General features: G+C 40.7%; 1 protein-coding gene across 1 annotated transcript; it reads right to left on the reverse strand.

The window, feature by feature from the left end:
* Window positions 1-339: 339 nt before the first annotated feature.
* On the reverse strand, window positions 340-126,348 carry LOC126426483 (uncharacterized). Its single transcript, XM_050088393.1, has 7 exons — window positions 126,235-126,348; window positions 115,709-115,731; window positions 89,875-89,971; window positions 57,592-57,729; window positions 50,755-50,871; window positions 24,734-24,835; window positions 340-897 (listed from the first exon to the last, which is right to left on the reverse strand). Exons 1-7 carry the CDS (start codon window positions 126,346-126,348, stop codon window positions 580-582), a joined length of 909 nt encoding a protein of 302 aa, XP_049944350.1. The 3' UTR covers window positions 340-579.
* Between the last annotated feature and the right edge of the window lie 162,010 nt (window positions 126,349-288,358).

Raw genomic sequence — 288,358 nt, forward strand, 5'->3', positions numbered from 1 at the left:
TGCAGAATACAACTGTGGTGTTGAGGAACAGACAATACAACAAACTGTGAAGAACAGCCAATTCCACAGTTTTAAAGAAGGCCTGAAAGGCATGCACACAAACTGTGAGTACTGTAATCTGGTTGTCACATTTTAACCTCTGAAAACATTGTGTATGCTTAGTAATTACATATGGTCATAACAGGAAAAATATCAAAAATGGAATGAGAATGGTCATAAAATGGCAGGGACATCACCTTCAACTGCTTGACTTTTGCAGATCTCTCTCACTGACTGTTCTGCAGACAGATTCTATAAACGGCACTTAAATGGTTGAAATATAATAAGTACCTTGTAAGACAAGATTAACACCTTCCTTCATTTATTATACAGTCATTCATGCTTAGTGCTTTAATATTTTGTATATATTTATATGAGTACTTTGATAATATTGCACTACAATCATCCTCTTACTCAATACTCCCCACCAGTTTACAACACTTAACATACAAAAAATAGAATTTTCATGTTAGACAGACACTGATAAGAAGAATAAACACAAAGTATCACAAGAATCTTTCCGCTGCCACAGTGTAAATATCAAAACCGAAGAGCCATATCCTTGGCAGCAAGTGTAGGAGGTGCAGAAATTTTTATCGGCCGGGCTGCCAACTCGCTGTGGGCACCCTCGACAGCTACAGGCGGACAGTTCTCCTCCTCTGCCTCCATTTGCCTGCGAGTGAGCTGCAACGCCCGCTTCACGGCCAGGCGTTGCCGCACGTGGAGCAACTGCAGTGGCGACATCGGCCCCTGCGCCTTCGCAGAAGTCCGTCGGCCGTGGCGGTTGCCGTTCGGTCCGGTTGGAGTATCACTTCGGCTATTCACTGGGACGTGGGCCAGCGGTGTGCGACTGCAGGTCTGTAGTAAGAAGAATATGTATACATCTGATGCTGCTCAAAAGTAGACAGATCATAACTTGTTATTCAAAATAATAATGTAAGAAAAGTGACATCAGAATTACAGTATTCAAAGAATATTACCCACTCACAAAATGCAACTGACACTGTTTTTGCCCATTGCAAATAAAAATTTTGTAGTGTTTGACACGCCAAAAACATACTTGCCGCATAATGCGGTTATACATTTTGAAATGTTCTCAGGTATTCAGGTGATTGTCATCATACAGATGGTGCAATATTTTGGCAAACAGACTCATTGCCATCTTCAGGTGATCCTGCTGACCGATTACAGACCCATTTCCCTCCCTTCTATTGTCAATCACGAGCCCGTGATGCCCGAGCGTGGTTCCGCTTTTGATACAGTGGAGGAAGAGCGAGACATAGTCCTGCATAGTGCGAGTGGGTCTTCCCACAGACAGCCACTGTGGTCTGAGCACACTCTAGACTTGAATGAAGGTGTTGGGGAGGGAAAAAATATACTAAATGGCACCCAGGGTGAGAACTGTTTGTCATCAGGACTGTCTGAGGACAGCGAGTGAAGTCTGCCAAAATATACTGCCATTAGGAAGATTCAAACCAGCAAATAACCTTAACCTCTTCAAAATAATCATACAGCAGGAAAGCCCAAAATTGTGCAACAACTGTACATACTTGTATTATAATTTGAATGAAGTTATACTATACGCAAGTGCCAAAAATGAGGTAACCTATGTGTTGTGGAAAAGCCTCAATCTGCCTATTCTACAGTCAATAAATTTTTCGACCAAAAGTGTTTATACTTCCTCCTGCCATAACAAATAAAATAGATGAAGTAATGTTACTAATACTCTAAATTGTCCTCACGATAATTGTCTCGTCGACATATACAATTCGAGTATTTGTGCTCGGTAATGTTTGCTGCAAAAAATTAAAGCAATGGTTGTAAAGAATATGGCAAAGTAATAGCGGCAGTGGTTACAGAAACAAGAGAACAAGCTGCTGGTTGACAAGGTGGCAAGGAAATGTGGGGGGAGCCTTTCATTTACAACTTTTCCAAATGTATTACAGCAAGTGACTCCTGCACAGAGCATCCTTATACAACCAAAATTTTCAGCTATGACAGACAGAGCAAGTCAATAAAGAGGAAGAAAAAACATTTACTCAGAACATTATGTAGGCAGAATTTAAATTTATACAATCTTTACACAGGAGCCAATCACAGAAGACATGCAGAATCTACCTTCTGATGTTATACTCATCCTCTGAATCTTTCAAAATAGCTTTCAATGACGCAAAATTTCTGGCACATTGCTCCCCTTCCAAGCAGGGGAAAAGAATGACATATAGACAACAAGAATGCAATGCCTATTCAATTGTTCTTTATGGCCAAATACTAAATAACAATGCTATCAACATAAAAGTGTGTATTACTTTAGCATTGATATTATAGAGAAAGATGTGATACATGACATTTCTTGTCAGTTTTCAACAAACATCTCCAGGAACCTAACTGAATGTGCTCAGTAGAAGATGTGTCTAATAAGACAGGTGCCACACATGGCGTGAATTAAGTTTCCACTTGAGCCAACATTTTAATAATTTAATATCTGCCAAATACTGAATCTTAAACAGAGAAACTTGTGGCCCAGGACAACCCAGTCGGTAGAACATTTGCCCGTGCAAGGCAAATATTCCAGGTTTGATCCCTGGTCCAGCACACAGTTTTAAACTGCCAGGACGTTACAAATTAGCACGGATAAATTACAAGACTGGAAGAAGCTTTGTGAACGACCTACATAAGCAGAAACATTTTTAAGAAGAAGAAGATGGCAAACATTATATGAGGATAAGTCAATTTTTATCCACAATTTAGTTATATTTTTGTTTATTTTGGTAGTACTATTGTTTTACTTTGATGACACATGCTTCGTTTATCTGATGTTATATCTTTGCAATTTTCAAGCTGCTGTTAATCATGGCTGCTCTGCTGTCTATTTGCACAAAAGTAGAACAACGTTCAGTGATCCGTTTTGTGTGGTCGGAAGGTGTATCAGGGGCCGAAGTTCATCGAAGACTTTTGGTACAGTACATGAACAGTGTTTTGCCACAATAAAGTGTCTACAAATGAATTGAAAAATTCTGAAACGGTCACACAAGTGTTACACACAATAAAGGAGCCAGACGACCCTTTACTGCCACAAATAAAGAAATCATTGAGAGTTCACAAAAAATGATTCTCTCGGACAGATGATTAACAATAGATGAAGTGGCACATCGTCTGCAAATTAGTCACGGTTGTGCCTATGAAATCATCCACAACAGACTACGGGTGTCATAAAGTTTGTGTAAGATGGGTCCCAAAACAACTCACACAGTTGCATAATCAAACGCGCTTGGACATCTGCAAAAAACATTTGGATAGCTATGTTAACGAAGGGGACAACTTCTTGGACAGGATCATTACTTGTGACAAAACATGGATCCATCTTTTGAAGCCAGAGAGTAAACGGCAGAGTACGGAACGGAAACATCCAAATTTTTTTTTTAATTTTTTTTTTTTTGGGGACGCACAAGGTCCAGTACTGGAACATTACGGGGAAAGGGGCACAACAATAAACAGCGTACATTACAGTGAGATGCTTACTGACAGGCTAAAGCTGCAATTCGAGGCAAACGCCGAGGATTATTGTCAAAAGGTGTCGTGTTGTCTCACAACAATGTCTGTCCGCATACTGCTGCCCACACTGCTGAAATGCTCCAGAAAATCAAATTTGAAGTACTGGATCATCCTCCGATCTCACCCCTTCTGATTATCAGTTGTTCGGTCCATTCAGGCAATAAGGTGCCGTCGATTTGTCTCAGGCAAAGCAATGAAAGAAGCAGTGCATTCCTGGCTCGCAGCTCAACTGAGAACCTTCTTTTATGAGAGCATCGGGAAGCTCGTACAACAATGGACTAAGTGCATCGAAATGAAAGGAGACTATGGTGAAAAATAATGTTCTTGAAAGTTTCCTATTTGATTACAATAAAATTTTATAACTACTTTGTGGATAATAGACTTACCCTCATAGTATATGAAATGTACGTGAAGGTTCAAAAAATTTTTTAACGTCTGAGAGAAGAGATACCGATAATCATCTCCAAATCGACCCAAATAAGTGGACATGATGTAAAATCATTCAGTGTCATACATTATCATAGATCAGTAGCAGACAACTGTTGGCTTCTGCTCTCCACAGTCATTTATTTGCTACACTAGTTGCAGCAGACCTCTCATCAGGAATTGACTGTAAGCATTCACTCAATTCGTGCAGCCTCTATTGACGACAACTGTGTCGAATATTCCACTCAGTTAAACGATTTAATCGAGAGAGAACTCTTCGATGCCTTCCAGCTCCCGTTTGAAGAAAGCTGGGTCTTTCAGATATTTCTGTAACTGTCTATTCTTATTACATCAGTTCCTTTCCTAGTGCAATATTAGTTTTGCACAGACTACGTAACGATTTGCACATTCTTACATGTCACTATTTTACAAGATACAAATTGTTTAATTTAAATAAATTAATTACTTCAGCTTCAAAGGACACCAGACTGTTCTAATGTACAATCAGTTGGGGAACTAATCTTGGTCATTTTGAGCTTTACAGCCAATTGATGCTAATATTAATGATTAATGTAAAGCACCACAATACCTCTAATGTACATGAGACAACTTCTTTTGGCAGCAACGGCTAGTATCACAAGTACAAGTAGCATCAGTAGTGATCAAATGGCAACCAACATGCACGTTACTGCAAGTGGTCGATAGAGTGCAATGTTAAGAGTCACCTACCACAGAGGCATTCCTGATATTGCGGTTGATAATGGAAGCAATACTAAAGAAAAATTTAGACACATTCATAGGATCTGTCTAGCTGGAAAATGCATTTGACAGTATCAAAAATGGTGCAGGATGTTCTAGATTCTGAGGAAAATATAGGAGGGAGATAGGTAATATACAACAGCCAAGAAGGAATAATAAGTACGGAAGACCAAGAATGAAGTGCTCGGATTAAAATGAGAGGAAGACAGGGATATTGTCATTCACCCCCTGCTGTTCAATCTATACATCAAAGAAGCAGTGATGGAAATAAAAGAAAGGTTCAAGAAATGAATTGAAAGTTAACACGAAAGGATATCAATGTTACATGTTAGAATGTTAAGATTTATTGATGACATTGCTATCCTCACTGAAAATTAAGAAGAATTACAGGATCTACTCAATGGAATAAACAATTTTATGAGAAAAGAATATGAACTGTCAGTAAATGAAACATAAAAATAATGAGAAGTAGCAGAAATGGGAACAGTGAGAAGTTCAACATCGGGACTGACAGTCGTGAAGTAGGTGAAGTTAAAGAATTCTGCTACCTAGACAGCAAAATAACCCTTGACAGATGGAGCAAAAAGGACATATCAGGCAGACTAGCACTGGCAAAAAGATCATTGCCGCCCAAGAGAAGTCTGCTAGTATTGAACATAGGTCTTAATTTAGGGAAGAAATTTCTGATACTGTACATTTAGGGCACAGCATTGTATGGTAGAGAATCATGCACTGTTGGAAAAACAGAACAGAAGAGAATCGAAGCATTTGAGATGTGGTGCTACAGATGATTGTTGAGAATTAGATGGACTGAGATGGTCAGGAATGAGGAGGTTCTACACACAATTGGAGAGGGAAGGAAAATATGGGTAACAGTGACAAAAGAAAGGACAGGATGGTAGGACACGCATTAAGACATCGGAGGGAGCTGTAGAGGGTAAAAGCTGTAGAGGAAGACAGACTGGAATTCACATGGCAAATAATTGAGGATGTAGGTTGCAAGGGCTACTCTGAGATGAAGAGACTGGCACAGGAGGGAAATTACTGGCAGGCAGCATCAAACCAGTCAGAAGACTGGGAGGGTCGGGGGTGGGGGGTGAGGGGGGGGGGGGGTATGGTCACAATGTCGGCAGCAACTCGCCAGTCGAGACCTGGTGAACACTGAAGAGACGTCACCACTCTGTGCCACTGTCTTGCCCCAACACTCACCGAGCGCAGCGGTAGAGTTCTGGAATTTACACACCGAAGTCGTGAGGCTGGCTGAGCAGGTGCGGATGCAATAGCTGCGGATGGGCTCTGATAAACATCTTGTTTCCTGGCACCCTGTTTGTCAACTTCAGACGGAATGTTGTCACAAAATCATTCGAGAACAGCAGCACAATGGTTGGTATTCCCTCTGTAACAGCCTAACAACTACTCAAACATTGTTGCTACTAACATACACTGTTGTACCATTACAATTACACATTTAAGACATGTGTTCTGGCACAATTTTCTTGGTTGACACTGACATCAGTGTCTACCTTGTGCAGACACGATTGCAAGCCAGATAATCAATCGCAACCGAAATCTGCAAAAAACTCAGCAATTTCCACACCTGGACACAAGACTTTAACGATTTGTGTTAGCTTCATCACCCCTTTCAAATGGACATCTGCAGTTGGCAACATAGCCGAGTCCATCTTAGGTGCAGATTTTCTCGATCAGTACATATTTACAGTGGATTTGAGAACAGCACAATTCGTAAGGATAGTCGACAGTAGTGCCGTAACTGGAACACGGGGACACACTGCGATTGACATATTAAGAGAAAAAGACACATCAACACATATGACAGGCCGGCAGCTGACAACAGTGGCGAACAAGAACATTAAGAACAGTTGTGTGTAAGCCGAAAAGACACACAAAGATACTGCTAATCCCAATCCACTCTAGACGAAACCTGTCACACCACACGGGGATATCAATGATCGTTCAAAGACGGAGAATATTGGCCGTGTTTTGCTATCGAACTTGCACGATCTCAAGAAGTAGCACGAAGTGCTGTTGAGTGGTAAAAAACGGTTACATGCCAAGAATCCGGATTTAAGATTAAAGCTGTATCCGATAAAAACAGAGTTACACATTATTTGGACAGAAGAAGATACTCTAAAGAAGAAAGCTGCTTTCTCACAAAGCTCACGTAATGATCACACTGTGGAGCCTCCATTCGCGTCACGTATGTCGACATAACAGTACGGCATTAAGCGTGACACTGTACATCATATATGCACCACTCCTGGCCAACCAGTTTTGCAATAGTCTGCAAAATTCCAACCAACAGAAACAAAACCAATTTTTGGGACATGCTCCAGGCTGGAATTACCCGTCATTTGGACAGCCCGTGTCCGTCACTCTCCCATCTGGTCTGTAAGAAGGGTGGAGCTCCTGTGGTGATCATTGTGCCTAAATGGCAGAACTGTTCCAGACATTATACCAGCTATTTAGGAATTCACACGTGCATTAGTTGGCGCAGGAAATTCCAGTGTTTTGAACAGCTGCCAAGCTTACAACAATATTACTGTGGCACCTCGTGGAGTACCAAAGACAGTAGTGATTGACCCCTTTCAGCCTGAATTTGTTTTTATACCATCTGGTGTCAAACACTGCCCAAACTTGACAAGACGCTGTTGACAAAGTACTGAAAGGGCTCCCATTTTGCTTTGCATACCTGGATGACATTCTTGTGTTCTTACGAAAAGTCCAATTACACGAAAGACATATTGCCGAAGTGCATCAGAGATTATACAGCATCATTGTACCGAATGAAGGTAAGTGTGTCACTGGCAGAACAGAAGTAACCTTCGTAGGACACAGGACCTCGGCAGGTGGTACCCCTTACCAGATAAGACAGCTGCTTTACAAGACCTCCTGATGCCAGCAAACTATCAGCAATAATGACATATTCTCAGAACTGAATTTTATTGCTGTCACATCCACACAACAGCATCTGCACAAACAGGGCTCACAGATGCATTCTCCGGTTATGAAACCGGAGACAAATGAACACTCAAGTGGACTTTGGAAAAGGAACAAGCTTTTCGTGATCTCCAGGCGAGCCTCAATAGTGCAGTGCTTCTCGCTCACCCTATACTGTCCGTGCCATCGGTTATGGTCGCAAATGCTAGCAAAAATGCAATTGGACCTGCTGTATATGAACAGGGTGACCCGCAAAGGCAACTGTTAAGCTTCTTGTTTTCAAGAAAGTTGCGACAGGGACAAAATGTTCAAATCTCTGCGATTTCCTAAGGTATCAAACCGCTGAGGTCATCAGTACCTAGATTTACACACTATTTAAACTAACTTATGCTAAGAACACACACACACACACACACACACACACACACACACACACACACACACACACACACACACATCCGAGGGAGGACTCGAACCTCCAGTGGGAGGGGCTGCGCAATCCTTGGGCGCAGCACCTCAAACTGCGCAGCCAGGGCAAAAACAACGGAGTGCTTACAACCGCGAACTCCTGACAATTTAAGAAAGTATTAGAGGTATTTCTGCTTGTGAATCGTAGGTTGCCCTGTAACAATATACATGGACCCCAAGCCAATAGTTTCAGCTTCACAGAACACCAGTGTCAAGTGTTCTCCTCGGCCATTCGGATGTACAGAATTTGTTAGTGAGTTTACAATGGGCATCCACCTCATAGAAGGTGCAGAAAACATTGCTGACAATTACTTTTCACATGTTTGTAGTTTGGTACACAAGTTGTATTACACCAGTCTTGCGATGGTAGTGTCATATATCAATGAGGAACTCGAAACTTTCAGCAAAGGCCAGAAGCATGTAGAGGAACTACGGCTCAAATTTAGAAGAATAGTTGACCATGCACTGGACAGATATGTACCCAGTAGAACAGTTCATAAAGGGAGTGACTCTCCATGGTATACATTAACTGTAAGAAAACTTCTAAAGAAACAGATTACTGCATAATAGTTATAAAACAAAGTGTACTGCTATAGATAGATACGTTGAAAGAAATATGTTTGGCTCTCATTAGAGCAATGTGTACTGAATTCAATGACTACCGTAGCAGAATATAGTCAAATGATATTCCACAAAACTCAAAGACACTCTGGTCATACGTAAAGGCTGTTAGTGGCGCCAAGTTAGTGTTCAGTCTCTAGTGAATGAGGCAACTGAAACTGATGATACCAAAGCAGATGCTGAAATGTGTAACTCCATTTTCAAATGTTACTTTTCCTTTGTAAACTGAGGAGAATGTCACAATTTAATCCTCATACCACTGCAAAGATGACGAATATGTATAAGTGACAGTTGTGTTGAGAAACAGCTGAAATCGTTAAAATTGAACAAAGCTCCAGGGCCCAATGGAATCCCTGCCAGATTCTGTACTGCATTTACTGTTGAGACTGCCATTCTCGTGATTATAATGTATCATAGATACCTGTAACAAAAAGCCATGCCCAGTTCTTGGAAAAAACACAGGTCACACCTGTCTACAAGAAGGGCAACAGAAGTGATCCACAAAACTACCATCCAATATCCTTGACATTGTTTTGTTGCAGAATCTTAGAAAATATTCTGGGCTCAAACATAATAAGGTATCTTGAACAGAATGATCTCTTTCAATGCCATCCAGCATAGAGTCCGAAAACATCAATCACGTAAAACCCAACTCGCACTTTTCTCGCATGACATACCGAAAGCTTTGAATTGAGCCAGTCAAGTAGATGCAGCAACTATCTATTTCTGAAAAGCATTTGACTCAGTGCCACACCAGGGTGTATACGTGGACAACGAAAAAAAATTCCCGGATTTTTCCCAGATTTTCCAGTTAAAAATACACTTTCTTCCAGATGAGAATACTTTTTTTTCTGTGTTAAGTAACAGTACACATTTCCTCGAAACTGTAAAACTTATGAACCCTTTAAATGATCGTGGTTATATACACCAGCATAGAATTTCCCGACACTTGGAAAAACGAAGCTCAGAGGAAAAAACACGTTTTAGAAAGATGTCTGATGTGCAGCAACATGTACACAGCATATTTTCGTATTCCACCAAACACCGCATGTTATTTTCCGAAGGATTGAAATCGATATTGCGATGCGCTTTTGTAAGCCAGTTGTAGCTCATGTCAAGTGAACTCGCCAGCCGATGACAGCGGATATTCAGATCAAAGGACATGTGATGTAGTCAGCAACATCACTGTAAAGTAGCGCGAACACACAAATAGGAAAAGGTAATGGTTTAAATTACTACACATATATACATAGTGCAGGTACAAGAAAATAAAAGCTTTTACATTTAATATTGGTCACTAAGATTAATAAGCTGCAAGAGAAGCTAAGCTTTAACACATAATGATCTTTTGTGCGCGTGTTACACTTTAAAGATACATCACAAAAATGTGCGAGTAAATTTTTTAACAACTTCAGAATGTCTGATCTAGACTCGAAAATATTCTAAATGGTCGCCTTCAAAGATTTGATTTTTTAATGAGAGTCATATGCTCTGTGATTTAAGAAATTTACTTTAAAAGTAATGCTTTCCAAACAACCATTCGCAATATTTTCCCGCGACCTGTTAGAAATAGAATCGTTTCAGCAGTTGCCAGAGCGCACCAAATAACAGGTGTCGCAGCGCTTGCACAGTTATGACGACGCAGGAAGCCCATACGTTCATACGTGTAAAACATTAAAAGATCTTACATTATGTCATAAAAGAAACAAGGCATTAGAGGACACTCCAAGAGCATGGGAATTTTGTGAACTATACTAAAATGCATCATTCGGCTTAAAGTGCACATTCGTATGTCCAGATTCAGATGTAAATTTTCTTTGAGTACCTGTACTGTATTATCTCATGCTAGAAGGTGAAAACGTGAACTTGAAATGCAGTGAACCGTTGAATCTAACCAATAGTGTGGAATTAAACACTTAGTTTCAAATAAATTGACTGCCTCAGCAGAAAATATTAGTAAAAGTCAAATTTCTTTAACAAACCGTCAAAAATAACTTCATTGTCTGGAAGGCAATTAACGCCTGACTGTCAGAAAGATGGAAACAAAGTAAAATCTGAAACTAATAATATACTTTAGCCTTCCATAATTATGGGAATGTATTTTAATTCACTTGACAGCTCCCGGCCACAGAAATCCGCTTTGTTTTGATTTGAAGTGAGAGCAATAAATGAAGAGGGAACAGCAAAATCACTTAACGTTAACGTAAACACGGGTCACTTGGAGACTACCACCTCCCACTACAACTCAGAGTGCTCTGTAAATCAGGTCCGGATCTAGGATATTTCCGAACTGGGGCGATATTAGATAGTTGCGCTCCCCCCTCCATTGAGCATTCAGGAAGGATACCAAAAATTTAAAAAATCGACTTTTCAAAAATATCTTCATTTTGTAGCACACATCTTTCTGAAGAGTCTGATACATAAAACATATATATTCGAGGGAACGTAAGACATGTTATTTGGTCTTAAGTGTGGCAAAGTGCAGTGCCACACCTCTCCACACAGCATTCTTCCATGGCACGTCTCTTGTATTTCGCTCTGTGGAATTCAAACATGTAATATTTTGTAATGGAACGGGTGCCATCAAACTATATTCACGCCAGTGACATCCTGCTCCTCTTCAAAAAAATCTCGGAATTAATACTGGTTGGGATTATTTGTAACCGGCATAACAAGAACTCTTCAGAAAATTTGCAGTCTTTACTGCCTATTAGCTAATAACTTGCTGTTTTGTGTGACATAAAATTAAATATAGGATATATAAAACTGCCTCATCAAAGTTCATCAACGTTTTGCTGCATGAAAAAACAAAATGTCGTTGTCTAATACTAGAAAACTTGTTAATACAAATTGTACCCAAGACTGGTGTGGTTTCTCGATCTGATTACGTGTAATTTGTCACTGCTATATAACACGAAATAGGGCTGCCCAATATAGCAGCAGTTGTGACACACATCAATAAACGAGACTGTTTTGGTGCAAATGGTCATTTTTATAACACGACGGAACATAATTCATGAAGTACCAATATCCAATGCCTATTAGGCCTACTAAAAGCAAAAAGTTTTGTGTTAGGAAATAGTTTCACATTTCATTCATACTCTACCTTCTGAAGCATGAGAGCGAAAAGTAGTAGTACTAAATTTTTAAATAAATTTCGAATCGTCATATTCTCCCTAATTTGTGTGAGTCCCCGTTTCTTCTCCTCCCACGTTCTAACAAACAATCTTACCACTAATTCTGTAACTATACCTGCCAGTGTCAAAACTTATTCTCTGGCTAATTTCATCACCGGTTTAGTTATCCGGTTGGGCATTATTAAGTGTTCGTACAACACGTTTTCCACGCTACTCCCAGAATAGAACATTAGCAGCTGCTAGCCAGAGACTGTATAACTGGCCCTTAGCAGTGTAGCGGTCTGGCCAAAAATTTTCTCTCAAAATTTCATTTTCTTCGACACATGGAGGAGACAATACGTAATCTTTGTTGCCTGTTATTCCTGTTAGTCGTTTTTTTTCCCACTTTGGTAGTCTAAATCTATGAAATTCGCTAGTAGTTATAACAACGCTGATCATTTGCAAACCCAGTCAACCACATAAACAGCGACTGGCATTCATCCGTTCGTGTTTATTCAGCTCAGCTTGTATAGACCCGTCCCCATTTGTCTGCAGTAAAGTTTATTTCTAGGTGCGACAGGGATTCCCTTGGCAGAGACATCACGTACACTATGCACGCATTCAAAAATCATCTTACGATTCTTTCAGAAATCGACTTAGAATTTGTTCAAAAACCAACAGGGATGCGTTCAAAATCATACAAGAAATCGATAGACTGACGTGCGCTGGGTGCTAGGGGCCTTGTGGAACAAGGTCTTTTTCCTCAAAACTATGAATTTGCCCCCCCCCCCCCCCCCCCCCAACCCGAAACTATCGCCCGGGGCATATAACCCAGTTTGCCCCCGCCCCCTAGTTCCGGGTTTGTTGCGCATACGTGAATCTAGCAGCTTAAGCGCACCAGTAAAATTTTTTCCGGATAGCATCTGGCTGCTTGCTGCTATTGCTTATACAGCTAACTGCCACACTTCTGTAGGCAGAAGCAGGAAAGGTACTACTCATACGAGACTCAACTGCCCATTCGGATAAACTCACTCGCAACCGCTCAAATGAATCTAATGTAATGTTGTGACGTCACGCCCATCGGAGCCAATTTGTTGTTGTGAAACATTGCATAGTCTTCCTAAAGGCTTTGACACATTTTGCTGTTGGCAGACACTTTTAAGAGCACTGTGTTTTGTTGTTGTATAAGGTGAATTTCCTTTGCAACTTAAATTTATTTTCGTTTCTTTTTCTCTCATTCGTTTCTTATTGCTGCAGTATTATTCTGCAGTAGCGAGATACAGTAATATTCTTTGTTAGAGTATTGGTTCTTACCAGTCAAAGTTACAAAAATTTAACTGAAAACTAAAACAATGAAAAATTGCCGGAATTCTAAAAAATTCCCGGGTTTTTCCCAGTTGAAAAAATTCCCGGGTTTTTCCCGGATCTCCGGGGTCGCGTACACCCTGCACACCTACACTTATTGTCAAAAGTACGATATATAGAGTACCGAGTGAAATTTATGACTGGATTGAGGACTTTTTGGTAGGGGGATACAGCACGTTATCCCGGATGGAGAGCCTTTGCCGGATGCAGAAGTAACTTCATGGCTGCCTCAGGGAACTGATTTGGGACCCTTGCTGCTCATGTTGTCTATTAAGGACCTAGCAGGCAAGATTAAATAATAACCTCAGACTTTTGCAGATGACAGTTATCTATTACAAAGTACTATCTGAAACAAGGTGCATAAATATTTATTCAGACCTTGATAAGTGGTGCAAAGATTGGCAAGTTGCTTTGAATGTTGATAAATGTAAAATTTTGCACATAACATAATGACAAAATGTGGTATCCTATGACTATAACAACAATGAATCAAAGTTTGCTGATTCCAACTCATATGTAAACCTGAATGTAACACTTTGTAGGGATATGATATGGAATGATCACGCAGGTGTGGATCACACAGGCTGGAGAACATCCTAGAATATAGCTGAAGAGTGTGGTATCCATACCAAATAGGAATGACAGAGAATACTTACTGAACATACATAGAAGGGCAGCACAAATGGTCACACGTTTCTTTCATCCTAGGAAGATTGTAACAGAGATACTGAAGGAACTGTACTGGAAGTTTCAAAAACGGGCTTTAAATGATGACTAAGAATGTACTACAATCCCCTACGTATCGCTCACATAGGGACTGTGATGATAAGATTAGAATAATTACTGCATACAGAGACATTAAAACAATCATTTTTCCCATGCTCAATACATGAATGGAATGGGAAGAAACTGTAATAACTGGTACAATGGGATGCACCTTCTGCCATGCACCTCACAATTGTTTACAGCGTATAGACGTAGATAGTTCGAGTGGCTGATTCACAACTGCTACAATTACTGGCCAGTCCTTCCACAGGACTGAGGCTACAGCAGATCAAGGTGCCCAGTGACGAGTGGAAAATATGGTGCGATGTCTCACAGCGGAACCCACAACTTTACATTTCACTGCAATTTCACTGGACTGTGATAGTCACTGCCCAGAATCTAGCACACCAAGGGGCTGTAATGCCACTATCAAATACTAACTGATGGTTTTGTGTGACCTTCAATTAAGGTTCACTCATGTGCAGATTGACCTTTTTGACTCCCTTAAACCTTCAGAAGGTTGCAAATATCTGTTCACAGCAGTAGACAGATTTACACAATGGGCAGAAGCTATACCCATTATAGGCAGCTCTTGTGTCACCGAGAGAAACAGACGAAGTCTTCGCATTTGGATCTTCTAGGCCTTCGAACTACATATAAACCTAGCATTACAGCACTGAACAGCATACCACAAAGTCCTCCCACAACCCGACAGCTACACCGACGCCACAGCCAACACTCCGACCGATTAAATTTCAGTACTCTTATATTCTTGTTCTGCACTTTTTTGGGGAATGGGTGAGGCGGACTGTGTGGCGACAATCGACTGACCAATCGAGTGTGATACGTGTTATCCGTGATGTAGTTTGTAGTCTCTGAACTCTTGTAGCCTTTGTGCTTGGACTTGGTTTGTTACTGTACTGTGTCTGTTTTACTGTGTCTAGTAAAGAAATCCTTTGTACTTTAGAAGTTTGTGTACTGGCTTGTCTGTGGTGTATCAAGTATACCCACAGGAATATGCAAATTCAATTGTACCTATCAAATACCCCCATATCTTTTTTAAGTTTATTTGCAACTTCAGCTAGCTCATCGCTAAACAGCTTTGCCACTACAGCCTTTCATTTCCTTGGGTTGCATGGCAAGCTTTTCTTCACCTTGTTTACCGCTTTCCCAAGTGATCTTTTGGAACTATATGATTTACAGGGTGACAAAATGCAAGATGATGTGGGAGTTTATTCTTCTCTCAATGCCTCCTTTGTCTTTCCCTGTTTTGCATACATTTAAGTTTAAATTTCTTTTGATTATCCTGCAAGGCAGCTTTATTTTTTTTTCTCTCTGTAACTTATCTCTTTTGCATTCCTTTTCTAACATTGCCTGATACTGAATTGGAGATTGCTTCAATTTTTCTCTAAACTTGGGGCATCTTTCAGTGGATGACATGCTTGTCCTATAATAAATTACAAGAATAATACTTTCAGCTGGTTGATAATAACAACAATCACAACAATAATATCAACAATAACAATAACTGTGTCTGTTGTTACAGTAAAATTTCCTTGTTACAAAGTTCTGGTATCACAGTAACAACTCTAACACTTTGACATGTCACACCCGAAACGAATTTCTTGACATGATAGTGTGTTCCTACAAAAAAATATTATAATTGAAAGTTGTAGGCCATGTAACTAACCTGATATACAAATAAATGTCTATTTCTGTGTTGCGAGTGTGACAGAAATTCCTTTTGATTCACTTATTTACATGTATTATAAATGTAAAACCACAGTTACAGCTTCACAATTATCCGGAGAGTATATGCAAAACACATGGACATTCAACTTCAAAGACACTAGTCTGTAGGGCTGCCGACATTTCACATTAAATTTTACATTTTTTATCCCTGACATCAAGAGTAAGTTCGTAACTGTTTTACACCTTTCAGGTCAGGATATAATGAAAACTGGGATTAATTTCTGTCCTTGACCTTTTGGCTACAGAAAGATATGCCACACTTTAAGATCTATTAAACTTTATTTTTTTTATTATGAAGGGTCCTTTCACATGGAATGACCCAATTAATTAGAACAAAAAGTTTACATATTTGTCAAAAATATAATGTAGAATAAAATGAGTTTGTTCTTAATTGCAAAAACAAAAGGAAAATTCAATTTCGTCTACAGCACAATCTATCATGAATGGAAACAATATTTTCAGTATGCCCTAGGTATTTCTCAGCACGAATCCGAATATGCAAGAAAAATGAGGTGTGTGTGTGTGTGTGTGTGTGTATGTGTGTGTGTGTGTGTGTGTGTGTGTGTGTGTTCCCATTTGAAGCTACGAAGTTGGCACCCCACAGGGTGGTTAGGGGGTGGACAGTTTTAGCAGATGAAAATATTAAATTTTTATCTGAAACATTTTTTTGTATGATGTGCGTTGTTTTACGCGATATCACTCAAACTGAATTATCATTGGTTTTGACGTATTACAGAGTCATCATCTAATGATACTAGAAGTGCATTGAATGTTACCCACTTCTATCATCATCTTATGACTACTTGGCAATAAAGAAATGGTAACAATTCAATTTGAGTACCATGTGGTACAGATATGTAACAAAAAATTTTACACACTTTACGGCCATATGGTTCAGATGAATGAGAACAGGATAGGGAACATAATTTTTGAACATGTCAACTGTAGAAAAACACTCTGGTACAAGTGACTCCAAGAAATCACAATCAATTTGAAAGAGAAGATGATTCACAAACATCAAATTATGAACAAAGATACTTTTTATAGTACATTTTTGAACTCTCATGTCCAGTGAAATCCAAAGACAGTAACTGCAGCAAAAAGTTACAAGTAAACCACTGTCTATATTACTGGGTGACTCTCCTGAAATCCATGGCATTGTACACACATCCATCTGCAGGAGGCATGTCAAACAGCTTCCATGAGCAACAAAAATTTGATTTTCAACATTCACGGGGGAAGAAAAGAAAAGAAAAGTGGGAAAAAATGTGGCACATTCGATGTAATGTAAGAACTGAGCATATGTCTATAATGTTTCTAGCATTCTTACAGAATGTCTCAAAAGCATTTCTATATTGCATGCGTTTCTATATTGCGTTAGACAAATTGAAGAACAGCATTTGAAAAAAAGCAACAAAACTGGAATATTTTTAACTTAATTCCTATTTGTCATATGAGAAACATTTGAAAGTAAGCCTAAATACTGCTGATTTTGTGAGAGATGTTCAAAATATTACTACTCCAAAATCTGATCATCTGTAAATATTTTACTGCTGCAGATCAGAAATTCCTCATTATAGAGCATAGTTTTCTACCACGTGAGAGATTTTGTGCTTAGAGATAGGAACAAAATATCCTTTCACCCAGAAAACTTGATTCCAGTCACTGCTAATGCCAAGGACAACAGATTCCTTCTATGCAAGATACAGTAGAACCAGAGGATTTCAGGCATCTTAGCACATTAGACCACAGGCTGAGTAGAGTCTCATTCCAAATAACTGCATATGCCTAGCTATTTATTTCATCTGATAACCCTGTTACGCTAAGGAGAAGGATAAGGCGTAACAACCAGCAGCTATTGTTTTGTCAAAGCATTGCCAAGAGGTAGTGGGAAAATAAATCAGCCGCTAAATAATGTTCCAGTTTTCCCTGTCTCGTGTGATGAAATTCTACCCATTAATAAGTCCCAAGAAGAAAGCCTTACTTGATAAGTGACAGTATACCCCAAATGAAAAATGGAATTTATAAGACCAGGTACCAAATGAGTAGAAGATTTGCACATCCATTTGGCAAAACCTATCCACTGAGGGAAGAAAATGTAATGCTGACAGTAAATGTTTAGTGTAATTGCACAATTTTAGTGTTAAGTTTTTCCACATATTCTGTTGTTGCTTGTGCAGACTTGTATTGTGGTAAACATTATGTCTTTTGACCCGTGTTGTACTTGTATTGTGGTAAACATTATGTCTTTTGACCCGTGTTGTTGTACTTTCTCAAAACAAGGTTTCTATTTCTGCAATAAGTAACACAGAAACAACAGAGTGTTTCAGAAGCACAATGTTGTAACTGCACAGATTCAACACTGTTCATTTGGGTGGAGGGGTGCTTTTTCTTTTCGTTTTCTTTCAAGGATAACATAAGTAATTGTGTAATAATTGTTACAAGAATATGCAAAATGGCCTTTTATATCGTATATACTGCCTGCATCAAAAAATCACAAATACGTTCAATTAAAATAGGCAAGCACATAGATAAGCATGAAATATCCAGAACACAGAATACTTCAGTTATAGCAACAGCAAAATCCCATTTCCCATTCATTTCTCACTGGAACACATGCCACTTGTTTGACAATGTGTGAGCCAAAATAGTTATGGAAAGTTTCATGAAAGAAACTGTTGGTGTAGACAAGAAAAATTTACATTTATAGTCTATAGCTAACATACATAGTATACAGCTAATTCTTCCATTGTATCTGTGATTGTCTACCTCTAGTTTTAAAATGACAATGACTCTTCATGCAATATTAATTTAAACATGGTTGCAACTGATTTCATAAACCACTTTTGAAGGAGAAATACGAGCCACAAATTCACTTAATGCACGGTCATTACGTTGAGAGTTGTGCGTTATAACCCATTGTGGCCAAACGTGAAAATATATTGGTCATTTACTCAGGAATGGAAAGACGTATCACTAACCTCCCACCATAAAAAGATTTCAATAATTTAAACAATCTACAGAGACAGATGTGGCTTTGCTTCATTTAAACTGAAAAAAATATTTTTAAGCACTTTGGATGACTTGAAAACAGTAGCACCCCAATTTGACGTCTCCATCACACATCCCTTTGGGCGACAGGCAGATTCCATATTCAAACAGCATTTGACATTGTGCCACAACACACACTTAACGAAGGTACAAGCATACAGAATAGGTTCTCAGATATGCGAGTGGCATGAAGACTTCCTAAGTTATAGAATTCAGTACGTTGTCCTCGATGGTGAGTGTGTATCAGACGTCTGGAATGCCCCAGTGAAGTGCGACAGGACCGCTACTATTTTCTCCATACATAGACGATTTGCAGCTGTTTGCTTACAATGCTGTAGTGTACGGGAAGGTGTTATTGAGTAACTGTAAAAGCATACTAGGTGTCTTACACGAATTTCTAGTCGGTGTGATGAATGTAGAAAAATGTAAGTTAACGTGGATTAGTAGCAAAAACAAACCCAGAATATTTGAATACAGCACTAATAGTGTGTTGCTTGACAAAGTGAGATCAATTACATATCTAGCCACAACATTGCTAAGCGATATGAAACAGAACGAGCGTGCAAGAATTGTACTAGGGAAGACGAATGCTTGGCAAGTTTATTGGGAGAATTTTAGGAAAGTGTGGTTAAGAACCGTTCAAGTGTTTGGGATTGGATTACAGGAATACATTGAAGCAATACAGAAGCTGGCTGTTATGTATGAACAACATGCAAGTGTTACAGAGATGATTCGAGAACTCAAATGAGAATCCCTGGAGGGAAGGTGATGTTCTTTTCGAGGGACACTATTGAGGAAATTTAGGAAAGGGCATTTGAAACTGAGTTCAGAACAACTGTTTTGCTGCCAATGTGCATTTCACATATGGACCACGAAGATAAGAAAAATTAGGGCTCGTACAGAAGCACGTAAAAAGTAATTTTTCCTCACTATTTGCGAGTGGAGTGGGAAGGGGAATGACTAAGAGTGGTAAACAGTACGCTCTGCCACGCTTGCGAAGTAGGTAGGTAGGTAGGGAGGTAGGTAGGTAGGTACGTATATGTAAAGTATTGATGCCAGAATGAGATTTTCACTCTGCAGCGGAGTGTGCGCTGATATGACACTTCCTGACAGATTAAAACTGTGTGCCGGACCGAGACTCGAACTCGGGACCTTTGCCTTTCGCGGGCCAAGTGTTCTACCATCTAGCTACCCAAGCATGACTCACGCACGCCCCTTCCTCACAGTTTGGAAGGTAGGAGATGAGGTACGGGCAGAAGTGAAGCTGTGGGGACGTGCTAGGGTAGCTCAGATGGTAGAGCACTTGCCCGCAAAAGGCAAAGGTCCTGAATTCGAGTCTCGGTCCGGCACACAGTTTTAATCTGCCAGGAAGTTTCAAAGTACTGATGGTTTGAGAATATTCTCCACTGAAATGTTAACAATATTTCATTGACCAGCCACACTGTATTGGTGCACCATTTATGTTTCCTGTTTGTCTTTGTGTATATCTTACTTTAGTTTCTGAAGTAGTCTTAACACATGACAATTTTAATATCCCAATGCAGGGATAGTCTTTGAATGTTTTAGGGTGATCAATGATGGATTTCACTATGGCATCAGTTTCTTTGATAATTTGAAAATATTATTTTCTTGTTGAATTACACAGCAGTGTTACCAAATATTTCTAATCCAAAAAGTATGTTAAAAATATCCAACGAATAGTAAGAGTTCTGCAAAATATATTTCAGTCTCATTAAATTTTCACGAAATGCAACGAAAAAATTTTAACGTTAAATGTCAGAATTTATCTTTGCAGGACAGGTATAATACTTCCACAGGCTTCTGTAACAAATTTTCGAAATGTGAAGTTACTCCTACTCTCTTGTCGACTGCAACTGCCTCTCTAATTCATGTATTTTGCTTCGCTTTTTTAACTCTTGTCAACATTTATGAGCTGTCGTACAATGTAGGACACACCCGAAAATCGTTTACTGTAGATTTTGGGTCCATGGTTTGATTTCAGTCAGTAAATTAACATGCAACAAGTTGCCCTTTTGCAGCCACTCTCAGACCGATACAGTTCAAACTGGTATGCAATTTTCCAGTTGCTAGCCAACGAAATATTATATGCAAGCCTTATCACTCCAGTTTCCCAAGCAGAATTTGTAAGATCTTGCTGTGGCCTCCTCCTGAATTCACAAATGAAATGTCACCATCACTTTTTATTTCTTGTAACTCTGTTGTTTAGATACTGTTCAACTCATTTCGATTTATTTCACCTTTGCGTCACAGAAAGTGCTAAAAAGCACTGTTTTCTATTGTTAATAAAATTGTGACACATTCTTTGTTTTCAGTGTTAGATATCATTCTTAACATTCTTAAATTGTGTTGCCAACTGATGCCTGACAATATCGACAAAATTATTTATGGTGTGAGAAGTTGCTTCAGTGTAATGAATATCTGAGAAACTACTGTTGTCAAATACTGAATGTGTGCAGGTTTCTTAAATGACATCATATAGAACTATTATAAATGTGTGCTCTGTTGAGATACAAATATGAGTAACACGAATGGACTTTATGCTTTAGTTTGGAAGATCAATGTAAAGATTATGTCCATGTGGTGCCTTTTTCCTCGTGCACAATCGCTAGTGCGTGGGAAGAAAAGCACATGCGCAAAAATTAGTGAAAACAATGCACATATGCATGCATGTTCTCGCATTGCCAAAGCAATCTGCTATCCATCCCCTTGCGTGCTTGGGAGTTTGTGTTGCACTTTCTGTGACGCAAAGGTGAAATAAATCGAAATGAGTTGAACAGTATCTAAACAACAGAGTTACAAGAAATAAAAAGTGATGGTGGCATTTCATTTGTGAATTCAGGAGGAGGCCACAGCAAGATCTTACAAATTCTGCTTGGGAAACTGGAGTGATAAGGCTTGCATATAATATTTCGTTGGCTAGCAACTGGAAAATTGCATACCAGTTTCAACTGTTTATTTCACATTTCAAAATAAGCATTTCGCTGATTATTTCTGAAACTGAGAAATACTTAAGGGATGGTCTTAGTCACTCTCCGAAGTTTACTGACTTTCAATACATATTTGTATTTTATATTATAAAAACCTGTCTACACCACTTCAGTCAAAAGAAATTTTACATAGATCAACATCATTGTACTCGACAAATTTGGTAATGCGACACACCCCAGAATTCACTTGAATGGAGGTTGTGTTTTCCAATTTCATTGTTCTTCATTAATATCCCTTATTTCAATTTCTTTTGATTAGATATCATGCTCCTCAGTTGCGCCAGTTGGCATTAGCATGAATATGCATCCACAGTTTTCAAAGGTATTTTACATAAATTTGTAGATGGCTGCTTCTCTGGTTTTCTACTTTGAAATTTATCTTATTCTTTACAGTGATATTATCACAGACTTTTTATCTAACACTTGACACTCAGGGCACCACATATCAAATTTTTATACAAATAACCTTCAGAAGCGACATTCCATATTAGTTCTTTTTGACTGTAATCATTTCAGCACGCTTTCTTTGCAATCAACAGACATTGTTGCACACAAATCACCTCAAAGGATAACCTCAGCACACTACAGAACTAAACACACAGGCTACAGCTACCTATGTCTGCTAAACAGTGCAAAATATTCACGCCGAACCCAGGACACAATGCACTGATAAATGGGCACGCATAGTTGCATTGTTAGAAATTTCAGCACGCGCAGAAAGTCAAACAGAAAAAAGTCATCGTGTGGATGCACCTTAAGATAAATTCTACATTAAATGCCAATGTTTCTTGATGGCTGAATGTTAAAGTCATTTTGTTTTGAAGACAACGTTCTTACACAACATGATGTTTATGTGCAGCCTTATGAATAGAAAGGGAGTCACACAATTACCGTGAACTGTAAATACCTCAACAAGGAAATACTTACACACGTGGATATTGTCAGCAACTATAAGATGGCAATAACTGGTGTTAACTAATAAATGACTATACACTCACTCAACCGTGCAGCCCACATTTATACAAGTTTCTTCTGGTCTCACTAGGTACCCAGTTTTAGTATACTGTAGATAATTAATTAATTACAGAAACTCACGCTGTTTGTGGAAAATGAGCATGTGACAGAGCACGTTGTGGCAGATCGATCAGATACATGGATATTACAGTCACTGATCATTGTCATTGTGCATGTGTGCACGAGTCTGTCTAACCGTAGCTTCTCACAGGGCACTTACAGGCCAAACATAAAGGAAATAAAAGACAGCTGTTTTTTGTGACTTCAGTCCATAGTAGTTATACAAATCATTAACATTATGCATAAATACAGAGGGGTCCAGAAAAATGTAGAAACATTCTGATAGTCAATATTAATTAAACAAAATTACATACCCCTAAAATTCTTGTCCAGGGGAAAGATTATTTTGTGTGTTCAAAGTGACCACTATTAGCAGGCAAATAATGTCAATGCCACTGTACTATGGCTGACAGTGTTGCCAGTGTAGACAGCCGCACAGAACATCCTCCACAGGCAGAAGTCAAGAGATGTAAGGTCTGGAGACTGTGGTGGGTACTCAACTGTTCCTCTTCGACTTATCCATTGACCGTGTAGGCTTTCATCCAAGTAGGCTCTGACATCTCTGTGGTGGCAAGGCAGAGCACCATCTTGTTGTAGGTAAAATGTTTCATTTCCAAAGACCTCTCAGATGGCACGTAAAATCGACGTTTGCGGCATATGAAGATACATCTCACCCGTTACGGTACCTTCAAAGAAGAATGGGCCAATCAAATCATGCAGTGACAGACCACACCACACATTAACACCTGGTAGGTTAACATGTTTGTCCATGTGAACATGACGATTTTCAAGAGCCCAATACATGCAGTTGTGGCAATTTGCAGTGCTGTTACAGTTGAATTGCTTTCGTCAGACCAGATAACCATCCGTGCAAACCATTCATCCTAGTGAAGCGTGCCTTCAAACCACTCGCAGTACTCCATCCTCCGATTCGAGTCATCCTCATTCGAAAGCAGCAGCAATCTTGGAATGTACACTTTCCACTTTGCAGCCTTCAGAATTCGTCATAAGCTTGACTGGCTTACCCTGCTATCACGTGCACCGTGCCTCACAAATTTTTGAAGTGACCTAGCAAAATATTGCAACACAGCAGTGCTGGAAGCTGGACTCGGTGATGTTTGTGGTCGGCCAGACCTTCTGTTTTGCACATCCTGAAAAGTACCATTGGCTTCAAATTTATCCTGAATACGATAAATAGTGGTACATGTTGGTGTTTGAGTTCTCTATGCATTACGCAATTGCCTTTCTACCTACATCATGTTTTCACACTTCCAGTACCACTTCAATACAGGCTTGCATTACTCAAATAGCAATCATACTTCATTCACTGCTGCACTGTCATCTGCTGGAAAACATGTTGAGCCAGCAATTCACCTGTAAGTTCACAGGATACTAATATCATCCGACAGACTTTAAATACTTTCTATGGTGTAGATATGTGATAGTCAAGAGGAAGAAAACACAAAACAAAATCTGGCAGACACTGGCATTTATGTTTAACCTAGATAATATAAAGATTTTAGAAATCTCTAGTTGTTTCACATCAAAATGTCTTTTAAATCTAGTTTTTCTGCATGAATGCTTATTGGTGCATACTATCATTTTTTTTAAAGATTGTTTTCTACATTCTTTCTCCTAACTATTGTTTTAAAATGCCCAAGTGATACAATGTAGAATGTAATTTTTGTTCTGTAAATTTTCAGCTGTGGAGCAGTTTCGAGAAACACATGTAGTCATAAACCACAAGGAAATTAAATAGTTAGTAGCTTCACGTACCGTCAATGTAACTTCAGCTGTTTTCACTTTCCTCGGTGACGGAGATATGTCAAATGTCAGCTTCTTTGCAACTGCCATAACTTTCTGAGGCACGTCACAGACCTGTAAATAGTAGTTTGCACTCTTACTCGTGTATATACTAGGAACTATAGTACTAGTGAGAAACACGTTTAAAATCATAAAAAAAACTATGGGGCCATTCCATGCCAAATGGTCCAATTTCGGAAAAAAGTTCTAAATGACCATCTTGGATTTTGCTGAAATTTTGTGTGAACATTCACATATGTTCCCAACAAATAATGGTAAAGGTTTAATTTTGCCAGTTAAATACTTGTGCAATTATAGTCATTTTTCGACGCCATAGCACAGCCACCAACAGTGCACCCGTGGGTTTTCAGAAGCTTTGGGACATATTGTCTCAGGCAGTATTTTCTTGGGAGGGGGGGGGGGGGGGGCTGTCATTTTGTACAACTTTTTGCCCTTACAGAAGTTAAAGAATAAAAGAAAGATTTCCTGAGAGATTAGCACATAGATGATTTGAAGGAATGCCTGCCAGAAAAATTGACACACAATAAAAGCGCAAAGCTTTCAAGAATAACTGTGGAATAAGCACAAAAATTTCAATGTAATAACTTACCAGAACAAGGCCTCTGAACATAAAATTTCACTGTCCTAGTGTTTCTGCTAGTTTACAAATTGAGGGGAAAGATGACGATTTTTCTAAAAATGCCAAAAATGGCTATTTTTTTAACCCACTTTCATTACAAAGACCATGTTCTAAACTACCTAAGAAGTTATATTTGCTTTTGCTATATGAGCATATAAGCACTTAAAAAAAGCGACAGAGTGGAGGTGCTTTGAAAATAGTCACATATTCTATGGCAACTCAAATCTGACACCTTTTATTATGTTCTACAATTGTTCAGTACTCTCTGTGGAAGATAATATCAGAAGTCCTGATGACTACAAAAGAAGCTCGAGTCAAAAAAACTGCAAGCAAGTACACTTTTTTGACGTCTTTATAGCATTCAGCTCTACAAAATACTTCTTATAAAAATGAAATCAAATAAGGAATCCAATAAGAAGAATAGGTTTTTCCCCCCTCATAATTTGAGGTAACCTCGTTTGAAAAGTCTAATTTTTTGGGTGCTGTGTTACCAAAGTTACTTGCCAAAGAATTGCATCAGTGGCATCATTTGGCCAGCAGTACACTTTTCCTCATGACATTCTACAGCAAATTAATGAAACCTGTAAACAATTCAAATAGCTTGAAGTAAACGTAACCTTAGGATCTTAAAAGAGAGCTCATCTAGCTTTGGCACCTGACAATTACAGGAATGTATCATAAGGCTTGGCATCCTGTGTAAAGAAACTCTTATCAGGCTCAGAAACCAGTAGTAAAGGAAACCCACCCGTAGCTGCTACTGCACAGCTGTTGGTCACAGACCCTACGGCGATGGGGATGCTGCGTGACTCACATTAAAAGGAACCAGCAGTGGTTAAGCCACCATGGACCACAGCAATGTTTATATAATTTTTAACCAGTACACTAACGTTCCACATTTACAGCAAACTATGCTAACACAAATTATGCTATGCCTTAAACAAATATTACTCTGACACGTCATTATTACTGCATAATAAAAAGATATACTAATAATTTGCCATAATGTTAATCTATTCCATAAAATGGCAGAAAGAGCGCTGTGAACTTCACCGAAGTTTAAACAGTGTGATGATGGTGTAACACCGGCAAGCTATTTATACAATGTGTGCTACAGCTGTTATGCAACAATTTCACTCCCATGATCTCCGCTGTCTTACTAATTCACAGTTAAACTGTGAAGTTTGTAACCAGTTTGATTCTGTAGTTATAGTTCCTTAGTTTCTCATATTTTATCTTCACAGTTCTTACGCGTTGTGCATGTTGGTGGAAGCAGAATTTTTTGGGAGTCAGCTTCAAATGCTGGTTCTTTAAATTTTCCCAATAGTGTCCCTTGAAAAGAACGTCACCTTCCCTCCAGGGACTCCCATTTGAGTTCTCAAAGCATCTCTGTGACACTTACATGTTGTTTGAACCTACCGATAACACATCTAGCAGACTGCCTCCAAATTGCTTTGATGTCTTCCTTTAATCCGACCAGGTACAGATCCCAAACACTCGAGCAGTACTCAAGGATAAGTCACACCACCTTCTTATATGCAGTCCCCATTAAAGGTGAACCACACTTTCCTAACATTCTCCCACAGGGTGTACACGTGGCCGAGGAAAAAATATTCCCGGATTTCCCGGTTAAAAATACACTCTCTCTCGGATGGAAACACACTTTTTCCGTGTTAAGTAACACTATACTCTTCCTCGGAACTGTAAAACTTATCAATCCTTTCACCGGCATAGAATTTCCAGCACTTTAGAAAATGAAACTCAGGGAAAAAAACACATTTTGGAAAGTTGTCTGATGTGCAGTAACATATACACTACATATTTTTGTATTACGAAAGTATAAATTCGAATTTGAAATTGAGACTGCGATGCGCTTTTGTAAGCCAGTCGCAGCTCATGCCAAGCTTTCGCCAGCCGATGACAGCGGATATTCAGAGCATAGGACACGTGATGCAGTCAGCCAACAGCAAGTTAAGTAGTGTGACATGCGAATAGAAAAAGGTAGTGGTTTAAATTAATATACATAGTGTTGCCTCTCCCTGGCACTAAAGTGTGAATTGCAGAGTAGCCACGTAGATGTATAATATTGGTCTCCAAGATTAATAAGCTGCAAGAGAAGCAAAGCTTTCACACATAATGCTGATATTTCTTGCACGTGTACGCTTTAAGATACAGCACACAAATGTGCCAGTAAAATTTTTAACAACGACATAAATGTCTGATCTTCTGGGCTCGAAAATATTCTAAATGGTCGTCCTCAAAGATTTGATTTTTGAATGAAGAGTCAAACGCTCTCCGATTTAAGTAGTTCATCGGACATTCGTGCACATAGTTCATCTGCGTAAAAGGAAATTTACTATGAAAGTAACGCTTTTCAAACAACCATTTGGAATATTTTACCGCGACCTCTTAGAAATAGATTCGTTTCAGCAGTTGCCAGAGAGCACCAGGTGACAGGCATTGCCGCACTTGCGCAGCTACAATGGTGCAAGAAGCTCATACGTTCGTACGTCTAAAACATTAAAACATCTTACATTATGTCATAAAAGAAACAAGACATTAGAGGATACTCCAAGAGCATGGTAATTTTGTGGGCCATACTAAAACGCATAATTTGGCTTAAAGTGCACATTCGTATGTCCACATTCAGATGTAAATTTTCTTGGAGTACCAGTACTGTATTGTCTCATGTTTGGTTCTTTATTATGGCATAATGCCATACGTGCTAGAAGATGAAGACGTGAACTTGAAATACAGCAAATAGTTGAAACTAACCAATAGTGTGGAGTTAAACACTTCGTTTCAAATAAATTGACTGCCTCAGCGGAAAAGATTTAAAAAAGTCAAATTTCTTTAAAAAACGGACAAAAATAACTTCATTGTTCTGCAAGACGATTAAAGCTTGACTGTCAGAAAAGTGGAAACAAAATAAAATCTGAAACTAATAACATATTTTGATGATGATGATGATGATGATGATGATGATGACGACGATGATGTCCCATACTCCGAGGAACGTAGGGGACGATGCGGAGGACCCTTCCATAATTATGTGAATGTATTTTGCTTCACTTGATAGCTCCCGACCACAGAAATCTGTTTTGTTTTCACTTGACGTGAGAGCAACAAACGAAGAGGAAACAGAAAAACCATTTAACATAAACACGGGCCACATGGAGACTACCACCTCCCCACTACTGATCTGTGCATCAGCTCCGGATCTACATTTTTCCGAACTGCGGCAATATTAGATAGTGGCGCTCCCCCTCCCTCAAGCGTTTGAGGTACGACGTCAAAAATTTAAAAAATCGACTTTTCAAATATATTTTCATTTTGTAGCGCACACCTTTCTGAAGAGTGTGATACATAAAACATATATGTCCGAGAGAATGTAAGACGATGTTATTTGGTCTTAAATGTGCCGAAGTGCAGTGCCACGCCTCTTCACACAATATTCTTCCACCGCACGCCTCTGTATTTCAATCTGTGGAATTCAACCGTGTAATTGTAATGGATGCCATCAAACTATATTCAGGCCAGTGGAAATTAAAATCTCCTGTGGTGCCTCTCCTGCTCCCAGTCGGCCGGTTTGACATCCTGACCCTCTTTAAAAAAATCTCGCAATTAATACTGGATGGGATTATTAATACAAACAGTACCCTAGACTGGTGTTGTTTTTTGATTTGATTACGTGTGTTTTGTCACTCTCTGCTAGATAAAATGAAATAAGCCCGCCTAATATTGCAGCAATTTTTACACACACCAAATAAACGAGACTGTTTTGGCACAAATCGTCATTTTTATAACACGACAGAATATAATTCACGAAGTACCAATTTCAAATGCCTATTAGGCCTAAAGTTTTATGTTAGGAAATAGTTTCACGCTTCATTCATACTCTCTAGCTTCTGAAGCATGAATCGAAAAATTTGGAATCGTCATATTCCTCCGTAATTTGTGAGAGTCCTTGTTTCTTCTCTTTCCTCTGTCTAACAAACAATCTTGTCATCACTAATTCTGTAACTATTCCAGCCAGTGTCAAAACTTCTTCTCTTGTTAGCTTCACTAACCCTGCCACAAACACCGGTTTAGTTATCCCGCATTTATTCTCCCGTTAGGCGTTATTACCTGTTCGTACAACGCGTTTTCCGCGCTACTCCCAGAGTAGAACTTCAGCGACTGATAGCCGGGGACTGTATAACTGGCCCTTAATAGTGTAGCGGTCTGGCCAAAAATTTTCTGTCAAAATTTCATTCTCTTGGACACACGGAGAAGACAATACGTATTCCTGTTAGTCGTTTATTTCCACTCTGGTAGTCTGAATCTACGGAATTCTCTAGTAATTATAACAACACTGATCATTTGCAAACCCAATCAACCACATAAAAAGCGATTGGCATTCACCCGTTCGGCATTATTCGCTCAGCTCATATAGATCCACCCACTTTTGTCTGCAGTTCTAGATGCGACGGATATTCCCCTGCCAGGTACATCACGTACACTATGCGCACATTCAAATATCAACTTATGATTCATTCAGAAATCAACTTAGAATTCGTTCAAAAACCAACAGGGATGCATTAAAAATCATATGAGTAATCGATAGACCAACGTACGCTGGATGCTAGGCACTTTGTGAAACAAGGTCTTTTTTCTCATTTAGCTATTTTTCGACATAATCACCATTTCTGTCGATGCATTTTTGTAGACGTTGTGGCAGTTTTTGTATGCCCATGTCATACCAGCTTGCCACCACGCTGTTCAGAAAGTTACGAACCTCTTCTTTCACCTCGTCATTAGAGCTGAATCGCTTGCCAGCCAAATGTTCTTTTAACCTAGGGAACTGAGCGCCAAGTCAGGACTATAGGGTGGGTGGGCGATTATGTTCCACTGAAACTGTTGAAGGAGAGCAACGGTTTGCCGAGCAATGTGTGGGCGAGCACTGTCATGGAGAATGTGTACGCCCTTGCTCAGCATTCCTCTCCCTCTCCCCCAGTTCTGAATTGCTCGTTTGAGTTTTTTCAGAGCCTCACAGTAACAGTCAGCGTTAATTGTGGTCACAGTGGGCAGAAAGTCGATCAACAACACCCCTTTCCGATCCCAAAAAACGGTTGTCATGACTTTACCGGCAGACTGTGTTTGTTTGAATTTCCGCAGCTTTGGCGTGATTGTCGCTTGGTCTCAGGTGTAAAATGGTATGCCCAGGTTTCGTCACCTGTTACAATTGAGTCCAGAAAGTTGTCCTGTTTGGCTGCAAAATGCACGGGAAGCGTCAACTCGTTACCGCATGTGGTCCTCAGTCAGCATGCGTGGCACCCATCTTGCACACATCTTCTGGTAGTTTCCATTAAAATTCTGTGAGCGTGCTTTGGGAAACCTCAGGAACCAACATGCAGAGATCATCCAGGGTGATCCACCAATTTTCAAGCATGCTTTGCTCAACCTTCAACACTGTCTCCTCAGAAATTGACAGTCTCCCGTTCCTTTGTTCGTCGTGAATTTCGGTCTGACCAGCTGCAAACTCTCTACACCACTTACGAAATTTTTGACATCTGTGCACAACTCACCATACACTTCCGTCAATTGGCGACAAATTTCAATCGGCGCAGTGCCCTTTGCATTCAAAAACTGAATAATTGCGCGCAATTCGCACTTGGCGGTAACATCCAACAGGAGCTCCATTCTCGATGGCTGCCAAGCCAAGGCTGAGTGCCTCAGTGCGGCGTGCACACGTTTACACACAGCGTGTGAAGCACTCTTCATAACGGTGTGACCAATTGCCTCACAAACAGAGTTCTGTACTTACAAAAAAAATAGGAGACCTTACTTTTGGGATTACGCTCGTACCTTCATGGAGTGACTGCACACAACTGCCGCGTTGAGGGTCTTCTGTGCTGTGGAACGACAGATGCCCAAAGTGTAAACATGTGAAGCACCTCATAGGCAGTGGGACTTATCGCTTCACATCACGCCTGTACACTTAACTTTCTCCAGGAGGACATAAACTTCGAAGGTATCTTGACATCGATTTGTTGTAGCATCTTAGAATATATTCTGAGGTCAAACATAATTAGGTATCTCAAACAGAATGGACTCCTCAATGGCATTCAGCACAGATTGCAAAAACACTGATTGTGTGAAACTCAATTCTCACTTTTCTCAGACGATATACTGAAAGCTCACGATCAAGGTGGTCAGGCAGATGAAGAATTTCTCAGTTTCCGAAAAGCATTTGACACGGTACCACACTTATGCTTATTGTCAAAAGTACGATCGTGTGGGGTACTGAGTGACATTTGTAACTGGATTGATGCCTTTTTGGTAGGCAGTATTCAGCACGTTATCTTGTACGGAGAGTCATCGTCACATGTAGAAATTACTTCACGTGTGGCCCAGGTGAGTGTGGTCTGGCCCTTGCTGTTCATTTGTATATTAATGACTTTGCCGACAATGTTAATAGAACCTCAGGAATTTTGCAGATGATGCAGTTATCTATAGTGAAGTACTAGCTGAAAGAAGCTGTACGAATGTTCCGTCAGTTCTCGATACGATGTGAAAGCGGTGCAAAGATTGGAACTTCCTTCAAATGTTAAAAAATGTAATGTCAATGCATCACCGTTGGAATTAGACAACTCATAGAAATACCTGGGTATAACACTTCGTACCGATATGATGTGGAATGATCACACAGGCTCAGACTTGTGCACTTCGGTTTATTGGTAGAATATTACAGAAGAGCAATCAGTCTACAAAAGGGAGTACCTACAAATCACTCATATGACCATTCTAGAGTATTGCTCAAGTGTGTGGGACTCATACCAAATAGGACTAAGACGGCATATTAAATCTATACAGAGAAGGGCAACATGGTCGGTGATGCTGAAAAAAACTGAACTGGCAGACTTTTTAAGATAGCTGTAAACTGTTATTGCAGTCTTCAGTCCAAAGACTGGTTTGATGCAGCTCTCCATGTTACTCTTCATCTCCAAGTAACTGCTGCACCCTACATCCTCCTGAATCTGCTTACTGTATTCATCTTGTGGTCTCCCTCTATGATACCACCCCCCCCCCCTCCCCCCACTTCCCTCCAATACTGAATTGGTGATCCCCTGATGCTTCAGAATATGCCCTACCGACTCAGCATTCTTCTGTAGCACCACATTTCAAATGCTTCTATTCCCTTCTTGTCTAAACTATTTATCATCAATGTTCCACTTCCCTACATGGCTACACTCCATTTAAATACTTTTGGAAAGGACTTCCTGACACTTAAATCTATAGTCGATGTTAACTACTTTATCTCCTTCAGAAACACTTTTCTTGGCATTGTCAGTCTGCATTTTATATCCTCCCTACTGGACCATCATCAGTTATTTTGCTTCCCAAATAACAAAACTAATCTACTACTTTAAATGTCTCATTTCCTAACCTAATTTCCTCAGCATCACCTGATATACTTACATTCTATTATCTTCATTCTGCTTTTGTTGATGTTCAACTTATATCCTCCTTTCAAGACACTGCCGATCTGTTCAACTGCTCTTCCAAGTCCTTTGCTGTCTGACGGAATTACAATGTCATCGGTAAATATCAAAGTATTTGTTTCTTCCCCCTGGACTTTAATTCCTACTTTAAAATTTTCTTTTCTTTCCTTCACTGCTTGCTCAATATACAGATTGAATATAATTGGTGATAGGTTACAACCGTGTCTCGCTCCCTTCTCAACCAATGCTTCCCTTACATACACCCCAACTCTTACAACTGCCGTCTGGTTTCTGAACAAATTGTGAATAGCCTTTTTGCTACCTGTATTTTACCCCAACCACCTTAAAAATTTGAAATAGGGTATTCCAGTTAACACTAAAGCTTCCTCTAAATCTACATATGCAATAAATGTAGGTTTGCCTTTCCTTAACCTAGTCATAGGGTCAGTGTTACCTTGCATGTTCCTACATTTCTCCAGCATACAAACTGATCTTCCCCAAAATCAGCTTCTACCAGTTTTTCCATTCTTCTGTAAAGGATTGCCGTTAGTATTTTGTAACCTTGATTTATTAAACTGATAGTTCAGTAAACTATCCTGAAAAAATCTTCTATCAAAGTTTCCAGAACTGACTTTAAATTGTGACTCTAGGAATGTACAGCCCCTGCACATTGCTCACATAAGGATTGTGAGAATGGATTAAAATAATTACAGCACACACAAAGGCATTCAAACACTCATTCTTCCTACACTCCAGGTGTGAATGGAACGGGGGGGAGGGGAGGGGGGGGGCAGTGTAATATACCCTCTGCCATGCACTTCACGGTGGTTTGCAGAGTGTAGATGTAGATGTACCCACACGATTATTATCCTTATTATCTGTGGAACCTTTTTGTATGTCCCTGATAAAATGTACACCTCATCATGGGAGATTAGTCCAAACCACCTCAACTGTTTGGAGTGTAAGAGCTCTGTGGAAGACTATTTCTTGGATTGTGTTCAAAGTTTTGTGTGGGGCAATGGTCACAGGTATGTCACCTAGAGGATCACATGCCTGATGAGCTATAGACTAGGCAGCAGAGGAAGTTCTAATTAATAATGACCATTTTACATTTTTCCCAGAGGTTCAACTTCTTGACAGCTGTGTTCAATGTTTTTGACAAAAAAATAATGATTTCGTTGCAGTGAAAGTGTCTCCATCTGTCCAAGTACATAAAATGTACTGAGTGAAATGTTTCACAATCAGAAGCCTGGCTCATTTCTCTTCCCATGACGTAGTCAGGGAAGGAAACGTCATGGGGTAATAGCTTTCTGCATTGTAACAATCTTTTCCATCTGAAGGGTCTACTGGGGACTCATGGCCACCAGCAGAAGAAAGTTTAATTTGTTACATGTGCAAATCTTTTGCCGCGATACCGCCCACTCTGAATGGGAGCTCTCTCTGAGGGTGCCACCCAGCCACAGCAACAGCTATTTGGCCAGTAAACCATTGCCTGGAGTCCCTATGTCCCTTGCATGGGGAGTTTCCAGCTCAGGCACCGACAGTGTGGCCTCTGCGTGGTCAGAGGGCTACCACAGTGCAGGTACTTGATGACACCTCCGCAATGGAATGGCTACCATCCTGAGTTTTGGTGCAGAACCTTGCCGAGAAACGAAGGGCGTAATGAGAGAAACGCACAAAAGGTGGCACATACGCTGTCCTGGGTGACCTTCCCTGCAGGATCCACACTTCTGTAAAATTTGGAAAAAGAGTAAGAAGTCCAACCCAGCAAGGGGAGCGTGAAGTTGTAGAATGGCAGAAGGAAAGAAAACGAGTGTCCAAAACAAGAGACTTGCAGCACGAAAGGGAAGAAATGCTGCACGGACTAGGGCCCCGTGGTGGCCAGGGACGTACCGTATTTACTCGAATCTAAGCCGCACTTTTTTTCCGGTTTTTGTAATCCAAAAAACCGCCCGCAGCTTAGAATCGAGTGCAAAGTAAGTGGAAGTTATGAAAAATGTTGGTAGGTACCGCCACAACTAATTTCTGCCATCAAATATATGTAGCGCTACACAGGCATGGTTTGCAGCCACAAAGATAAATACTGGCGCCAAAATCTCCGCGTCAGGAAAAAAGAAAGTGGAAGATGAGCTTTTCTTCTCTGCCCCGAGTTTTGACCACTGCATTTTCATACATTATCCAACAAAGTAAATACAAATTCCGTATTGTTCATCTTCGAATGTAGCAGCATTTCAATGTACTACGAAAATTTTTCCCGAGGGCATGCAGCTTTACTGTATGGTTAAATGATGATGGCGTCCTCTTGGGTAAAATATTCCGGAAGTAAAATAGTCCCCCATTCGGATCTCCGCGCGAGGACTACTCAGGAGGACGTCGTTCTCAGGAGAAAGAAAACTGGCGTTCTACGGATCGGAGCGTGGAATGTCAGATCCCTTAATCGGGCAGGTGGGTTAGAAAATTTAAAAATGGAAATGGATAGGTTAAAGTTAGATATAGTGGGAATTAGTGAAGTTCGGTGGCAGGAGGAACAAGACTTTTGGTCAGGCGAATACAGCGTTATAAATACAAAATCAAATAGGGGTAATGCAGGAGTAGGTTTAAATAATAAATAAAAAAATAGGAGTGCGGGTAAGCTACTACAAACAGCATACTCAACGCATATTGTGGCCAAGATAGACACGAAGCCCACGCCTACCACAGTAGTACAAGTTTATATGCCAACTAGCTCTGCAGATGACGAAGAAATTGGAGAAATATATAATGAAATAAAAGAAATTATTCACATAGTGAAGGGAGACGAAAATTTAATAGTCATTGGTGACGAATTCGATAGTAGGAAAAGGGAGAGAAGGAAAGGTAGTAGGTGAATATGGATTGGGGGGGGGGAAGAAATGAAAGAGGAAGCCTCCTGGTAGAATTTTGCACAGAGTACAACTTAATCATAGCTAAAACTTGGTTCAAGAATCATAAAAAAAGGTTGTGTACATGGAAGAACCCTGGAGATACTAAAAGGTATCAGATTGATTATATAATGGTAAGACAGAGATTTAGGAACCAGGTTTTAAATTGTAAGACATTTCCAGGGGCAGATGTGGACTCTGACCACAATCTATTGGTTATGAGCTGTAGATTAAAACTGGAGAAACTGCAAAAAGGTGGGAATTTAAGGACATGGGACCTGGATAAACTGAAAGAACCAGAGGTTGTACAGAGTTTCAAGGAGAGCATAAGGGAACAATTGACAGGAATGGGGGAAAGAAATACAGTAAAAGAAGAATAGGTAGCTTTGAGGGATGAAATAGTGAAGGCAGCAGAGGATAAAATAGGTAAAAAGACTAGGTCTGCTAGAAATCCTTGGGTAACAGAAGAAATATTGAACTTAATTGATGAAAGGAGAAAATATAAAAAGGCAGTAAATGAAGCAGGCAAAAAGGAATACAAACTTCTCAAAAATGAGATCGACAGGAAGTGCAAAAGCTAAGCAGGGATGGCTAGAGAACAAATGTAAGGATGTAGAGGCTTGTCTCACTAGGGGTAAGATAGATACTGCCTACAGGAAAATTAAAGAGACTTTTGGAGAAAAGAGAACCACTTGTAGGAATATCAAGAGCTCAGATGGAAACCCAGTTCTAAGCAAAGAAGGGAAAGCAGAAAGGTGGAAGGAGTGTATAGAGGGTCTATACAAGGGCGATGTACTTGAGGACAATATTATGGAAATGGAAGAGGATGTAGAAGAAGATGAAATAGGAGATATGATACTGCGTGAAGAGTTTGACAGAGCACTGAAAGACCTGAGTCGAAACAAGGCCCCGGGAGTAGACAACATTCCATTAGAACTACTGACAGCCTTGGGAGAGCCAGTACTGACAAAACTCTACCATCTGGTGAGCAAGATGTATGAGACAGGCGAAATACCATCAGACTTCAAGAAGAATATAATAATTCCAATCCCAAAGAAAGCAGGTGTTGACAGATGTGAAAATTACCGAACTATCAGTTTAATAAGTCACAGCTGCAAAATACTAACGCGAATTCTTTACAGACGAATGGAAAAACTAGTAGAAGCCGACCTCAGGGAAGATCAGTTTGGATTCCGTAGAAATATTGGAACACGTGAGGCAATACTGACCTTATCTTAGAAGCTAGATTAAGGAAAGGCAAACCTATGTTTCTAGCATTTGTAGACTTAGAGAAAGCTTTTGACAATGTTGACTGGAATACTCTCTTTCAAATTCTGAAGGTGGCAGGGGTAAAATACAGGGAGTGAAAGGCTGTTTACAAATTGTACAGAAACCAGATGGCAGTTATTAGATTCGAGGGACATGAAAGGGAAGCAGTGGTTGGGAAGGGAGTGAGACAGGGTTGTAGCCTCTCCCTGATGTTATTCAATCTGTATATTGAGCAAGCAGTGAAGGAAACAAAAAGAAAAATTCGGAGTAGGTATTAAAATCCATGGAGAAGAAATAAAAACTTTGAGGTACGTCAATGACATTGTAATTCTGTCAGAGACAGCAAAGGACTTGGAAGAGGAGTTGAACGGAATGGACAGTGTCTTGAAAGGAGTATATAAGATGAACATCAACAAAACCAAAACGAGGATAATGGAATGTAGTCGAATTAAGTCGGGTGATGCTGAGGGAATTAGATTAGGAAATGAGACACTTATAGTAGTAAAGGAGTTTTGCTATTTGGGGAGCAAAATAACTGATGATGGTCGAAGTAGAGAGGACATAAAATGTAGACTGGCAATGGCAAGGAAAGCGTTTCTGAAGAAGAGAAATTTGTTAACATCGAGTATAGATTTAAGTGTAAGGTAGTCGTTTCTGAAAGTATTTGTATGGAGTGTAGCCGTGTATGGAAGTGAAACATGGACGATAAATAGTTTGGACAAGAAGAGAATAGAAGCTTTTGAAATGTGGTGCTACAGAAGAATGCTGAAGATTAGATGGGTAGATCACATTAACTAATGAGGAGGTATTGAATAGAATTGGGGAGAAGAGACGTTTGTGGCACAACTTGACCAGAAGAAGGGATCGGTTGGTAGGACATGTTCTGAGACATCGAGGGATCACCAATTTAGTATTGGAGGGCAGCGTGGAGGGTAAAAATCGTAGAGGGAGACCAAGAGATGAATACACTAAGCAGATTCAGAAGGATGTAGGTTGCAGTAGTTACTGTGAGATGAAGAAGCTTGCACAGGATAGAGTAGCATGGACAGCTGGATCAAACCACTCTCAGGGCTGAAGACCACAACAACAACAACACGAAAATCCAGCTGTCGATACTTTTTGGGATGTTTGTCATACGGCCAACTGTACGTTGTGAATTTTTTCCTACCTGTGAGAAGAGATGGTTGCTAATTGGAACTTTCATGAATTGTGAATCACATGCAGTATTCTCTTCACCATAAGAATTATACGAATATAAACATTTTGCCATGTATTGTTTTGTGTTTGCTGCTATTTCATTTAAATCCTGTCTGCCTAATAATCTATGAAACTAGAGTGAGACGACAGCAAACGCGGAAGAATATACATATCATGTCATGTTTATATTCGTATTATTCTTATGCCTAATAGTGATACAGTCAGAAATGAAGCATGGCAATTGACTAGATTTTTAAATCTAAGATGACTCTAGTTTCTGTGCAGAATGTAAGGTACTAAAGAGGCATCCGCAAAGATTTTCAAACGGAGAAAAATTTTCACTAAACTGTCGTTCAGAACATCTATCACACGCAGTCTATTATTTGGTTCTTGTTGATCATTATCAAAGTAAGCAGCAGTGTAAGTAACAACAAATAGCAGTCTCTTGCCATTGTTTCGGTAATGAGATGATTCCTCTTCATTATCAGAATGCAACAAACAATGCAGGACACAGTACAGTAATGCATTTTCAGCTTAAAGTGACGTAAATACCTATAACAAAATGAACGGCACTTATCAGATCAAAGAAAAATAAGCAATCAATTCAAACCAGACGAAGCACGTGAAAAAGGAAGGGTACCCTTATAAATACGGACAGAGTGCCTGACGCATAGCAATGGCTACCTGGTAAAGCTTTAACTGCTAAGCTTACGACTCGAACCAAACTACTGTAGCTGTATCGTCATTCATTTGACATAAATTGTGTCTCAAATTACAATGGACCAACTTTGTTTCGATTTGGAGGTGCTGCCTAAAACTTTTCTCTCCCCTTGAATTTAAGAGTCTCAAATTTCAGGTGCAGCTTAGATTTGTGAAAAAATTTTTTCCTCGACTTCGAGTCTCATTTTTCAGGTGCGGCTTAGATTCGAGTAAATACGGTACTCACTGAAGAACTGTGAGCCTCCTAGGGGGGCTGAAAAGTAGAGTTCTGAAGTGAACATCCACACCACAACTATCTCCTCATTCAGTACCCAATGAAGAAGATTGCAGGCTGACAACAATGTGAGTGATCTGGCAACGCTTTGTCATGCTGCTTGTGTAAAACAGTTTGTTCATCCCTTCCAGAAGCTCAGCTGGAGTTTCAATAGCCATCATCATGTGATTCTTGAGAGCACTATCAGTGAAGTTTTGTTTTTATTGTCTGTTATGGATAAGGGATACTGGAGTTTAGGCCAACATTATGCCACCAGAATGAGATATTCACACTGCAGCGGAGTGTGCGCTGATATGAAACTTCCTGGCAGGTTAAATCTGTGTGCCCGACCGAGACTCGAACTCGGGACCTTTGCCTTTCGCAGGCAAGTGCTCTACCATCTGAGCTACTGAAGCACGACTCACGCCCGGTACTCACAGCTTTACTTCTGCCAGTATCTTGTCTCCTACCTTCCAAACTTTACAGAAGCTCTCCTGCGAACCTTGCAGAACTAGCACTCCTGAAAGAAAGGATATTGCGGAGAGCTTCTGTAAAGTTTGGAAGGTAGGAGACAAGATACTGGCAGAAGTAAAGCTGTGAGGACCGGGCGTGAGTCATGCTCGGGTAGCTCAGATGGTAGAGCACTTGCCAGCGAAAGGCAAAGGTCCCGAGTTCGAGTCTCGGTAGGGCACACAGTTTTAATCTGCCAGGAAGTTTCATTATGCCATCAGTTTTCTGTCAAACTTGGGGAATCTGTAAGTGTGATCTTTTAACAGTTGAAACAGGCCTGCGGGGAGCATTCCTTATCAAGAGCGTAAGTCTTTTGCCAGCACAAATCGTTTTTGGAAGGCTGAGAACACACTGAAGATTAACCTGAGTCAGGGAGATCTTCACTTCAAAAAGCAATGAAAACGTTGAAGAGTGCACGCTTTTGTGAGATCAGACTGATGTTTAACAAGAAGGATGACAGGTGACCTGTTCGACACCATCACTGCAGACTAGTGGACAATGTATCTGACAACACATTGTCACAGTCACATCCATAATGGAATTTGTGCCTTGAAAAGGCAGTCTCCCCCTCCCCCAATCCAGCTGATCTGAGTCATTGTGACTTTTTATATTCTTTTCCTGAAATTGAAAAATGTCTTAAAAGGATTCTGTAGAACACTCAAAAGGTTAAAGTCCCCACCAGTTGAAGCCTTTCAGCACTGATACCAAGACTAGGAACACCAACTCTGCCAGTGTATAGCTGCTGAAGGGAACAACTTTGAAGGAGACAATATTGTTGTTTGAAAAAAGTAAACACTTCGGTAGACAAAAAATCAGTCTCATTACTTTTCTCACACACCTTGTACACAGGGGACCATGAAGATATCATGACAACTTGAATGGGTATTGCAATGAAGGTGATCATGTAACTGAAGTGGTGGAACACAAACATTGAATGGTAACCCTTCAAATTTCTTTACTAAAGGAATGAAATACAAAAAATTTTTTGGTACAAATCATTCTATTGTTTCAAAACATTCACCTTTAACATTTATACTGTTTTTCACAAGTTTAAACTAATTTTTCAATACCTTGTTGTTACTGTAAATGATGATTTTGAAAAGACTCACTGCTTCTTGAGATGATGAAGATTGCAGTCAGTGCATTTTTTTGTATGAAAGCAACATCAGTTCCTTTCACGGTGTACGATACGCCTCGAACCAATTGTAAACAGTATTTTTTGCAGGTGACCAATTGCCAAAGTAGAAAGAAGCGACAAAACAATAGTCACACACAATGACACAAGGAAGTACAACTCGCACGTCTCTGGTCGCTCTGGAGGTCCTGGCCGGAAACAGTGGTCGTGTTTGTGAGGTTCAAGCAACTGAAATCACTCAACAGAAGAAAGTCCACTGGACCTGACGGGATGCCAATTCGATTCTACACAGAGTACGCGAAAGAACTTGCCCCCCTTCTAACAGCCGTGTACCGCAAGTCTCTAGACGAACGGAAGGTTCCAAATGATTGAAAAAGAGCACAGGTAGCCCCCGTCTTCAAGAAGGGTCGTAGAGCAGATGCACAAAACTATAGACCTACATCTCTGACGTCGATCTGTTGTAGAATTTTAGAACACGTTTTTTGCTTGCGTATCATGTCATTTCTCGAAACCCAGAATCTACTCTGTAGGAATCAACACGGATTCCGGAAACAGTGATCGTGTGAGACCCAACTCGCTTTATTTATTCGTGAGACCCAGAAAATGTTAGATACAGGCTCCCAGGTAGATGCCATTTTCCTCGACTTCCAGAAGGCGTTCGATACAGTTCCGCACTGTCACCTGATAAACAAAGTAAGAGCCTACGGAATATCAGACCAGCTGTGTGGCTGGATTGAAGAGCTTTTAGCAAACAGAACACAGCATGTTGTTCTCAATGGAGATGTCTACAGACGTTAAAGTAACCTCTGGCGTGCCACAGGGAGTGTTAAGGGACCATTGCTTTTCACAATATATATGTAAATGACCTAGTAGATAGTGTCACAAGTTCCATGCGGCTTTTCGTGGATGATGCTGTAGTATACAGAGAAGTTGCAGCATTAGAAAATTGCAGTAAAATGCAGGAAGATCTGCAGCGGATAGGCACTTGGTGCAGGGAGTGGCAACTGACCCTTAACATAGACAAATGTAATGTATTGCGAATACATAGAAAGAAGGATCCTTTATTGTACAATTATATGATAGCGGAACAAACACTGGTACTAGTTACTTCTGTAAAATATCTGGGAGTGTGCGTGCGGAACGATTTTAAGTGGAATGATCATATAAAATTAATTGTTGGAAAGGCAGGTGCCAGGTTGAGATTCATTGGGAGTGTCCTTAGAAAATGTAGTCCATCAACAAAGGAGGTGGCTTACAAAACACTGGTTCGACCTATACTTGAGTATTGCTCATCAGTGTGGGATCCGTACCAGGTCGGGTTGACAGAGGAGATAGAGAAGATCCAAAGAAGAGCGGCGCGTTTCGTCACAGGGTTATTTGGTAAGCGTGATAGCGTTACGGAGATGTTTAGCAAACTCGAGTGGCAGACTCTGCAAGAGAGGCGCTCTGCATCGCGGTGTAGCTTGCTGTCCAGACTTCGAGAGGATGCGTTTCTGGATGAGGTATCGAATATATCGCTTCCCCGTACTTATACCTCCCAAGGAGATCACGAATGTAAAATTAGAGAGATTTGAGCGTGCACAGAGGCTTTCCGGCAGTCGTTCTTCCCGTGAACCGTATGCGACTGGAACAGGAAAGGGAGGTAATGACAGTGGCACGTAAAGTGCCCTCTGCCACACACCGTTGGGTGGCTTTCGGAGTAATAATGTAGCTGTAGGTGTGCTTGCCTATGACAATACGTGTCTTCTTTTCTGAAAAAGGCTTTGGCTGAAAGCCAAGTTTTCTTTTGAGCCTGCCTGCAATTCAACATGTCAAGCTTTCTGCCATCTATCCTTCATAATATTGTCAATATTACGATCTGGACTTTATGTCTCAAATATCATTATCAGGTGGTCATTTGCAAAAACTTAAAACATAACCCTTATATTGAGGAGAACTACTCACTCCTTGGATTTGTAAGTGATGTAAGAAAACTGCATTTAGTAATATGAAGTGGTTCCATTTGATTGAGTTACTTAGGCAGCACAGTCTGTTCAAAATTACTTTAGGACTGATAGTTCGGAAAGAGCACGGATAGGAACAGAGCAGAGTTGCCACGTCCTGCCATAGGACACACGCACAAGCTTACACTCCATTCAACTCGCTACAACAGTTATTCAATGCATAAATATGGAACTATCATAAATTTGTTCTGTGACAGTTACACTATGTTTTGATTTTAATTTTATCTGCAGCTAAAAGAAATGCCATGTGGCTAGGGCCTCACGTCGGGTAGACTGCTCGCCTGGTGCAAGTCTTTTGAGTTGATGCCACTTAGGCGACTTGCGTGTCAATGGGGATGAGATGATGATGATGATGATGATAGGACAACACACCACCCAGTCCCTGAGAGGAGAAAATCTCCGACCCAGCTAGGAATTGAACTCGGGCCATTAGGATTAACATTCCGTCACGCCGACCACTCAGCTACAAATTAGTAAGACACTACAGTAATATCACCTATGTAGCGCTCACATGGGGATTTTGAGGATAAGATTAGAATAAAATTACAATTAAAACAAGAGCCTTAGCTGCGCATTGATATACATCAACGGGGACAGTTGAAAATGTGTGCCCTGACCCAGACTCAAATGTGGGATCTCCTGCTTACATGGCAGACACCCTATCCCTCTGAGCCATCGAGGACACAGAGGGTAATGTAACTGCAGGGACTTATCTCTGGCACGCTCCCCGTGAGACCCACATTCTCAACTTATTGTCCACACACTACATTCGTAGTGCCCCTGCCCATTACACTCATTACGCACAGCAGACAATCTTACAGAGTCCCGTAAGAGTTCGGGCAATGTGTGTGCATCCGCACAGGCGGAGGACATTGGCTGGTTAGCCTTAACTATATGAAGATGGTATCTATTCTTTCAGACATATTTTCTGATTTTCTCATCAGATGTCCAAAAAATGAGAAACGCTTTTTCCTGGTGCTCATTACTGGTTCTATTTTCTTGTATACTGTTTCATTTGAAGCTTTTCTCCAATGCCCATTTACTTAATATTTTTTTTTTTATTTTTGCATGTTCTAATTCTTCTTCTTAAGTATTTTGTCAATTTATTGTATTGGTTGTTTCGAAGTTAGTTTTAGCTGCGTAAGTTATTTCTGGTTGTGTAACTGTTTTATAATATTTTAATTTTGTATCTATGGATAGGCTTTCTTTGTTGTATGTGTTTATGGTAATGTAATTTTCTCTGTTCAGTTTTTTTAATGTTTTATTTTGCCATGATGGTTTCTTATTTAGATTGTAAGCTACAATTTCACCTAAATATTTAAATTTACCAACAGTTTATCAACAATTTTGATTTCTTGTTCTCTTATTGTAATTTTGTTTACAAATGGTTTGTCAGTTAGATAATCTGTTTTTTTTTTTCAAATGATACTCTGAGGCCAATTATCTGTGCTATTTCTTGCAGCGATTTAACTTGCTTGGTTTCTTGAACATTGTTGGGTAGAAGAGCAAGTTTATGAGGAAATCCCAAGCACTTCCAATTCTTATGTCCTTTCTTTGGGTTAGCCTTATAGCATTCTCTCATCATGTATTCCAGTGCACATTTGAACAGTAATGGTGATAGTCACCATGTCTTAAGCCTGTTCTTACAAGTAATGGTTCAGAAATTTCTCCTCTAAAATTTACTTTAATTTGGTACTCGTTAGAGTAAGTCCTATTAATTTGTTTTGGATGGAGTCCCAGACACCTAAAAGTTTTTAGTATTACAGTTTATGGAAACAGTCATATGTCTTCTTAAATCTACACATGTTATGGCCAAACGTTTGTTCCATTCCCTGTAGTATGCCATAACCAATTCTAAATTAATGATCTGCTCTGCTCAGCTTCCCCATTGTCTGAAACCACCTTGTTATTCCCTTAACTCTTGTTCTAGTTGTTCCACGACTCTTCCATATAGTATCTTGGGTAAAATCTTGTATGTGCAGTCTAGTAGGAATTCCCATGTAGTTGTCCAGATTGCTCTTACCTTCTTATTGAGTAGTGGTCGGATGATGGCTGTGGTCCAATGTTCAGGGAATTGTTCTGTTATCCAAATTTTTGTTAGAGCCTCATGTATGCAGGTCTTGATTGCGTCACTTGAATATTTTCACATTTCAACAAAAACCTGATCTTCTCCGCATGCCTTATAATTTTTTTCTCATTTGAAGAGACTTTCTGCTTCTTGGGAAGTGGAGGGATCAAATTTGCTAAGTATGGTTTTAATTTGGGTGTATGTCAATTAATAAGAGCTTTTTGGATTCTTCACAATTAAAAAGTTTATTAAATGCTTTTGCCATGATTTCAGCATTTTCTTCATTACTGTTTGCCTTTCTTCCATCATCACCTTTCATTGTTAGCATAGGGGGGCTCATACTGTTGTAGTTATTTCCCAAAGATTTTGTACTAGTTCCTGAAATTGGGTTCGTGGTAATTATCTTCTATAGAGTTTATTATGGCTTTATAGAATCCTCTCTCAATTCTCCTATATTTTGTGTGAATTTTTTGCTTTCATTTTTGAGGTTATGACATTTTCTTCTGTTTTGCGGGTTTGAAACTTTAACTACACTTAGTGTCTTTCTTCATGGAGCCCGCCAAGCATGTTTTTTCTGTGAGTTCAAGGAAGCTAGATTCTCAAGTTGTTTCTTGATGTTTCTAGTGGTTCTAGATCATCAGTTACATTTTAAGTAAGCAGTGGCCCTAACCTATGTCTACTCCTCTTAATATTTTAACAGTGTAGATTTACCTAAGAAAATTTGTGTCTATACAGGCTAGGTCTAGCTACCACTACCCACTCCTCCAGTCACGAGTGTTTTCTAGTTTTCAGTATATTTGGCTACCTCTTTAAGTATGTCGATTTGAAAATAAAGTTGTGTTCTTTGTGGAGTTCTACAAGTATTTTACCATTCCTGCTTGTAAAGTTATGTAGACTCCCTTTTCCAATTATATCTTATATTTCCTTTTCTCAGCTGGGCACTGAAGTCTCTTAAGAAGATTTGTACATTTTTTTTGTTTTTGTTTTGTTTATTCTGTTCACACTTTGAGAGAATCCCAAAATATGTTTTTGTTAGGTTTTTCTTCATTTACAGAAGAATGAGCACTTATAATTGTGCAGGTTTTATTCATTGTTTTAAATGGCAGAGTTGCAATACTTTGTGGTACTATTTGAAAATCAGCCAGTGAATCTATTATTGTAATATTTGCTATAAATACTGTTAAAAATTGCTCATAACTCTGTGGCCTGGTTTCCAGTTATAAATCCTACACCCTCGGGATTCGAATGGGTCCTCTATTGTGTTTCTCATATCTTGGAGTCCTGCTGTTAAAATTTTGTTTCTTTGTTTAACTCATCAGTGAAATTCTTGATTTTTCAAGTAGTGAGTTTATGTTGTGTTCTGCTATATAATTTATTTGTTCACATTGAATCTTCTTTTGTGAGTGTGTGTGCATTGGAGCAATTGAAAACGCTCCGATTCATTGCTATCTTCTAATTGGCTGTAGCATTTCACTGGCTTTCTGGGCAGAATGGTATTTTTTCCTAAAAGACCCTTACATATTCGACTGTCAAAGGTAATGAACCTTAGCTGGAGCTAGCTCCAATTTACAACTACAGTTGTTACCTACAGAGTAGTGTTTAGTCCACGAGAGCTATTTTATTTCACTCAAGCCTACCAGTAAGCTGATCAGCACTCCCTACCTCCCGCCTGGAACACATCGTGTAGGAATATCACCTCTCCTCCTGCTACGGCAACAAGGTAGGCTAGTGTAACAAGAAGAAATATTAAGTCTAACATAAACACACACACACACACACACACACACACACACACAGAGTTTTTATCTTGGAAAATGAAATCATCAATTTACCCCAGGAGCTGCAAAAGGAAATAAATGATCAGCGTGATTTAGTTCACAGTGAAACTGACGAACATTTTAAAGCTGTACGTACAAATTCGAGAACAGTATGCGAGGACATCTCTAATACAAAAGAAAGGGTTGAGATACTTGACCGAGATAGGGGATTCTATGAAATTTGGAGTCCTCATACCACCTTACCTGCCTCGGAGGAAAAATTGTAAGAGTTCGTACAAGGAGGGGAAAAAAAAAAAAGGGGTACAGGAAAGAACTGATTCCTCTTTCACACTTACTTCTACCAGCAAGTCTAACTCCAATTAACAGGATTTGCAGAAAATCTGGGAGAAGTTAGGAAAAAGCATAAAAGGAGCTACGGAAAAAGACTATGGTCTGCCAAAATAATACAGGAAATCTGAAAGAATTGTTACGACAACTTCAATCAGGGATGGGTACGAACTTTGCAAACCAATTTCCAAAGTTTAAATCAGATGGAGAAGCAGAACATAAATATTTTTACTTGTTTTTTCAGGGCTTTTCTTAAGAACCGGGAAGACCAAAGAAAAATAGATTTGCACCACACAACAGATAACAGTAACAACAAATAAACCAATAACTACAGCAATTTCGAAATAATCACTACAACCATAAAGATTAGATTAGATTAGGTTTTTGTTCCAAGGATCCATGTTGAGGAGATCCTCGTGGATGTGGAACATGTCACTTTTTAAAAAAAAAAAGGGAGAGAGAGAGAGAGAGAGAGAGAGAGAAAGAAAGAAAGAAAAACCTGAAATAACAATACTAATAGTATGAATATATACAATACATCATTTGTTTCTGGGCTCCTTTTAAACTGTTCTTTATTTGTAACTAAAGTTTTTATGTTTGCTGGCAAAATATTGAAGATGAGTGTTCCTGAGTAGTGGACACCTTTTTGAACTAAAGTAAGTGCTTTTAAGTCCTTGTGCAGATCATTTTTGTTCCTGGTATTGAATGTATGAACTGAGCTGTTTGTTGGAAAAAGAGATATATTATTTAGGACAAATTTCATTAAGGAGTAAATATACTGAGAGGCAGTAGTTAGTATACCCAGTTCTTTGAAGAGGTTTCTACAAGATGTCCGTGAATTTACTCCACAAATAATACGTATTACATGCTTTTGGACTCTGAAAACTTTTGTTTGACTTGAAGAGTTACCCCAAAATATTATACCATATGACATTATGGAATGAAAGTAGGCAAAGTATGCAAGCTTTTTCACTATTATGTTGCCTATGTCTGCTAACACTCGAATTGCGAACACAGACTTGTTAAGGCGTTTCTGCAGTTCTGTGGTGTGCTCTTCCCAACTGAATTTATTATCAAGTTGTAATCCCAGGAATTTAAGACTGTCACCCTCTTCTATCTGCTCTTCTTCGTACTTAATGCATATGCTGGGTGGAAACCTCTTACAGGTTCTGAATTGCACATAGTGAGTCTTTTCGAAGTTTAATGTCAGTGAGTTGGCTTTAAACCATTTATTAATATTCATGAAAATCTCATTAGCGGATCTTTCTACACTCCTGGAAATTGAAATAAGAACACCGTGAATTCACTGTCCCAGGAAAGGGAAACTTTATTGACACATTCCTGGGGTCAGATACATCACATGATCACACTGACAGAACCACAGGCACATAGACACAGGCAACAGAGCATGCACAATGTCGGCACTAGTACATTGTATATCCACCTTTCGCAGCAATGCAGGCTGCTATTCTCCCATGGAGACGATCGTAGAGATGCTGGATGTAGTCCTGTGGAACGGCTTGCCATGCCATTTCCACCTGGCGCCTCAGTTGGACCAGCGTTCGTGCTGGACGTGCAGACCGCGTGAGACGACGCTTCATCCAGTCCCAAACATGCTCAATGGGGGACAGATCCGGAGATCTTGCTGGCCAGGGTAGTTGACTTACACCTTCTAGAGCACGTTGGGTGGCACGGGATACATGCGGACGTGCATTGTCCTGTTGGAACAGCAAGTTCCCTTGCCGGTCTAGGAATGGTAGAACGATGGGTTCGATGACGGTTTGGATGTACCGTGCACTATTCAGTGTCCCCTCTACGATCACCAGTGGTGTACGGCCAGTGTATGAGATCGCTCCCCACACCATGTTGCCGGGTGTTGGCCCTGTGTGCCTCGGTCGTATGCAGTCCTGATTGTGGCGCTCACCTGCACGGCGCCAAACACGCATACGACCATCACTGGCACCAAGGCAGAAGCGACTCTTATCGCTGAAGACGACACGTCTCCATTCGTCCCTCCATTCACGCCTGTCACGACACCACTGGAGGCGGGCTGCACGATGTTGGGGCGTGAGTGGAAGACGGCCTAACGGTGTGCGGGACCGTAGCCCAGCATCATGGAGACGGTTGCGAATGGTCCTCGCCGATACCCCAGGAGCAACAGTGTCCCTAATTTGCTGGGAAGTGGCGGTGCGGTCCCCTACGGCACTGCGTAGGATCCTACGGTCTTGGCGTGCATCCGTGCGTCGCTGCGGTCCGGTCCCAGGTCGACGGGCACGTGCACCTTCCGCCGACCACTGGCGACAACATCGATGTACTGTGGAGACCTCTCGCCCCACGTGTTGAGCAATTCGGCGGTACGCCCACCCGGCCTCCCGCATGCCCACTATACGCCCTCGCTCAAAGTCCGTCAACCGCACATACGGTTCACGTCCACGCTGTCGCGGCATGCTACCAGTGTTAAAGACTGCGATGGAGCTCCGTATGCCACGGCAAACTGGCTGACACTGACGGCGGCGGTGCACAAATGCTGCGCAGCTAGCGCCATTCGACGGCCAACACCGCGGTTCCTGGTGTGTCCGCTGTGCCGTGCGTGTGATCATTGCTTGTACAGCCCTCTCGCAGTGTCCGGAGCAAGTATGGTGGGTCTGACACACCGGTGTCAATGTGTTCTTTTTTCCATTTCCAGGAGTGTAGAACTACACTCGACACACTATTATTTATTGCAATACTTGTGCCATCTGCAAACAAAACGAACTCTGCTTCTGGCAGTGTAACTGATGAGAGATCATTAATGTACACAAGAAAAAGCAATGCCCCTAAGATGGATCCCTGTGGGACACCACATGTAATTTCTTCCCATTCTGATGATGACTGATGACTTAATTCACTAGTCTGTTGCACTGACACCCTTTGTTTCCTGTTAGCGAGATATGACTTGAACCATTTTGCAGCACTGCCCGTGACACCATAGAATTCTAATTTATTTAAAAAGATGTTGTGGTGAACACAGTCGAATGCCTTTGACAAATCACATAAAATACCTGCTGCTTGTAACTTGTTATTTACTGAATTAAGTACATTTTCACTGTAGGTGTAAATAGCCTTTTCGATATCAGAACCCTTCAGAAATCCAAACTGTGTTCTTGATAATATGTTATTTGTGGTCAGACAGTTGAGAAGCTGCCTGTACATTACTTTTTCTAAAATTTTTGAGAATGCTGGCAAAAGTGAAATCGGTCTGTAGTTTGATGGCATCCCTTTATCCCCTTTCTTGAATAGAGGCTTAACATCTGCATATTTCAGCCAGTCAGGAAATGTCCCAGTTATAATTGACTGGTTAGACAAGTAACTTAGAATTGTACTAAACTTACAAAAATGAACACACAGTCACAGGCTGCCACAATGACGCAGGACAGCAGTCTGTCTTAAACTGTAGAACAATGCTAGTAGGAAGAGTTGTGCGGTGGGAGTGTGAAGGTTTGGCAACTTCAAGTGTTTGCTGCAGCTATAGGTCTTGTGGGACTCAGGAAAATGGTCTGTGTCCCCTATGCGGGCTTCCCCTGTATTACTTCCGCCTTAGCTTTCAATCCTACAGTAATTTTTAACATATTAAGTTAGCAAATACTTATTTGAACACGTTCTGTAATGCTATACTGTAACAACAATAAAACAACTGCAATTTTGAAAACTGAATTCTCAATTTGTATTCTTACCTGGGCAGGAGTATCTGAAACGGCAGGCTTTGGAAATTTTTGCCCATCCTCCACATCGGCACACACTTCCACAGCGGCCTCAGCATTGTCGCCCTTGAGCTCCGATGGGCTTTCCACCTACAAGATACCACAATAATACATCACTCACAGGATACGTAATGGGAGCACCTATCACTGATCTTAAATCAGATATAATCAAGGTATCACACAAGTATGACCTGAAGTAACATTGTCGAAGTACTTCAACCACTCTGTGCACCTTTTATACCTAACTAGCGAACCCGGCAATGCTTCGCAATTGCTAAATACACTATGTGATGGAAAGTACCCAGACACCCCAAAAAAAAAACTTTTTTCATATTAGGTGCACTGTGCTGCCACATACTTCCAGGTACTCCATATCAGCGACCTCTGTAGCCATTAGACATAGTGAGAGACCAGAACGGGGCAGTCGGCGGGACTCACGGACTTCGAATGTGGTCAGGTGATTGGGTGTCACTTGCGTCATACATCTGTACGTGAGATTTTCACACTCCTAAATATCCCTATGTCCACAGTTCCGATGCGATAGTGAAGTGGAAACGTGAAGGGACACGTTGTAGCATTAAACGGGTAGTCGTCCGAGTAGGCCACGAAATCTTTAAGCAATAATCTTGTCGGGATGTCCATTAAAGTCAGATATACTTTCTGTCACGTAAGAGTAGGAGAGTCAAAATAGGTAGTAACGCGTGACATCATCTCAAGTCGAGATTTTTTTTTTTGCATGATTTTTTTTCTTCGAAAAAGGTAATAACTTCCGAGTTGGACACGTGCGCAGATAAATTTTAATCGAGTGCGGGTCCTCTTTGATTTTAAAGAATTGATCTAAAACTGATAATGCATAATCTGGACCTGGTTTGGAAAACATTCTAGAGAGCCACGGCCAAACTTTGTTATAAACATATCGCGTGTGGACTTTGAAATAATGGCGCGAAGTGTGAGATACGCGGTAGGCTATCGCACGTTATAGTCACGTGAAGGATTAATTGATACTCCCCATAATTTCTTGACATTAACTTGGTAATAATTATTAAAGAATTATTGGAGGTTATAGTAATCGTTCAATCGTTCTTGGTGCTTACAGTAAATGGGGTTTGATTTACTATTTGAATACGGCATATTTACTGTTTGAATACGACATATATTAATCACGGAATAGTCAGTTGATTGATACGTTGGTTAGCAACCAATAAACATATTGTAATGGAATTACCGGAATGATCATTTCAATCATTGGTGACCACTACACACACACACACACACACACACACACACACACACACACACACACACACACACACACACACCAGAAAACTGACTACTCTCGTTGTGAATGACATTTGGAACGGATGAGTTTTATTTCAGCTCCTTGGGATATATAAACTTCATCCAAAGTTGGAACTTTGGAAACTGTGTCATGTTCCTTCAATCTAATAGATCGATAAAAATTATAGTCTACACTACAATTTTCACCTTTCGAAAAAGAGAGCACTTACCTTCTTAGAGATAAATTTCAGCTTCAGTCATTAATCTCCCCAAAATGGAGATGAGGGTGACTATGTCATCGTGATCAACCACATATGTGCCCCTTTCTCCCTCCCTTTTGTCGAAAACCCTGAGATATAGCTGCGGCACGACGAAGGAGGAAGGAAGAGTGTTCGGACAGCAGAGGAGAAAAGAAAAAAACGACGATGACGGAGCAAGAGAGAGAAAGAAGGGGAGGGGACATTACAACGTACAGCACAAAAGCGTACAGGCCGACCTCGTCTGCTGACTGACAGACACCGCTGACAGTTGAAGAGGGGTCGCAATGTATAATAGGCAGACACCTATCCGGACTGTCGCACAAGAATTCCAGACTGCATCAGGATCCACTGCAAGTCCTATGACAGTTAGGTGGGAGGTGAGAAAACTTGGATTTCATTGACGCTCAGTTGCTCATAAGCCACACGTCACGCCGGTAAATGCAAACAACGTATCGCTCGGTTACAAATGAAACCACTGCACACTATATGCGGTGGCTTCAAATGAGACCACCACCATAAACTTCATTACTTTCCGTGATAGGGCACAAAACAGTTCCTTCCTGCTGGTAAACACAAAGGAACTTGGCAGCAAGAACATGTCCATCTGTTTCTATGTGGATTACTTTTTGTGCTGCAGCGTACACATCGCCTCGATGTGCCATGTACTGGCAGATGTTTCGATTCTGTTGTGTGTTTTTCCACTGGAACAACAGTTTTACACTTTTTGGCACATAGTTCAGATGATGCGCTTGGGCGACCAGGACTGTCTTTGAAAACACTGGATACAAGGCCAACTACAGCACACTGCCGAAATTCCTTTAGCTTTTTCTTTTCATTCTGCTTGGTTAGTCGAAATAATATAAATGCATTTCCAATAGAAATATCAATCGTATACAAAAATAGTCTGAGCCACCAGCATCTAGATTTTCTGTTAATTGCATAGAAACTATTCATTATGTCCGCTTTATCCACACATCCCATGCTCGAATTGTAAGATTTAACTATCTGTGGGCAAGGTATTTTTGTAATTGTGCCATCCTTTTCTTTCTTACCGACTTCTTTCAAAGTTACAGGTGAGTCAATTGTTGATAGTAACGTGACAACACGTTTATCTTTCTATTTCATGAATGCAATCACGTCAGAACGAACTGACCAGTCACTTTCTCCTCTTCGCAACTCTTTGTCCGGTTACAGAGGAGGAAGTCCTTTTCTGTGGGCTCTAATGGTACCACAGGCTAGGAAACCATCAAGTTTTAGTGTCTGCAAAAGTGGAACACCAGGAAAAAATTGTCAAAATATATGTGATATCCTTTACCTTCTAAACCTTTACATAAATTTTTTACAATCCTCTCTCCCAAACATTTCTAAACTGCACCATCTCATTTTCCCAGTATATACCTCAAAATTGCAATTATATCCCATTTTGTCAGCTCTGACCCATATCTTGTACCCTCTCTTGATGGGCTTTTGAGGCATATACTGTTTGAATGATATTCGCCCTTTGAATTTCACCATGCATTCTTCAACAGATTGCTCCTTAGTTGGAGCATAACATTCTTTGAACCCTGTCAGTAATTGCTTTATTAGTGGTCGAATTTTATACAATTTGTCACAACATTTATTCCCTTTTTGTGGCATAAGGGCATTGTCATTTACATGTATATGAGATAAAATGCAGCTGAATCTTTTCAATGACATAAGTGAGGAAATGTACTGATCTCTGAGTTCGTTGTGTGATGACCAGCAATCACGATATGCACAAGGTTGTTTGATACCCATTAGAATATTTATAGCCAAAAACACCTTGAGTTAATCTTTTTCAAGAGCTCAGTAATTCTTACCTTTCTGAGTTACATAAAGATTAGTCTGGAATACTATGAATTCCAGCATGTTGTCCCCAAATAGATTTAAAAAAAAAAATAAAAAAAAATATAAAATAAATAAAAAAAAAATCAACTGGCAGCATACCTTCACCTTCAGTTTTCCTTTGACACCAACTTCCCCTAAAAAAATTGACAGAATGCATTGTACTGTCATCCCTTGCCCATGTAAAATTCACAGACCTTATTAGTGGCATGTTATCTTCAGAACTGAAACTGTGATCACTGTCATTTTCAGAACTATTATCACTTTCAGAAACAACACTAGATATCACTGGTCTTGGCACCAGTGAATCAAGATCACTGTCTTCAGCCAAAATATCACTTTCATTATCAATGGTACTGTCAATCTCACAGTCCACATCCAAAGGAATTTCTTCTAAAACACAAGCCAGAACTACTTCATCCTTTAATTTGCGAGAAAACATTTCGCGGAAAAAAAAAAAAAGCTTCTAATACTACCCCTGCAGCCGCAGTGATTTCAAACGAAACCACCAGAGTAAATACGGAAAAAGTACATGATTTTCATTATTGTTGCAATACATATAGCATGTACTTATGTAAGTATTATGAATTTATTCCATGTGTGAAACTTACATTTCAAAGACAAATTCAATCATCAATCAAGAATCAAGAAAAAGAGAACCAGCACACCACAAACAAAAATGGCACTTGTAATTGAATCGCTAACTGCAGCCACATGAGAAATATTGGCGTAAATCAAATTTTCATCGCTAGATGGCAGCACCATCTACGTCCAGAAGCGTGGTTAAGAATGTAGCCACTGTGCTCTTGCCACAAAATCAAATGAAACCACACCGTCACAAAGGGTTAAAGACCACATTTACCAATCTGAAAATTACTTTCAAAAAAATAAAGAAATAAATACAAATAAATAACAAAATAATCCAAGAGGGAGGCCAATGTTGACCGACGTGTGTGAATGTTCATTTACAAGGATATACATCTTCGTTTACATCTATACTCTGCAAATCACCATGAGGTGCATGGCGGAGGGTGTGTCCCATTGTACTGGTTATTAGGGTTTTTTTCTGTTCCATTCACATATGGAGCACAGGAAGAATGACAAGAGTGCCTCTGTGCATGCAGTAATTATTCTAATATTATCTTCATGATTTCTATGTGAGCCATACATAGGCGGTTGTAGTAAATTCCTAGAGTAATCATTAAAAGCCAGTTCTTGAAACTTTGTTCACAGACTTTTTCAGTACAGTTTACATCTACCTTCAAGAGTCTTCCAGCTCAGTTCCTTCAATATCTCTGTGACACTCTCCCATGGATGAAACAAATCCGTGACCATTCGTGCTGCCCTTCTCTGTATATGTTCAATATCCCTTGTTAGTCCTATCTGGTACGAGTCCTACACACTTGCGCAATATTCTAGAACCAGTCGCTCGAGTGATTTGTAAGCAATTTCCTTTGTAGACTAATGCACTTACGCAGTACTCTGCCAATAAACCGAAGTCTACCGAAGTGAACCTTTTGTTATCATTCCATTTCATATCCCTACAAAGTGTTACATCCATGCATTTGAGTTGGTCGATTCTAAAAGTGACTCACTACCATTACAGTCACGGGATACTATGCTGCTTGTTTTTGTGAAGTGCACAATTTTACATTTCTGAACATTTAAAGCAGGTTTCCAATCTCTGTACCATTTTCACGTCTTATTAAGATCTGACAGAATATTTATGCAGCTTCTTTCAGATAGTACTTCATTAAAGATAACTGCATCAATTGCAAAATACCTGATTTTACTATTAATAATGTCTGCAAATCTTTAATATACAACATTAACATCAAGGATACCAACACACTTCCCTGGGGCATACCCAACGTTACTTCTACATCTGACTATGACTCTCCATGCAAGATAACATGCTACATCCACCCTATCAAAAAGTGCTCAATCCAGTCACAAATTTCACACAAGACCCCATATGATAGTACTTTTGACAATAAGCATAGGTGTGGTATTGACAAAACTGCTTTTCGGAAATCGAGAAACAAGGCATTTATATGGTTGCCTCATCCAAAGCTTTCAGTATGTCATGTGAGAAAGTGCAAGTTGGGTTTAACATGATCAATGTTTTTGAAATCCATGCTGGTTGGCATTGAAAAGGTCATTCTGTTCAAGATACCTCATTATGTTTGGGCTCAGAATATGTTCTAAGATTCTACAACAAAACGATGCCATGTACACTGGACGGTAGTTTTGTGGATCACTTCTACTACCCTTCTAGTACACAGGTGTGACCTTTCCACGAATTGTTTTTTTGTTCAAGGGATCTATGATAGATCATAGTTAGACAAGGGACTAACTCAGCTGCAAATTCAGGATAGAATCTGACAGGGATACTGTTGAAATTCAGGATAGAATCTGACAGGGATACTGTTGGGCCTTGGAGCTACATTCAATTTTAACAATTTCAGCTGTTTCCCCAACACCACTGACACTAATACTTACTCCATTCATCTTTTCATTGGTATAACGATTAAATTGGGGCTATTGTCCTACGTTTTCCTTTGTAAAGGAACATTTGAAATTGGATTGAAGAATTTCAGCTTCTGCTACCCTCAGTTTCAATTCCAGTCTCATTCACTAGGGACTCAACATTAACTTTGGTGGCACTAACAGCTTGTTTGTACAACCAGAATTTTTCTGGTTTCTGTGAAGGATCACTTGACAATATTCTGCTACGATAGTCCTTGAACGCACCACATGTTGCTCTCTTGACAACCAAATGTATTTCATTCAGTATCTGTCTGTCTATTGACCTACACTTTGTTTTACACGTATTATGCAGTAATCTCCGATTCTTCAGAATTTCTTTTTTTACAGCGAGTGTATACTATGGAGGGTCCCTTCCATTATGGACTGTTCTTCTGAGTACTATCCACTGCATTGTACTGTAAGGAACTGGGGACCTAGAAATGACGGCGAGGCTTCGTCCCCGCCGAAGCCCGCAGTGGTACACAACCCCACAACAGGCTACAGCAGTCCACTCACCCCACCACCGCCCCACACCAAACCCAGGGTTATTGTGCAGTTTTTCTCAGAAAAAAATGACACGAAACAATCCCTTATATGTGAGCTGTAAGATACTATTTTTAGCAAAAATGCAGATGATTTTGTCTGTATAAAAAATATGAAACAATGTGACTGACACTACTCCAGAGATGTGGAGTCAGTAAGAAGATCAACACAGTGTGTCATCGTAAGGTTTTATAAGGAAGGGAATTGCGACAACTTGTTTATCAGTACGGTTTTTGCTTCCACACACAAAAAATCTTACCATTTACATTATGTCAGTTTGAGTACAAGTCAAGTAACAGCTGGATTATTAGTGTTCAATTTCCAATTTCCTCACCAAAATAGGGGTTCTCGGTATGCCGGCAGTGGCGGACCTGGGATCATCCAACTGCCTTCTATGTTGGTGGTTATCATCCACTGTCTCTACATCTGCCTCAGCAGACACGTGGCTGAGTGCGGCCGATTTGAACAGCACCTGAAATCCACATATTACACAGTTATATCAGACTGCTCATAAGTGATGGGAAAAATGACAAATAACAAACACAGATAAAAATTATTGTTCTTTATTTGTGTAACAATAATGAAATATAAAACACTCGGATGATACCTTTGTCTCATTAGAGATATAATTAAACCCTCTCACACGCGACACCTCGTTAAGTTTCTGTACACGGTACGGTATGCACTGCACATGCACAGGGGATTAAAAAGCAACTGCGGCTTTCCAACAGCCACTGATGTCACAGGCTCGTGACAAATTCACACGTGGCTGATGTTCTGCTCCGCAGAAGTGACACATTGAGCAGTAGGAGACACTGGTCCTCAAACCACAGCTTACACACAAGAGGCACAAAGCTGTCGAGTACTAGCTGCACGCGTGACTCAAGTGTGGTGCTTGACCAACACAACTCAGACACTGCGACATCTAATCACATGCGGGCCTATGGGGTATCGTCTCAGTTGTGCGACTGGATTCGTGATTTCCTGTCAGGAAGGTCGCAGTTCGTAGTAGTAGACGGCAAATCATCGAGTAAAACTGAAGTGATATCAGGTGTTCCCCAGGGAAGCGTCCTGGGGCCTCCGCTGTTCCTGATCTATATAAATGGCCTGGGTGACAATCTGAGCAGTTCTCTTAGGTTGTTCGCAAATGATGCTGTAATTTACCGTCTAGTAAGGTCATCCGAAGACCAGTATCAGTTGCAAAGCCATTTAGAAAAGATTGCTGTATGGTGTGGCAGTTGATGCTAAATAACAAGAAGTGTGAGGTGATCCACATGAGTTCCAAAAGAAATCCGTTGGAATTCGATTACTCGATAAATAGTACAATTCTCAAGGCTGTCAATTTAACTAAGTATCTGGGTGTTAAAATTACGAACAACTTCGGTTGGAAAGACCACATAGATAATATCATGGGGTAAGCGAGCCAAAGGTTGCGTTTCATTGGCAGGACACTTAGAAGGTGCAACAAGTCCACTAAAGAGACAGCTTGCACTACACTCGTTCGTCCTCTGTTAGAATATTGCTGCGCGGTGTGGGATCCTTACCAGCTGGGAATGACGGAGGACATCGAAAGGGTGCAAAAAAGGGCAGCTCGTTTTGTATTATGACATAATAGGGGGGAGAATGTAGCAGATATGATACGCAAGTTGGAATGGAAGTCATTAAAGCAAAGACGTTTTTCGTCACGGCGAGATCTATTTACGAAATTTCAGTCACCAACTTGCTCTTCCGAATGCGAAAATATTTTGTTGAGCCCAACCTACATAGGTAGGAATGATCATCAAAGTAAAATAAGAGCTCGAACAGAGAGGTTTAGGTGTTCGTTTTTCCCGCACACTATTCGGGAGTGGAATGGTAGAGAGATAGTATGATTGTGGCTTGATGAACCCTCTGCCAAGCACTTAAATGTGAATTGCAGAGTAATCATGTAGATGTAGATATGACATGTCTTACAGAATTCACACCACACAGTCACATAAAGTGACTACAACTGCTCTTCATGCATATCACACAGTTTAACAGTATCCGAAATTTGGCAATTCTGTGCATTCACTGCACCCTCTAACTTTAACTGTGCCTCATCTCCCCAGAGAATATTGCCCGGCCACATGTCATCAACTGCAATCCGTGCCAGAAACTGAAAAGCAAATTCTGTGCTGCTGTGGATGATGTGATTTCAACTGATACACCATCTGGGTCTTGTACTGGTACCATTACAAAACAGACAGCAAAAGTTTCTGTACTGCTTACTATAGGGTGGGCAATTCTTGCGACACTGCACAAGCATTAGCTGCATGATCAGTAACAGCTACAGCAATCTCATCAATAACTTCCACCAGGATAGAGCATCTTCCGCTTTTAGATCACATGCCGAGCTCAACCACGTTTTCAAATTTTGTCAACGTCACCTTTAAATCATCTAACGACGTTGGGCCTCACATCGGACATCTGTCTCTCAATGCAGCTTTGTAATTACTGCCTTTCACATAAAACAGTTTCACTAACAGCATACGGCCTCTCTTCTTCATAGTCGTACTGTTCTCTCACGTTATGGCTTCTCAAACAACAGCGTGGAAGTCATACCGTCATACAAACAGTGTCCAGTGCCAGATTTACACTTTGTGACCACAACTGGGACTAACTTCTCACCAGTGGAAATCAGGTCTGTATTAATACATTAGCATATCTACCCAGTTTCACTGCACTTTAATTATAACCACCTGATATTTTTGTTGCTTTTAAATTAATTTCAGGACAATCATTATTTTCAAAAGAAGTTTATTGGATTTTGGAAAATTTGCCATTGTGAGACAGCTACAACTGTTGTGTACCGCATCACTTTTGATAAAGCAATGTGTACTCCGACGCCTATCAAGCCGACAAATAACGATTGTGTCAGTGAAAAAAGGGAATCCACAGTTTCAACAATACGTTGTTGACACGGCAGCTAAACAACGTGAACACAGGGTTCTTAGTCTTCCACCATACCACTGCCACTTCGACATCATCGAAACGATTTTTGTACAGATCAAACATTACATGGCAACAAATGACAAAAACTTCACTGTGACAGAAATGCAAAAACCGCTAACAAAAGCAGCAGCACAAGTAGCGGCAGAGAATTGTCATTAAAGGAGCAAGGAAAGTGGTGAGTCTAGCAAGCAGTATCAAAAATATAATTATATCCTCGGGCAATTCCAGTGACTTTTTACCTAGACACTGTCGTTATGTCTTCTAGTCTGTGAAAGTCACTGAACTATATGGCATTTACCTCTGCTATAATTTGTGTTTTTTGTATGCATTTCACATTTTTCAGTGTCACATTGAACCAAAACGACATTTGACACGTATGTGAAACTTGAGGTCATTTGCTAAAAAATGGCACACCTGCAAATTCTGTGAGTTCTCAATAAATTTCTATATCATTCCAGAGTTGCAAAATCATTTTTGACTCACCCTGTCAATATTCAATGAGCATCAACAAATACAAATCAGTACAATGACTGAGTAGTTAGCACTACTGATCAGTCATTGTAGTGTTTTATAATTATCACCACACCCATTGGTTGCACGTGTCGTGGCAATGCCCCGAGTCCTCGACTATACTTGCAAACTCGTGTATTTGCTCCCCTTTCTATGCTGATCATCCACTTGTACCCTACAACAGACTCAACGGTGAGTTTTCGGTTAAATGGACAGCAGTGGAGTCTCGCAAGTTGAGGCTCAGAGTGTACGAAGATGATTAATTTGTAGATGACGTCATAGGAACTGTTGAGTTTAAAGCAGGTATTTAGAGCTCATTTCTGATCTTTAGTGCATATCCCATACCATTTTCTGCCTCGTTTTCTATCAATAAATGTGTTTTGTTCTTTAATTTTATTTATGATTTACTACACATTGTCCAGCACTACTACTTTTGTTACGAGATGCATTTTTGCAGTCAAGAAAAGCTACTGGACTGTATTTTCTTCCCACGCCCAGGTTCCCGGGTTCGATTCCCAGCGGGGTCAGGGATTTTCTCTGCCTCGTGATGACTGGGTGTTGTGTGATGTTCTTAGGTTAGTTAAGTTTAAGTAGTTGTAAGTTCTAGGAGACTGATGACCATAGCTGTTAAGTCCATAGGGCTCAGAGCCATTTGGACCATTTTTGTATTTTCTTTATTCTCAGTCAGTATTGTGTGCTACTGCTGCTTACTTTATAATACGTCATTCCTGGCACACTAATCACTTTGGCTCAAGTACAGCCATTAAGGTGCCTGCCCTGAGAGCTGTGGCTTTTGTCTTTAGCTCAGGCTTGTAATTTCTCTTGGGCCACAAACCTGGAACAACACGATCCAGTTGTTGCCGACAGGGATGTTGTTAATACTTTTTCTGAGTGGTGTTCAGTTCTGTTCAAGCACAAACATCGATAGAAGAACCCGAGACAGAAGCTGACAGGCTAATTGTCAACAAGATGTTTATTCAGATCAGTATCCCAAAATACCAGCAAACTGTTTCAACATTTAGATTCTGAACACGAGTTGCATCTACTGAAAATTTGAATACAAAAGAATGGAAATGTAAGCATTGTAGTGGAAAAATTGAGACACTTTATGTCGACATCAAGTGCTTTGCAAATTCGTCGTAATATCTGTGAGTATATAGCAGTATAAACTGCACATTATGCAACAGTTCACTTCAGATGCTTTCTTTCTCACCATACTTAACCCTATATTTTTTAATATTTCTGACAGTTTAGCATCACATTAATTACTTCAAACAGCAAACAGAGAAATGTCAATTTTTCACAGATGTAGTTGGAAATGAAGAAATGTTAACACACTTGTACCTATCTTCTAAACTGACAATCAGCCTGATACAAGATTTGCTACTTCACTTTGAATAAATGATTTAATTGATGCCTGCAAAGTTCTTTTTGATACGCATACTCAATGATAGTTTCTAAAAAGAGGCAATAAGTACGTGGAAAATTCAGTATTGAAATGTTGCAACACTGTAGGGCTAACACGCTCATAAACACTGTGTGTTAAATAGTCCAGTCAACGAAGGCAAATGAGGGAAAAAATTTGCTAAATGACAAATTTTTGAACAGTGTTAGGATGTATATCATGAACAACATACTACAAATACAGACACGGCTGTGGTGTGAGCGTGGGGGTGGGGACACCTGTAAAGGTCACTTTTCTAGGTTTTTCTCGAACGTCTCGAACTATGCAGCATCCATTGAAAATGTTCCCTGGTAAAAAATTAACCTACATTAACCCATTAGCATCATGTGTTGCCATATGGCAACGTTTGTAACACTTTATTAAAATCGTTGATTCCGCGACACCAAAGAAGCGAGTGTTGACAGCACTGGATTCCATTCCGCAAGACTGTAAAGATCACTACACTGCAACAGTTTTAACAATACATTTAAATTCTGCGGTGTAAGCAGTGTTGGAAGTCGTCGTTTGCTGAATGACGAAGAAAAATGGAGTGTAAGTTCGAGTAAGTATGTTTTACACAATAACTTACGATATATAATTTGGTTTTTTAGTATGGTTGTGCTTTAAATACTCAAATATATATTCTTTGGAGGCTACTGCTTGCTGTGAAATAAATTACGTTCATTTAGGCCGTTTGAGCATCGGAGTTGCCATATGGCAACGCTAGGCACTTGTACTCAGTAAAAGGACAAATTTTCTCTGTTTTGTTTTAGAAGAGGTTTCTCACTTGCTGAGGTGCTGGAGATTCTTTATAATGACAATATTGAAGGTGATGCATTTATTGAGCCCCACCACATCCGAATGTAGACACAGATGAAGATTCAGGAAATTAACATGTTGGCGGGTAAGTATGCCTCTCTTTGGTTTGTAATTGTTTGTATACTGATGCCGACTTTATTATGATTTGCTATTTAATTTCTTATTTTTACAGATTATTAGACAACCTGTCCTCTCGCCAACTACGAGCTAATGCTGAAATAAGGATGCCAAATAACGAAAGGATTGGTGTCGATTACGAGCACTGTAATTCGCCGGCACCATCAATGCATACTGAACAAGATCCAATTGTACCTGAAACAGCTACATGTCCAAATATACCAGAGCCATCTGTATCTGAGGTAAGAAACCAAACTATTTCTCAGCTTGATTTCAAGAGAGAAGTAGCAACAGCGTACTTGCAAGGACACCAAGCTTTACCAAAAGGAGCCAGGAGACCTGCATGAAGGGCATGTTCTGACAGCCACATATTGGATTCAATTAGGTTTGATAAGACTGGCCACCTCGTCCAGCACACGGAAGGAAAGAAGAAGAAAAGTGTGCACAGAAGGACTGTAAATCTATTGTGAGAACAATGTGTTCAAAGTGTAATGTGGGATTGTGTATTGACTATTTTATTCCATTTCATGTAAAATGCTGAGTTCAAGGTTTGATTTTTGATTATTAATTGTACTGTGTTATAAAGTATCAATTGTACGATGAAGACTGAATAATAAATTTGCACAAAACTTGTATATGTAATAAGAAATTTCAATAACCTACTTATTTTAGTTGAAGTTGTAATCCATATAAATTTAGGTAGTGAAAGCGCCTATCATTGCCATATGGCAACATCAAATATCTCGCTAATGGCGGTAATGACTTTCGTCAAAACAACTCTGTTGTGTAATTGATGCCTTGTACACACATAATAATGCATTTAAAAAAAAAAATCATGAAAAAATTAATTCCAGCACTAATGGGTTAAATTTCTTACAAGGAGGGTACTAATCATTTTTGTCTTGAATTAATGGTTTCCACATTCCAGGGGCTGAAAGTACCACAAATTATTAAAAATAGTATTTTAATGGCATAAAATTAATGTATATTGTTAAATAATGTGGTTTAAGAACAAATTTTACATGTTTGTACCACATGTAAGAGTAGCAGAGCTGTATTAGGGGGTCAACTGTGTTCTGGTGGGGTGACAGGCTGGGAAGATAGTGTGAGAGAAGGTAGGTAACCAGATTATGGTCGTGCCCTTCCCTCATTTATAGGTCTAAAAATTTAAGAGCGAGCATGCAATTCCCCATTCTCTCCACCATACTACATCACAAAAAGCAACTACAGGGTGTTATATTGACACTTCCGCAGCTCATCTCACAAAAATGAAATGAAATGATTGTGTGGCATTGTTGGCCGGGAGGCTCCATGCGGGGAAGTTCAGCCTCTGTATTGCAACTCCTTTTTTTAGTTGACGCCACTTCGGCGACTTGCGAGTCAATGATGATGATGCGATCATCTCACAAATCACTGTTGACACAGTGGGCACACATGCCCAGGATGTTTATGTTGCACAAAGTGCGACTGACTCTACACGGAATACCGATATCAATTACTAACAGTATTAATACAAATAACAGATATGGACAGAAACTATGTAAATCTCTGCACACTGTTCTACAATGTTAGAAGGAAATTGATTCTTAATGATAAAGTACAGAAGCTTTAGGGTTCTTCCACAAATTGTAACACCAGCCATCCCTCCCCCAATCTTGCTGCTGCTGCTCGCTTTTCAGTTCACAGACAGACTATACCTCACCACGATTTCCTGTCCATCTCTCTTGTGAGAGTTAGACAAAATGTTTGTGTTCATGTTTATATGGTGGCATTATTTTCAGTTTGTTGAATATTTATTTGCAGGTGTTACACGAGCCATTATGTAAAAAAGCTCAATAGCTGGAGCTGTCAATGTGTACTGTGCTGAAGAGCGAAACCCCAGTGTGACACGCTGGCAATATTTATTCGACATTGTCGCTTTCACTGTCTCTACTATCAATGGCTGCGATGCTTTTTGCAGCTCTCCCAACATCTGAAGACGACCAGAGGCTGAAACTGGCTCCCTTTGCAAAAGAAGCATGTCACATAGGCCTTAAGAAAATTCAGATATTTCAACCCTAAGTCAAGCAACGCATTACAGCAGCTTACTGTTCTAGAGTAAACATGATTAGTCCTATTCCAACATACATATTGACAACCACCTTACCATATATATACTATTGATGTACAGTAAGTGGTTCCACTCAGTGCAATGCCCGCTTCTGTGAGGAGACTGTCAATGGAACTAGTGCAAAAGGCATCAATAGCCAGATGCACCCCACAATGGTGAAAAGGATGAAGTATTTTCAGAGTGGAAGGAGCCGCTGAGCCATAAACCTGACTACCATAATCGTCTGGACAAGATGAGAACAGTAACAGAGTGTATACACAGAAAAAAAATTACCAGGTTTTTACCTGATATCCCATTTAAAAAATACACCTTTTCCGTGCTACGTGACAGTAGGTTTTCCGTAGATTTTCCCCTTGGAACTGTAAAACTTATCAATTCTTTGAGTAGCTAACGTTTCATACACTGGCGTAGAACTTGCCAGGAAAAAAAAAATTTCTTATTACAAAGTATAAATTTGAATTGCACCAAACACAGGACATTAGTTTCTGGAGTGTTGAAATCTAGATTGCGATGTCCTTTTGTAAGCCAGTCGTATCTCATGCCACGTGATTGCGCCAGCCGATGACAGCAGATATTGAGTGCATAGGACATGTGTTATAGTCAGCCAATAGCAAGATTACTGTTAGTTACGTAGTGCGAACACACAAAGAGGAAAAGTTAATGGTTTACATTAATGCACAAGGTATAGTTACAAGGAAAGCTAAGCTTTCATACATAATATTGGTCTCTAAGATTAATAAGCTACAAGAGAAGCTAAGCTTCCACGTGTAATATGGAATTTTTGTGTGTGATATACGCAAATATATACATCTTTAAGATACATCACACAAATGTGCCAGTAAATTTAAAATGATGCCATAAATGTCTGGTCTTCCTGGCTCAAAATTCTCATAAGTGGCTGGTCCTCAAAGTATTCAGTTTTAAAGGCTCTGTGATTTAAGAAATTTATCCCACTTTCTCACACGTTAACAAAATTCATCTTGTGTAAAAAGAAATTTACTTGAAAGTAACACTTTTCGAACCACAGTTCGCAATATTATCCCGAGACTGTTAGTAATAGGTTCAATTTAGCAGTTGCCAAAGAGTGCCAGAAAACGAGCATTATTGCACTTGCACAGCTACAGTGGTGTAGGAAGTCTGTAGGTTCGTATGTATAAAGCACTAAGGGAGCTTACGTTATGCCACAAAAGAAACAGGACATCAGAGGATACTCCAAGTGCATCGGAATTTCGTAAACCATACTAAAATGCATAAGTCGGCTTTAAGTTCAAATTGGTTTTTTCTACATTCACAATGAAGTAAGTCCCCTCTGATATTAAGCTTTCCAGTGTGGGTTAATTTTCTTGGAGTACCAGTACTGTACTCTCTCATATTTGGTTCATAATTATGGCATAATGGCAAAAGATGAAAATGTGGACTTGAAATTCAGCAAACAGTTGCAACTAGCCAATACTGTAGAATGAAACACTTCGTTTCAAATAAATTGATTGCCTCAGTTGAAAGATTAATAAAGCCAAATTTTTTTTTAGCAAACTGACAAAAACAGCTTCATTGCTGTGCAAGGCAATTAATGCTTGATTATTAACTTGGAAATAAAATGAAATCAGAAAACTGGAACTAATAATATATTTTGTCCTCCTTAATTAAGTGAATGTATTTTAATTCACTTGATAGCTTCCGGCCACAGAAATCCATTTTCTTTTCATTTGGTGTGGGAGCTGTAAACTAAGAGGAAACAGTGAAATCATATAATGCAAACATGGGTCGCATGGAGACTAACCCCCTCCCCACAACAACTCAGACAATTCTGTGTATAATGAGATTTTCACTCTGCAGCAGAGTGCACGCTGATATGAAACTTCATAACAGATTAAAACTGTGTGCCGGACCGAGACTCGAATTCAGGACCTTTGTCTTTCGTGGGCAAGTGCTCTACAAACTGAGCTACCCAAGCACAACTCACACCCTGTCCTCACAGCTTTACTTCTGCCAGTACCTCGTCTCCTACCTTCCAAACTGTGAGAAAGGGGCATGAGTTGTGCTTGGGTAGCTCAGTTGGTAGAGCACTTGCCCACGAAAGGCAAAGGTCCCGAGTTCGAGTCTTGGTCAGGTACACAGTTTTAATCTGCCAGGAAGTTTCAACTCTGTGCATGCGCGAATCTGGCAGCTAGGGCACATAAGAAAATTTCTCATTGGCATCTGGCTGCTACTGCCGATACAGTTAACAGCCACACTTCAAGTAGCAGGAAGCGGGAGAAGGTACTGCTGATACGCGAGCTGACTGCGCATGCACACCAGCCCACTGGCAACTGGTCAAATGAACCTAACGTAAACAGTTGTGACGTCACACTCATAGAAAGCAGTTTATTGTTACGAAATATTACATAGTATTCACCCCAAGGCCATTGACATATTTGTGCAGTTTACAGACGCTTGTGCGTGCACGGTGTTTTATTGGTGTAAATGGCCACTAAAGTTTTATTTTTTTTTCTCTCTCGTTTATATTTTACTGCTGCAGTATCACTCTCCAGTACCAGGGCACAGTAACATTCCTTGCTATAGAATCAATTCTTACCAGTCAAAATTACAAAAATTTAACTGGAAGCTAAAACACTGAAAAATTCCTGGGATTCCGAAAAATTCCTGGGTTTCTCCCTGTTTTCCCCCACATGAAAAAATTCCCAGATTTTTCCCGGACAGTATACACCCCGTGTAAAGATGGAGAAAAGTAGCACAGTCTGCACCCCAAGATGTGTGGGCCAGGAGGCGGAGACATTTATCTTCCTCACGCATGTAGTCTTCATATGGGGCCTAAGGGGCAGTCACATCAGCTTTTTATCAAAACTAAGGCCCAGATAATGGGACTGTGCTGCAACATCCAGGAGCTGGTTGCCTGAATGCAGGTCTGGATCAGGGTGTACTGTGGGTTGATGACACAAATGCATAACCCACATTTTGGAGGGAGAAAACTGGAAGCCAGGGAGGCCTGTCAGACGGTCAGATGACACCTCGGAGCTGGCGCTAAGCAGATTGTACCAAGTGAGAGTGGCACCAGATGCAAAAATCGTCGACATACAACGTCGGGGTAAGCAGAGGCCCAACAGAAGCTGCAAGCCCATTGATGATTACCAGGAAGAGTGTGACACATAACATAGAACCCTGTGGGACACTGTTCTCCAAAATCTGAGAAGTGCTGAGTGAAATGATGATTTGAGTTGAGGGGGCGCTCGCCATCATGGTCATCAGCGCCCTGAGGAAAAGTCAACATGCAAAACTCATGGGTGGGGACAAAGGATGTCCCCACATGCAGAGCAGTTTATAACGTCTTAAACTCTGCCACCCTTCCCCACCAGTTTAGGGATGAGGCCTGACCGTTCACAAAATTTCATCACTCTTGTAACACTGGTATTGGTCTCTGCGAGGACGGTGGGCAAATCACCAGCGAGACCGAGGGCTGCCCTAATATCAGTATAGAGGACACAAGTAGCCGCAATATGCTGAACTGAAAGTGGCACGCCATAAACTTCATAGAATGGTGGATCCTCCTGCCGGAGGAGGAAGTCGTGTGTGAAAGGGCTATGCCCGATGCACAGTCTGGTAAGCAAAACCTCCTTCCAGCGGCAAGGCTGACAAAGTCTGCCAAACCTCTGTGTTCGATCTGAGCGACTGCAGTTTGTTGTCTGTCACCGGCAACCATTCAGTCTCCCACTGACGCATGATGCATCTGTCAGAAAATGAGATGATGACATGCAACGCTGAGTGAAACGCCAACTCAAATCCGGAACAGCAGGTGGGATAAAAACTCTCAGATAAATATCTGAAGCAGGCTGCGAAAGCCGGTCATGGAGGGTGACAAATGTGATGGCACCAAGTCGTGTCGTACGTCTTATGCCCTTTTACAAGAATGACATTTGTGGCGCGTATCTATTGCAGCATCCCTGGCAGTACTCTGATACACTTTTTTCGAATGGTCGTGTGTGTGTGTGTGTGTGTGTGTGTGTGTGTGTGTGTGTGTGTGTGTGTGTGTAATATATCTAAAAACAAAGATGATGTAACTTACGAAACAAAAGCATTGGCATGTTGACACACACACACACACACACACACACACACACACACACACACACACACAAAAAAAAAAAAAAAAAAAAAAAAAAAAAAAAAAATTTCCAAGCTTTCGCAACCCAAGGTTGCCACGAAGACCTAGACTGTAGGGAAGGGACCGTTTGATGTGGAATGGGTGGCAGCTGTCATAATGGAGAACTGTTGCTTTTCTTGGTGGGTTTGATATGGACGGACGTGTGAAGCTGGCCATTGGACAGATGGAGGTCAACGTCAAGGAAAGTGGCATGGGATTTAGAGTAGGACCAGGTGAATCTGATGGAACCAAAGGACTTGAGGTTGGAGAGGAAATTCTGGAGTTCCAGAGCCACTTCCTCATCCCTTCAAACCCAGAACCTCCCACAGAAGAACCCCAAAGGTGCCCCACTTGTGACAGGATACTTTCCAGCACTGGATCAGACTCTGAATGTGGCTCTCCAGCAGGGATACGACTTCCTCAAATCCTACCCTGAAATGAGATCCATCCTTCACGAAATCCTCCCCACTCCACCAAGAGTGTCTTTCCGCCGTCCACCTAACCTTCGTAACCTCTTAGTTCATCCCTATGAAATCCCCAAACCACCTTCCCTGCCCTCTGGCTCCTACCCTTGTAACCGACCCTGGTGTAAAACCTGTCCCATGCACCCTCCCACCACCACCTACTCCAGTCCTGTAACCCTGAAGGTGTACACGATCAAAGGCAGAGCCACGTGTGAAAGCACCCACGTGATTTACCAACTGACCTGCCTACACTGTGAAGCATTCTATGTGGGAATGACTAGCAACAAACTGTCCATTCGCATGAATAGACACAGGCAGACAGTGTTTGTTGGTAATGAGGATCACCCTGTGGCTAAACATGCCTTGGTGCACGGCCAGCACGTCTTGGCACAGTGTTACACCGTTAGGGTTATCTGGATACTTCCCACTAACACCAACCTCTCAGAACTCCGGAGATGGGAACTTGCCCTTCAGTATATCCTCTCTTCTCGTTATCCGCCAGGCCTCAACCTCCGCTAATTTCAAGTTGCCGCCACTCATACCTCACCTGTCTTTCAACATCTTTGCCTCTTTACTTCCGCCTCGACTCACGTCTCTGCCCAAACTCTTTGCCTTTACAAATGTCTGCTTGTGTCTGTGTATGTGTGTGTGTGTGTGTGTGTGTGTGTGTGTGTGTGTGCGCGCGCGCGCGACTGTATACCTGTCCCTTTTTCCCCCTAAGGAAGTCTTTCCGCTCCCGGGATTGGAATGACTCGTTACCCTCTCCCTTAAAACCCACATCCTTTCGTCTTTCCCTCTCCTTCCCTCTTTCCTGATGAAGCAACCGTTTGTTGCGAAAGCTTGAATTTTGTGTGTATGTTTGTGTGTCTATCGACCTGCCAGCGCTTTTGTTTGGTAAGTCTCATCATCTTTGTTTTTAGATATATTTTTCCGACGTGGAATGTTTCCCTGTATTACACACACACACACACACACACACACACACACACACACACACACACATCCATCCACACATATACAGACACAAGCAGACATATTTAAAGACAAAGAGTTTGGGCAGAGATGTCAGACGAGGCGGAAGTGCAGACGCAAAGATGTTGTTGAATGACAGGTATGAGTGGCGGCAACTTGAAATTAGTGGAGATTGAGGCCTGGTGGGTAACGGGAAGAGAGGATATATTGAAGAGCAAGTTCCCATCTCCGGAGTTCTGATAGGTTGGTGTTGGTGGGAAGTATCCAGATAACCCGGACGGTTTAACACTGTGCCAAGATGTGCTGGCTGTGCACCAAGGCATGCTTAGCCACAGGGTGATTCTCATTACCAACAAACACTGTCTGCCTGTGTCCATTCATGCGAATGGACAGTTTGTTGCTGGTCATTCCCACATAGAATGCATCACAGTGTAGGCAGGTCAGTTGGTAAATCACGTGGGTGCTTTCACACGTGGCTCTGCCTTTGATCGTGTATACCTTCCACCGTTTCTAGTTCAATAACAGCTGCTTTCACGTATTAAACAACCATTTCGGCTAGTTCTAATAACTTTCACTTTATTTCCACTTCCGTTTTTCGCACATCACTGATCATTTTTAGCCGCTCTCCACAGGTTTTAACGTCATTATTTCTTCGTCAGACAATTGTTAGCCCCATTTTCGTAATCTTTCATCACAACACCACTCCTTTTAATATGTTTACACGTTTTTTCGAAATTTTCCCGAATTTCTCCATCCTTTAACGTGTTTTAGTGGCAACACAACCACCTAACCTTTATGCACATCGTTGTCTACCAACCCAAGTTCACCACATGATCAACTTAATGAACACTTTTTCGCCTTTTTTCATACCAGATCTCCAGTTGCTTTCTAGTTCACCTGTACCTCTCCCCATATATTTTTATCTTTCATTTTCATTTCAACCTCATGTTACACTTTCCACCTTCTAATACCATGTCACCCTCACAACACCCCCACAATGACCCCATTAAGTTTTATTTACATTCCCTCCGCAAACATGCCCTCGCCCTAGCCAGATTACGCTCCCATATTTTATTTTCTCAGGCTTGTCTGACATTTGGCATTACCCCCAAAGGCCTCACACTTAAAGTTCCCATCTCTGGCTGCAACCCTTCTTTCCATCAGTCCCTATACCAGTTCCTAACTGAACAATCCATTGCCCTCACCCACCTAATACTTCACCTACACATCAACTCAGCCAACGAACACACCTGTCAACTCCTATCCTTAATAAAAGTCCTCAATCTTTCCTCTCCCACATCCACACCGGCTGTTCAGAGCATCCTCCTACAGGCCAACCGCAAATTAGAACAGCATGCCACCCTCCACCTCGAAAAACTATCCAATCTCCTGGTTTCCCACCTCCGGAAAGGCAACTCACTCACCCTTCACAGCCTTTCCAGCAAACCTCAACCTCCTCTCATTGTACACAAACCCAGTCTCTCCCATCTACTCAATCTCCCACTTCCAGCTCCACTCCCTCCAAAACCTCAAAATTCCAATCAACGCAATCTGGAACCACAAGACCCTAATTCAGTAGTTAACCTTTCCTCCAAACCTCTCTCCCAATCCAAAACCTCTGTCCTATCCAAAGGCCCCACCTTCAGCCCCACTCCCAGATTCAACCAAACAGCCCTCGTCAAAGATTTACTGTCCTACACTCGTACTCTCTGCTGGAAGTATCACCTTGCCATGAAGAAAAATGATCCTAATCCTACTCCTAATGATCCAACTCCCCAAGACACTATCCAAATTGAAACCTGCCTGGAACAGTTCCATCCTCCGTCACAGCGGGACCCACCTCCTCTTCCTCAAAATCACCCTCTCCAAACCTTCCAGGAATTTCTCACTTCCAGCCTTGCCTCTCAGTCTTTCTTGAAAAACCTTAATCCTACTCCCAACATGACCACTGCTGAAGCCCAAGCTGGTTCCACGACCGTGGTGCTTGATCGTCAGGAGTATGTGGCTGAGGGACTGCGTCAGCTTTCAGACAACACAACATACAAAGTTCACCAAGGTAATCCCATTCCTGATGTCCAGGCGGAGCTTGAAGGAATGCTCAGAACCTTAGGCCCCCTACAAAACCTTTCACCTGACTCCATCAACCTCCTGACCCTACCGACACCCCGCACCCCTACCTTCTTCCCAAAATTAGTAAACCCAACCATCCCGGCCGCCCCATTGTAGCTGGTTACCAAGCCCCCCGGAGCGTATCTCTGCCTACGTAGATCAACACCTTCAACCCACTACATGCAGTCTCCCATCCTTCATCAAAGACACCAACCACTTTCTCGAACGCCTGGAATCCTTACCCAATCTGTTACCCCTGGAAAGCATCCTTGTAACCATTGATGCCACTTCCTTATACACAAATATTCCGCACGTCCATGGCCTCGCTGCGATGGAGCACTTCCTTTCACGCCGACAACCTGCCACCCAACCTAAAACCTCTTTCCTCATTACCTTAGCCAGCTTCATCCTGACCCACAACTTCTTCACTTTTGAAGGCCAGACATACCAACAATTAAAGGGAACAGCCATCGGTACCAGGATGGCCCCCTCATACGCCAACCTATTCATGGGTCGCCTAGAGGTAGCCTTCTTGGTTACCCAGGCCTGGCAACCAAAAGTTTGGTACAGATTTATTGATGACATCTTCATGATCTGGACTCACAGTGAAGAAGAACTCCAGAATTTCCTCTCCAACCTCAACTCCTTTGGTTCCATCAGATTCACCTGGTCCTACTCCAAATCCCACGCCACTTTCCTTGACGTTGACCTCCATCTGTCCAATGGCCAGCTTCACACGTCCGTCCACATCAAACCCACCAACAAACAACAGTACCTGCATTATGACAGCTGCCACCCATTCCACATCAAACGGTCCCTTCCCTACAGCCTAGGCCTTTGTGGCAAACGAATCTGCTCCAGTCCGGAATCCCTGAACCATTACACCAACAACCTGACAACAGCTTTCGCATCCTGCAACTACCCTCCCGACCTGGTACAGAAGCAAATAACCAGAGCCACTTCCTCATCCCCTCAAACCCAGAACCTCCCACAGAAGAACCACAAAAGTGCCCCACTTGTGACAGGATACTTTCCGGCACTGGATCAGACTCTGAATGTGGCTCTCCAGCAGGGATACGACTTCCTCAAATCCTGCCCTGAAATGAGATCCATCCTTCATGAAATCCTCCCCACTCCGCCAAGAGTGTCTTTCCGCCGTCCACCTAACCTTCGTAACCTCTTAGTTCATCCCTATGAAATCCCCAAACCACCTTCCCTACCCTCTGGGTCCTACCCTTGTAACCACCCCCAGTGTAAAACTTGTCCCATGCACCCTCCCACCACCACCTACTCCAGTCCTGTAACCCGGAAGGTGTACACGATCAAAGGCAGAGCCACGTGTGAAAGCACCCACGTGATTTACCAACTGACCTGCCTACACTGTGAAGCATTCTATGTGGGAATTACCAGCAACAAACTGTCCATTCGCATGAATAGACACAGGCAGACAGTGTTGGTTGGGAATGAGGATCACCCTGTGGCTAAACATGCCTTGGTGCACGGCCAGCACATCTTGGCACAGTGTTACACCGTTAGGGTTATCTGGATACTTCCCACTAACACCAACCTCTCAGAACTCCGGAGATGGGAACTTGCCCTTCAGTATATCCTCTCTTCTCGTTATCCGCCAGGCCTCAACCTCCGCTGATTTCAAGTTGCCGCCACTCATACCTCACCTGTCTTTCAACATCTTTGCCTCTTTACTTCCGCCTCGACACACATCTCTGCCCAAACTCTTTGCCTTTACAAATGTCTGCTTGTGTCTGTGTATGTGCGGATGGATATGTGTGTGTGTGTGTGTGTGTGTGTGTGTGTGTGTGTGTGTGTGTGTGTGTGTGTGTGTGCCCGCGCGACTGTATACCTGTCCTTTTTTCCCCCTAAGGTAAGTCTTTCCGCTCCCGGGATTGGAATGACTCCTTACCCTCTCCCTTAAAACCCACATCCTTTCGTCTTTCCCTCTCCTTCCCTCTTTCCTGATGAGGCAACAGTTTGTTGCGAAAGCTTGAATTTTGTGTGTATGTTTGTGTGTCTGTCGACCTGCCAGCACTTTCATTAGCTTTCGCGACAAACTGTTGCCTCATCAGGAAAGAGGGAAGGAGAGGGAAAGACGAAAGGGTGTGGGTTTTAAAGGAGCGGGTAATGAGTCATTCCAACACACACACACACACACACACACACATTAACTTTTGTAGAACATTTATGAAGACCAAACAGAACCTTTGTGTTCCCATCGTAACACATGATTAAGCTGTTGAAGAGTGCTTTTATGTTATATTATTTATTGTTTATGTAGAAAAATTATGGTAATTTAGCAATGTTAGTATTTGCATTTTAGCCCACTTGTTTGAAATTCAAATGCATTACATCCTTCATGTACTACAGCAGTTATGTTTTCCAGGTATCACCCCATTTAGGCAACTTTGCATACTGATGTATAGAATGGGCTTTTGTGTTGTAATTTAGGTTACATTTCTGCTTTGAATGTCAAAGTACTCCTAATTGTAGTACTGTTACATAATTTGGATATCTAACACTATTCACTCTGCAACCATTAATATAAATAAGTCATCAGGTCTACCGAGAATGCAATATATGATCTCAAAAACTAAATTACTGTAAAACTGAATGATAAATATCAAACTGACATTTTTATGATCTTGCAAAGCCCTTTGATTGTGTAGATGATAAAGTTCTGCTAGAGAAAGTAAAATGGTACGGTATTAGTGGTCTCCCCCAAGTACTGACTGACTTTCGTAACAACAGAAAACGGAGACTCGCTTTAGTAAAAAATGGGAATAAGAATAAATTCACAGTGGGAGAATATTAATATGCAGTGCTGCTAAGTTTAGTGCTTGGCTGACACCTGTTCTTGGTCTACATAAATGATTTACGAGAAACATGAGGATTCCCCAAAAACTGTAATGCTTATTAACGGCATTGCTGTACCGATAAAATGTCCAAAGAAATCCATACTGGAGACAGGCAGCACCCTACATCTTAATATGCAGATACAAACATATGAAAATGACTTAACAAGTATCAGAAGTAGTGATTAATAGGGCAGTCAACGGATGAGACTCCAAGTGTTATGTTCCTTGACATCCAGATGGGTAATTAACTGAGGTGGTACCAGCATGGTGGATACATTAACCATTTTACAGAAGTGTGCAGTAACAGTATATTATGAAAATGATAACAGAACATCTTGCTGGAGCTTCAAGGACCTACAGATTCTTATATGCCAATACACACAGTCCCAAACAGTATTTAATTTTGAACTCAGTAAGTCACAACCACAATACTAAAAGTAACAATTTCCACATAAACTGTACACCTCTCTAGTGTTCAGAATGGAATTTAACGTTCTGGTCTAGTAGCATATAACAAGTTACAAGTGGACATCCAGCAAAAAATTGAATATTCCACATATCTAAATACAAAGTAAATGAATGTTTGATTAGCCACTCTAAGATACTTCAATACTGGGACTCAGGAATGAAAAATTGTGCATGACTATAATGTTTGTATTAGGTGCAACCTGATTTTGCCTGTACATAGGCAACTTATACTGGTTTGTTTGACGTATTAGATAACAGCAGCTGAGTGGTGAAGTAGTTGACTTTTTCAAAGTAGGTGTTTTATTGTAGCATACATATGTAATCTAGAAGTAATTACCATAACTGAATAGATTACTGCTAGTCATAATTTTGTTGGCAGTATAGTATATAGAAGCAGCCAGCACATTGTTTCTGCTTGTCATCTATATCTTGGCTCCTTCAGGATGGGATGTACAGAACATGTGTGACTGAATAAAATATATATATATGGCCTACCTGTTACTGTCAGATTCTTGGCAATGGGGGAAAGTTGCAGGGGTGTGGCATTCTCACACAGAATATCTGTAATAAATTTCTTTTACTTCATGTCTATGGTCAAAATTTTTGTCATTAGACTACCGGTCTGTGCCGAGTATTTCACACATTATCATTCATCATTCAAGTACGCACAGCAATTCGGAATGTACTGAAGGATAAATATGTGAAGGTAAGTGTGTTCTTTAAAGCTGTAGTTGAAGTATCATCCCAGCAAAACCATTATCATCAATCATTATTGTGAAAACACATCCCAGCAAAACCATTATCCTCAATCATTATTGTGAAAACAATGTAAAATGTCTCACTACTGCTGTTGTTCCATAGGCTCCAACAACAGAAAGAGAATGGCAAGTGATTGCCAACATGTTTGACAAACTTTGGCAGTTCCTAAATTGCTTAGGTATCTCACTTAATCAAGGAATTAGTTTATTATAACTGACTCCAAAGGAGGTCTAGTTAAATGAAATTGACAAATCATCTATGTTGCTAAGATATATGTTTTATTTACAGGTGCACTGGATGGGAAACAAGTTGCATTTGCTGCACCAAGAACAGATGGCTCATTTTATTACAGGTACAGGAAATTTAATAGCATTTTATTATTAGCAGTCGTTGGTGCTAAATATCGGGTTTCTCTGATTGACATGAGTGCAATGGGTGAGTAAATGATGGAAGAGTCTTTCAACAAAATAAAATAATTTCTGCCCTATGGGAAAACTGGTTGCAAGTTCCACAAGAAAAGGTGCTAAAAACAGCAACACATCTGTTCCATATGCTGTTGTGGCAGATTACACTTTCAGACTCCAGTTATGTTATGAAGCCATACAAAGACTAAAAATGAAACCCGGAAAAAGGTATTCAATTACAGATTATCAAGGGCAAGGAGAGTTGTTGACAACGCCTTTGATATTCTGTGCAACCATTTCCAAATTTTACAGACAAATATTTAACTTGCTATAGGCAAAATGGAATTACAAAAACACCTTGCATTTTACATAATTTTTCGACAGACGAAGCAGACAGCACATATATGTCAACCAGGGACATCAAAAATATGGAGTCCTGTACGATAGAGAAAGCATCATCCGTGTGCTGGTGCTCTGTGGAGTAGCGTACACCAACAGAAGGAAAACAGAACTCCAAGGGATGCAAAGGAAGTCCGGGACAGATACTGTGGATATTTTAATACAAGTAGTTTTGTCCCTTGGAAATGGGAGCCAATTAAGAACTTCAATTTTTGAATGTAAATGTATTTTCAAATTAATAAATACAAAATTTATACAATTCAGCAATTATCATCCATTACTTGTGCCTCCATCATAATTTTCAGTATTTTATGTTCTGTACCCTTTACAATTGTAGGATTTCTTAGCTACCTCAATTCTTGCACAATGAACTGCCCCAAAGAAACACATGGTGATCGGTCTGATGCCTTTTCTGTTAATTTTGAATTTAAGTTCTCCAATACTGTATTTGGTAATGGATCACTGTCACTCTTCACCTTCTTCACATTCTTAGGTGAAGCGGAATAGGCACTAGAAGCCACTGGAATACTAGGGGCTGTCATTTATTATTACCACACCCATACTCTGTAATTAAAAATGGTATTAGTTTCCAAGAGCACTGTGAATTACAGTTTAATTTCACTAATGTCTAATGTAATTGATAAAGACAACGCAGGGAAATCAAGATTTAATATCTGTATTTGCAAGGTGGAATAAACTTATTTATGTAGAGGGTTATGAACATTACCCTTAAGTGAGCCTTTTACTTACATCAATCGTGATATCTGGGCCTTCAACATTTGATGATGTACATGGTGAGCTATCCATCTAAGGGTGTGTGTGGGGGGGGGGGGGGGGCGATGATGTTTAGTAGATCTAATTACTACTTACTAGACAACAAAAAGTATAAATGTAATGGACTGGCTTACATTACTATTCTCATCATAAAAGTTTATGACATCAGTCCTGTTGATTTCTGGTACTCAGCTGTTAGCTACATTTTTGGTCCTGTGGATTCCTGTACCAGAATTGTGAGGTAGCTGAAAAATTCCCTCATTTTTAGTTGCACATTAGACATCAAGTTGCTGTGAGCACAGCTGCAGAGAGGACAAACCAGTAACTGTATGACACTATGTTGTACATAATATTTTATCAACATATAACTGAAATTGTTCCATGGATATCTAATAATCTGACATTCAATGATACATGACTGATGACTTACAAGGATGCTAATAACCTGAACTTGCTGCATAAATTCTGAAGAGTTTTTCTGCAATGTTTTCGTTAAACGTTTACTTACAGCAACTGGCAATCATTTTTACATTAAATTAATCACAAGGTCACATAATTCAAAAGAGAATTTCCAAATTGATGAGCTTTACTGGTAACACATTTGGTCACTATGTACTGACAATATTTTATTTCATTATTGATCTCAACAACCACTTTTATCACAAATGTTACCCAAAAAATTACTGAAATCAGGTTTTCGTGCCACAAACAAATATTCAACAAAGTTCTGCACTAGTTTTCTATGGCTCACAACGAGTGGTACTAAGCTGCTATCTGGTCTAGTTACACCTTAATGAAGGTGTGTCACTAAGCAAAACTCATTAAGAATAAGCTGTTTTTGTAAGCACGCAACATACATGATATACTGCCCAATTCACCAAATTGTGAGCTTTCTCTATGCCATTTACAGCTACGACTGATATATAAAGTTATGTCAGTACAATGAAAAGTGGAATGAACATCAATGTTTAGTGTTCGATGGTAAGTAACCAGTAATTGTAGGGGTATAATTATTGTAACTGAAGCAATTTTGTTGAAAAGTAAGTAATGTGTTAAATACACCCCAGAAGTAACAAAACTAATTGTCTAATTATATTGAAGTACATTTCATTTACGATGGAGACCAATTAAATGGCTAACTAATATGTAACTGGCCAGCGATGTGTCAAACTGCATATCCAGTAGAAGAACCTCAACAAAAACTGAATACCACTGACCACCAGTGTGTGTTAATATTTCCAGGCAGCAGAAATGGTATATACAATTGCATACTTTTTTTTATTATTTTCATCTAGCACAGAGAGAGCATTCATAATTTTGGCATGACTTGGTACATAAGATACACTGCACCTCAATCTGCACAGTCTACTCAAACAATGAAAATAGGAAATACAGGGAGAGTTTGTGATGATGTTACCAACTTTCACAGATGGTGGAGGAAGGTAAATGTATCAATTTGAGGTAAGAGACCCTGGTCCAGCAACAGCAGAGCTGAAAGTTATAAGCGAAAATTGTCCTCATACCTCCGACAGTATCTCTCTTCCATTGCAATCTCTTTGCTTTCCATATTTTGGAAGGCGGTAGATGGACCAAATCAAGGAGTGGGGGGAGGTCCAGTCAACATGGGCTTGAAAGTGCACACCTTAAGAGCTATGAATACTTGTTCATATTTGCTACTGTGAAACATCTCTTCTACTGAAAAGTGATCATCGCTCTTATGGTATGCATTTTAGAACCCATGTTTACCAGACAATTTTTTTCTTGTTTTGATCCATTCTACCTGCTCCCAAAATATGGTAAGCAAAGATCTTGCAGTACAAGAGAGCCACTGTTGATGGCATCAGAGTGATTTCCACTCATAACTTTTGGCTATCATTTCTGGAATATAGTCAGTTACTACAAATGGATACATTTACCCTTCCTGACTCTAAGCACTATGTGATTTACCCTTCTTCATCATCCCTGAATGAATGCAACATCTCAGAACCAACTGGTATATGGTATTAAGTATCTTCCTTCCAAAGAAGAAGATCCAAGAGTACTTCGACATTTTTTGTTTCCACACTACTGCAAAGCTAAGTGATACTGACATTGATGTTGGTGGCATTCAGTCATCTAAAACTGCCAACAATGGAGAAGACCCTGTGGATTCCGTGTCAGATTCTAAGTGGACTTTGCAGCTGAGAGACCCCCCCCCCCCACTATTTAACCATAACACTCCAGAACACTCTCCTCCCATCGCCACCAACCCAGCAGAGAACTGCCGAGTTGCTGGAAGAAATCACAGGGCATGTTGTGTTGTGTTGATACTATCCCATAAGACACTATTATAGAACTTGTTTTATTCACTTTAACCTCACTACACTGCCAAAAATATTTAACACTGTGCAGGTACACAGCATACATATTGATCCATTTATGACTCTTTTTAATGGTAATGTTGTGGCCCTCAAGTCTTTTTACTTGTTGGTTATGGTCCTGGTATTACTTTAACATGTTACACATTAAAAAGAAAGTCATGTGTAGTGAATTAGGCATTGGGCTACAGGAAACTAATTGCTTTGCATTCTCAAATGTCAGCTCCATGAATGTCTAATGAAATTGTCACCCAGACCTCAGGCTATGCTACACATCACTATGCCAACACAACCAAGTAACTGTGGAAATGGGGTGGTGGTGGTGGGGGGCGGGGTGTGTTAGCTCTAAAAGACTAACCTTTTGTCACCAATATTACTCTGTTCTTAAAAATAACACTAAGCATGAGTACAATGCTAGCACAAAAATTTCTGAACAGTAATGCAGTGGAATTAATGAGTAAATTAAATCTAGAGTATATCTAGGAGCTGGGCTGCAAAGGAGGAAGGATAGCAACTGATCAATTCTTTGGTGAATGGCAAAATAGTTTTGAAAATTCAGATCTAATCATTGTGTGTAAAACTGATTCTAGTTTGTGTCTGTGTGTTGGGGCAGAATGTGACTTCCCTTTGTGAAGATCATTTCTTTCTTATGGACTGGGGGAGGTAACTGCCGCACTGTAGAGGGGTATACTGGTTTAGCAGACATGCAAAGCAGCCACACTAACTCCACCCCACCTATTGCTGATCTTCTCTTATTGTCTCTTCAATTTAATTAATATCGGCACTGAAATATTATAAAATATCATGACGCAGTGACTTTTCATTCACTATACTTAAATAAAATGTTGAAGCTTGGCTTGTTGCAACATCTCAGAGACTCATTCCTCAATAAAGAAAATATTAACACCTAACAGATACCATGGTAGAGAACATTAAACAGTAGCTTATAAAACAGGTTAACAAGAAAAAAATTATTTTTTCGTAGAGACACTTTCACATCACCTTTGAAAACTGTAAAAAGGAAATGCAAAGTTAGCAATTATACATAGATAAAAGCAGGGATAAGAACCTCAAGCACAATAAGAGAGTTTTCCACAAAACATGTAAATAGCACAAAGGCTTTGCTAAATGCTTAGTCTGAATCACACATTAATGTAGGTTCTAAATAAATAAATTACACTTGCTGAAGGAATGAACAACGATGATTACATAAGTGGCTCAACAACTAAAGTAAAGGCCATGTGGAATACTGAGCATGTTATTAGTAATAGTGGCCATTATGTCTCAAGGATACAGGTACTTATAAATGAGGGAAAAAATCAAATTTTTTTATGGATTTATTAAATTCTATAGTCTTTCCTGATTACATTGATATATACATTATAGGGCTCAAATGAAAAATGATCTCTATATACTAAATTTTAAAGTTATGGTCACGTATGCTGCCACGCCACCTTTATTTCTGTTACAGAAACCAGTATTATTTCGAAAAGAACTGAACTTTCTGTTTCCAGTGATTATATGTTTGATACATTGTATATGTTGGTAACAGTGCAGGTTTCTAGTGTCTGTAAATGATTATCTTTGCTAGTATTTACTTTTGTTCAATTGTTACTGAATGTTTGATGCCCAAGTGCTACATATATTTGTGGAAGGGCAATAAATATGAATTATGCCATGCATCAACAAATTCAATAAAATGGAATTCCATGGTAACCAGTCCACAAGCAAAGAAAGCCACACTGTTGAAAGTAATCTATGTATCAGTCTTCAGGGAAGAAACTCCCACAAGGCATGCCTCCTGGTGATTCAAATTTTTGTGTTAACAATGACGCTGTTTGCAGTGGATTTTTTGTTGTTGATGTGGGCATCTTACCTTCTTTGATAAAGTAAGTGGTGAAATGTAAACAATGTGATGGTGTAGGCTGTCTGGAAATAACTAAACAACAAAGTAGCAGGAAGGGTTTAGTGTCAAAATCAGTTGTTCTGTGTAGATCCTGCAATAAATCTACCTCAAAAATGACTTTGAACATTGTGCACAATTCATATGATGTGAATTTTGAAGTTAGTGTATGCAATGTGTGCAATAGGAGAAAGCAAAAAGTCTGCTCAAACGTTTTGTGGTTTGATGGACCTTCCTCCTCCTCACAATAAGTTCAGCAAGTACATAAAAATACTTTTGGGTGCCTTGACGGTTGTGTCTAAAGCATCTACAAAACGTGCAGTAGAAGAAACTAGGGACACTGCTGTTGCACTTGATGGGACATGGCAACGCCGAGGACATCGTGGTGTTGTGCTACTTCTCTGGAGAATGGAAAAATTGTTGACATTGAGTGCTCATGTGAGTACTGCCACTCCTGCCATGGTAACACTGAAGGACATATTGAACATCAGTGTTCTAAGAATTATGATGGTTACAGTGGAGGTATGGAGTGTGTCTGAGCTCTAAAAATATCTCAGACGTCGGTGCCCGCGTTTAAAACGTTAGATATACTAAGTACCTAGGCGATGGGGACTCTAAAGCTTTCAATAAAATTAACGAGTTTAATGTTTATGGTAATACCTTGTTAACGAAACTGGAGTGTCGTAGACAAGTGCAAAAGAGGATGGGTGCTAGATTGACAAAGCTACGAAGAGAAATGGAAGGAAAATTGCTATCTGATGGAAAATCTCTGTCTGGCCGAGGCAGATTGACAGAAACTGAAACAGACCTTCTTCAGAGTTATTATGGACTCACCATGAGATGAACTGCACCTCTGAATAATGTTAGAGCAATGAGAAAAGCTGCATGTGCCACCTACTTTCATAGGTTGTCCACAGATGACCACCCTGTTCACAGACTTTGCCCTAAAGGAGCAGATTCTTGGTGTGGTTACCGAAAAGCAAAAGAAAGTGGTCAAATATACCATCATAATCATTCTCTTTCTGAGCCTGTTATGAATGAAATAAAACCAATTTTTAGAGATGTGAGTGACCCTGTTTTGCTCAGTAAATGTCTTCACGGGGGCATTCAGAATAAAAATGAAAGTTTCAACCATTTCATATGGGAAAGACTATCCTAGTATGTTTTTGTTGGACTAAATACATTAAAAGTTGGCGTGCTGGGTGCAGTGATACATTTCAATGATGGAATAATAGGAAGGTTGGAAGTCCTGAGAAATTTAGGCATAACATGTGGCTCTAATATGGAAGATCAATTGCTTGCGTGTGACAGACAAGAAACAAAGATTCGCTCTTCAAGTTACGAAAGAAGCAAGAAGTGCTAAAATGAAGCTTGAAGATGAAGAAATGCTGCAGGATGAAGACTATGCTTCAGGAATGTTCTGAGGCACAGTTTAATTGGACTCTCATCTTCATTTGCAATTTCGTGCAAGCTGTATTTTTCGGAATTAGGGCACAAGTATTTCCTCTAATTTTTTTTTCTATAGCTTGCAATAGTTCATACTTATGTGGTAGACCTAAGCTTTATTGCAAAATCAACTAAATTATAGAAAAAATAAGATTTTTATTGGGAAAAAATTATAAAAATTAAAATGTAAGACGTGATATTTTTATCCTTGTAATATACGTAATATGTGCAATTAAACAGGTCTAGTACCTCAGCCATCATGTCGTGGACATCTGGCAAAAATTTGGTCTCCTTCAAATGTGTAACATTGGATTAAATGGCACCTCAATTTCAGGAAGCACTTTGGAAAAAAAATTGCATCAATTTCTTTGTAATAGTTTTTAATAACCATAATCAGGTTCAAAAATATTCTTCTAATTTGTTTAGAAAGTGTGCTGCATTACCAGATATCAACAAAACATATTCATTGTAAACAGAAAAGTACCCTGTACCCTCAAGAACTCAAAAAATCTTGTGCCACAGTCCAAACAGTTATGAGCTCTTATTAGTTACATTCAGTCCCGCCTAAATCAAAATTTAGTATTCTGAGGAAACTGTCCAGCAAGGTGAAGTACTTTTAAATACAGATGAAAACCTCCTGAATAAATGCAATTAAATCCGTTTTCACAGCACTTAACATGCTTCCTCTGCCAAGCATTTCTATTCGCCAAACATTTCAACTATTTAACAAATATTTAACTGGTAAAGATGCTGATCATTAAAATAAAACCAGGTTCAGCATAAGCCACCAACCAAGAAAACAATTCTGTCCAGTGCCAGAGTACATTACATGGGTGTTTGAAGCTTTTAACAAGCTCACTGAGAACATAAAATCCACCTGTGATATAAAGTACTTTAAAACACCAATGCAGTCATATTTAGTGTCACTGCTTCTACTAAGTCCACAAATATATGCACTTTCATTGCACAGTGTTCAATTTCCTATTCATGTATGGTTCATTTAAATGTACAAGCCGAGTGTTAATAGTAATGTCAGATGTAAAATACATGTTTCATTCGTGAAGCATTTTAAGGTAAGTTCGGCAGAAAGTAGTGTACAATTTCAATTAATCTGGCATGATATATCTGCAGCAGTCACTGCTGTTATAGATACAATGGACAAATAAATATATTAAATAGAAGTAATGTTCTAGAACTGCCAGCTACGCTACATTCACTGAACACTTTTGAAATTACTACTTCAAGTAATATATTCAGTTACTACCGAAAAGTTCTGACTACTTCTTCATTAAGTGATAAAACATGCAGTTTGAGCATTCTTTTCTTCCTACGTTTCATAGCTTATCTCAAAACCGTGCTCAATATTCTATTACATATTCAGTAAGATCTTTTTGTTCATCTCATCTCAGTACAGCACCAACAGCATTAACAAACTTAATTTTGCGAATAGAAAGCACTGTTACAAACTGCTGTGCACAAGAATAAAAAGTTGACTAAGAACACTTACAATACTGTTCGGAATGCTAGTCGGGTTTTCACGTGGTGTTATGAAATCTTCCAGATGAGCCACTCCTCTCACTCTGGCACACTGTTATTATTATTATTATTATTATTTTTCTTTCTTTTCTCAGACGTTATGTCTGGTCAAAAATGGAAAGTGGCACGGACCTTGATCAAGCGCGACTTCCTTTTAACTGTATGGTATATGTTACATTGCATTTAGGAACTTCTGGGTAATTGAACAGGTATCAATAATTACAGATTTCTGTAGTTGTATATATAAGTTTGGATGTAGCTGTATTGCGTTGATGTACTGGTGGATATTGTGTGGTATGACTCCTGTAGTTGATAGTATAATCGGTATAATGTCAACTTTACCCTGATTCCACATGTCCTTGACTTCCTCAGCCAGTTGGATGTATTTTTCAATTTTTTCTCCTGTTTTCTTCTGTATATTTGTTGTATTGTGTATGGATATTTCGATTAGTTGTGTTAATTTCTTCTTTTTGTTTGTGAGTATGATGTGAGGTTTCTTACGTGGTGTTGTTTTATCTGTTATAATGGTTCTGTTCCAGTATAATTTGTATTCATCATTCTCCATTACATTTTGTGGTGCATACTTGTATGTGGGAACGTGTTGTTTTATTAGTTTATGTTGTATGGCAAGTTGTTGATGTATTATATTTGCTACATTGTCATGTCTTCTGGGGTATTCTGTATTTGCTAGTATTGTACATCTGCTTGTGAGGTGATCTACTGTTTCTATTTGTTGTTTGCAAAGTCTGCATTTATCTGTTGTGGTATTGGGATCTTTAATAATATGCTTGCTGTAATATCTGGTGTTTATTGTTTGATCCCGTATTGCAATCATGAATCCTTCCATCTCACTGTATATATTGCCTTTTCTTAGCCATGTGTTGGATGCGTCTTGATCGATGTGTAGCTGTGTTAGATGATACAGGTGCTTGCCATGTAGTGTTTTCTTTTTCAAATTTACTTTCTTTGTATCTGTTGATGTTATGTGATCTAAAGGGTTGTAGAAGAGGTTATGAAATTGCAATGGTGTAGCCGATGTATTTATATAAGCGATTGCTTTGTGTATTTTGCTAGTTTCTGCTCGTTCTAGAAAGAATTTTCTTAAATTCTCTACCTGTCCATAATCTAGGTTTTTTTTTTAATGTCGATAAATCCTCTTCCTCCTTCCTTTCTGCTTAATGTGTATCTTTCTGCTGACATATATAGAATACAAAGACACAGATACAGACATTAGATGTATTCTACATTTGTGACATTGTGATCGAGTAAGTGTATTGAGTGATTGTAGGTCTGTGTTACTCCATTTCACTACTCCAAATGAGTAGGTCAATATTGGTATGGCATAGGTATTTATAGCTTTTGTCTTTTTTCTTGCTGTCAATTCTGTTTTCAGTATTTTTGTTAGTCTTTGTCTATATTTTTCTTTTAGTTCTTATGCAGCCGCTATGGTTATCCAATAAGTAATCTTCTTGTTTAGTGTGTTTTCCCTTGACTATGCTATTTTTCTTACATTTGTCTGTTCCAAAAGCCATACTTATATCATTGCTGAATACTTCTGTTATCTTTAGTAATTGGTTGAGTTGTTGCTGCCAGTAGTTTTAGATCATCCATGTATAGTAAATGTGTGATTTTGTGTTGGTATGTTCCAGTAATATTGTATCCATAATTTGTATTATTTAGCATGTTGGATAGTGGGTTCAGAGCAAGGCAGAACCAGAAAGGACTTAATGAGTCTCCTTGGTATATTCCATGCTTAATCTGTATTGGCAGTGATGTGATATTATTTGAATTTGTTTGGATATTAAGTGTGGTTTTCCAATTTTTCATTACTATGTTTAGGAACTGTATCAATTTAGGATCTACTTTGTATATTTCCAATATTTGAAGTAACCATGAGTGGGGTACACTATCAAAAGCTTTTCGGCAATCAATGTATGCGTAGTGTAGCGACCTTTGTTTAGTTTTAGCTTGATATGTCACCTCTGCATCTATTATCAGTTGCTCTTTACATCCTCGTGCTCCTTTGCAACAGCCTTTTTGTTCTTCATTTATAATTTTGTTCTGTGTTGTATGTGTCATTAATTTCTGTGCAATGACTGAAGTTAATATTTTGTATATTGTTGGTAGGCATGTTATGGGGCGATATTTAGCTGGGTTTGCTGTGTCTGCTAGATCTTTAGGTTTCAGATAAGTTATCCCATGTGAAAGTGTATCGGGGAATGTGTATGGGTTTGCAATGTAACTGTTAAATAATGTAGTTAGATGTGAATGTGTTGAGGTGAACTTCTTTAGCCAGAAATTTGCTATTTTATCTTTTCCGGGGGCTTTCCAATTGTGAGTACAATTAATTGCTCAGGTGACTTCATGTTGCAATATTATCACTTCAGGCATTTGGGGTATCATCTTGTATGTGTGTGTTTCTGCTTGTATCCACCGTGCATGCCTGTTATGTTGTACCGGGTTTGACCATATGTTGCTCCAGAAGTGTTCCATGTCTGTTATGTTTGGTGGATTGTCTATTTTAATGTGTGTGTTATCTATTGTCTGGTAAAATTTCTTTTGGTTTGTGTTGAATGTTTGGTTTTGTTTCCTTCTATTTTCACTTTTTTTGTATCTTCTAAGTCGTTTGGCCAATGCTTGTAATTTCTGCTTCTTTTCATCTAATTGCTCTATCGCTTCTTGTTGTGAGATTTTACCGAATGTTTTTCGTTTTTTTCTGACATTTCATTTCCTATAAATTGTGTTACCTGTCCGATGTCTTTTCTCAGTTTTTCTATTCTGATCTGTAGCCTGTGTTGCCATGCTGGTTTTGTGGGTTTCTTCTGTATGTTGGTTGGTTCTGATCTCTGCCTAGTGTGTATATTTAGTTTAGTGAGTGCTCCTATATAAACCACTGGTTGTAACTCATCCATAGTTGTGTTTTCATTTATTTTGTTGTGTATGATTGACAGCTGTTATTGTTGTTTCGACTTGTGGGTTATTTGGTGGTCTATGCAAGAATGGTCTAATGTCTGTATTTGTGTCTTTGTATTCTACATATGTCAGTTGAAATTTTTCTTCTATATCTAACATGTGTGTCACTTGGTGTTCTATTTGTGCTTGTTCTGGTGGCTGCCTTAAGATTTCGTTTTCCTCTGATTGTTTAATTGATGCGTGTTGGTCTTTGTTTGTTTGCTCTGGGATGTTTGAGTCCTTTACTGGGATGTTTGAGTCCATTACTGTATTTTCTTCTTCTTCTAATTGCACATTATTTTGTTCCAGTATTTGTTGTACTTGTTGTTTGATGTTTTCTAATTCTGACTGGGGTATCCTGTTATTTTTTATTATTACACGGATCTGATCAGCTAGTCATTGTTCTGTTAAAAATTTTAATTCTGGGTATCTGGTAATAAATGTTGTGTATTCTTGTGATCTGTATCCAGTTGTGTTGGTTCCTAGGTTTGTTGCTTGGTAATAACAGAACATGAGGTGTCTATTAACTTCATCTGACCACCTCATCCTCTGTCTTTGTTTTCCTTCTAGGGTGGTTGCAGGAAGCATATCCTGCAAAACACCTCTATTTGGATTTAAATCATTTTCCAGTTGGCTAGCAGTGTCGTAACCATTGTGGGCGGGCATAGGGTTCACGCGTCGTCCCCGACCATGACGGCGCTTGTCCGAGGCTTCTTTAGTTCTGTCCTGAACCAAGTAATCACACTAAAAGGGGGGTTAGCCCTATTAGTGGTTTGTTCTTTTCGTCGCCTTTTGCGACTGGCAGAACATACCGGAGGCCTATTCTTTTCCCAGGCCTCCACAGGGTTTATTATTATTATTATTATTATTATTATTATTAGTTGAAAATTTTGCCTTGCAGTCACTGGCAGTTAAATCTTGCAGTACTTGGGCCACTTTTGTCGCTACACGATCTAGACTATCTTCCCTTGCATTCTAGGAAATACAAGATGTTTCAGTGCCACTTCTCTACACGTGTATGTATCTACTCGTGTCTACATGTAATATAATGGGACAAGGACCACAAAGAATATTATACGAGTTTCAAATTTACCTCTTTGCGGTACAGCGGTGTTCTGTATCTATCAGTATGTTTTCGTCCTGGTACACAGAAACCGGGGCAGTGGTAGAATTCTTTGTCCACTCCATTTCTAAAAAATACCACAGGATTACAAAATACAAATAATTACATTCTTTGTGACAATACCAAAAAGTGCAACATTTATTAGCAACTGATGATGAATACTCACTATGAGAGTTTAGTGTAAAAATTTGCTGTTTGTCTTCTTCTGGAAATCCAAAACCGTAAACAAATATGGTGTAGCTACGGCTTCTGCACATCCTCAATATTCCGTGTACTCAGAATTTTAGAGCTCCGCACTCAGCGTAGTCTGTCGATCGTTGACGACACTGATCCACTCACGTCATTGTCGGCTGCCGATTCACGTGCAGGCCCCGGATGTGCACTCAAATCGCGTAGTCAATTTTGAACAGAAAGTTGTTCGTGTAAAATTGGCTATATGTAGGTCAAAGAAGGGTAGTTGCTGACAGTTAGTAAAAACCAACTGGACTGCTGTTTCCAATCTGAGTAAATTGTCATTCAGAGATCGTACTTCCCGGAAGCCACACTGATACGGGGACAAAAGGCCCCGAGATTCGAGTACCTGACATAATCAGAAGCTAATTGTCCTTTCAAGCAATTTACAAAGTACGTTCGTCACACTAATCAGGTAGTAGCTGCTGAGAGACACTGGGTTCTTCACAGGCTTAAGGACGAGGATAACTATACTGTCTCGCCATTGCAAGGGGAAGGCACCTTCAAAGTCAAATGCAGTTGGTGACCCTGAGGAGATGTTGCCTCTGGATAGTGTCCAAGTGTCGGATCATCTGGTTGTAGATGGAATCCGGGCCTGGGGCCGTGTCACGTGATGAGGTAAAAGCCTGCAAGAATTTCTGTTCAGTGAAGAGTTCATTATAGGGTTCAACGTGGTGGGGGTTGTAACAAAGTGGGGTCTGTTCAACTTTGTGTTTCTGCTGAAGAAAGATAGCAGGATAGGAAAAGGACACCGATGTCATTGCTATGTGTATTGCAAGGTGTTCTGCACGGACAAATGGATCAGCACACAGAGCACCTCGGAGGATAAGACCCCGGACAGTCGACTGTCGTCGACGGTTACAGAGCTCAGACAAAACCTGTGGTAAAGAGGCGTATCTCCCCAGGAAGGAGACATAGCACTCCTAGCATTCTTTTTTACTCTGCTTAATAAGGTAGTAAGCATTAACACACACACACACAAAAGCGTGGAGGGTGGTCTACGAAGGACGCCGTTCGATCACTGCAGCACCCGTCGGCAGTCCTGGACAATGTTTGCTACATCCTCGGTACGGTCAGTAACAAGGAGGACGTGTGGGAGGGGAATGGCAGTGCCAGCAGCATGAAGAATAGTGGCAGAGACGCCCTGCACTACCGCATCAATGCAATTAGATAGAGAGGTGTCGAAGTGCACAGCAGACACATATAAAGACCAACTGGCACTGCAGAATATCCAATATGGCAGCCCATCTGCCTGGCAGTGACAGGGGAGCTATAAAAACTGCAAAAAATGGTGACTGTCACAAACATCGTCACGGGGTGACCGTGTATGGAAGCCACTAGAGCAGGGCAGGAGATTGTGAAATCAATAGCAGTAAAGGCGTCACAAGTGGCATTGAAGTGGGTAAGACAACCGTCACTGAGGAGACACAAATCAAAATCTGTGATAAGGTTGGTCAATTAGAAGACCCCTACCCATCAAAGTGGCACTCCCCCACAGGGTGCGGGTGCACCGAAGTCCCCGAGGAGGAAATACGGGAGCGGGAGCTGCCGTAGTAAGGTAGACAGTTCGACATAAGGAACTGGCCTACCTGGATGGAGGTGGACTTTGCAAACCGTGACTGCTGCAGTCCTTTGCACTCAAACCACTACTGCTTCCAGGTTGGTACCCAGTCACTGATGACATCAGCATCAACCAAAGTGCAGATTCCGACCGAATGTCCAATAACCACAAAACATTAGAGAGCAGTCATCACAAAAGTGTGTTTCTCGAAGAGCGACCCAGAACACAGAATAATAGGAAACAAGTTATCGTATTTCCGGCAGGTGACGCTAATATCTGTTACAATTCCACCGGATTCTCGTGGGGCGAGAGGTTAGACGTAAAGAAGCCGAGGGCAGGTCACGTCACTCGATCAGTGGTTGCCACCGACAAGAGTGGGGTGACATCCATAAATAAGGTGTCAGACTCGGATTACGAGGGGGGAGATGGCGCCTCCAGGGGCACTGCAGAGGGTCCTCGTCCTGGGACTACTTCTCCTTCTTCTCTTTCAGAGGTGGGAGAGAGCAGGGCACAGAAGGAGAACAGGGTTTCTGCTAGATCTGGAACTGAAAGGGAGCAACCGACCTCGGAGCACACAGACGGTGCATTTCGTGTCCGAGTTGTGGTAGCAGGCTCCCAGCCCGAGCACTTCTTTGGCCGGGGAGGGGGAGCGGCTCCCAGAAGCTGGGACGTGGGAACGGCAGAGGAGAGGGAGACGGGGCTGGGGTAAGGAAGAGGTAGGAGTGGGAAAGAATGTAACAGAGGCAAAAGGTGAAGAATGTGACAGTGGATGGAATCTGCCATATTTTGGCAAGCCTCGCCATAAAATAGGCACTCTGGGGACTCGTATTCTGGATCTTTGTTTCTCGCTTGTAAGCTTGGCAATCTGGTGAGCAAGGAGAGTGGCGGTCAACGTAATTGACACACACAGCTGGCAAAACACAGGGGGCTTCCCTCAGGGAGTGGGTATCCACACTCACAACACGGTGGGGGCGGGGGGGGAAGGGGGGGGGGCGGTCTGTCATACAGCGGGAAGACATATGCCCAAAACGCAAGCACCGAAATTGCCGCACGGGTAGTGGGATGTATAGCTTCGCATCACATCTGTAGCATATAAACTCTACCCTATCTGGGAGGGTATCTCCCCCGAGTCAGAATGAAGGCGGCGGTACGAGATGATGATGATGATTGGTTTGTGGGGCACCTAACTGTGTGGTTATCAACACCCGTACAAAGTCCCAATGTTTACACAGTCCAATCTAGTCACTGTCACAAACAATGATGATAACACAAACACCCAGTCCCCAGGCAGAGAAAATCCCCAACCAGCACGGGAATTGAACCCGGGACCCCGTTATACAGAGGCCGCAACACTAGCCACTAGACCACGAGCTGCAGTATCAGAGCGATTGTCTTTACAGCCGTTCTGCCCGATATATATATATATATATATATATATATATATATATATATATATATATATATATATATATATATCTCACTCCCATGACCATATTCAAAGACTGGTGTGGGGTAATAGACACTGGGACATTGCCGAGATGATCGCAAGCACGAAGAGATGCAGACAGGGCGACAGGGCAAGCTTCGATTAACAGGGAGACCGAGCGCAGCTTACCGGGAGACTTGTTCTCGATATTATTCACAAAAAAAATAATGACTGTGACGGTGACTGTGTCTCTGTCTGTCCTAGTACAGACCAGGTAATGGGGAAAGTGTTTCATCCCAAGACGGCGAGCCTGGCCCTCCTCCCGAGGTGTAGCCACGAAAGGGAAAGCTGCCGGGTCATATGGTCAGCATTCAATGATCCTTTACCATTCAAAGAGACAGCTGTTTGAGAACGGAAAAACTTTAGCAGCTCGATACACTTAGTGCGCCGAGCATCCGCCCCGAGATCACCCACTCCGATCGGGGACTCTCCCCGTGGGCACCGCCCGGCCACAGCACAGGCCATTGCAGGAAGTCCCGATGCTCCAGTTTGGCATACATGCGGAGGGGCCAGCTCAGGTGTCAGTAGTGTCATCCCTGTGTTGTCAGGGGGCTCAGCCAGATGGGTACGTAACAGCCCCACCACACAGACTGGCTACACACACTGCTGGTGACCTAGGGGGTGCAGGGGGGCTACGGCGGGGAAGGAAGGGGAGGAGAGGATCCGTGCCACAGATGCTAGGAAGGGAGTTCTTCCCCAAATGGCTCGGACTCAAAACAGAATTTAGAAGTGGAGGTCAAATCGCAAATGTGGATCTAAACACCAAAAAAGATTAAGAAGAACAGGCAGGAGGAACGAAATTGCAAGCAATACAGGGAACTAGGTGGATACCCAGGTTGACACAAATCTGAACACAGAGAGAGGTGAAGGAGGGGACAGCGAGGAAGGAGCACTGGTAGGGAGGAAGTGGCAGGGTGAAGGAGATGCAGTCAGTGGAGGAAGAATGGGCTGCAATATCTCAGGGTCCCATGTGCTCCATGCGCGAACTCACAAAAGAACCGTGAGCCTCCTGGGTGGTAGTGTGGAGGAAAGAATGGGGAATTGCCTTCCTTGCTCTTAATTTTGCAGACCTACCGAGGATGGAAGTACACCACCACAATCCGACAACCTTCCTTCCCTCGCGTTGCTAACCTCCACCCGTATCTTTCTACCCTGTTGTAACTCCAGAACAGAATTTACCCCTTAATATGATTCTACTGCACTTAGATGTGCTATACGAGCATAATATTTGTTCTTAATACATGTTCTTTAAGAATAAACATTAATGTTATACCATTAAAAGACTACTTTTAACAGCTGCAATTAGTCGTAGAGAAAATTAAATTTAGTGTCATTTTTCACTTGTGAACACTCACTAGATACCGTGGTTTTCAACATGCTGAAGAAAAACTTGAAAAAGTGATCTTTACACGACACTCCCCCCCCCCTCCCCCCCCCCCCCAAAAAAAAAAAAAAAAAAAAAAAATCACCCCACTGGTCACAATTTTTAGTGTTACTCATGCTCCCCCACCCCCACTTTCTCTGTACAGTAATTTCAACTTTCTAGAATGTGTATTTTCTAATGGATAATCAGAAAAGTGAGACATCACAGAGAATAAATTGTTTAAAAATTCCACAGACTGACATTTGTAGTACTCTAAAGGATAGACCTCTTCAAAAAAGCACATCACAATTTTTTATTCATTACAGCAAGATATGGCAACTATTAACTTTGAAGGTACTGGTATGTTAATCGGTACATAATTTCTTTCGTTGATCGATCAGCTACATTGCATAAATTTAACACCATGACTGGGATGTGACACGTTATGTTTCTATGACTTCCACTGTACTTATCCTCCCAAACTTGTACAAAAGTAAATCACCTGTGCCTTATCTTTCCCAGTCTCCCACCACCTCCCAAAGTCCCACCATCTGGCCACAGAGGAGTATTCCCCTCGTAAATCAGTACCACACAGGACTGGAGCAATTTTATTACATTCTCCGCCTATCCCTTATCGCGTCCTGAAATGAGAAACGTCCTACCCACTACTTCCCACCCCTTCCACAGTAGTATTCCACTGTCCACCGAATCTACACAATATACTTGTCCATCCCTACACATCCCCTGCTCCCAAGCTTACCTCTTGGCTCATAGGCTGTAATAGACCTAGATGCAAGACCTGCCCCATACATCTTCCCACAGCCACCTACTCCAGTCTGGTCACAAACATCACCTATCCCATCAGAGGCAGGGCTATCTGTGAAACAAGTTGTGATCCACAAGCTAAGCTGCAACCACTGTGCTGCATTCTATGTGGGCATGACAACAACAAGCTGTCTGTCCGCACTAATGGTCACCGACAAACTGTGGGCAAGAAACAAGTGGACCACTCTGCTTCTGATCACACTGCCAAATGTTATCTTTTATTTAAATGACTGCTTCACGACCTGTGCAATATGGATCCTTCTCACCACACCACATTCCCTGCAATATAACCTATGTTTCTGTAACTCTCTTGGCCTCAACCTTTGTTAGTCATTGTCCTCACTCATCCAGCCCCTTCCCTGTTCCCATGCCAGCACCACATAACCCTCATTCCACCATCGTACCCAGTCATTTTACTTCTCTCCTTTACTGCTAGATGCTTTTCCCTTCCCCGTCAAATCTCCTGACTGCACTACCCTCTCACGACCTTGTCCTTATGTGCTCCCCAACAGCACTTCACTGTCCCCCACCCCTACCCTGCTATCTATCGCCCTCCCTGCCTCAGCCTCCTCCCTACCTGCACCAAGTCGCCTCATGAACTGGTGCTGCAGCTCACAGTGCGGCTACAGTTGCCTGAGACTATAGTCGCGTGTGTGTGTGTGTGTGTGTGTGTGTGTGTGTGTGTGTGTGTGTGTGTGTGCGCATTTTTTTGTTATGGTTTTTAGGGCGCAAGACTGCTACGGTCATTAGCGCCCGGTCTGTGACTTAGGAAAAGGTAAAAAAAAAAAAAACTGGAAACCAGCAGGAATGGCAACGAAACTCAAAAAGCTGGAGAAACTAAAAGCAGAAGGAAAGCTTAAAAAACCACTATAGAAGGGTTTGGTTGTCCCCAAAAAGAGCTTCAAATGACTGACGTCATCTCACTGGCACTAATAAACTCGAGAATGCGAGCAGCTGAGAGTGAGTCATTTGCTAAAATGGAAGACATATCAGGCAACAGCTGTAGACAGACGCGTAACGGAGTAAAATAGGGGCACTCAAGTAAAAGGTGTCTTACCGTCCACAGCTGAGAGCAGTGGGGACAGAGTAGGGAGGATCGCTGGTTAAAAGATGTCTATGGCTAAAAAGAGAGGAAGAGGTCCAAGCACAGGGAAGAGCTTTCACGTCCTGCAATTTATTATTGGGAAGTGTCAACCAATGTGCGTGCCATAAAAGAGCAACACGACGACTTAAAACACTCCGTAGATCGGCAGAGGGAATTGTGCGAATAGCTGACTGAAGAAGAAAGACTGCAGCCTTCGCTGCTATATCTTCCGCCTCATTTCCACAGATAACAACGTGTCCTGCGATCCAGAGGAACACCACAGAGACGCCCCCCAAGTGGAGCAAGTGGAGGCAGTCCTGAATCCGGTGGACCAGAGGGTGGACAGGGTAGAGAGCTTGGAGACTGAGGAGAGTGCTGAGAGAGTCTGAACAGATAACATACTGTATCTGCTGATGGCGGCGGATGTATTGCACAGCCTGGAGAACAACGTAAAGCTCCGCAGTATAAACCGAACACTGGTTGGGAAGCCGAAATCGATTTGGGGTGTCGCCAACAATATTGGCACTCCCAACTCCAAACGACGTTTTTGAGCCATCAGTGTAAATTAATGTGGCTTCCTTCATTTGTGCACATAGAGCAGCATATGCCCGACGATAAACAAGTGAAGGGGTACCATCTTTGGGAAACTGACAAAAGGTCACGGACCAGGCAGGTCCGGGGACGGAGCCAAGGTGGTGCTGTACCCCAAGTTGTCAAGAAAGTTTTAGGAAAGCGGAAGGAAAGAGAACGGAGTAGTTGACGGAAGCGGACTCCCGATGGTAGTAGGGAGGAAGGGCGGCCTGCATACCCTAAATCCAAGGAGGCGCCAAAAAAAAAATATCATGGGCCGGATTAGCAGGCATGGAAGGCAGATGGCTAGCATAACGACACAGAAGGACAGCTCGCCGATTACACAGCGGAGGTTCAGCAGTCTCAGCATAAAGGCTTTCCACAGGGCTGGTGGAAAAAGCTCCAGACACTAAACATAATCCACGGTGGTGGATACAGTTGAGACGCCGAAGAATAGATGGCCAAGCGGAGGAGTAGACTATGCATCCACAGTCCAATTTCGAGCGCACTAAGGCGCGATAGAGGCGGAGAAGGACCACTCGGTCCGCTCCCCAGGAGGTACCACTCAGGACACGGAGGGTGTTGAGGGATCGCAGACAGCGAGCCGAAAGATAGGAAATGTGGGAGGACCAGCACAGTTTTCTGTCAAACATAAGACCCAAGAATTTAGCGACGTCTGAAAACGGAAGGTTGAAAGGTTGTAGATGTAAGGAAGGTGGAAGAAACTGCATACGACGCCAAAAATTAACACAAACGTTCTTACTGGGAGAAAAATAGAAGCCTGTTTCAATGCTCCAAGAGTGGAGGTGATCGAGACACTGTTCAAGAAGGCTAGTCCGTTGAGAGCTGTAGCAGATCGCAAAATCGTCCACAAAGAGGGAGCCCGAGATATCAGGAAGGAGACGATCCATAATTGGATTTATGGCAGTGGCAAACAGTGCAACACTTAGCACGGAGCCCTGGGGTACCCCGTTTCCTTGGGAGAAGGTACGGGAGAGACTAGTGTTCACCCGCACTTTAAATGTGCGCTCTGCCATAAATTCGCGAAGAAAAAGGGCAGCCGACCTCGAAAGCCCCAAGAGAACAGTGTACGGAGGATGCCTGTTCTCCAACAGGTTATCGTATGCTTTCTCCAGATCAAAAAATATAGCTAAAGTTTGGCGTTTCCGGAGAAAATTGTTCATGATATAAGTGGAGAGAGCAACAACATGGTCAATGGCAGAACGATGCTTTCGGAAACTGCATTGGGCAGGTGTTAAAAGACTGCGGGACTCCAGCCACCAAGCTAAACGGCAATTCACCATACGCTCCAAAACCTTACATACACTACTCGTGAGAGAAATGTGGCGACAGCTAGAGGGGAGATGTTTGTCCATCGTCTGGGAAAAGTACTGTCGGTCCAAATTCGATTATAAAGGCGAAGGAGGTAACGCAGACTCGGGAATGATAAATACAGCAACATTTGGATGTGGATACCATCCGGTCCTGGGGCGGAGGAGCGAGAAGAAGAGAGTGCATGCTGGAGTTCCCGCATGGAGAAAACAGTATTATAGCTTTCGCGATTGTGAGAGGAGAAAGCATGAGGTTGCACTTCTGTTGCACGTTTGTTCGGGAGAAACGCTGGCAGGTAATTTGAAGAGCTCGAAATCTCAGCAAAGTGTTGACCCAATGAGTTAGAAATTGTGAGGGGGTCCACTAATGTATCATGCACAACACTGAGCCCAGAGACCGGGGAGAAACTAGGCGCGCCAGATAACCGTCGAATCCGACTCCAAACTTCCGAGAAGGGAGTGAATGTGTTAAATGAGCTAGTAAAGAAGTCCCAGCTTACCTTCTTGCTATCGAGGATGACGTGACGGCATCGAGCACGGAACTGCTTATAGCGGATACAGTTGGCCAAAGTAGGATGGTGTCTGCAAACACGAAAAGCACGCTGCCACTCACGTATTGCGTCACGGCATGCCTCATTCCACCAAGGAACTGGGTGGCGCCGGGGCAATTCAGAGGTCCGAGGTATTGAACATTCTGCAGCTGTAAGAATAATGTCTGTAATATGAGTGACCTCATCGTCAACACTAGGAAAGTGACGGTCATCGAATGTCGCTAGAGACGAAAAATGTGTCCAATCGGCTTGGGCATACCTCCAGTGTCATGGGCGCATATATGGCAGTGCTGGCTGCAATCGAAGGACACATGGAAAGTAGTCACTCGAGTGTGTATCAACAAGGGCAAACCATTCGAAGCACCGAGCTAGCGGAACAGTACTGACCGAAAGGCCCAAATGAGAGAAATTTGTCGTGGAGGCAGACAAAAATGTAGAGTCCCCAGTGTTGAGGCAAACAAGATCCGCTTGGTGGAAGACGTCTATCAATAGTGAGCCACGCGGACAAGGATGTGGAGATCCCCAAAGCGGGCGGTGGGTGTTGAAGTCCCCAACCAGCAAATAGGGGGATGGAAGCTGACCAAGAAGATGAAGGAGATCAGCTCGTGCCATCGGTGTGGACGATGGAATGTATACAGTACAAAGACAGAAGGTGTATCCAGAAAGGGAAAGACAGATAGGGACAGCTTGGAAGGAAGTGTTTAAGGGGATTGGGTGATAATGGAGAGTATCATGGAGAAGAATCATGATTCCTCCATGTGCTGGAGTGCCTTCAACAGATGGGAGATCAAATCGGACTGACTGAAAATGGGGGAAAACAAAGCGGTCGTGGGGACGCAGCTTTGTTTCCTGAAGACAGAAGACGACTGGCGAGTAGGATCGTAAGAGGATTGACAATTCATCCCGATTGGCTCGAATGCCGCAGATATTCCAGTGGATAGTGAACATAGGGTGTACAGAAAATGGTGACCAAGGTTGCCCTCAACTCAACGACTGCTCAGAGCTTGCGACCGAAAGTGTGGAACGGCAGTCAGCCGAAGGCAGAAGATCCTGATCCATAGGTTGTTCAGGAGCAGCTCCTGCCACCAGCGATCAGTCGGTTGATCGGCCGCCAGCAGTGCGCCTCGGCGACACAGAAGACGGCCGAGGGCGGCTACTGCCAGGTGGTGCTGTAGGTGAGACACGCCGTGGCGGAGAAGGAGAGGAACTGGGTTTCTTATCAGCCTTCTTGGAAACAGGATGTTTAGATGAAGGAGGAACCGATGGTTGTGAAGTTGGGGTACATAAAAAATCTTCACGAGTAGGCTCTTTTTTGGAAGTCCAGGTGTCTGACTTTTGGGCTCGAGATTTAGCAGAACCCGATGAAGGGTGAGCCATAGAGTGAGCAGGCAAAAGTGGGGAGGTTGAACAGGCGATCTTTGCGCTGGCCGATCTGACAACCGTGGCACTAAAGGTGAAATCACAAGTCTGTGTGGCCGCCTCCTTTGTTGGCCGAGGAGAGGCAAGGACAGTGCTGTATTTACGTGTGAGGCACAGTGGGCTTTCGACTGGCGAATAATTTTCAAGCAGCAAAGGTCGACACCTTTTCCTTCACTCTGATTTCCTGAATGAGCTTTTTGTCTTTAAAAATGGGGCAATCTCTAGAGGAAGCAGCGTGGTCACCCATACAGTTGATGCAACGAGGGGATGGAGGTGGACAAGCACCCTCATGGGCATCCTTGCCACACGTAACACATCTGGCCGGATTGGAACAGGACTGGCTGGTACGATTGAACCGCTGACACCAATAGCAACGCGTAGGGTTTGGGACTTAAGGGCGAACGGAAATTATCTCGTAGCCCGCTTTTATGTTCGATGGGAGTTGAACTCTGTCAAATGTCAAGAAGACAGTACGGGTTGGAATGATGTTCCTGTCAACCCTTTTCACGACTCTATGAACAGCCGTTACCCGTTACACCCTGGTCAGACAGGTAGTGTTGAATTTCCTCGTCGGACAATCCGTCGAGGGAGCATGTACAAACGACCCCACATGAGAAATTTAAACTGCGGTGCGCTTCCACCCGGACAGGAAAGGTGTGTAGCAGTGAAGTATGCAGCAATTTTTGTGCCTGGAGGGCACTGACTGTTTCTAACAACAAGGTGCCATTTCATAATCGGGAACAAGACTTTACAGGACCTACAATTGCGTCGACACCTTTCTGAATAATGGAAGGGTTGCCCGTGGAGAAGTCGTGACCTTCGTCAGACCGAGAAACAAGGAACTGTGGCAATGATGGAAGAACTGTCTGTGGCTGAGAGTCATTGAACTTACGCTTGTGAGCAGACATAGTAGAAGATGAGGAAACCATTGCGGAGAAATCCCCCACGATTACCGGTGTCTCCGATGGCGCACTCCTCCCTTGTGGGGGCCATCTCTGAGGGCACTCCTGCCTTAGGTGATGGTTCACACCTCAGGTCACACCTCCCGAGAAATGGACGGAGGGACCAATCAGCACTTTCGGAAGGTATCAGCTCGGTTAATCACCCCTCCCTGGGCCTGGCCGTTACCAGGGGGTACGTACGTGTCCTACCTGTCTAACCCGGGGAGGGGAATTACGCGTTACCCCGTCACCGGCTACGCATGGAAATGCGTGGGTCGACCTTCAGACACGCACAGGGAGGAGAAAGGGAAAAAACAAAGAAAGGGAAATGAAAGAAGAGAGGTCTCAAATGCCGCAGCGGAGAAAAGGGTAAAGAGAAGAGGTAAGGAAAAGATACGGACAAAGGAAGGACAAAGACTTGCAAGCAGAGAAAGCGAAGAATGTGTTACATTTTCCAGCACCCGTCTCCGGACGTAGGCAGGCACAAAACATACTACCAGAGGGGGGAGAACGGGAAGGAAAGAGGAGAAGGTGAGGGGGGGGGGGGCAAAGATGGGGGATGGGTAAGGATGTGGAAAAGGAAGGTATGCAGCCCGGAAAGGATGGAGGGCCACATTAGCTCTGGGTCCCATGCTCGTTACGCACGTATCCACAAAAGAGTTGTGGACCCCCTGTGCGTGTGTGTGTGTGTGTGTGTGTGTGTGTGTGTGTGTGTGTGTGTGTGTGTGTGTTGATGAAGGCCTTACTGGGCCAAAGTTTTATTTGTGACAGTCTTTTTGTTGTGCCCATCTGTGACTCAGCATGTACTCATGTACTTGCCGCCCCCCCCCCCCCCCAAAAGAAAAACTCTAAACACATTAGTTGGTATCCCAATCCCCAGTCAACATATGTAGCTCAACCCTAGACCAAGATACTTACTGTATCAACAGCTTTTCTGTTGCGTGTTGGGTGGTGACTGATGTAAAATAAATGATGAATGATGAGTCTGATAGGAAATGATGGCAGAACATATGAGAAAATAATTTTCAATAAACATCCTGAGTGTATCAATGTTTTTTAATTAAATGATGGGAGAAGATAGGTGAACCAATGTTTTAATTAAATCATGGGAGAAGGTAGATGTTTATTAACAACAGAGGTGCACATTTAATATATTATTAAACACTGATCCATTAATTTCTCCCATGATTAAATTAAAAACATTGATCAACATACTCAGTGGTTACAGAGGTGCCTAAGAGCATAGTTTAAATTTTATGAGATGCTGTTTTATATGTCAACATTCTGCACAGTATATTCCTATGTTCCACCACATAATTTCGTACATTCCACATAGTGACAGTAGCACACCAAATGACACAATTACATACCCTCCCCCCCCCCCCCCCCCACACACACACACACACACACACACACACACAGCCACCACATTATTAAACCACCAAGATCATGGCAACTCTTCATACACCACATCCTCTACAACATTTCGCTTTCACCCCAAAACCAACACACCACAGCTCGATGATGTCACACAACACATCGCAACGACGTCATGGGTCAAGGCACATAGGTGGTATCCTACACTCAGGTACACCCTGTTTCGACAGGTCTGTGCACATAATCAGCTGCTCTGATATTAATTACATACGGATGTAACAACGTTACATAAAAGCATACCATAGAGTAGTTCAAACACACTCATTATGCTACTTATCTCTCATTTAACACACAAGTTCATTGTACTAACAGGCTGCTAGAATAATTAGATCACTGAGATTGGCAGCAGTCTTACAAAGAGAGTTGACATGAAGTGTACCAACCATGAACCCACGAAGAAGAAGGAAACTGTAGTTTAACATAGCACTGAGAGCTTACAGACATCACGCTACTTCCCACTGCTGCTAAACATTACACTCTAACAGCCACTTCAAGTGTTCAACTAGCAACCACATTTTATCTTAACTACAAAGCCACTTAAAAAAATAATTATTGTTTCAGAGGGTGGGGGGGAGGGAGATTCACTTTGGACCCCCTTGTCTCTTCCCCCCCCCCCCCCCCCCAAATATCAAACCCCTAGTCAACACCAAGCTGTTCCAGTGACTGATACGAAGTCACAGATTGGAACCAAGGTTCACAGACTTCTAACAGGAGATTTCATAATGTAATGAATTTTGCTCACTGATGTGTTATGAACTCAACAAATTACAAATTAAACCGGGTCAATCCATTTCAAATCACCCAGGCGATGTTGATCAACATCTCTGATTTTCTTGATTTTTTTATGACGACTTCCCTATAGACAGACATTCACAGACCGCTGTTTTAAAAATTTTTATAAGTCATAGTTGTTTTCTGGCAGCCATTTTTACAATGGCGTTTGGGAAAATTTTAGTGGAAATCGACATTTGCAGGAAGTTTAATTGCCAAGTTATTTTAAAAGATATCAGAATAATTCAAAAACCAGTGTGCTCAGCATGAAATGAACTTCAGGCATAATTTTTTTTAATTTTTCTATCATGCAAGAGAGTCACTCAAACTCTTTCTGTGAAGACGCTGAAAAAATTTATCAATCTTCACTTTTTAAGGCCTTCAATTTTCATGAAGGAAGAGAGGCTCACTAATAATATGTTATCTCTGTGTTGTGTACTTACATAACTACCTGCAGTAAAAGTTGCAGTCCTGAGAATGCACTCCTGTTTTTTCTAGAGCTTTTCAAAACTGGCCAAAACCCTTCAAACGTCAATTTTTGCAGGTCAATATCTAAAAAGGGACTGAATGAAAACAAGTGAAAATTTTACAGAATGTTCTTTATTCTCATGGGAATATCTCACAAAAAAATTATGACTGAGACTCAACTACATTGAGAGTAATAGAGCAGCAGATTACAGTAAAAACGCTACCCTTCTACATTCTCTTGCAGTGCCAAGTTAGCAAACAAGGGCTTGAAATTATTACAGGTGACATTCGTCAAATGATGTTTAAATCATTACATACAACAAATGATCAAATATTTCCACTTTTAAATAACAATGGGCAGATAACAATTAGTAAGAGTTCTAATTCTTAAAATTAACGGTACATTTGTTGTACTACACTTGCGTACAATATACACATAATAATGTTTCTCCATGTATACAGATTTAAAACTTCAGTTGTAACTACTTGTCAGCTGCAATTTACATTAGGGAGTTAAACAAACATGATATTTCATTGCGTAGTTTATCAGTTATGTTGTGTGTTCTACCAGACACTTTGTGAATTCCATTGGAGTTACTTTTCATATTACTTTCTTTGCAGTACCCAAGACAATAAACAAGTGAATAAGAGTTTCGTAAGTGTAGATCTGAAGTGTCCCATCTTCAACTGTTTTCAAGAATAGTAGAATTTTCAAGTATTGAAATGAGTTGTTTTGTGGGTGAACTAATAAGTGAACAGTGCCATAAACAACACTACAAGAAGAAAGTGCATCAAGAATTAATAAGAGCGAGTGACTTGCCAGCTGAAGAACAATGTTTGTTAAAATTAAGAATTTCGAAAGAAATTTCTAATATTTGTTATTACCACAAAGATAAATATTTAGACAAATACAACCACATTTTTGGTAAAAAGTGTTGTGACCCATTTGGTACTCACAAAAAGCCAGTTAAAAATGGTTTGCGTAAAATACTAGTTGAACACCTTAACAAAAAAAATGTGGATATTAACCTAATTCCTGGACAAGCTCTATGCCCAACTTGCGCATCAAGAATATTTGTAAATAAACCAGCTGAAAAAGTGGCAATTAGTGTTGAGAATGATCCTGAATTTCTTCCTGGGCCTTTTGAATTGGTTGAGGACGATCCTTTGCATCAAGTAGAATCAATCTTTGAAACGTTGGAATTATCTCCTGTACATAAAATAACAAAGCTCAACAAAGACCAGCGACTGACTATCAGCTTTACAAAGAAAAACTGATAAAATTACAAGTGCTGTCAAGCGAAAATTAGAAGAATCTTTCCATAATGACTTAGATGCTCAGAATGGAAATAGTACAGAAAATGTACAAAGTGAGTGTGATATACTTATTACCAAAATGAAAGAAAAATTCAAGTTTCCAGTAAAGATGACAAAATTAAGATAATTAGCCTCTCGCCAAGATCATGGTCAAAGAAAAAAATAATCGATGAATTTGGTGCATCTTAATACATGGTGAAGTTAACTAGGCAGCTAGTTATGGATCGAGGTATCTTACGACATCTTTCGAAAAGACAAGGTGCCAACAAAATAAGTGAAGTAGTTGTTAATAGTGCCAAAGAATTTTACGAGGATGATGACAACAATCGCATGTGTCCTGGTAAAAAGGAACGTGTTTCAACTGTGATTGACAATGTTAAGGTGCAGAAGCAGAAAATGTTAATTCTTCTCTCGCTGAATGAGCTCTATAGCCTCTATAAACAAAAATACCCAGATAACATAATTGGCCGCTCTATGTTTTGTGTTCTACGACCAAAGTGGTGTGTTCTTCCGGGTTCATCAGGAACCCATACTGTATGCGTTTGCAAGCATCATCAAAACAACAAAGCTTATGATGGAAGGAGCAAAACTTAATGCAAATTATAAAGACGTGATAGCTTTCATGGTATGTGATATTGATAATGAAAACTGTATGCTTGACATATGTGCAGGATGTCCTGGACCAGATACCCTACTTGATATCTTAAAAAATGAACTTGACATCTTGCCTGATGAAGTTGTTTTCAAACAATGGGTACAAACTGAGAGAGTTGAGCTTATTACACAGGTAATGCCCAGTGAGGAATTTTTACAGTCTCTTGTTGATAAGCCGGTGCTTTTAAAATCCCATCATTTTATCTCAAAAGCTCAAGCTCAATATTTTAAGGAAACGAAAGAAAACCTGAAAGAAACCCACTGTTTAGTGATTGGTGATTTTGCAGAAAACTATACATTTACAGCACAGGATGAAATTCAAAGTTTTCACTGGACTAATGCACAAGCGACACTGCATCCGTTTGTCATCTACTTTAAAAAAGAAGACTACGTGTGTTGCAAATCTATTTGTGTAATTAGTGACCACCTAGAACATAATACCACGACTGTGCATTAGTGATGGGGAGCTCGTGAATGAGTCGTTCAAATGAACGCTTCACTCCAGTGAAGTGTGAACTAACCACTCAATTTCAATGAACTGGTACTTCAAACTCTTCACAAATAACACACTCCACACTTTTTTCTAGTTCACTCACTCTCTTCCCCTCTCTCTCATCCCATTACATCGGCACTATGTCACTCATTCTTCCCTCTACTACCTGTCGACGAATCGCGCGGCGTTGGTGGGAAACTATAGGTTTGCGAGGGGTTGTGGAGGTGAGGGGCGAGGGGAAGGCAGCGTCAGCTGCTTCCTGCAGTGCTTACATCATTACCCGTGACTATTTGTGCAGTTCAGTTATACTTCACGTCTACCAGTAGCCTACCGTTGGCAGCGCTTGCGGACAAATGAATATTACAGATACAAATGAAGAGGCTGAATGTGTGAGCACGCACAGCCAACATGAAAATAAAAGGTTTGTTAATAACACTGAAAGAGGGATTTTACCTGAAATCGTGCTAATGACTACAGGTGACAGTTTACGTTTTGAATCTGGAGGGTTATTATTCTCAACAAAAATAAAATCTACAGGAAAACTTGTGAATCATTACTTAAGGTAGATATATAGACTTTGAGACAGTGGTAAACATACTCATTCTATTTTGGATTAAATTTTAAAAGGAACATAAAATTGGACTGCATTTCGTTGGTAGCCCTAGTTTTCAGTCCATGAATACAACAAATAATGTTTCACTTTGCAGATAAAGACTTTTTTGGCCGCTTCATGAGAAAATGTCGAGCAAAATTATATGTAATACCTTCTTTATATGTGACAGGCTTCTCTGTTTATCTTTCCTTTGTCCCCTTCGACCATGCTCTATTTAAGTTAGCTCAGACTCTGTAAGAGTGTAAAACGTTGCGTGCACGTTACTGCATAGTTCGGCCATCTGTTGGTAAAATTATGAAGCTTTATTGTACAAGCGTGGCGAAGCGAGTGTAGCCGCGGCGAACTGGGCAACTTCGCCAGGCTTCCGTACTTCATGAATGAACTACTTCATTTGAACGCTTCACGGCAATGAGTGAAATGAATGAAGTAGTTCACGGAAATGAACGAGTTCGACCCATCTCTACTGTGCATGCATTTCAACATCACCTCATTAGAGAAATTAAGAATATCATACGTAATGTTGAAAAGATAATCTACTTTAGTGATAGTGCAAGCAGCCAGTACAAAAATAAGAAAAACTTCATTAATATCTGCCAACACAAAAATGATTTTGGTTTACCAGCAGAGTGGAATTTCTTTGCCTCATCACATGGAAAGAATTCTTGCGATGGGATAGGCGGAACAACAAAAAGAGAAGTTACACGAGCTTCCTTTCAAAGACCTTACACAGAACAGTCCTGACTCCAAACGATTTGTTCAAATACTGTCAACAGAATATTACTGGGATTAGATATATATTTGTTTCTTCAACTGAAATTGGACAAATCAAAACAAAACTGACTGAGAGATTTGACTGTTGTTTACCATTGAAAGGAACAAGAAGCTATCACAGATATGTTCCCATAAGTGACAATCAAATAAGATGTTTTGTTACTTCCAAAGGCTCCAACTTTGATGATCATCAAACTTCAATACTTTTTACAAATGTATCATCTTTTACAAATAACAACTTTGTTGTTTGTATGTATGATGAGAAGTGGTGGCTTGGCAAAATTGAAGAGAAAAGTGAAGATAACAATGATGTTTTAGTGCATTTCTTTCACCCTTCTGGTCCAAGAACTGCCTTTCAACTTTCCAAAAATGACACTGCTTGGGTGCCTGCAAATAAAATAGTACAAAAGCTGACTCCACTGGAACTCACAACAGTGTCTGGTAGAACACACAACATAACTGATAAACTACGCAATGAAATATCATGTTTGTTTAAATCTCTAATGAAAATTGCAGCTGGCAAGTAGTTACAACTGAAGTTTTAAATCTGTATACATGAACAAACATTATAATGTGTATACTGTACGCAAGTGTAGTACAACAAACGTACTGTTAATTTTAAGAATTAGAACTCTTACTAATTGTTATCTGCCCATTGTTATTTAAAAGTGGAAATATTTGATCATTTGTTGTATGTAATGATTTAAACATCATTTGACGAATGTCACCTGTAATAATTTCAAGCCCTTGTTTGCTAACTTGGCACTGCAAGAGAATGTAGAAGGGTAGCGCTTTTACTGTAATCTGCTGCTCTATTACTCTCAATGTAGTTGAGTCTCAGTCATAATTTTTTTGTGAGATATTCCCATGAGAATAAAGAACATTCTGTAAAATTTTCACTCGTTTTCATTCAGTCCCTTTTTAGATATTGACCTGCAAAAATTGACGTTTGAAGGGTTTTGGCCAGTTTTGAAAAGCTCTAGAAAAAACAGGAGTGCATTCTCAGGACTGCAACTTTTACTGCAGGTAGTTATGTAAGTAAACAACACAGAGATAACATATTATTAGTGAGCCTCTCTTCCTTCATGAAAATTGAAGGCCTTAAAAAGTGAAGATTGATAAATTTTTTCAGCATCTTCACCGAAGGGTCATTCCACACCAAGTGGTCTAAAACTGAAAAAAGTTCCCACCATCATGGTCTCCAATTTTCGTCAAATTTTAACTGTAGCTTTAGTCAAGTGTTGAAGTAAGTTTCCCAAGATTTCAGGCCTCTAGCTGCAATAGCTGCTGATCTAGACCCCCTTGTCTGAAGTGTACTTAGTCCGTGTGCATGCAACATAAAAAAAATGTCATATTTGGAGTCTAATAAAATCGAAACTAATTCATAAGAATGGTTAGTAAGATGCGACCCTGTACAGTTTTTTTTGCTGATTCCAACGAAATTATGTATAACATTACTCATGCAAACCCCGGTCAAATAACTCGACTCAAAGTATACTTCAAAATTTGTCGTGACACAACGCGACAAATTTTGACCAATATTAAGACTGCAATGATTTCCTTGCAGTTGAAGATATGGACTTGAACTTTTGGCCAAGCTTCATGCTTGTGCTAGACATAATGCAGCCGGATTTGCAATGATCCAGGCCATATGGTCGCCCTGCAGTATCTCTTCAAATTAGGCAGTGTCAGCACAAACGGTAAAATTTACCAAAGTTTCAAGCCAATTACTAAAAAATAGTTGGCCTGAATCTGCTTGTGAATAGTATCACCTAAAAGAGAAACTCTTGCTCTACAAGACTGACATTTGTTTTTTTTGCAACGCGACCATTAAGTACTCATTAACTCACATCAAAGTTGTTATATTTTGTATGCGCGATGCACTAATTTTTCTTCATTTCTAGGAATTTGAATCTTAATAGTCGCTTAGAATTACTGATATAATTGGATATTTCATTCGTGTTTTATTCAGTGATTGGCCAGTGAGAGATGTCAGAAGTTAATGAAGAAGAAGAATCGTTGGCCCCCTGTTCAATTGGAAAAGATGCTGCTGCATCGAAGTGCCATGTTATCTTCTATGCTAAGAAGACTGGATTCAAAGCGTTTAGTGATTTCACAGAATGTGACCAGAAATTGCTTGTTTCGCGTTCAGAAGCCAAACTTGACGAAAATTCCATCATTTGCTTCCACCATGAAGCCCTCTTCCTACATGAATATCAAGCGATGCAAAAGAAATGTTGCAATCCATTCAAGAAGAGGAATCACAATGTAAAAGCTGGACTTAGACTGCTTGATAATGAAACAGCTGCCAAACTTTGCCTGTTAAAGAAAAAAGAAGTGATTGATATAAAACCTGGTCAGAAGCTTTGCCCTCGCTGCATGTCGGCACTGAACCAAAAGCTAGAAGATTCATCATCACTATCAACCCAATCTGAACAAGATTTCACAACGGATGAAACTGAACCAGCCATCAACAAAAGTTTATCATTTATTGGTGCTTCACCATTGAAAAGAAGACAACTAAGTAAAAGAGATAAGCAAAGCTATGCAAAAAGAAAGATCTTGGATGCACAAAGTTTAATTGGGAATCAAATTGCTGCTGCTGTAGGAATCAATTACGATGAACAGCCAAGTTCAAGTAAAAGTCGCCCATGCAATAATTGTGCAGATCTTGATAATCTTATAGAAGAGTTGAAAGAAAAATGTAAAGTGTCAAATCGTAGGACAAAAGTTCAAATATTGACCTTGGTTCCAAGAAGCTGGACAATTAAAGATACGACAACAGCATTTAATGTATCAGAAAGAATGGTAAAGCAAGCGAGAAAACTGAAGAATGAGCAAGGTGTTCTAGCTTTTCCAGCAAATCGGCAAGGAAGGAAGCTTTCAGATGAAGTTGTTCAGAAAGTACATGACTTTTTTCAAGATGACGAATTCAGCAGACTTTGTCCAGGGAAGAAAGACTGTGTGCCTGTGAGAATTTCAGGAACAAAGGTGTACAAGCAAAAGCGGTTGTTGCTTTGCAATTTGAAGGAAATGTACGTGTCTTATCAGAAGCAAAATGGACCAGAAATTGGCTTCTCAAAGTTTTGCGAGCTTAGACCAAAATGGTGTGTTACAGTTGGCTCTGCTGGAATGCACTCAGTTTGTGTCTGTACAATACACCAAAATGTCAAGCTTATGCTCACTGGTGCATCAATCAATGAAGACTACAAGGAAATTCTTAGCAAAGCTGTTTGCAGCTTGGAAAACAAGGATTGTATGCTTCATCGTTGTGAAAACTGCCCTGGTCCAGAAGGTGTAGAAGCAGTTATTGCAACATATTTTGAAGATAATGACCCTGAAGAACTGATTGAGTACAAACAATGGATTCATACCGACAGGGATACTTTAGAAACAAAGCAGCTTTCAACAGAAGAGTATGTTGAAGATATTGCAGCAAAAATTTGGAACCTGTCTTGTCATCACTACATTGCCAAGCATCAAAGCCAGCACCTGAAAGCTCTCAAAACTGATTTGAAAGAAGGCGAATTCATAATACTAATGGATTTTGCTGAAAACTATTCATTTATTGTTCAAGATGCAGTGCAAGGCTTTCACTGGGAAAACAGTCAAGCAACAGTTCGTCCATTTGTAGTCTACTACTGTGAAAACGAAGAGGTGCAATGTGTGAATCTTTGTGTTATTAGTGACTGCCTTCGACACGATACGATTACTGTCCATGTTTACATTGGAAAAGTAATCAATTACCTGAAGATGCAATTTTCCAAAATAAGCCACATCCACTACTTCAGTGATGGTTCAGCTGCACAATATAAGAATTTCAAGAATTTTCTCAACTTATGCTATCACAAAGAAGATTTTGAAATAACAGCAGAATGGAATTTCTTTGGAACAAGCCATGGAAAGTCGCCTTGTGATGGCATTGGAGGCACAACAAAACGGTTGGCAGCAAGAGCAAGTTTGCAACGTCCATATGAAAACCAGATTCTAACACCCAAAGATCTTTTCAACTTCTGCAATGATAATATCAATGGAATCAAATTCTTTTTCATCAGCAAAGAGGAAGTTGAAGAAGAAAAAGCTTCTCAAGAAGAAAGATTCCTGCAAGGGCACACTCTAGCTGGCACAAGAGAAAACCACCATTTTTTGCCCATTGATATGACGACAATTAAGGTCAGTAGAGTTTCTAATGATGCGACATCTTTTTTGGCCAAAATTAGTGCTGCTGAAGTAGTAGTTCAAGTCATGGATCTTCAGCCTGGGCAGTATGTTGCTTGCATTTATGAAAAGAAATGGTGGATTGGAAACATCGTTGAAATCTCAGTCGAACAGAAAGATGCTTTCATAAGCTTTATGCATCCTCATGGTCCTGCAAGTTCATTTTATTGGCCCTTAAGACGTGATACTTGCTGGATTCCAGAACAACTTATCATTGGTGTTATTCCAGCTCCATCAGTGACATCATCTGGTCGGCAATACAGTTTTCCTGAAAGCATTCTCTTGCAAATCAACGATGCTTCCAGAATGATGAAGTAACTGAGGAAGACAGGCTTGGGAACCTGCATAAAGAAACCCACAATCAGGCTTGGGATCCTGTGGTAAAGACACCCTGTAATCAGGCTTGGGAACCTGCAGTAAAGATACCCACCCGTGGCTGTTACTGCATGGCTATCGGGCGTGGCCCCTATGGCGATGGGGATGCTGGTTTTATTGTGATAACCAGTAATGGCTCAGCCATCATGGACCAACGCAGGGCACTGCGCACACAAAATATAAGATACTTTGACCTGAGTAAATAAGCACTTAATGGAAGCGTTGCAAAAGAAAAATATATCCATCTCGTAGAGCAAGAGTTTCTCTTTCAGATGATACTATTCACAATTAAATCCAGGCTGACTATTTTGTAGTAATGGGCTTTGAACTTTGGTAAATAAAGCCATTTGCGCTGACACTGCCAAATTTGAAGAGATTTTGCAAGGCGACTATAAAGCCTGGGTAGTTGGAAATCCAGCTGTATTATGTCCAGCACAAAGATAAGACTTGGTAAAAAGTTCAAGTCCATATCTTTATCTGCAAGGAAATTATTGCAGTCTGAATATTGGTCAAAATTTGTCGCATTAAGTCACGACAGAATTAGGGGTACACTTTGAGTCGACTTGTTTGACCGGATTTTGCATCAGTAATCTTATAATTAATTTCGTTTGAATCAGCACAAAAAACTGTACAGGGTCTCATCTTACTAACCATTCTTATGAATTGGTTTCAATTTTATGAGACCCCAAAAATGGCATTTTGTCTGATGTCGCGCGCATGCGAACTTACTACCCTTCAGACAAGGGGGTGTAGATCAGCAAGTATTGCAGCTAGAGGCTTGAAATCTTGAGAAACTTAATTTAGCACTTGACTAGTGCTACAGATAAAATTTGAAGAAAATTGGAGACATGATGGTGGGAAGGTTTAGACCACTTGGCATGGAATGACCCAGAAAGAGTTTGAGTGACTCTCTTGCATGATAGAAAAATTAAAAAAAATTATGCCTGAAGTTCATTTCATGCCAAGCACACTGGTTTTTGAATTATTCTGATATCTTTTAAAATAACTTGGCAATTAAACTTTCCGCAAACGTCGATTTCCACTAAAATTTTCCCAAACGCCATTGTAAAAATGGCTGCCAGAAAAAAACTATGACTTATAAAAATTTTTAAAACAGTGGTCTGTGAATGTCTGTCTATAGGGAAGTCATGATAAAAAATCAAGAAAATCAAAAATGTTGAGCAACATCACCTGGGTGATCAGTGACTCTTGGAGTCAAAGTTGACATCACAGAAAATGATTTAGCACTACCAGTCACACACCTGTCCATAAAATTAATAGCTACGACTCATCTAATTTTTAACAAGTTTCTTTGCTTCCTAAAATGACATGGAATAGTCCATTACAACACTATTACTATATTTAACTTGTAAATGTCACATACCATGCAGTGAAGAGCCTTAACGTTTGGCTTCGGAAAAACAGTGAAAATTGCTCTCGCGTCATGAATCGCTTCACAACTTACTTTCCCACAAAGAGCAACTTAGTGATGCTGATCTAGTAAAATACATTGTTGTCAAATAATGCGAAAAATTTTCCATATGCATACCAAAGTGAAGGGTTTTATTTACTTTATAGTTTAACAGAACTTAGGTAAGTGTCAGTGACTGAAATACTGTGAATGGCTGCCATTTCTTTCTTAGCAAGTATTATCACATTAACGTCCCAATGCTGTAAAACTAAATAAAAGCAAACAGTGTCTCTAAATAGAGTAAGCATCTTTCAAAACTGATGCATGCACAAGATCAGAAGAATATACATATAGTAACATGACTAGAAAATGCAATCTACAGAACATGAAGACCATTTTCTTCACACACACACACACACACACACACACACACACACACACACACACACACACACAGGTATCACAATATGCAACTGGAAATCACATTTCACCTGTGACCTTCACTGGATGATGTGTGTGCTTCACAGAGAAAACACTAATATTAGCCAGAAATGTACAGCACAAAGCGTGGGCCGCGGCAGATTGAAGCTGTCAACCCCTCGAACATAATGCATGCCAAAGCAGATTCCAAGCACTGTCCAAATAGGAAACAGTGAACTTTGAATGCAGTTGGCTTGTAAGAACATGGTATTCAGCAAATTTTATCCCTAGTGGGTGCTGTTTAACTCAGTGACTGTTCCTTTATAGGGAGTAGAAAAATTCCCCCTACCAGTCGCAATAAAAGATTATTTATTCATCACACGACCGGTTTCGGGCTTGTGCCCATCCTCAGGTGTTTATACATTCATGTACATGTTTATACTGCTGGAGATAAATAAAGACGAAGCATCCTTATCACTTTACCAATCAAACCAAAACTGTCACATTTCAACCTAACCTGGACCTCTGGCTACACTACAGACCAGTCTGTAAAAACTATTATAGACACATACTAAATATTGCCAGTTTTATTCTTTTCTGCACATATGTCGTCACAGGGCACATCACCATTATGTTACAGGATGAAGTCAAAAATGAGATGTTGGTAAATTCAACCGAGTCTAGATTGGTGTTGCTTATATAATGTATTATTCCTAATTTAACCTTGCAGTTAACATTATGTATCAGCAACAGAAACTAAATTTAGAGAGAATGCTGGCTATGATGAATGCGATCAAAATTTACAAATGTCTCAACATATGACAAAGCAGGGCTCTCATGCTGTCAATGATGTGTGTCAAATAGGAAGCAACTACTAACAGCTTGCAGATCCTGGGCTACACTACACATGAATCTGCTACAACTATTTAATAATGACATCTGCAGCCTTTACCACAATAAAATGCGATTATCTATATATAACAAGTGTGAAACAGTAGGTCTATCTTAGGCATGTACTCACTTTTATAATGGAGAAAGTTCGCTCACTAACACTCATCCTTTAAATTGTAAAGTTGTGGTTTTTTTTACACAACACAGCCTTTAAAAATTGAAACTCTTAAAACTCGTCTTATCTGATGCTCTCAAATCTAATTAAAGCCAGGTTTCTGCAGTCATCCACTACCTGTCAGTGTGGTGGCACACACATGCTGATACATTTAAAACGACTGTACGTCTCGTTAAACAATTTCTGTTTCATTGTAGGGTAGATAACAGTTCTCAGATAGTAGGCCCTAACTCCACCCTATGTCAGCGTATTCAGGAACATACAAAATTGCATCACAGATGAAATAAATGTACCAGAAGGGCATAATGAATTCACTGGAAAGCATCAGACCAGAGTACAGTTCGACATGCATTCGCAGACTGTGAGAACCTAAATGTTGTACAACAATCGCGAAGAAAGAAAATTACAAAAAAGTTCACATGAAATACCTCGATCGGTGTCCGTTCTGCGTCTACCAAAGGAGATCTCGGATCAATAAGTGTCATCCTGTCTGGTGTACCACTGCTTGGCAATACCGCGTCGTGTTTACTCTCATTCGAGATAACCTCTTCAAATAATTCCTTAAGACCGGTGGAAGGACAATTTCCCATCTTCCTTCTAGCCCTCTTCCACTAGTAAGGGAACTTATTTCGCAATTTCCGCTTAATGTTGTTACCAATGTAGAGTAACTATCAACGTAAAAGTGTCCGATCACTCAAACATGCGAGTCTCCTGAAACAACAGAGTAACAAGGAAATGAAATGCGCCGCTGCCATCGCTATCATGCAAAAACTCTTCACGGTTACACTAAAGTCACTATAAACTTACCAGATACATCCTTCTATTTGAAACATTCGTTCTCGTAGTCATAAACAGAATATAGATTTCACACCACATTAGAGAAGACGAGTCTCCTTTCTTTAGGCTACTATCCGACAAACACAATTCAACAACTAAACTAAATACAATTCAAAATAAACAATCTAAATCTCTTATAACCGTCAAAGTTTCAAATTGAACGCCAGAAGTCAAAATTCAACAACCAAAGATGGTTAACAACACAAACAGCAATACCAACACTGACAAGAACAACAGAAGACAAAGAAGCATTTTTCAGAATAAAATAATTTGTATTTATCGTTTTAAGAAAAATTAGGTGTAATTTGTGAACGACAACTGCTAACACGTAATAATAACTGAAAATTTCAATTTAAAAGCGTCCGCATGCTAAAATATAAACTACGAAGCATTTAGCAAATTTGCTGGGACGTTACTAGCAATATATTTGAAACCGGTGGACAGAGCCTGACATCTAGATGCCCCAAGACATTAGAAACCTACAGTCTAAATAAATATTCATTATTGTTCTTTTCCTATAGTGTGAACGCAACAATTGGTTCTGATAGTAATTGACTCAGTGCTTCTGTGAATAACACATTCTCAGGAAGACAATTTCATACGGTTTCCTGCTCTTAAATGTGCATTTGACCCAGTAATGCGCGACGTTTGACCTTGTCAATGAATTTTTTCTTGTTATACATTTCGCACAACCAAGAAGAGAAGTACGTGATATAAAAAAGGCTAATCCAGATTTACCACATCTGGATCGATAGCTGATGAAGTCAGAACTCCAAAAGCAGTTCTTGTTTGCTTACTGATACTGATTCTTATTCGTTAAAATTTCAAGGTTCACAACTTAAGAACGGTTCCTTTGCTATTCCATAAATGTAAGCTGTGAGGAAATGGGGAAATATATGAGCAGGGCATACTTTCATTCCAAGTGGATGTCGACAAAATAAAAAATTCTTAAAATTACGAAGGCTCAGAACTGAATTGAAAGAATATACTCAATGCTGAGCAGCTTCATTTTCAGATCAACAATGTGCGGTCTACATGTTTTCAGGACATTTACATTGCACGTAGCCCTAATTGCTATATTCTGCATCATATATATATATATATATATATATATATATATATATATATATATATATATATATATAATTTTGTATGTTCCTGAATACGCTGACATGGGGTGGAGTTAGGGCCTACTATCTGAGAACTGTTATCTACCCTACAATGAAACATTTTTGGGACTGAGTTCCGATAGAGTAGTCCATATGAAAGTAGGTTAGTGAATGGAAGAAGGCATACCATGTCTGAATCACTGTTGATTTGCTTGCACTTTCGGTTGGTACATGGAGAATATAAAAAGCTTTTGAAAACGTTGTTTCAAGAGCTTTCACATTACAGTCCCTTTCAGTTTCAGTAATATATTGTCAAGAAATGGTAGCCCGTATTGAGCAAATTCTTGTAGAAGTGGAGATGAGTCAAAATTCATAAAGTGAGTATTTTTCTTTATTATTATCTTATTGTTTTGAAACGATATAGTGACCAAACATATTGTAGCACCTACTGCTGACTTTGTAACCCTTTTGCCCACAGATGTTACTTAATAAAGTGCTGGTGTCACCTGTAAACATTTTTTTTGTTTTGTTTTTGCTTTATTAAAGTCATTTGCATCGTCAATGGTACTCCATCCTTAACTGGCGATTTATGGACAGAGGGTTGCCAGCTGGTGTGGCCGAGCGGTTCAAGGCGCTTCGGTTCGTAACCGCGCGACCGCTACGGTCGCAGGTTCGAATCCCACCTCGGGCACGGATGTCTGTGATGTCCTTAGTTTAGTTAGGTTTAAGTTCTAGATGTAAAGTCCCATAGTGCTCAGAGCAAGGGAGGGCTAATTTGTGAGTAAGAAAGTCATGGTCAAAGGTTTTTGACATGTCTAAAAAAATAACAGTAGCATTTCCCATGTCATCCAGTTGTTTAAAGATTCCTAAATACTCGTACCTAGCTCTTAATATAAACTTGGCTTTGGTCTGTTCATGCTGATTTGGCGACAGACTTGAATTTTTAGTAATGTAATTTTGAAGCCCATTATAGCGAACTTTTTCAAATATTTTGGAGGAACCAATGAGTTGGTTTCCTGGACGATATTTTTTTATGTTTTCAGGTCCTCTCCTTTCGAATTAATGACTTTAGTTATTTTCAAGCTGATAAGGATACATTTACTATGTATATTAAAAACGACAGTGAAACTACATCAAACGAACTTGAACCTCAAGTACAATAAAGTATGCTCATCCAACAACATCATTCTCAATTATATTGAAATTAAAGTAAACAACATGTCACCTGCAGCAGAGCATGCTAAACAAACAGCTGAAAGAGGTTGGCTGAAATATAAAATTTGCTCCCTATACTCAAAAACACTAGAACTGAATGTCACCTTATACAAATTACACTTAGAATTAACGAACCAAATCTCCAGGTCCTCAGTAATGCATGACATAAAAGAAAGAATAAATCACCCCTCACAGTCAATAAAGTAAAAGAAACGGCAGAAACAAGAACAGAAATTAAATAAACTCATGACAAAAACTGTTCTAAAACCAAGACACACACACAACACACATCCCATTAGTTTTACTGACATAACACTCACAAAAGGCGAACAACAGGTACTTGAGAAAGGTCCCAAATACAATTTGAACACCCACACAACACATAAGACTATAGAAAATCTTATTACTGAGACTGAATACATCATAGGACAACATGAAAAAAACTAATACACCAGACTTCAACCCAGGCCTAACAAGAGAATTAGTGACAGAGGAAATGAAACTAATCATCAGAAAAAACAAACCATCCATAAACACAAATAAAAAAAACATCTGATAAGAAAACCATAAAAAGTGTACACAGAAAACTAAAGCAACACAATGCTCTCATCACTAAGGCAGACAAAGCGAATGCTCTAGTCTTAATAACAGAGGGAGAATACATTAAGAAAACAAAAACATTTCTGGCACGGGATGAAATAACTAAGTTAACCAATGACCCAACACAAAGATACCAAAGAAACATAAAGACTCTCTTAAAAAACATCACACAAACCTTGACACAGAACCAGACAGAAAGAATGACACAAAATAACCCTAACTCTTAACATGCCTGCCAAAGGTCAGCAAACCTTTCATCCCAGTCATGCCAGTGGTGGACTTCAAAAAAGGCCCATCTTACTTATTAGGGAGACACATGCACACATTCCTACAGAAAACATACGCGTACACAAATATCACAGAAGACACAAAAGAGAAAATTAAGAATGGAAACATCCCCCCCCCCCCAACAGCAAAACTGGTATCTTTTGACGTTACATTCCTGTGCACAAACATACCCACAGAAGAAACTACAAATATCACAGAACAACTGCTAAAATGCAAGAAATTCCCAGACATACAAATAAATGAAATATCATCCATTCTTAGGCTAATCACAGAACAAAACTAATTCACTTTCGACAACAACTTCTATTTGCAACAAGTGGGGCTACCCATGGGGTTACCCATCAGTGGAACCTTAGTCAACATTTTCTTGGACCATATAGAAAACACAATATTCAATTACTTTGTAAAACAAGGAGGGTACAAAATAATCTACTGGTACTGATATTTGGATGACATAATCTGTCTTGTAGATGAAACACATAACAGGATAGAAGAGCTGCACAGTAACATCAACACAGTACACCCACAAATCCACTTCATAATGGAAATAGAAAGAGACAAGAAACTAAATTTCTTGGATCTTACAATCACAAGAAACAACCACCAACATGAATTCTCCATCTACAGAAAATCTACATCCACAAGCAGTGTTATCCACATTTCATCCAACTACCACAAATATGCCAGTTTCAAACACATGCTCCACAGGATAAACAGAACACCTCTTAAATCAGAAAACTACACATAGGAACTAAATAGTATGAAATAAATTGCTGTTGAAAACGACAACAAAACAGACATCACAAACAAACTCAACAACAAGGTAAAAATTAAACATGCAGTACACACAGACAACACAGCAGAGCACACTGCATCAGGAAAAACAGACAGATGGTACACACTTACATACAATAATAAAATATCACATAGAATAGGAAACACATTGAAAAAGCAAGGGATTCCAATAACATTCAGAACAAACAAACAGATTAGCAAAGGCTAAGACCAGTCAGAAAAACCTCAGACAAATTCAGCAATGCTGGAATATATCAACTCACATGCAACTGCTGTCAGTCGCAATACATAGGACAAACAGACAGGAACTTCCAAACGAGGTATACAAAGCACATGAGAGCACTGAAGAGTGACAGCACACATTCAACTTTTGCAGAACATCCAATGAACAGAAACCATAACCACATAATATCGAAAACGATCAACACATCCTGAAAAAGAGCAACAGTGTATACCGACAACTAACAATACAAGAAAATAACCAAATACAAAAGGCTATAGTCGAAGGGAAAAATGTAATAAACGAAACCACAACACTTTGCAACAACACACTCTTTACCACTCTGAGAGAACTGACCAAGGACACAGAACAGAAAGCACACACACGCAAAAGAACCACATCTCTATCACACACAGACATAAATAAGGAACAGAAGTCGTCATAATTCCCGCTATATTTTTCACAGCCTTCTCGCAACACGCGATGCACCTCTCACGACACTAGCGAACAGCAAGATGGTGTAATGTTCTTGATCACACACAAAGTGCGAAAGTTTTGTAGTCCTGTCTTCTTCGGTTGCGTGTAATATTACGATATATTGATAATTTTTACTTTATGGACCGTCTGACTACAACAGAATGAAACACAATTTTCGTGTCATTCGTGTTTCGCCTTTATTTTCTGCAAGGCATCTTCAGTGGGCTGGAATATGTACATATTTTTGCTATTTAGTTTACATTTTGGTCAATGTATCTCTAGGTGATAAATAGTTCTGGTTTCTGCTATTATGTAGTAATATTTTGAACTGTACTTACAGGTTGCATGGACGACTTTCTACATATAATGCTCCTGCCACATTTTTGGAGTTGTCCCTCTCCTGATAAATGCGAATGTGGGGAAAAAACCGCAAACGAACGTGAGTACACGAATAACTAAGTAACAGCCCAGTACCCACCAAAAAAACCGGATTCCACAACACTATCGCAACCCCAAGATTATATTGCCGACATACGAAGTTCACTTTTAGTATTTTGTTTACTAACCATCGGAAAGTTTTCTTTTTTCTTTCTTGACTAGTCTGTGCCAGTTCCTCTTCTAACAACCTTCAGGACAGTTGTCTTGTTTTTTGCACTTCAAAGATAGTTATCATTATTATGTCTTATGAGTACTTTTATTACCATGCTAAATATTTAGTTGAATTTTTTCCTATAGCTTCTAAATTTTGATGGAAGAGATCAGAAATATTTCTTTCTATTGGAAACTGTAATGCCTTACGTTATTTAACATTTGTTCCTAACTATCGCTGGCTGGAGTGCCCGAACAGTTCTAGGCACTACAGTCTGGAACTGCGCGTCCGCTACAGTCGCAGGTTCGAATCCTGCCTCAGGCATGGATGTGTGTGATGTCCTTAGGTTAGTTAGGTTTAAGTAGGTGTAAGTTCTAGGGGACTGATGACCTCAGCAGTTAAGTCCCATAGTACTCAGAGTCATTTGAAACATTTGAACCTAACTATCTTAACCCTCTTTCTTACTGGAAATGCTACGTGAAAATATGGTTCAAATGGCTCTGAGCACTATGGGACTCAACATCTGAGGTCATAAGTCCCCTAGAACTTAGAACTACTTAAACCTAACCTAAGGACATCACACACATCCATGCCCGAGGCAGGATTCGAACCTGCGACGTAGCAGTCACGCGGTTCTGGACTGAAGTGCCTAGAACCGCACGCCCACCGTGGCCGGCATGAAAATATGCAATTACGCATTGTGGAAACTGTGGAATGTGCTATTTACTTCAGTTTTACTGTTTCACTTTATATTGTAAAATTTAATACTGTACTGTTGTCATCATTGAACTCTCTCTGCTCAATTATCTTAGCTTTTGTTCTCAACTGTGTCAGTGTTTAGTTCAGTTGCCAGATATGAGCTTCATGGTCACCAAAGCTCACATTTATAATCTTGCTGTTACACTTAAGATTACATGTATAAATACTGTAAACAAAAATCTCAAAGTTATTGACGAATGTACTCCAGATTTTCACATGATCTTCTAACAATCATTATAGACTATACATTTTATTTAACAACAATATACAAGTTTTTTGTTGTAACCGACAGTGACAAAGAAGTTGCTGTGCTGTGAAAATGTACTTTTTCGTTTTCTTTCTCACAGTCAGCTTTAAATATAACGGTAAGGCATTTATAAGATTGATATCTGCATGCTTAGTAATGGATGTTTCACACAAGACCAGGTCAGGCTAAGCACACAGATTTAGGCATGAGATTTTGCAATGGCCAGTGGCCAGTGGCAGCCACATGGAGCCAGTGTGTTAAACTATTAAACAAATTGTTTCTTGTATGTATGTTGTTCCTCTGTATATATATTTTAAACAAAAATTCTATACACAACATTTTACTGTTTTTGTTTTCAACGTTGCAGTCACTTTTAACAATGACAGCAGGACATTTAAACAATAGCATAGTTTTTTTACCCTATCATGAACTGGTAGTTCAGAAAATCAGTTCATACCACGTATTATATTCATTAGTTCTGCAATTGTATTATGTATAAAAATTTAGAAACGTTAAAAACAAAAACCGAAAATAAAAGTCTGTTTCATTCATAGTCTACATCATTTACTCTAATTTCGAGTTCCATACCTTCATAGTAGACACAGCCGCAATGAGGAGCTGAAACACACATCCTCAAACAATCTCCAGTGATTCCTCAGATTAATACCTATGAGGCCTGTTCGAAAATTCCGGAAAATTCGTAGTTTTGCCCCAACGGTGTGTGGCAGCGAAAAGCGACTGGCATCATTGCACATCCCAGTGTTTAATGTGTAACTCTTGTAAGTTTAATTGTTGTATGTCTGTTAGTTATTGTTCAGTGCTGTATTGAGTAGAGCATTGTGTCACACACTTTGCAAATTTCGAGATGGGATAGTTAGAGAAGCAACACGTCTGCATTCAATTTTGCTTCAGGTGTTCTCGATGTTACGAATGTTTCATATGGTATACAAATGTCCAGACAGAAGTTAAAGGTGACTCTCACTCAGGACGCCCTTCGATGTCTACCGACGATGCTGATGTCAGAAACTTCAATGAAATTGTGCCAGTCGAAGACCGACTGTCAGAGAGACTGCAGAAGAATGTAACATTTCAGTTGGATCATGTCATGAAATCCTGACACAATATCTTAGAAAGTATCATGTTACCATCAAGTTCGTCCCACGGCTCATGAGTCAAGACCAGAAAGACCTTCGCCTCACAGTCTGTGTAGCGCTTCTGGATCGCGCAAATGGGAATGAGAAGTTCCTTAAAAGAATCATAGCTGGTGATGAGACATGAGTGTACGGTTATGCTGTTGAGACTAAGGTTCAATCTTTTGGGTTGGAGAAGGTGCTCCAGGCCCAAAAAGAGCTCGTCAGGCTGGATCTAATGTCAAAGCCATATCAAAGCCAAACTGGTTATGTTGTTAACACAGGAAGAGAATCAGGCGTGCCACCCCAGAAAAATTTGGGCCTTACCACCGTGGAGACCCTTGCACGCAATATTGCTGGTACAGCTAGAAATGTGACCATAGATACTTATTTTACAAGTGTACCATTGGCAGAACATCTGCTGTGTAAAAACCTGATTGTTATGGGAACAATGAGGATGAATAAAAGAGAAATTGCAAAAGATATGAAGCCAAATTGGAGCAGAGCAGTAAATTCAAGTCTATTTGCATTTACAAAAGAAATGAAGTTGGTTAGTTTTTCACCAAAGAAAAACTCGTGTGTGGTCCTCCTACACTCCATGCATCATGTTAAATCTATAGATGAACAGTATCCAAACCTGAAGCCTGAGATTGTGAAATTTTTTAACCAAACAAAGGATGGTGTGGATGTTATGGATCAATAGTGCGTGATTATACATGCAAAAGACAGACTAAATGGTGGCCAATGGCTCTCTGTTGCAACATAAGGGATGTACATACTCAAAATGCCTTTATTCATTACAAAACACAACATCCCATGTATCACAAAGGGGTTTTGCACAAGAGGACACTTGATCAAGGATCTTTCAGTTGAGATGATCCAACAGTTTATGACCATAAGATCGCCTAATCCCCTTCTACAGTAATCTGTATACGGCAATATGGAAAAGTTCATTACTATTCCTAAAACACAAAACAGCAGCAGTAATAACAACAGTACACTGAGTCATCAGAAGAGACAGCGTTCATTGTGTCCTGTTTCGAAGGACAGGAAAACAAAGACAGTGTTCTGTAAATGCACAAAACGTATGTCACGACTGTAGCACTGTGGTGCTTAACAATTGTAAAAATTAATGTCATTCTTGTTTTCTTATTGATTTATTCTTCGTGAATATTATAACCGCCAATCTGAGAACAGTTTGTGATAATGCTGGTGGCTTATGTTTCAGTAAAAGTGTTATTAATGATCACAGTTGCCTTATACTATACTGATAAACTTTAAAACAAAATATTTCTCCATTTCAATAGCCACAAAATACTTTTTGCATTTAAATTCTCGAATTAGATATAACGGATCCATTGGACCCAGGGTATGTATATGTGCAGAAAATATAGGTAATGCACAGAAGTCTTAAATGACTTAATTGACATTGTAGATAACTTGGAAAACTTCACCAGAAAGAACAATAATACTCCAGTAACAGTCTAATTACTATTCATAACAAATTATTTGAAAAAAAATTGTATTTTTTTTTTATAAGACTGAAAGTAGCAACATTAATTTTTATGTGAGCAAGAGAATTTAATAGGTGTCCAAAAGAAGCATTACAGATACTCGCCAGATGGTATTATTTTTTGTAGTATTTTATTTTCAATACCACGACACATTTACGAGTTTATAAGGAGCACTAATTGTCTTGCACTACCCCATCCTAATACACTTCATGAGATATGTGTGCATTTTCAAACACCCTCAGCAGGTGAGCAGCTAGGGGGCAATTAACTGTTGTATACAAAACAGAAGTTGTGAATCAGTTCATGTTGTTTCACTGATTAGTTTGTGTTGTTAGTGACATAAATTCAATTAAGAGACGGGCCACATCATTCTTTGCTTCACATTCTGAACTGTCAATTGGTTACAGTCTCCTGCATAATGACAGACAACCCCTTTTTTAGTTTAACATTGCGTTAACATATTAAAATGTGTCACATACAACTGGATCAAGAAAGACGATCCAGATCAGACAATAAAGTACCCACAGTTTGAAATTGTTTCAGAAAGTATGCAACTGCTTATGGCGAAAATCTCTGCAGTTAAAAAGCATATGATGTGGAGTGTACACAGATAACAAATTTTAGCCAACAAACTTAATTTAAAGTCTCTTTATAAAAGGAACCTGGAGTGTCAAAATTTCATACTTGTGCTTAATATTTTCAATGAGAGGACTATTCAAGGTTTGTGAACCTTGGGGGAACATCATCTTACTGAAAGTTTTGAGAGCACTATTAAATCCATCAAAATTAATTTGTACATGGTGGAACATTTTAAATATTAGCTGACCTGGTAGAGATATCCATTACAAGGATGCACTGCAGAAACTACTTTCCAGCGCAGTATCAGATATTTCGAAAGATTTTTGTCATGGTTAGATGTATGAAAACGGTGTCCTGATCGCACATTTGAATTATCCAGTGATACTAATTTGCAAATATCTCGTACCACTAATGCTATTCTAGAAATGACCAAGTACTGCATTGAGGACTCGAATTTTACATGTCTTTTGCCAGGAATGATTTAAACAGATGCTGCAGAAAAAAGATATGGAACATATCTAACATTTGCTGTATGTCACTATTTGGTATCTCTGGGATAGGTATTTGAAATTGAATCCAAGCTAAGAATACAGACCCTGCTACCCTTGAAAATTCCATCATCTGTTCTTGGAGAAGTTGGAAGAGATTTAGATTCCTTGGAAGCCAACTGTGTAGACGATGTCACCTTGCCACCACCATGACCAGACATTGATGGTGTAACGGATTTCAGTGAGGATCAAATTCAGTCTGTTCAGGAATACTTGCCATCTTTTACACATACTTGTCAGGGTACTGTGCCAATGATATCCTTAAGAATCTTAAATGCGATATATGTAATACATATTTAAAGCGAGATAAAATATTATCAGGAATAGAAAACGATGAAGGACAACAAGGTTATTAACGTTGTTATTTCTGCTTATTTGGTCTCTGGAGAACATCATCACAGCTGCATTAGATGCTCTACCCAGAGACATTTACTTTTTAAAATTATTTGTTGATGTAAGTAAACAAGAAGACTTCTTCCTAAGGGAGTTTTCTTATAGTCACGTATATCACACAGACAACAGAATTCTTCAGTGGGTAGCATACTAAAGCTGTAACTACAGTAGTTTGTAAACATGGGTGGATATGGTTATGGAAATATATAAATTTATGCTTTGGCTAGTGTAAATTGTAATGGATGTAAAATAAGGTTAAGTATATTCATATATTTGTAATAATTCAATAATTGAATAAATTTTTCAAACTAATTTTGTTTCGAAATTGCAGTTTCTCGAAAGCTTATGTTCTTATCGTACTTCGAGTAAATTAACACTTTGCGATTATTAAGCGGAATTGCTTCAACTTAATGTATCTGAACCGTTCCTGATTTTTTTTCAATATTGGTATGAGACTGGTTATTTTTATTACTTAAATATCACACACAACTATTAGTGCATGGATTAATTAGATGTATCACTCCTTATCATTATATAAAAGAAAATGAATTAAGTATTTCAGACACGTCAATTTTTAGTTCTTAGAACAAAAATTATTTTTATCAGAAAATGCACAAAATACTATCGAATGCATAAGATGATCACTTCACTTCTTAGTTTATTCTACTTTTTTTTACGTTTTATTTCTTGAAGTGAAGGTCAGTAGACTTGTAGGATGCCAAAAAGCGTTTAATTTGTGTTTTTGTAATCTCAAGGAAATTTCTTACTACCTTCTTGCCTCACAAGAGATTCAGAATGATTTAATTTAATCTCGTGAGTATTGCGTTGGCATTGTAAGAAGAAATGTAAAAAAAAAAAAAAATCTGTAATGTTTATAAATTGGAAATTTGTGATTGACACTACGAAATGAAAGTAGAAATGTTAAATTAAACACATATTATTTAATAAAATATGTTTCTTTGTACTGAAATCTAACATTTTGTGAATAATTTTCACAGTTTCGAACATAACAAAGAATTGTGCTGTATGTCGTTGTAATACTTGGAAATTACAATAACCTTCCCTCAACTCTGGAGTGAAAGAATAAAGTATTCATAATAAGATCCTGCAATTGCCGATAATAATGGAATGATTAAATAAATTCCCAACAGGAATACAAGTTTAGTTTATTTGTACAAAATGGAATGAAATAAGGGTCTGATAGCCTAAGATGCTGTCGGAAAGGCTCGCGATTAAAGAAGAAGAGAGAGAAAAGACGGGCGCGCATCCTTATATAGAATAAAACACAGATAATAATGATACGCCACTCACATTATTCTGGGTGTACACATTCGCTGACTTGCAGCGCAGTTCATTGACTTAGTGCTTAAATTATATCGTTAAACCTTAATACTTCGATAAAAAAAGTATGTTATTACATCGTGGACAGGGCACAATATTGTACTAGTATAAGTACTGTGTAATATGTTTCTCAATTATTATGTTAAAAGTTAAGGATAGCCATAACGGTAATAACAGAAAAAAGAGGAAATTGTCAACTGTAAAGTAGTATAAAATGAATTTTGTGTCAGGTTAAGAAACATATACATTAGTCATTTTCCTGTCATTCCTATTTTCCTCTTCTTGATACATGTAATTGCATTGTTAGCACTGAGAGTGCATAATACTAAGCCTATATTTTGCTTACAAAGATTTCATTTCCTTATCGGTAGTATTCTGGTGCATATTTGACAGTTCTGATGACACAGACAGACGGAGGTGTCAGATTTATGAAATCTCCCTTTCGGTTTTCTTAGTTACAACTAGGTTATATGAGGATTTAGTATTGCACTAATCCTGGTGACAATATCGATACGTTGTTTGGTGAGTCATTTATGTGTCAGTGAATTACATTTGTGTCAAAGTAATTACAATTATGATCACATGAATAATAACTTCATCAAATCTGCTTACTTTTACTATCACTATCACAGTAACTTTAATAGTGTAATTTACAGGCTGTGGTGTAAATTGCTTTCACTCGGAACGTTTTTTTAACCAGCAGTAAAATTTTGCAAATAATCTCAAACAGAACAGAAGGAAATCACAGAGCATTGTAACCAGTGTAACATGCATTTCGCGCTACAGCATGCAGGAATGGTATACTTTCTTTTTAAATGATAAATGGCGGCACAATTTCTTTGTAAATGGCATGCAGATTGATAGTAGAGAAGTAAGTCTGGTGATTTTTTTATGCTTTCACGAAAGAAGTGCAGGCTCTTACGGTAATGCAGCGACGGCCTAGCGGCGATGACGTCACAGTTGACCGTGAGGCCTGTGTATCAGAAGTTGTTTGTTCAACCCCCTGCAGTCTTCTGTGCACCTGACTGTTGAGGCGTCGGACTGCCTGGTTATGTCGTTCCAGCCTCAATCGAACTTTTTTTTTAATGGGCTGAAGTTCTCCATTCATCGAGTTATGTTCCAATATCGAACATGCTCTGCTCCAACAGATAGAAGTTGAAGCACGTTTTATTAAGTTACGCGTTACAGGGGAAATGATCATCAATGTTGAATATTTTTATTTTATAGCGCCTGTAATATTTCTTACAGAATAATTCTGTCTTGCTCGTTGGAAATGCATCAGTTATAGTGCTTCTGGAATATGAAATGAATTACCTATTGACAGTATTACGCTTCTTAGTTGACATTCATTCCTTGGAGAATTCAGCATATGAGGCGACGTAGCGACCTCTGAGGTGCGTTCAAGCAGTTTATTGAATGTCCCGGTGCTATACTGTTACAGAAAGCTTTCGCTGCTTTCAAAGTGAGCTATGAATCGAGAGCGCCCAGATAAAACTCTGCATGTTAAACTCGATTACCTAGTTATAATACATAATAATTACAACATTGCTTTCAAATCCTCGTGTTTTAATTGCTCACTTAAGTGTCGCAATTCGAAATGTCTTCCCTGAATATTAACATCCTCTTCCCGTTCTAAACAAAGTTAAGAGCATGCACACTAGAGTTGTGGCGATTCGTGAATGAGTCGTTCATTTGAACGACTCTGAATAAAGAATCGTAAGAATCGAATCGTGATACGGACGAATCGTCGTTCAAAAGAATCGTAAGAACGATTGTGTGTTTCCGAATCGTGACGATTTCAAGTTTCAACGATTCATCGATTCTTAGTACGCTATGCTTCGAAGGCAACTTCAGAATCATGCCGAATCGTGCCGAATGATTACGACCGGCAGACGGCAGTCAAATGGAGGATGCGTTACAGAGCCTGTGTATACAGGCTCTCTAGGATGCGTGTGAACAAAGGAAGCTCGGAACGAACAAACGAAGTTCGTGGGCCGTAATATTACTCGTGAAAACCAAGCTGACACTTGGCGGTGGCTGACGGGAACGAGTGTAAAGGCATTTTTCATTGTACTATCGCTACCATCAGCCACCGCGCCGACGTCAGCTTAGTTTGCGCAAGTAATACACGAACTAGTGATGACAGAAACGATATACAGCGAGTACACAGCTCCCAATACACACGATTAAAATCGCGAAATCCAAGTATGATGAATAAATACGTACCTCTTATTTGTTGCAGATGCAATGCAAAATACACACATTTTCTTTACACACGAGCAATAGCACTTGGATTATGTATTATATTTCGCATATCTCGAAAACGGCCCTAACGATTTGCATGAAATTTTGTATTTAGACTGGTTTTTGCTTTTTGAGTTCACCTACATAGTTCCATTCTTTCGTAAAAAGTCAGTTTTACAATATATATATCCTACATAGTTCCATTCATAAAAACGCAATTTTATATTATAAAACGTTATTTCACATGTTTTTACAACGCCATTTCGTAAAACTTTGTTAGTACGTATGGAATCTAGTTAAGGTTTTGGTTTTTATGTTTATCTGTATGTAGGTGTCTTTCCCTACAGCACGCGATTTTACACAAAAGAGTTTTTTAAATAAAAACGCGAATTTCGTGTTTTTTGGGAACGGCTTTAACAGTCTGGATAAAATTTTATATTTAGATACGGATTTTGATTTTTAAGTTTATCTATTTTCGTGTGTTTGCTGAAAAAACTCGATTTTACACAATAAGTATTTTGTATCGCAATTTCGTAAATCTTTGTTACTATTGGATGTTACAGTAGAGGTGTATCAAAATTTTGTGAGATGGCGGTATAACATTATCTGAATACGGACACGATGGACATACCGTACTTCCAATAGTAACAATCATCCTAGATACGTTTTGGTTAGACACGGTTTCCTCTGATCGCTGGTAGCTCGGAAATGAAAATTTATATTTAGTTAACTGTTTGCTTTAAATTTTATTTGAATAAGTAGCTTCTCCCAAAAAATACGATTTTACAAAAAGAAACAGAGGTAAGCTCGGTTTTCCACACATTATGGTAATAACAAGAGTAATATGCACATTACGGCATTAGATTACCGATTATTTGCATAACTGTATCAAAGTTTCTTGTCGAAACACGGTTCAAAGCAAGTATTGTCACAAACATATACAGTTAGCGAAACAGTTCTACACACACACACACACACACACACACACACACACACACACACAGTTTATAAATTATAGTTAAAAAACATTATCTTTCTTAATTTCCTCTATCTTAGACGTCGTCGTAAGTCTGTGAGAGTATTTCCAGGCCTCGAAAAAACACGCTCACAAGGAACTGAGCTTCCCACCGCACACAAGCGTAACATGAGCTGATACAGTCTCGGGTAGTATATCTTATGTTTACTCCACCATCTAAAAGGGTCTGCCTTTCTTCCTAAAGGCTGAATTTCGATATACTTGTCGAATTGTATTATTGTAGACGTCATGGGTGTAATAGTTTGACTCGAAGACCGTTGAACACAGGAGTAAAAATCTTCCCAAAATAAATCTTCCTCTGTGTCTGCTGATTGTTCCTGTTCTTCAGGCTATTTTGCCTCATCATCGCTGGATGTTCTTAATACCGCAGCTTTTTGTATAACAGACTGTTTTGCTTTGTTGTACGAATTTGTTGACAGAAACGCTTGCTTTTTAAATCTGGGATTATATTTCATAATAAAGCAGCTGTCAGTCCTCACACATTGCAAATTTAGCTTAACTTTTGTTTCGTCGAAATATAAAGCATAGGTATTTTGCTTTTAATTTGTCTGAGAACTTGCTTCTGCCACTACTATTTATGTGAGAAGACGACATACTTTTAAAGTGTAGGATACAATCGTATACAGCGACATTACTTCACTGCTAGTTTGCTAATTCTGTTAGTTCCACCAGTGCTGCCACTAGACCAATATTACAGAGCCTATATGGAGAGAGTATAGGCTCTCTAACCAATACCTTTCTTGGCGGATCGCCGTGTAATATCGTCCGTGCTGTGGATTACCTTACTGCCAAAATCCAGAAAGCCTCCACCTCCACCTCCACTGTCCCTCGGGCTTTAACCCCCCTGGACGATTTGCCTCCATTGCTATAGGAACTGAAAGTGCAAAAGAACCGCTACTGACGGCGTTGGAAGCAGTTCTGCGATCCTCGGGACAAATGCCAAATGAGGCGCCTCCAGCACGAGTTCTGTCCCCGGCTCGCCGACTGGAGGTCCGTACAATGGGAGAACCACTTGTCCACTTTCCTCCTACACCATAAGTCCGACTGGGCTGTCATTCGCGCCCTGCAACGTTCTATGCCAGCGACTGCCCATCCTCTTCGTGCGGCAGTGGGCTTATCATATGATACCCTCCAAATTGTGGAAACGCTGGCAGATGCGTTCGAGGCCCAAAACCATCTTCTTGTCCTGGACTGTTCGCCAGACAAAGTACAGGATGAACACGATTTCTTGACAACTGTTTCCGCTTTTCGCACTCGTCCACCTCAGTCTGTCCCTCACTTAACGTCCATAGCAGAAGTCCAGCGGGTCCTACGATGGAAACGTGGCCATTCAGCCCCTGGATTCGATGGGATTTTAAATGAACATCTTTGCCACCTACCGCGCACACCTCTTCTCTTATTCACCAAGAGCACAAGTGGTTGTCTCCTGTATGCCCTTTTCCCCTGTCAGTGGAAGCAAGCCAAGCTCATTGCGATACCCAAGTGGCTCAAGGACCCTACAGTCCCCACCAACAACAGGCCCATCAGCCTCTTAAACACCATGGCGAAAGTCCTTGAATTGGTGATCCTCCATCGACTTTTCCAACCTCTGGCGGAGGGTAGGACGATCCCCCCTGAACAGTTCGGCTTTACTTCACACCTCTCTGCAGAACTTTGGGTCCTCCGAATCACTGTACACCTCAGCAACGGCTTCAATGCCGCCAAGTCGACAGTTGCTGTTTTTCTGGACTTGCAGAACACCTACGATACGCTCAGGACCGACAACCTCGTGTACAAGGTGCTGGCACAGACCCCAATACCGGACATCTATGTGAAGATTGTGGATGACTTCCTCCGTGGTAGGACTTTCCTCGTGGCTCACCAGGGAATGCGATGTGGCATTCGACCATTGACAGCTGGCACTCCACAGGGATCCAAGCTGTCTTCTGCCTGACCTCATGTATGGCTCCACTGCATGGGCCACGATTAGTGTCACCAGGATGCGGATGTTGCAGTGCCTGCAGAACAACTTTCTCAGGTGGAGGCTGCAGGCCTTACCTCTTACGCGAATTGTGACTCTCCATAAGGAAGCAGATATCGTACCTCTCAAGGAGACCATATGCAACAATGTGTGGTGGGTCTATGAGAAAGTGGCTGACCTACAGGGCACTGTCCATGGGATACACCATGTTAGGACTACACATCCACGTCGCTGGCATCGCCATCCCATTCCGCTGACCATTATCGAAGAATCGGCTTCTGAACAACGTCGCTGGCATCGCCATCCCATTCCGCTGACCATTATCGAAGAATCGGCTTCTGAACAGGTCTAGTGTTGGGCCTGGCATGCCCACCACAGCTGCCTCCTTTGCCAGGCCTTGCCCTCCATTCCACATCCACGACTTTCCAATCTTACGTGCCCTGTCAGACTATGTTTTTATGCCAGACAGAAGAGTACTGTCACCGTTGCAGGGTGGTATGGGACTCAAAGTCCCACCATGATACCTCCAAACTGTATTGCAAATACGCAATGTCACTGCCCTATGATTTATATTTACTGGCTCACCAACACAGTTAGATTGTGGAAGGCTTGTGATGCTGTTGTGTAACATATCCCAAACTAAAAAAAAAAAAAAAAGGATGTCTTAGATAGATGTAGTTGTCACCTGATTTCAATCATAAGGCGCATCGTCATAAACCGTAGTAACAGGAAGTGTTGAGTCAGTAAGACGAATGTCTGGGGGAGAATGAGTTGGATAATATTCGGTGGTCATTTGCTGGATGATGTAGTGCTCTGCACCACACATCTCTCCTCAGTCGAACTTGGAAACTGGCACTTTAACACAATTGGAAACATTTTGAATTCTAGCTTGCATCCCCCAGACATGATGCACCTCTATAGCAATGTTCAGACGTATGGATCCACTGAAGGTTTAATTGTATGTGGTGGTGAAAGTATGGCTACACTTGACATATTCTTTTTATCTACAGTATCTGAACTCTGCAGGTGCACTATCACAGGAATGTTCGACTGGGATGAGTCATATGTTGGCACCCAGTACTGACCTCCATCTTGCTGTTGTTTAACACAGCCAGTGGTAGCATTCGGTGTGTCGTGTGCAGGTCGTGTGTCCTCATGAAACAAGTTGCTGAGTGGCATGGCGAGCAGCAACACCTTATACTGCTCCAAGAAGGGAGCTATGTGGGCTACAGGATCCCACATAGCGGCCACTGGGTCAGACGAGGCAGGTACCGTTGCTGTAGGTCTCGACGAGATGGCTGGCGAGGCTATGCAGGTCTGGACGCGTCTGAAGAGCTAGGCATGTTGGTGCTCGACTCTGTTGAAAAAAGATGAGGATCATTATATATGAGCCAATACGTGACAACTTTGAAAAATAATAAGGCTAACTGGCGAGATAGAATAATGTGATGTACATTACTTACTTTTCCGTTTAATATTACTCGTATGACTGTGCTGGAGTTTGACTGCTGCTGCTGCTGTGGCGCTTCATGGTTGTCCTTCTTCTTCTTCTTCTTCTTCTTCTCCTGCTGACTGATTGACCAAGACTGAGGACCCAGAGCTGCTGAGCTTAACATATTTTTCCTACAATGACGTCATCAGATACTTCAATACTAAAGGCCAGAGTCGAACACGTGACTCAATTGCGGGTTCCTATTGGCTCCCGCCATTTCCCCACCCCAGAGCGTTATCAGCTGACATCACGACAGAGCCCTCTGGTGGTAGCGAAAGAAACTAGACCTACACCACATGATGGATACACTGGGTGCAGCCATCTTGAATAATGGTACTTGCATCATCACCTGATGTCACGGTGGCATCCTCTGGTTGTGGCGATATGAACTAAGCCAGTTGAACTCCAGACCCAGTGGCGAACACATCCGCTTGAAAATGTTTAAATAATAAAGACAAGTCCCTTGCTTAGTAGAGATAACTGAGGTGTGGTGTATTATCACGTTGGAATTTGAACTTTGTGTCATTTTTCTGGAGGGTTAGGTTAGTGGAGGCAGCCTGATTGACCTGGTTCCCACCAAAATCCGCCATCTTGACTGACGTCACGACCGCCATCTTGGCATGAAGTCACATCCACCATCATGGATGACGTCATCGCAGCCACCTTGGCTTACGTCATCGCCGCCATCTTGGATAATAGTACTCTGGACTGAGGCCCACCTAATGCCAATACTGACGATTTCTAACGGTAGTCTATCGTTAGTATCTATAACAAGATTCCCGGTAATAAATCGTTAGTTCCCGAGCACTGCTAACGCCTCAGTCATGCTCAATGATCCAACAACCAACATGAGAATGCACACAAAAATGTAACAATTAATTTGACTTATTCACAAGCACCGAATATTCACTGTCACGTCTACATCTACGTCCCTGTACATACACTGCAATACACAGTGAAGTGCATGGCAGAGGGTACTTGGCACGGTAACAAATCTTGAATCCTTTACCATTCTGTTTGCGTACGGAGTGCGTTAAGGGCGGATGCTGAGACGTCTCTGCACTGTAGCCGGCCTGACTCTGCCTTCAGCCTCCTTACGGGAGCGACGAGTAGTGGCTGGAGAGCGCCGCTCGACTCCTCTCTCATCAAGCGTCTACCGATTGAGTTGTTTCAATAAATGTGTGACACTCTCCTGTGGGTTAAACAAACCTTTGACGATTTCTGCTGCCCTTCTCTGTAGATGTTCATTAGCCGCTGTCGGTTCTGTGTGGTGTGGGTCCCACACAGTTGAGTATCGTGCTATGACGGGACCCACAGATGTTTCGTAACCGATATCGGAGGTCCGAAGTGATCGGCACTATATTTCACCCCAACTCACTAGTTTTCATTTCGTAAGGATTAGATAAAGGAACAACTAAGATGACATGTAGAGCCCCCCAAAACAGGTCTAGGTCATAAATTTTGTTACAATCGGAAACGGAATTTCGGACGTTCACCGTATTTCTGTCGCGTCAATTTTGAATAAAAATACAAGGTTACGATTATAACCTCCGTCGGTTTTTGCCACAATAGCTGACTGGAATCCTGCTAGGACTCTGTTTCTGCACAACGAGACGTAAATAATTCTGCAAATTCCTGTATAGTCTCTTAACCCTAAGACAGTACCCGCCCTGACAGTTGAAGTTATTGTTCAGTTTCATACCCTGACGGCCTCCGTTGACGGAAATGTAAAGTATGAGCGCCGACAGTTGGATTTGAAGTAATGTGAATAAATGTGTCTACCACTTAACAGCAGATGTTTACAATCATTGCTAACTATCCTTTCGCATTACTTGAGCTACAAATATCGGGGTAACGCGATGTTTCCACTACTTTCACATGTGCTTGTGAGTGTCGGCGAGCAATTGCACCATAAGCAGCGACGAAAACTCATCGCCATCTGAAAGGCAAATGGTGACGTTAAACACGTCTGCGAGGCTATAATTGCTGTATCGTTTAGTAAATATCTAGGCTTAATGTAGTATAGCGATATAAATAAAAATCGTGATAAAACAAAAAAATAACCTTCTAGAAAAAATGTTAGACAGTACACATTGGTATAAGAAACAAAAAATATTAATTTAACTAAGATCAGAGGACCTCATTTATGGTAAATACATTGTAGATATCGTGTGAAAATTTCGACCGTCCATTATCAACTGTATAATCAAATATTGTAACAGAAAGTGAAAAAGCGGATTCGTATCTCACCAAGAGAGTGTATTTTAATTATTGTTCAATTTTGCAAGCAGTATTTATTACCTTCATCAAAAACTTAATGGCAATTATGTTTGCGATGGCACAAAAAAATCGACTAAACTATACTTAGTTTTTGGTTAACTTTCAATTGTTTTAGGAAGTTTATTATATATTTTGTTTTTTGTGTTGACGAATGATACGTAAATTTCCATTTATATAGACCATTTAAGTAATACCTTTCAATAACACTTCTTTTATTATTCACCTTACAGCTTACAAAGATCGTTAATTTATCCATTTACAAAAAAGTAGTTTCCAGAGGAAGAGGGTGGGGGCGGCGCATCTTTGGCGCCTCTGCAAGGGCCACAAGGATCAGCCCCGCACTGCTGTGTGGGACGGGTGAGGAGGGAATTGGAGGCGAGGGCAGTGGGTGCTGTTGGGTGGTGACGAGGTGTGCGTTCCACATTACTAATGCGTCTAGAGTTAGTCCTAAGCATTTCACCGTCAGAAACAGTGCAACACTGTCGGTTGCAGATGGAGAGTCGGAAACCCGGGCGACGGAGGCGCCGGCCGCTCAGCCACGCAGCCTGCATCGCTGTGTCGCCAGTCGCGGTGCTGCGTGGAGTACCGGCAGTGTTCAGGGTGCGCCGCGGTTCCGCGCTGTGCGAATTACGGCGCCGTCAGAGCTCTGAGAGTCTGGGACCTGACGCAGCGCCACCTTCAAACGAAGCCTCACAGCACACGCCTCAGGCAGCTGTGACGTCACACGCAGGGGTCATAACAAACCGAGGTCTTTGAGACTTTGGCAAGTACCACATGGTGTGTTGTGCTTCGGATCGAGTGACTGTTTACATTTTAGATTGTGCTAAATAAGTTGCTTGCCAAACTGCAGAGGCAATTACGACAATGGGCCAAAAGTTTCTGTATTTTATTTTCCATCTATGAATATCTAAGACTGAAATGGATCTTGGCTGTTCACAGACAAGATTGGATGCCCAGTAAACATTCAGTTGTAAGTACCATTGTTTTCCTTTACTATAACACCATTACATAAATCGTAACGCATAATAACTCTTATTCCGACATGTATTACGAATGAAAGCAATCCACAGTCCCACCCATCTCAATGGACGTTTTCATAACATCTTTAACAATCAACTGTACGCTTCATTTAAGGTCTGTGACCTTCATTTCAACGAAGAAGGTATATTAAGCAGTACAAGTATGTACGACCCAAGAACTGGCAAACTATTAACAGCACCATTAGATGGTTGAGGCTTAAGAAAATGTAGGTTAAAGAACCAAATGATAGGCAGAGGCCTACATTTGTAAATTACAATGTCATAAGGAGGAAGCTGGTTGCATAGCTGCATCTAGTTTGATGTTCAGCTTTTCTTTTTCAGATGCTATACCTTCAAAATTACTAAAAACAGTGCTCTTGTCGTTGACATTCGGGAAGGAGTAGAAACGCGGGGGAAGTTGGTAGAAGCGACTTCTTTCTAGTATTTAGAGCAACTAAAAAGTAAAATAAGTGACTGTGATAAGCATAGTGACTGGATCGTAGATCACAAATTGGGCAATCTGTGTTTATTATCAAATGACCACAACACTTACCCAACAGTTGCTGGCTACTCTGTTATAAACAGTGATTTATTTCTAAGAGTTTTTATTGATGGTGTAGAATTGAAATGTGTTGGAAAGATGAAACTTCCCAAAAAAGTGCACAGCACACAAGAGGTGAGCCATGCTCTTAAGGGAATTTATTTGGTGGGTAGTAAAGATGAGAATCCTGTTCACAGTCTTCTGTCGTTCAGTGAAGATAATTTGCAGAATTTAGTGGAGAAGTTGCCAGAAAGGGAAACTGAAATTTTTTTTTAAAGTTCCAGGTTTCATTCCTGAAATGTAGAAGTTCATCTCAGTTTAGATATTATACTGACTGGTGCTGTGATCATTACTAAATACTATTAGCTGACGTGGATGTACGTTTGTCAGAAGCACTGCCATTATTTCTATGCCAAATACAAATACACTGTCCAGGCTTTGAAGTAAGCTTTTCACTAGACCAGTCATTGGAAAACATAGTGATCAGCTTAGTAGTCATATCTCACAGGAAGCTGGAACTTAAGCCTCACAGGGTAAAACAGTTCTTCGTTTAATTGATGAAATAAATTTGAAATCCCATCTTAATTACGAAGGTGAACTTTCCTGACACATAAAAGAACTAATTCTTGAATCAGAAGCAGCTTGATTTGAGGTGGTTAGGTTAGTGGCAGACAATAATTCAATTTATAGAAAAGCAGTATCTAACTTCAGTACTCCGCTAGAAGTAAAGGTAAAGTACTGTCACCCTGCACAAACTTCTGCACATAGCCCACTGTACTATTTAGCGGGTACAGTTCATCTTTTAAAGTGTATCAGTAACAACTGGTTCAATGAATAGTAGCAGATTCTGTGTTTTCCCGGAGGAAAAACATGGAGCATGGAGGGGGGTTTGCATCAGTCACAGCACTAAAAAGCTACACATGATTGAAAAAGATGATCTATTGCAATATGGAAACTCTCTAGCTTTAAAAACTCAGTTTCCAAATTCAATTGAAAGGCAAGATGATAAACTGGTGCTTCTTGGCTATAATGATATGACAGTTGTTGCTTTGCAGGAACTAGGCTCGAAGAAAGGAATTGAAAATTGGGAAAGGACTGAGACATTTATGAAAATAATAAATTTTCGGTGGTGAACTGTGTATGTGAAAACATTACTTAAGGGCCAGAAGCTAATAAATGTTTTGCAGGAACCTGCAACTTCTAATTTCCATGACATACTTGATTTCCTGAAGAGCTTTGTGTCTTGGTTAGGTTTATGGCATGAATTGAATGAAGCAGGATACTTTTTAAAGAAACACACTTTGCTCTAAAACATGTGAGCCGTGCTACACCTTGTGTTTAGATTGCACTGGTTTTCCTTTTCTTCCCCTGACATGTTTGTTTGGTATGTTGTCTGTCATTAATTGGCTGCTTGTTTGTCTTTTCCCTCTGCTATCGATATTTGCGTTTGCTTCCAGGAAACTGCTGTGGAGGAAGAGAGGTCTTTGACCAGTTGTAACCTCGTGTGGTGGCGCGGAAGTAGGGGCGTGGTGCACTCAGAGTGTGTGGTGGACACGGGAGGGCAGTGTGGCTCTCCAGGGCGAAGCAGGCGTGGTCGGTTGTGTGTAACGAGCGGGTCGAGTTGACGGTAGAGCTCCCCGAGTGTTGGTTGTATACAGAATCGCCCCACGAGTAGTTGCTGTTCATTTCGCCTTGGTGGGACGTTAACAAGTTTCTTTAAGTCCTCCGTTTCAACACTGGAGTTTAAAAGGAGACACCTACCATGAAGGAGCGGTCACTACCCGTCGACGTTGCAGAGAAGACGTGAACTCCGGTGACAGAGCGTGTCGTCGCGTGACCGTGGCGTGTTGGGTACGCTGGCGACGCGTGCGCGGTCGGATGTGTGAATCCTTGCCATCGGAGGTCGTGAACTGCCTGTTCGAGCATAATTGCAAGTTAAGTAAGTGGGAGGTTTAATCATTAACGGGCTCCGGAACGCCCTATACTTGCAATGTTAAAATAACGCTTATAAATTACATCTTTCCTCACAAAGTATTTGAGGTAGGAAGTTGAACTTTTTACAGATTATTTATTGGGATATGGGCTACAACTTAACACAGGGATTTTACAAAATTTTAGTTCAGTTATTAAAGATGATTTTTTTTCAATTGTAATGAAAATTCACAACATTTTTTTGCAATTGTTAATTTATATATTCAAAAATATACAGTTTTTTGGAAAAAGGCTGTGTTAAATTATGCAGAAGGTACTGTGTAACATTTACTGAAAGTTTGAAACAAATATGTTTGGAAGATCCTTAGAAAACATGTAATTACTATGAGAAAATAAAAGTTTTGGGAATCGAGCGACAAAGATTGGATTAACTTTTTAGTGCATTCCAGGTCCATAGGATGGATTATCTTCATCCTCTGCAAACTCCTCCTCCAGCTTCCTCTTGTTCCTCCTCCTGTTTACTCTTGCTTGTATTTCTAGACTCTTTACAGCCCTGTCTGCAGCCCGAAGGCGTTCCTTGTCTAAAGCAAACATCGCTTGTTGTTGTGTTCGTAGATTTTGCTACCATTTTCTCCAGTTGCAGTTACTGCAACACTGTTCCAAAAGGTGATCATGTATGAACACTTATCACATTTCAGTTGTATTTCACTAGCAAGTCCTACGTGCTTTATTATGGAGAGTTCCAGACCAACTTCACTACAATGAATACATCTTACACAGTTTGAAAAAATTCCTTTGAGAACCGACATATCAAATATTTCATTCACATCCGATTCGCCCATAAAACATTCATAGTTTTCACTCATTGAACCAAGCTTCTTCTGTGAAGTATTTTCTTTCCCACTTTGACTGCTATGGGCAGGTGTACTTGAGAGGTTAGATTCACTCTCTTGGTTATCGTCTTTATTGTTTACAGTAATAACACATACCTTTGGCTTTCCAACATTTCTCCTTTGCTTAAAAACCTTCAGAGGATTTCTAATAATTTTACTTTTACTCATTATTATACTTCAACAAAACAGGGACTCAAGAAACAGAATTAATTACGAATATTTTCGAGATAACGACAGAGTAAATAAACATGAAACAATCGACAATCACACCAGCGATATATATTGAACTATCACAGGTTAGCTGTAGTGTAACGACGTAAGTTTTTTATAACCGATTTTCGTTTGATATATGACTATGTGCAGACTTCGTCACGTACGTCAGTTACAACCCACTTCAAAATGATTTATATTCTTTTTAAATTGTCATAGAATGGTTCTTGAACGAAACTGTAAAACATCAGTTGAGTCGTATGCAAAGAATTACATCACTTGGGCCAATTGGTTTTTGTAACTTTTTCGGTTTAAATTTCGTTTGTTTCTCCTCAGAAATTATATTGACACACGTTATCTTGATCTAATCGATATCAGAATCACACCTTAAATAAACTTTTGAGATTCAAAGTTTCGATGAACGCTGTCAGAATCAATAATCTTGTCAAATATATTATTAATCCGTTCACATAATTCTTCATAAATAAATCCTCAGAACACATGTTTCAACTTTAGTAGCATACACTATTTTATTAGCTTCCTACACATACAGATGTGAACTTGGCCGTTGAGAGACAGTGACTGACTTTTCAATAAGATTAAGCTCGATATGACGTCATTGTTGTATAAAAAGAGTATAAAAATTCATTTTTAATTTTTTAGAAGCACGACGCAACAACTCGGTTCCAGGATCTTCTGTTGCTCCTTGGCTGTCGACCCGCGACGTATAGCGGCCAGCAATTTCCTCTCTGGTCGCGGCAACGAAGATGCTGTCTCCGTTCGTTGCGCCGCCCTCTCCGTACATGAAACACACAAAAAAAATACAAAACTTTTAGATAATTCACAGCTATTACAAATATTAAGAAAAATACATAAACAAAATTAAATTAAACTTATAGTCACCTGCAAACTGGGCTGACATTGGTGGATGGGTGACGCTTAATTTCGTCCCACTACATACCCCACCCACAAGCTCAGTTTGTCAGGTTTTAACCGAAAATAAAACTTTTCAATATACAATATTTAAATGTTAATACATTTTCCTCACATTTTACGTACTCTAGAGTCCTTGCTATTAGATAGATTTAATTCTTTTACTACGATATTATTGTGACTATTTGTCATTTACTCTTAATTGTACTATTATGGTAATTCATAACCGAATATATGGAGATTACTCCTTTTCAGTTAATAGTTGCTAGTAAATAATAATTTAATACGTTCTTTAACGTTGTTACATTAGGACAGAACGTTCAAATTGTAATAGATTAGTTTCAGCTTTATTCATTTACTAGAGTTACAAAAATGTATATCACTAATAAGTTTCTCACAATAACTAATAGTACTATTTACTTTACGTCATTCTTTTCCCTAATGCCTTATTTATGCCTGAGGTCAAGAAGAAATCAAGCAAAACTTTCTTTAGAATCTCGGCACGGCTTTCTTTACCTTCGGACACCTTGTTGGGTAATGGCAATTTATTTAGGAGAAACAAGCTAGAGAGCCCCGTTTGGTGTGTTCTATATTAACACTATTACAAACCTCTATTAAAGGCACTCTGCTATGTTCTCATGAGCCATATAGCTCTGGACGCCCATGGACCCTAAAACTATTAACCATCCACTTTGGTTCCTACTATCCGAGTAAATATAAAAATATACAAAATTCCTTCTGACCTAATAACAAAATTTCTTCCATATAAATCCCATTTTAGTTATCTTTCTCTCTTTTTGAAGTACCAGTAGATTATTGTAGAACACTTGTTTAAGCTTTCTGTTTCATTCTTTAAAATAATACGTAACTATCACGAAAAACTTCACATGAATAAACTATGAACGCTCTTCCGTGTGTAACATATACTAAATATTAACTTATTTAGGAATGAAGGGTTTCATTTGATCAACACTATATAATCCTTTAATTACACCTGATGAAGGTTCCATAAGAAGTAATGCTTTGGGATGTACAATCTTATGTACAACATATGGACCTTCAAAGATAAAGAAGAATTTTCTACATTCCTTACCGATCTTAGAACTTTTAGGATGAGATCGTACTAACACAAGATCTCCTACTTGAAATGAGGGTTCTATAGCCTGTTGATTATAACTTTTAATTCTTCGTTCAGCATTTTTAACAATTTGTTCGCAAACTTTTTCGTCTGGATAGACAATTCGTAGAATAACATTTTTCTTTCCTTTATGTAATACGGTAACCTACTAATTAGGACTCGTATTAGATGACTTTCAATAATTGGTTCTTCAATTAATTTAGCACGGTTTAAATGCCATTCGAAATAATTCCTATAACCTCCCCACCGTTTAGAATATGGAGGAGGGTCTAACAACTCTAAAGTTAAGTGTTGTTGTTTTCCCCTTGACCAATAATTTTGTTTAAACTGCTTAACAAAATCATCCCAGTCCCTAAATTCAGTTCTATGCAGTACTGCCCATTCCGCAGCTTCTGCTTCTAAATGTCCTATTACAAATTGAATGCGTTTTTCATTACTCCATTTAGGAGATAATGATGTTTCAAAAGCTTTTATAAAGATTATAGGGTGAAGTTCGCCTCCTGGTTTGAATACAGGAAATCGACTTGCTACATTTGAATTTGTCGTTATGTCATCCAAACATTCTGCGAGAGAAATAGTCGGATTTTGTTTAGATTGCAGAGACGGAGTTGCATCGGATTGGCTTGCCGTGATTTCTTTATTCATATTGTTGTCGTCCGAGCTAGCAAATTCGATGCGACTGTTGTCTCTGATTACGTTATTACCTCCACTACCTGAAATGTTTCCATTATTATCTAATTCCGATAACCGTTTAGTAATTTCCTGTATTCGCATTTCTGTATTGGATACGCGATTAGCTAATATCGATTCTTAACTGTGTTCACGATGTGAACACTCTGTACCTTCGTCAATGTTATTATCTTTGGCAGTCTCTAGGTTACTGCATATTTCAGTAATTAAAAATTTCATGTTTTCGATTTTGGTATGATCTTTTTCTACTTGATGAGTTAATGTCTCTAATTCTACATTATCTATTGAAGAAATCTCTACAGGTTTGGTAGAGACCTCTTTAATAGATTTCAATAATTCTCTGCGAACAGTTTCTGTTTGCATAGAAAATTGATCTCGTAACATATCGTTATTTTTCTGTATTTCATTTACAACTAAGATATTGACACTATCTAGTCTCTCGGTTAAGTCGGTAATATCGTTTCGCATGCGAGCTTTTTCCTCGCGCGATTCCTGGATATGTTCTTCTAACCTTTTACAATTATCAGCAATCTTATTACTAAGTCCTACTAATTTTTCCTGCATTTCAACTTTAGAAGACTCTATTTTATCACTTAATTCTCGACTGGTTTCATTAAGATATTCCTGTAACCTGTCTGTAGATTTTCTTAGCTCCTCTTTTAATCTAGCAGTAGATTCTTCGTTAGACTGTTTTAATTCCTGTTTTAGTTCCTCTTTTAATCTAGCAGTAGATTCTTCGTTAGACTGTTTTAATTCAGCTAGAAAATCACCGTTAGATTGTTTTAATTTAGCGATCGCCCTAAAAAGGGATCTCGGACATAGATTGCTCTTCGTCTGACATTTCACTTCCCGACATTATTGTAAGATATTAACTATTTACACACGCAGACTTGTAATCAACAATCCTATAAAAGCACACTCCCTATATACAACACTCCACTTCCAACTTGAAACAAACTCACCGGACACTTAATATTGTAATTTGTAGTTCTCGATGATCAGAGTGCTGCTATGGGGTGCAGATGTAACAGCCGTCGATGCAGCCACTGAGATGCTGCGACCCCGCTTCCGCAACCAGCAGGACGCTGAGTCGAACACCGGAAACGTCACTGGCTGCAACCACGCCCGGCACCGCCGTAGACAGGCGAAGCCCTCAGCAACACCTCTAATACCAGCCGGAGGAACACCCCGCAGCTGACGTACTGGGCCTATTAGTTTAGGGAGAAAAAAGGTTGTCGGGGTTTGCAGCGTTCAGCTGCCGCCCAACAGATGCGCCTTCTCGTGGAACAACTGCGTGACCGTACTGCTTGGCTGCGCTCCGTCAGATGCCCACACCCGCGAAGTCGCCGCTGGCTGGTGAAGGCTCCACGAAAACTCGCGTTGACTTCCGAAGGACTCTTGATGTTTCGTTTCGTACCTGTGTGCCTTAGTTGCACACAAGTCCTGTTTCTAAGGTCGCCACGGTGTAGTGTAACGACGTAAGTTTTTTATAACCGATTTTCGTTTGATATATGACCATGTGCAGACTTCGTCACGTACGTCAGTTACAATCCACTTCAAAATGATTTATATTCTTTTTAAATTGTCATAGAATGGTTCTTGAACGAAACTGTAAAACATCAGTTGAGTCATATGCAAAGAATTACATCACTTGGGCCAATTGGTTTTTGTAACTTTTTCAATTTAAATTTCGTTTGTTTCTCCTCAGAAATTATATTGACACACGTTATCTTGATCTAATCGATATCAGAATCACACCTTAAATAAACTTTTGAGATTCAAAGTTTCGATGAAAGCTGTCAGAATCAATAATCTTGTCAAATATATTATTAATCCGTTCACATAATTCTTCATAAATAAATCCTCAGAACACATGTTTCAACTTTAGTAGCATACACTATTTTATTAGCTTCCTACACATACAGATGTGAACTTGACCGTTGAGAGATAGTGACTGACTTTTCAATAAGATTAAGCTCTATATGACGTCATTGTTGTATAAAAAGAGTATAAAAATTCATTTTTAATTTTTTAGAAGCACGACGCAACAACTCGGTTCCAGGATCTTCTGTTGCTCCTTGGCTGTCGACCCGCGACGTATAGCGGCCAGCAATTTCCTCTCTGGTCGCGGCAACGAAGATGCTGTCTCCGTTCGTTGCGCCGCCCTCTCCGTACATGAAACACACAAAAAAAAATACAAAACTTTTAGATAATTCACAGCTATTACAAATATTAAGAAAAATACATAAACAAAATTAAATTAAACTTATAGTCACCTGCAAACTGGGCTGACATTGGTGGATGGGTGACGCTTAATTTCGTCCCACTACATAGCCACAACACATACTTTATCTCACATCACTAAAATGTACCTGATGAACACGGACGTTAATAATAACACCATTTGACAGTAGTTTAACAGCGCCACAGGGGGTCACGCCCATGTAGAACACATTTAAAAAAAAATTTAAAAATAGTTGTAGTCTTCGGAATTGAATAAATTATATATCTATTAAAAGGTCTGCAGATTCAGAAAACGCAAAAAAGTAAAAATTGAACTTTTCATGATTTTTAGCCTTTCCGGAGACCCTTAAGTAATAAGTCTGCGTAACCAGCGTCTCTTCTGCCTTGTGGCCTCCGGCGACCGGGTTTCCTGTCCCTGGCACCGGTGTAATTGAAGACAGTGATGTTTCCTCCTCCTCTCGTTACTGTCCGATGGGAGGTGTAGTTTCGGCAGTTTAATTGTTTCGCTATTCTGTCGTGTGTTAGGAGTAAATTCATGCTTCTTGTTGGTTGATCATGTGGTCGCTCACTCAGGACTGAGTGGTGTAATGTTTCCTTGCACGAGGTTAGCTCTAATTGTGTCAGCAAGTTAAGCCATCTTATTACAAGTTATCGCTGGCTAAAAGTCGGTGCAGTGACCTGCCTGAGAGTGGCAATTGTGTTTACGAGCGTATTTAAATTGGTCAGTATTCTGCCTAGCCTGAGCATCCATGAGTGGGTGATTTGTGGCCGCCTTACACAGGTCCGTCATATCTGTTGTGTTCTAATGATATTCCAGGACACTTTTGTTTAAAAACCTTTTTCAAATTCCTCCATTCCTTTATTGCCAGTAATAGTGTGTTTGCTGAGACCTTTGATTTTTTTTTTAATGGCGATGTTGGTAGCTTCATCAACTCACCGTACTTTATTAACAAAGTTCTGTATTTAGTTTAGTAGCCTGTTTACCAATGTTCTTTAAATTTTTTAAGCTGTTGTATTGCTATAAATTACTTGATTGCCGTTATCGGCGTGTTTTGAAAGGCTGTTATTGCCGTACTGTTAGCTTCTGTGTGTGTGTTTTTTTTTTTTTTGTTAATTTAAACTGTTGTATTGCTATAAATGACTTGATTGTCGTATTTTTAAAAATAATTTTTTTAAATTATTGTATTGCTGTAAATGATTTGATTGCCGTTAGCGGCGTGTTTAAAAGGCTGTTTATGGCCGTACTGCTAGTTTATGTAAGGTATGAATAAAACATTTGTGTGTGAAAATCTCAACTCGACAGTAAACTACTAGAAATTTGACCCTGTTTCCCACCTTGTGGTGTGGCTTGTAGTAACCGTAACCACTGTGTGTGTGTGTCACTGATTTCAGTAGCTATTGGCTGTCTGACAGAAATAGGACCTATTTTCTCCTTGGAAGAGTACAGACTGACAGTTTGGAAGATACGTTCAGTAAATACCGCCAATTAAAATAGAGGAAATTACCACATTTCTCTTAGACAGGTTTTTGAAACTGAGCAAAACTTAGGGCTGGGAGCAGTTTCAGATGAGTAGTTTGAGATGAGCTTGTTAAGGTGTCAGATATTTGAGAAACAACTTTTGAAATCCAGGAGTTAAAAGATTTATTTAATGTAGTAGTAAATGAGAATGACTTTTGCACAGCATACAAACCATAGTTACAGGTGTATGAAACTCTAGAATTTTCCAAATCTATTAAAAAACTGTGGAAAAATTGAGATAATTAACTATAAAACTTAAATTTTTTCTAAATATAAAGTTTAAAATGTAACAGTTTATTCATTTTTTCGTAAATTAAATAACTTCTGGAGTTTCATACACCTGTAACTATGGTTTTTATGCTGTGCAAAAGTCATCGAAGAATCTCTCTTACTTAGGAAGAAAAGTGTACTTATAGCAACAAATGCAGCCAGCAGTAAGTGAAAAAATGATGAAATTTCACATGTAAAAAAAATGTTTTGTTACATTTTTGAGCTTCCACTGCTATGAGTATGAATCCCGAATCCTTCCTGGCCATGCTGGTAAATTTTTATTAATTTAGTTGTAAAAGTATAGACAGTAGAAATTAAAATGTCCTGTGGTGCCTCTCCTGCTCCAAGTCGGCATGTTTGACGTCCTACCCTCCTTAATGTTTGTTTCAGTGCAAATTACGATTTATGTATCGTCACTCTATGGGGCCATGTTAAAATTACAAAGATGCACCTGAAAAAACGTCAAAATATTGCGAATGTGAGATTTGCAGTCATAATAGGCATCAGTGAAGGAAATTATGAACATGTTCACTTTACATTATTTGAAACGACAATTTCTATTTATGCAAGACGCATTAAGTAATGATACATTCACTTAATTGGACAGTCCGTTTTGCATGGCGTGCCAAAGTGCCGATGTTCCTTGACCCCTGCTGTGGCGTCACGACGCCCGCTGTGAGGCTTTGTTTCCAGGCGAGCTATGCGATACAAACTGCAAGTAGAGTAACGATCGCCCACGACAAGCGTAAGACTACCTACCTTGCTGCCATCTTGTGGCGCCGGCCTGCAACAGGGGTTAGTTGCGTGGCGCAACGTTCGATGGCAGGACAAGCCGTTGCTGATTTCATTTCGTTTTCTTACGTTTTGCAGGAACGTGTCATAACAAACTGAAGTTCTCACAGTAGCATCCATTACTTACTTTGTTTTATTTACACAGCTGATATATGTGGCAGTGAAGTGCAATCGTTCGAAATGGTATAGAAGTGTTGTGTGCCTCGTTGCAGAGGAAATTATGAAAATGAGCCACGAATAGTAAAACTGAAATTAGGAACATTGATGTTTCATGTAAGCAAGTGAATTTAATGGGTGTCCAAAAGAAAGATTACAGATACTCGCCAGATTGTATTACGTTTTGTAGTATTTTATTTTCAATATCACCACACACTTAGCAGTACATAAGGAGCACACATTGTCTTGTGCTACCCCATCCTAGTACACTGCATAAGATTTGTCTGCATTTTCGACACACTCAGCAGGTTAGAAGATAGGTGACAAATACCTGTTGTATACAAAACAGAAGTTCCAATGTTTTTTTTTTTTTTTTTTTGTGAGTCAGATCTTGTTGCTTCACTAATTAGTCTCTGTTGTTACTGACAAAAATTCAATTAAGAGATGGGCTACGCCATTCTTTGCTTCCCTTTCTCAACTGTCAATTGTTTACAAACTCTTTTGTTATGACACCCAACACGTTTTTAGTTTAACATTCCGTTCGCATATTAAAATGTGTCACATACAATTAGATCAGTAAAGAAGATCCAGATCAGACGAAGTACCCACACTTTGAAACTAATTCAGAACGTACACAACTAAGTATGGCGAAAATCTCTGCAATTACATTTACATCCATATTCCGCAAGCCACCTTACGGTGTGTGGCGGAGGTTACCTTGAGTACCCCTATCAGTTCTCCCTTCTATTCCAGTCTCGTATGGTTCATGGAAAGAAGGATTGTCTGTATGCTTCTGTGTGGGCTCTAATCTCTCTGATCTTATCCCTATGGTCTCTTCGTGAGATATACGTAGGAGGGAGCAATATACTGCTTGACTCTTTGGTGAAGGTATGTTCTCAAAACTTCAAGAAAAGCCCGTACCGAGCTACTGAGCGTCTCTCCTGCAGAGTCTTTCACTGGAGTTTATCTATCATCTCCGTAACGCTTTCGCGATTACTAAATGATCCTGTAATGAAGCGCGCTGCTCTCCGTTGGATCTTCTCTATCTCTTTTATCAACCCTATCTGGTACGGATCGCACACTGCTGAGCAGTATTCAAGCAGTGGGCGAACAAGTGTACCGTAACCTACTTCCTTTGTTTTGGGATTGCATTTCCTTTTCTTCCAAAGAATCTGTCTGGCATATGCTTTACCGACGATCAACTTTATATGATCATTCCATTTTAAATCACTCCTAATGCGTACTCCCAGATAATTTATGGAATTAACTGCTTCCAGCTGCTGACCTGCTATATTGTAGCTAAATGATAAGGGATCTTTCTTTCTATGTATTCGCACCACATTACACTTGTGTACATTGAGATTCAATTGCCATTCCCTGCACCATGCATCAGTTCGTTGCAGATCCTCCTGCATTTCAGTACAATTTTCCATTATTACAACCTCTTGATATACCACAGCATCATCCGCAAAAAGCCTCAGTGAACTTCCGATGATATCCAAAAGGTCATTTACGTATATTGCGAATAGCAACGGTCATACGACACTCCCCTGCGGCACTCCTGAAATCACTCTTACTTCGGAAGATTTCTCTCCATTGAGAATGACATGCTGCGTTCTGTTATCTAGGTACTCTTCAATCCAATCACACAATTGGTCTGATAGTCCATATGCTCTTACTTTGTTCATTAAACGTCTGTGGGGGAACTGTATGGAACGCCTTGCGGAAGTCAAGAAACACGGCATCTACCTGGGAACCCGTGTTTATGGCCCTCTGAGTCTCATGGACAAATAGCGCTAGCTGAGTTTCACACGTGCGTCTTTTTCGAAACCCATGCTGAGTTCTACAGAGTAGATTTCTAGTCTCCAGAAAAGTCATTATACTCGAACATAATACGTGTTCCAAAATTCTACAACTGATCGACGTTGGAGATATAGGACTATAGTTCCGCACATCTGTTCGACGTCCCTTCTTGAAAACGGGGATGACCTGTGCCCTTTTCCAATCCTTTGGAACGCTACGCTCTTCTAGAGACCTACAGTACACTGCTGCAACAAGGGGGCCCAGTTCCTTCGCGTACTCTGTGTAAAATCGAACTGGTATGACATCAGGTCCAGCGGCCTTTCCTCTTTTGAGCGATTTTAATTGTTTCTCTATCCCTCTGTCGTCTATTTCGATATCTACCATTTTGTCATCTGTGCGACAATCTAGGGAAGGAACTACAGTGCAGTCTTCCTCTGTGAAACAGCTCTGGAAAAAGACATTTAGTATTTCGGCCTTTAGTCTGTCATCCTCTGTTTCAGTACCATTTTGGTCACAGAGTGTCTGGACATTTTGTTTTGATCCACCTACCGCTTTGACATAAGACCAAAATTTCTTAGGATTTTCTGCCAAGTCAGCACATAGAACTTTACTTTCGAATTCATTGAACGCCTCTCGCATGGCCCTCCTCGCACTACATTTCGCTTCGCGTAATTTTTGTCTGCAAGGCTTTGGCTGTGTTTGTTTGCTTTGAAGTTCCCTTTGCTTCAGCAGCAGTTTTCTAACTTGGTTGTTGTACCACGGTGGCTGTTTTCCATCTCTTACGATCTTGCTTGGCACATACTCATCTAACGCATACGATGGTTTTGAACTTTGTCCACCGATCCTCAACACTATCTGTACTTGAGACAAAACTTTTGTGTTGAGTCGTCAGGTACTCTGAAATCTGCTTTTTGTCACTTTTGCTAAACAGAAAAATCTTCCTGCCTTTTTAAATATTTCTATTTATGGCTGAAATCATCGATGCAGTAACCGCTTTATGATCGCTGATTCCCTGTTCTGCGTTAACTGTTTCAAATAGTTCGAGTCTGTTTGTTACCAGATGGTCTAATATGTTATCGCCACGAGTCGGTTCTCTGTTTAACTAATCAAGGTTGTTTTCAGATAAAGCACTTAGAAAAATTTCACTGGATTCTTTGTCCCTGCCACCCGTTATGAACGTTTGAGTCTCCCAGTCTATATCTGGCAAATTAAAATCTCCACCCAGAACTATAACATGGTGGGGAAATCTACTCGAAATATTTTCCAAATTATCCTTGAGGTGCTCAGCCACAACAGCTGCTGAGCCAGGGGGCCTATAGAGACATCCAATTACCATGTCTGAGCCTGCTTTAACTGTGACCTTCACCCAAATCATTTCACATTTAGGATTTCCATCAATTTCCTTTGATACTATTGCACTTCTTATCGCTATAAACATGCCACCTTGTGTTCTTTCTCCTGATAACGATTACTACACCATATCATTAACTCATTGGAAAGACCTACACATACAAACAATGTACAACATTAGTTATCTGGCAAATACGTACATACAATACAGTACACCTTAGCTTCGTCACCTTCCACAGAATTAAATGTCATTTCTTTGAACTCCATTTTTTGTTGTGAACACTCTCCAAGTGGTATATCAGTTCTTGCCTCTGAGAGCATAAAAAGGTATTGCACTCAGAACATGTCATCTAAATAACAAAGAAAATGGGTTTTTGCTTAATATCTTAATATCATACTGTGATGGAAAAGGAACATGTAAACAGAATTAATGCACTTATTCATCCATCATGTTTAATACTGCCAATTATGAAGCAGAATCTTCAGGGATGTGGAACAACACAGTGAAGGTGCAGTGAGAAACTAGGGCCTGCATTACTTAAATATCTAAAATAAGTTATTTGTGCTTCATGAAACTACTGTAAAAATTCAGGGGAAAGGCCGCACCTCCAACTCTTCGTAAACGATCTATCCAGCGGGCCTACACCACAAGTGACACTTTACTTTGCTTAAGTGTACTAGTTACCTGTTAATTGTCAAAGAGTTTTACAGCAGTTCTGGCATTCGCCTCCCATGACTTGCCTGTAATTAACCCTCTCAACCCTTTCATTTATAGCCTTAGCTTGGACCCATTTGTGGGCTTTTTGTGATACATGAACGTTTCTGCTCAGTCTTCACTGCACAGAGGGTACTGCAGACGTTCACACTGGTGATATCTCCATAACATTTTTGCTAATATAGCACACTTGACTGTAAACCAGCCATCTGGTTACGGCAGTTGTGTTACATTATTACATCATTACGCAGCATTTAAATGGTGACTGAGAGGTAACCAACATTTCTCCTACCTTTCCAGAAGCAGAACTGTGTCTCTTCATGTGTTTGTTTACGTCTGTCACCAGCTTATCATAAATATGTAATATTTCTTTCCTAGGCTCTACTTGTATATTCTTACGATGCTTCACCCCCATACGTCACACAAGCCTGCCACACCACCAGTCTGTGCAACATCAGCCATGGTGTAACGTACGGCGAGAAATTAAGAAAAGCACAACACACACACACACGAAATAGCTACGTATAATGCCTTGTGGCTGTAGAAGGTGTAATGACAAGCGGCTCGCAAGCCCTGAGGAATCATGGGGTCAACAGAAGTGTCAGATTCCACCTGTCTGCATTGACGTAAGGGTGTTGTCGTGGGTGATGTCATTACGCCACGGTGTTTATGAGTTGGTTGTGTTTGTAGATGTTGTCTTGTTGTGTTTCATGGTACACCCCCGTGTGTGTTTGTTCGTTTGGTTGTTTTTTTTTTTTTTTTAAAAACCTCTTATATTTAGCTTGACCTCTCCCTAAAGCCCACAATTTCCCGCAGTTTTCTCGTTAATTTGATGGAAGTTTTGGATGGAGATGTTATTGTCTTATTTATACATATTTTCATGTTTGTTGCCATGTGTATGTAGTAACATCACAGGTGCCATATTGGAGATTCTTAGAATAGCCATTTCTGCTATATTGATGATGTCATGGGTCAAAGCAGACGGCTGGAATCTGACACTTCTGTAATCCCGGGATCATGACGTCATCTCTCCCGCTAGTCATTATTGCTGGCAGTTTTCAAACCACGGATTTCTTTGAACCTAGCCATCCTTTGCAGAAGCAGCTCGCAGGCCCTCAGGAATCATGACGTTATATCATGACATGAGGTCATCTCTCATGCTAGCCAGTATCGCTGGTAGTTTTTGAACCCCAGATATTCTTTGAGCCAACCCATTCTTTGTGATGCCGTGTGGGTGTATGTACAATGCCAGATTTTGTGTTGCATGTGCGATAAAGCATTTCAATTATGGAAAACTTTGTATCCTTCATTTTCCTTGTGTGTGCATATAGAGCCAAATATGGAAGTTACTGTGAAGTGCCTGCAGGATGACTGCAATTTTTTTTCAACGTCTTGGCAAATTTGAGAACACATGCTGCAAAAGCACATGCTTGCAGAGGAGAAAGGAAAGTTTATATTCCAGGCAATGGATGGTAAGTAACTTCGTATAATAATTTTATGATGTGCAAGAAAAGTAAAGTGTCTGGTAAATCTACAGAATTTCCTTCTTTGTACCTATAGTATTCTGATGCACTGTGTTACCCTGTAAAGTTTCTTTCAGTACAACTATGAGGATTATTTGTGGTAACAGCATATTATCATAAAAAATGGCTTCGGTATTTAAGTTGCAATCTTTGTAACTTTTGTTGGTGAGAATTTGTGTAGTAACTGTATTCTAATTTCAGTATCACTCTAATATTTTGTTTCAGTCACATGTTCCTTCACACTTGAAAATTTCTGAATGTTCAAAATGACATCAGTGACCATAGTCAGTATTTTTACAGTAAAATTCCTATGAATTGCAGTGACAGAATCCAGATATGTGAGTGGTGTTACCTATTTTTGTAATGGATGTTTCAGAGTTTCTGAAGTGAAAGTTCAAAGAAGAGAAGGCAGCAAGAAGTAGCTATTTGTGTTTTTCATGGTTTATAGGCCTACTGGGGAAACCTGCCATGTAAAAAAAAATGAGGAACACATCAAGCTTGGTACCTCTATGGTGATGTGGAAATCCGAGCATTGTTAATAAAGAAATTAATTTTGTGTTTTTTTCGTTTGATTCCTTTATCGTGTTGCCTATAGTTCACAAAATTTAATTGAAATACCGAGTTGATAATTTCAACATAAATTGGACAATGCACATAGCTGTCTCAAATGGCTTTGCTGCTTTTCACAGGTAAAGTATGATTATTCACTAGTCCTTCAGTTTGCATGTTTCTTAATCAATTGTGGCAAAAGAAATCACTGACTCAAAGCATAATTTGCTTGCTACACATAGTTGGAAATTGCTTATTTAGTTGTAATTTTACATTTTTAGATTATAGTATTCTCTGAGAGTTTATCTTGCTGCCTTTCTTGGGAGTGGTTTTTCTATATTTAACAAGTTTACTGATATGGTTAATGACAGATGTTTCACCGCCAGGTAAGGTATACAGCATTAAGCGTGCTGTGCTGTTGCCGCTGGTGGCAGCAGCATGGTAGTCAATGTGTTAAGGGGGCACTTAGGAACCTTGAGAGTAAAGTATATGCATCTATAATAGTCTTGGCTAAAAAGATACATCTAGAATGCTAATTACTGTTTGAGCTATTATCCTTTAGACAGTTAATATCTTATGCTAAATATGTATCTAAAACTGAATTCGTAAACAACTTTCTAGTCATTTAATCGTTTGGCTTTGTAGAAATTGAAATAAAAATACTGCAGACCCAAAAATCGCCTGGAAATGGTAAGGAATATCAGATACAAGTAAGTATTTTTGCTCATTAAGAATAAAGTGTAAAAATGCTGCTATCTGGTTATTACCATGAGACCACTGCACACAAAACAGGCCAGTGTAAGACTTTGTTCCCTGGTTCTCATTGGCTGAAGCAACTAAAATTAAATTTCTGAGAAATGCAGAAACTTTGTTATCCATATATCCCCAGCATAATTTAAAATTTTTGCAGTGAAATGGCACTGATAGTGCATAACATATTTTGCAACTGAGACTAAGTACTTAAAAATTGATGTGGGGTACGTATTTCAAGACACACTTGAGAACCAAACCTGACATTTGTATTGACACACAAGTAAACACATCTGAAAGGCACACTGGGTTACACAAGCATTAGCTGTAGGTATGGAATGGGTAATTTACTCAGAAAACTTGCTGTATGAATTTTATTGTAAAGCACACTAAAGTTAAGGGAAAGATGCAGTGCACAGATGAAATACACTTGGATGGGCATGAATTGGTTTTGCTTAGATATATGGAAAATGAACTGTAGTATTATATTGACATATTTGGTGCAGTTTCCTGTGATAGCAACATGTGTGAGGTGCAAATTTGTGGACAGGAGAGATTACATTGAACCTGTCGTGCATGGTGCACTTTTAGTTGCAGTGCAAGGATGATGCCATCCAGATTTGAAAATTAGGGGCCTAGAAATGAAACTCTCGTCAGTTTTAATATTTAAAAATAAACATGCATGAAAATGGAAGCTTAATTAGGACTTTCAATTAAATTGGAAAATTTTTCTTGTTTTGCAGCTGACACTTACAAGCACAGGGTTAGTGGCTTATGTTGACATTTATATGTGTCGGCCACAGCTAACATATTGATGACTTTAAAGTAACAAAGTAGTTGTTGACATTCTGATATTAATGGATAACAGTAAGAACCACAGCAATGAAATGATCTAAATTACTTAAACCAGGAGTTAAACAAGTGTACATAGTCATCACACCCACTTCGTAGTCACTGCATATTTGTGTGCTATAGCTAAGACAGTAACCTTTTGTTTTCTCGTCTGATCTGGGACACATGTCAAATCTTACTTGTTTTGCTAGATCAACTCCAGGTTTACAAGTTTCACCTTTCAGAATTTTGGTAATTTGTAGTCCTACCTCCTGTGGAAAGTGGGGTTGATAGCTGTCTTTTCAGATATGGTTTCATCAATTGCCATTTAAGGAACTTTAAGCAAAAATGTGATTATTCAATTTTCTGTCAGTGTAGAATATACCACTAATGTATTTACCAGAGAAATATTCATGATGGCACAGCACAGTGAGAGTCCATCTTCTGGAGCACCTGCTGTGTGGAGTAAATTGTGCACTTCACATCCAGTGGTGCATCAATTTCTTCTTAGGTAGTATCACAGTACTCTACTATCTCAGGCTGTTTATTGTGATGCTCAGTGGAGCAGCATTATGCCTTGAAGATACTAAACTAACAGCCTTCTTAACCTTTTGGATGTAATATATCCAAAAACAAACGACTTTGACATTTAGCTGTCAGGAACTCCTTTGGAATCTTTCTTTTTATTATTATTGTGTGTGGCCGTTTTGTGTCCTCTTCCCAGTTTGACATGTACATCTAATAAGCTTAATGAGGATATTTATGGCTACAAACAAAAAATAAAAAATTAAAAAATGTGGTGACTATGCAAATTTAGATAACACACAAGTTGGAATTAAATCTGCAGATATGATCCACCAATCCCAATACAGTTTCAAGATTATCCTCCAAAACTTTACAAGCTGAGGAAGTAAGCACAAAGATTTGGACATCATAGCATGTGTAAATAAACCAGATGTTTCTGGTATTACAGAGCACAGGTATACCAAAAAAGAACCTTATGAGGCACCCATTAACAAAGCATTTCTGCTCATCATTTAACAGGGAGATCAAGCCTTAAGATGATGTTGCAAAAGTGGCAAAAATTAGGGCCCCAAAGATGTAAGTTCTTTAAGCGTTGAAGGTGACACTGAACTTTCTGCAATTATCTGTAGTTGTGGAAGGACACACAATTTTGGATATAGAGAGACCTCCATCTGCAAGTACAGATATTTTTTTAGCTAATCTCCATCAGTTGCTTATAGAGACAGATAGTAAACACTCAGGGAAAATTGTTGGGTAATTATGCTGATAATTGTTCAGTCTTGTTGTTGTTGTTATTGTTGTGGTCTTCAGTCCTGAGACTGGTTTGATGCAGCTCTCCACGCTACTCTATCCTGTGCAAGCTTCTTCACCGCCCAGTACCTACTGCAACCTACATCTTTCTGAATCTGTTTAGTGTATTCATCTCTTGGTCTCCCTCTACGATTTTTACCCTCCATGCTGCCCTCCAATACTAAACTGATGATCCCTTGATGCCTCAGAATATGCCCCACCAACTGATCCCTTCTCCTAGTCAAGTTGTGCCACAAATTTCTCTTCTCTCCAATTCTATTCGATACCTCCTCATTAGTTATGTGATCTACCCATCTAATCTTCAGCATTCTTCTGTAGCACCACATTTCGAAAGCTTCTATCTCTTCTTGTCCAAACTATTTACTGCCCACGTTTCACTTCCATACATGGCTACATTCCATACAAATACTTTCAGAAACGACTTCCTGACATTTAAATCTATACTGGATGTTAACAAATTTCTCTTCTTCAGAAACGCTTTCCTTGCCATTGCCAGTCTACATCTTATATCCTCTTTTTAGTCTTAGAAAATCTGATCTCACAAAAATCAGTTTTCACTCTTAAGAATGATGAGTGGCACACACAGATCTGTGTGCACTGATATGTAATACAGGGTACCCTCGGCTTTGTACTTTGCTGCCTTCGTTGGTTGATTTTTTTTTTTTTTAAATGTAAATGACAAAATACTGCTCCCCAAATTCAAAACTAGTTCTGTATACTGATGCTACATCCATTGTGTGCAGGCATAAAGATCACTATGGAACTGTATTACAATTTATATAGTTCAGTATTTAAATGAAAGTACTCTCATTGTCAACACAAGATAACAGCAGTAATGGATTTTAATCCCACAAGACATATTTTGAAATTCGGCTGTGCTGTGGAACTGATATTGCCATCAAAGCAATACATATCTAAATCATGGGAGTAACTACACTGGGATACATATGTTCACTCACTGGGAAGTAAACTGGCTTAAAATGTATTTGCGATAAATATGTAGAGCAAATACCGAAACAATACCCACGTATTGTCTGCTAATCATATGTCAATGTATTCTAGTATAAAGTATCGATTAGAAGTATGGGATGCCAAACACGAGCAAATCTTCATAAGCTTTTGAAGTTGGGCAACAACAAAGTTATTATGTGGCAGGTGTCATTGGAGCACAGTTAATAAAGTCATTTCATGTAATAATGAATAAACTAGGCACTTATCTTTTCGTATTTGCCACGCTGGTCTCATTGTAAAATCGTGGCTCAATTGTCGAAAATCTAGGTGGTGGTGATTCCAAGCTCGGATGCAAAGAGGCCTAGGTTTTATTCTGCTATATTCAAAAGTTTTATAGATGTGTTTCACAAACCATTCTTTGAAGATTAAACCTTTGAAAGTTAGCACAATGATGATATAAAAAATAATCAGCACTCTGAATTTAAGTTACACTTCCTTTTTATTGCTTTTGTTGCAATATCTCTAACACACAAAACATCACTTCACAATACAAAACATACTTGAAAACATCTTCCTCACTGTTCACATTTTATAAGCTGACTACAATATACGTCTTTTCAACATGACGTCCAAGTTTTGACTTTCTCAAGGTCCAACTCTCTAACTGATAATCTCTTAGGTGCCCAAAAATCAAGAGTTACAAGTACGTCAAAGACCATAGTGACAAAAGAAAGAATACACATAAGAATAATATCATTGCAACATGAACATATCAATGTATCAAAGTACCTCTACATTAATGAAATCGAATCTGAATGTTGCCTCAGAAATATGTTAACTACTTTACAGAAACACAGTAGAATCTACATCTACATACATACTCCGCAATCCACCATACGGTGCGTGGCGGAGGGTACCTCGTACCACAACTAGCATCTTCTCTCCCTGTTCCACTCCCAAACAGAACGAGGGAAAAATGACTGCCTATATGCCTCTGTACGAGCCCTGATCTCTCTTATCTTGTCTTTGTGGTCTTTCCGTGATATATAAGTTGGTGGCAGTAAAATTTTACTGCAGTCAGCCTCAAATGCTTGTTCTCTAAATTTCCTCAGTAGCGATTCACGAAAAGAACGCCTCCTTTCCTCCAGAGACTGCCACCCGAGTTCCAGAAGCATTTCCGCAACACTCGCGTGATGATCAAACCTACCAGTAACAAATCTAGCAGCCCGCCTCTGCATTGCTTCTATGTCCTCCCCAGATTAATGCTGGTATCGAGAGGTTCAGGTGAGCTGCCGTAATGGTTACATAATTCAAGTACCATTACACTCTGCACGATTGTCCTGAAGGAGTGTACATGTGCAACCAGTGTACGACACTCCTCGGCCATCGTGGTGCCTCGCACGAGCTCCACTGGACCTGTGGATGCCCATAGCATAATGGAGGTGCAGCCAACTTGTTGGATCCTGCGGTACAGGTATCGAGGAGATGTTCCCCTGGAGGACAACAGATTCGCGCCCATTGCAGTCACACTTGCCAATGTCGTGGTGTCAAGATTGGCATATGCCCAGATTGTCAGCTGCTGCATCCCATCATTCACACACACACACACACACACACACACACACACACACACACACACACAGCCCAGCATTAAATTCCGATGTTCATTCCGCCACAGTCTGCCCAGCCTACACTGTCCGACATCTCTACTGAGGGGTGATCATCCAACCCCCTGACGCCTGTAGTTAGTTTCACCACCTGTTGAAGACACTCACCATAGCACTGCTTAAGCACCCAACAAGTGGTGCCGTTTCTGAAATGCTTATGTTGAGCCTGCAGGCCATCACAATCTGCCCTTGGTGAAATTAAGAAAAGTCATGGGTCTTCCCCATTCTATACACGGACAGCATATTCACTGATACTACAATGCACCATTCGTGTGTCTGACCAGCAGTCATTCCTCACCAGGTGATGCTGCTATTGCCTGGATGGGTTTATACTGATAGTAGGTTCATGATCATAATATTCTTGCTGGTCAGTGTATACTTTTAAACCGATTATGTTACCCCAAGCTCTTAGTCTAAATGTAAACACTGACCTGAACAAGCATAATACCAGAAACATACATCAGTTTCATCTTATAAGCCACCAAACTGCACTTTATCAGAGAAACCTACTATATGCAGGATTGATGCTTGTCAGTTCAGTCAGATCACTCTCCACTGCAAAATCTAAAGCCAAACTAGAAAGAATATTTATTGCCAACCCACATTAGCCACTGGATGAGTATCTCGGTTTTGCACTGAATAAAGGCATTTTCGTATAGGCCTCATTATGTACTTTTAGCATCATTTAATAGAAACGCTTTATTATCCAGTATTAGTTTTAAGTTATTTCTTAAATAACTAATGTAATAAATTAGATCTCAGTTGAAATCAAACAGTGGAAACTTCAGGCTGGCATAACAACAATATGAGGAAAAGGCAGATCGCTGCTCACCATAAAGAAGACATGTTGAGTTGTCAACAGGCACAACAAAAGGACGTGAAGCATTACCTTTCTGCCAAAGCCTTATTGAGAAAATTAAGCACACATACACAGTCATTCATTCACTGTGTGTGTGTGTGTGTGGGGGGGGGGGTGTTTTTGTCTTTCTTTTTTAAAACAAAGAAGGCTTTGGTTTAAAGTGTCTATTTATTATGCCTGTCCTGTCTGTAACTCAATGTGTTGTATTTTTAGTGACTAGTAATCTGTATTTTCCTTATATTGTTGATACACATCTTAGCTGTTAAGGTGAAAGGCTCTCTTCCTTCAAATGAAGGCTCACCTACAAGTAAATTACTTTTAGACCTGTGCTTTATTGTATCAAAGTTTGTTGTAAAAAATGTCCATATGTTATGAACTCATGAATTAAGCAAAATTATCCTTGTATCATAAGATGATGAATAAAGTTCTTGTCATTATAATTACTATTATTATTGTTATTTCTTTTCTTTCTCAGACGTTATGTCTAGTTAAAAATGGAAAGTGACACAGATCTTGATCAAGCATGACTTCCTTTTAACTGTATGGTATATGTTACATTGCATTTAGGAACTTCTGGGTAATTGAACAGGTATCAATAATTACAGATTTCTGTAGTTGTATATATAAGTTTGGATGTAGCTGTATTGTGTTGATGTACTGGTGGATATTGTGTGGTATGACCCCTGTAGTTGATAGTATAATCGGTATAATGTCAACTTTATCCTGATTCCACATGTCCTTGACTTCCTCAGCCAGTTAGATGTATTTTTCAATTTTTTCTCCTGTTTTCTTCTGTATATTTGTTTTATTGGGTATGGATATTTCGATTAGTTGTGTTAATTTCTTCTTTTTGTTTGTGAGTATGATGTGAGGTTTGTTATGTGGTGTTGTTTTATCTGTTATAATGGTTCTGTTCGAGTGTTCCAGTATAATTTGTATTCATTATTCTCCAGTACATTTTGTGGTGCATACTTGTATGTGGGAACGTGTTGTTTTATTAGTTTACGTTGTATGGCAAGTTGTTGATGTATTATTTTTGCTACATTGTCATGTCTTCTAAGGTATTCTGTATTTGCTAGTATTGTACATCCGCTTGTGATGTGATCTACTGTTTCTATTTGTTGTTTGCAAAGACTGCATTTATCTGTTGTGGTATTGGAATCTTTAATAATATGCTTGCTGTAATATCTGGTGTTTATTGTTTGATTCTGTATTGCAATCATGAATCCTTCCGTCTCACTGTATATATTGCCTTTTCTTAGCCATGTGTTGGATGTGTCTTGATCTATGTGTGGTTGTGTTAGATGATACGGTTGCTTGCCATGTAGTGTTTTCTTTTTCCAATTTACTTTCTTCGTATCTATTGATGTTATGTGATCTAAAGGGTTGTCGAGGTGGTTATAAAATTGTAGTGGTGTAGCCGATGTATTTATATGAGTGATTGCTTTGTGTATTTTGCTAGTTTCTGCTCGTTGTATAAAGAATTTTCTTAAATTGTCTATCTGTCCATAATGTAGGTTTTTTATGTCGATAAATCCCCTTCCTCCTTCCTTTCTGCTTAATGTGAATCTTTCTGTTGCTGAATGTATGTGATGTATTCTATATTTGTGGCATTGTGATCATGTAAGTGTATTGAGTGCTTCTAGGTCTGTGTTACTCCATTTCACTACTCCAAATGAGTAGGTCAATATTGGTATAGTATAAGTATTTATAGCTTTTGTCTTGTTTCTTGCTGTCAATTCCGTTTTCAGTATTTTTGTTAGTCTTTGTCTGTATTTTTCTTTTAGTTCTTCTTTAATATTTGTATTATCTATTCCTATTTTTTGTCTGTATCGTAGATATTTATAGGCATCTGTTTTTTCCATGCATGTTTTTTCTATGCAGTCGCTGTGGTTATCCAATATGTAATCTTCTTGTTTAGTGTGTTTTCCCTTGACTATGCTATTTTTCTTACATTTGTCTGTTCCAAAAGCCATACTTATATCATTGCTGAATACTTCTGTTATCTTTAGTAATTGGCTGAGTTGTTGCTGCCAGTAGTTTTAGATCATCCATGTATAGCAAATGTGTGATTTTGTGTTGGTATGTTCCAGTAATATTGTATCCATAATTTGTATCATTTAGCATGTTGGATAGTGGGTTCAGAGCAATGCAGAACCAGAAAGGACCTAATGAGTCTCCTTGGTATATTCCACGCTTAATCTGTATTGGCTGTGATGTGATATTATTTGAATTTGTTTGGATATTAAGTGTGGTTTTCCAATTTTTCATTACTATATTTAGGAACTGTATCAATTTAGGACCTACTTTGTATATTTCCAATACTTGTAGTAACCATGAGTGGGGTACACTATCTAAAGCTTTTCGGTAATCAATGTATGCGTAGTGTAGCGACCTTTGTTTAGTTTTAGCTTGATATGTCACCTCTGCATCTTATCAGTTGCTCTTTACATCCTCGTGTTCCTTTGCAACAGCCTTTTTGTTCTTCATTTATAGTTTTGTTCTGTGTTGTATGTGTCATTAACTTCTGTGTAATGACTGAAGTTAATATTTTGTATATTGTTGGTAGGCATGTTATGGGGCGATATTTAGCTGGGTTTGCTGTGTCTGCTAGATCTTTAGGTTTCAGATAAGTTATTCCATGTGTAAGTGTATCAGGGAATGTGTATGGGTCTGCAATGTAACTGTTAAATAATTTAGTTAGATGTGAATGTGTTGAGGTGAACTTCTTTAGCCAGGAATTTGCTATTTTATCTTTTCCAGGGGCTTTCCAATTGTGAGTAGAATTAATTGCTTGGGTGACTTCATGTTGCAAAATCATCACTTCAGGCATTTGTGGTATCATCTTGTATGTGTCTGTTTCTGCTTGTATCCACCGTGCATGCCTGTTATGCTGCACCGGGTTTGACCACATATTGCTCCAGAAGTGTTCCATGTCTGTTATGTTTGGGGGATTGTCTATTTTAATGTGTGTGTTATTTATTGTCTGGTAAAATTTATTTTGGTTTGTGTTGAATGTTTGGTTTTGTTTCCTTCTAAACTCCTGGAAATTGAAATAAAAACACCATGAAATCATTGTCCCAGGAAGGGGAAACTTTATTGACACATTCCTGGGGTCAGATACATCACATGATCACACTGACAGAACCACAGGCACATAGACACAGGCATCAGAGCATGCACAATGTCGGCACTAGTACAGTGTATATCCACCTTTCGCAGCAATGCAGGCTGCTATTCTCCCATGGAGAGGATCGTAGAGATGCTGGATGTAGTCCTGTGGAACGGCTTGCCATGCCATTTCCACCTGGCGCCTCAGTTGGACCAGCGTTCGTGCTGGACGTGCAGACCGCGTCAGACGGCGCTTCATCCAGTCCCAAACATGCTCAATGGGGGACAGATCCGGAGATCTTGCTGGCCAGGGTAGTTGACTTACACCTTCTAGAGCACGTTGGGTGGCACGGGATACACGCGGACGTGCATTGTCCTGTTGGAACAGCAAGTTCCCTTGCCGGTCTAGGAATGGTAGAACGATGGGTTCGATGACGGTTTGGATGTACCGTGCACTATTCAGTGTCCCCTCGACGATCACCAGTGGTGTACGGCCAGTGTAGGAGATCGCTCCCCACACCATGATGCCGGGTGTTGGCCCTGTGTGCCTCGGTCGTATGCAGTCCTGATTGTGGCGCTCACCTGCACGGCGCCAAACACGCATACGACCATCATTGGCACCAAGGCAGAAGCGACTCTCATCGCTGAAGACGACACGTCTCCATTCGTCCCTCCATTCACGCCTGTCGCGACACCACTGGAGGCAGGCTGCACGATGTTGGGGCGTGAGCGGAAGACGGCCTAACGGTGTGCGGGACCGTAGCCCAGCTTCATGGAGACGGTTGCGAATGGTCCTCGCCGATACCCCAGGAGCAACAGTGTCCCTAATTTGCTGGGAAGTGGCGGTGCGGTCCCCTACGGCACTGCGTAGGATCCTATGGTCTTGGCGTGCATCCGTGCGTCGCTGCGGTCCGGTCTCAGGTCGACAGGCACGTGCACCTTCCGCTGACCACTGGCGACAACATCGATGTACTGTGGAGACCTCACACCCCACGTGTTGAGCAATTCGGCGGTACGTCCACCCGGCCTCCCGCATGCCCACTATACGCCCTCGCTCAAAGTCCGTCAACTGCACATACGGTTCACGTCCACACTGTCGTGGCATGCTACCAGTGTTAAAGACTGCGATGGAGCTCCGTATGCCACGGCAAACTGGCTGACACTGACGGCGCCGGTGCACAAATGCTGCGCAGCTAGCGCCATTCGACAGCCAACACCGCGGTTCCTGGTGTGTCCGCTGTGCCATGCGTGTGATCATTGCTTGTACAGCCCTTTCGCAGTGTCCGGAGCAAGTATGGTGGGTCTGACACACCGGTGTCAATGTGTTCTTTTTTCCATTTCCAGGAGTGTATTTTCACTTTTTTTGTATCTTGTAAGTCGTTTGGCCAATGCTTGTAATTTCTGCTTCTTTTCATCTAATTGCTCTATCGCTTCTTGTTGTGAGATTTTACCTAACCTTTTTCGTTTTTTGTCTGATATTTCATTTCTTATAAATTGTGTTAGCTGTCCGATGTCTTTTCTCAGTTTTTCTATTCTGATCTGTAGCCTGTGTTGCCATGCAGGTTTTGTGGGTTTCTTCTGTGTGTTGGTTTGTTCTGATCTCTGTGTAGTGTGTATATTTAGTGTATTGAGTGCTACTATATAAACCAGTAGTTGTAACTCTTCCATAGTTGTATTTTCATTTATTTTGTTGTGTATGATTGTGTTGATAGTTGTTATTGTTGTTTCGACTTGTGGATTATTTGGTGGTCTATGCAAGAGTGGTCTAATGTCTGTATTTGTGTCTTTGTATTCTACATATGTCAGCTGAAATTTTTCTTCTATATCTAACATGTGCGTCACTTCGTGTTCTATTTGTGCTTATTCTGGTGGCTGTCTTAAGATTTCGTTTTCCTCTGATTGTTTAATTGATGCATGTTGTTCTTTGTTTGTTTGCTCTGGGATGTTTGAGTCCATTACTGTATTTTCTTCTTCTTCTTCTGATTGCACATTATTTTGTTCCAGTATTTGTTGTACTTCTTGTTTGATGTTTTCTAATTCCGACTGGCGAATCCTGTTATTTTTTATTATTACACAGATCCGATCAGCTAGTCGTTGTTCTGTTAAAAATTGTAATTCTGGGTATCTGGTAATAAATTTTGTGTATACTTGTGATCTGTATCCAGTTGTGTTGGTTCCTAAGTTTATTGCTTGGTAATAACCGAACGTGAGGTATCGGTTAACTTCATCTGACCATCTCATCCTCTGTCTTTGTTTTCCTTCTAGGGTGGTTGCAGGAAGCATATCCTGCAAAACACCTCTATTTGGATTTAAATCATTTTCCGTGTGGCTAGCAGTGTCGTTACCATTGTGGACGGGCATAGGGTTCAAGCGTTGTCCCCGACCATGACAGTGCTTGTCCGAGGCTTCATTATTTCTGTCCTGAACCAACTAATCACACTAAAAGGGGGGGGGGGGGGGTTAGCCCTATTAGTGGTTTGTTAATTTCGTCGCCTTTTACGACTGGCAAAATATACCGGAGGCCTATCCTTTTCCCGGGCCTCCATGGGGGTTATTATTATTATTATCTGTCACAATTATTATTATTATTATCATTGAAGAGAACCATTTATCTGTCACATTTCTAAATGACGAAACCTTTTCGAGAAACCACTGTAGGCTGTCTGTGTTATTGTGCAAGATGCCTTCATTGCATTACTGGCCAGTTTTGGTCTTTGGCCAGTTCCAAATGTTGGTGATGTATGTGTCACAATCTGTAACCAGTTTCATGCTATGTGGACACACGTATACAACAGCTTTTGTACATAGAAACACAACCAACAGCAAGCTTCCTGGTCCTCATAAATTCATGTTACACCTCAACATTAACATACCTGTTCACTTACTTTCATTTCATTATGAGAATGTAACACCACTTCTGTCTGGGAGAGCAATATTTCAAGCAGTGGGTTGGTGTCAGTCTCACCACACTAAAACAAAAAATGGTGTAGTCACAAACTTCCTTGCTGTAAACACGGCCAATCTGGTGGTACTAGTTACAGGTTAAACATGTTAGGCCTGATGAGTTGGCAGGCATTTCTCAAAACAATAAAATACAAGAAAGTGAATTGTTGTAGTGAAATAAAAGAACCAAGTGAAAGTAAAGAGTACGGATAATTGAATTCAGATGCACTTTAAAAGCAAATACAGGAAGTAAATTTTGTCTAATAATTGGAATATATTTTCAAATCTCATGTATTCTAAAAACCACTTAAGTCAATAATATATTTGCCTAAATAAACACTGGCATCTCACCAAATACAGTGGTAAACTGCAACATGAGACTTTAAATGATTGTTTAGGGAGTTCTCTGTAAAGTGATCTTAACCACAGTATTAACTCATTCTACAGAATTTCTGGGAGTGCTGTGATTAAACTCAGCTTGTATGAATCACCTGCTATATATTTTTAAATACACTAAAGATAGCAAAAAATTGTAAAATGATTGAATTTTAAAAAAGGTAGAAACAAACAATGGCAGGATCATGAAATAGAACAAATGCAGGTGGGTTTTCCAACAACGAAGTACTATTATTTCGAAGTTGTGAGTATTTTTAATTATTTCTTTTTTTAATAAATGCACGAGGAAATGAGGTGGAATGTAAAACTTTAATCACCAGATAGTTGACTAAATGTTAAACAAGCAATAACAGGTAAGTGACAGCTAAATATTGTAACTGGAACACAGAAGCTGTTTTGAGATGCAAGATATGTAATTATAGTGATAATTTATTGCAGTTTCTAGGCCCCGTTTAGTTAAATTTTCAAACTGAAGTCACTCAAGAGGCCCATGACGATTATATGAGTAACTGAGCATGTATCTATTACCGTTTTGAGTCACTAACAAGAATAGCCCAATTGTAATTTAAATTTTCTTATTAATGCATTTTAGGCAATGCCGATCTTTAGACTGTCAAAAAACATCACAGCTGCCATACGTGCACAAATTCTGTATGACTCATTAAGAGCAAACATATGGGTTCACCAACAAACTAGTTTACATACCACAGAAAAACCTAATTTTAGAATATCATGTCGAGAATTGAAACTTCCATGGCATATTAAAACTGTGTGCCAGACCGAGGCTCTAACTCGGGACCTTTGCCTTTCGCGGGCAAGTGCTCTACCAGCTGAGCTACCCAAGCATGACTCACGCCCCGTTCTCACAGCTTTCCTTCTGTCAGTACCTCATCTCCTAGTGGAAGAAAAGCTGTGAGGACGGAGTGTGAGTCATGCATAGGTAGCTCAGTTGGTAGAGCACTTGCCCACAAAAAGCAAAGGTCCCATGTTCGAATCTCGGTCCGGCACACAAATTTGCCAGGAACTTTCATATCACCGCACACTCCACTGCAGAGTGAAAATCTCATTATGTCAAGTATTATCTATTGTAACATTGGTGCTCAACTGACAGTGCTATGCCATTACAAAATTAGCAATCATAACATATAACTAGGTAGCATGATTGTAGGGGTGCTAGGATCTAGTGTCAAATTTTGATGGACAGTTAACAAAATCGACTGTAACACCATAAAATAAATGTAAAGGGTTTTTTCCTTCATGATAACTAAGAATCATAAAGGCACAAAAGATCACATCCCAACAAAAGTTCATCATTAATACGTGTGGTATGAGTAAGGGAGGATGGTTTGGAAAGTGAAGGGAAGGCAGAAGGACAAGACAACACAGTGGGAGGAGTACAAAATAATCTCAGCTTATACATCGTGTACAACTTTGCTTAGACCGTTTCCCGATAGGTGGCGACAACGCTAAGTAGCTATACTGTATATGGGCAGGGAAGGGGGGAAGGTTGTTACATATGCCTCGTGACAACAGTGTGCAGGAGGTCGAGTGGACGGGACTTGAGAGTGGGCATCCAGGGCTGCTGTTAAATGACAGAACAGGAAAGATAATATATTTCAGCGTATGGCGTAAATGGGTGCGCCTACGGTCAGAAGTTAGCAGGTTTATGGCTGGTCTAGGAGGTCAAACAATTAATTGATATGGGCAACGGAAGGGGAAGCGGTTCATGTTAACTTACATTGGTGGCTGGTCATGAAAAGCAGAGCCAGAGGCTCTGCCTTCCAAAAAGACGTCTGTTCTGCTCGAGGTCTGGATTTCAAGAAAGTGAGGCAATTGTGTTCCACACCGCAGAACACTCTAGCATCCACACACGTGACCTGTATCCCACACACACTATTGGCTAAAACCAATGGCGTGAATACGTTTCAGCAGAGGTCTCAGGGTGTCTCTTGTCAGCAGCTTTAACTCGACAGAACTGCCTCAATTTTGAAAGACAGGCTACTTGTGTCACGTAGGCACAGCATAAGTTAATCTAGGAGTAAACTTATAAAGATTTGACTGCGCCTTTGAAATACATTTTTTAAACCAATTTCCTTGATTGGCTGCCGCCATGTACATAGCGGTCGAAAGAAACAGATCGCAGATGTCAGGCAGTTAGTTTGGACCTCGGTCAGGGTAACTTCATTCAATCATTACTCTATTTGTGTATGCATCATAAAGTTGTTCTTGATTCAAAATGTCAGTGTGCGAGCCTAATTCTCGTCATTTGTGGGAGGTGTTACCGTTTTGCTCGAACAGTACACCCGTGGACTGTTCAAGCAAGAAATACACCAGGCGAAACTGAAGAATCATATGTTACTCTCGCAGGAGAGCTTCTGTAAAGTTTGGAAGGTAGGAGACGAGGTACTGGCAGAAGTAAAGCTGTGAGTACCGGGCGTGAGTCGTGCTTCGGTAGCTCAGTTGGTAGAGCACTTACCCGCGAAAGGCAAAGGTCCCGAGTTCGAGTCTCAGTCAGGCACACAGTTTTAATCTGCCAGGAAGTTTCACACATAATATTATATACAATCGATGAGTGAGTCGGGATAGGAAGAAGCATGGATAAATATGCACCGGAATAGGTAGGAGGATTGTGGAGAAGCATTGGGCCCTTGGCCCTTATAATGCCACTGCACTATAGAAGTCACATTACAATAAAGTGTCTTAAAATTTACAAACACCAAAAATGCAATGAAGAGAAGCAATAGTTTAAGAGATCATGTACACCAACATTATATATAAGAAAATGATATGCATTTGAATACACAATGAATAGCATTAAAATTACAGTACTGTTTTTCATATCTGATAAGATGTCATCTATTCTATCTGTTAAACACAAATCACTCATCCTGGTTAAAAGAAACACATCAATTTATTTTTACAATGATTACCGGTGGGATGCGCAAGTGAGGGTAGGGGACCAAGAAAAAAAGGTGGAGTTGATTGTGGGTGATTAAATGGAAAATGATCATGCATGATCAAAGGAAGACGTAAACAGAAAGTACCTGGTACTGGTGACTGCATATGCCAACGCTAACAGGTAAATGTAGAGGTCATCTTATAATGACTGGTATTGACAGCTGGGTGCAGTTATACAGTCTTTGTGAAAGTGGTCTGGCCTGTGGTTTTGCAGATGGGTGAAGGCTTTCTTTCTTCTCCCCGTGTTTGGATATTGTCTACTGTTTTCTATTTTTAATGACTTTTTTTTATCTTCATGAGTAGTATTGAAATAATGTTTGTGTTTGCGTATTCATCCAAGCATGAGATTGTTCACGTTTGTTGAGATATTGTGTAATATAGGTATTGGCTGTCTAACAAATTATGTGAGGAAAGTGGGTCTGCTATTAATTCGTATAGTACAGTGCTATAAAAATTTCAGTTATGCCTTAGGATGTGCATTCCACAGTCTTATCTTAATGTTGTGATATAATCTCGTATGGCTTTGAACATCTCATCACCTCACCCCTTTATTTCCTATTTAGCTTAGTTCGTCCCTTGCCCATGCCTGTTCACCTTTCCATTACTCATGCAAAATCTAACCCACCTCCACCACCGCAGTGCATATTCTGCCTGTGTAATTAGGTCAAATCTGTCAAAGAAAACAAAACTTGATACCATTCAACTGAGCCATGTGGTCCAGCATGTAGAATGCTTCCCATTCTATGATGCAACAACAAGTAAGATAAGTAGAGTCTAAACTGGCCACAGAATCAGATCGATCTTTTGGCCAACCAGGCAAATTAGAGAGACACGATCTGTCAAAAATACTCTTAGCCTCAGAGTACTGAGGATTTATAAAATTACTTGTAATTGTGGTATCTGTTATGAAGGGCACTCTATACAGACTGTTACTAATTGTTGTGTTGAACATTGCCACCTTAAGTACAGGATCACTAAAAGCAGCAGTTTCCAAGAACAGCCTAATGAATAAACAGGCTGGTTGTACAGACGAGGATTCAGGCCCATGACTCCAACTGTGTCTGTGATTAGGGAAGCAGTAGAAATTAGACTGTATGGTCACAGCTTCAAGAGACACTGGTAACACACCTAGCTATTTATTTATTTGTTTACTTGCTCTTGGTTTTAGTTTTAGCTAGATGCAAGAACAGATCAAATCTCACACACAAGTTAATATATCTGAATATAAAACTTAATATTTTAAAACAGTTTCAAATTAGCTAGTATAACTAAATCAATACATGGAAACATGCACTTGAGAAAGAAAAATTGCAGAGGAGAACTTTACATAGTTTTACATCTGCACACATACTCTGCAAGCCACCATGTGGAGTGTGACAGAGGGGAACTTGTACCGCTACTGGTCATTTTCTTGCCCCAGAGTTTTCAAATTGACGTGGCTTGGAAACTGATGATATTTTATTCATTTCCTTTCCTGTTCCACTCACAAATAGAGAGAGGGGTATATGACTGTCTACGTGCCTCTGTAAGAGCCCCAATTTCTCTCATCTGATCTTAGTGGTGAAATGTACATTAGTGGCAGTAAAATCTTTCTGCAGTCAGCTTCAAGTGTCGGTTCGCCAAATTTTCTCAAAACTATTCCTCAAAAATAACGTTGCTTTCCCTCCACGGATTCCCATTTGAGTTCCCAAAGCATTTCCATAATACTTGCATATTGTTCATAACAAATCTGCAGCCCACCTTTCCTTTAATCCTGGTGGGGATCCCAGACACTCCATCAGTACTCAAGTACATGTCGCACTAATGCCCTATGTGCAGAGACCGTTACAGATGAACTACACTTTTCCAAAAATCTCCTAATAAACCAAAGTCTACCATTAATACCTTACCCTAACATGCCTGTTCCATTTCACATCACTTTGCTACATTATGCTGAATTATTTAAAAAACTTAACTTTAATGCAGTATTTCGAACATTACACAACAGTTTCTCCTACTCATCTGCGTTATATACGTTTTTCTACATTAGAGCTAGCTGCCATTCATCACACCAACTGGAAACTTTGTCTAAGTTATCTTGTATCCTCCTAAGGTAACTCAATGAAGACATCTTCACATACACCACAACATCATCAACAAACAACTGCAGATTGCTGCACACCCTGTCTGCCAAATCACTTACATGTACAGAAAATAATAGCAGTCCTATCACACTTCCCTGTGACAGTCCTGATGGAACTCCTGTCTCATCGTTGACAATGTACTGGATTCTATTACATAAGAAGTCTTCAAACCACTCGTATATCTGGGTACCTATACTGTATGATAGTCATAATTCGATATGAGTGATGGCACTGCAAACCATGCTGGACAGCAACACTAATATAGCCTATGAATGCAGAGATTGTCATCTTAGCATATGCCATCTCCATGTTGTCATCATGATGTAATTTAGCCAATCATGTGCCATCCACTGGGCGTAAAACTGTGAACCTCACCAGTTTTATGACGGTCAGACTTAGTACATGCTGATGGTGATTGAGGCTATCTGAAAATCTTGGGATTTTATAGAAATTTGATGTGGAAGTTTAACATAACTTTTTAGCCACATGAGTCAAATTATTGTGTAAAACTGATAGCTCAGCACCTTACAAAACTCTCTTCAGTGTCCTTGGGAGTCTTACACTTACATGTTAATATATTTACTCACTAATAGTATTTGTTGTTAATAACAGGGATAGTTTTACTATGTTCAGTGAAATGAACTTGCAAAATGCTGGAAGTAAAAATATTGTTCATGTAGACTACACATCCCTGTCTATGATTCAGGATAGAATTTTATATTCTAATACAACAGTCAAACAGGTTGCTGCTAGGTACCAGGCAGAAAACTGGAAATTCTAAGATATTAAAAAAATACAAAGTGAAAAACTATTTTATTAGCCTCTCCTTCTATAATTAATTATAATTAAACATAATGCTTGGACTGAAGGATGCATATGCTGTTTAACACTAAGATTCATATTAAACAGGATTTTAATGTTACTGCTATATGTGAGGCTGACAATACTCATTCTAAAATTATGAAATGCTTTGTGTGAAGTATGAGATAAGAACAGCACTAGAATAAAGTAACATTTCTAATTTTCAGGTCCATTAGTTCCTTCCTCTGGGAAGATGGATATGTTTTGCAAGATTGGGAATGAGGGAAAGACAACTCATGTAGAGCACTTGTGTGACCCATTCATGAGTACTTACCTAATGTTTGGATATCCACCAGGTCAGATTTGAAGTGACTCAAAGGTGGGCTTACCAATATTCTTCTTGAAGCAATAATTTACCAACAGCCGTATGCATTGTAGAAATTTATTTTATTTTATGAATTTCTACAGGGTGTTTCAAAAATGACCGATATATTTGAAACGGCAATAAAAACGAAACGAGCAGCGATAGAAATACACCGTTTGTTGCAATATGCTTGGGACAACAGTACATTTTCAGGCAGATAAACTTTCGAAATTACAGTAGTTACAATTTTCAACAACAGATGGCGCTGCGGTCTGGGAAACTCTATAGTACGATATTTTCCACATATCCACCATGCGTAGCAATAATATGGCGTAGTCTCTGAATGAAATTACCCGAAACCTTTGACAACGTGTCTGGCGGAATGGCTTCACATGCAGATGAGATGTACTGCTTCAGCTGTTCAATTGTTTCTGGATTCTGGCGGTACACCTGGTCTTTCAAGTGTCCCCACAGAAAGAAGTCACAGGGGTTCATGTCTGGCGAATAGGGAGGCCAATCCACGCCACCTCGGATAGCCCAAGGCAATCACACGATCATCGAAATATTCATTCAGGAAATTAAAGACGTCGGCCGTGCGATGTGGCCGGGCACCATCTTGCATAAACCACGAGGTGTTCGCAGTGTCGTCTAAGGCAGTTTGTACCGCCACAAATTCACGAAGAATGTCCAGATAGCGTGATGCAGTAATCGTTTCGGATCTGAAAAATGGGCCAATGATTCCTTTGGAAGAAATGGCGGCCCAGACCAGTACTTTTTGAGGATGCAGGGACGATGGGACTGCAACATGGGGCTTTTCAGTTCCCCATATGCGCCAGTTCTGTTTATTGACGAAGCCGTCCAGGTAAAAATAAGCTTCGTCAGTAAACCAAATGCTGCCCACATGCATATCGCCGTCATCAATCCTGTGCACTATATCGTTAGCGAATGTCTCTCATGCAGCAATGGTAGTGGCGCTGAGGGGTTGCCGCGTTTGAATTTTGTATGGATAGAGGTGTAAACTCTGGTGCATGAGACGATACGTGGACGTTGGCGTCCTTTGGACCGCAGCTGCAACACGGCGAACGGAAACCCGAGGCCGCTGTTGGATCACCTGCTGCACTAGCTGCGTGTTGCCCTCTGTGGTTGCCGTACGCGGTCGCCCTACCTTTCCAGCACGTTCATCCGTCACGTTCCCAGTCTGTTGAAATTTTTCAAACAGATCTTTTATTGTATCGCTTTTCGGTCCTTTGGTTACATTAAACCTCTGTTGAAAACTTCGTCTTGTTGCAACAACACTGTGTTCTAGGCAGTAGAATTCCAACACCAGAAAAATCCTCTGTTCTAAGGAATAAACCATGTTGTCTACAGCACACTTGCACGTTGTGAACAGCACACGCTTACAGCAGAAAGACGACGTACAGAATGGCGCACCCACAGACTGCGTTGTCTTCTATATCTTTCACATCACTTGCAGCGCCATCTGTTGTTGAAAATTGTAACTACTGTAATTTCGAAAGTTTGTGCGCCTGAAAATGTACTGTTGTCCCAAGCATATTGCAACAAACGGTGTATTTCTATCGCTGCTCGTTTAGATTTTATTGCCGTTTCAAATATACCGGTCATTTTTAAAAAACACCCTGTATGTGCTACTCACTTTCAGCATTACATTGATGCCATCTTCAGGCCCCAGCCACCATAGTCGTGAAATCTGTATACACGGAAGGAGCCATATAACTTGATCCGTGAATCAATCGTCCTGCAACAGCTCTTGGTGGCCAGGCGACACAGACTCAGGTGTTAAGCTGTTGTAGGACGATTGATTCACGGATCAAGTTATATGGCTCCTTCCATGTATACCAATTTTATGAGTATGACGAATGGGGCCTGAAGATGACATCAATGTAATGCCGAAACTGGGTAGAACATGTTGTTGTTGTTGTTATGTGGTCTTCAGTCCTGAGACTGGTTTGATGCAGCTCTCTACAGTAAAGCTGCATGCCCTCGGGAAAAATTACGGCTGTAGTTTCCCCTTGCTTTCAGCCGTTCGCAGTACCAGAACAGCAAGGCCATTTTGGTTAGTGTTACAAGGCCAGATCAGTCAATCATCCAGACTGTTGCCCCTGCAACTACTGAAGAGGCTGCTGCCCCTCTTTAAGAACCACACGTTTGTCTGGCCTCTCAACAGATACCCCTCCGTTGTGGTTGCACCTACAGTACGGCTATCTGTATCGTTGAGGCACGCAAGCCTCCCCACCAACGGCAAGGTCGATGGTTCATGGGGGGGGGGGGGGGGGGGTAGCACATAGAAGTTCATAAAATAAAATAAATTTCTACAATACATACGGCTGTTGGTAAATTTCCATAATGGATCGACAAAGGTTACCGATAGGTTCAAATAATGTGCGAGTATTATAAAGATGCTTGACAAACTAATACAGGGTGTCTACATGGACAAGGAAAAATAATTCCCGGATTTTTCCCGGATTTCCCGGTTGAAAATACACTTTCTCCCGGGTGAAAATACATTTTTTCCATGTTAAATGACAGTGTACTTTTTCTTGGCACTTATAAATCCTTTTATGGTTTATGGTTTTATACACCGGCGTAGAATTTCCCGACACTTTAGAAAATGAAACTCATGGGAAAAAACACGTTTTGGAAAGATCTTTGATGTGCATAAACATATACACTGCATATTTCCGTGTTACGAAGGTATAAATTCGAATTCCACCAAACACCGCATGTTACTTTGTGAAGCATTAAAATCGAGATTGCAACGCGCTTTTTGTAAGCCAGTCACAGCTCATGTCACCTGATCTCGCCAGCTGATGACAGCATTTGACGCGTGATGTAGTCAGCCAATAGCAAGATCACTCTTAAGTAGCGCGAACACACAAATAAGAAAAATTAATGGCTTAAATTAATATACAATTGTTGCTACAAGAAAAGCAAAGCTATCACATATAATATTGGTCTCTAAGATTAATATGCTTCAAGAGAAGCTAAGCTTCCACATATAATATTGATATTTTTTGCGTGTCATACATCACATAAATGTGCCAGTAAAATTTTTTAATAACGACGTAAGTGTCTAATCTTCTGGGCTCGAAATTCTTCATATGGTCGTCCCCAAAGAGTTGATTTTTAAATGAGAGTCAAACGCTCTGTGATTTAAGAACTTCGTCGTACACCCTCTCACATAGTTTATCTTACATAAAAGGAAATTTACTTTAAAAGTAACGCTTTTCAAAGCAATATTCGCAATATTTTTCCGTGACCTGTTAGAAAGGCACGTTTCAGCAGTTGCCACAGAGCGCCAGATAACAGGCGTCACTGCATTTGCGCAGGAGGCCCACATGTTCGCACGTGTGAAACATTAGAAGATCTTGCATTAAAACGAATCTAATGTAAAAAATTGTCACGTCGCGCTCATTGGAGGCAATTTGTTGTTAAGAAGCACTGCACAGTCGTCCTAAAGCCTTTGACACTCTTTGCTGTTGGCAGACGCTTGTATGAGCATTGTGTTTTGTTGTTGTATATGGCGCATTTTCTTTGCGACTTAAGTTTTATTTTCGTTTTTTTTTCTCTCTTTCAGGATTTGTTGCTGCAGTATTATTCTGCAGAAGCGGGATACAGTAAATTTTTTTGTTGGAGTATTGGTTCTTACCAGTCAAAATCACAAAAATTTAACTGAAAACTAAAACAATGAAAAATTCCCGGAACTCAAAAAGATTCCCGGGTTTTTCCCGGTTTTCTCCCGGATGAAAAAATTCCCGGGTTTTTCCCGGATCTCCCGGTTGTCCCGGGTCGTAGACACCCTGTAAAATGAGAATGGAGGGAAGACAGAGTTCTTTTTCTTCAACACTACTGAGAAAATTTAGAATATATGAGAAATCAGGGCTCGTATGGAAGCATATAGATAGCCTTTCTCCCCTCACTCTACTTGTAAGTGGAACAGGAAAGAAAATGATTTGTAGTGGTACAAGGTACCCTATACCATGTATCATTTGGTTGTTTGTGTAGTATGTATATATATCGAAATACGGAAGAAAATTGTGACTGTCTACTACATAAAAAATATTAGTTGAAACTGACCGAAAGCTTCATGATTTATTTAAAATGTTTTGTTTCACATTTATCTCTACCTGATACACTCTGACAATCAGTGACTTGCAACTATAACAATCATTCAATTTGGAGATCTCAGTATTGCTTAGATACTATTAAAAATCCCTCATTCATCTCTTTTTGTCAAACGATCACATAAAAATAAACTGGATTTGAAGAAAACATGATTGACATATAGCTGTTTGTTTACAGATCAACAACGATCTAAATTTAAGCATATCGGTAACACAGATTGGCTAAGAGCACATATCTGAGCTAGAGTACTATATTGGATTTCATGCCAGCCTGCCCCCTTCTTCCTCGAATGCTTGGCTGGAGTAACAAGTTTAATTGTAATATAGCCTGAGGTCTACATTAGGTTGAAAAGTGATAACTGGAATTGTGGAACTCAGTCGATGAGAAATAAAGGTTGTGATAACAGACAGATATCTGGGTTTGCCTAATACTTTGTTTGCGCCATATTTAAATGCACTTTCCCATAACTAACACATTTTCATAATAAAAAATAAAGCTACTAGGTCAAGCCCAAAAACGTATATTAGAAAATAAGCAAGCATCCGACGTGTGTTTTGATGCATATTAAGTACAAATATCACACACAAACTGGAAAAATGTAAGAGGCATTTCACTACATATCCCTTACATTTCATCCATTTTCCCACATTTGCTACTGCTTGTATGGGTGCAAAGACAAATTCTTACTGTAAATGTCTTAGTAAGCTGCACTTAATGAATAAAACATTGTCCTGAATGCATAATATTTGTTATACTATAAAACCCTCTGCCATTCAACCAATAATTCGTAATCATTTGGCTTCAATCAATCACGTAAGACTATTATGTAACTCCAACGATATTGCAGATTAGTATGTCACCTTAATCGAGATTATTTACATTCAAAGATTGTTTCTATATTTAATTCTTTTTATGGAAGCCTCGTTCAAGCAATCTGGAGTGGCTTGACATTCCAAAACGACAACTGAAACAAGTCTGTATAAAGGCTGTGGCCAACAGGTGATGATGTCAGTTATGTCAACAGAGCTGCTTACAGGTCTAGATACCAGGCAACACTGTCACGCTTTCTGACGACACCACGAAGCGATTCCTGCAGGCTCGCGAGACCCACTTTTCACACGTTTGTGCTTTACTGGATGTCTCACGATATACAGCATATGCTTCAGTGTCCCCTGCCAAATGCCTACTATCAACTTACAGTGTCCTTTTGTCTGACTACCTGTGCACTTCCACAGCATCCCTAATGTCCTATTAAAAACCATCACATCCTCCATTGCCTCGTCTGAGAAGCAACAAATTACTGCGAACACTGCCAGGTCATATGGAGCAGAAGGCACTGTCAACCCAGACTTACTTTCGGCTGATTCCAACTATGCTGAACCTGACACTTCCCCAGTGTCTACTCACGATTAAGTTCGAACTTTCTCTGCCTCTCGTTCTCAAATTCATGTTTTAACACAAGTAGTCACTGTATTACAGCAGCAACTGCATCCACACTAGTAGTAGCCAGTGTTTCCACCATTTGCATACTCTTACTTCTACCGCAATTCAATTGCCAACTGCTATGAAAAGAAAACTTCCCATTTAACCCTTCTCCACACACACTAAAGTCTAACCACTAATTAATTCTTCTGGTGCATCAGTGCTCATCTATAATCTAGACTGAGTACAGCTACTAGCCAGATATTCAGTTTGCTTACACACAGAACAAGTAGCTACTACAGGTCTGCCACACTGGAAATTGTGCCCGGACAAATTTCAGAATGTACAGCTCACTGGCACGGGGCATGCAGAGGTATACAGAGAAGTTTGGCATCGATTTACATTCTGCTGAAGAATACACAGTGCCTCTGTCGATCCCTACGACGGTGGTGCAGTACGTGTACATGTGCCGGCACAAGCACCAGTGCTGGATCTGCTGCTACAGCACCTGGCTACTCCATCCTTGTCATGAAATGACTACTGTCCTGGACTGGATGGCACGACCAGCAGCACGTGTTGGCCGAGTCGCAATCCCCAGGCTGCTCTCTCGAGCTCGGCTGGTTATTCCCTCGAGCATTCCTTGCGTTCACCGCATATAGCACCGAAGTATAACAGCCGGCATCCGTCACTGTAGTAAAGCCTCAGCAGCTGCACTCGCCCACTCGGAGCAGCTCTTTCAGTGACAGGACAGCCTCAAATCGGGGAGGCCACGATATCACATCCCAGCTCCGCCCGTGCAGACAGTGGCTCGCAGTCTGTCGGACGATATCGCCCAGAGAGCAAAGGACGGCTGCCCCCTGCTGCCCACACCTCTGCAGTACGAAGTTTGGGACCTGCCTCGCCACGACTGTGGCACATCTCTATAGCAGAGCTGACGGTTCATTCAGTGGGCCTGTTGCTGAAATTCATCCAGACGGTTGTTGCGGTTGGCCTGCAACAATCGTTACTCTCTCTGGTTCCAGACACAAAGTTTGGTGACATGACTGCTTGCTTTGAGCCTCTGGGCTCCCTTATTTATACTCCTTTCCTTACACCTCTGGTATAGTCTCTCTGGAGGACACAAGTGGTACGTTCCTTAATAATTATGCAGTTGTAACTGCAACATATGGGTTTTTATGCCATGTCAATGCCCTTTATTCCACCTTATCACTCCACATCTGTATCCAGATTTGTTTATAGTGCCTGTCAGGCTATGCATCCTCACCTGTGAGCAGTGTTGTAATCATGCCTTGCAGAACTGCCGTTTTAGTAACAACATCGCTAGTGTTTGCTACCGGGCGTGTCCATCAGTATGTTAACTTCTACTTTCTGGCCACAGTTGTGTAAAATTTTCAAGTATTTCCCAGATCAATGCTTATACTTTTTTTTTAAGCAGCAATTCTTTCTTCTGCCCATTATGGTTTCCAAGAAAATAAAACAGCTACTGATACAAAATTTGAATTTCTTGATACTGCTCTACATATTTTTGATGAAAAATTCCCAGCTATAGGTGTCTTTCTTGACCTCACAGTGGCCTTTCATGCAGTAAACCACAACATACTCTTACAAAATTTTAATTTGCATGGGTAAGGGGCACTGCCCATGGCTGTCTCAGCAGTTATATTGAAGACTGAATACAATACGTCCACATAAATAAAATCAATCACGACTCCTAGAAGTGGTCACTTTGAGACAAGTCATTAAACATGATGTGCCATGAGGATCAGTTTTTAGTACCTCATTACTTCTACTTGCCCCCACATACCCACTAGTAAAGCATTTCCATTTGCTGACTATACTGATGTCCTTACATCAAATACAGATGAATCTATCCACTCAGCAGTAAAAAGGAATACAATCCAACTAGACTCATGGCTTGAAGTGAATGGACTGGACTTCAGTGCAAAACAGACAGTACGCCTAACCTTCCACACCATTCAGAACAGAACTCTCCAGGCTCCAACAGTAACACTAAGTGACAGTAACGTCAAATTCTTGAATTCACCACACCAAATTCTTAGGGATCCGCATGACTGACACACACACACACACACACACACACACACACACACACACACACACGGAAAAACGACATCAACGCAGTGTGCGATTTGTGCTTTTACCAGTGGGGGGGATGTTTAGGGGGTTAGTATAATTACATATGTTACTAGCTTGGACCGTGGCGTTACCTGTGGTTAAACAGTTATTTATAAATAGATGTTAGTGCCGAAACTCACTATTCACGCGTATGCATTATCAGAAAAGCCGTCCCTTGTTATATCTTTAAAAGTACATTATAAGTAAAGCTTATTTACAAAATTCTTCTACATACAGGTATACGACGGGAATTCAAAAAGTAAAGCTGTGAGGACCGGGCGTGAGTCGTGCTTCGGTAGCTCACATGATAGAGCACTTGCCCGCTAAAGGCAAAGGTCCCAAGTTCGAGTCTCGGTCGGGCACACAGTTTTAATCTGCCAGGAAGTTTCATATCAGCGCACACTCCGCTGCAGAGTGAAACTCTCATTCTGGAAACATCCCCCAGGCTGTGGCTAAGCCATGTCTCCGCAATATCCTTTCTTTCAGGAGTGCTAGTTCTGCAAGGTTCGCAGGAGAGCTTCTGTAAAGTTTGGAGGGTAGGAGACGAGATACTGGCAGAAGTAAAGCTGTGAGGACCGAGCGTGAGTCGTGCTTCGGTGGCTCAAATGCTAGAGCACTTGCCCGTGAAAGGCAAAGGTCCCGAGTTCGAGTCTCGGTCGGGCTGTCCGTTTGGCAGAATGTGGGCGAGCGTCATGTTGCTGCAGGATGACACCTCTTCACAGTTCTCCACTACGTTTGAATCTGATTGTAGGTTATAGTTTCGTACGCAACACCTCACATCCATCATACAATACAGACCTGGCTCTAAAGCCTCGTTTACGTTGGGGCGACGTCTTGTAGCATGCTACAACAGGCAACATCTTGCGGCGTATGTTGCATGCGGCAGGTTAATTTATACCAAAGCAACAGAATTTGTGCCACACGTGTGTCGGTCTCGCAGTATAAAGGATGATAAAGTATCGCAGCGTCGGCCTACTTGGTGCTTGCACATGCGGCTAACAACGGAAATGAAAACCAAAGAAAAAGAAAACGATGGTGGAAGAGAAGAGTACTTAAAGAAGATCCACGAAATAGTATCCCAGGAACTAGATGCAGACGATGGTGCGGTATTTAGTAATGTGTTCTCTCGTCCCAGGCGCGTTAGTCCGCGCCATACCGTTGCCATAATCTGGCCTAACAGTGAATGTTCGCACAGGTACTGGGACGGTCACCACCCTGTGTTAGGGCCTGGGGTGGGAACTTCAGCCCCCAGCTCACCCAACTCTGCGCTACGACTGCTGCGGTATGACTGCCACACTACTTCCCTCGCAAGCTCGCAAGTAAACGGATGACGCACATTAGACGAAAGCAACAATGACGATATGGGAATGATGATTTAGTTCTAAATGTTTTGAAATGGTTAACTACTACGTAACACTTTTTCAAAATTAATAAGGAAACATATTAATAGTATTAATAGTAAGACTGTATTAAAAACTTTCAGTGTTCGGCTCCACAAATTTAAATTACATGTAAAGTTTTACTCCAGTGCGTGGGAAATAAACATCCCAGGGTCGGATGCATAAATTAAAGCCAGAGGAGGGGATGGTCTGATACAGAGGGGGTGAAATCCCCCCAATCCCCCCCCCCCCTCTGCAAATCGCACACTGCCACTTGGAATGCAAATGAACACATTTGAGTGATTGGCTAGCACAGAGTGTGTTTGACAGTTGTTTTCAGACTCACTTCCTTCTGTTTGCCTCAGAGAAAGGATGACGGAGAGTAATTATTAGAGATAATCCCTCTTCTCACATCTTAATGAAAACTACGGGGCTGTGTGAGGAAAACAACACAAATTTAATTTGCATTCCACCGAACTGTAGTCTTATGCAGTCTTTAGATGTGGCTTATTTTTCTTCTCTGAAGAATGACTGGAGAGAGATTCTTTGTCAATGGAGGTAGACTGCAAGTGGAAAAAAGAAACATCGTTTTGCGAAGGGTGTATTTAGTGGCCCACTGTCGAAGATTTTTTAGATGAACAGAGAGCTTCTACAAATTTAGTGAAAGGATTGAGAAATGTCAAATGCGCTGGAAGTGTGATAATGCCAGAAATAAGCCGTGTGTTATGAGAAGTGTCTAAACTGAATTCCAGAAACAATTGGAGAAGACGAGAAAGACAGTCAGAATTCATTGTGAGGATCGTCAAAACGTATTTGTTCCCCATAGAGTCAGGGATGATATGGACGTTGTTTCGGGGTAGGACATGCATTAAAAGAACAATCATCTTTCACAGCCATCTGTTTTTATGTAATTCAAAATACGTTTTAATTAGCTTGGACTTTGACAGAAGAGCGGTTTATGTGCCGTCGGCCTGCTTCGTATTGGTCAACCAAAGTATTAGCAAAGAGATCGACATTCTTGCATACAGGTGTTAATACTACTACAACTACACGTACTGCTGTGAGCCAAGGACCGGCTACCGCTCTGCCATCTCTTGGCGACGCCCCGCAACAGCTGTGCGGCCCGCCGTCCCCGACCAGTAGCAACAGACAGCTGGGAATCGCATTTATTTCCAATTTTGACGTCTTGTCGGATAGTATCTGAAGTAACGCTAATCTCAACAACTGCATATACTTTGTTCTGTAATGACGTTGATGTAAATGAACGAAGATTTACAATACTTCTTCGAAGAATGTTTAATACTCGTTCTCACGGTTTGTGGCAAATGCTATATAAGTTTCATTAACTTCAGTAAACGTTGTTGTGATACTTGAACGTAAGACATTGTGACAATTTTTGGCAGGTACAGACCGAGTTAGAGTCTGTGCCTGGCAATGCTAGTGAACGATGGGTTTAGTTATCGACTAGTAGAATTGTTACTTTAATGTAGTGATGGGCTAAACTGCGATTTTCCGATAACAGTGATTTCTGTGAATGCTACTTTTCAGTATCTGTTATTCTTAACTGTGATTTGCCGCAGTTAAGAGTTACTTATCGACTAGTAGAATTGTTACTTTAATGTAGTGATGGGCTAAACTAGTGATGGGCTAAACTGCGATTTTCCGATGTCAGTGATTTCTGTGAATGCTACTTTTCAGTATCTGTTATTCTTAACTGTGATTTGTCGCAGTTAAGGAACCTAAGTCGCATATCCCTCCGCCACTGCTATTTCTGCCACTTCCGCGACTTCTGCGATTTCTGTGACTTCTGCTACTTCTGCGATTTCTGTGACTCCTGCGATTTCTGCGACGTACCACCGTACGAAAAAGTATCATCTGTCCACACAGAAAATTGCATCTCAACAAACCTGTCATTGGTAAGTATGTTTTACGTTTATTCTTCCGTTGGCTTTAATTTTGTATTAAAGAAACAACTGTGAAAATATTAATAGTGTAATTAATATGTAAGTAGCCGCACAGTACCGTAATAGTTCGTGTTTAGAAAATGAATTCTAACATATTTTTATGTTCACCATTCGAGGGTTGGATTCCCTCACTTCTTCGTCGAAGGGTTTCACTGCCTGGGCTACTCTCAGGGTGCACCTTCGACGTGGAAGATTCCCACCATTGCCTTGCCGTCTGCTCGACGTCACTACTGCGAGCAGCCGCCGCCGCCTGCCGGTGCTCGCCGCCGCCGTTTGGTCGCCGCCTGCCGGTCCTCGCCGCCTGCCGGTCCTCGCCGCCTGTCGGTGCTCGCCGCCGCCGCCGCCGCCGCCTGCTCGCCGCCTGCCGCCTGCCGGTGCTCGCCGCCTGCCGCCTGCCGCCTACCGGTGCTCGCCGCCTGCCGGTGCTCGCCGCCCTCGCCGCCGCCTGCCGCTGCCGCCTGCTGTCCGTCCGTCTGTTTCGCCGCCGCCTGCTGTCCGTCCGTCTGTTCGCCGCCGCCGCCAGCCGGTGCTCGCCGCCGCCGCCGCCGTCCGCCCTGGTCGTCCGACCCTGGTCTTCGTCCGTCTGCGTCTTCGCCTGTTCCCCGTTTGTGTCCTTTCCTTTTCGTGCTGTGCGTTTTTTCTTCCTGTCGTCATGTCCGCCCCCACCACCACCGTCACTACTACCACCACCGCCATCGTCTATACATCCCCTTCCGCCGCCTCCACCACTATAACTTGGTGTGCCCAGTCCCCCCCCCCCTCCTTTCATCCCACCTCTCCTCACTCTCCCTTCTCCCTCTATCTTTGTCGCCCCCTCTCCCGCTTCTTCCTCTCGCTCGTCTCGTTCTGAGACTTTCCCCCCACTCCCCCAGCCTGTCACTGCAGCTCCGGCTCGGGTGGTGGCCCGTCGGGCCACTGTCCACGCCCCGCTCTTGCCGTCACCTTCGCCACCACCGCCGCCACAGCCACCGTCATCGTCATCGTCGCCGTCGCCTTCGCCTTCACCGTCCCCATCTCTGGCGCCGACTCCTGCCCCGGGACCTGCCACTCCCCGCCACATTCCAGTTGTTCCCGTCCCCCACACCTCCTCCGCCGCCGCCAAGCGCCCCAGTGGCACTCCTGTCTCGTCTGCCCCCAAAAAGGCTCCGCCTCGTCCCCCTTCCCCCACCCCTGATGCCATGGATGTCTCCCCGCCCGTCCCTGCCCCCTCCTCCTCCTCCTCCTCTACCCCCTCCTCCTACCGCTACCTCCTCTCCCGTCCAGATCCCTCCCTCCTTGAAGCCCGGAACCTCACCCTCTTCCTTCGCCAGAATTGTCCTGGTGCCCCCATCTCCCTCCTCACTCCTCGCCGTGATTCGGTACTTATCTCCTCCCCCAGCCCTACCCTCCACACGGACCTCCTTTCCCGCATCCCTATCACCCGCTTTGGCCCTCATGCCTCTCTCACCCCTGCTCCATCGCCACCTCCCTCCCACCAACCCCAACCTCCGCGTCGCCCGCCGACCCTCACCGCCGTGATCACTCGGCTCAGTCCAGTGATCACGGAGGGGGAGGTGTTGGTGGAGCTTCAAGCCCATCCCCATCTGGAGGTGCGTGCGGTTCGCCGGATTCATAACGCTGCCGGCCCCACCCGCCTTATGCGCGTTTTCTCTGAGCACGCCCCCTCCATAGACCGTCTCCTGAAGGAGGGTGCCCTCCTTTTTAACCAGCGTTATAAAGTTGACCCCTCCCGTTCCCCTCCTCAATCCCTCCGCTGCCAAAGGTGCTTGCGATATAATGCGCACCCAACATCAGAGTGCCGCGAGGCCCCCACCTGCCCGCACTGTAGGCAAGCGCACTTTTTACGGCAGTGCCCCAATCTCCAGTCCTCCCCTCCTGTAATACCTGTAACCTCCCTCATCCCACCTACTCCCAGAAGTGTAAGGCCCGACCCCCCCCCTACTACTCCTGAACTCACCGTTCCTGTCCGCCCTCTGGACGCCCCCACCCCTCCCGGAAACTCCCTTCGCCCAACCCCTACCGCCAAGGACATCATCCGATTCCTCACCATTGCCCTGCAGAATGTACATCCTTTTCAGCGCCCACACACCCTCCAACAGATCTCCCTCGCCGCCCGATCCGTATTCCACCTCAAAATGTACGCCACCTACTCCAACAACCAGGCCCATTTCACCTTCTCCCGTCTTGACACCCTCGTTTAAATCCCTGTCATGGCGCGACAGCAACGTATCCTTTTCGACAACATACGCTCCCTTCCCGCCAACAAACACCTCTTCCTGCACACCCTTGCCACCCACCGCGTGGATGCCTTCCTCCTCAATGAAACCTTCCTGCAACCCCACCACACAGTCCACACTTCGCCCTACCTCCTCCACCGCTCTGATAATCCCCTCCCGATTGCGCGTGGCGGAGTTGCCTTTGGGCACCACCGCCAGATCCCCGTTCGGCTCCAACCTCTCCTTCCCGACCCACCGAACACCTGATCCTTAGTCTCTTCTTCCCTGGCCTTACCGTTACCTGCGCCACCATCTATGTCCGCCCTAACGCCCCTCTTCCCTTCGACTTCTTTTCCCACATTGACCGTACCTTCTCCTCCTACGTGATCGCCGCCGACCTCAACATCCATAGTCGTTCCGCCGCCCAGTTACGGCGGTGGCATCGGTTCCTCTCCTCCCTTCAAGGCGACCTCATTCCTATCCCCCAGCACACCCGTCCCGAATCCAACTCCACTCCTGATGTTATCCTCTCCTCCCCCAACCTCCTTGGCCGCATAAACGTGGATGTCCTGGAACCTATTGGTAGCGACCATCTCCCTGTCCTCCTCACCATTTCAGACGGTCGTCGCCCTCGCCCCGACCCTCGTACTGATCCTCCCCCTAAGTATGTCCACGACTATTCCCGAGCCGACTGGAATGCCTACCGGGATACCCTTTCCACCCAGGTCGATAGCCACCCTCTCACCTACCACCACCCTGACGATGTCACCCATGCCGCCTCCTTTCTCCAGCAGACCTTGTCTGAGGCCGTGGAGGCCCACGTTCCTACTGTCGCCATCCACCCCCACCGTCCTACCTTACCCCCACAGGCCGTTCTCCTCCTCCATGAATCCCGTCGTCTCTACCGTGCCTTCCTCCGCACGCGTGACCCGGACACACTACGACGCCACTGGCAACTCCAGCGACACATTCGTAATTTGCTCGTGGCTAAGAAACGCCGGGACTGGCGACAGACAAGCACCCGTTTAAATGCAACCCTACCAATCAACTCGTCCAAGTTCTGGTCGGCCTTCCGTCGCGTTACCGGAACTAAACCCTCCCCCTACTTTCCTCTTCTCCACGATGATCACCCCTTGCCTGACACCCTTAGTAAGGCCAATCACTTTGCCTCCTACCTCTCCGATGTCTTCTCCATCCCCGATGATCCACAGTTCGATTACTCCCTCTTCCCGGATATCCGCGATCGAACTGACACCTCTGTCCCTCCCCTCGCTCCTGGTTTCCAGTACTTGGACAACATTACACACACGGAACTCAATGCCCCTATCACTACACAGGATCTCATTGATACACTCCGCACAAAACGCAACACCGCTCCTGGTCACGATCGTGCCACCTACCGTCACCTTCGTGAAGCTCCTGTCTCTTTCCTCTCCACCCTGGCCAGGCTCTACAATGTCGTCCTGTCCACCGGTTACTACCCCGACCTGTGGAAAACCTCCCGTATCCTCATGTTCCTTAAACCTGGCAAACCGCCGTCCGCCATCTCCTCCTACCGTCCCATCAGCCTTACCTCGGTCTTCAGCAAGGTCCTGGAATCTATCCTCACCCGCCGCATCCACCAGCATCTCCGCCAGCATCGCCTCCTTCCCGTCACCCAGTGTGGCTTTCGGCCATCCTTCTCTTCCGACGATCTTCTCCTTCACCTCACTCATCTCCTTTCCGAACAGCTTAATTCTCGTCGCTCTGCAATCTTCCTCTCCCTTGACCTCGAACGAGCTTATGACCGCGTCTGGCATTCTGGTCTCCTCTTCAAGCTCCAAACCTTTGCCCTTCCCATTAACTACGTCCGTCTGATCGGTTCCTTTCTCTCCCGCCGTCCTTCCTATGTCACCATCCATAACACAGATTCCTACACCTTTTCCCCCTCCGCCGGTGTGCCCCAAGGCTCCATCCTCTCCCCCCTTCTGTACCTTTTGTACACGGCGGACATGCCGCCGCCGTCGCCCCCCATCCACCTCCTCCAGTTTGCCGATGACACCGCGTTCCTCGCCCTTGCCCCCACCCTGCAACGCTCCCAACGCCCTCTCCAATCCCATCTTGACCGGTTCACCGCTTGGTGCAACCAGTGGTTGCTCAAGGTCAATCCCTCCAAAACCCAGGCGATCATTGTAGGCAAAACCACCCCTTCCTTCCGCCTTCTTGATTTCTATCTCACCGTCTATGGCCGTCCTATTGCCCTCACTCCCACCCTTAAGTACCTTGGCGTCACCCTCGACCGTTGCCTCTCCTGGACTCCCCATCTCCAGACGATCCAAGCCAAGGCACGTTCCCGACTCCGTCTCCTCAAGCTCCTTTCCGGCCGCACGTGGGGTCTGGACCCCTCCACAATCCTCCACACCTATAAATCCCTCATCCGCCCTATCCTTTGTTGCGCCCATCCAGCCTGGATCTCCGCCCCTTCTACCTTCTATAAATCCCTCCAAATCCTTGAACGCCATGCTCTCCACCTTGCCTATCGCATCCGTCTCCCCTCCCCCATGCGGATCCTGTATGATCTCATCCCCTTCCCTCACCTCCTCCTTTTCCTTGAAAGGATATGGATCCTGTACACCTCCCGTAAACTTGATCCTCCTCACCCGCTCGTGTCCCCGATCCTCTCCCACCCCCGCCCGCTGCCGCGCCTGTATTCCCACGTCCCACCCGGTCTCCATCTCTCCACCCTCCTTACCCTCTCCCAAGGTGGCTTCCGCCAGCTCCCCCTCCCTGATGATGTCCTCGTCCCCTCCATCTACCCCTCTTATCAACTTTGACCCTGCCCCCCCACTTCCGATGTCCTTTCCCTTAGGCACCCTCCCTCCCTTCTCTTCCCTTCCCTTCTCTATCCTTTCCCCGTCCCCTCCCTCCACCCCTCTTCCCCCGGGCTTCCCCTCCCCCTTCCTCTCTCCTCCCTCTCTCCCCTGCCCGTGGCGTCTCTGCTCTCCCCTCTCGCTCTCCCACTCCCCCTCCTCCTCCTCCTCCTCCTCCTCCTCCTCCTCCTCCTCCTCCCTTGGCAGGTCCCCGGACTCGCACACGCAAAGTGAACATTCGCGCGCCGGAGATCATCACCCTCAGTTTAGTGTCTGTGCCGCCGTGTTTGTGCATCTGTGTTTTTCGCCGTCCACGCTCCTTCGTTCACATGTGTCGTCTAACTCGTCAGTGTTTGTGCACAGTGCCGACAGTTTTCTTGTTTGTTTCGTCAATTGTGAACGGCTTCATGTTTTTTTTTTTTTTTAATTATTGTATCTACTGTTTTTTTAACCGCCACTCTGTTCCTTATATGTCTCACATTCTTTTTTATTGTCATGCTTACGGCTGAAGAGCGGACTACACTTTTCCGCTGCCAGCCGACCTTGTATGGGGTGTTCAAATAACAATAAAGAAAAAAAAAGTTATGTTCATAGGTACCTGAACTACATTTCAGTCACTCAGTAAAGTGATAATTCAAAATATAATTGTCAACAGATCTGAAGAAATTGCCAGTCTTTAGACCGTTCTCGTCAGACGACTGGTTAGTTTCTAAGCGTTTTGATGGACTTAATTACTTCAGTGAGATCGTTCTTGCGAATGTGATATAGCAAATATTAGCAAATGTGATATAGCAAATATTAGCAATCTACTCTGTCAATTACATTGCTAGTAATTAGTGACAGCAAAAATTGTTTAATAATCCTTGTGTTTTTGCAGACGCAGTTCTGACTGATTACTGGTTGCTGTACATATCTATCCACATCAAGGCTGTTGAGAGAGACTCGTGAAGATTCAAGACAGCTCTTAGAGGATTTGCAGTTTAAAAGTGAAATAATTATGAAATAAGTGTGTGACTGATTAAAGTGTTTTAGTGAAGTTGTTGTGCGATTTTAAAGGAATAATAAATGTTAAATACATTGAGTGAATAATAAAAATCTCATTTTCCACATGTTAAGCCGTCCTATACCCGTAATTTTCCGCCACTTATTTATTGGTAAACACTTGTTGGATACCGACGTGCCGCCCCCCCCCCCCTTTCTCCACAATCTTGGTGTGACACTGAACACTAACATATCCCGAAGTCTACAATATCCATTTTGATGCTGTTGATATGAAAGTGGGAAGTACAGATCTTCCAGTTAAATCAGGAATAGCTTAACTGCATTACTTGAAAGTGACACAGGAAAAGTGTCGGCAAAAAGTTCTTGTGTGTGAAGTTGCCATGTAGAACACCAGGTGTAAAACTTTTCTCCCGAGTCTTGAACTGTGTCGGAACAAAAGTGAGGCATTCATATGACTGTTTTCATTTCTCTACACTTATACAGATGTCTGAGTTCTGCTGTGTTAACATTGCAAAGTCCTGTAGGCATGTGGAGTATTAACCAAACTGGTCATATTGGAAGCAGAATCAAACACATTTGTTACGTTACTTGATATTTTCAGGAGAAAAAGGCAATGTTGCTTCTTATTAATATAATACATTCAGAGTCACAGCAGTATTTGACCAACCATAACTGATGCTGAATGTGCATGTCGTCATATAATATGAAGGGCTTATTTCAATAGTGGTACAAGTCCATTACCTACACTTTTCTGTCTATAATGCTTCTGAAATTAGTGATCCAAACAAACATAAATAAAGGTTCATCTCTAGCAAGAAGCCATATGCTTGAATATTTCTGGTATCTCAACTGCAGATTTTTCAGCACTCATTTTTTTTTTTCTTTATTGAATTTCAATTCCCCCCGAAGGGGGCGGGCTGGCAGCAGCTTAGTATGCCGCTCTTCAGCCGACAGATTTTGTGACAAAGATCAAGAGAACAGGCGATAAAATCGGAGACTTAGAGAGTAACAAGGCGAAAAGAAATCGTGGAACTTAAAACAACAACACAGGGATGATGACGCTAATAAAAATATATATGAAGCAGACAGGGAAAACAATAGACAATTGAAAAAAACACGGCGACAGTCTGGATTCTGTTCGCAAAGGACATAAAATTCACACCTAGCGACAGCATGGTTTCTGTTCGCAACACGAGAAAGACAAACAACACTGAATAGTCACTGGAACACTGCACTAAAAAGTTGGCAAATGTGACACCACAGTTGAGAGCAGGTGGGGGGAAACTGGACAGAAGATGGGAAAACAAAAAAGGGGGGAAAGGAGAGTAAAAGCGAAGGGGGGAACCAGGAAAGGAGCTGCTGGAGGATGAGGACTCATAAGAGGGGTGGGGGGCAGACGCGACAGGGAGTGGGGTAAGCAGAGGAGGGGAATACAAAAGGACTGGGGGGGAGAAGGGAGGTAGGGAGAGGTTTGGTGGGGAGAAAACAGGACGGAAGGGGGGGGGAAGAGGGAGCCCAGGGAAAGGACAGAGGAAAGGAGGGGGATTGAGGATCAGAGTTGATAGGAAGGATAAATGGAGGGAGAGAGGGCATCATCCGGGAGGGGGAGTTGACGGAAGCCACCTTGGGAAAGGAGATGGAGGGTGTAGAGATGGAGGGTAGGGGGGACACAACGGTGAAGACGTGGCAGGGGGCGGGGATGGGAGAGGAGAGGAGCAACCAGGGGGTGAGGGGGTTCAAGACGGCGGGAGGTGTAGAGGATGCGGATATGTTCGAGGAATAGGAGCAGATGGGGGAAAGGAATGAGATCATAGAGGATCTGCGTGGGGGACGGGAGGCGGATACGGAAGGCGAGGCGGAGTGCATGACGCTCAAGGATCTGGAGGGACTGATAGAATTTGGGGGGGGGGGCAGATATCCAGGCAGGACTGGCATAACAGAGGATGGGATGGATGAAGGATTTGTAGGTGTGGAGGATGGTTGAGGGGTCAGCACTCATTTAACTTTACGACTCTATATCTCAAAATTAACAAAAATGGACTTGTACCACTATTGAAATAAGCCCTTCATATGCACACACAGCACATCGATCTCGTGAGGCACAAGGCTCTCAAACGAAGTACATACGTCGGTCAACAGATGACACTAGGAAAAGCATGTTAACTGCGCTTTTTAGTTGCTACTTGCGACTCTTAGTTGCGATTTGTCACAGAAATCGCAGTTTGACTCGGTAGCGAATAGCATAGTATGAACTTTTCTCAACAGATGGCAGTGCTAACTGCGCTTTTTAGTTGCTACTTGCGACTCTTAGTTGCGACTTGTCACGGAAATCGCAGTTAGACTCCACAGCGTACCGCAGAGATGGGCGTAGTACGAACTTTGACCCACAGATAGCACTGTTAAACGCGCTTTCTAGTTGCTATTTGCGACTCTTAGTTGCGACTTGTCATGGAAATCGCAGTTAGACTGCATAGCGTACCGCAGAGATGGACGTAGTACGAACTTTGGCCAACAGATGCCACTGTTAACCGCGCTTTTTTGTTGCTACTTGCGACTCTTAGTTGCGACTGTCACTGAAATCGCAGAAAGCAGTGCTAAATTCGACCAATAGATGGCTCACGTCTTTGAATGTGAAATACTACTTGCGACTGCTAACTGTGACTGAAATCGCAGTTAGATTCTGTAAAGTTGTGATCTGTGATTTCTAACAGATACGCGATTTCCTGCCCACCACTATTAAACACCATTGTAATTGCGAATATAATCATCCTCAAAGATAACAAAACAGGAAAGTTAGAAATCATTCTTTTATAAATCTGACACTTCACATTAAATATTATATATGTTTAAGTTTTGCCAGCAAGCTTTGCATCCTGTGGCGAAAATAATTTCAAGATCCTACATCGAATTTATAATAACACAAACGAAACCAGCGACGAGCGACACTGCCATCTTTTCTCAAAAGGAGCATTCAGTACAATTTTTGGCAGGTACAGACCGTTTTAGAGTCTGTGCCTCGCAATGCTTTTGAACGATGGCTTTAGTTATTGGCTTCACAGAGCTTCTACTCACTACGTGAACTTTTGGCAGGTAGAGTCTGTGCCTCGCAATGTTAATGAATGATGGCTTTAGTTATTGGCTAGTAGTTATTTCCCTTGGAAACTGCGAGCCAGACTCCGAACAGACAGGCTCCCAGAAGACAGCAGGGGTCTCAACCGACACCCTCTGATGCACAAGCCTCACGGCGCAATTGTGAGTTCATTGCCTCTAGGTCGATGCTGCAAACCAGCATTAGCGCAAGAGCTTTTACTTCTTTCCCGAAAGTGTAACGGTGTGTCATTTACGAAGAAATGGTGCCGCTCTTTATCTTTTACAAGGAAACTGTGTCGTTGCCGTCTGCTAAGGTGCAAAATGCATGTTAAGCTAGTTACAATACACTGTGACTTCCTTCTATTCTGCTGGAGGCTGTATGCAAACTTTAACTACTTGCGACAGAAACAGACACCATAGCCTGTAAATTACACTAACAGAGTTACTGTGACAGTGGTATCTAAAATAAAATTCAGCAGATAAGATGTCGCAATTATTCTGGTGATCGTATGTAAGTTTAATTACTTCGACAAAAATTTGATTCACTGAGACATAAATGACTCATTCACACAGAGAAAGTAAAATTATGTTCTACTATTATTTAAAAAAAAAGCTTCAAATATTTACCGAAAATTGCGAAAAAAGGATATAATAGACATACAAATAATAATAAATAAAATATAATAACATAAAATAAATAATAAAAGTAAATAATAGAAATTCAATAGGAAAAAAGAATATAAAATAAAAATATCGGCACTCGATACAGGCGTTTCGATATAAATATGTCGATATGTCAGAGTTGAATTTCACGTCGTAGAAAATCTATATATTTTGGAAAGGATATCGATATTTTAGGAACAGCTCTAGATGTTATGGCCGCACTGCCTTACCGTTCGACAGCTAGAGCGATACTAGCGCCCCGAGGGGTGAGAAAGCAATCACATACGTCTTAAGGATAGTGTTTTGTTTTTAGTTATTTTCTACTTAATTCAGGAAACAGCTGTTACATTTTTGCGTGCCATGTATTAGGAAGTTATCAAGAGACGTGAAGTATCATCAAATACATGTGAAAACAGCCCAACCACACTGGTTCAATGATGTAAGCTATAACTAATTCATTAAGAAATTCTTCCGAATACGTGTATTTGCAGTGTACTGCGCTGAAAGAAAGAGAATGTAAACGCATATGTCATGCACGAGTAGCATATATTTCTCTTGTTATTACCGTGGGCACTTTCCAAGCCACTTAAAAAAAAATTTATGGTGTCTAGTGATTTGCCCTTTCTAACACTTCACTCGACTTCCTAATACACAAGTATTTTTGTAAATGTATATATATATGAATAGGATGCTAGTACTTCATCGTCTTCACTAGTACTAGTATCGTATTCTTCAACTGGACTATGTAAGTCACCTGAAGTACAGGACACAAATTTTATGTTTCTCCCTTTTCTCGCGTTCGCTAGTACTAGTATCCTATTTTTCAGTTGACACTAGTACCAGCGAAGGTGAAAAAACTGATAAACGTAAAATTCGTGTATATATCAACATAGGGCCCGTGCCAATGTAACGTATATCGCTTTATACTAGGGTTTTCTACTGTAAGAAATACACTCCCGGAAATTGAAATAAGAACACCGTGAATTCATTGTCCCAGGAGGGGTAAACTTTATTGACACATTCCTGGGGTCAGATACATCACATGATCACACTGACAGAGCCACAGGCACATAGACACAGGCAACAGAGCATGCACAATGTCGGCACTAGTACAGTGTATATCCACCTTTCGCAGCAATGCAGGCTGCTATTCTCCCATGGAGACGATCGTAGAGATGCTGGATGTAGTCCTGTGGAACGGCTTGCCATGCCATTTCCACCTGGCGCCTCAGTTGGACCAGCGTTCGTGCTGGACGTGCAGACCGCGTGAGACGACGCTTCATCCAGTCCCAAACATGCTCAATGGGGGACAGATCCGGAGATCTTGCTGGCCAGGGTAGTTGACTTACACCTTCTGGAGCACGTTGGGTGGCACGGGATACATGCGGACGTGCATTGTCCTGTTGGAACAGCAAGTTCCCTTGCCGGTCTAGGAATGGTAGAACGATGGGTTCGATGACGGTTTGGATGTACCGTGCACTATTCAGTGTCCCCTCGACGATCACCAGTGGTGTACGGCCAGTGTAGGAGATCGCTCCCCACACCATGATGCCGGGTGTTGGCCCTGTGTGCCTCGGTCGTATGCAGTCCTGATTGTGGCGCTCACCTGCACGGCGCCAAACACGCATACGACCATCATTGGCACCAAGGCAGAAGCGACTCTCATCGCTGAAGACGACACGTCTCCATTCGTCCCTCCATTCACGCCTGTCGCGACACCACTGGATGCGGGCTGCACGATGTTGGGGCGTGAGCGGAAGACGGCCTAACGGTGTGCGGGACCGTAGCCCAGCTTCATGGAGACGGTTGCGAATGGTCCTCGCCGATACCCCAGGAGCAACAGTGTCCCTAATTTGCTGGGAAGTGGCGGTGCGGTGCGTAGGATCCTACGGTCTTGGCGTGCATCCGTGCGTCGCTGCGGTCCGGTCCCAGGTCGACGGGCACGTGCACCTTCCGCCGACCACTGGCGACAACATCGATGTACTGTGGAGACCTCACGCCCCACGTGTTGAGCAATTCGGCGGTACGTCCACCCGGCCTCCCGCATGCCCACTATACGCCCTCGCTCAAAGTCCGTCAGCTGCACATACGGTTCACGTCCACGCTGTCGCGGCATGCTACCAGTGTTAAAGACTGCGATGGAGCTCCGTATGCCACGGCAAACTGGCTGACACTGACGGCGGCGGTGCACAAATGCTGCGCAGCTAGCGCCATTCGACGGCCAACACCGCGGTTCCTGGTGTGTCCGCTGTGCCGTGCGTGTGATCATTGCTTGTACAGCCCTCTCGCAGTGTCCGGAGCAAGTATTGTGGGTCTGACACACCTGTGTCAATGTGTTCTTTTTTCCATTTCCAGGAGTGTAGCTATATGCGTCACATTACGTTTGAAATATGAATGTACATGACACAAGTCCCCGATCTGTTGCCTCTGTACTTCAATCGTTTGTTTCTCAACATTCGTCTATACTTTTAAATCTTTGCAATGCGAGATGTGTGGTAACATGTGACGTCATTGATCAAAGCTGACGGGTTGTATCCCATTCTTCAATATCCTCACACTTTTTCATCTTCGCTACTGTGAAATGATCTCTCCTACTGAACAAGTGCTCATAGCCATTTCAGTTACGAATTTTAGAGCTCACGTTTACTGTACTCCGTTCATCATAAGAACAAACCTGATTTAAACAAACACAAACGCGATGATTGATGAAAAACTGTAGCACACGTACACTGGTGTTGTTACGCTCTTGGAAATAGGTCCTACTTATATATTAGATACATAGGATGTGTATTATTGCTAAGTTACGTTAAATGAAACTTCAAGATATTCAAATGTATTAACAGCCATCAAGGTTTTTCTTAATCACGCTTTAGCTACGTACTTTTCATTTCAAAAATCGTGTACAGTTACAGCCTCTGCAGTGTTGTGCTCGGATTGTCGCGTTGTTAATGAGCAGTAGGAAAATGGCTGAGGCTGCTTCCTGTTCCGTAGTGAAACACAAGTGAGGAACAATAGAGGGCCTATAACACTTCCTTGGGGAACGCCGGATACTCGATAACCTTTCTGGCAGGAAATCACGAATCCAGTCGCACAACTGAGGTGATAGTCCGTAAGCACGCAGTTTGATTAGAAGACGCTTGTGAGGAACTGTGTCGAAAGCCTTCTGGAAATCTAAAAATATGGAATCAACTCAGCATTCCCTGTCGATAGCACTTATTACCTTGTGAGTATGAAGAAGAATCTTGTGAAGTCGGGTCTGACAGTCTGCGAGGATCTGACCTCTGAAAGACTAAACATTTTGAAGAGCGCGATTTCGAAATTTGGGCTACAGAACTTATGGACAAATGACAGCAGGATAATGGTTAAGACCGAAAACGGAAAGAAAACAATTTCCAGTGTTAATGAACTCGAAAGCCTGTGCTTTAGAAGCTAAATCATGTCTAATCTTGCTGCCACTAACCTGTATGTTTATATTGTTTACACTGTCAACCATAACTTAACTAATGTATTATCAAATTTTTCGATTCTCCACGTAACTATACTTTATCCCTAATGGTTTTCTCGTGTAATTTTGTTATTATTTGTATTATCAACTTTTCGTTCCTCCACATAACTATTTTCATCTCTAATTGTTTTTCTCATGTAATTTTGTTAATTATTACATAAGGTAGTCTCACTTCCATCTCTAATTAGCAACCAACCATCATACTTTAGTTGTTATCCTCATAAGTGCAATTAATATAACACTCTACCATTACGTGCAGGTTACTCCCGTTGTGTTTAGCGAAATTCCTTTTCCTGCCGGCCTATGGCTACTGCCAGAACCGTTGCAGACCTCGTTGACCTTGGTCGCAGATCCCGTTGCCTCCCCGGGGACGCACCCCCTCCGCCTCCCGGCCGTTTTCACTGCACAGAACTGGGGGGACACTCCCTCACCCCCCCCCCCCCTCCTTTACACGCCTTCCGCATCCCTCATGCCAGACCCTCTTGTCACCACTAACCACCACCCGCAAACATCGGTCGGCAGCCTCCTCGGGCAATCAACACCCGAACGCACCAAGCTGCATATTGCACATGCAAATTTCGTCTCTGCCAGCTCACTTCGACGAGTTCAATTATATATTTCAAACTACTGACATACACGTAATACTTTTGTCAGAGATTTGGCTCAAACCAAGTATTCCTACAACTTCCGTAAACCTAGATGGCTATATCTTTCTCAGGCATGACAGATGCAACAGACGAGGGGGCGGAGCAGGGGCGTACATATGCTCTGATTTGTTACCTACTGTACTAGGTACATTCGACAATAATGTAGATAAACAAGAGGAATATATGTTCGTAGAGATCAAATCAATTAACAGAAAGTGCTTAATATGTGTCCTTTACAAACCTCCTAAAGCAGGCGGCTTCACCTGCTTCGAAACTGCCCTCTCGAATCCTCATACCAACATGTAATTATAGCAAGTGACACTAACATTAATTTTATGCGTAATAGTCCTTCCACTGGGAAATTTAAGAGAATGCTTTCTTCTTCAAATATGACGCTACTTCAGCTGGCACCTACTCATCACACGACTACCAGTCATACTTTCATAGATATATTCGCAACCAAATCTCAAAACAGAATAATCTGCACCTCTCAAATATCTGCGCCTGGCATGTCTGCCCATGACATCATTTTCATGACGTCTTCACTAGAATGTCCTAGAAAGAAACCACAACTGTCTACACACCGAGACTTCAAACACATAAATTTGCCTAAGCTCGAAACTGAGACACAAGAAATGGTTTGGGGGATGACCTCTACTCCCCTCATGGACATAAAAGACAAACTCCAGGATTTCACTAACAAAATTACTCAACTATATGAGAAATATGCTCCAATAAAGACCAGAAAAGTAGAAAGGAAACCTGTACCTTGGCTGATTGATGAACTAAAACAGCTCAAATCTCATAGACGCTGCACATCGAGCATACAAGATGCACCCTACACCTGAAAATCATACTGTACACAAGCCGGAATGAAACATAGTCAGTCAAGCGGTGAGAAACGCTAAGCTCAGGCATGCCCGTACATTAGCTGACAATAGATGTAGACCAGCTATCCTGTGGAAAAATCTCTGTAGTCTCGGTTTAGGCAAAATAAACGTTGCAGAAAATCCCATGGTTCCAGCTGAAGAACTAAACCGATTCTTCATATTACCTACAACCGCAACTGAACTGAAAAAAAAAGACAGAGGATCATTGATTACTTCATGGGGATGAACGACTGTAGCAAAGAAAAATTCTATCTACAGCACGTCACTTGCAATACTGTCAAGAAAGCGATAATGTGGATTAGATCAGGATCTACTGGACATGATGGCATCACTATCCAGATGGTAAAACTTATTATTGATCAACTACTGCCCTCTATAACAGACATTTTAAACGATTCATTAATCACAAGAGTTTTCCCTGAGGCCTGCAAACTGGGACAGTTTAAGTCACTGCCTAAAAAGGACATCGCCACAGCACCCTCTGACTACCGCCCCATCTGCACTCTTCCTGCACTATCAAAGGCCTTAGAATATATAGTCCATGACCAGCTCACCAACTACCTAACTACTAACAACCTACTAGACGAATACAAATCAGGTTTATGTAAACATCGAAGCACAACATCCACACTGATAAAGGTGACAGATGACCTGAAACTTGCCATGGACAGACAACAAGCGACTATCATTTGCTTCTTAGATTTCAGAAAAGCATTTGATACTGTCGCCTTCTACATCTTACTAGACAAACTTAGCGGTCTACATTTCTCACCAAGTGCAGTGCAATGGTTTCGCTCCTACATGACGTCTCGTCAGCAACGCATCGTGTCTGGGAATATAAAATCACAATGGCGGCAGGTAGGGTCAGGCGTTCCCCAATGCTCAGTATTAGGTCCTATACTCTTCTCTCTGTATGTCAATGATGTGTCCTCGGTTCTGACCTATTGCCAATATCATATGTATGCTAATGACCTTCAGTTGTATCTAAGTGCGAAACCAAGCAATCTTAAGAAAGCTATTGAAAATTTCAATACTGACCTCGATGCACTATCAAAATGGGCACAGGACATAGGACTCGAACTAAACCCATCTAAAACCCAAGCGGTACTTGTTGGTCTCTCTAAGCCCATTAGCCAAAAACATCGGGAATCCGTACCATCTCTTATCCTAAATGGAACAAATATTAACTTCTCTCCCTCAGCAAAGAGTTTGGGAGTAATAATAGACGAAAATCTAAATTGGACAGAGCACGTAACTGCAGTGTGCAAAAAAGCATCAGCATCCCTTCATGTCCTACAAAAATATAAAAAACTCTTCCCTTTCGATCTAAAAAAGAAATTAGTTCTAACGTTTATACTCCCAATTATTGACTACAGCGATATTATCCTACAAGGCCTCTCTCAGGAAAATTCGCGACGTCTGGAACTGGTCACGAATGCCTGCGTCCGATGTATCTGTGACGTTCGACTTTTTGATCACATTTCACCAGCATATGCAAAATTGTCCTGGCTGCGTGCAGACAAACGCAGGGATTTCCATACACTCTGTCTCATCTACTGCCTTATAAATGTACACTGTCCCTCATATCTCTCCTCGTCCCTAACACTCATGACGGAACAACATGACAGAAACACACGTTCCCGTCACAATGAAATCCTCTCTGTTCCACTGCATCGCTCAGTCACCTTCTCCAAGTCCTTTACAGTAGCGGGAACCCGACTCTGGAATAACCTCCCTCGTTATGTTAGAGAACTTAAAAACATGTCCAGCTTCAAAAAACAGTTAATGACGTATCTTCTTAAGCAACAGTAATGCCTTCCTCTGTACATGAAAGCACTTCACCTCATTACTACCCTCTTTCCCCCTCCTTAAATCTCCCTTCCCAAAACCCGCTATACTAGTAAACATCTGCACCAAGATATTAATGTACATCTGCTCAAATCTTCATTACTATTGCCAAATTTTTCTCATGTTTATCATTATTATTTGATTTTTTTTACTGTTATTATTATTGCTTTTATCACAATTTGTATGTATATCACCTGTTGTAAAAATACTGCCAGCATTTACTTTATTAGGTCTTCGTCAATACTCTTTATTCATATTGTCACTAGAGTAATCTAATATTCTTATTGAGGCGTTACTTTCGTTTTGCCTCAGGTTACAGTAGGAAGTAATTATGTTTTATATATCGAGATATAAGTTTTTCTTTGAGTGTCAGCAGCTTCAATACTTTGCTGGGTGAAAGGAATATTTGGCGCATTTGTTTATTTATTTTCATTATTTCACAAAGAGGTCACACGCCGTTAATATGTATACTCCTTGTTCCACCCTGTATGAGCGTGCATGGGTATGAGTGGAAGTCAAGTGTAGCGAGGGCATGGACCAAAGGGAACAGTTTAAGGGAATAGCAGTCATTGCCAACATTACAAGAACAACGGCAGGTAGGCCAGAGCAGCAAGCAAAGATGGAACCAGGCACGGGGGTAGGTTACAAAGTTGGTGCGGGGGTGAGGTGAGTCTCCCGACCACCGCGTCTGAATAGGAACGCTGGTCGGATTTCGGCGCGTGGAGAGCACTGTGGGGCCAGCCATGAGGCGGACCGGACGCGGGAGCACAGCAGCTCGCAGATTTGGTGAGATAGAAATGACGTAATATGGCTAAAACTTCACGACAGGGTATGCTCATAGCACGCATTCAACATACATGCCTTCATCGGTACAGGTTACGGTTTTAATTTATTTGCAATAGTTTTCTCTGAAATGTGTTTGTGAAATTTTGCTTTGTGGTAGTGAGCATGCAACAGGAACCATCAGTTCATGCAGCTATTTCCCGAGTTATAAGCTTCACTTTTAGCTCAATGGGTGCAGATTGCGTATCGGATGGTAGATAGAGAAATTTCTGTCGCGAAATTTAATTGTTTTTGGTACTTTCTTTGTGAGTTCAGTTCGCACTTCATTTCGGTGCCAATAGTAGATCATTTTTGCCCAGAATCTTTTCTCTGATAGAGGTTATCTACCGTCAGCAGTGGCCTACCTTACATTTCTAGTGGTGCAATTCATGTATGACGATAAGTGAGTCTTAAAGAATGAATGACGATTTTCCCGCTAAAGACGGTGTGGCCCTCTTATGTATTTTTGTGTTATTATGAAATTATGTGTCATATATGAAATTATTCGTGTAGTGTTTTCGTTTTGTCATTGTCCTACCCATGAGAGGTAACGCTGATTCAGACATAAGTTTTGTAACTAAAGAAAAATTGTAATGTGTCGGCTTCTAAAGTTTTCATCAAAGTAGAAAATAAATCTATTAAATGAGAGTCAGCATTTCAGTTAAGAAATATTCTCCCAGTCACCTGACACATGAAATGGGTAGGATGTATCTTATTCAGTTCGATTTTCTAAAGTTAATGAAGGACAGAAATAATCTGCAATGTGAATTTGGATAGGCTCCCAGCTGCTATAGTGACGGCTTTGAGTTCAACCACCCCAGAACGTGTTATCTTAGAGAAACTCGTAATAGTTTACGTTGCGTACATTTCAAAAATAATTAATTTGTTTACCAAGTTAATCAAATAAGGGTTAAAATATAGATACCATTTCTTATGGGCCTTGTATATTAGCAGCCAGGACGCCAAGTCGAGTACAATTCTATGAGGTAATGCGAGGAGATGGCCACACAGAGTCAATATAAAATATATATATATATATAAAGAACCAACATACAGCCAACCAGCAGTCATATAGTATTACTTAAGCTATTGTCATGATGTAACTGTGATGTGTGAAATGCTGCATGTGTGAAACACTGTTCTGATGTAAGAGAGGGCCTGATGGCCGTAATCTGATCAGGTTAAATAAATAAATAAATAAATATTGTCTGCAAATGGTGTGATCCCTCCGGTAAGCATTTGTTCCATTGTTAAAATCCACGCTTCATCGACAGTGTTAAGTGGAAGGAGTGCCACAGCAGCACCCATGCGATGAAACAGTCTGACTTCCTCCGTATCCCTGTAGTCTTCCGTTAATCCCAGTTCCTGTATCTTCTTCCGCAGACACTAGTTAAAGAGAAAATTACAACCGGAAAGTTGTGTTTCAGGGAACACTGAATTCATTGCTTTAATTTTAGCCATTTCAAAATCTAACACTACAGTTTTTGGTGACCACCCAGGCATCTTAGATTTCAAGTCTGTCCTATGATTTCTGACTTTTGTCTGGCGGCAAAGCTACTATACTTCCGATGTCGACATGGATTGTGTACAATTGTTTGAACTGTTTCGAACAGCTGTCAAATGTCCCATCCATAAGCACAGTTCCATTTTCACAAAGAATTTTCTCTGCTTCTTCACGAGAAAATACTACAAGTCTCTTGCCTGGAACAGAGCCATCATCATCAATCTTCAAAAAACTATTACCTTCCGTTAATTTCAAAAGGTCTCAGCTAAGATGAATTTCCGAACTACAGCCAGGGTTCTCGGTCGTTCCAATAGCTTCTCTTCTGGCCTTAGACAATTGAGTCTTGGAGCTGTCACAATTCGGAATATATGCCACGAATGCTAATGCTTTATCTTTCAAATCTTGAAATTCCTGCTTAAAAATTTGGGCTACAGGCAGTGTCTTTACTTCACGAACTCTTTTTCTGCAGTTATGTAGTCTTTTCTATATCTCCACATCTGTTTTGTCAGGTGGACAAGAATGTTGCTGTTGAGCAACGATTTCACCATTTGCAATTTTTAAACGGCCTTTGCACCTACTCCGTTCATAATTGACGCACATTCAGTTTGTATATTCTTCATTTTTCCTATAAATACGGTAGCGATGACCATCCTTCATAAGACACGGCCACCCTTTCGTTGTTGTTATCACTTCCATCGTTTACACTGCATAGGACAGAAGCCATATAGCAAAACGGACGGAACGAAAGCTATCGAAGACGACACAGTCTGAGAAACGGTGACAACTCCTGCACTGAGGGTGAGCGACTGGGGTAGGCAAGCAGTGGGGGAGGCTCAGTTCGCAAACTCCTCGTTAGGGAACCGGTTGCTAGGGTCAGCTTCGCTACCTGCTGCACCCTTGTAGGAAACCCCACGATAGGAAACCCCACGTAGCCGTCTCTGCAGTGCAACTACTGTCATATCATTAAAGGTACAAAGCACTAGTTTAACCTTTTGTTTTTCAATTGAACCTGTAAACAGAGATTTTAAAGTTAGAGAGTTTCTGCATTGTAATAAATCGTCTTTTTCAATCATGTGAAGCACTTTAAGTGTTGTGACTAATGCAAAACCTCCCTCCGTGCTCACACTGAAATCAGGAAAAAACAGAATCTGCTCCTTTTCATTTAACCAGTTGTTACAGATACAGTTTAAAAGATGAATTATATCCACAAAATAGAACAGTGGGCGATATAGAGAAGTTTGTGCAGAGTGACAATATGCTACCTTTACTTCTGGCGGAGTACTACAGTTAGATATTGGTTTCTATTAATTGAATTATTGTCTGCCACTAAATCAACCACCACAAATCAAGCTGCTTCTAATTGAAGAATACTTCTTTTATGTATAAGAAAAGTACATCAGCCTCCATTGTTTAAGGTAGGAGAATGTATACCACATCCATGTAAGATGAATCTAAAATTTTTGTCATAAAAACATAAGCACTGGTTAAACAGAGATCTAGCGGTTCTAGGCGCACAGTCCGGAACCGCGCGACTGCTAAGGTCGCAGGTTCGAATCCTGCCTCAGGCATGGATGTGTGTGATGTCCTTAGGTTAGTTAGGTTTAAGTAGTTCTAAGTTCTTGGGGACTGATGACCACAGATGTTAAGTCCCATAGTGCTCAGAGCCATTTTTTTTGTTAAACAGAAACATTTGTGACTGTTGAAGGCACCACCTACAATATTCACACTTTCGTAATGAAGCTGGGATTTCAAATGTATTTTATCAATTAACAGAAGAAATGTTTTATTCTGTGTGGTGAATGTTCCAGCTTTCTGTGAGATATAATTCATAAGCTGATCACATTGTTTTTGAATGACCGGAGTAGTTAAAAACTTACTACAAAGCCTACACAGTGCAATTGGATTTGGGAAGGAAATAAAGCCAGCGCTTCTGAGAAACTTACTTCTACGTGGGCTAATAGTATTTACTAATGGCCACATACGCAGAGTCGCGTAATATCTAAGCTGAAATGAACTTTTACATTTCAGGAGTGAAACCTGTCCCTTTAAGAAATATATTTCAGTTTCCATTTCTGGCAACTTCTCGACTAAATTTTGCAAATTATCCTCACTGAACGACAGAAGACTATCAACAGGAACCTCATCTTTACTAGACACCAAATAAATTTCCTTAAGAGCATGACTGCCTGCGACTTATGGGGTCCCCTTGGGCTGATGTTGGCGTATTGGAAAAATATGAAGGCCATCCCAGTAACTTTGAAGGTGTAGCATCTGAAAAAGAAAAGCATAATATAGAATGAGATGTAACTAAACAACCAGCTTCCTCCTTATGACATTGTAATTTACAAATGCAGGCCTCTGCCTAACATTTCGTTCTTTATCTAATTTTTCTTAAGTGTCGACGATCCAGTGGTGTTGTTAACAGTTTGCCATTTCTTGGGTGGTACATACTTGTACTACTTAATATACTTTATTCGCTGAAATGCAGCTCACAGACCTTCAAAGAAGAGTACAGTTGGTTGGTAGAGATGTTATTAAAATGACAGTTGAGTGGGATTGTGTATTGGTTTCATTCGTAATAGATTTCGAGATAAAATCTATTATGCATTACGATTTATGTAACGGTATTGTAATAGTTAACAAAAACAACGATAGTTGCAACTGAATGTTGACTGTGCATCCAATCTTATCTGTGAACAACCGAGATCAATTTCAGTGTTAGAGATTCATCAAACGGAAAATAAAAGACAGAAACATTAGGCCCATTTCCGTAATTGCCTCTGCAATTTGGCACCCACAACCTCCGTGGTATTCTGATAAGCGCTGTAACTTATTTAGCACAATCTAAATCGTAAACAGTCACTCGATCCGAAGCACAACACACCATGTGATACTTGCAAAAGACTAAAACGGTAGGCATCTTTCTAAAAGATTGAGAATTCTTACAACAGCCTCACAGTGCATTTACTCATTACTGAAATTTGTACTCAACAACATGGACCAGTTTAAAAACAACAGTGACATCCATGATTATAACACCAGATAAAAGAAATATTTATACTATCCTTTACTATCTTTGGCACAAGGGGGAAAATATGCTTCAATGAAAATTTTTGCTAAGTTAAAAGATGAAATCAAATGTCTGACAGACAGTGGTAATAGCTTCAAACATAATCTGAAATCATATCTCCTTGACATCTCCTTCTATACTGTAGATGAATTCTTGAATAGGAATAAACAAATCTATAAATATAGTATATGCATTTTGTGCCATTTAAGGGAATGGAGTAAATAATAGAAACGTTAATCTTTAACACTTTTATATATATATATATATATATATATATATATATATATATATATATATATGTGTGTGTGTGTGTATATATATATATATATATGTATATATATGTATACATATATTAAAAGTCTTGTTTCATATGTGCATTTCTTGTGCACTTGATGCTTTCCACATCATAGCGGCTACTGTACTGTGCGATCGATCAATGGAACACCCAACCAACTAACTACCTAACTAACAGAAAGCAAAAGTGTAGGATTATCTGTCGCTTCAATACAACAAAATCTGGCTTTATAGTATGCCAATGTTTGGTCTGCTTGATACCATCTGAGAACTTATGAAAGCCCTTCATATCTTCATTTTACACTCCTGGAAATTGAAATAAGAACACCGTGAATTCATTGTCCCAGAAAGGGGAAACTTTATTGACACATTCCTGGGGTCAGATACATCACATGATCACACTGACAGAACCACAGGCACATAGACACAGGCAACAGAGCATGCACAATGTCGGCACTAGTACAGTGTATATTCACCTTTCGCAGCAATGCAGGCTGCTATTCTCCCATGGAGACGATCGTAGAGATGCTGGATGTAGTCCTGTGGAACGGCTTGCCATGCCATTTCCACCTGGCGCCTCAGTTGGACCAGCGTTCGTGCTGGACGTGCAGACCGCGTGAGACGACGCTTCATCCAGTCCCAAACATGCTCAATGGGGGACAGATCCGGAGATCTTGCTGGCCAGGGTAGTTGACTTACACCTTCTAGAGCACGTTGGGTGGCACGGGATACATGCGGGCGTGCATTGTCCTGTTGGAACAGCAAATTCCCTTGCCGGTCTAGGAATGGTAGAACGATGGGTTCGATGACGGTTTGGATGTACCGTGCACTATTCAGTGTCCCCTCGACGATCACCTGTGGTGTACGGCCAGTGTAGGAGATCGCTCCCCACACCATGATGCCGGGTGTTGGCCCTGTGTGCCTCGGTCGTATGCAGTCCTGATTGTGGCGCTCACCTGCACGGCGCCAAACACGCATACGACCATCATTGGCACCAAGGCAGAAGCGACTCTCATCACTGAAGACGACACGTCTCCATTCGTCCCTCCATTCACGCCTGTCGCGACACCACTGGAGGCGGGCTGCACGATGTTGGGGCGTGAGCGGAAGACGGCCTAACGGTGTGCAGGACCGTAGCCCAGCTTCATGGAGACGGTTGCGAATGGTCCTCGCCGATACCCCAGGAGCAACAGTGTCCCTAATTTGCTGGGAAGTGGCGGTGCGGTCCCCTACGGCACTGCGTAGGATCCTACGGTCTTGGCGTGCATCCGTGCGTCGCTGCGGTCCGGTCCCAGGTCGACGGGCACGTGCACCTTCCGCCGACCACTGGCGACAACATCGATGTAATGTGGAGACCTCACGCCCCACGTGTTGAGCAATTCGGCGGTACGTCCACCCGGCCTCCCGCATGCCCACTATACGACCTCGCTCAAAGTCCGTCAACTGCACATACGGTTCACGTCCACGCTGTCGCGGCATGCTACCAGTGTTAAAGACTGCGATGGAGCTCCGTATGCCACGGCAAACTGGCTGACACTGACGGTGGCGGTGCACAAATGCTGCGCAGCTAGCGCCATTCGACGGCCAACACCGCGGTTCCTGGTGTGTCCGCTGTGCCGTGCGTGTGATCATTGCTTGTACAGCCCTCTCGCAGTGTCCAGAGCAAGTATGGTGGGTCTGACACACCGGTGTCAATGTGTTCTTTTTTCCATTTCCAGGAGTGTAGTTTTAGGCACATTATTTACATTACTAAAATTTGATACAACGGTCGGCACTCATGCCTTACATTTCCATCAACAGAGAGGCTGTCAACGTATGAAGATCAGCAACAATTTTAACTGTTGGGTTGGGTAATGTCTCAGTGTTGAGAGACTACACAGGAATTCGAAATATCTATGTCTCACTGTGTGGAAAGATAGTCGCAGACAACGACAGTAGGATTGCGGTGAGATGTTGAGGCTGAAGCCGATGGAGGTTTTCTTCTTGATCTCGTGTTTTCATTCAAAATTGACGCAGCGAACATACCGTGAGTGTGACTCTCCGTAATTCCGTTCCCATTTGTAACAAATATTTAACCTAGAGCTGTTTTGGGGGCACTATTTCTTGTTAAATGCCACCTTAGGTGCTCTGTTGTCTGATCCTGACCATCTGAAAACTAGTGAGCTGGGGTGACTTGTAGTAACGAAGACTTCGGACTTCTGGCAGGATACTCGGACAGTGGAGCCCGTCTGCACTCGATATAGGTTACGAAGCACATGTTTGTCCTGTCATAGCACCATGCTCAAGTGTGTGGGACCCATACCAGACAGCACTGATAGCAGCTACTGAATGTATACAGAGAAGGGCTGCACAAACTGTCACAGGTGTGGCTGACGCGCGGGAGAGTGTCACGCAAGTGTTGAAACAGCTCAGTCAGCAGACACTTGAAGAGACCCACAAGTTACCCCACGAGAGACGTTTATGATATTTCGCAGGCGGCTGCTGAGCGAGGAGTCCAGGGGCGCTCTCCAGCCACTACGCGTCACTGACATAAGGAGGCTGAATGCAGAGTCAGGCTGGCCACAGCACGGAGACGCCTCAGCACTCGCCCTTAACGCACTCCTTTCACGAACGGAATGGGAAAAAATTCGAAACTTTTTACCGTGCCAAGTACACTCTGCCATGCAGTTCGCAGTGGTTTGCAGTGTAGTACGGGGATGTAGATGTGACGGTCGCGTAAGTGGACGATTTAATGTCACAGTTGTGTACAATCGCGAAACACATGCAGCCATAAATGGAAATATATTGCACTTTTCCAAAATACATTTTTACGTCTCTGTATGCCTTTTAGCATCTGGTAAGACGATCATGTATTCTCACCACCGTGCGTGATGTAACTGCTTGCTGATTCAGAGATACAAATGTGAATAGTAAGAAACATCTTACAAATATTTTTGGATGGGGTCCGCCTTTAGCAAAACACTACTTTGTTTCACATCCCAAACGTGTTTCATTACAGTTGCACATCATCAGCGGACTTTTATTTAATTGCTGTTAAACATAAAGAATGTTCTTTGCTATTAGTTTTTAATATCCTAATTACTACCTTTTGAAGAACACGTAAAGTTATATACTCATACCCTTTTACCACGTGGTGTGGTCTTCCTGAGGGATTATGTCTTTATAGTGCCTGTTTTCTTTCACTGTGTCATCTGCATGTTAATGTAGACGAATTATTTACCAAAAAATACTATTTGGAAATTGTTACAGTTATGCCTGAAAATAATTAGTTCTCTGTGGAAGTGTGTGTGTGTGTGTGTGTGTGTGTGTGTGTGTGTGTGTGAAGGGTAAGGGGGCGTGGGGGTTCTATAAGTTGCTTCTTAGAGCACGAGAACAGAGGTCCATTGCAGAGAACTGTGTATTCATTTATCACTTGTTTTCCTTCAACTGTGGCTTTCACAGTATTTGATAGTTTTCTTCAATTATTAGCTTTTTTGGGGGGGTGTGGGGGCTCTTGTTGCATTTGAGAATTTTCTAGTTAGTATTGATTTCTGTTGTGGGTATTTTTCTTGTCCATAATGTCTTCAGCAAATGTGGAGTGAGAGCTGTTATTTTTTAATGCTGATCTTTGTATCTGGTATTAAAGTTTTGCTTGTCTGTCCTATATAAACTGATTTGCAGTCCTGACATGTTAGTTGGTAAAAACGAATGTGTTGTCCTTAGGTTTCCCTGTGTTGAGCTGTCTGCCCTGTAGGCTATTTTTAGCCATTGTCTTTTGAGTATGTTCCCAATTCTGTGGGCTGTTCTGTTGTTGTAGGTAAGAGTGAACCAATTGTTTATTGTTGTTGGTGTTTCTTGTTCATGTGTCCTCGTATGTGTGTTCTTTGTGTTTGTAAGTTGGTGATAATGCTTTTGTTTTTGTGTGTTGTGCGTCCTTTTCGAATGTGTTTTCATTTTGTTGTTCAGTGTATCTATAGTGTTTGTATCGTATCAGTTCTGTACAGCTATTTGTCTGATTGTCTGTTGTTCATTGTTATAGTTGTCTTCAGTGAGTGGGGTTTTGTTCAGGGTGTGCGGTATTTACTGGAAACCGACTAGTTTGTGTGCAATCGGATTATTAGAATATTTGTGAATGGCTGTGCTGGTGGTGTTCACTTTCCTGAATAAGGAGAATTGGTGCTGCTTGTTGCGCCTATATACTGTGAAGTCAAGGAAATTTAACATTTGGTCGTTTTCTGTTTCCATGGTGAATGTCTCTAATTTTATGTTCGTGGTCTTTTGGCGAGATACACGTAGGGAAAGGCAGTGTATTGATTGACTCTTCTAGCAATGGATGCTCTCGGAACATTAACACTAGACCGTGACGTGACGCAGAACGCCTCTTTTGCAGCGCCTGCTGCAGGAATTGGCTGAGGATCTCACAGACACTTTCCCGCTCACTAAACGAACCTGTGACGAAATGTGCTGCTCTTCTCTTTTTCCTCTATCAGTTCTGTCTGGTACGGATCCCACACTAATGAGCAGCATTCTAATATTGATCGAACGACTGTTTCGTACGTTACTTCTTTTGTCGGTGTATTACATCTCCTGTGGATTGTTTCAATGAATCACAGTCTGGGAATCTGGCTTGCCTCCTTTCTACGAGCAGTTTATCTTTGCAGATCGCTGGAGCAACTAAGATTATGTTGCAACAGGAGGAAAGCGCAGGTCATTCCAGTTCCCGGAAGGGTCATACGACAGATGCACGTGATTACAGGCTTATACGGCTGAAAGCAAGGGGAAACTACAGCCGTAATTTTTCCCGAGGGCATGCAGCTTTACTGTATGATTAAATGAAGATGGCGTCCTCTTGGGTAAAATATTCCGGAGGTAAAATAGTCCCCCATTCGGATCTCCGGGCAGGGACTACTCAGGAGGACGTCGTTATCAGGAGAAAGAAAACTGGCGTTCTACGGATCGGAGCGTGGAATGTCAGATCCCTTAATCGGGCAGGTAAATTAGAAAATCTAAAAAGGGAAATGGATAGGTTAAAGTTAGATATAGCGGGAACTAGTGAAGTTCGGTGGCAGGAGGAGCAAGACTTTTGGTCAGGTGAATACAGGGTTATAAATACAAAGTCAAATAGGGGTAATGCAGGAGTGGGTTTAATAATGAACAGCAAAATAGGAATGTGGGTAACCTACTACAAATAGCATAGTGAACGCATTATTGTGGCCAAGATAGACACGAAGACCACGTCTACTACAGTAGTACAAGTTTATATGCCAACTAGCTCTGCAGACGACGAAGAAATTGATGAAATGTATGAGGAGATAAAAGAAATTATTCAGATAGTGAAGGGAGACGAAAATTTGATAGTCACGGGTGACTGGAATTCGAGAGTAGGAAAAGGAAGAGAAGGAAACATAATAGGTGAATATGGATTGGGGCTAAGAAATGAAAGAGGAAGCCATCTGGTAGAATTTTGTGCAGAGCATAACTTAATCATAACTAACACTTGGTTCAAGAATCATGAAAGAAGGTTGTGTACATGGAAGAACTCTGGAGATACTAAAAGGTATCAGATAAATCATATAATGGTAAGACAGGGATTTAGGAACCAGGTTTTAAATTGTAAGACATTTCGAGGGGCAGATGTGGACTCTGATTACAATCTATTGGTTATGAAATGTAGATTAAAACTGAAGAAAATGAAAAAAGGTGGGAATTTAAGGAGATGGGACCTGGATAAACTGAAAGAACCAGAGGTTGTACAGAGTTTCAGGGAGAGCATAAGGGAACAACTGACAGGAATGGAGGAAAGAAATACAGTAGAAGAAGAATGGGTAGCTTTGAGAGATGACATAGTGAAGGCAGCAGAGGATCAAATAGGTAAAAAGACGAGGGCTAGTAGAAACCCTTGGGTAACAGAAGAAATATTGAATTTAACTGATGAAAGGAGAAAATATAAAAATGCAGTAAGTGAAGCAGGCAAAAAGAAATACAAACGTCTCAAATATGATATCGAGGAAGTACAAAATGGCTAAGCAGGAATGGCTAGAGGACAAATGTAAGGATGTAGAGGCTTATCTCACTAGGGATAAGATATATACTGCCTATAGGAAAATTAAAGAGACCTTTGCAGAACTGAGAACCACTTGCATGAATATCAAGAACTTTGATGGAAATCCAGTTCTAAGCAAAGAAGGGAAATCAGAAAGGTGGAAGAAGTATCTAGAGGGTCTATACAAGGGCGATGTACTTGAGGACAATATTATGGAAATGGAAGAGGATGTAGATGAAGATGAAATGGAAGATATGATACTGCGTGAAGAGTTTGACAGAGCACTGAAAGATCTGAGTCGAAACAAGGCCCCCAGAGTAGACAACATTCCATTAGAACTACTGACAGCCTTGGGAGAGCCAGTCCTGACAAAACTCTACCATATGGTGAGCAAGATGTATGAGACAGGCGAAATACCCTCAGACTTCAAGAAGAATATAATAATTCCAACCCCAAACAAAGCAGGTGTTGACAGATGTGAAGATTACCGAACTATCGGTTTAATAAGTCACAGCGGCAAAATACTAACTCGAATTCTTTACAGACGAATGGAAAAACTGATAGAAGCCGACCTGGCGGGAGATCAGTTTGGATTCCGTAGAAATGTTGGAACACGTAATACTGACCCTACGACTTATCTTAGAAAAAGATTAAGGAAAGGCAAACCTACGTTTCTAGCATTTGTAGACTTAGAGAAAGCTTTTGACAATGTTGATTGGAATACTCTCTTTCAAATTCTGAAGGTGGCAGGGGTAAAATACAGGGAGCGAAAGGCTATTTACAATTTTTACAGAAACCAGGTGGCAGTTATAAGAGTCGAGGTGTATGAAAGAGAAGCAGTGGTTGGGAAGGGAGTGAGACAGGGTTGTAGCCTATCCCGAGGTTATTCAATCTGTATATTGAGCAAGCAGTAAAGGAAACAAAAGAAAAGTCCGGAGTAGGTATTAAAAGCCATGGAGAAGAAATAAAAACTTTAAGGTTCGCCGATGACATTGTAATTCTGTCAGAGACAGCAAAGGACTTGGAAGAGCAGCTGAACGGAATGGACAGTGTCTTGAAACGAGGGTAAAAGATGAATATCAACAAAATCAAAACGAGGATAATGGAATGTAGTCAAATTTACTCGGGTGATGCTGCGGGATTAGATCAGGAAATGAGACACTTAAAGTAGTAAAGGAGTTTTGCTATTTGGGGAGCAAAATAACTGATGATGGTCGAAGTAGAGAGGATATAAAATGTACAATGGCAATGGCAAGGAAAGCGTTTCTGAAGAAGAAAAATTTGTTAACATCGAGTATAGATTTAAATGTCAGGAAGTCGTTTCTGAAAGTATTTGTATGGCGTGTAGCCATGTATGGAAGTGAAACGTGGACCATTAATAGTTTAGACAAGAAGAGAATAGAAGCTTTCGAAATGTGGTGCTACAGAAGAATGCTGAAGATTAGATGGGTAGATCACATAACTAATGAGGAGGTATTGAATAGAATTGGGGAGAAGAGGAGCTTGTGGCACAACTTGACTAGAAGAAGGGATCGGTTGGTAGGACATGTTCTGAGACATCGAGGGATCACCAGTTTAGTATTGGAGGGCAGCGTGGAGGGTAAAAATCGTAGAGGGAGACCAAGTGATGAATACACTAAGCACATTCAGAAGGATGTAGGCTGCAGTAGGTACTAGGAGATGAAGAAGCTTGCACAGGATAGAGTAGCATGGAGAGCTGCATCAAACCAGTCTCAGGACTGAAGGCCACAACAACAACAATAACAACAACAACTATCATTTATGTCGATCTGCTGAAAATGTATGGGACAAGTTCACCGGACATGGACCTTGTCGTTCTTGGGTAACGAAAATATCTTCTATAAAATTGCAGACGGTTTCCACAAACAGGAAGTTTGCGAAACTCAGCTCGCGCCGTTCCCCCACAAGACATCGGCCCTCAGCTTCATGCCGTGTTTGTTGACTGCCAGAAGGCATTTGACACCGCCCCGCACTGCCGTTTGGTGAGAAATGCGAGCTTAGCGGGTATCGCATTAGATTTGCCACAGGCTACAAGATTTCCTTACGGACAGAACTCAACACGTCGCTCTTAACGAAACAAAATGGAAATGTAACGGTTATTTCTGCAGTACCCCAAGGAAGTGTCAGAGGCCTTTTATTTAGATAGTATGTAAACTGTGTAGTAGGACGCATCGCGTGGCGTTTATGTCACATCCTGGCCGGCGTTTATTACATTTTTTTGCTGTGTTTCAATGCGCGGTATAGGAAGATTTTGCTCCAAGATGTGAGTCTTTTTATATTTACTGCTTAAATATTAATACACAGCTACAGCGGTGCTGGTGACGTTACTTGTAGCGAAAACATTTTAGTAATAATAATTTCAGTATCATTCAATTCTTTAGGAAATGCTACTTACAAATTTTACTTGCTGTCAGTGCTTGTTGATGGCACTTATGGACCGAGGGATAGGCGCCAAACTCTTAAGACAGCTGACGACTGGTCTACGATCGGTCTGCAAAGCGGCAACACGCGAACTAGAGTGAGAAGTGCATCTCCACATAAAGGCAGAGTTAATTGTTTCATTTGTCTGTACGATCTCACGCTGATTCTAGGATCGTTGAAGCATTTTTTACACGTTAGCGATGCTCGGGACCTAATGCTTATTGAGCAGGAATCTTGTTATGGATGTTAACGACAGACTGGCTTTAGATATCGTCTTTTTAACTTTGGGATTGGTGAAATAAAACAAAATTAGTCGCCATCCTAACATTTTAAGATGCTTGTCATGCTTAGCATTTAATCCTACAGAATAGTCACATGATTATGGACTGTTTACGGTTAGAGCGCTAAAGCGCGCGAAAAGTGGACGAGAAACCGACTGGGGCAACTCTTACGAGACGCGAGGTAAGAAAGTAGACTAAAAATCAGTTACGAGAAGTGTGTCGAGGACGCACCGGTCTTTCATATGTAAATCACACGTAGCAGCACTGTGCGTCCCCATGTACGTCTTGTGGCAGTCATCAAAGGCACACGATTCTGCCTTTGGCGCCGAAACCCCATATCGATGATGCTTGGTTGAACGGTTCGCACACTGACACTTGTTGATGCCCCAGTATTGGTGTCTGCAGCAATTTTCGGAAGTTTTGTAATTCTGTCACGTTGAATGATTCTCTTTAGTCGACGTTGGTTCCGTTCTTGTAGGATCTTTTACTGGCCGCAGCGATGTCAGAGATTTGATGTTTTAATTTTAATTTTGATAACTAACAGACTCAGTTGCACCGTTTGCCTTGAATTTACGTAGGTTTCAGTAGGGGTAACCCAACCTTCTTCAGAATAACAGTAACTACCGTCTTCACACAGTGGACATCGTCAAGCTAAAACTACAAATCCATAAATTAATACACTGAAACCTAGGTGAATTCTAGGCAAACTGTGCAACTGATGCTGTTAATAATTAAAATTAAAATTAATACTTAAACAGTTGCTGACCAGGCCGCGAAATGTTGACGGTATTTAAATTTGATGTTTTACCGGATTCCTCATATTCACGGTACACTCGTGAAATGTTTGTACGGAAAACTCCCCACTGTATCGCTACCTCGGAGGCGGTTCATCCCATCGCTCGTGCGCCGACTATAACATCATAGCAACCGCGCCAGTCTCTTGTTGTCTTACATACGAGATGCCGACCGCTGCCCCGTATTCTACCTGTTTACATACGTCTATATTTGAATACGCATGCCTACACCAGTTTCTTTGGAACTGCGGTTATCCCATCAGACATTATGTCTGTTTTTGTAATCGTCAGCTCTCTGGCTCTGAGCACTATGGGACTTAACATCTGAGGTCATCAGTCCCCCAGAACTTAGAACTAATTAAACCTAACTAACCTAAGGACATCACACACATCCATGCCCGAGGCAGGATTCGAACCTGTCGCGCGGTTCCGGACTGAGCGCCTAGACTCTCTTAAGGGGTTGGCGCCTACCCTTCGGTCCGTCAATTCCATTAATAAGCCCTGACAGCAACTAAAATTTGTACTTAGCATTTCCTGAAGAATGAGTGATATTGAAATTCTTATTAACTTGTTCTCTCTGCAAGTAGCGTCATCAGCACCGCTGGAGCTGTGTATTAATATCTATGCAGTAAATGTAGGTGATGAAAGACTCGGTTCTTGGAGCGAAATATTCCTATACTGTGCATTAAAACACAGCAACAAAAATGTAATAAACATCGGCAGGGATGTGACATGAACGTTACACCAAGCGTCCTACTACACCATTTACATACTTTGTAAACAGCAAAGGCCTCTCACACTCCCTTGTGGCACTGCAGAAATAACCGTTACATCTGTCCATTTTGTTCCGTTAAGAGCGACGTATTGAGTTCTGTGTACTTTGGAAAAGCGTCGTGTATTACCGTTGATGGCTGCATATGTCACGCGATTGTACAAATCTGTGCCATTAAATCGTCCAATTAGGCAACGTCTTTACAAGCTCCAAATCCACCGTTATGTCTATATCTACATCCCCATACGTAGATCTACATCTACACGGATACTCTGCAATTCACACTTACGTGCCTGGCACAGGTTCATCGAACCATTTTCCTACTAATTCTCTACCATTCCACTATCGAATGGCGCGTGGGAAAAAGGAACACCTAAATCGTTCTGTTCGAGCTCTGATTCCTCTTATTTTATTATGATGTTCATTTCTCCCTGCGTAGGTGGGTGTCAACAAAATATTTTCGCATTCGGAAGAGAAAGTTGGTGATTGAAATTTCACAAATATATTTCGCCGCAAAGAAAACCGCCTTTGTTTCAGTGACTGCCACCCCAACTCGCGTATCATATCAGTGACACTCTCACCCCTATTGCGCGATGACACGAAACGAGCTGCCCTTCTTTGCACTTTTTCGATGTCCTCCTTCAATCCTACCTGGTAAGGAACCCATACCGTGCAGCAGTATTCCAGCAGAGCTCGGACAAGTGTAATGTAGGCTGTCTCTTTAGCGGGTTTGTCGCATCTTCTAATTGTTCTGCCAACAAAGTGCAATCTTTGTTTCGCCTTCCGCCCAACATTATCTATATGGTCTTTCCAATTTAAGTTCCTTGTAATTGTAATTCCTAGGTATTTAGTCGCATTGACAGTCCTTAGATTCGTGCGATTTATCATATACCAAAAATTTATCGGATTTCTTTTAGTACCCACGTGGGTGATCTCGTACTTTTCTTTGTTTAGTGCCAATTGTCACTTTTCGCACCATACAGAAATTCTCTCTAGATCATTTTGTAATTGGAATTGATCGTCTGATGATTTTACTAGACGGTAAACTACAGCGTCATCGGTTAACAATCTAAGGGAGCTGATCAGATTGTCACCTACTGGTAGATCATTTATGTAAATAGGGAACAGCAGGGGGCCTATGACACTACGTTGCGGAACACCAGATGTCAACTCTGTTCTACTCGATGATTTACCGTCTATAATTACGGACTGTGACCTCTCTGAGAGGAAATCACGAATCCAAACTGAGACGATACTCTATATGCAAGCAATTTGATTAATAGTCGCTTGTGAGGAACGGTATCAAAAGCTTTCTGGAAATCTAGGAATATGGAATCGATCTGAGATCCCTTGTCGACAGCACTCATTACTACATGGGAATAAAGAGCTAGCTGTGTTGCACGAGAACGATATTTCTGAATCCGTGTTGGTTATGTATCAATAAGTCATTTTCTTCAAGGTGATTCATAATGTTCGAGTACAGTGTACGCTGCAAAATCTTACTGCAAATTGAGGTCAATGATATGGCTCTGTAATTCAGTGGGTTACTCCTATTTCCTTTCTTGAATATTGGTGTGACCTGTGCTACTTTCCAGTCTTTAGGAACAGACCTTTCGTCAAGTGAGCGGTTGTATATGATTGCTAAGAAAGGCGTTATTGTGTCTGCATACTCTGAAAGGAACCTGATTGGTATACCATCTGGACCTGAAGACTTGCCTTTCTTAAGTGATTTGACTTGTTTCGCAACGCCTAAGATATCTTCTTTTATTTCACTCATGCTAACAGCTGTTCTGGTTTAGAATTCTGGAATATTTACTTCGCCTTCTTTCGTGAAGGAATTACGGAAGACTGTATTTAGTAACTCCGCTTTAGTGGCACCATCATCGGTAACATTTCCATCGCGACCGCGCAGTGACGGTATTGACTGTTTTTTGCCACTGGTGTACTTTACATACGACCAGAATCTCTTTGGGTTTTCTACCATGTTTTGAGACAATATTTCATTGTGGAAACTGTTAAAGGCATCTCGCATTGTTGTCCACAGTAAATTTCGAGCTTCCGTGAAACTTAGCCACTCTCGGGGATTTTGCGTTTTGTGAATGGGCATCCTTTTTTCGTTGTTTCTGCAGCAGTGTTCTGACGTGTTTTGTGTACCATGGTGGATCAGTCCCATCACTTATTGACTTATGCGGTATGAATTTATCTACTGCGGTCGATAGTGTATCTTTGAATTTGAGCCATATCTGGTCTACACTTACGAAATTAGCTTGCGAGGAATGGAGACTCTCTATTAGGAAGGCATCAAGCGAATTTTTATCTGCGTTTATTTTTAGAGGTTTTGGTTGATGTGGTTCTGAGCCTCGCTACCATGACCTTGTGTTCACTAGTCCCTGTATCCTTCATGACCCCCTCTATTAGATCAGGATTATTTGTGGCTAACAGGTCAAATGTGTTTTCGCAACCATTTACAATTCAACTAATTGTTCAAAGTAATTCTCAGAGAAAGCATTTAGTACAATTTCTGAAGATGTTTTCTGTCTACCATCGGCTTTCAACATGTATTTTCACCAACAAATCGAGGGTACATTGAAATCTCCACCAATTATAACTGTATGAGTGGGGTACTAATTTGTAATGTGAGTCAAGTTTTCTTTGAAGCGTTCAGCTATTATATCACTTGAGTCGGAGGTCGGTAGAAGGAGTGAATTATTATTTTGGTACAGCTGTTGAGTATAACCTCTACCCTTAGTAATTCGCAGGAATTATCTATTTCAACTTCACTACAAGATAAACTACTACCAACAGACTCAAACAGACCACCACCTACTTTATTTAATCTATACTTTCAGAACACGGTTTGCGCCTCTGTAAAAATTTCGGCAGAATTTATCTCCGGCTTTGGCCAGCTTTTTGTTCCTATAACGATATCAGCAAACCACTATGAAGTGCATGGTAGAGGGTACTTGGCACGGTAACAAGTTTTGAAATTTTTTCCCTTTCCGTTCGCGTACAGAGTGCGTTAAGGGCGAGTGCTGAGACGTCTCCGTGCTGTGGTCGGCCTGACTCTGCCTTCAGCCTCCTTACGGCAGCGAGGCGTAGTGGCTGGAGAGCGCCTCTGGACTCCTCGCTTCAGGGGAAATGTAATGGATTTTCGGTCAAAAAATCGATTTTTCAAAAACATTGTTTTCTTGATATACGCAGTTTAATCTATGTTGTTTGTGAATTTTATCACGCTAGCAGCTTTAAAAATGCCTTTAAATTGTTAAACTGATTAATTCTTCACTTGGGGCCTCTCCCACCTTTTCTGAGATTTGGGAAACTGCTTGCTTCAGCGAAATTCTTTTCAGTGTGAAGGCTATTTTCTTTCGGGTCTAGTGTAGCAGGGGATACAACCCGTCGGCTTTGAACAATGACGTCACACGTCGCCAGAGATCATGTATTACAAAGATGAAAGAGCTGAGGAGAATGTTGAGAAACAAAGGAATGCGAGAGAGATAAACTTTATTTCACATTTGTAAGGGCCAGTAGTATTTTCACGTTAACGATATCGCGTGTTTGTATCTTAGTATTTCTCCGCAAAATACAATGGAAAGAAATGAATGAAATCACTAGCAAAGAATACATCACGTTACATGTATGTCAGTTGTATCTCGAAAGTCTTTCGAACTGTATTGCTGAAGTGCAGTACGGGATAAAAGTTCAGCGTAGTCGATTTCTTAGTTTCAACTAGCATTGCTGTCCTGTTGTTCACTTCAACTATGTATCCCCTGCTTCACTAAACCACAAATGATACCCGATGCAAATTAAAAGCTCATTCGAAGTGTTTTGCTTAATATAGTCCGGAATACGAGTTTGTCGTAAGGCGATTTCTTCGTTTTCACTAGCATTACTGTCCTGTTCTTCACCTGAACGATGTATCCTCCGCTTCAGTAAACCCTAAGTGGAACACGGGATACAAATTGTAGATGTGCTGTTTATTTCGTCTCCGCTATTACTAACATAAAGTAGTATCAGTTTATTCTATCTCGTGAGATTTTTTTTTTAAGCCAAAAAACACTTATCAGCTACTGAAGCATTTGTATCTTCTAATGGGTGCGGGAGTTCCGACTCCTGGGGAGGTGGGTGGGTGTGAGTCCGAACTCCCGCACCCATTAGAAGATACAGATGCTTCAGTAGCTGATAAGTGTTTTTTGGCTTTAAAAAAAAAAATCTCACGAGATAGAATAAACTGATCCTAAGATACAGATGCTTCAGTAGCTGATAAGTGTTTTTTGGCTTTTAAAAAAAAAAAAAAATTTCACGAGATAGAGTAAACTGATCCTACTTACGAATAGGTGGAAATACACATACGTTACATTTGCAACCTGTTTCATTTTATATGTTTTGATTGTTTACTTAACCTTTGTGTTTCACTTGTCTTTTGTTGTTATGTTTTAGTTCAGTTTTTTTATTGATTGCTTAATAAAGTAGGATCAGTTTATTCTATCTCATGAGATTTTTTTTTAAAAAGCCAAAAAACACTTATCAGATACTGAAGCATCTGTATCTTAGGATCAGTTGATTCTATCTCGTGAGTTTTTCTTTTTTTTTTTAAGCCAAAAAACACTTATCAGCTACTGAAGCATCTGTATCTAAAGGCCCGTCCACACGCAACGATCTGTCTGCGCAAATGTCTGCGCACATCACATCTGCGCAGACAGATCGTTGCGTGTGGACAGAAGATTTGCACCAACCTGAGGTGTGTGCAAACCTGAAAGTTGGAGTTGGAGGTTTGAGCGATACCTCTCAAATCTGTGGGTTCAAACCACATCTGCGCAGACAAGTTGGAGCGTGTGGACAGGAGATCGCCGCAAATCTGGCGCGAAACAGCTGTTTGCTCAGTCTAGTGTTTGTATTTGTGCGCACAGGGCATTAAAATGGCTGATACTCGTCAGTGTTCTCGAGAGTTTGTAAGTGAATTCATTGAAATATATAGAAACCACCCATGTTTGTGGAAGATTAAAGTAAAGAATATAGAGACCGAGACAAAAAAGCCGGCCGCGGTGGTCTAGCGGTTCAGACGCTCAGTCCGGAACCGCACGACTGCTACGGTCACAAGTTCGAATCCTGCCTCGGGCATGGATGTGTGTGATGTCCTTAGGTTAGTTAGGTTTAAGTAGTTCTAAGTTCTAGGGGACTGATGACCACAGATGTTAAGTCCCATAGTGCTCAGAGCCATTTGAACCATTTTTTTTGACAAAAAGACAGCAGCATACAATGCTCTAATTGAAAAATTGCGGGTATTATTTCACTCAACTCTTGTTTCGATATTGCAGTTGAAAATTCCAAATCCTTGTAGCTCCTTCCTGTTGCTAGGAATCTTAATGTTACCGCCAGCCGTTCATGAGGAGAAATTGCCCTTCTCTATACAAGTATTTTTTCTCATAATATGAGGTGTTACAAGCTTTAAGAGATAATTATAAGTTTCGACATCCATCCGCAAATAATTTTGCCAGTCGTTAGGTTCGCCCTTCAACCCTCGCAGTAAATTTACGTGCGAAAACTGCTTTCGCTTTAGCAGCCACTGTCTACACCATTTTGACCGCTTTCTCAGTTTCCTGCGGTTGGTCTGAATGTTTTTTGCAACACAAGATGCGAACACAGACCACAACAGAACTCCCTCCATTTCTATATTTCAAAATAACTGAATTAAATTTTTGACGTTTACGGGGAGTGTAGTCGCTTGCCACTGATATTTCTTTTCTACACCGACAGATGGCGGGCGAGTAGTAGGTTGGGATTTGTGTCGTGTGAACACACCACATTTGCAGCGATCTTTTGCATGTACAGACATCTGCGCCGATGTCTGCGCAGACAGATCGTTGCATGTGGACCGGGCTTAATATCAAGCGATCGCTTTTAGATTCACATTCAATTATTTTAATGATAGCGCTTATTAGAACACAGAACTGCTTTATTATCTATGCCTCGAAGTGAAGACATTACTATCTATGACTAAGGAATGACGTCATTGTTCAAAGCCGACGGGTTGTATCCCCTGCTGCACTAGACCCTTTCTTTCGATATTTTGGCTGACATCTATATCTCTGGCTGACATCTATATCTTTGCCTGAAAGCTTTCTTGCAGTGGTTTATTTACGTTTCGACTCTACTAACATATATTAGTGGGTGGACGCTTGAATTTGCAAACCTTTATGTGGAAGTTAAGATTTATGCATAATGTTGGTGGAAAAACTGTGTTTGGGTGACGGAGATTTAATGGAAATCGGTTTACCAACAAAAAAGAGGAAGCAGCTCGAAATGAAGAACATAAGCTCTCAGCTCCAGCATCGGAACATGGGACAGAAGAATTGTACAGGTGCGTAAATGATGTTGATATCGATTCCACTGGATTCAGACTTATTGATTTAGAGCTTCTATGCCAGGCTATAAAGTTTCCATGTTCGTGTGTTTGCTGTAAAAATACGCAATGCATGATTGTTGCTGGAGAAATAAGAGTGGGAACAGCTTGTGACTTTAAATTAATTTGTAATTCGTGTGGCTATGAATTTTCATTTTCCTCCTCCAAGAAAACTGACACTGGTACCTATGAAAGCAATTTTAGGTTAGCATATGCTCTGATATGCATTGGACAGGGCAGGAAAGGAGGTCATTTATTGTGTGGTTTTCTGAACATGCCTCCACCTTGTGCGAGGCGCGAAAATTAAATAAAGAAATGTCTGATGTTGTATGAGATACTGCTACAGTTTCTATGAAGACAGCAGTGCAGGCACTGGTGGAAACAATCCAGAGAGATCCTTGAGTAGATATTCATGACAGTGAATCTCCTACAAATGTTAATGACCAGTGTGTGTTTGTAGATGGGACCTGGATGCACATATCTCCATGGAGTTGCATCTGTTCTTGCTATTGACTCAGGTACAGTTTTAGATGTAGAAATTACGTCTAAATACTGCCGTCAGTGTGCAACAAAGAAAATATCCAACAATGAAAGTGAGAAACTGTGGCAAGAAAAGAATGCAGTAGCATGCTCTAAAAATTATAGTGGCTCAAGTGGGGCATGGAAGCTGCTGCAGTTGTGAGGATGTTCTCCAGATCTGAGGACCAGTATGGTGCTAGATATACTAAATACCTTGCTGATGGGGACTCCTCTACGTTCACAGCTGTAACCGATAAAAGCTGTACAATACAACAATAGAAAGGTTGGAATGTGCTGACCACATCCAAAAGAGGCTTGGTGGTAGGCTTCGTCGCTTGCTGAAAGAGAAGAAAGGTGAAGTACTTGAGGATGGAAAACCACTAGGGGAAAAAGGCATGGTTACTCTGAAAGAAACTGATTCTCTACAGTTATATTATGGGAGAGCTATCAGAAAAGGTACACATAATTTAGAGGCAATGTGGCGTGCAGTGTGGGCAATTTTTTTCCACAAACCATCCAGTGACCAAACACCAATGCACACTCTGTATCCAAAAGACGATTGGTGTAAGTTCAACAACAGAAACGAGATGTATTCACATAAACATGTAGTGGTTAATAAAAAAAAAAAAAGAAAATGAGAAGGAAAGAAAAAGAAAGGGTTGAAAATGTGGGAAGAAATGGTGAATAAAAAGGGGGTTTCAAAATCGTTATTGAGCGTGAAAAAGGGAAAGAATGAAATGCAAATCGGACTTCGTATTACAGAAAAGTTATCGGACTTAGTGATTCGGAAAAGATATTGTTGAGTGGTCCTTGTGGCGTTTCTGAGCAAAAATCAAACAATTTCCACTACAAAAATTATTTGAAGGAGAGCAGAGAATAACAAAACGTGATTAACAAGAGGAAAGGGCTTAGATAAGAGTTGATCCTTTACCATGTTAACATGTCTTCTCTTCTCCGGCGTCCAGGTCTTCAAAAATCTCCTACTTCATTTCTGCGTGAAAAGTAGTAGCTGCTCCGAAATCTTGCAATCGTCCAGTAATCACTAATTTATACAAATCAAAATCATTTTGATACTGAATGCAAATTATTTTACGTTGCTACTTCGCTCCTCCGAATTTCATACAAACTTCCACAATACGTCTGCACATCAATGAGTTTTTTCGTCTTAATCCGACCAAGAATAGCTAATAAGTAAGTTAAGTTTCCGCTCTCAAAGACAAAAGCGGGTAGCAAAACGGAAGGAGTTAAAATTTTTTGTACCTTCATATTCTTATTTTCTCTGCCGTCGAGAGCTCATACCGCTGTGACGGTGTAATTTATGTCTGAGGGAACGAGTGTAGCGCGACGAAATTCAAAGTCCCGCTACAAACCCTCACTACCAGAACCAGTTAAGAATCCAATGAAGCCCACATTCAGGTTTCTTGCCAACCCTGGTTTATTGAGGAAGTGTCTTCATGGAAAGACACAAAATTTAAATGAAAGCCTCACTAATTTAATTAGGATTGGATGCTCAAAAAGGTCATTCTGCAGACTTGAAGTACTAAAAATAGGTGTCTATGATGCCGTTTTATGTTACAATAACGGAAATAATGGCAGAATTGAAGTACTGAAGAGAGTTGGTTTAGATCCAGGAACGTTTACAACAAAAGCATTCTACACCATCGACGAGAGCAGGGTCAAGAAAGCTAACAGATGAGTGTCTTACCGGCAAATACAGGGCAGTCAGATTCGAGCAGGAGGGAAGAGAAACCTGGAGTATGAGGAGTATCAGTATGGAGAATAAAATTTTCAGATTAATTGCATGATTATAATTTGAGTTATGGCTTTTTATGAAGAGGACAATAAAAAAATAAAATTCTGTTCAGTGTCAAAATATTAATTTTGCATATTTATTATTTTTCCGTTAAAACAAACCTCTTTTGCTTTACACATGAAAAATTTTGGGTTTGTACATTAATAAATACGGCTACAATGATTTTTTAAATAAGTGTTTACAGTTTCCGTTACATACCCCCTTAATAGTCACCTGCAAAATGTCGTAAGTGGCCTCTCGTGGGGTAACTTGCGGCTCTCTTCAAGCACCTGCCGACTGAGTTGTCCCAACACTTGCGTGACACTCTCCTGTGGGTCAGCCACACGTGTGACAATATGTGCTGCCCTTCTCTGTATACGTTCAGTAGCCGCTATCGGTGCTGCCTGGTATGGGACCCACCACTTGAGTATCGTGCTATGACGGGACACACAAGTGTTTCCTAACCAGCATCGACTGCAGACTGGCTCCACAGTCCGAGTGTCCTGCCAGAGGTCTGAAGTCATTGTGACTGCATTTCACCCCAACTCTCTAGTTCTCAGTTCGTCAGTATCAGATAACGGATCAACTAAGATGACATGTAACAAAAAAGAGTGCCACCAAAACAGCTTTGGGTAAAAATTTTGTTGCAACCGCGAACGGGATTTCGGACACTCACGCTCACGGTATTTCTGCTGCGTCAAATTTGAGTAAAAATGGAGTATTAGGACGGAAATCTCCATCGGCTTCTGCCGCACCATCTGACTGCAGTCCTACTGTCGATATCTCTCTGTCCGCACAGTGAGACATCAATATTTCGCATTCCTGTGTGATCTCTTAACGCTGGGACATTACCCGCCGCGACAGATATAGTTATTGCTGATCTTCATATGATGAACGGCCTCTCTGTTCATGAAAATGTAAAGCATGAGTGCCGACCGCTGGATCAAGTTGACGTAAAGTAAATACCTGTGCCTAAAAGTCAACAGCGAATATGAATGGCCATCTTAAGTACTCAGAGTGCGTCAAGCTGACCAAACATTGGCATATTATAAAGTCGGGGGTGCCATTGGTTTGTTCTAATAGAAGCTACAGATATTCCTACACTTTTGCGCTCTGTTGTGATAAATACTGACGGGAGAATGTAGTTAGTAGAAGTGAAACCACAAATCTTGGTACAGGTATGTTCCCATTAACAATAAACCAATGAAAGGTCTTACTTGACGTTATTGATATCTTGGAAAACTTCGCCAGAAAGAACAATGATCGTTCACAGCAGACTACTTGCTACTCATAACCATTTATTTGAAAAATAAGGTAAATGTTTTTTAAGAAACTGAAAGTAGCAACGTTAATTTTTTGTGTGAGGAAGTGAAATAAATGGGTGTGCAAAAGAAACAGTATAGATACTTGCTAGATTCTATTATGTTTTGAAGTATTTTATTTTCAATATCACCACGAGTTTAAAAAGAGCACACACTGTTTTGTGCTACCACATCCTAATACACTGCATAAGATCTCTCCTCATTTTGAAACGCACCCAGCAGGTAAGGAGCTGGGTGGCAATTTTCTGTTGTATACAAAGCAGAAGATTCGTATCCTTTGTGAATGAAATCATGTTGTTTCACTAATAGTTGACGAAATTATCTTGACGCCTTATTTGCACTTCACGGGAGATAACATTTTGGAAACTGGTTCAGTTCTAAAAATGCACTGGGCTCTGGTTTTTATCCTTACAGTGAGAAACATAAATGGTGAAGAACTCTTCACTCTAATTAAGAAAATAGTTTCTAGACTACATGCAATTGGTTATAATTATCTTGCGTTGTTAGTGACGAGAATTCAATTGAAGGGGCCACATCATTCTCTGCTTCCTTTCCTCAACTGTCAATAGTTTACAAACACCACTGTGATGAATCACAACCCCTCTTAAAGTTTTACTTTTTGTGCATATTAAAATGTGTCAGAAACAACTGAATCGATAAAAAAGATACTGATAAGACAATAAAGTAACTACAGTTTTAAACAGATTCAAAAAGTATACAACTGGTTATGGCCAAGTTCTCTGCCGTTAAAAAGCTACATGATGCAGGGTGTATACAGATAATAAAATCTGCCAATCAACTTAAAGTATCATTATAAAAGCCACCTAGAGCGACCAAATGTCAAACCTGTGCTTAATAGTTTCAATGAGATGATTGTTCAAGGTTTCTTAGCCTTGAGGGGACATCATCTTACTAAGTTCTGGGAGCACTGCTAAACTCATCAAAATTAATTTACACATGGCGGAAGATTTTAAATTTTACCTCACCTGGTAGAGATAGCCATTTCAGTAATGCTCTTCAGTAACCTCTTTCTAGCAAAAGTGACGAAAATATCAGATATTTAGAAAGATTTTTATCGTTGTTGGATATACAGACATATTGTCCTGAGTGCACATTTGGATTATCCAATAACACACATTTGGCCATATCAGATACCATTCACAGTCTAGAAATGACCAAGTATTGCAGTGAGGAAGTGCCAGGAAAGGTTCAGGTAGCTACTCTAGAAGCGAGATTTGGAAAACATCAAACAATGGCAGGATCTCAACGTTTGTTTTCTTGAGACAGGGATTTGATATTCAAATTAAAGCTAAGAATTCAGACCTGGCTGCCCTTGAAAATTCTGACATGTGCTCTTGAAGAAGTTGGAACAGATTCAGATTCTTTTTAAACTGACTGTGTAGTTGATAAGGCATTACCTCCACTCCCACCAACTTTGACAGTGAAATGGATTTCAGTGAGGAACAAATTCAGTCTGTTCAGGAATACTTGACTATTTTCACATACTTGTCAGGGTTTTATACCAGATCTGTTCTTAAGAAGCTGAGATGTGAGACATCTAAAACGTAATTAGTGCTAGATAAAAGACTTTTAGTAATAGAAAATGATGAACACATAAGAAAGGTGAACAGATTTGTGTCGTGGTGTCCTAATAATGGGTCATTAATGTTGTTATTTTTACTTATTTTGTTGTTAAAATCATGGCATCTAGAGAACATGAACACAGCTTCATGAGATGCTCTTCCCGCCGGCCAGTGTGGCCGAGCGGTTCTAGGCGCTTCAGTCTGGAACTGCGCGACAGCTACGGTCGCAGGTTTGAATCCTGCCTCGGGCATGGATTTATGTGATGTCCTTAGTTAGGTTTAACTAGTTCTAAGTTCTAGGGGACTGATGACCTCAGCCGTTAAGTCCCATAGTGTTCAGAGCCATTTTAGATACTCTCCCCTGAGATATTTACTGTTGTTGTAATTAAAAGAGAAGATTTCTACCTAAGGGACTTTTCTTGTAGTAAGGTAGATCAGACAGACCACAGAATTATTCAGTGTGTAACAAAAGTACCGTGTATATTTTCTTCAATAATTATGTTTAAACATTTAACGAGAGCCATAATGGTAATAACAGCAAGATGAGAAAATATTCAACTTTATATTAGTTTGGAATAAATTTTCTGACAGGTTAACAAACATTTACTTTTGTCATTTTCCCCTCATTCCTAGTTTTCTCTCCTCAATATGCGTAACTGCACTTTTAGCACTGAATGTCCATAAAACTAGGCCTATATATTATTTTTTCATGTGTTGTTTAAAACTTGGTTACATGAGGGTTTAAAATTTAATTAATCCCAGCGATAATATCGATACGATCTTTGGTGAGTCATTTATGTCTCAGTGAACTACACTTTTGTCAAAGTAATTAAACGTAAGGTCATCAGAGTAATTACTTCATCCTGTCTTCTAATTTTTACTAAAACTATCTCTATCACAGATACTCTTGTAGGGTAATTTACAGGCTGTGATGTATGTTGGTTTCACTCTCAGCATTTTTCTTAACAAGCAATAAAATTTTGTATATCATCTCAGACACAATGGCATCGCGTTTGCGATAAATTTTCAGCGCCCTGTAACCTTGAAACGGCAAATGATAAAAACGTTAATGTTTAACTTGAAAATGATTGACGATAAAAACTCACTCCTCAAAGAGCACTCCTATATGTAGACATTAACTGCCGATAATCGTTATATGGGTCTTAGTATTGCAATGACTATAATAAATCATTTCAAGGCTGACGTGTTTTTGTAAATATCCCGTATGTGCACATGAAGTCCTGTGAGAGGCCCGTATCGAACGCTGACGAAATTCGCGGTTGTCGACTTTTGCGTGTGGCGTGAAAGTGACGTCACGTTTGCTGTAAGTTGTGTGAATCGAGTGTCACAGAATTGACTGTGAAGACAGCAATACAGGTAGAGATTTCAGTGCAGTGACCTCCTTCATAATGTTTCATTTTCAAGCAGTCAAATAATTCTTTCAGTTTACAGTGGAGTAATGTTATTTCAAACGATTAGTTACTGTATCGAAATTAACACTGTGACACAGTTAGTTGAAAGTTCATGCTCGTTTTAGAGAAACATTCCGTCGGTGAAAGGTTGCCACTACTATAGTATAACGTTTACTAAATTGAAACTGTAATAATAAATCAAGATACTACTACAATAAAATTGAGAAAGTGACTCGCTTTAGCGTGAATTATCTGATTTTGATGATGGACCCCGTCAATATACTATACTACTTATGCATGTAAGGATTGGAAAATTCTTATCCCAGTTATAAAAAAAGAACTTCTGGTAGACAGTTGCACAGTTTCTGATGTCACTTGAGACGAAGCAAGTTCAGTATCCTGGCTCATCTTCTATGTTTTTCAACCCCGATAAATTTTCGAAAGTAACTATAGTAATGATAACTGTAATAATGACAATATGATACTGCACCTAGTACCCAGGGAGTGCATAGTGATTTCAGGTTCTTAAATAAGCTTAGCCCTACTGACTTTCATTCTCATTACACACTACTTACTAATACAGTTATCTAATTAGTTAACTCAGAAACTTTGGTTATTGTGAATTATTGTTAATTGAAAAAGTTCATACAATACGACCATACAAATGTAGCATGTGGTAGGAAACGTATTTCAGCATGTTAACGAATATCATTTGAAAGTACCTATTAATTCCACAAGGTATCTAAAATTGTCTGAAACTAATTATCTTCTGAATCAATTATTATTAAAGCTAACTACTGTTACAAATTATGTCGAAATTACTGATAGATTCTGAACTTGGATTTTATAATTTTATTAGTAAATTTTTATGTTCCATTTGATATGCAGCATTTGTTGATTACATAGCTAATTATAAAGCTCAGTATTTGGAGGGTTATAAAATGTTTTATGCAAGATGGCTGCTATCAATAATGAGTAGCATAGAACATATTGTTCATAGGCGAAACTATATACAGACCTAGTACATCTGAGGTAAGGCAGTCTGTGGCTGAGGGTAAATGGAGCAACATTTGTATCTCTTGTCATGAGCTGTGTGCTGTAGTCTGATAACTAACATTCTGAAATATTCACATATATTGTGTACTGTACGATTCCTTCATTCATGACTTTTCGGACAGTAATTACTTATTAATTCCGAGTGAGAACTTATTATTCACTCCCATGAACGATGACCTCTTAGCAGGGCAGTGTTGTCGGACTTTATTATTTTTGTGCACTATCTCAGTGGTTTAGAGTTCCTTAAATGTGTATGAGAGCAATGTCATGGATTACTGATATGTTAAATTTTTGTTACATGTGAATCGCTTTCAGTTGCTGGGCTGTGTAGTGTGATTACTAAAACTAGGACAATTTAACAATATATGAATCAGTGTAGTAGATTTTCTTTGATTCGAACTACATGCGAGGCCCAAATCTGGCCTTATCGATGAATACTTTACACTGTGAGTGTAATTAAAGTGTTTTAAATCTACCTCTGGTGTCGACCACAGTATCGCTTTAGGCTATTAGTAGAACCAGCATCTTTCAGCCAGTTCTGGAGACAGCACAGCTACCAAGAACAACAGTAGAAACTTATGCAAAAGAAAACAGGATTGTTCAATATTCTTCCTTCAAAAGTACTATAGGTTCAGTTCTAAATAAGCTTAAATATTCATTCTAAGCCTCCAATTAGCCACGAATATAAATCAGTAGGCTTACTATGTTTTTCTTCTACAGACCACTGGATGACAGAAACGTCCATACCCAGGTACTCAGGGATATGACACAAAACTTGTTATTCGAACAAAAATCAAGAAGATATTAAAAGAAATTACTTCTTTACGAATTTGCGAGAGCTGCAGGGAAGTGTGACATTCCAAGACAAGAAACATTGTGAACAAATTGAGAAACAAGAATAATGGGAAAGGTGGAAGGCCCACAGTTCTTACCAGGACTGGAGAAAGATCTTTTGTAAAAGACAGTATCTGTGTCAGTGATGTGGGTCTCTCAATATCAGTCTTTGAATTGAGGTGCATGGTTAAATCATAACTTGTTACCTATAAAAGGAAAGTAGACTGCCTTGCTGATAACATTGTGCAACAATGAAAATGTAAATCGAATGAAAATAGTCGATTCCTATCAGTTCTAATGTACTTATCGCGAATATCACAAAGACAATTCAAAATTAGCTCTAGTTTTCATTTTACACTGTTGAATTACGGTGAGATTATTATATACGGATTTTTATGTTAAGTTTAAAACCAAATATTATATTGGTTTGTTAAAGTCATAATTACTAGTAACAATGCATTATATTATTGTCCCTGCCCTTACCTGTGCATTATTTTAGTTATAAACATTTTGATATAAGTCTTAGTGATCTTTTTGTCTCCCTCATCTTCAACTTCATAGACTTTATGAATGCATGTAATAGTTTTTGCTCATTTTTTTCCAGATTAACTAACAATTATTCAAGGTGACTTCTACTGAAGTGAACAAAAATGCTACGAGTTTGTGTTAACAGTGCTGACACATTTTGCTGTGTGTGGGGAGAAGTGACATTTGCTTTACAAAAGAGAGTGAACCTCTAGTAGACCCTAAAAGATTCTGCTCCCTCCCTTGCACATCAAGTTGGGTCTCATGAAAAACTTTGTTAAGGGATGAACAAAGATGGTGACGCATTTAAGTATTTAAGGCAAAAATTCCCTTACTTAAGTGATGCCAAAGTAAAGAAGGCCACCTCTGTAGGCCCACAGATTCGAGAGCTTTTTGGAGACCATACTTTTGGTAGAATCATACAAGGTGATGAGAAGCACACATGGGAATGTTTTAAGGCAATGTATTAACAGTTCTTATGGAACAAACGCACAATAAATTACAAGGACATTGTAGATAACATGTTGTCATCTTATGAAAAACTAGGTCCATACATGTCACTGAAAATGCATTTCTTACATAGTCATCTTGACTTCTTCCCCAAAGATTGTGGTGCAGTAAGTGATGAACATGGGGAGCGATTCCATCAAGATACTGCCACATTTGGGAAGAGGTATGCCAGAAAGTGGAGCCCTACTATTTTAGCAGATTACTGCTGGACTGTCATAAGGGATGTTCCCTAGTTTGTGTATAAACGTAAAGACAAGCGAAAACGGTCTTCCGTATTTATCTCCGAACAAAATATGTAATTGTATATACTATACACATGGACATTTAACATTTCTAATCCTTTATATATATTTGTGGCCAGTTACTTTATATATTTTCTTTTGTGCTTTATGTAGTTCTGGTACAATGTACACTTACAATGTATTTTCATTCATGTAATATCATCTTCATTTTTTCTTATTATTTTACTTTTGTACTCCCAGAATGGCACTGAAATTCATCAATGCATAACACATAACATAATTCAAGTAATTATTCAGTTAAAATTTGTTATGCTGAATCTTGGAACATGAATACATATTTAGTTAGTGAGTTATTTATACAAAAATGTAGATTACTTTTTCAAAAACTAGAGCTAAATATTTATGAAGATGATGCATTTGTATCATTTTATATTGAAAGCAACATAACTAACTCAAAATCATGCAACTTGCACGCTTCTACTTCAAATTTGTTGTTCAGTGTAATATGCTTGGATAGGACTGGGGAAAGGCATTTTTAGAGAGACAAATTCTGAACTGTCTCACATATTTACAGTCAATATTTCAAGGAATTCTGCTAATGTAAATGGGAATGTATAACTTTTTAGGGAAATACCAAGATGAGGTTGAAGGCGTCCCTGTGAAATATCTTCAGTTTTGATAAAACTAAGTTTCAAGACATACCAGCAAAAGAAAGCTCTTGTTTTGCCAGACATGTCGACGTCCTGAGAAAACCTCTCGTGTTATTTGGGAATGCACAGGAGAATTCCTTCTCCCTTATCTTATTTAAAAAGAAAAGCCAAAATGGCCTGACTGGATTTACAGTCACCTCCCGGAATGCAAATGAACACTGCAGAGCGGCTGGCTAGAACAGAGTTGTTTGGCAATTGGTTTCAAATTCACTTCCTCCTGTTTGCCTTAAAGAGAGAAGGAAGGAGAGTAATTATTGAAGATAATCTCTCTTGTCACATCTCAATGACAACTTCGGAACCGTATGAGGAAAACATCATAAAGTTCATTTGCATTCCACTGAACGCTACTAGTCTTCTGCAATGTTGTTTCTTTTTGTTCTCTGAAGAGTTTCTATGGTGGAGGAGGATTACTGCAAATGAAAAGAAGAAACAGCGTTTTCTGTTGTACATTTAGTGACGCATTGGCGAATATTCTGCATTTAGGTGAACAGACAGCTTCTACAAATTTAGTGAAACAATTGAGAAATGTGGATATTAAATGCGATGTGAGTCTTACAGCATCTCCCTGTTATGCCAGAAATAAGTCTTGTGCTATGAGACATGTGGGAACTGAATTCCACAAACGTTTGGAGACGGTGAGAAAGACAGTCAGTTTTCAATGTGACAAAACGTATATGTTGCCCATAGAACCAGGGATGATATGGACGTTATTTTCGGATAGGATATGCATTAAAAGAACAAACAGCTTTCATAGCCATTTTATTATTTGATTTAAAACATCTTTTATTTCCCCTGAACTCTAAAGAGTGGTTTATGTTCCTTTAGCCTTTCCCTTAGTGGGGAATTAGTTTAAGAGTAGAGAAGTCGACATTCCTGCATACCAACACGTACTGCTGCATGCAACAGAATGACTACCGTACTGCCATCTGTTGGCGACAGCCGGCAACAGTTGCGCGGCCCGCCCTTCGCCTTCCAGAGCGGCCGACAGATGGCAGTCACGTTTATTTCGCTTTTTGACGCCTTGACGGAAAGTATTTGAAGTAGAGTTCATCTCTAGAAAAGCATATCTCTTGTTCTTTAAAGACTTTGGTATAAGAGAACATAGATTTGCAGTAACTTATTCTAAAAATATTTAATACTCGTTCCTATATTTTTTGTCATATGTTATATATTTTACAGCACTTTCAATGAACTGTTGTACAATATTGGTATCAGTTTTAATTTATGACAATGCTCCGTCCTCTCCCCCCTTCTGTACCTGTTGTACACGGCGGACATGCCGCCGCCGTCACCCCCCCCCCCCCCCCCGCCGTCCACCTTCTCCAGTTTGCCGATGACACCGCCTTCCTTGCCCTTGCCCCCACCCTACAGCGCTCCCAACGCCTTCTCCAATCCCTCCAATCCCATCTTGACCGGTTCACCGCTTGGTGCAACCAGTGGTTGCTCAAGGTCAATCCTTCCAAAACCCAGGCGATCATTGTAGGCAAAACCACCCCTTCCTTCCGCCTCCTTGATTTCTATCTCACCGTCTATGGCCGTCCCATCGCCCTCACTCCCACCCTTAAGTACCTTGGCGTCACCCTCGACCGTCGCCTCTCCTGGACTCCCCATCTCCAGACAATCCAAGCCAAGGCACGTTCCCGCCTCCGTCTCCTCAAGCTCCTTTCCGGCCGTACGTGGGGTCTGGACCCCTCCACCATCCTCCACACCTATAAATCCCTCATCCGCCCTATCCTTTGTTATGCCCATCCAGCATGGATCTCCGCTCCCCCTACCTTTTATAAATCCCTCCAAATCCTTGAACGCCATGCTCTCCGCCTCGCCTATCGCATCCGTCTCCCCTCCCCCATGCGGATCCTCTACGATCTCATCCCCTTCCCCCACCTCCTCCTTTTCCTTGAAAGGGTACGGATCCTGTCCACCTCCCGCAAACTCGATCCTCCTCACCCGCTCGTCTCCTCGATCCTCTCCCACCCCCGCCCGCTGCCGCACCTGTATTCGCACGTCCCACCCGGTCTCCATCTCTCCACCCTCCTTACCCTCTCCCAAGGTGGCTTCTGCCAGCTGCCCCTCCCTGATGATGCCCTCCTCCCTTCCATCTACCCCTCCTACCAACTTTGATCCTCCCGCCCTCCTCCTGTACTTATTCCTCCGGGCACCCTCCCTCCCTCCTCTCCCTTTTCCCTCCCTCCTCCTTTTCTCCCCCCCTCCTCCCCCGGGCCTCCCCTCCCCTGCTCCTCTCCTCCTGCCACCGACTCCTCAGCCATTGGCATCCTTTTTCTCCCCTCTCCCCCACCTCCCCCTTCTGCCCCTCTTGGCAGGTCCCCAGACTCGCACACGTTACGTGGACATTCGCGCGCCGGAGGTCGCCGCCATCAGTGTTTTGTGTGTTTAGTGTTTAGTGTTTAGTGTTCACCGTCCCCTCCATCGTTCACCAGTGCCATCATCATCTTCAGTGGTTGTGCGTCGTCTCATCAGCTAGCAGTGTGGATTATCGACGAGTGTGAACGGCTCCGTGATTGTCTCTATGTGTCTCCTGTTTTATTGCCCACCGCTCTGTGACTTATGTGTCTTCTCACTGTTTTTGCTGCTTGTGTCTTCTATGGCTGAAGAGCAGCGTAGTGTGCTGCTGACAGCCTGCCTGTTGTACAGGTTTTAAAATAACAATAAAGTAAAAAAAAAAAAATAATTTATGACTGGAGCAGATTCGAAATGTAATCTGTATCCCATAACTTTTATTGAACGTTGGGACATGTGGGTTGGATCTATGCATTAGCGATTCACGTCACATTTTGGAACCAGCGAAAGCCATTAGGTAATTCATTTCGAAACGCACAAGCTCTAGAACTGATGCCTTTCGAACAAGCAAAATAAATTTGCTCTGCAAGAAATAATAAATGTGCTATAAAACAATAATATTCAAAATTGGTGTCACTTCCCTTGTAAACTGAGACTTAATAAAACGTGTTTTCTGTTGTTGAACATAGCTGGAGGAGAAGATGTTCGATACTGGAACATATTTCGATGAATAGAGAACTTCCGCCCATTAAAATAATTTTCGACTGAGGACAAGGCTGGAACGACATAACCAGGCAGTTCGACTACACATTCAACTGTCGAGTCAGGCGCACAGAAGGCTGTAGGGGGTTGAACCCATAGCTTCTGATTTACAGGCCTCATGGCGCAACTGTGACGTCATCGCCGCTAGGCTGTGCCTGCAAACCTCCATCATACTGCAGAGTGAAAGCCTAACAAAATCACGAGACTTACATCTCGACTATCAATCTGTACGCCATTTACAGAGAAATAGCGCCGGCCTTTATCATTCATAAAGAAACTATGTGGTTCCTGTATGCTGTAGTGCAAAATGCATATTACGCTGGTTACAATACTCTTTGATTTCCTTCTATTGTGTTTCAGATCATACTCAAAATTACGAGTGAAACCAACATCCAACACAGCCTGTAATTTACACCACGTGAGAGAGATAGTTTTAGTAAATTTTATCAGCCGAGATGAAGTAATTATTCTCGTAACAAAATGTCGTGTGACTAGGGCCTCCCGTCGGGTAGACCGTTCGCTGGGGGCAAGTCTTTCGAGTTGACACCACTTCAGCGACTTGCGCGTAGACTTATTTTGGTGATCGTAAGCTTAATCACTTGGACAAAAATGTAATTCAGTGAGACATAAAGATCTTATCGATATTGTCGCTGGGATTGGTTTAATAGTAAATCATCATCTTACCAAGTTTTAACCAATAAATCAAACAGAGTGTTTTCATACATCTGACACCTCCATCTGTCTGTGTCGTCAGAACTGTCAAATATGTACCATAATAATGCCATTAATTAAATGAAATCTTTTTAAGTAAAATGTAGGCTTAGTATTATGCAGTTTCAGTGTTAACAATGCAATTAAACAGATCAAGAAAAAAAATTATAAATGAGGGGAAAAGGACAAATGTTAATGTCTATTAACCAGTCACGAAATTTATTCCAAACTGCTTTACGGTTCACATTTTTCCCTTTCTGCTGTTATTACTATTATGGCTATTGTTATTTTTTTAACATAATTATTGAGAAGCATATTACACCGTACATTTTATTACACACCAAAGAAGTCTGTTATCTGTGTGATCTACCTGACTATGACAAAATTACCTTAGGAAGATGTCTTCTTTTTTAATTGCATCAACAGCTAATCTTAAAAGTAAATTTCTCTGGGAAGAGCATCTAATGACGCTGTGTAGATGTTCTCCAGAGACCATGTTTTTAACATCCCAATAAGCAGAAATGACAACATTAATAACCTAATTGGCCTTCAACATTTTCTGTTCCTGATAATGTTTTATCTCGCTCAAAATATGTTTTACATGTCTTACGTGTCTACTTTTTTCGATCCTCACTGAAATCCGTTATATTGTCAATGTCTGATCGTGGTGGTGGTAAGGTGACATCATCTACACAGTCAGCTTCCAAAGAATCTAAATCTGTTCCAACTCCTCCAAGAACAGATGATGGAATTTTCAAGGGTAGTGGGGCCTGAATTCTTAGCTTGGATTCAATTTCAATTACCTGTCCCAGAGATGTCAAATAGTGACATACTGCCATTGTTAGATATTTTACGATTTTTTTTTCTACAGCATCTGTCTGAAACTTCCGTGGCAAAAGATATTCAAAATTCGAGTCCTTAGTGCAATACTTGGTCATTTCTAGATGACCGTGAGTGGCATGAGGTATGTGCAAATGAGTGTCTTTGGATAATCCAAATGTGCGATCAGAACAACGTTTCCATTTATCCAGCCATGATAAACACTTTTCAGAATATCTGACAGTGGCTTCTGCAGTGCATTCTTGAAACAGATTACCTGTTCAGCTAATATATAAAATGTTCCACCATGTCCAAATTAATTTTGCTGCTGTCAAAGCCTTCAGTAACATGATGTTCCCCCAATGACATGAAACCTTGAACAGTCCTCTCCTTGAAAATATTTTGCACAGAGTTGACAGGTAGTTTTTATAATGAGACTTTAAATTCAGTTTTTTTTTTACAAAAATTGATTATCTGTGGACTTTCCACGTCATGCAGCTTTTTAATTGCAGAGATTTTGCCCATACTTAGTTGTGTACGTTCTGAAATAGTTTCAGAGTGTGGGTACTTTGTCTGATCTGGATCTTCTTTACTGATCCAATCGTATGTGGCACATTTTAATATGTGAACGGAATGTTAAACTAAAAAGAGGGTTGGGTGTCATAACAAGGGAAATTGTAAACAACTGACAGTTGAGAAAGGGAAGCAAAGAACTGCATGGTCCATCAGTTAACTGAATTTTTGTCACTAACAAGGGAATCTCCCCATCGCACCGCCTGCAGATTTAGTTATAAGGTGGCTCAGTGGATAGGCCTTGAAAAACTGAACACAGATCGATCGAGAAAACAGGAAGAATTTGTGTGAACTATGAAATAATAAGCAAAATTTACAAACTGAGTAGTCCATGTGAAAGATATGCAACATCAAGGATTGTCTGAACTCTAGAGCGCCGTGGTCACGTGGTTACTGTGAGCAACTGCGGAACGTGAGGTCCTTGGTTCAAGTCTTTCCTCGAGTAAAAAATTTACTTTCTTTATTTTCGCAAAGTTATGATCTGTCCGTTATCATTGACGTCTCTGTTCACTGTAATAAGTTTAGTGTCTGTGTTTTGCGACCACACCGCAGAACCGTGCGATTAGTAGACGAAAGGACGTGCCTCTCCAATGGGAACCGAAAATATTTGATCGCAAGGTCATAGGTCAACCGACTCCTCCACAGGAAAACACGTCTGATATATTCCATACGACACTGCTGGCGGCATGTGCGTCACATGACAGGAATATGTTGTCGACCCACGTAACTTGTACACTTGGCGAATGGGTAAAAACATTCTTCTAAAGAAGACCAGGTGTGCGTCGTGCTTCGGTAGCTCAGATGGTAGAGCACTTGCCCGCGAAAGGCGAGGGTCCCGAGTTCGAGTCTCGGTCAGGTACACAGCTTCAATCTGCCAGGAAGTTTCATATCAGTGCACACTCCGCTGCAGAGTGAAAATATCATTCTGGGAACATTCTTCTACCTTGCCTGATTTAGGTTTTCTTGTGGATGTGATAATCACTCCCAAGAAAGTGATGAACATGTAAGAGTTTGTCACATAAACTGAAAATGAAAATTAAAATTTTCACTTGTGGGAATACTTGAACCAAAGACCTCTCGTCCCGCAGTTGCTTACGCTAACCACGGGACCACAGCGCTCATGGGGTCGGATGGTCCTTGATGTGAACTATGTTGCACATCAACTACTCAGTTTGTATATTTTGCTTATTATTTCATAGTTCCACACGACTTCTTCCTGTTTTCTCGATTGATCTGTGTTCAGTTTTTCAAGGCCTATCCACTGTGGCAACTTATAACTAAATCTGAGGGGGGTGCGATGGGGAGGTTCCCCTTGTAAGAACAGAGACTAATTAGTGAAGCAAAATGATCTGCTTCACACAAAAAGATTGGAACTTGTGTTTTGTATACAACAGGTATTTGTCATCGGGCTTCTAACCTGCTGAGTGTGTTTGAAAATGCGTACAAATCTTATGAAGTGTACTAGGATGGGGTAGCACAAGACAGGGTGTGCTCCTTATATACTGATAAGTGTGTGGTGATATTGAAAATAAAATACTACAAAACGTAATACAATCTGGCGAGTATCTGTAATCCTTCTTTTGGACACCCATTAAGTTCACTTGTTCACATGAAACATTAATGTTGGTAATTTCAGTTTTACTACTCGTGGCTCATTTTCATAATTTCCTCTGCAACGAGGCACACAACACTTCTACACCATTCCGAACGATTACATTTCACTGCCACATATATCAGCTTTGTAAAATAAAACAAAGTAAGTAATTGATGCTACTGCGAGAACTTCCGCTGGTTCAGACACGTTCCTGCAAAACGCAAGGAAACGAAATGAAATCAGCGACGGCTAGTCCTGCCATCGAACGGTGCGCCACGCAACTAACCCCTGTTGCAGGCCGGCGCCACAAGATGGCAGCACGGTAGGCAGCCTCACGCTTGTCGTGAGCGACGTCACTCTGCTTGCAGTTTGTAGCGTAGAGCTCGCCGTCGTCAGGCAACGCCACCTGGAATCAAAGCCTCACAGCCGGCGTCGTGTTGTCATAGCTGGGGGTCAAGCAAATATCGGAACTTTGGCACGCCCAGCAAAACGGTCTGTCCAATTATGTGAATGTATCATTACTTAATGCGTCTTGCATAAATGTAAATGGTTATTTCAAATAACGTAAAGTAAACATGTTCATAATTTCCTTCACTGATGCGTATTATGACTGAAAATCTCATATTCGCAACATTTCGACTTTTTTCAGGTGCATATTTGTAATTTTAGCATGGCCCCATAGAGTGACGATACATAAATCGCAATTTGCATCTTAATACCTTTTTAACGGAAAACAAGCGCACTCTAACTGTAAAATTTAGCAGGTGAATACCATGTTCATTTTCTGTTGCTGGAAAATTACCGAACTACTTGAAATCTAGCCACCAAAATTTTGTTTTATTCGAATACACACAAATTACTGCAAACATTATGGAATCTATTCATTCATGCAATGTCATCAATGAGTAAGGAAACTATTTAACATAATTGAGAAATTCTGTTACAGACAGATGGGAAAAAAACACAACACAAAAAGCGAGGGGTGGGAGGAAACGGAATCTAATTAAATAAAAATATAAAAGTGACTTTTTATTTCACCTCGTAATATGATTTCTAAAACACTCTTGTACACATCAATAATAAATTAAAGTACACTTTAATTACATTTTTCATTCTTTTAAAAACATTTATGTTCTTCTTCGTAGTTGCATCATTTCTTCCCTTAGTATGATTATTTAATACGATATTTACACAACAGAGCAGTATGGAACAGCGGATAGATTCAAGACTATGTCTAGTTTTACATTGGAAACCACTAAACATATCACTGGGAATATTATTACAGGATGCTATCTTCAAAAGCACACACCTTTGATTTGCCAATTGGAGAAACAAAGTTTCATTTTCTTTTACAATTTTTTGAAAGGAAAGTAAATGTAAGTTACACATGCCACTATATCTTGTTTGAGGTATACCAAGCCTCTTCAATCCTATGCCACTATCAAATGATCATCGTGCTTTACTTCACCCGAAATGAGAAATACTCACAGTCCAATACTCACAGTGAGTTTTTTCAGGACTTGGTGTGAGCAATATCCTGGTATGTGGGGCAATAATGGCTAAGTGTCCTGTACTGTGCCTTAAACATCATTCTCATCTACTGCTACATTTAATAAATCTTTTAACTCCTGGATTTCAATAGTTGTTTCAAAAGTATCTGACATCTTAATAAGCACATCTCGAACTACTTTACATTGTGCTCTAAGCCCTAAGTTTTTGCTCAGTTTCAAAAACCTGTCTAAGAGAAATGTGGTAATTTCCCCAAGGTAAATGGCAGTATTTACCCAACCTTTCTTCCAAACTGTCAGTCTGTACTCTTCCAAGGAGCAAACAGGACCTGTTTTTGTCAGAGAGCTAATTGCTACTGAAATCAGTTAAATAAGCTGTTGTATGTTTTAGAGCAAAGTGTGTCTCTTTAGAAAGTATCCTGCATCATTCAACCCATGCCATAAACCTAACCAAGACACAAAGTTCTTTAAAAAATCAAATATCTCATGGGAATTAGAAGTTACAGGTTCCTGCAAAACATTTATTAGCCTCTGGCCCTTAAGTAATGTTTTCACATTCACAGTTCACCAGCGAAGATTTATTATTTTTATAAATGTCGCAGTGCTTTCCCAGTTTTGAATTCCTTTCTTCGAGTCTAGTCTCTGCAAAGCTACAACTGTCTTATTATTTAAGATACGAAGCACCAATTAACATCTTGCCTTTCAATTGAATTTGGAAAAAGAGTTTTTAAAGCGAGAAAGTCTCCATATTGCAATAGATCATGTTTTTACAGGTACACTTTAAGAGATGAACTGTATCCACAAAAGAGTACAGTGGGCTATCTGCAGAAGTTTGTGCAGGGTGACAGTACTTTATCTTTACTTCTGGTGGAGTAATAAAGTTTGATATTGCTTTTCTATAAATTTAATTATTGTCTGCCACTAACCTAACCACCTCAAAGCAAGCTGCTTCTGAGTTAAGAATTACTTCTTTTATGTATCAGGAAAGTTCACCTCCGTAATCAAGCTAGGATTTCAAATCTATTGCATCAGTCGACACAAGAAGTGCTTTACCCTGTGAGGCTAAACTTCCAGCTTTCTGTGAGATATGACTTCTAACTGATCACCATGTTTTTCAATGATGGACTATTTAAAAGCCTACTACAAAGCCTGGACAGTGCATTTGTATTTGGCATAGAAATAATGGCAGTGCTTCTGACAAACGTACATCCACGTCAGCTAATAGTATTTAGTAATGATCACAGCACCAGTCAGTATAATATCTAAACTGAGATGAACTTCTTCATTTCAGGAATGAAACCTGGAACTTTAAAAAAAATTTTCAGTTTCCCTTTCTGGCAACTTCTTCACTAAATTCTGCAAATTATCTTCAGTGAACAACAGAACACTATCAACAGGAATCTCATCTTTATTACACAATATATATTTTTCGTTAAGAGCTTGACACACCTCTTGTGTGTTGCAGACTTTTGGGAAATTTCATCTTTCGAACACATTTCATTCCACACCATTAATAAAAACTCTGAGAAATAAATCACTGTTTATAACAGAGTAGCAATCGACTCTAGGGTAAGGATTGTGGGTAATTAACAATAAGCACACACTGTCTAATTTGTGATCTACGATCCAGTCACTATGCTTATCGCAGTCACTTATTTTACTTTTTAGTTGCTCTAAACTACAGAAAGAAGCCGCTCCTATCAACTTCTCCTGCGTTTATACACTTTCTCGAATGGCGATGTGAAGGGCACTGTTTTCTAGTCGCTCCCTGCGACTTTCGGGGTCCCCTCAGGCTGATGTTGGCGTATTGGACAAATATGAAGGGCATCCCGGTAACTTTGAAGGTACAGCATCTGAAAAAGAAAAGTTTAACATCAAATGAGATGCAATTATACAACCAGCTTCCCACTTAAGACATTGTAATTTACAAATGTAGACCGCTGCCTAACATTTCGTTGTTTAACTTACCTTTCCTCAAACATCGACGATCCAATGGTGCTGTTAACAGCTTGCCAGTTCTTGGGTGGTACATACTTGTACTGCTTAATATACCTTCTTCGTTGAAATGCAGCTCACATACCTTAAGTGAAGCGTACAGTAGATTGATAAAGATGTTATGAAAATGACCGTTAAGATGGGCGGGACTGTGTATTGCTTTCGTTCGTAATACATTTCGCAATAAAAGTTATGTGTTACGATTTAGTAGTTAAGAAAAACAACGATACTTACAACTGAATGTTTGCTGGGCATCCAATCTTGTCTGTGAACAGCCCAGATCCATTTCAATCTTAGAAACTCATAGATGGAAAATAAAATACAGAAACTTAAGGCCCATTGCCGTAAGTGCCTCTGTAATTTGGCAAGCAACACCTCCGTGGCATTCTGATAAACGCCGTAATTTATTTAGCACAATCTAAAATGTAAACAGTCACTCGATCCGAGGCACAACACATCATGTGGTACTTGCAGAAGACTCAAAGAGTTCGGTTTGTTATGACCCCTGCGTGTGACGTCACAGCTGCCTGAGGCGTGCGCTGTGAGGCTTCGTTTGGAGGCGGCGCTGCGTCAGGTCCCAGACTCTCAGAGCTCTGACGGCGCCGTAATTCGCACAGCGCGGAACCGCGGCGCACCCTGAACACTGCCGGTACTGCACGCAGCACCGCGACTGGCGACACAGCGATGCAGGCTGTGTGGCTGAACGGTCGGCGCCTCCGTCACCCGGGTTTCCCACTCTCCATCTGCAACCGACAGTGTTGCACTTTTTCTGACAGTGAAATGCTTAGGACTAGCTCTCGACGCATTACTAATGTGGAACGCACACCTCGTCACCATCCAACAGCACCCACTGTCCTCGCCTCCAATTCCCTCCTAAACCGTCCCACAGAGCGGTGCGGGGCTGATCCTGTGTCCTTAGCAGAATCAATGTCTTTTTAGAGAAATACAAAGCCGAGGTTGAAGGCGTTCCTTTTGAAATGTTTTCAGTTTTGATGAAACTGGGTTTCATCACATACTTGCGAAGAAAGCCCTTGTTTCGTCGGACTTGTCGACGCACTGAGAAAACTGAGGACACCTCAAAACCGTGTCACACTCTCATGTTGTTTGGGAAGGCAGCACGAGAATTCCTTCTCCCTTATCGTATTGATAAAGGTAAGCCAAAATGGACAGACTGGATTTACAGTTCACCTCCTGGAATGCAAATGAACACATTAGAGTGAGTGGCTAGAACAGAGTGTGTTTGACAGTTTGGTTCAGATTCACTTCCTCCTGTTTGCCTCAGAGAAAGGACGACGGAGAGTAATTATTAGAGATCATCCCTCTTCTCACATCTTAATGAAAACTACGGGGCTGTGTGAGGAAAACAACATAAATTTCATTTGCATTCCACCGAACAGTACTAGTCTTATGTAGTCTTTAGATGTGACTTATTTGTCTTCTCTGAAGAATGACTGGAGAGAGATTCTTTGTCAATGGAGGTAGACTGGAAATGGAAAAAAGAAACATCGTTTTGCGAAGGGTGTATTTAGTGGCCCACTGTCGAAGATTTTTTAGATGAACAGACAGCTTCTACAAATTTAGTGAAAGGATTGAGAAATGTCAAATGCGCTGGAAGTGTGATAATACCAGAAACAAGCCTTGTGTTATGAGAAGTGTCTAAACTGAATTCCAGAAACGTTTGGAGAAGGCGAGAAAGACAGTCAGAATTCAATGTGAGGTTTGTTTTTTTTTTTTTTTTTTTTTTTTTCTTTATTGTAATTGGAACACCCCATACAAGGTGGGCTGGCAGCGGAAAAGTGTACTCCGCTCTTCAGCCATAAGTAGTACAATAAAAGTGAAATGGAGACAGAAAAGTAACAGACTGGCGGCTTAAAAAACAGTAGATACAATAATTAAAAAACATGAAGCCGTTCACACTTGACGAAACAAACAAGAAAACTGTCGGCACTATGCACAAACTTTGACGAGTTAGACGACACATGTGAACGAAGGAGCGTGGACGGCGAAAAACACTGATGCACAAACACGACGGCACAGACACTACACCGAGGGCGATGATCTCCAGCGCGCGAATGTTCACTATGCGTGTGCGAGTCCGGGGACCTGCCAAGAGAGGAGGAGGAGGAGGAGGAGGAGGAGGAGGAAGGGGAGTGGGAGAGGGAGAGGGGAGAGCAGAGATGTCACGGGCAGGTGAGAAAGGGGGGGAGGGAGGAAGGGGGAGGGGATTCAATGTGAGGATCGTCAAAACGTATTTGTTCCCCATAGAGCCAGGGATGATATGGACGTTGTTTCGGGGTAGGGTACGCATTAAAAGAACAATCATCTTTCATAGCCATCTGTTTTTATGTAATTCAAAATACGTTTTAATTAGCTTGAACTTCGACAGAAGAGGTGTTTATTTGTCGTCGGCCTGCCTCTTATTGGCCAACCAAAGTATTAGGAAAGAGGTCGACATTCTTGCATACAGGTGTTAATACTACACGTACTGCTGTGAGCCAAGGACCGGCTACCGCTCTGCCATCTCTTGGCGACGCCCCGCAACAGCTGTGCGGTTCGCCGTCCCCGACCAGTAGCAACACACAGCTGGGAATCGCATTTATTTCCAATTTTGACGTCTTGTCGGATAGTATCTGAAGTAACGCTAATCTCAACAATTGTATATACCTTGTTCTGTAATGACGTTGATGTAAATGAATGAAGATTTACAATACTTCTTCGAAGAATGTTTAATACTCGTTCTCACGCTTTGTGACAAATGCTATATAGTGTTCAGAAACTTTGTATAGATGTGACCAACCTTGGCCTCACCCTTGACCGACACCTCACCTGGACCCCTCATCTCCTGACCATCCAGCAGAAAGCCCATTCCCGCCTCCGCCTGCTGAAACTCCTGTCCGGCCGGACATGGGGATTGCATCCTTCTACCATCCTCCACACCTACAAATCCCTCATCCGTCCTATCCTCTGTTATGCCAGCGTCGCCTGGATCTCCGCCCCCACCCGCTTTTACAAGGCTCTCCAAATCCTTGAACGCCATGCGCTCCGCCTTGCCTTCCGTATCCGCCTTCCTTCCCCCACACGGCTCCTGTATGAACTGATCCCCTTCCCCCACCTCCTCTTGTTCCTCCAACATCTCCGCATCCTTTACATTGTTCGCAGGGTTGATCCCCCCCACCCTCTGGTTTCCTCCTTCCTCTCCACCCCTCGCCCGTTGCCGCGCCGCGCCTCTATCGCTGTATCCCTCCCTCTCTCCACCTCCACACCCTCCATCTCCTTCATCAGGGCAATTTCCAACGCCTCCCCCTCCCGGATGACGAACTTCGCCGTGACTTATACCCTTCCTTCCAACTATAACCCGGCCTTGTTCCCCCCCCCCCCTCCCCAGGGCCCCCTTCTCCTCTTTCCTCCTTCTCCCAGAGCGGATTCTCCTCCATCCCCCCCTCCCCTGAGACCCTGCACCCCATACTTGCCTCTCTCCTTCCCACATCCCTCCCTACCTGGCCATCTTCCGAGCGACCCCCATTCCCCTCCCCCATCTCTTCCCCTCCCTCCCTTCTTCAGGTCTCCCTCATCTCCTTGAACCTGGCAGATCCTCTGTATTGATCATCATCAGTGTGCCACGTCAGTGTTGTGTTTCGTGCTATTTCTCGTGTGCGTCCAGAGGTGTGATTTTAATTGTGTACTGCCTTGAGGTTCGCCGTCAGTGTGCTATGCCATCCGTCAACACCTTCATGCTCCAGTCATACTGTGCCTTGGTTTCTTTTAATCGTCGCAGAGTGTGGCTTTTTGTGTGTGCTACTTTTAAACAGTTTTTTTTTATCTCCATTTTACAGTCACCCCGTTTTTTTTTTTTTTTTTTTTTTTTTATATTGCCTTCCATGATGTTCTCCCTTTTGTATATCTATGTTCGCCTTCTTCTCTCCTTTGCTGTTTTTAAATGTCTTCTATTGTTTTGTTCTATGTCTTTCGGCTGAAGAGCAGCGCATATGCTGCTGCCAGCCCGCCCCGATGGGGAATTGAAATACAATAAAGAAAAAAAAAAAAAAAAAAAAAAGATGTGACCACTCTTCCACGTCTCTTGCGCTTCATCAAAAGCGTAATTTTTGGCAGGCATGGACTGAGGTAAGAGTCTGTGCCTTACAAAGTATTTGAAAGGCTGTATGCGTAATCGAATTTCAGGCTTTAGCAGAATCAATGTCTTTTTAGAGAAATACAATCCAAAGTACTTGTAATGCTGTATGCGTACTCGAATAGATTAGATTAGATTAATACTAGTTCCATGGATCCTGTGTCCTTAGCAGAATCAATGTCTTTTTAGAGAAATACAGCCCTCGTTTCGTCGGACTTGTCGACAAAGTATTTGAAATGTTGTATGCGTAATCGAATAGAGGATCCTGTGTCCTTAGCAGAATCAATGTCTTTTTAGAGAAATACAAAGCCGAGGTTGAAGGCGTTCCTTTTGAAATGTTTTCAGTTTTGATGAAACTGCTTGTCGACAAAGTTTTTGAAATGTTGTATGCGTAATCGAATAGATTAGATTAGATTAATACTAGTTCCATGGATCATGAATACGATATTTCGTAATGATGTGGAACGTGTCGAATTTTCCAATACATGACATAATTAGGTTAATTTAACAACATACTTAAGTTGATATAACAACTTTATTTTTTTGTGTTTTTTTTATTTTCTTTATTTTTTAATATTTTTGGTTTTTTTCTTTTTTTTCTTAATTTATATCTAAAAATTCCTCTATGGAGTAGAAGGAGTTGTCATTCAGAAATTCTTTTAATTTCTTCTTAAATACTTGTTTGTTATCTGTCATACTTTTGATACTATTTGGTAAGTGACCAAAGACTTTAGTGCCAGTATAATTCACCCCTTTCTGTGCCAAAGTTAGATTTAATCTTGAATAGTGAAGATCGTCCTTTCTCCTAGTATTGCAGTTGTGCACACTGCTATTACTTTTGAATTGGGTTTGGTTGTTAATAACAAATTTCATAAGAGAGTATATATACTGAGAAGCTACTGTGAATATCCCTAGATCCATAAATAAATGTCTGCAGGATGGTCTTGGGTGGACTCCAGCTATTATTCTGATTACACGCTTTTGTGCAATAAATACTTTATTCCTCAGTGATGAATTACCCCAAAATATGATGCCATATGAAAGCAATGAGTGAAAATAGGCGTAGTAAGCTAATTTACTAAGATGTTTATCACCAAAATTTGCAATGACCCTTATTGCATAAGTAGCTGAACTCAAACGTTTCAGCAGATCATCAATGTGTTTCTTCCAATTTAATCTCTCATCAATGGACATACCTAAAAATTTGGAATATTCTACCTTAGCTATATGCTTCTGATTAAGGTCTATATTTATTAATGGCATCATACCATTCACTGTACGGAACTGTATGTACTGTGTCTTATCAAAATTCAGTGAAAGTCCCTTTACAAGGAACCACTTAGTAATTTTCTGAAAGACAGTATTGACAATTTCATCAGTTAATTCTTGTTTCTCAGGTGTGATTACTATACTTGTATCATCAGCAAAGAGAACTAACTTTGCCTCTTCATGAATATAGAATGGCAAGTCATTAATATATAATAAGAACAACAAAGGACCCAAGACTGACCCTTGTGGAACCCCATTCTTGATAGTTCCCCAGTTTGAGGAATGTGCTGATCTTTGCATGTTACGAGAACTACTTATTTCAACTTTCTGCACTCTTCCAGTTAGGTACGAATTAAACCATTTGTGCACTGTCCCACTCATGCCACAATACTTGAGCTTGTGTAGCAGAATTTCATGATTTACACAATCAAAAGCCTTTGAGAGATCACAAAAAATCCCAATGGGTGGTGTCCGGTTATTCAGATCATTCAAAATTTGACTGGTGAAAGCATATATGGCATTTTCTGTTGAAAAACCTTTCTGGAAACCAAACTGACATTTTGTTAGTACTTCATTTTTACAGATATGTGAAGCTACTCTTGAATACATTACTTTCTCAAAATTTTTGGATAAAGCTGTTAGAAGGGAGATTGGACGGTAATTGTTGACATCAGATCTATCCCCCTTTTTATGCAAAGGTATAACAATAGCATATTTCAGTCTATCAGGGAAAATGCCCTGTTCTAGAGAGCTATTACACTGGTGGCTGAGAATCTTACTTATCTGTTGAGAACAAGCTTTTAGTATTTTGCTGGAAATGCCATCAATTCCATGAGAGTTTTTGCTTTTAAGCAAGTTTATTATTTTCCTAATTTCAGAGGGAGAGGTGGGTGAGATTTCAATTGTATCAAATTGCATAGGTATGGCCTCTTCCATTAACAGCCTAGCATTTTCTAATGAACACCTGGATCGTACTATATCCACAACATTTAGAAAATGATTATTAAAAATATTTTCAGCTTCTGACTTTTTGTTCGTAAAGCTTTCATTCAATTTGATGGTAATACTGTCTTCCTCTGCTCTTGGTTGACCTGTTTCTCTTTTAATAATATTCCAAATTGTTTTAATTTTATTATCAGAGTTGCTGATTTCAGACATGATACACATACTCCTGGATTTTTTAATAACTTTTCTTAATATAACACAGTAGTTTTTATAATTTTTGATAGTTTCTGGGTCACTACTCTTTCTTGCTGTCAGATACAGTTCCCTTTTCCGGTTACAAGATATTTTTATACCCTTAGTAAGCCATGGTTTGTTACAAGGTTTCTTACGAGTATATTTAACTATTTTCTTGGGGAAGCAGTTTTCAAATGCATTTACAAAAATGTCATGAAATAAATTATATTTTAAATTGGCATCAGGTTCACGGTACACCTCATCCCAGTCTAAGTGCTGTAGGCTTTCCCTGAAATTTGCAATTGTTAAATCGTTGACTGAACGTACTACTTTGGAGGACTGTTTAGTGTTGCTGAATGGAGCTATGTCATATATTGTAACTAGCTGTGCACCATGATCAGAAAGACCATTCTCAACAGGCTGAGCATTTATCTGGTTAAACTTATCTTGGTCTATAAAGAAGTTATCTATCAGTGAGCTGCTATCCTTTACCACCCGAGTAGGAAAATCAATAACGGGTGTCAATAGTAGGTACATTCCTTGAAACCAACGATTTTGACCTAATCGCATCGAATTGTCGAAACGGTGTAATTTTTGGCAGGCACAGACTGCGGTAAGAGTCTGTGCAATGTATTTGTATTTTGTATTTGAAAAGTGGTATGCGTAATCGAATAGTAGGTACTTTCCTTGAAAACAATGATTTTGACCTAATGAGATACAGAGTTTTACGTTTCCGAGCAGCGAGATTCCGAACAGCCGGGCTTGCAGAAGATAATAGAGGTCTCAACCCACACCATCCGATATCCAGGCCTCACGGGGCAACTGTGAGGTCATTGCCTCTAGGTCGCTGCTGCAAACCAGCGTCAGCGTAAGAGCGTCTACTTCTTTCCCGAAAGTGTAACGGTGTGTCATTTACGAAGAAGTGGTGCCACTCTTTATCATTTACAAGGAAACTGTGTCGTTGCCATATGCTAAGGTGCAAAATGGATCTTAAGCTAGTTACAATACACTGTGGCTTCCTTCTGTTCTGCTGGAGGTCGTATGCAAACTTTTACTACGTGCGAAGAAAAACGTGGGGACAGAAACAGACACCATAGCGTGTAAATTACACTAACAACAGAGTTACTGTGGCAGTGATATCTACACTAAAATTTAGTAGATAAGATGTCATAATTATTCTGGTGATCGTAAGTTTAATTACTTCGACAAAAATTTGATTCACTGAGACATAAATGACTCATTCACACAGAGAAAGTAAAATTATGTTCTACTATTATTTTTAAAAAAAGCTTCAAATATTACCGAAAATTGTGAAAAAGAATGTAATAGACATACAAATAATAATAAATAAAATATAATAACATAAAATAAATAATAGAAATTCAATAGGAGAAAAGAATATAAAACAAAATATCGACACTCGATATAGGCGTTTCGTTATAAATATGTCGGCGTTGAATTTCACGTCGTTGAAAATCGATATATTTTGGAAAGGATATCGATATTTTAGGAACAGCTCAAGATTTTATGGCCGCACTCCCTTTCCGTTTGACAGCTAGAGCGGTACTAGCGCCCCGAGGGGTGAGAAAACAGTCACATGCGTCTTAAGGATAGTGTTTTGTTTTTAGTTTTTTCTACTTAATTCAGGAAACAGCTGTTACATTTTTGCGTTCCATGTATTAGGAAGTTATCAAGAGACGTGAAGTATCATCAAATACATGTGAAAACAGCCCAACCACACTGGTTCAATGATGTAAGCTATAACTAATTCATTAAGAAATTCTTTGGAATACGTGTATTTGCAGCGTACTGCGCTGAAAGAAAGAGAATGTAAACGCATGTGTTATGCACGAGTAGCACATATTTCTGTTATTATTGCTGTGGGCACTTTCCGAACCACTTAAAAAATTTTTATGGTGTCTCGTGATTTGCCCCTTTCTAACACATCACTCGACTTCCTAATACACAATTATTCTTGTAAATGTAATTACTTTTGTTTCAAAACTGCACGTGTTGAAGATTGTAGCCGTACGCGGCCCAGGTTTAGCAAATCATTTTTGAAATGAATTTTTCCGTGTCGAGAAACAGTTTTAGTACTTCTGACGTTTTCCCTTAAGCTACAGTTGTGGGGGCTCATTTGTTACGTTCAATAATTTAGGTATTACATTCCATATAGCTCTCCTACGTTCCACATTTACTGATGTGGCTGAAAACGTAGCGAATAAAACTCTGCTTTGTTGGGTAGATATAAGACGTATCTCTGCAGAAGGTCTGGTCTTCAGGAGTTTACTAGCACTTTCTTGTTACAGGAGAATCGTAAATAAACTGCCCTGTAATGTAGCGCTTCATACCGCCGAGGGTGCTTACAACAGAAACTCCCAATGGCAGCCCCATCAGATTTGGTGGCTCAGTGGTTAGCCCGTCTAAAAATGAACACAGATCAAGCATGGGAACAGGAAGAGAGTGTTCTGAACTGTGGAAAAAGAAAAAAATATGAATAGTGAACGGATAAGTGATTGACCTGAATAGCCACGGTAAGCAGTTGTCATACTATACGTTGATTACAGAATATGAGTCATGTGGTAAGAATACGTTACCGTCGCAAGTAAACATGATGAATAGTGGGAGCAGTTGAGATACCACACACATGTCTCACAGAAATGAAAACAACTAATAAACGGGCGTGAATTATATTACGACAAAGGAGTGAAAACTTCCTACATGGAACGCAACTTAAAAAGACGTTAAAACGTATGTTTTGACAGAGCACAGAGAAACTGAGTGACTGAAACTGTTGCGTTCATTTGTTGCAGCTTATGTGACAAATTGTTATACAGGGTGTTAGAAAAAGGTACGGCCAAACTTTCAGGAAACATTCCTCACACACAAATAAAGAAAAGATGTTATGTGGACACGTGTCCGGAAACGCTTAATTTCCATGTTAGAGCTCATTTTAGTTTCGTCAGTATGTACTGTACTTCCTCGATTCATCGCCAGTTGGCCCAATTGAAGGAAAGTAATGTTGACTTCGGTGCTTGTGTTGACATGCGACTCATTTCTCTACAGTACTAACATCGAGCTCACCAGTACGTAGCATCAACAGGTTAGTGTTCATCACGAACGTGGGTTTGCAGTCAGTGCAATGTTTACAAATGCGAAGTTGGCAGATGCCCATTTGATGTATGGATTAGCACGGGGCAATAGCTGTGGCGCGGTACGTTTGTATCGAGACAGATTTCCAGAACAAAGGTGTCCGGGCAGGAAGACGTTCGAAGCAATTAATCGGCGTCTTAGGGAGCACGGAACATTCCAGCCTAGGACTCGCGACTGGGGAAGACCTAGAACGACGAGGACACCTGAAACGGACGAGGCAATTCTTCGTGCAGCTGACGATAACCCTAATGTCAGCGCCAGAGAAGTTGCTGCTGTACAAGGAAACGTTGACCACGTCACTGTATGGAGAGTGATACGAGAGAACCAGTTGTTTCCGTACCATGTATAGTGTGTGCAGGCACTATCAGCAGCTGATTGGCCTCCACGGGTACACTTCTGCGAATGGTTCATCCGACAATGTGTCAATCCTCATTTCAGTGCAAATGTTCTCTTTACGGATGAGGCTTCATTCCAACGTGATCAAATTGTAAATTTTCACAATCGACACGTGTGGGCTGACGAGAATCCGCACGCAATTGTGCAATGACGTCATCAACAAAGATTTTCTGTGAACGTTTGGACAGGCATTGTTAGTGATGTCTCAATTGGGCCTCGTGTTCTTCCACCCACGCTCAATGGAGCACGCTATCACGATTTCATACGGGATACTCTACCTGTGCTGCTAGAACATGTGCCTTTACAAGTACGACACAACATGTGGTTCATGCACGATGGAGCTCCTGCACATTTCAGTCGAAGTGTTCGTACGCTTCTCAACAACAGATTCGGTGACCGATGGATTGGTAGAGGCGTACCAATTCCGTGGCCTCCACACTCTCCTGACCTCAACCCTCTCGACTTTCATTTATGGGGGCATTTGAAAGCTCTCGTCTACGCAACCCCAGTACCAAATGTAGAGACTCTTCGTGCTCGTATTGTTTACGGCTGTGATACAATACGCCATTCTCCAGGGCCGCATCAGCGCATCAGGGATTCCATGCGACGGAGGGTGGATGCACGTATCCTCGCTAACGGAGGACATTTTGAACATTTCCTGTAACAAAGTGTTTGAAGACACGCTGGTACGTTCTGTTGCTGTGTGTTTCCATTCCATGATTAATTTGAAGAGAAGTAATAAAATGAGCTCTAACATGGAAAGTAAGCGTTTCCGGACACATGTCCACATAACATATTTTCTTTCTTTGTGTGTGAGGAATGTTTCCTGAAAGTTTGGCCGTACCTTTTTGAAACACCCTGTATTTTCAGCATTTCCTTGGAACTGATGACATTCATACGAACACCTATACCGGGCAAGGAGGCATATCTGACTCACTCATCAGGCGTACAAATTAGATGCGTCGGTAAGAGGTTCTTACCACATGACACACGTACTGTCACTAATGCCGTGTATGACACATCAGACGTGTTTTCTGATGGAGGATTCGGTTGACCTGTCGCCTTGTCCTCAAACGTTTGCGGTTCCCATTTGAAAGACAATTCCTTTCCGCTTCTAATAGAGAAGTTGCGCAGAATCAACTGTCAATGTAGGTCCCATTCTTACACCCTGTTGTTGCAAACGGATGTTACACCACGACACAGACACAAATTTGAATATAGCGAACAAAGAAAAAGCAAGTTGGCACGAGGTGGGTTTGAACACCACTCTCCCGCGTGGCGGCCCATCACCGTGATGCTACTATTTGTTTTACGTTATTGTTCATTGCATTTTTTCGGGGCGGATGTCCCATGACACCCGTTCAGTTGTATCACAGAGGGCACTTAACCCTCTCCCCAAACACGCTGAGCTATCATGCCGACTCTTGACCACAACGCCGTTGCTACACTACAAGCACTAAAGAAACTGGTATAGGCATGAGTATTCAAATACAGGGATATGTAAACAGGCAAAATATGGCAATACGGTTGGCAACGCATATGTAAGACAAGCGTCTGGCGATGTTGTTACATCGGTTACTGCTGCTGCAGTGGCAATGGAAAGATTTAAGTGAGTTTGAACGTGGTGTTACAGTCGGCGCACAAGCAATGGGACACAGAATCTCCGAGGTAGCGATGAAGTGGAGATTTTCCCGTACGACCATTTCACAAGTGTACCAAGAATGCCAGGAATCCGCTAAAACATCAAATCTCCGACATCTCTCCGGCCGGAAAAAGATCCTGCGAGAAAGGGACTTACGACGACTGAAGAGAATCGTTCGACATGACAAAAGTGCAACCCTTCCGCAAATTGCTGCAGATTTCAGTGCTGGGCCATCAACAAGGTTCAGCGTGTGAACCATTCAGCGAAACATCACCCATATGCGCTTTCGAAGGCCCGCTTGCGTACTCTCGATGACGGCACAACACGAAGCTTTATTCCTCGTCTCGGCCCGTCAACGCCGATACTGGACTGTTGATGACTGGAAACACGTCGCTGGTCGTGATGAGACTCGTTTCAAATTGTATCGAGCGGATGGACGTGTGTGGGTATGGAGACAACCTCATGAATCCATGGACCCTGCATGTCAGCAGGGGACTGCTCAAGCTGGTGGAGGCTCTGGAATGGTATGGGGCGAGTGCAGTTGGAGTGATATGGGATCTAGATACGACTCTGGCAGGTGACACGTACGTAAGCATCCTGTCTGATCGCCTGCATCCATTCATGTCCATTGTGCATTTCGACGGACTTCGGTAATTAGAACAGGACAATGCGACACCCAAACAGAGTGGGTTCAGGAACACTCTTCTGAGTTTAAACACTACCGCTGCCCACCAGACTCCCCAGACGTCAACATTATTTCGCATATCTGGGATGCCTTGCAACGTGCTGTTCAGAAGAGTTCTCCAGCCCCTCGTGCTCTTCAGGTTTTATGGACAGCCCTGCAGGATTCATGGTGTCAGTTCCCTCCAGCACTACTTCAGACATTAGTCGAGCCCATGCCACGTCGTGTTGCGGCACTTCTTCTACGTGCTCGCGGGGGCCCTACACGATATTAGACAGGTGTACCAGTTTCTTTGGCTCTTCAGTGTAGTTACAAGTAGTTCGAGCTTTCATTGTCCATAGATTATTGGTTCAATTATTAAAGAAATCAATAAAAATGTATCGACTTTTATGCAAATTTCAAATGTACTCTAAATATAAATATACTGTAAATAATCGGGATTTCAGTTTTGAAAGGAAAAAAAACGTAAGTTTTAACAAGTTGAAGATGATGAAAAGAGCGTACATGAAATCCATTTCGCCAAAGATAACGCTGTAGCTTGCAGTGAGCTTCGTAGTATTGATCTCACTGGTAGCTTGTCACTGTCATTCATCTGTCTCGATTGTCGTTGGGAAGGAATAAAAGTTCTAATGATATCAGCAAATGTTTTGCATGCCTAGTCTGCGTCTAAATCATGGAGGAATCTTCTAGACGTGAACGTAATGCTCTCGCCATGTAAAGTCCACCTACTCTACGTGTGGCTTCTTCTGCTTTGTCACAATGCGTGGCATGTTGCGAGTCTTAAGGGAGGAAAGGATGTGGTAAGTACATTGCGCTTTCTCAAAGTTCGATAGTCAACGTAACTGTTTCGTCTTAAGTATCCAAACACCTGAAACGTACATGCGTAAACGTGAAATTGAGGTTTAAGATCGTGGAATTGTCACAAATATATAGAGCAATACTGAGTCTGCCATTTCGCTCGGAATTAATCAAGATCTACAAACTGTAATAAGAAATCAAGTCGTTTCTCGATGGAGTAACTGATTATGTAGACATCCATCGAGACTTAGCATAGTTTGGCGATTTGTATTAGGGAATAAGGTTTTTCTTTTATTCGTACCGGTTGTCGCGGTGTCATTACAACCACAGTCTAATACAATTGCGACATTCATTACTGTGGATATTTTTACCGTCTTGACAACTGGTGTGATACTAACGCCCCAAGCGACCAGAAAGCGACCGCAAAAGTAAAGTTGGTTTTTAACGGTTTTTCTAATCGATTAGCGAAATAATTGTTAAATTTTTGCATTCGAAGCATTAGTAAGTTGGCAAGAGACATGAATGACGGTGAAACACATGTAGGAACAACCGAATTTTCCTGGTTCAATGCCTCCCGGAGTGGCCGAGCGGTTCTAGGCGCTACAGTTGTAAGTAGGCTGTTTATGTTTTCTTATTGGCAACGTTACGTAGCGCTCTGTATGAAAATCACTGGCTGTGCTGTGTGCAGTCTGTGGCTAGTTTGCATTGTTGTCTGCCATTGTAGTGTTGGGCAGCTGGATGCGAACAGCGCGTAGCGTTGTGCAGATGGAGGCGGGCTGCCAGCAGAGGTGGATGTGGGGAAGTGAGATGGCGGATTTTTGAGAATGGATAATCTGGAGGTGTGCCCATCAGAAACAGTACATTTGTACGAATGGATGTCATGAACTGCTATATATATTATGACTATTAAGGTAGATACATTGTTTGTTCTCTATTAAAATCTTTCATTTGCTAAGTATCCCTATCAGTAGTTAGTGCCTTCCGTAGTTTGAATCTTTTATTTAGCTGGCAGTAGTGGCGCTCGCTGTATTGCAATAGTTCGAATAACGAAGATTTTTGGTGAGGTAAGTGATTTGTGAAAGGTATAGATTAATGTTAGTCAGGGCCATTCTTTTGTAGGGATTTTTCAAAGTCAGATTGCGTTGCGCTAAAAATATTGTGTGTCAGTTTAACCACAGTCTTGTATAATTGTTCTAAGGGGACGTTTCATACGTCGACCCTTAGCCGAGGATACCTCACTGGAATCTTCTGATTTTTTCTTGTAGTTTGTGTAATTAGTGTAGATTTTGTTTATTGCTAGCGCGTAATTGTAGAGAGAATCTCCTTTGTAGTTGCAGTCTTTCATTGTTGTACAGTAAAACAGTTGTGGCATGCATGTAGATTTGCACCAAGTATTTCGCAGCTGCGCTTGCAATTAACTACATATTATTTTCAGTGCTATGTTAATGTGATCTCTTATTTTTGCTCTTCAAATTGTGTTTTTCTGTGTTGTCGTGTGAAATATTGTGCCAATAATGGCGTGTGAAAAACGTAATACTAGGCTCCAAAGTAAACTGAGAAATAACAGTGAAGGCGAAAGCAGTGTGTTAGCGCCACCATGTAATGAATTAACTAATGTTCAAAGTAGTAATTTGGTAATTGTGCGTAGGGACATGGAGCGGGCTGCACATAATGGTGTAGGCAGTGAAACAATTAGTGAACAGGGAAGCATTATCGATCGATCAGTCCGCAACGGCTCGCCTCAGGATTCAGAAACGACAGGACACAATCTTGCAAATACTGTAGATTCAGGTTTTGCGTCCTCACCGTTTTCTCAAATAAATCAAGACACATTTTCTGCTTTTCAAAATGCGAATATTACCGGTGCAAATTCACTGCCGAAAAGCACTGAGGAACATGTTTCAGACACCAGTGCACTGTTATTATAGTTAATGCAACAAATGGGACAAAGGCTTCAAAAGTTAGACACAATGGAACAAAATCTTCAAAAGTTAGACACCACGCTTGAACAAACACGTGAAGATTTAACTACTGAGTTACATAACATCGAATCTAAATGTCAAAAAGTCTGTAATGACGTAAAAACACAAAGTTGTGAGCATTTCCAACCTATTTTTTCGCGTCATGAAAATGCATTACAAAATCACGAAGCAGCCATAAAAGAACTGCAAACTATTGTTCATGGAAATCACGACACCTTGCAAGCTAAAATTGACTCAGTTGCATCTACCGATTCGGTTACGCAACTTGCAAAAACTCAAGAAAACTTAAAGGACACAGTAGATACGATTTCAACACAAATGGACACTCTGAAACTTGGTTCAGAAAAACACACTGAGGAAACAAGTGCACTATCGGAGAAAGTAGCCGAACTTTCGGATCAGTTCACTAACTTATCTGCAAAGGTAGATGATGATCTGAATGACACAAGACCTGTAGCCATCACTGACACAGAAGAGTATGAACAAATTAGAAAATTCAAACAAAATCAAAATCAAATCAATACACAGTACAAAAGAGAAATCCAGGAAGTACAAGATCAGTTGGCACAAGTAATACAAAAATTACACTCGCGTTCCAGTTAGAGAAGAGGGACATAGAAATACGGAACAACCACAAAATAATAACACAGGACACTTCGGAAATTATGAAAGAAATTGGCAAGGCGCATTGGATTTTGAGATGGAACCGCCGAAACGAAGTAACAATGAGCGATGTGCGACTCGCCGACACGATGATTTTGACTATAAGCTGTTCATTACTACACGTAAATTCAAAACATTTAAGAATTCTGACAACGACATTCATCCACAAGCATGGCTCCATCAACTCTCTCATTATTTTCCACCCAACTGGTCGTTAGAGCACAGATTAGAATTTATGTGTGGCTACTTAGAGAATGAACCAGCTGAAAGAATGCGATCGGTCATTCACGATTGTCACAGTGTAGGAGAATTTTATCATGCCTTCCTCTCACCGTATTGGTCTCAAGCTACACAAGACCGTGTAAAACATAGCATCATAATGATGAAACGACCCCTTTGAAAAAATTATATACGACTGTGCTTAAACCGACACACAATATTTTTAGCGCAACGCAATCTGACTTTGAAAAATCCCTACAAAAGAATGGCCCTGACTAACAGTAACCTATACCTTTCACAAATCACTTACCTCACCAAAAATCTTCGTTACTCGAACTATTGCAATACAGCGAGCGCCACTACTGCCAGCTAAATAAAAGATTCAAACTACGGAAGGCACTAACTACTGATAGGGATACTTAGCAAATGAAAGATTTTAATAGAGAACAAACAATGTATTTACCTTAATAGTCATAATATATATAGCAGTTCATGACATCCATTTGTACAAATGTACTGTTTCTGATGGGCACACCTCCAGATTATCCATTCCCAAAAATCCGCCATCTCACTTCCCTACATCCACCTCTGCTGGCAGCCCGCCTCCATCTGCACAACGCTACGCGCTGTTCGCATCCAGCTGCCCAACACTACAATGGCAGACAACAATGCAAACTAGCCACAGACTGCACACAGCACAGCCAGTGATATTCATACAGAGCGCTACGTGGCGTTACCAATAAGAAAACATAAACAGCCTACTTACACAGTCTGGAACCGCGAGACCGCTACGGTAGTAGGTTCGAATCCTGCCTCGGGCATGGATGTGTCTGTTCTCCTTAGGTTTGTTAGGTTTGAGTAGTTCTAAGTTCTAGGGGACTGATGACCTCAGAAGTTAAGTCCCATAGTGCTCAGAGCCATTTGAACCTGGTTCAATGACATAAGCTACAACCGAATGATGAAGTAATACTTTCGAATATGCGTATAATTGTAGCTTCCTCTGCTGAAAACAAGAGTATTTCATCGTATATTTCATGCATGAGAAGAATATATCTGTTTTGTTGTTTGTTCTAATTAAAACAGACGCTTTCCTTGACGCGTAACAACTTCGTAAGCAGCCTAATGTTTCGCATAGTCTTACACGTCACTTGGCTTTCTAATACATAAATATTTTTGTAAATCTAATTACTTTTGCTTCAAAATCGAATGTGTTGAAGATTCTAACTGTTTGTGAATCAGACGCATCAACAATTACGGAGTTGGTTTCATCTGTATTGGGAAACAGTTTTATTGCTTTTATTCTTTTATTGTGATTCCAGTCGGGTTTTTCGTTGAACTACAGTTGTGGTAGTTTATCTGCTACTTTAAATAACGTAGGTATTGCATTGCTTACACGTTTCCTATATTCCACGTGTACTGATTTGACTGGAAGTGCAGTGAAGAAAAATTTACGTTTTTGAGTAGATATATATCTACATCGGGGGGTAAGGTGTGGGATGCGTCACCAATAGCCTCTCCCACACAAATGTCAACCTCTCCGGCACGTGGTATCCCCTGCTACGCTAACGAGGCTCTGGCGACCGAGTTTCTCCCGGGATAAGGAGAACCCTCTACTAAGTCAACGACCTTCTAGAGGGCGGATGAGCTGGTAGAGCAAGGGCACCCTCTTGTCCTTGGAGTGAGAAATCACTCCTAAAGACGGAAGAATCACCAAGGGTGGTCAACGGCATAGGATGCTGAAGGCAATGGGAAACCACAGCATTAAAGATCCAATGGATATCCCCAGGAAAACTCATCATGGCAGGGTTCAATGTCAAATTATCCGGAGTTTCAACTCCCCCACTCGGATCTCCGGGGGCGAGAGCCTTGAACAATGCCACAAGTAAATACAAAAGTAATGCAACAATAACAACTTGGAATGTAAGATCATTATATCAACCAGGCAAAGTAAATAATGTTATACAAGAAATGAAACGCCTAAAAATTAACATTTTGGGTGTAAGTGAAACAAGATGGCCTGACTCAGGAGAAATGACCATTGACAACATGAAAGTATATTACTCGGGAAATTCTGATAGCCAGCACAGGAATGGGGTAGGAATAATTTTAGATGAGTATGCTAGTAAATCTGTCAAAAGCATTTTACCAATCTCAGATAGAGTAATCAGTCTACATTTACAAACGAAACAAACAAATATTAATTTAATCCAAATCTATGCTCCAACAGCCGACAAAGACCAAGAAGAAATAGGAAAATTTTATGAAGAATTAACACAAGCAATAGGAACCTCAAAAAGCAGAGACATTATTATCATCATGGGAGATTTTAATGCCAAAATAGGTGAAGGAAGTGAAGGTGATCTTATTGGACCTTTTGGTTTAGGAACAAGAAATGAAAGAGGAGATTTGCTGTCACAATTTTGCCAGGAAAACAATCTGTCTGTTACAAACACATTTTTTAAACTCCCTAAACGAAGACTTTATACTTGGAAATCACCAAGAGACTGTAATGAAGAAGTTTGCAGAAATCAAATTGATTTCATACTTATAAACAAGAGGTACAAAAATTCTATTCATGGTGTGAAAACATATCCAGGAGCTGATATATTTTCTGATCATAACCTTTTAGTAGCAAAGTTCCATGTGAAACTGAAAGCCATACAAAAGAAACAAAAGAAGGACTATATAAATACAACTATTCTAAGAGACCCCTTGACTAAACAAAAGACTTCTGAAGAGATTAATAAGGAATTAGTTAGGATAAAGAATAATCAAACAGAAGACATTGATGGCAAATGGGAACTTATAAAAGACACATTAAATAATGCATGTAAAAACACAATGGCGACCAAACACGACAACATGAAAAAGAAGTGGATGACAGAGAAGATATTACAATTGATGGAACAAAGAAGAATACTTAAAAATAGAGATGAAAGTGAGTATAAAAGATTACATGCAGAAATACGAAAAGAAACACGGCGAGCAAAAGAAGAATGGTACAAGGAACAATGCTCTGAAATTGAGAGTTATGAAACAAGACATGATAGTTTCAACTTACACAAAAAAGTTAAAGATTTAGCTGGACTTAATAAAAAGAAAAGTACAAGTTTATTGTTAGATAAAAATGACAAAATAATTCCTGATGTTAAAGGTAAACTGGACAGGTGGACAGAATATGTCAAAGAACTATTTGCAGATACAAGAAAAGATCAAAAATTTTATGATAACATGATCGGAGAACGAGGACCAAGCATATCGAAAGAAGAAATATTACATGTTATCAACAAATCAAAGACAGGAAAAGCCCCTGGACCGGATAAGATACCAAATGACATCCTGAAACTCATAGGAATAGACCATATAGATATATTTGTACAATTGTTTAATGATATTTATAATTCGGGAATTATTCCTAGGGATTGGTTGACATCTACCTTTGTTACATTACCCAAAAAGGCTAATGCCAAAACTTGTAATGATCACCGTACAATAAGCTTAATGAGTCACACCTTAAAGATATTTCTAAAAGTTATACACCAACGAATATACAAAAAAGTAGAAGAAGGTATAAGTGAAACACAATTCGGTTTTAGAAGTTCCCTCGGTACAAGAGAAGCATTGTTTGCTTTTAACATATTAGCGCAACGATGTATGGAGGTTAACCAGCCACTATATGTGTGCTTCCTGGATTATAATAAAGCATTTGACAAAGTTCGTCATGATCATCTCATAGAGTTGTTAGAAAAGAAAACACTTCATAAGAAAGACATCCGCATTATATATAACCTCTACTACAATCAAACCGCAACCGTGAAGGTAGAAAATGAGTTATCGAATGATATAGAAATAAAGAGGGGTGTGAGACAAGGTTGCGTTCTCTCACCCTTATTGTTTAATATGTATTCAGAAGACATAATCCAGGCAGCTCTATCAGATGAAATAGCTGGCATTAAAGTGAATGGGCTAAACATTAACAATGTTAGGTTTGCTGATGACACTGCACTACTAGCTGGAAACCTCAAAGATCTACAATTACTTCTTGACAAAGTCGCAGAAAAAAGTGAAGAATTTGGCTTGACTCTTAACGTAAGCAAGACTAAGTTCATGGTGATATCTAAAACACACCAACAAGAAAATCTTACAATCAATAGGGAAAGAGTCGATCAAGTACGTAAATTTAAATATCTCGGAACAATTGTAAATGAGGAGATTGAAAGCTCAGAAGAAATTAAATCGAGAATAGGACAGGCCAGAAGTATCTTTAATAAGATGAAAAATGCATTCTGTTCAAGAGACATTTGTTTAAACACAAAAATGAGGTTGCTAAGATGCTATGTATTCTCAAAATTATTATACGCAATGGAAGCGTGGACATTGAAAAAGAAGGACATGAACAGTTTAGAAGCTTTTGAAATGTGGGCATATAGAAGAATACTTAGAATTAGTTGGGTGTCGAGGATTACTAATCAAGATGTCCTAAGAAGAATGGGAAAGGAAAAAGAATTAATTAAAACTATTAAAGTAAGGAAGCTACAATATTTAGGCCATGTTATTAGGGGAGTAAATTACAAAATATTGCAAATAATACTAGAAGGGAAAATTTGTGGGAAGAGAACGAGGGGTAGAAGACGGACATCCTGGATTGACAATTTAAAAAATTGGTACAACTGTTCAACGTCAGAACTCCTTAGATCAGCCAAATCAAGATCAGAAATTGCCATGATGACAGCCAACCTTCTTAGAGGAGACGGCACATGAAGAAGAAAGAATATCTACATCTACACAGTGGCGGATACAGAAGAACCTCAAGGATGGGGCGCTATAGATATCTTGAGCTACCTTTACTTTTACTGTAATAAAAATGCGTTTTTAGGCATTTTCTCGAAAATCACTATTACCGTAGATTACGAGTTAGGTAAGGGAAACTACTGTTACGTTATTGGTAAAAATGTTGTTACGAGTCTCATAACAATATTTTTCCTGAGAAGTTACTACGAATTACTATTATTAATACTTCACAATCAATTGGTCAATCTCACTCTTGACTAGCCTTCACACTTGCACTTGCTACAACTAGGACTTTTTACTTATTCATTCTTCAATATTCATATTTCTGCTTCTGAATGTAAACTAGCTTCCCATTCGGCGAATAGTCCGTATTTATAACGCTACGTATCAAAGGTTCTCTGTACAAGGAAACAGTAGAATATTCGCGACTTTCTTGAACAAATGCCAGACAGGATAACGAATCGAGGTAACTAGAATGGTCGCGACTTTACTCGTAGGTGTGTGTTAGCTATTTATGTCCCAGACAAAAACGTATAAAATACGATCACGCGGACGCGCATGCTACATAGGAAAGTACAACTAAAACTGGGTTATTTTGGAAATCAGCCTTATGTAAGCACAATTATTTTATTTTTGGTACAACTACTCCATATCTCGATTCAGTCGAGTCGACTGCCGAGAGAAACGAACGAATTGGCTCCGCAAGGGGGTGGGGGGGGGGGGTTCGACCCAGTATGTATCCGCCACAGCATCTACATGGATCCTCTGCAAATCAGACTTAAGTGCCTGGCAGAGGGTTCGTCCACCACCTTCACAATAATTCTCTATTATTTCAATCTCCGAACAGTGCGCGGAAAAAACAATTGCATATATCTTTCCGTGCGAGCTCTGATTTCTCTTATCTTATTATAATGATCGTTTCTTTCTATGTAGGTGGGCGTCAGCAAAATGTTTTCGCATTTGGAGCAGAAAACTAGTGATTGAAATTTCGTGAGAAGATTCCGCCTCAACCGAAAATGCCTCTCTGCAAGCTGTCACGTCTCCTTCTGTTTACTAGCGATGTTTTTGTTCTTAAAGAACACGACATTCTCTAGGAAATATTTGTAAGTTACAAGAAAATTGTAAATTAACTGTTCCATAATGTAGCAGTTCACATCTGCTAGGTATGCTAGGAAACTAAAAAAGAAAAATGTGGTGTCTTCTTAATGTTGTTGTTCCAATGTGCAGCGCTACATACGCTTCCGTTTGTGAAAACCATTCTAAAGACCAATATAAACAATTACGCAACGCTTTCGCTTTTAAAAGATCTCACCGAACTCAACAGTGTAACTTCCTGGCCGCTAGGTGCGCTGCAACCGCTGTGGGTAACAAGAAAGAAATGGAGCGCCATGACTGTTATGATTAGATTAGATTAGATTAATACCAGTTCCATGGATCATGAATACGATATTTCGTAAATGATGTGGAACGAGTCAAATTTTCCAATACATGACATAATTAAGTTAATTTAATAACATACTTAAGTTAATATAACAACCTTTTTTTTCCTTAATTTATATCTTAAAAATTCCTCTATGGAGTAGAAGGAGTTGTCATTCAGAAATTCTTTTAATTTCTTCTTAAATACTTGTTGGTTATCTGTCAGACTTTTGATACTATTTGGTAAGTGACCAAAGACTTTAGTGCCAGGGTAATTCACCACTTTCTGTGCCAAAATTAGATTTAATCTTGAATAGTGAAGATCATCTTTTCTCCTAGTATTGTAGTTATGCACACTGCTATTACTTTTGAATTGGGTTTGGTTGTTAATAACAAATTTCATAAGAGAGTATATATACTGAGAAGCTACTGTGAATATCCCTAGATCCTTAAATATATGTCTCTAGGATGATCTTGGGTGGACTGCAGCTATTATTCTGATTACACGCTTTTGTGCAATAAATACTTTATTCCTCAGTGATGAATTACCCCAAAATATGATGCCATATGAAAGCAATGAGTGAAAATAGGCGTAGTAAGCTAATTTACTAAGATGTTTATCACCATGTTAAAACTGTGCCACAGCTGTAGTCTTTCCTTGTTTCACGGTACTTGGTTCGTTCCCATTTCGATAAATAGTTAAAGTTCTTTTGTGATAACCGTTCCAATTTTCTGCTGTCCCAGGAGCAACGGTCAATATTCAGAGATATGACAGGAATGATCATTCGAAGCAAAAATGTCTATTAAACATGAGCTCTAACATGCATACCTTAACAGCTATGAGCACTTCGTCATCTCAGATGCTGTTAAACCAATCTCTTCTATTGCAGCTCTTTGTTTTCCATATTTTGGGTGGTGTTCAGGGTCAAACGAAGAATGGGATAAAACTCGTCGGCTTTGACTAATGACGTCATATTTTAGTCATAGATATTAATTTATTTTCGAATCATAGGTAATAAATTGGTTACTTTCTGTGGTAATGATCGTAACTAGGAATAAATGAATGTTTTATTAAGAAATAAATAATGTGTACGATTTTTGATGCTGGTGGTAATTTTGAATCACTTGTGTAGGTCTTGCGAATTATACCTGTGTCTGATAGTCAGTCGTTCTAATTGTTGTTTCCTCTGCACTAGATTCATATCTTGTACTATGTAGGTCAGCTGAAGAAGTATTGGCGAAAGAAGAAGAAGCGACATACGCATAACTGGCATCACGTACCTCAGTTGAATTACGATGGTTGTATCCTGTTCTTCAGCTGACCTATACATGTATATAGGATACAAGTACTTTATCAAATGGCTCTGAACACTACGGGACTCAACTGCTGAGGTCATTAGTCCACTAGAACTTAGAACTAGTTAAACCTAACTAACCTAAGGAAATCACAAACATCCATGCCCGAGGCAGGATTCGAACCTGCGACCGTAGCGGTCTTGCGGTTCCAGACTGCAGCGCCTTTAACCGCACGGCCACTTCCGCCGGCAGTACTTTAGCGCCTTCGCTGGTACTAGTATCGTATTCTTCCACTGGACTATGTAGGTCACCTGAAGTACAGGATACAAATTTTATGTTTGTCTCTTTTTTCGGCTTCGCTAGTACTAGTGTCCTATTTTTCAGTTGACGCTAGTACCAACGAAGGTGAAAAAACTGATAAACGTAAAACTCGTGTATATATCAACATAGGCACTCCATGCCAATGTCAGATATATCAATTTATACTAGGGTTTTCTACTGTAAGAGAAAGCGATATGCCTCACACTACATTCGAAATATTGATGTACATGACACATGTGCACGATCTGTTGCCACTGTACTTCAAATGTTTGTTTCTCAACATTCGTCTATGCTTTTAAATCTTTGCAATGCAAGATGTGTGGTAACGTGTGACATCATTGATCAAAGCCGACGGGTTGTATCTCATTCTTCAATATTCTCACACTTTTTCATCTTCGCTGCTGAGAAATGATCTCTCCTACTGAACGTGTGCTCATAGCCTTTTCAGTTAAGCATTTTAGAGCTCATGTTTACTACACTCCGTTCGTCATAAGAATAAACCTGTTGTAAACAAACACAAACGCGACGATTGATGAGAAGCCGTAGCACTCGTAGACTGGTGTTGTTATGCTCTTCGAAGTACACTACTGGCCATTATAATTGCTACACCAAGAAGAAACGCAGATGATAAACGGGTACTAATTGGACAAATATATTATACTAGAACTGACATGTGATTACATTTTCACGCAATTTTGGTGCATAGATCCTGAGAAATCAGTACCCAGAACAACCACCTCTGGCCGTAATAACGGCCTTGATACGCCTGGGCATTGAGTCAAACATAGCTCGGATGGCGTGAACAGGTACAGCTGCCCATGCAGTTTCAATACGATACCACAGTTCATCAAGAGTAGTGACTGGCGTATAGTGACGAGCCAATTGCTCGGCCACCATTGACCAGACGTTTTCAATTGGAGAGAGATCTGGAGAATGTGCTGGCCAGGGCAGCAATCTAAACATTTTCTGTATCCAGAAAGGCCCGTACAGGACCTGACCTGCAACATGCGGTCGTGCATTATCCACCTGAAATGTAGGGTTTCGTAGGGATCGAATGAAGGGTAGAGCCACGGGTCGTAACACATCTGAACTGTAACGTCCACTGTTCAAAGTGCCGTCAATGCGAACAAGAGGTGACGGAGACGTGTAACCAATGGCACCCCATACCATCACGCGAGGTGATACGCCAGTATGGCGATGACGAATACACGCTTCCAATGTGCGTTCACCGCGATGTCGCCAAACACGGACGCGACCATCATGATGCTGTAAACAGAACCTGGATTCATACGGAAAAATGACGTTTTGCCATTCGTGCACCCAGTTTCGTCGTTGAGTACACCATCGCAGGCGCTCCTGTCTCTGATGCAGCGTCAAGGGTAACCGCAGCCATGGTCTCCGAGCTGATAGTCCGTGCTGCTGCAAACGTCGTCGAGCTGTTCGTGCAGGTGGTTGTCTTGCAAACGTCTTCATCTGTTGACTCAGGGATCGAGACGTGGCTGCACGATCCGTTACAGCCGTGAGAATAAGATGCCTGTTATCTCGACCGCTAGTGATACGAGGCCGTTGGGATCCAGCACGGCGTTCCGTATTACCCTCGTCAACCCACCGATTCCATATTCTGATAACAGTCATTGGATCTCGACCGACGCGAGCAGCAATGTCGCGATACGATAAACCGCAATCGCGATAGCCTACAGTCCGACCTTTATCAAAGTCGGAAACGTGATGGTACGCATTTCTCCTCCTTACACGAGCCATCACAACAACGTTTCACCAGGCAACGCCGGTCAACTGCTGTTTGTTTATGAGAAATCGGTTGCAAACTTTCCTCATGTCAGCGCGTTATAGTTGTCGCCACCTGCGCCAACCTTGTGTGAATGCTCTGAAAAGCTAATCATTTGCATATCACAGCATCTTCTTCCTGTCGGTTAAATTTCGCCTCTGTAGCACGTCATCTTCGTGGTGTAGCAATTTTAATGGCCAGTAGTGTAGGTACTATTTCTGTATTAGGAACATAAAATACATAAGATATGTATTACTGCTAAGTTACGTTAAATGAAACTTTAAGATATTCAAATGTAGTAACAGCCATCAGCGATTTTCTTAATCACCCTTTAGCAACGTAGTTTTCATTTCAAAAATCGTGTGCAGTTACAGCTTCTGCAGTGTTGTGCTCTGATTGTCGCGTTGGTAATGAGCAGTACGAAAATGGCTGAGGCTGCTTCCTGTTCCGTAGAGGCCAGTCGGAGTGGCCGAGCGGTTCTAGGCGCTACAGTCTGGAACCGCGCGACCACTACGGTCGCAGGTTCGAATCTTGCCTCGGGCGTGGATGTTTGTGATGTCCTTAGGTTAGTTAGGTTTAAGTAGTTCTAAGTTCTAGGGGACTGATGACCTCAGAAGTTAAGTCCCATAGTGCTCAGAGCCATTTGAACCATTTTTTTCTTGTTAGTTCTCAGGCCAAATCTCGCAGGTTGGCTCCAGGTCAGTTCTCCTGTAAAAATGCAGAATCTGTATGATGTGCTCGATGCTGTGAAAATGATAGTTTTTCATGTTTCTACGGTACTTGTCTACCTCTGGGGTATAAAACGATGGAAATAGTCCAAATAAAGAGTATTTGGTTCTTCATTTTTGCGTTAAAAATTAAGTTGTTATGTTTTCTTACATCAATCAACTTTTATGAATAGTCTTTCATAAAACATCGATAGTTAGGATTTTGTATTTGAAATGGAAACAGGAATTTCGCGTCCAATATGTAATTAGAAACAAGAAGTCATGCATTATTCATAGAAAATGATGATAAGTTTTATAATTACGAGACCTAAGGATTTCAAATTGAAAGAGAGGAAAAAATAATGCATTTGGAGGAACGGCCCAAGTGTGACACTGAAGCATGGGAGCGTGTAGCCAACTGATCCCGACCCTCCCCATACCTGTCACGAATGGCGAATGTTAAAAATGATTGTCGGTAGCGTTAGCTCTAATTTCTCCAATTTTTTCGTTGTGGTCATTTCGCGAAATGTTTGAGGGAGGAAGTAACGAGCCGTCCGACTCATCCCTTCTCGAAATTTCAGCAGCAAAACTCTCCGTGGTACACAGCGCCTCTCTTGTAGCGTGTGCCGCTGGAGTTTGTTGGGCACCCCTGCGACGCTCTCGCGCCGACCAAACGATGACGAGACGAAACGCGCCGCTATTCGTTGGATCTCCTCTGTCTCTCCTATCAGCCCTACCCGGTAAGCGTCCCAGACTGTTGAACAGTACCCAAGGATCGATCGTACAAGCATCTTGTAAGCCACGTGTTTCGTGGATGCGTTGCATTTCCTAATCCTTCTCGTTATGAGACTACTCCTTGGTTTACATGGTCATTCCACATAGGGTCGCTCTAGATAATTACTCCTAGATATTTTAAGGTAGATACTGCTTCCATCAATTTGTAATCAATAGTAGCCGGCCGCCGTGGCCGAGCGGTTCTAGGCGCTACAGTTTGGAACCGCGCGACCGCTACGGTCGCAGGTTCGAATCCTGTCTCGGTCATGGATGTGTGTGATGTCCTTAGGTTAGTTAGGTTTAAGTAGTTCTAAGTTTTAGGGGACTGATGACCACAGCAGTTAAGTCCCGTAGTGCTCAGAGCCATTTGAACCATTTAATCAGTAGTGTAGTTGGGCAGCAGTGGATTTCTTTTCCCATCTATGCGCAATATGTTACATTCATTGACGTTCTGGGTCAACTCACAGAGGCTGCAGCATTCATCAGTCCTCTGCAGGTCATTAAGCAAATCGATACTGTCTTCTGGCGTCGCCACTCTCTTATAGACCGCCGTATCGTCCGCAAACAGTGTCGTAAAGCTTCCAACTATAACACTACCACAAGAGGGCTACAAAAGCTCTTGTTCAGTATATCGTTTGACACTTTAGTGACACATCCACGCACAGGGATGCAAAGCGTAATTCTATCACAACAGACAGCGGAATGAATGTTTGAAATATCGTCTGCCACAATACGTAGACGGGGATGCACAGTGCCGCTATTTGTGATTCACGTATCGAAGTCCAGTGTGTCCTACTCACACTTCTGGTAACTGATTTGTAGTCGACTTTCTTACCTCTGGTCTCGTAAGAGTTGCCCCAGTAGGTTTCTCCTCCACCGATCGCGAGCTCAAACGTTTGAGCCGTAAACAGTGCATAATACTTTGACGGTTGGGTAGTCTGAATCTTAAAACGATAGGATTCCAACTAAATTTCCAACTTTATTTGACCTACCGTAATATTAGTAAGACGTTGTCTAACGCTACTCTATCGTTAGTATCCGTGACAAGATTCCCGGTCATTAATCGTTAGTTCCCGAGCACCACTAACGCCTCAAAAATGCTTCAACGATCCAAGAATCAACATGAGAGCCCACGGACAAATCTAACAATTGAATCTGTCTTTATGTGGAGCTGCACACACTAGTTCATATGTTGCTGTTTTGGAAGTATCTACATCGCGACGTATTTACGAGCACCGAATATTCACCGTCACGTCTACATCTACATCCCTGTACGTACACTGCAAGTCACTGTGAAGTGCATGGCATTGGGTACTTGGCAGGGTAACAAATCTTGAATTTTTTGTCCCGTTCCGTTCGCGAACGCATTGCGTTAAGGGCGAGTGCTGAGACGTCTCCGTGCTGTGGCCGGCCTGACTCTGCCTTCAGCCTCCTTACGGCAGCGACGAGTAGTGGCTGGAGAGCGCCTCTGGAGTCCTCGCTTAGCAGTCGTCTGCGACATTTCGTAAGCGGCCTGTCGTGGGACAGCTTGCGTCTCTCATCATTGAGTTGTTTCAGCAATTGCGCGACACTCTCCTGTGGGTCAAACAGACCTTTCACGATTTCTGCTGCCCTTCTCTGTAGACGTTCATTAGCCGCTGTCGGTTCTGTGTGGTATGGGTCCCACACAGTTGAGTATCGTGCTATGACGGGACCCACAGATGTTTCGTAACCGATATCGGAGGTCCGAAGTGATCGTCACTATATTTCAGACCAGCTCACTAGTTCTCAGTCCGTAAGGATCTGGTAAAGCAACAACTAAGATGACATGTAACAAGAAAAAGTGCCCCCAGAATAGCTCTAGGTCGAAAATTTTCTTACAATCTGAAACGGAATTTCGGACGTTCACCTTATTTCTGTCGCGTCAAATTTGAACAAAAATGCAAGATTACGATGATAACCTCCATCGGCTTTTGCCACAGCAACTGACTGGAATCCTGCTAAGACTGTTTCTGCACAACGAGACGTAAATAATTCTGTAAATTCCTGTCTAGTCTCTTAACCCTAAGACAATATCCGCCCTGACAGTTATTGTTCAGTTTCATACCCTGACGGCCTCCGTTGACGGAAATGTAAAATATGAGCGCCGACAGTTGGATTTGAAGTAATGTGAATAATTGTGGCTAAAACTTAACAGCGCATGTTTACCATCATTACTAACTATTCTTTCTCATAACTTGAGCTACACATATCGGGGTAACGCGATGTTTCCACTACTTTCACACGTGCTTGTGAGTGTCGGCGAGCAATTGCACCATAAGCAGCGACGAAAACTCATCGCCATGTGAAAGGCATATACTGACGTCAAACACATCTGCGATGCTGTAATTGCTGTATTCTTCAGTAAATGTCTGGGCTAAACGTAGCGTAGCGACATAAAGAAAAATCGTGATAAAACAAAAAATAACATTATACAAAAAAAAAATGTTAGACAGTACCTATTGAAATTAGGAACAAAAACCACTAATTTAACTTAAATCAGAGAACCTCATTTATGGTAAATACATTGTAGATATCGTGTGCAAATTGCGACCGTCGATTATCTACTGTATAATAAAATATTTTAACAGAAAATGAAAAAGCGGCGTCGTATATCACTAACAGAGTATATTTAAGTAACAATTCTATTTTTGCAAGGAGTATTTATTACTTTCATCAAAAACTTGACAACGAAGGTGGGAATATTGCAGGTGGTGCATTCGACAGTGACAACTTTTTGTGTGCAACCAGTGTTTATGTTTTTAGGATACAAAGATTACATTCACCTTACAAGGATGTGGTATAAATTCTCCCATTTAAAACAATTGAGGCTTATGTAGTTTTCTCATACATAAAAGAAGTAATTTTTAAATTTGAAGCAGCTTGATGTGAGGTAGTTGGGTTAGTGGGAGACAATAATTCAATTTATAGAAAAGCAATATCTAACTTTAGCACTCCGCCAGAAGTAAAGGTAAAGTGCTGTCAACCTGCAAGGTCTTCTGCAGATCGCCCACTGTACTATTTTGGGGATACCGTTCATCTTTTAAAGTGTATTTATAACAACTGGTTCAATGAAAAGGAGCGGATTCTGTGTTTTCCTGATTTCAGTAGGAGCATGGAGGGAGGTTGAAAAGGGTGATTTATTACAATAGAGAAACTCTCTAGCTTTAAAATCTCTGTTTCCAAATTCAATTGAAAGGCAAGATGCTAAACAAGTGCTTTTTTAATGATATGACAGTTGTTGCTTTGCAGAGACTAGGCTCGAAGAAAGGAATTCAAAATTTTTAAAGTGCTGTAACATTTATAAGAATAATAAAACTTCAGTGGTGTACTGTGAATGCGAAAACATTACTTAAGGGTCAGAGGCTAAGAAATGTTTTTCAGGAAACTGCAACTTCTTATTCCTATCACATATTTGATTTTTTAAAGAGCTTTGTGTCTTGGTTAGGTTTATGGCATGGCTTGAATGATAACAGGAAACTTTCTAAAGAAACACGCTTTGCTTTAAGACATACAACAGCTGCTTTGACTGATTTGAGTAGTTACTGGCTGTCTATTGGCTCCTTGGAAGAGTATAGACTGACTGTTTGCAATTAAGTGGGGGAAAATACCATATTTCTCTTAGACAGGCTTTTGAAACTGAGCAAAAACCTAGTGCTGAGAGCACAGTCTATGGTAGTTGGAGATGTGGTTATTTATGTGTCATTTAGTTTTTAAACAACTTTTGAAATCCAGGGGTTAAATGATATCCCAGTACCAGATTTATTAAGTTTGGTGGTAGATGAGAATGATGTTGAAGGGATAGTGGAGGACAAATGGCTGTTATTTCACTACATATCAGGATACTGCTCACACCAAGTGCTGAAAAAAAACCTCACTGTGAGTATTGCACTGTGAGTATTTCTTATTTCAGATGATGTAAAGCAAAATGATCCTATGATAACGGCAAAGGATCGAGGAGGCTTGGCATATCCCAAAGAAGATGTATCATGTGTAACATATGTTTATTTAACTTTTCAAAAAATGTAAAAGAACATCAAATTTTGTTTCTCCAATAGGGAAATCAAAGGTGTGTGCTTCTGAAGGCAGCATCCTGTAATATTCCCAGTGATTTGTTTGGTGGATTTCAATGTAAAAAACCAACATAGTCTTGAATCTATCAGGTGTTCCATACTGCTCTGTTGTGTAAATATCATATTAAATAATCATATTAAGAGAAGAAATTATGCAGCTATGAAGAAAAATTTAAAAGTTTTTTAAAAGAAGTAAAAACATCATTAGAGCATACTTGAATTTTTTTATTGATCTGTAGGAGAGTGTATTGGAAATCACATTATGAGGTGAAATAAAAAGTCAGTTTTATATTTTTAAATAATTATTCCATTTCTTCCCACTCCTCGCTTTCTGTGTGTGTGCTTTTTTTTCTGCCTGATGTGTGTAACAGAATATCTCTATTATTTTTAAGGGTCATGAAAGTGTGTTTTCTTACTCATTGATGACATTACATGAATCAATAGATTCCAAAATATTTGCATTGATTTGTGTGCCGCTCTTTAGATGTTTATTTGTATGAAAGAAAATTTTGGTGGCTAGGTTTCAGCTAATTCGGTAATTTTCCATTAATAGAAAATGAACATGGTAGGCTGCCTCTATATTTTGCAATTAGTGAATCACATCTGCACCCATTTCCCATTAAGAGATGTTAATGTTTTATTCTGATGAAACATATACGTTTTAACATAAAAATGCGAATACGTGGACCGCTAATTGTAGCACAAAATGGTGCAAATTACGATTTATGTTTTGTCAATCTACGAGCCTATGTTAAAATTACAAAGCTGCACTTAAAAAAAGTCGAAATATTGCAAACATGAGATTTGCAGTGATAATAGGAATCAGTGAATGAAATTATGACCATATTTATTTTACGTTGTTTTAAATGATAATTTACGTTTATGCAAGACGCAGGAAGTAATGATATATTCACTTAAATGGACAATCCATGTTGCAGGGCATCCCAAAGTGCAGATATTGTTTGACTCCTGGTGTGACGTCACAACGCATGCTGTGAGGCTTTGCTTCCAGGAGGCAAGCTATACGCTAAAAACTGCCCGTCGAGTAACGATCGTTCAGGACAAACATGAGGCTACTTACCGTGCTGCCATCTTATTGCGCCGACTTGCAACAGGGTGTAGTTACGTGGCATACCGCTCGATGGCAGGACCAGCCGTGGCTGATTTCATTCCGTTTTCTTGCGTTTTGCAGGAACATGTCTTAACCAATTGAAGTTTTCATAGTTGCATGCATTTCTTACTTTGTTTTATTTACACTCTTGATATATGCGACAGTTAAGTGCAATGATTCGAAATGGTGTAGAAATGTTGTGTACTTCGTTGCAGACGAAATTATGGAAATGAGCCACGAGTAGCGGTGTTTTTTTCTCCTAAAATGTCAGAACTCCAGCAGAACTGGATAGCTCACTGCAATACATCATGAAAATTTCCATGTTACCCATAATTCAAAGGTAAGCTCAGCGTCTTTACAAGTCACTTAGATTGTGTCATGGTATGAGTGCTTTAATACAGAGAGCAAGAACAACTTGTCATGTGTTCGTGTTAGCGTGATGTCCAGTTGTTCAGGAACAACGTGATTTCAGTTGACCTGATGCCAATCTATAGCAGAGCTATTTCACTGTAAGTACCGAATCACTAGCGGACTGTGATATACTTATGCAGCTTTATAACTCAAAATGCTGAGTCAGTATTGAACTATTTGTTCTGAAAATAACCGACACTAATAGCATCTGTGCGTTAGTGGCAACCTTGCCGTTGGGCGTTATCACTTGTAGCTAATAAAATGTTTTTGTAAAATTTCAAGGTCTGCAAACACCATTTCGCTGATGACCTCATTCAGAGACGTGGTGAATATTTCTACACATCCACAGGAAAGAAATATTCTGTGCCTCTTCTGAAACCTCACCTTAGACCAGCAACTGTACCATGGATTCTACCTAACTCTCTGGAGTACCTTTCGTCACCTCCTTTTTCATTGTAAGAGCCTGGAAAACAGACACTAAGTACTAGCTATTGTAGCCAATGTAACAACTTATGCCCAGTATGAACAGGAAAGACATTTCGTAGACTTGAATGTTTTTCTTCAGTGCTTGGAGGGGATCAAGCTGCTCAAAGAGTGGCATACTATAAAGTCAGATAGTGTCATTAGTTACTCTTACACTTTAATGTTCTGTTGTGGTGAATACTGGCCCAAGTATGCAGTTACATCTTGGTAATGTGTAACCACAAAACCTGGTACAAGGAAGTTCCCATTAACAATAAACCATTTGAACCTGGAATGCATACCCTGAGTCCAACAGACCTGCAGACAGTAGAAACTTTTAATTACAATATCAAAGACTTAAAATTGTGGCCCAACTCATCGGGTATGCTCTCTTGCAGTATTCAGTAACACATTAAATGTACCATTAGAAATCCATGTCATCAGTTATAAGTGTTACATACATTGTCATCTTTATACCACATACTTATATAACCTGTTATATACATATAGCTATGGTTTACGTTGCAGCGTTATCAAATTAGACTGGGCTGTAATCGATTACGTTTTGTTGAAATACAGAGAATACATTATTAGTACACCTACACATTGTTTTCATTGCAGGAAATATATTGTTACAGCTCGCAACAGATGGTGTACTCCTGTGTGGTGTAATAGAGTGAAATCCTGTAGTGGATTATTACGAGTATAATGTTGTGGGAGTCTGCTGCACAGCAGTGGTGTGTTTGATATTCGATAGGAACTCGGAAGAAAGGTAAGTGTCATTTGTAAAACTAAACAATAAAATGAGTTAGAGTCCTACAGTCTACAGAAGAAGAGAGGTTATTTCTTCACATTTTTTCAGATATAATATCAGAATCCACATCTTTAAATAGGAGCAGGAAAGGAGATAGCATACGCTTATCAAACCCAAATTTTGAATCAGCTGTTAGTCAGTGGGGAGTTGAAGATGATGATTTCCTTTCAGAATAAAATCGTGAAATTGTTCCTTAGGCAACGGCATGCAGCTCTCTGAGTGAAGGACAACGTAGTGTTGGTGGTGATGATGATGTTAGTGACGATGATGATCGTAATGATGATGACGATGGCGTAGGTAATAATGCCTCAGGACAAATAAGCAGTGAAAATGCTACCATATATATTGCCCCAAATGGTATGCAGTGGGTTTAGTGCCCCCAGTGCCAAATAAAATGCCTGCACATAATTTGGTGAATAAATATTCCAAGACCAGCAAGGGGCGTAACCTCTTACACTCCCAAAGATGCTTAGGATTTATTGACTCCTCTAACTATTGCGGATGAAATCGTGAGATGCACAAACCTAGAAGCAAGAAGACTTTGTATACCAAAAAAATAAACTGGAATGATGAAGCTACAGACGAAATGTTCGCCTTCTGGGTAATTTTACTTCATAATCGCGCAGATAAGGTTTGGGATGTTCCAATTAGGGAATTTTTTCATGCACATTTTCCAATCCGTTATACAGTGCTACAATGTCTGTGAATCGGTTTGAGGCAATAAGAAGATTCATTAGATTTGATGACAAAAGAAGAAAGAGGCTAGGTTACAAACCGATAACCTTGCTGCTATATACTATGTATGGAAAATATTTACCAGACAATGCAAGAAAAAAATGATACCTAAAAGTAATGTCGCTGTGGATGAACACCTTGTTGCATTTAGGAGCCATTGTGAATTTGTGCAGTACATGCCAAACAAGCCTGGAAAGTATGGAATGAAAATATTCTGGATGTGTGAAGCTAAGCTGGTTATGCCATTGACAGGACTGTGTACACAGGAAGAGAACCAGGTTAGTCACCCCAGAAAAATGTGGGCCTTACCACAGTGAAGATGCTTACAGGCAATATTGCTGGTACAGCCAGAAATGTTACTATAGATAATTATTTTACAAGTATAAAATTGGCAGAAAATCTGTTGTTACAAAACCTTATTGTTGTGGGAACAATGAGGATGAATAAAACAGAAATTCCAAAAGAGATTAAGCCTACTTGGAGCAGAGCAGAAAATTCAAGTCTATTTGCATTTACAAAAGAAATGACGAAGGTTCGATTATCACGAAAGAAAAACAAGTGTGTAGTCCTATGTACCATGCATCATGATAAATCTATAGATGAACAGTATCCAAACCTGACCCCTGACATTGTGAAATTTTATAACCGAACAAGGGATGGTGAGGATATTATGGATCAACTAGTGCGTGATTATACATGCAAAAGAGGAACTAAACGGTGGCCAATGGCTCTCTGGTGCAACATAAGGGATGTACACACTCGAAATGCCTTTATTATTACAAAATACAACATTCCATGTATCACAAAGCGACTTTACGCAGACTTTTCATCAAGGACTTTTCGGTGGAGTTGATCCAACTATTTATGAACAGAAGATCGTCTAACCCCCTTCAACAGAAATCCATATACCTGGAAATGGAGAAGTTTATTACTACTCCTAAAACACAAAACTGCAGTAGTAACAATAGCAGCACTGACAGTCATCAGAAGAGTCGCTGTATATTGTGTACTGCTCCAAAGGACAGTGTTCTGTAAGTGCACAAAACGTGTGGCAAGACCATAGCAGTGTGGTGCGAAACAACTGTAAAAATTATTATCCTTGTTTCCTTATTGATTTGTTCTTCGTGAATACTATAGCCACTGATCCGAGAACAGTCTGAGATAATACTGGTGGCTTGTTTTTCAGTATAAGTGTTAAAAACAATCGCAGCTGTCTTCTATTAGACTGATATACTTTAAAACAAAATATTTCTTCATGTTAATGTCCACAGAATACGTTTCTATTTAAATTCTCGATTTATACAGTATGGGTCCATTGGACCCAGGGTATGTAAATATGCAGAAAATATAGGTCATGCAAAGTAGGATTAAATGACTTAATTCACGTTATAGATAACTTGGAAAACCATGAGAGAACAAAGATACTTCAGAAACGGACTACTTACTATTCATAACCAATTATTTGAAAAAAAAGTTAAATTTTTTTGATAAAACTGAAAGTAGGAATATTAAATTTTTTGTTAGCTAGTGAAATGAATGGGTGTCCAAAAGAAGGGTTACAGATACTCGCCAGATTGCATTATGTCTTGTAGAATTTTATTTTCAATATCACCACACACTTACGAGTTTATAAGGAGCGCAAATTGTCTTGCGCTACCCCATCCTAATATACAGCATAGGATTTGTCTGTATTTCCAAACACATTCAGCAGTTGAGCAGCTAGGGGGCAATTAACTGTTGTATTCAAAACACAAGCTTGTATTTATTTGTGAATCAGTCCTTGTTGTTCACTGATTAGTCTGTGATGTTAGTGACAAAAGTTCAATTAACACATGGGCCACGTCATTCTTTGCTTCCCCTTCTCAACTGTCACTTGTTTACAATCTTCTTTGTAATGACACACAACCCCTTTTTTAGTTTAACATTTCGTTCACATATTAAAATGTGTCACATACCACTGGATCGATAAAGAAGATTCAAATCAGATAATAAAGTGCCCACAGTTTGAAACTGTTTCACAAAGCAAAGAACTCCTTATGGCGAAATTCTCTGCATGACGTGGAGTACAAACAGATAACAAATTTTTACCAAAAAAATTAAAGTATCTGCATAATAACAACCTGGAGTGAGAAAATTTCAAAGTAGTGCTTGATATTTTCAATGAGAGGACTGTTCAAGGTTTGGTAGCCTTGGGGGAACATCATCTTACTGAAAGTTTCGAGAGCGCTGCTAAATTCATCAAAATTAATTTGTGCATGGTGGAACATTTTTAATATTGAAACTTCCTTGCAGATTTAAACTCTGTGACGGGCCGAGATTCGAACTCGGGACCTTTACCTTTCGCTGGCAAGTGCTCTACCAACTGAGTTACCCAAGCACGACTCACGGCCCCACCACCAAACTTTGACAGTATAATCGATTTCAGAGAGGATCAAATTCAGTCTGTTCAGAAATATTTGCCTTTTCTTACACATACTTGTCAGGGCACTGTGCAAATGGTGTTCTTAAGAATCTGAGACACGACACATGTAAAACATATTTAGAGAGAGATTATATATTATCAGCACTAGAAAACAATGCAGGGTAATGAGGTTATTAATGTTGTTATTTCTGCTTATTCGGTTGGTAATAGCTTGGTCTCCTGAGAACTTCAACACAGCTTCATTAGATACCCTTCCCAGGGAAATTTACTTTTTAATTCTAGATGCTGATGAAATTAAAAAAAAAGACTTTTTCCGAAGGGAGTTTTCTTAGGTAGATCACATAGACGACAGAATTCTTCAGTGGGTGGTAAAAGTACCGTGTAATATGTTTCTCAATAATTAGCGATAACGGTAATAACAGCAAAAAGGGAAATTGTCAACTGTAAAGTAGCTTGAAATAAATTTTGTATCAGGTTAACAAACATTTACATTTGTCATTTTCCTCTCATTCCTAATTTTCTCTTCTCAATACGTGTAATTGCGTTGTTAACACTGAAAGTGCATAATACTAAGTCTATATTTTACTTATAAACATTTCATTTCATTAACGGCAGTATGCTGGTACATATTTGATAGTTCTGATCACACAGACAGAGGGACGTGTCAGATTTATGAAATCTTTCTTTTTGCTTTTTTGGTTAAATCTTGGTTACATGAGGGTCTACAATTAAACTGATCCTGACGACAACATCGATACTATCTTTGGTGAGTCATTTATGTCTCAGTGAATTATATTTTTGTCGAAGTAATTAAGCTGATGGTCACCAGAATAATTACTCCATCCTATCTGATAAGTTTTACTAAAACTATCTCCATCACGTAGAATAATTTACAGGCTGTGGCGGTTTCACTCCCAACGTTTTTGTTAACAAACGGTAAAATTCTGCAAATGATCTCAAACACAATAGAAGAAAATCACAGAGCATTGCAACCAGCGTAACATGCATTTTGCACAACAGCATACAGGAAAGGCATAGTGTCTTTCTAACTGAAAAAAGAGCGACACAGTTTCATTGTAAGTGGCACACAGATTGATAGTCGAGAACTAAGTCTCGTGATTTTTTTACACTTTCACGAAAGAACTGCAGGCTTTTGCGGCAATCAGCGTCGGTCTATCGGCAACGACGTCACAGTTGACCGTGAGGCCTGTGTATCAGAAGCTGTGGGCTCAACCCCCTGAAGTCTTCTGCACGCCTGGCTATCGAGAGCTGAATGAGACGTCGGACTGCCTGGTTATGTCGTTCGTCTCGCCTTCAATCGAACATTTTTAATGGGCTTAAGTTCTCCATTCATCGAATTCTATTCCAGTATCGAAAGTGCTCTGATGCAACAGAAAGAAGTTGAAGCACGTTTTATTATGTTACACGTTACAAGGGAAATGATCACCATTGTAGAACGTTTTATAGCGCCTTTCTTTTTTTCTTGCAGAGTAATTCTGTCTTGCTCGTTCGAAACGCGTCAGTTATAGTGCTTCTGGATTGTGAACGGATTAACATATTGATATTACAATGAAACTCTGTATGTTGAACACGATTACCTAATATTAAATAATGTTCACAACACTGCATTCAAATCCTCGAGTGTCCTCATTCATTCGACATATTATGAACCTACTCCTAAGCTAGACAGACTACTACGTAGCTCAATGTTAACAATATAACACAAACACTGCAAATGCTTGGCCCACGTTACGAGGTACAAACCATGTTGGGATGTACCTCTCCAAAAATTTTTTAACACAGATTTACGGAAATAAAGTAATATCATTCATGCTACACCTGCAATAGCTGCGAACTATATAGCATTTGCCACGAACTACCATAACGAGTATCAAATATTTTTGTGATAAGTACTGCAAATATTCGAGCCCTTACATCAAAGCCTTTAAATAACAAGAGATATATCATTGTTGAGATGAACTCTACTTCAAATACTATCTGACAAGACGTCAAAATGCGAAATAAATGTGACTTCCAGCTGTCGGCTGCTACTGGTCGGCGAAGGGCGGGCCACACAACTGTTGCCTGGCGTTGCCAACAGATGGCAGGGCGGTAGTTAGTCTTTTGCTCACGGCACTACGTGTTGGTTAACTATGTAGTATTAACACCTGTATGCAAGAACATCGACTTCTTTACTGATACATTAGTTCCCCACAAAGGGTCAGACTGATGAAATATAAATCACTCTTCAAAGTTTAGGCGAATTAAACAGCATTTCAAATTAAATAAGAACATGGCTATGAAATATGTTTCTTTCTTTTTCATGCACATTCTCTCCCGAAACAATGTCCATATCATCCCTGGTTCTATGGGGAACGTATACGTTTTGGCGATCCTCACATTAAGGTCTGACTGTCTTTCTCGCCGTCTCCGAACGTTTCTGGAATTCAGTTCCCACATGTATCATAACATAAAACTTCTTTCTAGCGCAACAGGGAGATACTCTAAGTTTCCCATCGCATTTAATATCCACATTTCTCAATCCTTTCACTAAATTTGTAGTAGTTGTCTGTTCACCTAAACGCAAAATATTCACCAATGCGCCGCTAAATGTACCCTTCAGAAAACGCTGTAACAAAGAATCTCTTCAGAGGAGAAAAATAAACAAGATCTGAGGATCGCAGAAGACTAGTAGCAATGCAAATGAACTATATGTTCTTTTTCTCACAAAGCTCTGAAGTTTTCATTGAGATTTGAGAAGAGAGAATATTTCAAATATTAATCTCCTTCACTCCTTATTTGAGGCAAACATGAGGAAGTGAGTTTGAATTCAATTGTCAATCAACTCTGTTCTAGCCACCCACTCTGCTGTGTTTATTTGCGTTCCAGGAGGTGGCTGTATATCCAGTCAGTCCATTTTCGTTTACGTTTATCAATAAGATAAGGCGGAAGGAATTCTCCTGCTGCATTCCCCAACAACATAAGAGTGAAGCACGGTCTTGAGGTGTCCTCAGTTTCCTCAGGACGTCGACATGTCCAACGAAATAAGAGCTTTCTTTTGCTGGTATGTCATGAAACACATTTTCATCAAAACTGTAAACTTTTCAGCAGGACCGCCTTTAACCTCAGCTTTGTATTTCTCTAAAAAAGATATTGATTACATTCTCATTTACAGCAGCACCCTTCGTTTAAATATTGACTGTAAATTTGTGAGACAGTTCAGAACTATGTCTCTCTAAAAATGCCTTTCCCCAGGCCAATTCAAGCATATTATCAGCAAGGCAGTCTACTGTTCTTTTTCAGGTGACATGATTTAACCATGCACCTGAAGTCAGATATTGATATTGGAAGAACCGTATCACTGACACTGATACAGTCTTTTACAAAACATCTCTCTTCAGTCTGGGTAAGAACAGTGGGCCATCCAGCTTTTACGTCATTCTTGTTTCTCAAATTGTTCACAATGGTTTGTCTTGGAATGTAATACTTCCTTGCAGCTTTCCTGTGTCCATTTAGTCGAGAAGTAATTTCTTCTAATATCTTCTTGATTTTTATTCGAATGACCGGTTTCGTGCCATATTCCTGAGAACCTGGTTTTGGACGTTTCTGTCATTCTGCAGTCTGTAAAAGAAAAACATAGTAAGCCTACATTACTGTTTTAATTCGTGGCTAATTGGAGGCTTAGAATGAATATTTAAGCTTATTTATAATTGCACCTACAGTACTTTTCGAATAATTTGGAAGAGTGTAGAACAATTCTACTTCCTTCTGCATAAGCCTCTATTGTTCTTCTCGATAGCTGCACTGGCTCGAAAATTTCCTGAAAGATGTTACTTCTACTAATAGTCGATAGTGATATTGTGGTCGACACTAGAGGTAGACTTAAAACACTTTAATCTTTAATTACACTCTCAGCGTAAAGTCTTCACCGATATGGCCAGATTTGTGTCTCACATATAGTTCGAATCAAAGGAATGCAGAGTACTACCTACTACACAGGTTCATAGATTGTCACATTGTCCTAGTGTTAGTAACGACACGACACAGTCCAGTAGCTGAAAAAAATTCACCTGTGACAAACATTTAACCTATTAGTTCACCATATCACTGCCCTCATACACATTCAGAGAACTCGAAACAATTATTATAGTGCACAAAAATAATCAAGTCCGTCAACACTGCTCTGCTAAGCGGTCATTGTTCATGAGAGTCAATAATCACGGATGTTCCTCTAATAAGTTTTCAGTCGGCGTTAATTATTGATTACTGTCAAAAAAGTCACAAATGAAGCCCAGAGTTGAAGAAAACGAACCGTACACAAATAGCGCGAATATTTCAGAATGTTTGTTACCGTACTACGGCACACAGCTCACGACAAGAGACACACGTGTTGCTCCATTTACCCTCAGCCGCAGACTGCCTGACCTCAGCTGTGCTAGGACCATACGTACATTCGCCTAGGAACACTATTATTGATAGCAATCATTTTGCATGAAATATTTTATTATCCTCAAAACACTAGCTTCCGAATTAGCTACTTAATTAACAAATGCTGCAAGTCAAGGGGTACAAAAAAAATCATTAACATAATTATAATGCCCCAATTCAGAATAATCAGTGTACTAGAAAAGTGGAAATTTTTTGCTGGTGCAATGTTACTCTAAAATGACATGAACTTGCAATTACATGTGTCACAGTGTTTATTTCGACACAGTAACTAATCGCTTGAAATAACATTTCACCACTGTAAACAGAAGGAATTATTTGACTGTTTGAAAATGAAACATTATGAAGGAGGTCATGGTATTGAAATCTCTGCTTGTATTTCTTTTTTCACAAACAACAAATGAGATAACACTCGTTTCACTTTACTTCTTGCACACGTGACGTAATTTTGACGTCATACGCAAAAATCGACCACGGCTATCGAATTTTGTTTGCGTTCCACATGGGCCTCTCACAGGACTTTATCTTCGCGTACGGGATGTTTACAGAAAACGTCGTTCTTGGAATGATTTATTATAATCATTGCTATAATAAAAGTCGTATAATGATTTATCGACGGTTAATGTCTTCTTATAAGAGTGTTCTTAGGAATGAGTTGTTATCGTCAATAATTGACAATTTAAACATGAAACAGCTTATTTTATAATCCGTAGTATTACGTTTCGTGGTTACGAGGCGCTGATAACTTATCGCAGAGACGTTACCATTTATGAAGTCAGTTAATAACGTATCAACCGTTGAACCCTTCAACAGAGAATATGATAACGAAGACACAAGAAACAAATCACAACTGTGACGTCACCGCCACTAGGCTGTCGTTACAAACCAGCATCAGCGCAAGAACGTGTACTTCTTCCGTGAGAGCGTAACAGACTTAGTTCTCGACTGTCAGTCGGTGTGCCATTTACAAAGAAACTGTGCCATTCCTGTAGGCTATAGTGCCAAATGCATGACACGCTGGCTGCAACTCTCTGTGATTTCCTTCTGTTGGGTATGAGATCAAATACAAAATTTTACTGCTTCTTAAGAAAAACATTGCTAGTGAAACCGACATACACCATTTGCCTTTAAAGTATGCTATAGCAGTTAGTGTGATATAGTTTTAGTAAATGCAGACAGGATGCAGTAATTATTCTGGTGATCACGAGTTTAATCACTTTGACAAAATTGTAATTCACGGAGACATAAATGACTCACTAGAGATCGTATCGATATTGTCGCTCGGATAGTTTAGTCCCTCATGTAAGCAAGTTTTAATCAACAAAGCCAAAAGAGAGATTTCATAAATCTGATACGCCCTTGTGTCCGTGTCATATGTACCAGAATACTGCTGCTAATGAAACGAAATCTTTGTAAGTAAAATATAGGCTTAGTATGATTA

This window comes from Schistocerca serialis, chromosome 11, assembly GCF_023864345.2.
Source record: "Schistocerca serialis cubense isolate TAMUIC-IGC-003099 chromosome 11, iqSchSeri2.2, whole genome shotgun sequence".
In the NCBI taxonomy this organism is placed as follows: Eukaryota; Metazoa; Arthropoda; class Insecta; order Orthoptera; family Acrididae; genus Schistocerca; species Schistocerca serialis.

Coding starts and splice junctions, on each gene's coding strand:
- LOC126426483 (XM_050088393.1), bottom strand. CDS start 126,348: ATGTCTGGTCATGGTGGTGGCAAGGTGACATCGTCTACACAGTTGGCT. Junction 57,730..89,874: donor CACCGCTGTACCGCAAAGAG/GTAAATTTGAAA, acceptor TGTGGATTTCAG/GTGCTGTTCAAATCGGCCGC. Junction 898..24,733: donor CAGCTGAAGTTACATTGACG/GTACGTGAAGCT, acceptor TTCTTACTACAG/ACCTGCAGTCGCACACCGCT.